The 272,293-nt window shown below is 40.8% G+C and overlaps 4 protein-coding genes and 2 long non-coding RNA genes across 11 annotated transcripts; 1 reads left to right on the forward strand and 5 right to left on the reverse strand.

Annotated features, from left to right (window-relative positions):
• Nucleotides 1-4,419: 4,419 nt before the first annotated feature.
• On the reverse strand, nucleotides 4,420-8,098 carry LOC134205180 (alpha-amylase 2-like). The gene is made up of 2 exons (XM_062680190.1): nucleotides 6,502-8,098; nucleotides 4,420-6,442 (listed from the first exon to the last, which is right to left on the reverse strand). The coding sequence occupies exons 1-2, from the start codon at nucleotides 7,975-7,977 to the stop codon at nucleotides 6,431-6,433; spliced, it is 1,488 nt and encodes a 495-aa protein (XP_062536174.1). The 5' UTR covers nucleotides 7,978-8,098; the 3' UTR covers nucleotides 4,420-6,430.
• A 50,352-nt stretch (nucleotides 8,099-58,450) lies between these two features.
• On the reverse strand, nucleotides 58,451-58,939 carry LOC134206798 (uncharacterized). The gene is made up of 3 exons (XR_009978316.1): nucleotides 58,818-58,939; nucleotides 58,652-58,723; nucleotides 58,451-58,597 (listed from the first exon to the last, which is right to left on the reverse strand). It is a non-coding gene; the product is annotated as an uncharacterized LOC134206798 (long non-coding RNA).
• Nucleotides 58,940-59,045: 106 nt separating this feature from the next.
• LOC134206591 (uncharacterized) lies at nucleotides 59,046-65,270 on the reverse strand. Its single transcript, XM_062682314.1, has one exon. The coding sequence runs from the start codon at nucleotides 65,268-65,270 to the stop codon at nucleotides 59,046-59,048; it is 6,225 nt and encodes a 2,074-aa protein (XP_062538298.1).
• Nucleotides 65,271-79,887: 14,617 nt separating this feature from the next.
• Nucleotides 79,888-85,041, reverse strand: LOC134206803 (uncharacterized). The gene is made up of 3 exons (XR_009978318.1): nucleotides 84,882-85,041; nucleotides 84,456-84,655; nucleotides 79,888-80,418 (listed from the first exon to the last, which is right to left on the reverse strand). It is a non-coding gene; the product is annotated as an uncharacterized LOC134206803 (long non-coding RNA).
• An 18,058-nt stretch (nucleotides 85,042-103,099) lies between these two features.
• On the reverse strand, nucleotides 103,100-104,372 carry LOC134206808 (isochorismatase domain-containing protein 1). Its single transcript, XM_062682542.1, has 2 exons — nucleotides 104,098-104,372; nucleotides 103,100-103,780 (listed from the first exon to the last, which is right to left on the reverse strand). Exons 1-2 carry the CDS (start codon nucleotides 104,227-104,229, stop codon nucleotides 103,310-103,312), a joined length of 603 nt encoding a protein of 200 aa, XP_062538526.1. The 5' UTR covers nucleotides 104,230-104,372; the 3' UTR covers nucleotides 103,100-103,309.
• A 7,553-nt stretch (nucleotides 104,373-111,925) lies between these two features.
• LOC134205181 (mucin-2) lies at nucleotides 111,926-243,535 on the forward strand. Of its 6 annotated transcripts, XM_062680197.1 has the most exons (10): nucleotides 111,929-112,518; nucleotides 135,932-136,521; nucleotides 224,534-224,703; nucleotides 224,779-225,015; nucleotides 225,077-225,490; nucleotides 225,571-228,738; nucleotides 228,808-232,070; nucleotides 232,168-232,405; nucleotides 240,946-242,344; nucleotides 242,747-243,535. In XM_062680197.1, the coding sequence occupies exons 2-10, from the start codon at nucleotides 136,482-136,484 to the stop codon at nucleotides 243,337-243,339; spliced, it is 9,522 nt and encodes a 3,173-aa protein (XP_062536181.1). In that variant the 5' UTR covers nucleotides 111,929-112,518; nucleotides 135,932-136,481; the 3' UTR covers nucleotides 243,340-243,535. The 6 variants fall into 6 exon arrangements, with proteins under 6 accessions (XP_062536175.1, XP_062536177.1, XP_062536176.1 ...); XM_062680194.1 differs by having other exon boundaries at nucleotides 225,571-232,070; XM_062680195.1 differs by having other exon boundaries at nucleotides 225,080-225,490; nucleotides 225,571-232,070.
• The last annotated feature ends 28,758 nt before the right edge of the window (nucleotides 243,536-272,293 follow it).

Consider the following 272,293-nt stretch of genomic DNA (forward strand, 5'->3'; position numbering starts at 1 on the left):
TTATCAACGTGCACTGCCCACACGAAGGGAGACCCGACGACGAGAAAGAAGCGTTCTACGCACAGCTGGAGCAGACATACGATGGATGCCCACTGCGGGACGTTAAAATCGTCATCGGTGACATGAACGCACAGGTAGGAAGGGAGGAAATGTATAGACCGGTCATCGGACCGGATAGTCTGCACACCGTATCGAATGACAACGGCCAACGATGCATAAACTTCGCAGCCTCCCGCGGAATGGTAGTCCGAAGCACCTTCTTTCCCCGCAAAAATATCCACAAGGCCACATGGAGATCACCTAACCAAGAAACGGAAAACCAAATCGACCACGTTCTAATCGACGGTAAATTCTTCTCCGACATCACGAACGTCCGCACTTACCGCAGTGCGAATATTGAATCCGACCACTACCTCGTTGCAGTATGCCTGCGCTCAAAACTCTCGACGGTGTACAACACGCGTCGAAGTCGGACGCCGCGGCCTAACATTGGGCGGCTACAAGATGGTAGACTAGCCCAAGAATACGCGCAGCAGCTGGAAGTGGCACTTCCAACGGAAGAGCAGCTAGGCGCAGCGTCTCTTGAAGATGGCTGGAGAGATATTCGATCCGCCATTGGTAGCACCGTAACCGCTGCACTTGGCACGGTGCCCCCGGATCAGAGAAACGACTGGTATGACGGCGAATGTGAGCAGTTAGTGGAAGAGAAGAATGCAGCATGGGCGAGATTGCTGCAACACCGCACGAGGGCGAACGAGGCACGATATAAACAGGCGCGGAACAGACAAAACTCGATTTTCCGGAGGAAAAAGCGCCAGCAGGAAGATCGAGACCGTGAAGAAACGGAGCAACTGTACCGCGCTAATAACACACGAAAGTTCTATGAGAAGTTAAACCTTTCACGTAAGGGCCACGTGCCACAGCCTGATATGTGTAAAGACATAAACGGGAATCTTCTTACAAACGAGCGTGAGGTGATCCAAAGGTGGCGGCAGCACTACGAAGAACACCTGAATGGCGATGTGGCAGACGAAGATGGCGGTATGGTGATGGACCTGGGAGAACGCACGCAGGACATAATTCTACCGGCTCCGGATCTCCAGGAAATCCAGGAGGAGATTGGCCGGCTGAAGAACAACAAAGCCCCTGGGGTTGACCAACTACCAGGTGAGCTATTTAAACATGGTGGTGAGGCACTGGCTAGAGCGCTGCACTGGGTCATTACCAAGATTTGGGAGGAGGAAGTTTTGCCGCAGGAGTGGATGGAAGGTGTCGTGTGTCACATCTACAAAAAGGGCGATAAGCTGGATTGTAGCAACTACCGCGCAATCACATTGCTGAACGCCGCCTACAAGGTACTCTCCCAAATTTTATGCCGTCGACTAGCACCAACTGCAAGGGAGTTCGTGGGGCAGTACCAGGCGGGTTTTATGGGCGAACGCTCCACCACGGACCAGGTGTTCGCCATTCGCCAAGTACTGCAGAAATGCCGCGAATACAACGTGCCCACACATCATCTATTCATCGACTTCAAAGCCGCATATGATACAATCGATCAGGACCAGCTATGGCAGCTAATGCACGAACACGGTTTTCCGGATAAACTGACACGGTTGATCAAAGCGACGATGGATCGGGTGATGTGCGTAGTTCGAGTTTCAGGGGCATTCTCGAGTCCCTTCGAAACCCGCAGAGGGTTACGGCAAGGTGATGGTCTTTCGTGTTTGCTATTCAACATCGCTTTGGAAGGGGTAATACGAAGAGCAGGGATTAACACGAGTGGTACAATTTTCAATAAGTTCGTCCAGCTATTTGGTTTCGCCGACGACATAGATATTATGGCACGTAACTTTGAGAAGATGGAGGAAGCCTACATCAGACTGAAGAGGGAAGCTAAGCGGATCGGACTAGTCACCAACACGTCGAAGACGAAGTACATGATAGGAAGAGGTTCAAGAGAAGACAATGTGAGCCACCCACCGCGAGTTTGCATCGGTGGTGACGAAATCGAGGTGGTAGAAGAATTTGTGTACTTGGGCTCACTGGTGACTGCCGAAAATGACACCAGCAGAGAAATTCGGAGACGCATAGTGGCTGGAAATCGTACGTACTTTGGACTCCGCAAGACGCTCCGATCGAATAGAGTTCGCCGCCGTACCAAACTGACAATCTACAAAACGCTAATTAGACCGGTAGTCCTCTACGGACACGAGACCTGGACGATTCTCGTGGAGGACCAACGCGCACTTGGAGTTTTCGAAAGGAAAGTGCTGCGTACCATCTATGGTGGGGTGCAGATGGCGGACGGTACGTGGAGGAGGCGAATGAACCACGAGTTGCATTAGCTGTTGGGAGAACCATCCATCGTTCACACCGCGAAAATCGGACGACTGCGATGGGCCGGGCACGTAGCCAGAATGTCGGACAGTAACCCGGTGAAAATGGTTCTCGACAACGATCCGACGGGCACAAGAAGGCGAGGTGCGCAGCGGGCAAGGTGGATCGATCAGGTGGAAGATGACTTGCGGACCCTCCGTAGACTGCGTGGTTGGCGACGTGTAGCCATGGACCGAGCCGAATGGAGAAGACTCTTATATACCGCACAGGCCACTTCGGCCTTAGTCTGATTAAATAAATAATAAATAAGCTTGCTTCATAAGGGCCACATGATCGATTGAAAACTAAGTGCGTACTTTTGCCCCAGTCTACTCTATAAGTTTTGCACCAATCGCCAATGAAGAATTGTGCAGAAACATCATGGGAGCAATTTACAAAACTAAGCGGACGGGAAATATTATTACTAACACGATATCGTGCAAAATATAATTGCCAATTCATTTTAAATCTATGTATTTGTTGGAATTGCAATTCACTTCAAATTAATTAATTTTTTTTAGTGGATTGATAACGGCGAGTACTATCACTAAAAAATCATTTAACTTCTACAAACGAAACTAGATGGAAACTATTCGCATATGTTTTCACGTAACTCTTAAGTGAAATTGTTAAATATCTTGGCTGTACATATGCACAGCACATGTTTCGAAATGGACAAAATTATATGAAATTTGATAAAAAGAATCCACGTGTCTTAGAGGGACTCGAACCCTCAACCTCCTACTCTCTAGATAGGCGTGAGAACCCCTATACAACAAGACCACTTGATCACGTTTGCGGAAAAGCCATCAGAATCCGAGTACCAACCTACACTGCAATTAGCTCTTTTTTGCAAATTGAATATCTTTCGGATGCTTGATTTGTCCAATCTCACATGTGCTTTACTGTTGTATATCCACAGTCAAGCGAGTGCACATTGTTTATTAAACGAGAGGATCGTACTCTATGCCCCAACAACAATCTGGGCGGATTTGTATAGAGTGCGAATCAATCACTGCCCTACGCATGCGGTCGCGTGTACAAGAGAGATTGCGGTGTAGGTTGGTACTCGGATTCTGATGGCTTTTCCGCAAACGTGGATTCATGGATTCTTTTTCGCAAATTTCATATCAATTTGTTTATTTCGAAACATGTGCTCTGCATATGAACAGCCAAGATATTCAACGAAAAAAAATGGTTTTCGTACGGCCGAGTGCCGAATAATATGCAATTAATCTTAAGTGAAAATTATTTTGAGTGTACATAATATAAAATCAATTCAATAAAAATTCCGCGGAAAAAAAATAAAATTTCGTTTCGTTTCGAAAAATTTCGAATTAAATGGACGTTGATTTCGTATCGTTTCGAAGTCTCGAAAGTTAATCTATATTTCGTTCCGCTTCGTTTCGAATCAACATATACATTTAAAATTTCGTTTCGTTTCGTTTCGTCAGGGAAAAGTGTCTTATCGCATACCCTTACTTTCCTCTAACAGGTAAGGGAATTAGTTTTGGAGAAAAGCACTTGCATTCTTCGGAATCTATGAAACAATGTTTATTTACAAAATAAGTTACGCCCAAATCGCAAATTGGTCCCGCTCTTCGCTCACTCGCCGAAAAATGATTTTGCTCTAAAAAGTGTCAAAACGCACTGGAGGCGTATGTTTTGTTTACATAAGGATTTGTTAGCCATTGTTTTAAGCAAAAAAATGTAATTCAATGCATTTAACAATGAAGAACACGTAAAAATCATGCAATGATGCAAATCGCGATTCGAATCATGAGTGATTTGAATCACCGATGAGATTTTACCAACACTGCTTGCAACTGTGCGAAGGTCAGGGTGATCAGTGAACCAAGAAAACCGGGAATTTTGATTACCACCAGGAAAATGTCAAACTTTGCATTTATCTCTTTGTAAAAATGAGTGCAGCAATCTCAAAAATTATAAAATCATAAGAGATCTGGTAGGCTCGTTCCATTCTATTTCAGAGCCTAAAATTTTCGAACATATTGAAAACGCGAACAAATCTTGGAAAAATAGGTCATGTATTGATGAATTCATAAACCCTAGAAATTAATTTATAATTTTAAATTTTACTGTGAGCGTGTTTAAGCATTTTTTAAAATTTAATCTGATTTGAAATTGACCTAATTTTAAATTAGTAAATTCGATTCGTCTTCGAAAACGCCTTCGTTTCAACAATAATCTTATTTTATAGGTTTTGGGTATTCAACAAAAAAATCAAATTTGTCTTTTACGATCTTCAAGATGCATAAGTGTTATGATAACGAATATTAAAAGTATGCATGTATGTATGGTAAGTATCCTAAATAAATCAAACGATAAGCTATGTTGCTACTTGAAAAAGTTTAAATTATTTTATTCGAAATGTTTAATACAAGTTTGTGAGAATATATCAATATCTATATTTCAATTATAAAATTTCCAACCACGATAATTTCAACCACGTTCTTCGTATGGAATATGTGAAAATTTTAAGTTTGTGAAAAATGGATTGCGGATTGATTGAATTAAAAGCCTTTATGCTAAGAATATTTTTTTCTGACGATTGAAATGCCTGAAAAATAATGTTTTGCTTGAAAAAAATATTCGCGATATTTTCCTGCAGAATCGCAATTTCTGAATAATTTGTCATGATTTTATACTTAAAAAATCACACTAAGAGAGCTAAGCAAATAATGTTATTTAGCAAGCCGAAACCACTCTTTTGCATTTAATTTTGCAGTTGCAGTATAATTGTTTACATAAAAAGTCTTTTCTATTTTTGGTTTTTATAAATTCGTGGCTTTTGGATTTTTTTTTTTCAAAGAGGTATATATTATTTGGAATCGGGAAATTTTGCAAAATATCGAGAGAAAACCGGGAAAACTGGAAATTTGAAATCCAATATCCATTGGCCACACTGAAACAGGTCCAGATTCACCTTAACTTATAACTTCTAACTAGAGCCCCAAAGCCAGCGGCCAGAGCAGACATTATATTTAAAAAAAAATCAGATTTGATTACGCAGCGGGCCCTCTGATATACACTCTAATTTTCATCTACTCAGTGACTGAGTAAAATTGTATTGCTGTCTCTTTCCTTCCCACGGAAATTTTACTCAATTGTTATCAAAAGCAGAACTACTCATAGTTTTGAGTTTAAGTGAAAGTTAGCGTGTATATTGATTAATAGAACATGAATATCACATCAGAATTGTTCTATTTTTCTTTAAAATATCGTTGCTCAAACTATGATCTCAGTAGAAAATTCCGTGCTGTATACCTACATGTACAAAATTGCAGCTTTTGATGTGAAATTCATTCCGACTTAATGCTGCTGCTTCAACTATATAGATTTTATTCTCTAAGCGACATGATTATACTCTATATGTACCTCAATAAAGATAATGGGAAATCAATTTTCTTGCAATTGAATAACTCAGAACAACTAATGATTACGATATTTGCATAGTCTTCAAGTATTATTCAATAGAAGTTGCATAATGCATTTAGCTTTAAAACTATAATTAATTAGGTTCACTTCTCAGCGAACCTCGGTGATCACGTCATGGTGAGCTCTCCTCAACATGCCTGGACATCAACCATTTTGCATTTTCTCCCCCTTCGGTGGGGCAGCTCCTTAGGTACGTTTCACGTGCATCAGTCTTTTTGGTGCTTGCCATTGACTTTTACGACCAGCAATTTGCGTGGAGTCCACACGAGGCGCGCAGATGCCACACCACTTACTGTAATAAAGAACCATAATATGCCCCTATTGAGCATTGTTTGCCTATCCTGAATGAACTGACCGAGGATTAACGGTAACGGTAACTCTGCAAGCATCCAGAGTTTTCATGGAGGTAGGATCGCTTTTTAACGACGCAATAAAACTGAGACCTGGTCCCTTTTAAGTGATTTATCAGGTCTGTAGAAAATTGTGGATAATCGAATGTGGGAAACCGTGGTTTTGACAAATGATGTCTGATTTGTCCAATTTGTTTATATGCAAGCATTATGTACACTGAACTGTGTACAGGTCCAGATCAGCATTAAAGACGAGCCTGGAAATAGAGCAAGGGATAAGTTTTATAACAATGGAATTAGATTGAACCGAACTTACGTTAACGTGTATCGCCAGCACACCATCTTCGGCGGTAACAGGAATGTTGATCTTCGCCAAACCAGTTGGGCCAACAGCTATGACTTTGCCTGTACAGGATCCGTTCACTATGTTACCAGAGATTACATCACAATAAGTTCCATTCGGGAGGCATGTTTGAGACTCTTGATCAAATGCATAGCTATCCAAGTTGAATGCAATAAATCCTTTCCCGCCACGGCAGAAAGATATCTGCTGGTTTCCGTTATCCCACCAATCATTCATTTGAGTACCCACGACGGCATTACGGAAACCAATCATGTTGTAAATCTGTCGCCAACGGTGCTCGCAAATCCATCCATTCCCACAACTATCGTCCGCGTTAATTGATGGTGATATGAGATTACCTTCTCCGTCCTGAGGCGGTCCCTGATCCGACGAATCAAATGCAAACGAACTCATAATGCGAGGTATACCAAATGGATGAGCTAGCATAAATGCGTTTGCCATCTTATAGCTCTTAGAATTTTTATAAGTCAAAATACCACTTCCACCTGGACCATGACCTCGTTGATTGTCATGATTATCAACAAATACGAGTGCCAATTGTGAAGAAATAAAGCCCCAGGGAATGCCCCAACTGCTCAACCATTTTAGCTTATTGCCACCGAGGAAAGCTCGTCCGATCTCTACTGAATAAAGGAACTCAGTGACAGTTCCAGAATCAGTGTACTCATAGCGCGAAATCGCTTCACCTCCCAAATCTATCACTTCTTGCGCTATAAACGGACGAGCACCAGCTTTAAATCCATGACTTGAATTCAGATTTTTGGCTCTTTCGAAGATAACTTTTAAATCGGCTGGCCACATATGTTTCGCTGCATCCACTCGAAATCCTGCTACTCCATAATCAATCAGTTTGTTCATCAGATCTACGATTCTGTCGCGCACCCATGGTGTTGTTTGATTCAGATCTGGCAACCCAACTAGCTGACAATTGCGAACCTGCTGCGCGTCGTTGTAATTATTGATAGAACAAGGCTCATGGAAATCATTTCGCTCGTACGGCACAGCAGGGAACTGCATTGCTCCTGCATTGCCTGTAGATCCACCCGTACCACCATTAGAAGTGATCGCGGCCATGTGATTAATAACCAAGTCGGCATAAACTCTCACTCCGACGTTATTGCATCGAAGGACCATGTTCGCAAATTGCTTTTCTGTGCCAGATCGAGTCTCGAGTTTGTAGGATATCGGTTGATATCGCTCCCACCATGGTCGCTTGGGATCCTTTACGATCGAGTTTTCCGTCGGAGGTGATATCTGAACCCCTGCGTATCCTTTGGGGGCCAAAAAGCGTTCACATTCATCAGCAATATCTGTCCACTTCCATTCGAAAAGATGCACTATCCCACTCCGGTTGATCCACTGATTTGGATCAAATTGTGCCCGCACTAGCGTCATAAATCCCAATAAAAAGCCAACTAATAATTTCATCTTAAATTTTTTATATTCGATGTTCTATTGCGATTAAAGTTATTAACCAATGTTACTCTTTAGACATCGATCTTATACGACAAACTGACCACGACTCCATCAGAACAATAAAAAGCAAGTTTCATGAGACGAATTGATGAACTCAAGGTAGTAGGATGAACGTTCATTTTATGGGACACTCCAATTACTGTGAATGAGATCCAATTGGTAAATTGGAGATGCTTCCACAACCAGAGGGTCTACCCTATACCGCATGATAACGTTCAGATTATTTATTATTACCCCGCGGCAAGAACGGCGCGTCAAATTTCTTCGTCAATTCATGGCTTGTTCTTCACGCAAATTATACTGACGAGCGATTAGTAATCTTTGAAGCGTAGCATCGTTCAATCAATTTGTTTGTTTTCGTAGGGCATTCTTTTTATGATGGGGCATTATCAGTTTCTCACCACAGTCACGTGTACACTTTATTCCTAGTACAACATTTTAATACTTCCTACACACATCAAGAAAAGTAAAACAATTATGACGATAGTAAATTTGATGGGAGTATGGGAGGAAAGTGTAACGCAATGTTTGCCTTTATCGAACAATAAGTGTACCACACACGAATTATTATAAGAAGCCCGTAGACTCACAGTGCATTTACTCTTAAACGATTTTCTATCAACTAGTTTTTGACGGAAAATCTTGCCTCATAGATTCCTATTGAAAATTGGCCGGATCGGACTATGAACTCAAATTGTATGGCCGACTTCTATTGTATTTTAATACACGAGAAAGGGTGATTTTTAATTTTAACTACCCTAGTTATTTATGCATCTCTGCTCTTATCAACCAAATTGTTGAAATGGAATGGTGGTAAATTTGCATTTATAGATTTTGCAACGGAAGTAAGATTAAAATTTCGGCACCCTTAGGAATTCCACAATAAATTTTGCCGGGAATTGATCCGAAAATTCCACCATTATTTACTCCAAGAAAATCTTCACGAACTTCTTTATAAGTTCTGCAGAATTCTCTGCAATAATTCAAATAATTTCGGGCTGTTTCCCATAAGAATAAGAATATTCCGTGGAAATTCCGCATAATTGCCAGTAAACATTCCTGAGAATTCCACAAAAAAATCTTCGAATTTCTTGTGTAAATTCCATAAAATTTTCAGTGAATTGTTTCAAATAATTTCTTGTGAAAATTTCAAAGAATTTCTCCAGGAATTCCACCGGAAATTTATATAGAAATTATACCGAAAATGAAATCACCAATGGAATTTTCGGAGGAATTCCTAGATTAATTCGCATTGAAATCCTGAAAGAATTCCGGTGGAAACTTCAAGATTTCCACTGGGAGATCCTCCAGGAGTTTCTTCGAAAATTCCTCCTGGAATTCTTCCAGGAGTTCCACCGGCATTTCCAAGAATTTCTCTAGGATTTCCTTCGAGAATTATTCCGGTAGTTCTATCGGCAGTTCCTCTGAAAAATCTTCCGGGAATTTCGGCAGAATTGGAATTTATTTTAGGCTTCTTCAGGAATTTATATAGATTTTCCACCAGAAGCTCCTCTGAAAATTTCTCTGCGAGCTCCTCAGGGAATTCTCCGGGAGGTCCTCTGATGATGATGATGGTCCAGCTACAAACCCCAACACAGGTTTCAGCTAGACGAGATTTGTCTATAAGATGAATTCTCTTGTTTCCGAGAATGCATCTGGTAGTTTCCCCGGGGTTCCTTTGAAAATTCTCCCGGGAGTTTCTTCAGAAATTCTTCCAGAAAATTCCTTCGAGAGTTCCTCCGGGAATTCCACCAGCAATTCATCCGAGAGTTTCTCCGGAAATTCCTCCAGGAGTTCCACCAGAAGCTATTCCAGGAAATTATTCAGGCTTTTTTTCAGGAAATCATTTAGGCTTTCTTCAAAAATTAAGCTGGAAATTACTCCAGAAGTTCTTCCGATAGAATTCCTCCGGGAGATCCACCAGCAGTTTCTACGAGAATCCCTCCGGGAGTTTCACCGGCAGTTTCTCCGGGTTTTTATCTGAAAAGGAACTCCCGGAGGAACTCCCAGAGTAATTTCCGGAGGAACTCTCGGGGGATTTTCTGCAGGAATTTCCGGAGAAATTATCAGAGGAATTCTCGGAGGAACTGCCGGTGAGAACTTCTGGAGGAATTTATTGAAGAACTACAGGAAGAATTTCCGGAGGAAATCCTGAAGGAACTCGTAAGAATTCTAGGATGAACTCCCAAAGGAACTTCCGTAATTCTTAAATGAACCTCCCGAATGAATTCCCGTAAGAACTCCCAGAGAAATTCTCCGAGGAACTTCTGGAGGAATTTGTAGATAAATGCCTAAAGAAATGCTAAATGAATTCCTGGAAGAAAGCCTGATTGAATTCCCAAAGGAACTACTGGTGGAACGTCAGAGGAATATCCGGTGGAATACCATAGATGAAGAGAAAAAATATTTCTGAAGGAACTTCCGAAATCCCATTTCCCGTTAAATTCCTGCCAATTATCGTCCAGGAATTCCCTGTAAAGTTCCTGGAGGTATTACCGGAGAATTTTTTGGAAGAACTCCTGGAAGAACTCCCGGAGGAGCTCCCACAAGCACTTCCGGAGGAATTCCCACATGGAAGTCCTGAAATAATTCTTAGAGAAGTTCCTAAAGGAATTTCCGAAAAAATGTCTGAAGGAATGCTCAGAAAAATACCAGGAGGAATTAAAGCAGAAATTCCCAGATGGAATCCTGAAATTATTCCCAGATGAATTGCTGAAGAAAATCCCTGCGGATTGTTCCGAAGAAATTTCTGGAAGAACTCTTGGCAGATATCCGAGTAAATTCCGAGTCCGGAAGGAATTGTAGTACACTTCCGCGGAAAATCTCCCGGAAAAATTCCTGAAGGAATATCTGGAGAAGTACCTGAAGAAACTCCCGAAAAAATACCTGTAAGAATTTCTGGGGAAATACTTGGACGAATTCTAGGAGAAATTCATGAAGATATTTCTAGAGGATTTCTTGAAGGATATTCTGAAGTAATTGCGAAAAGAATTCCAGATTGGAATGCTATTGAATGTTTGGAGGTATTCCCGGAAAATTTCCTGGAAGTAATCCCGGAGGAATTAAAGGAAGAGTTCCGAGAGGAATGCCCGGAGAAGTTCCTAGAAGAATTTCCGAAGGAATTTCTTATAGATTTACAAGTGAAATTATGGAGCTAAATCGGAGGATTTCCGTCATAAATTCTTGAAAAAAAAGAAGAAATTTCGTATGTATTCTTGACGGAACTCTCGAATGCACGCCTGAAGGAAATGCCGGATTTTTCCTGAAGATAGAATAACCGAAGAAATATCTAGAAGTAAATCTTGGAGAGAAGAAAAGAAATCTTCAAGGAATTTCCTCGTGAATTTCCTAAAAAAAATTAGTGGGGGGTTTCTAGATAAGGAGGAATTACAATTACATGAGAAGGATTATCGAACGATTTTCAGAGGAATTTGTGGATAACTTTCCGGAGGAATTCAGAAGTTCCCAGTGGAGCTTCTAGAAGGATTTCAAGGAGAATTTTTGAGTACGAAATGTTTCGAGTTGTTTTGAACTTTCATATATTATGGCTCCTGGATGCCCTAATAAGTTTTGAGAATCTTTTGAATTTCAACCACCTATTTCTGTATATGATTGGATCGTAAAGTGCACATGTTTAAGGGAATTCATTTCAGTACCCGTGCAATCTTTCCACAATTTAGGGGGGTCGACTCCCCTTCCCCCCCTTGGCTACGCCCATGCCGAGACCGCATCAAGAATCGAACTCGCTATCTCCGGTTCTCCAAAAAGCAGCCCTTTTCGTTTGTCGGGTAATACGGGAAGTCTTCTGGTTCTTATCTGCCGTAATCTGAAAAAGTGATTCTCCAATAATGGCGTTAACGAGTAGTATTCGTCGAGCTCTTTAACAGAAAAAATTAAAACATGTATGTTGTAATTTGGCGCATACGGCGCAAACGCGTATAAGAACCTAAGCAGCGGTTAGTGCAGTTCATTCGTGCACCTTTTTGGGTCCCCAAATTGGCCAGAGGTATTCTCCCATTTCGCCATCGTGTGCAGGAGGCCAGGCACCGCATACGCTTCCACCACATCCGTAGACCACAGAATTCCTCACCTTGTTCAAGAGGACCGGATTCTGCATATGATGCGATGGCCGGAATCAGTCTCCCCCAGTGACTATAGTCCATTGATACGGTGGAGCTGGAACTCCTCTGCAGCCAACATGAACAGCTCCAATGCAAGGCGCTTCAAAAAAGGGAGCAATACGGAAGCTCTACGAAGATTACTCGTGGGGCTGCTAAACACCAAATTTAGGAACCTCGAACACGACTACCCGGGTAAAAATATCATTGGAAAACAAAAAAAAAATACTGAAACAACACCGTTTAGTGGATAATAATTACCATTGGACGACTAGGAACTACGAAGTGTATGGTCAGTCAATCTGAGCTAACAAACGATCTCTTCACGGCTGGATTGAATCGCTGTTCGAGTATCTTCTTCGGCCACCGTATTTGAGCATTATGCGTAATCGGATCTCACGCATTAGAACACCCAAAAAAACAAATATTACAATTACTGTATGAAATAAGCACTTGGCACATACAATTGCGCCAGGGTTTATTGCAAGACATGTAAGCTTTTTATGCAGATACTGTATTAAAATAATACTAAATTGTGAGATTTTGATTCAGTAGTTGCTTTTAATTATTTCGAAATATATATGCCGAAAAAAGTTTCTGTAAGGTTCTTATGATATGAACAAGTGTATTAAAATCTGCCTTCCGCTTCTTAGGTGAAGGTGATGATCAGACACGATATCAACGCTGTGTTTATTCCGGACATCAAGAATAGCTAACATCGAAAGCAGATAAGATAACAAACAACGCACCTTTCAGGGGGGCACACAGCATCGTATTGACTGTTACGGTATTCGTGCCAATATACCGAAAACAACTAAGTATGGAGGCTTTAGAAAAAATCCGAAAAAAATGTATACCTAATCAATTTACCATTCCCATCACTTTCTACCGAATAGAGATCAAGTGTGTGCCTCCATCTTTTCCCACAAAGTGCGATTAAATCTTCAACCTTGAATATTCAATCGATCACATTCCGTGCGGTACAGAGATCGCACATCTTTCGATGACCGTAATCTACTGCAATCCCACAAACCCAGTTTCACTTCATATTTACCCGCGGCCGTCATTGCAAATTTCCCAACGTCGTCGCCCCACAGCGACATTGAGGCCTGATGATAGCTGAATCATTGGATAGCAGGCAATAAAAAATATGTCCAATAATAAAAAGCTGCATACAACCGTTCGGCACATTACTGGAATCCGCGCGCAACATGTCATCTTCAATTGGCTATAACCAAGTGCAATCGATTGCCTGCGGCAGTAGATCTGGATATGGTTAAACAAGAGGAAGAAGTACTTGTGCGCCGTACCCTTTCGACAGCACCACAGACCCGGCTGGGAGAAAATCACCCATAGTATATTGTGCACCACCAGCTGTTTCCGATTCGATCGACAAGAGGGAGAAAGACTGCCAAGTCAGCAGGCATTTGTCGATATAAACCAGTTGACAGGTGACTTTATGCTAATTTTCAGCCTCTCACCCCTAACGATTGGCGGGTGGGCGCAGGCTGTGGATATGACTTCGTTTTCCAGTTGCTTTGAAAAATGATTTTAAATTTTTCAGTAAGAAGGAGAAAGCCCTGTCGTTTAGTTTATGGCAATCAATTCAATATGCATTGTATGGAAGGCATAGTTAGCTATAGGACTTCTAGGCATTAATATACGTCAGTTGAGATAGTTTGGTTTTAAGTTAATCAGTCTTCCAGTTATTGTTCATGGTGAAAATCCTTTTTCACCCTTCAACAATTGCCTTGCTTTAATTATTGTCGTACGTATTCAGAGGTGAACTAGACTGGGACTGGAAACATCTACAATACAAATTTTTAATATATTTGTTTTAAAAACCCCGAATGTACATCCACCCAACTTCCAAATAGGTGTTTGTAACCTTTACTCTATGAATATCACTTATTGGTCTCGTTCTTGGAAATATTTTTTTTCTTCTTTTAGTGACATTGCATTCCGCAATTTGGACATTACCGTCTCGTAGCTCAGCAACCCTTAGTAATGAGCATTTCTGGGGCTCTCTTCACCATGTAAGTTTTCCTGCATACATTTTTTTTAACCTTTAGGTAATACGTGTACGACCTTTTATGGTGGGGTTGCCTTTCTACAGGGCTATACCAAAGTCAGTGCCTGACGGGAATATATGCTGAATCCTTGCATATACTATATCTAGTTAGTAAAATGTGTATAATTCATCTGCTTATTCAACTTAAAATCATGATGCTGTAGAGGGACATCTCCCAGCGCCGAACACCTCCCATTACTTCTCAGTACAACACTATCTCAGTACCACCATCTTATGTAGTACTTATTTATTACCAAACTAAGGCCGGAATGGCGTGTGCTATACATAAAAGTCTTCTTTATTCAGCTCGGTCTATGGCTGCACGTCGCCAACCACGCAGTCTGCGGAGGGTCCGCAAATCGTTCTTCACCTGATCGATCTACCTTGCCCGCTGTGCCCCTCGCCTTCTTGTTCCCGTCGTACATGTAGTACCAAAAAAGCTATTGAAAACTACTTTGCCTGCATAGAATATCAAATCCTCGTATTGTAAACTTTGTACACAATTTGAAGTGGAATAAAAATGCCAAAGATTTCCATGTTTCGCCTAACTTTATTAGATTCGAATCAACAATAATTGTTACAAAGTACCCATATAAGTGGAGTCAGTGTTTTTCATTTAATTTATTTAGTCTACATCTAAACAGATAACAATGAATCAACAATTTGACGCCACAATACACGGTTCGAGGCCGCATCTCTCCATCCTCGAATACGCCCCACGCTCGCCAAGTCGTTTTGCACCTGGTCTACCCATCTCGTTCGCTGCGCTCCACGCCGTCTCGTACCTGCCGGATCGGAATCGAACACCATTTTTGCAGGGTTGCTGTCCGGCATTCTTGCAACATGTCCTGCCCATCGTAACCGTCCGGCTTTAGCTACCTTCTGGATACTGGGTTCGCCATAGAGTTGGGCGAGCTCGTGGTTCATTCTTTGCCGGCACACACCGTCTTCTTGCACACCGCCAAAGATGGTCCTAAGCACCCGTCTCTCGAATACTCCGAATGGTTGCAAGTCCTCCTCGAGCATTGTCCATGTTTCGTGTTCATAGTGGACAACCGGTCTTATTAGCGTCTTGTACATGACACATTTGGTGCGATGATGAATCTTTTTGACCGCAGTTTCTTCTGGAGCCCGTAGTGGGCCCGACTTTCATAGATGATGCGCCTTCGTATTTCACGACTAACATTGTTGTCAGCCGTAAGCAAAGATCCGAGGTAGACGAATCCCTCGACCACCTCGAAGGTATCCCCGTCTATCATAACACTGCTTCCCAGGTGGGCCCTGTCGCGCTCGGTTCAGCCCACAAGCATGTACTTTGTCTTTGACGCATTCACCACCAGTCCAACTTTTGTTGCTTCACATTTTAGGTGGGTGTACAGTTCTGCCACCTTTGCAAATGTTCGGCCGACAATGTCCATGTCATCCGCGAAACAAATAAATTGACTGGATCTGTTGAAAATCGTACTCCGGCTGTTACACCCGACTCTCCGAATGACACCTTCTAGGGCAATGTTGAACAACAGGCGCGAAAGTCCATCACTTTTTCTTAGTCCCCGGCGCGATTCGAACGAACTGGAGTGTTCGCTCGAAATCTTCACAAAGTTTTGCACACCATCCACTGTTGCTTTGATCAGTCTGGTAAGCTTCCCAGGGAAGCTGTTCTCGTCCATAATTTTCCATAGCTCTACGTGGTCTATACTGTCGTATGCCGCCTTGAAATCAAAAGACAGATGGTACGTTGGGACCTGGTATTCACGGCATTTTTGAAGGATTTGCCGTATAGTAAAGATCTGGTCCGTTGTCAAGCGGCCGTCAACGAAGCCGGCTTGATAACTTCCCACGAACTCTTTCACTAATGGTGACAGACGACGGAATATGATCTGGGATATCACTTTGTAGGCGGCATTAAGGATGGTGATCACTCGAAAGTTCTCATACTCCAGCTTGGCGCCTTTCTTGTAGATGAGGCATATAACTCCTTCCATTCACTCCTCCGGTAGCCCTTCAGTTTCCCAGGTTCTGACTATCAATTTCTGCAGGCAAGTGGCTAGCTTTTCCGGGTCCATCTTGATAAGCTCAGCTCCGATACCATCCTTACCAGCTGCTTTATTGGTCTTTAGCTGTTGGATGGCATCCTTAACTTCCCTCAAGGTGGGGGCTCGATGGCTTCCATCGTCCGCTGACCTGACGTAGTTATCTCCTCCGCTGCCTTGACTTTCACTGCCTGTACTCTCAGCGCCATTCAAATGTTCCTCGTAGTGCTGATTCCACCTTTCGATCACCACACATTCGTCCGTCAAGATGCTCCCATCCTTATCCCGGCACATTTCGGCTCACGGCATGAAGCCTTTGCGGGATGCTTTGAGCTTCTGATAGAACTTGCGTGTTTCTTGAGAACGGCACAGCTGTTCCATCTCCTCGCAATCCGCTTCTTCGAGGCGACGTTTCTTCTCCTGAAAATGGCGGGTCTACTGTCTCCGCTTCCGTCTATAACGTTCCACGTCCTGACGGGTACCTTGCTGCAGCGCGACCGCCCGCGCTGCGTCCTTCTCCTCCAGAATCTGTCTGCACTCTTCGTTGAACCAATCGTTCCGTCGACTTCGTCCCATATACCCGACGTTGTTCTCCGCTGCGTCGTTAATGGCTGCTTTGACTGTATTCCAGCAGTCCTCAAGAGGGGGCCCATCGAGCTCACCCTCTTCCGGCAACGCTGCCTCGAGATACGGCGCGTATGCAGTGGCGACATCAGGTTGCTTCAGTCGCTCTAGGTCGTACCGCGGTGGTCGTCGGTACCGAACATTGTTGATGACGGATAGTTTTGGCGCAGTTTCACCATCACCAGATAGTGGTCAGAGTCGATGTTAGCGCCACGATATGTCCTGACGTCGATAATGTCGGAGAAGTGCCGTCCATCAATCAGAACGTGGTCGATTTGTGATTCTGTCTGCAGTGGTAATCTCCAGGTGTACCGATATGGAAGGCTGTGTTGGAAGCGGGTGCTGCGAATGACCATATTCTTGGAGGCGGCGAAATCAATTAGTCGTAGGCCGTTTTCGTTCGTCAGCCGGTGAGCGCTGAACTTTCCGATAGTCGGTCTAAACTCCTCCTCTTGGCCAACCTGAGCGTTCAAATCTCCTATGATGATTTTGACTAGAGATGGGCGTTCAGATCCGGAACCGTTAAAATGATCCGGATCTTTTAAGTGAGTGAATGATTCGTAGCTCACTTTTTAAAAGATCCGGCTCACCAGATCAGCAAATTATCTAACCATTTGTAAGAAAATGACAGAATAACAAGTTTATTTTAGTCTTCTACACATGTTAAATATGCTTGTGTGCGAGAGAAAGGTAAAATTATTGTCTACGGGTCAAAAGTGTGATCCTGAATGACAACCGTTTCACCATTCTGCATTCTCCTTTCGTTATGTTACAAAGATCCGATCCGTATGAAAGATCCGGATCATTAGACTGAATGACCCAGATCTGATCCGTCCAATGAAGTGATCCGTTTTGCCCATCTCTAATTTTGACGTCGTGACTTGGGCAGCTGTCGTACTCACGTTCCAGCTGAGCGTAGAATGTGTCCTTATCATCATCAGGAGTGCTTCCGGAGTGAGGGCTATGGACGTTGATTATGCTGAAAATGAAGAACCGGCCTTTGATCCTCAACCTGCACATTCTTTCATTGATCGGCCACCACCCTACCACCAGGGTTACTGATTCCTACATAGCATCATCTTTCGCTTGAGATGCCGCTCAGTTATGAATAGCACAGCTTTTGTTTGTATGGCTTCGTCACACGTGAGAACACGATACGCAATGAACCAAACCATACATTTTGGGCTTCCCTTTTCATCTGTGTTTCTGCCAATCACTGAGTTACCAGTATCTGCAAATTGGAAGCAAACGGCACTCACCAGTTATTCGTATCAGCACGGATTCTTGCTTTACGTATAAAGTGTTCATCGCATAAAAACACAGATTTCACGTTAGATTCAGAAATATTCGAAATTTAGTGCGTTGGCTAATTTGATTGGATCTTTATATGTTCCGTAAACTTGCAAAAACTATTTGTAATAAGTGATCAATATCATGTGCCATTAGCTTGTTCTTATGTGTAGCATATCTTGATATTTAAATGATATTTCGGTGTTTTTTTATAGTTGCCTGTTCTTTTATCTCTTATATCAATCAAGTACATATCATGATTTATTATTCTGTTCATGGCTTCTGCCCGGGTTGGGCTAGCTCAAAAGTGATGAAAAGTAAAATCTTACTGTTTTATGAGTGAGGGCAGTATAGAAGTTTCAACAAAAATTTATTTAGGAATTCTTTCTGAAATTTCTTTATAAATGCGTTTAGATTCTTTCAATTAATTTAGTGTTTGTTGACTTCTAGATGAATTTATTTGGAAATTTCTTGGAGATTACAGGCATTTCTTCAGAAAATCATTTGGAGATTTTTTTTACAACTTTTTTAAGACATTCCTTCGGAAATATTATCAATATTGGCGTATATAAATTTCAAATTTCAGAATAAACATTCAATTTGGTGGGTCACGTGCCACATCACACCCCAGTTCCATTGCAGACTAAACTTACTTCCATAATAATGGTTCTTATCTGTTCTTACGGCCCTCCTTAGCCGTGCGGTAAAACGCGCGGCTACAAAGCAAGACCATGCTGAGGGAGGCTGGGTTCGATTCCCGGTGCCGGTCTAGGCAATTTTCGGATTGGAAATTGTCTCGACTTCCCTGGGCATAAGGTATCATCGTGTTAGCTTCATGATATACGAATGCAAAATGGTAACTTGGCTAAGAAACCTCGCAGTTAATAACTGTGGAAGTGCTTAATGAACACTAAGCTGCGAGGCGGCTCTGTCCCAGTGTGAGGATGTAATGCCAATACGAAGAAGAATCTGTTCTTACAAACCAAATGGGTTTTTGGTTTTATGAAGGCTGCCTCAATAAATTGTCCTGTTCCGCCTTAAAAATGAGCGGAAATCATTTTGTTGAATGCAGGTTAAGTTATTTGAGGAATACATGTTGGTTCGCTACCGATATTTGCCTTGAGTAAAAAAGTCTTCGAGGTCATTGAATGAATCTTTCAAACAGCACCACCACTTTAGTACGTGTGAAGACAAATTGGAAAAAGCACTCCGCGCTCTATTTTAGAAATCTAAGACTTTGACTTTGGTGCCAACATATCGAAAACCTATTGGAATGTGAATTGAAACGTTGAAATCTTGGCTAATGTTTTACCCCAATTCATATTCCTTCAATGCATTAGACTAATTAAATTCTTTAAACAATGCAAATCACATAAACAAATGTGGTACAATGATGCTCAGCACACTCTTCTTAATAAGAAATGCAAAAATGCTAAGCCATGTTTACCAGTATTAAATATATCCTTATAACAATCTCAATAGAAACTTGCATAAACACGTAGGCATATAGCAATAATTAAATAACGTTCGATTTGTCATGCTATTAGTAATCTATGGTAAACTACAACGAGCAGCGATATCATTTGAACCTCGCTCCATACCTCCCATACCTAGGTAGGTATATTATTCTCCATCCGCATCGCTTGCTGACCGTTGCAATGTTTGCCGGCGCACCTCGATGATTCAATTTTTCTATCATCATCACCACTCATCGCCAATCTTCATCGCATCCGATCGCAAATCTCCAAATTCTGCTGGAGATAAATCGAGGCCGATGCAAAAGCAGTACGAACAGTACACAGGAGTCACTCACCACATGGTGATGAATCAAACCCGAAGCTAATGCAGTACGAATAAATACGAAACATTTTCATACAGGATTCACTCGTCAGCTTTGGGAAGATATATTTTGTGCGGTTCATTCGGGCGGGATGCATCGTTAAACGTTCTTTTCCGATTACGTTCGCAATATATGAGTGAATGCGAGATACTTGATGCGATTTCCAGTAACCCTGCTACCACATGCCTTTGCATATCGCCCATCACTATGAAAGCTGTTCCCAGTTCGTGTGTGTTGCCGCAGCTCTGGTAGATGGTATGATTACCTCTAAACGTTCGCACCATTGATCCCTTCCAACAAACCTCCTGCAGCGCTACGATGCCGAATCCACGGTCCTTGAGCACATCGGCGATTATGCGTGTGCTCCAAATGAAGTTGAGAGATTTACAGTTCCACGAACCGAGTTTCCAATCGCTAGTCCCTTTTCGTCGCGGTGGTCTTCGCCGATGGTTCAGGTCCGTACTCTTTTGTTGATTGTTCGTTGCTTAATCAAACCCCCTAAATTTCCGGAGGACCATTCCTCCTTATTCCCGGTGGACCATGGTGCACAGTTTCACTTAGAGTCCCTCGCTGGCACTCGGACGATGATCAGCCGCCCCTAACATGGAGAACAGACGTTGTTGTGAGCCGATCCTGACATGGAGAACAGACGCTCAGTAAGATTTGCACCTCCGAAAAGGATCAAACTCCCCTTCCCTGTCAGCATACGACCATAGTTCCCACCGGGGTTGGTTACCCGATTTTCCCTAAGGTTGCTCGTATCCCGGCCAGCACCACGGGGAGGTAGGGATAGCAGTTGCTTGGTAAAGGGCTAAGGACCGCGAGATGGGGTCTATTTTATTCCTTCAGGTACGTGAAGTACCAATGGTACGCTTTACCCAGCATTTGCCGTGCCGTGGAGTCAGTGTAACTTTGGTCCAAATTTTATTTCTGTATCCAGTAGCTGTCCCCTGGGTTCGGCTAGTTATATTTTTGATGTGATCAAAAAGTCATTCTTTACATCTGTTTTGTTTCACTTACTTCAATTCAATTGTTTTTTCTTGTTAAGGTATCAGCAAGCCACAGAAATAAACAGAAACAAAAATTGAAGATGTCATTGAAAAAGGTGGGAATTTTGAGTAGGATGTAAGGAATTTAGCTGGAGAGTCATATAAGCTCTATTAACACATTTTAATATATATAACTTATAGGACATTAGGCCGAATAGGACATTTAGCCAAACAGGACTGTTGGGAATTGTTGGATATCGCACGACGACACAATTATTGAGAGCAACCTTTATTTGGGCAGCTTCAATGCTGGAATTCATTTTATCACAAATTATACATAAAATAATGATGTTTACACAAATTAACTAATAGTAAACCTACATTTTGGTACTGGATTCGTGCACTGTGAAATTCCACAACCTCTCAACCGATATTGATATAGATATGATACTAATCACTGAGGGGTATCGCAGCAGTGTTACCAGTTTCATTAGAAAACTCTCACAACAAGGACATTTGGATTAGAAGGGGGTCCCGTAGCGTAGTTGGTTACACGTTCGCCTTACAAGCGAATGATCATGGGTTCGATTCCCAGCCCCTCCACCAAACCCTCGTCAGTCGCCGGATCCGCAGCCCATACGGTGGCGTTTGGGGTACGCGCCTTACCGTCACGGCTGCCTGATGACGACTGACAAATTGTTCTTCTCGGAGGCATTCCTCCAACGTTACCAGGATAAATGGCAACCGAACAATGCAACGATCAATGGATACACGACATGGACAAACGGACACAATGGACTCACGACGAGATGAACTGGCACCGACAACAATAATGACAATGGAAATCTAAAAATAGATTCTGTGTGGATTCTGTGCAGCAGAATACCACAGTAGATCTCGGTACAGTAGCGGTTAAGTAACACAGAGTGCCAAACCAATAAATAAAGGAATAAAAAAAGGACATTTGGCCGAATAAGACATTTGACCGAACATGTCATTTGAAAAGTGAGAAAGGAGGAATGAGAATTGAGACGTCTCACTACTCATTTCTCATTTCTCTCTGCTCACTGTAAAAAGTAAGAAGTGCCAAATGAGTATACTCACTTCGCACTTCTAAATTTTTACAGTGAACAATGAGAAATGAGCAGTGAGTAGTGAGGCTTCTCACTCTTCATTTCTAACTTCTCACGGTAAAATTGAGAAGCGCGTAGTGAGTAGTGAGACGTCTCACTTCTCACTTCGCACTACTCACTTTTCACAGTGAGAAGTGGGAAATAGGTAGTGAGAAGTGAGACGTTCCACTTTTCATACCCTATTTCTCACTTTCGACCAAATAGTATATTCGGCCAAACAACTTTCGGCCTAGTGGCCTTCGGCCAAATAGCGTTCAGCCGAACTGTATGCGGCCCTTACCCGTAAATATCCTCGAAACACTTTTTCGTTTTTGCACCAATAGTTGCGGTAGTGTTCCGATAGTTGCGAGTTCCGCAAGGAAACAATGGGATTCGCAGCTATAGGAACGCAGATTAAAAAATACCGGAACTATTGGCACACTGGGCCAATAATTGGAGTTATGATTTGAGGAAGATTTCTTTCACAACGGATGCATTTTCTCATTAAAAAATAAAAGAAGCATCTCGGAATTCAAAACAAAATTCACTCGCGTTTACAAGTGCACACTACTCAATATGAAAGCATCGTACACTTGTTATTTTTATTATTCCACGCATAATAATAAAAACAAAAGTTGTCCGCTGCCTCCGTATTGAGCCCTTGAAACCGTGAGTGAATTTAGTTTTGGATTCTGTGATGCTTGTCCTTAATGCGAAGAATGTCACAACTTTTTGTTTTATGTGTAGGGGAAAAGTGGGTAAAACCGACACCTTAAGTAACTTTACAGTTCCCCAATATATGAAGCAATTTTACGGCCTAGAAATCTCATACAAGCATACTTTGGGTCTAAGCATACATGAGGTCTAAGGACAATATTTCTTGATAGAATTTGATTTATGATCAAAACGCGAACAGCCCATCTTCCAGCCAAAACAGCTGGGGTGCGGGTAAGATCGAAACCACATGAGGGTAAAACCGACACATCAAGTCGTTATGGATTTGAACATCAGAACAATCCTAAATGATGTTACAACATGATTGAAAATATTTAACAACATTCATTTTGATATTTGTGTATGAAATCCATGTTTAGGGGTCACTCATTTTATATATTTAAAATCATCACCACATATCATATTTTATTTAGTTTCTTTAGTGAGTATAATAATGTTAGTAACAAATTAAATATTGACAGACATTTAAATTTCACTTATTTTAAAAAGTTGTTTATTTACCACAACTGATAGCATAATAATGATGAGATACATCTGGATGTTTATCATTAGAAAATCCAACTATTAGTCCACAACATACACAAAATGATGTTCAATTATGGATCAGAGATGGATTAAATACTGAAAATCGACAAATTATTGTCGGAAAAGCTTATACACCGATGCCAAAATTTTACATAACTTATCTCCTCAATGGTGATCAGTGCTAATTGTCTGTTTATTATGGCTCTTACACGTCTCCACCAGTTACAAAATGACTAGAAATACAAGAAATCAAACGTTTATTCAAAGTGTGTTGAAATTCTGTCCGATAATCACCTGAAATCAGAGATTTGTAGCGGTGTCGGTTTTACCCATAATTCCCCTAAAATATCTGAGGTGAGCAATTGGCCAGAATCCTGGGAGGGCAGGTTCCAAATTCGTGAAGGAGGATTTTTCTTAATTTCTGGGGAGGGGTTTCCTAAAATTAGAGCGATGAACAGGGTGTAGGGAATGAAAGGATTAGAACAACAAAGCAGTATATAATTGGAAAGTATTGAATATATCAGCTTGAAGATATAGGTTTATTTCATTTGATAATTTATAGAGTGCAAATAATAGTTTGTGAGGTCGAAATATGTGTTGGATTCCTAATCGCTTTAGCGAACCAAGAGCGTACTGATCCCCTATGCTCTAAATTGTATAGAGCATCATTGAGCGGAGAGCGAAGAGAGCAGCAGTTAGCACGCGAAAGGCATCAACACGGCGGAGGACAGTTTAGGTTTAGTTTTGTGATGATTGAAGTGGAACATTGACGTGGAAATAAATTTGAAAGCAAAATTTGAAAAAAAAAAAAAAAAAAAACATTAAAAAATAAGACAATTGAAACAACTGTGTTTTGTGTTGTGTATTGTGACGAAAAAAGGAAAGAAAACCCGACAATGACGCCGTCGGTAACAACTATGCGCTCCCATGGTAAATATTCAAATTAAAAAAAATGACGGTGTTTATGTAGAGCGGCCGGGAAGATTCAACGTAAGTAATTATTTGTTAAACATGTCGGTGATTTATATATGGTTTAAAATGACTTCAAAAAGTCAAGTATTCTTTCTTCTGGTTCGAAAGAAAGTATTATTGCTACAAGAAATGAAAAAATGAATCTGTTTTTGTTTGAATTCGGCATTCGGCACAAAATGGACGCCCTTAAAAGTTTTAATTGTTTTGCTATTTTTCGTTTGCAACACAGGGCTGTTGAAGATTTTTATATTTTACTATGGAGTTCATTTAATATAAATACATATGTTTATCATTGTATGGCATACGGCCGATTATTGAAAAGTAATTTTTAGAAATGGATTTTAAATCAAATTATTATTATGGGACTTGGGACTTGAATTGCTTCAGCTTTTGCTTTATGTATTCAAATATTATTTGTTGGAAGAAACTGGCTGTCTATATTCCTTGGCAATAAGTACCTACGAGTAAGTCATTACATGGTTCTTATATAAGTGCATAAGCTGGTAAAAAAAAATAATGTCTAAATTTTCTACACAAATGAAATACATTATCACCAAAAAGAAAAACTGTCTTTGTATATTTTTTTGAACGCCTCGCCGGACAAGTGTAATAGATAGAGGAAGAGGATTTTTTCTATCTATGAAATTTCAATTGCAGCACATGGCTGTTAAAGATTATTGTGATTTCTTATGGTTAACTATTATGCACAGGGATAGTGATTGAATGGTCCATTAGTTGAATCGGATTTTTACAAATAACTTCAAGGTTGTATTTAACCAAAAGTTTAACTATATAAGTGTTTAATATGGAGCGGCAATAATCCAAAGAAAAGTAATGTCAACTATTAAAAAAAATAAAAAATAAAGTAAATTTAAATGACGGAGCAAAAGTATACTATTATTTAATATTATTATTATTATTCATCATAAATTAATGTTCAAAATAATAAAAAGCTGGAAATTAGTTTGTTCATTCTGTCAGATCAGCTGTTGTCATATGTTTAGATTTGGAAAGTTTGAAGGAATGAACTTAGAATTTTGTTAGAGTTTTTTATTATTTTAGATGCAAGATTGATTGTCTAGAGCTTGGTAAGCTCTACTAGTGACTACATGAACAAGATCAGTTGTTGCCTTGAAAAAATTGCTAGAAAGTGTAAACTAAAGTGAGCAAAGAATATTGTTGACATTTTACCGATTGCGAACAATCGAAGTATTTGAACACGTTCAATATGAATGGATAATATGAGGAAATCCAATCTTCGAGTGGATTGGTGCGTCTCTGAATAGACGTTTGATCCGGGTGGATCACACGGAAAAAAGTCCAATCTCTGAGTGGGTTGGTGCGTCTCTGAGAAGGCGTTTGATCCGGGTGGATCCTACGGAAACCTCGAGTGATAATCCCTGTCTATAACTGCAGGAACAAGATCAGCGTAAGCCATGAACAAGATAAGACATAAGTATAATGTTAGAAAGTGTAAACTGAGATGAACTGAGAATTTTGTTGAAATTTTTCTGGTTTTGATGCAGGATTGATTTTCTAGAGCCTTGTACGTTCTACCCACGACTGCATGAACAAGATCAGCTGTTGGCTTGAGTAAAGTGTTAGAAAGTGTAAACTGAGATGAACTGAGAATATTGTTGACATTTTTCTGGTTTTGATGCAGGATTGATTTTCTAGAGCCTGGTACGTTCTACCTATGACTGCATGAACAAGATCAGCTGTCGCCATGTGTATAGTGTTAGAAAGTGTAAACTAAAGTGAGCAAAGAATATTGTTGACATTTTACCGATTGCGAACAATCGAAGTATTTGAACACGTTCAATATGAATGGATAATATGAGGAAATCCAATCTTCGAGTGGATTGGTGCGTCTCTGAATAGACGTTTGATCCGGGTGGATCACATGGAAGAAAGTCCAATCTCTGAGTGGGTTGGTGCGTCTCTGAGAAGGCGTTTGGGTGGATTCTACGGAAACCTCGAGTGATAATCCCTGTCTATAACTGCAGGAACAAGATCAGCGTAAGCCATGAACAAGATAAGACATAAGTATAATGTTAGAAAGTGTAAACTGAGATGAACTGAGAATATTGTTGACATTTTTCTGGTTTTGATGCAGGATTGGTTTTCTAGAGCCTGGTACGTTCTACCCATGACTGCATGAACAAGATCAGCTGTTGGCTTGAGTAAAGTGTTAGAAAGTGTAAACTGAGATGAACTGAGATTATTGTTGGAATGTTTCTGATTTTGATGCAAGATTGATTTTCTAGAGCCTGGTACGTTCTACCTACGACTGCATGAACAAGATCAGCTGTTGGCTTGAGTGAAGTGTTAGAAAGTGTAAACTGAGATGAACTGAGAATATTGACATTTTTCTGGTTTTGATGCAGGATTGATTTTCTAGAGCCTGGTACGTTCTACACCTGACTGCATGAACAAGATCAGCTGTTGGCTTGAGTAAAGTGTAAGAAAGTGTAAACTGAGATGAACTGAGAATATTGTTGACATTTTTCTGGTTTTGATGCAGGATTGATTTTCTAGAGCCTGGTACGTTCTACACATGACTGCATGAACAAGATCAGCTGTTGGCTTGAGTAAAGTGTTAGAAAGTGTAAACTGAGATAAACTGAGAATATTGTTGACATTTTTCTGGTTTTGATGCAGGATTGATTTTCTAGAGCCTGGTACGTTCTACACATGACTGCATGAACAAGATCAGTTGTTGGCTTGAGTAAAGTGTTAGAAAGTGTAAACTGAGATGAACTGAGAATATTGTTGACATTTTTCTGGTTTTGATGCAGGATTGATTTTCTAGAGCCTGGTACGTTCTACCTATGACTGCATGAACAAGATCAGCTGTTTGCTTTAGTAAAGTGTTAGAAAGTGTAAACTGAGATGAACTGAGAATCTTGTTGAATTTTTTCTGGTTTTGATGCAGGATTGATTTTCTAGAGCCTTGTACGTTCTACCCATGACTGCATGAACAAGATCAGCTGTCGCCATGTGTATAGTGTTAGAAAGTGTAAACTAAAGTGAGCAAAGAATATTGTTGACATTTTACCGATTGCGAACAATCGAAGTATTTGAACACGTTCAATATGAATGGATAATATGAGGAAATCCAATCTTCGAGTGGATTGGTGCGTCTCTGAATAGACGTTTGATCCGGGTGGATCACATGGAAGAAAGTCCAATCTCTGAGTGGGCTGGTGCGTCTCTGAGAAGGCGTTTGATCCGGGTGGATCCTACGGAAACCTCGAGTGATAATCCCTGTCTATAACTGCAGGAACAAGATCAGCGTAAGCCATGAACAAGATAAGACATAAGTATAATGTTAGAAAGTGTAAACTGAGATGAACTGAGAATATTGTTGACATTTTTCTGGTTTTGATGCAGGATTGGTTTTCTAGAGCCTGGTACGTTCTACCCATGACTGCATGAACAAGATCAGCTGTTGGCTTGAGTAAAGTGTTAGAAAGTGTAAACTGAGATGAACTGAGATTATTGTTGAAATGTTTCTGATTTTGATGCAAGATTGATTTTCTAGAGCCTGGTACGTTCTACCCATGACTGCATGAACAAGATCAGTTGCTGGCTTGAGTAAAGTGTTAGAAAGTGTAAACTGAGATGAACTGAGAATATTGTTGATTCTTTTCTGGTCTTGATGCAAGATTGATTTTCTAGAGCCTGGTACATTCTACCCATGACTGCATGAACAAGATCAGCTGTTGGCTTGAGTAAAGTGTTAGAAAGTGTAAACTGAGATGAACTGAGAATATTGTTGATTTTTTTCTGGTCTTGATGCAAGATTGATTTTCTAGAGCCTGGTACGTTCTACCCATGACTGCATGAACAAGATCAGTTGTTGGCTTGAGTAAAGTGTTAGAAAGTGTAAACTGAGATGAACTGAGAATATTGTTGATTATTTTCTGGTCTTGATGCAAGATTGATTTTCTAGAGCCTGGTACGTTCTACCCATGACTGCATGAACAAGATCAGCTGTTTGCTTTAGTAAAGTGTTAGAAAGTGTAAATTGAGATGAACTGAGAATATTGTTGAAATTTTTCTGGTTTTGATGCAGGATTGATTTTCTAGAGCCTGGTACGTTCTACCCACGACGGCATGTACAAGATCAGCTGTTTGCTTTAGTGAAGTGTTAGAAAGTGTAAACTGAGATGAACTGAGAATATTGTTGACATTTTTCTGGTTATGGACTGGGTTGGTGCGTCTCTTAGAAGGCGTTTGATCCGGGTGGATCCTACGGAAACCTCGAGTGATAATCCCTGTCTATAACTGCAGGCACAAGATCAACGTAAGCCATGAACAAGATAAGACATAAGTATAATGTTAGAAAGTGTAAACTGAGATGAACTGAGAATATTGTTGTAATTTTTCTGGTTTTGATGCAAGATTGATTTTCTAGAGCCTGGTACGTTCTACCCATGACTGCATGAACAAGATCAGCTGTTGGTTTGAGTAAAGTATTAGAAAGTGTAAACTGAGATGAACTGAGAATATTGTTGGAATGTTTCTGATTTTGATGCAAGATTGATTTTCTAGAGCCTGGTACGTTCTACCCATGACTGCATGAACAAGATCAGCTGTTTGCTTTAGGTAAGTGTTAGAAAATGTAAACTGAGATGAACTGAGAATATTGTTGAAATTTTTCTGGTTTTGATGCAGGATTGATTTTCTAGAGCCTGGTACGTTCTACCACAGATAACAGATATTGAAGCTAGAACAAATTTTATTGAAAATCCTGTGTAAACTTTTGAATTGATATACGTTGGCTCACTACTGCCATCTACTCAACTGATTGCGGCAGTACATAAGGATGCAACTGATTAACAACCGTCGAACGCAGCCAATGCATTTGACAGCCGCATTTGGGCTGCGTTATCAATAACAATGATCCTTGCGCCATCTCCAATCGATTGCCAAACGCGGTCCCAATTTAAAATACATTTGAATTAACGGTTGCGAATGTTTACACACGTATCGGATGCCAGCCTCAATATCTGTTATCTGTGGTTCTACCCACGGCTGCATGAACAAGATCAGCTGTTGGCTTGAGTAAAGTGTTAGAAACTGTAAACTGAGATGAACTGAGAATATTGTTGGAATGTTTCTGGTTTTGATGCAAGATTGATTTTCTAGAGCCTGGTACGTTCTACCCATGACTGCATGAACAAGATCAGCTGTCGCCATGTGTATAGTGTTAGAAAGTGTAAACTAAAGTGAGCAAAGAATATTGTTGACATTTTACCGATTGCGAACAATCGAAGTATTTGAACACGTTCAATATGAATGGATAATATGAGGAAATCCAATCTTCGAGTGGATTGGTGCGTCTCTGAATAGACGTTTGATCCGGGTGGATCACATGGAAGAAAGTCCAATCTCTGAGTGGGTTGGTGCGTCTCTGAGAAGGCGTTTGATCCGGGTGGATCCTACGGAAACCTCGAGTGATAATCCCTGTCTATAACTGCAGGCACAAGATCAACGTAAGCCATGAACAAGATAAGACATAAGTATAATGTTAGAAAGTGTAAACTGAGATGAACTGAGAATATTGTTGTAATTTTTCTGGTTTTGATGCAAGATTGATTTTCTAGAGCCTGGTACGTTCTACCCATGACTGCATGAACAAGATCAGCTGTTGGTTTGAGTAAAGTATTAGAAAGTGTAAACTGAGATGAACTGAGAATATTGTTGGAATGTTTCTGATTTTGATGCAAGATTGATTTTCTAGAGCCTGGTACGTTCTACCCATGACTGCATGAACAAGATCAGCTGTTTGCTTTAGTAAAGTGTTAGAAAGTGTAAACTGAGATGAACTGAGAATATTGTTGATTTTTTTCTGGTCTTGATGCAAGATTGATTTTCTAGAGCCTGGTACGTTCTACCCATGACTGCATGAACAAGATCAGCTGTTGGCTTGAGTAAAGTGTAAGAAAGTGTAAACTGAGATGAACTGAGAATATTGTTGGAATGTTTCTGGTTTTGATGCAAGATTGATTTTCTAGAGCCTGGTATGTTCTACCCATGACTGCATGAACAAGATCAGCTGTCGCCATGTGTATAGTGTTAGAAAGTGTAAACTAAAGTGAGCAAAGAATATTGTTGACATTTTACCGATTGCGAACAATCGAAGTATTTGAACACGTTCAATATGAATGGATAATATGAGGAAATCCAATATTCGAGTGGATTGGTGCGTCTCTGAATAGACGTTTGATCCGGGTGGATCACATGGAAGAAAGTCCAATCTCTGAGTGGGTTGGTGCGTCTCTGAGAAGGCGTTTGATCCGGATGGATCCTACGGAAACCTCGAGTGATAATCCTTGGTGCGTCTCTGAATAGACGTTTGATCCGGGTGGATCCTACAGAAACCTCGAGTGATAATCTCTGTCTATAACTGCATGAACAAGATCAGCGTAAGCCATGAACAAGATAAGTCATGAGTATAATGTTAGAAAGCGCAAACTGAGATGAACTGAGAATATTGTTGAAATGTTTCTGGTTTTGATGCAAGATTGTTTTTCTAGAGCCTGGTACGTTCTACCCATGACTGCATGAACAAGATCAGCTGTTGGCTTGAGTAAAGTGTAAGAAAGTGTAAACTGAGATGAACTAAGAATATTGTTGACATTTTTCTGGTTTTGATGCAAGATTGATTTTCTAGAGCCTTGTACGTTCTACCCACGACTGCATGAACAAGATCAGCTGTTGGCTTGAGTAAAGTGTTAGAAAGTGTAAACTGAGATGAACTGAGATTATTGTTGGAATGTTTTTGATTTTGATGCAAGATTGATTTTCTAGAGCCTGGTACGTTCTACCTACGACTGCATGAACAAGATCAGCTGTTGGCTTGAGTAAAGTGTTAGAAAGTGTAAACTGAGAATAATGTAGGAATGTTTCTGGTTTCGATGCAAGATTGATTTTCTAGAGCCTTGTACGTTCTACCCATGACTGCATGCACAAGATCAGCTGTTTGCTTTAGTAAAGTGTTAGAAAGTGTAAACTGAGATGAACTGAGAATATTGTTGAAATTTTTCTGGTTTTGATGCAAGATTGATTTTCTAGAGCCTTGTACGTTCTACCTATGACTGCATGAACAAGATCAGCTGTTGGCTTGAGTAAAGTGTTAGAAAGTGTAAACTGAGATGAACTGAGAATATTGTTCAATTTTTTCTGGTTTTGATGCAGGATTGATTTTCTTGAGCCTGGTACGTTCTACCCACGACTTCATGAACAAGATCAGCTGTTGGCTTGAGTAAAGTGTTAGAAAGTGTAAACTGAGATGAACTGAGAATATTGTTGATTTTTTCTGGTCTTGATGCAAGATTGATTTTCTAGAGCCTGGTACGTTCTACCCATGACTGCATGAACAAGATCAGCTGTTGGTTTGAGTAAAGTGTTAGGAAGTGTAAACTGAGATGAACTGAGAATATTGTTTGAATGTTTCTGGTTTTGATGCAAGATTGATTTTCTAGAGCCTGGTAAGCTCTACCCATGACTACATGAACAAGATCAGCTGTTAGATTGAGTAGAGTGTTAGAAAGTGTAAAAAAATGAAAACGTGTAAAAATGAAAAATGTGTCTTACAGAAATCATTGTTGAATATTTTTTATTGTTTGTTTAATTGTTTCGAACCATGACAGCGTAAACACTACTTTTAGATTTATATTCTTTTTGGTAAGTATGGTTTCATGTAGTTAATGTTATTAATTTAATTTTAATTAATATTTCATTTTCAGGAATTATCTACTGCTTCTATCTTGGTGTTATAATACGACATGAACGCATTTATGTTGATTTCGAATAGCTCGACAAAAAACTACTTTTGTTTTATTCGCTATTAGTAATGTTTATCGAAAATGAGTACGATTATTAAAATAATATTCATGATATTGATATTTTTGTAGATTTAGAGTAGAGGAGGAGAAGGATGTAGGGAATGAAAGGATTAGAACAACAAAGCAGTATATAATTGGAAAGTATTGAATATATCAGCTTGAAGATATAGGTTTATTTCATTTGATAATTTATAGAGTGCAAATAATAGTTTGTGAGGTCGAAATATGTGTTGGATTCCTAATCGCTTTAGCGAACCAAGAGCGTACTGATCCCCTATGCTCTAAATTGTATAGAGCATCATTGAGCGGAGAGCGAAGAGAGCAGCAGTCAGCACGCGAAAGGCATCAACACGGCGGAGGACAGTTTTAGGTTTAGTTTTGTGATGATTGAAGTGGAACATTGACGTGGAAATAAATTTGAAAGCAAAATTTGAAAAAAAAATAAAAAATAAGACAATTGAAACAACTGTGTTTTGTGTTGTGTATTGTGACGAAAAAAGGAAAGAAAACCCGACACAGGGTTTGCAGAAATCGCTCCCAATAGATAACGAACAACGATAAAAGAGAGGCAAAAACCTTTTCGGATCATAACAAGCTATGAAAACAAAACCATCGCAGTTTTTAAACAAGTTGGAAAAAAATTGATTCGGATAGGCGCCCACTGATGGGGTTTGATACACGCAAAAAAAAGCGTTCATGAATTCGTGAACTAACGGGTTCACTGTGCATTTTTTCGTGAACAACAGTCATGGATTCGGGAATACAGTCACGTTTTCTGGAACGTTCTGGAAAACGTGACTGTTTTTCCCAAATCCATGAAATAAATCACGGTGTATTTTTGCTGGTTCACGAATTCGGGAACGCTTTTTTTGCGTATAAAACGCTTTGTTCTCGTGTAAAATAAGGTGAAATGCATCAGCCCCCCGAATCAGTTCATTATCGTAACAGCTACCGAAAAACGCAGAGGGGCGACAACGGATTTTTTATCATATGGAGTTTGGCAAGTATGACAGTACCCTCTTATTTGGCGCATAAATTTATACTCCAATGTCAAAATGCTCATATACTATCATGAATTGTCGTGGTATTGTAGTGTTTACCGTTTTTACTAGAGAGAGTGGTGTCGAAAGCACATATCAAATTAAATATTGTAACGAACAAAAATACATAAAACCCGTAAAATGAGGTGTTTTTACGTTATTCTTTACGCGAAATATGCAGATAAATAATTATGTTGGTAGAAGAAACTCTGTGCTGAGCAGAAACAGTTGTTTCTTGCATTATCCAAATTTTGTGCGTTTCAGAACATTCTCACTCACTGCAGTGTTTATTTTTCATAGAGTACGGCGTAGTGCCGTCGATATTCGCTTGACTGGAGGCAACAAACATTTGACAGCTTAGCACCCGCCTGGAAAAACGTCTCTCACGGTATGCTACCTATCAAGAGTGCATGGTGCATACAGACATGATAAGTAAGAGATTCTCTCATTCTCCTTTGGATTCAAACCCTGGTCCTGAACTTTTGGACGAGAAATTCCCCAAAATTCCTGAGTGAGTACTCCGGAGAATTTCTTTAGAAGGAAGAGTTGTTCAAAGAGAAATTCTTAAAATTTCGAATTTCGCAGCATTCCTGCGGGAGAAATTCTCAGAAATAAAGAAAAAGGAAGTCCTTAAAATTCTCAAAGGAGCGATTTCCCAAAGACTTACAGTAGTAATTCTCCAGAATTCTTGGAAAAGTAGTTCCCTGCAATTCCGGCAGAAAAAGTCACTGGTGATCAGGGTTTGAATTCAAAAGAGAATGAAAAAGTCTCTCACCTATCATCTCTGTATACATATACTGTAGCATACTATGAGAGACTTTTTTTTCGCAAGCTGTCATGATAAAGCACTGATTCAGAGGCCTGTACCCCATGATCAATTTCGTTTGCTCCAAACGTGGGGAGCACTGGTTCCGATGATGCATTTCAACTTGTTCTACACAGCTGTGCGGTTCCCAACACAAAATTGGTGAAAACAAAGTGAAAATCATCACTTCTATATGGGGCTGCCTATCCGATTCTGTTTTTTTTTTCGCATTTGTATACAAGTTTGATAATTTTTTTATCATGGCTTGTTATGATTCGGAGCAGTTTTTGCCATTCTTTTATCACACAGTTGTGGTCGAAATACGTATCTGCAAAGATATCGAAATAATTGGTGGAAATAAATGGAGAATACTTAACTCGTCTTAGACGGTTGATTATTTTATCGTTGTTCGTTATCTATTAAGAGCGATTTTTGGAAACCCTGCTGGTGGTAAATTACCCAGGAATGAGTTTTTCAGAATTCCGGAGAAGAAATTTCCTGGTTTGGTACCAGTTAGGGGGAAAGACGGCTTTGGCAGGTTTTGTTCTATTATTGGCAGGGGGGTTTTGTCGACCAAATTTTATGGAATTTGGCCACAATATTCTTCGATATGCAAAGAATGTTTATGCCAAATTTCAGCATAGTCAGTCATAAAAAACCCCCCTGCCAATAATAGAACAAAACCTGCCAAAGCCGTCATTCCCCCTATGTGTTCTCTAATATTTCTAACTCTTTTGTTTGTAAAATGGCTCAATAGTGATTTTGACATTGCCAGAAATGAACCGTTTGTTTGAGAAACTGCATATGCGACATTTTTGGCCAAAATGAGATTTTCATATATTCTGAATTCTCGTCCAAAAATACGTATTCTGGCAAAAAATACGAAAAAATAAATTTTGTTCGGAAATGTATTTAGTTTGATTTATTTCATGGATTCGGGAACAACAGTCTCGTTTTCCAGAACGTTCCAGAAAACGTGACTGTATTCCCGAATCCATGACTGTTGTTCACGAAAAAATACACCGTGAACTCGTTAGTTCACGAATTCATGAACGCTTTTTTTGCGTGTATATGCAGTTTCTCAAACAAATGATTCAAATGCTATGCTGACACCGTATAAGCCATTTTATAGAAAGCTCAAATGACAGGAGACCAAATACTAATATTTACATTTTACAAGGAACATTTGCGAAAATGAAATGAAATGATGATGATGATGACGAAATGATGATGGTTTACATGCAAATTTACCAAAACAAAGACCGAGCCGTCCACTCAAAATTTCGATCAGCTGTTCGAATCTGTCTCATAAAATGGCTTATTGCACCATCTGATGACACATTACATAAAAATGTCTGTGTTCAGTTATAAAGTTTGATTTTTTTTAAATAAACATAGCAAGCATATCCGGTAAATTAGAGGCTTAGCCAGAAAACTTTGTTGTGTTGAATGGGGGTGAGACTTCTGAATTGAGTTAGATTTTGTAACTAAGAATTATGTTTCTGTCCGACTATGTGCCTCGTGTCACATCCAATGATCAAAATTTCTTTGTTTTCTTATCTTTTTTGAGAGCAAGTAACCCGAGCTGCACAAGTCGGACAAAAATAATGACAGCATCTCCATTGTGACTAAATCTGGTCACATTTGAGTTGCAGTAACCTATGTGGATATGTCTGCCTACATACATTTTTATTTCACCCCAGTTCATACGAGAACTCCCTGAAATGTAGGCCTTAATGTCTGCCTTGGTCCTAAAGGGCTGTAATCTCTTTTTCAAAATAGATAATGTGCAAAGAATTTAAATGGATATGACCTCGAGAATTACTTTATTCCAGATCTTCCGAGAATTTAATCAAAACTACGCCCTAATGGCTGTAAGATCTTTCCAAAAATAGTTCATGCTCTATGTGATCCATATAACCAAATTGGATATGCCTTTAACAAGAAGTCAAATCCTAATTGATTCAAATGATCACTAAGAGCATGTTCTAAAATGAGTTAAATCTTTCAATACGCATATAGATCTTAAGATATATACTCCAGGAATTTCTTGGGTTACCTGGAATGGAACACATGTTAAAGCCAAAATCAATTTGATTCATGAATTGCTATGAATATTTATTTATGGATCGCTGAGAGCATGTACCATTCAAAAAGAACGGTAATATAAGTTTACGCGTGAAGGCCTGAAAGATCAATGAATTGAAAAACAAGTAATCTTTTTATATTCTCCCAATAAGCAATGTAAAATGAAGCTTGAGTGAAATTTTTTAAATGCATAATGGTTTGTACAGAATTTTCTTCCAACAAATGGAGGGGGCACTGAAATTATTTCAACGGCGCGCCAAAAATTCATCGGCGGCCCGGTTAAAAATTGCGGCGACACGCCGACTGTTTTTTGTCATCCGGTTAGTCTGTTTTTAGGAATTTTTACATAACCTTTTTTGTGGCCTCATCTCGTCTACTTTCCTCATCTCACATTCTCTATGATCTTCGATTCGTTTGTGTATATTCAAGGCATTGTATTCTGCACCTGTTATTTTGATTTTTTCATTATAAATTGTCTTTTTTTGTCGAGGAATAGAAAAATGCACCACAGTTTTACTAAATATATTTTTTCAATTTAAATTATTCGAATAATGTTTGCCTGAAATACGTAAATATTAATCTTAAACGACTCATCTTACTTTTCCTGACAATCCATTGCACTGGAGCAAGTTTTTGCCCCACAAAAGTCGCAGCATGATGTTGATTTATCATTCAATGCATTTGCTCGTTCCAATAATCCAGCAGCGCAGCCACACAGCACGGAACAGCAACGTGGAAAGGGCAGTAAAATCATTGCAGATCATCTGCAGATCATCGTTAGTCGGCGACTTCTCGTTTATTGGCAGTCTGTCTGTCTGGCATGTACCAGTTGCGGAATCGAATGTAGGTTTGGCGGATGATAGGTGTTTGTATAGTGGGTATATGATTTTTCGAACGATGTGATCAATGGAATCGATGGACTCGACGGGAGTGCAGGTTGTTATCTATGGGGCCGGCAGCGTGCTATTGGAAGAAAACGTAAAATATCGGTCACCCGCGTTCCTTTCGTCAAATTAGAGCGAAAAAAGTGAACACGTTCATGCTGGAGGATGACGTTGTAAAAACCCGGAATTTATCGAGCGCAAATAGGTCACATTAACAAAGTGACATGTGTTGATTTTGCACTTGATTTGCCCACCAGTGAGTGATCTATTAGATACAGCAAAATTGCTTGAACTTTCGTCTTAAATGTACTCAAATGTACAAGACCTGTACTAAAATTTTTGTTGCGCAGCATTTTGCATTTTTTTGCTGAAGCGCCAAAACTTATGAATTCTATAGGAAGTTAATTTGAAATAAGTCAAATAATCGATCATTTTGACGCCTAACAAATGTTTGAATTATGTCGAGCAATGTACTTTTCGGTGGTTATTTTGGCGTTTCAGTCTATATTGTGAATGAAAAACAACTAGGGGTAATGACGGCTTTGGCAGGTTTTGTTCTATTATTGGCAGGGGGTTTTTTATGACTGATTATGCTCAAATTTGGCCCAAACATTCTTTGCATATCAAAGAATATTGTGGCCAAATTTCATAAAATTCGGTCGACAAAAACCCCCCTGCCAATAATAGAACAAAACCTGCCAAAGCCGTCTGTTCCCCTATATGTTTTCTTTCTCCAACGTTTCCCAACAAACATTGGAAGCTGAAGAAGAGCTTGTTTCGTGGCAAATAAGCTTCTTCAGATAAAAAACTAGCTTGTTCAGCTTAAATTGTTTGTTGGGTTTGATCCTTATTGGATCTTTTCCAAGGATTCGAAATTTTGGATTTTTAAATTCTTGAAAAAGATCCAATAAGGATCGAAGCGTTGGAGAAAGAAAACATATAGTTGTTTTTCATTCACAATATAGAATGAAACGCCAAATAACCACCGAAAAGCTTAACAAATGAAAATAAAAGTTGACACGAAAGATCATTTTAATATTTTATATTCCATTGTTTGGGGCTGCCAAATGGTGGTACGTCCAAAATAGCTCTAGTACCTACAATTTCTCATTTCATGTTTCCTCGGGTCGAACGATGACAAAAAAACGGAAGCATACTTGTTGGGTAGTGCAACCTAGACACTGTTGTTCATCTGACATCAGAAAGAGTTATATGTTTATGGGATGTCTGGTCCTTAAATGGCAGATGTGAAAGTCGCTATCTGAAAGTCCGGTGGCCTAGATCAGGAAAACACTGCAGGAGCAACACTGCATTTCAGACATAACGTCTATTACAGGGACGGTGAAAAAGAGAGTAGATGTCATAGCGATGGACAAGTAGATACAACGAGTAATGAGAGGAAACCCATTAGCGTATGAGTATATGTATTGAAGATACGCGGATTTTTTGGAATGGAAGGGTGGAAGATCACAGCAAACGATCCATTACAATATCCAGCGATTGTGGGCGAAAGGAGTTTCGGCTGAGTATCGCCAGAAGCTCGTTCCATTCATGAAGCGGTGGACGGGTTGAACGAGAAGAACGTTTCCAGACACCAGATGTTGGTATCGTGTACCCGGTTGAATAGAGATGGTACAAAGAAGCGAGAGCAGTCGAAAAACGAACCATTAAGGATTCTCCCAACAAAACTTCTCAACCAGCTTCATGAAGATAATGCAGTAATGTCGAAAATATGGGAAGGTGAGAAATTGTCTGGTTGGACAGCCTTATATGCCCCTCTCTAAGAAAGGGCACGGACTGGAGTGCGCTAGTTACCCAGCAATAACACTCATCAATTCAGCGTACGAAATTAGGTCCCGAATTCTGTTCAACAGATTGTGACCACTTTAAGAATCCTTCTTCGGCGAATACCAAACAGGTTTTCGCGACGCCCGATAAACGACGGATCAAATGTTTACCGTGGGACAAATCTTTGATGAATTCCGAGATTACAACTTGCATACAAATCTAAAGTGGGTTCATGTTGTAGAATAATTTGTGCAACTCGGAGCTCTAGTGACTTGTGATAATGATTTTACCTGAAAGCTGAAAAAGTTTATTACAGGACCCATAATGGACTTCGTAACCAGTTCAAGCCCTGTAGTCTGCGAACGAACGCGAAGCCCGCTGTGATTTTTCCGATGGTTTCAGACGGCCATGAAACATGAACGTTAAAGGAGGGTGATCGGAGAGCTTCCGGAGCGTGTTTGAGGCTGTGGACAATCTCTTATATGGCATTGCATTCCAACTGGAACTTGGCCTGCTTTTTAACTTAGCAACTTAGTGTTCTATTAACAATTCCTCATTTATTGACTGAAAGCTTTTCTATGCTCACCATTGAATGAGTACAGGGACGGGAGGTTTTGATATTTCTTTTTACCATTCAATCTTCCATGCAATCACAGAAAAACAAAACCACAACACCACTATTGGCATTCCAATGAAATAGGTCTCAAAATATTATTTGGAGTAGTTTTTCCATCAAATTTTCATGGCAGGTTATCATTCAATACTCAATAAGCATAATGATTAGTCTGTTAGCGCGTAGCGTAGTTGGCCTTCCATTCCACCAGTTAGCTGGACGCCGATTGCTTCTCGGTTCAAGTTTTCGTGGCATTGTAGCATCGCAAGCCGCTACCATCCTTCTTGTCAGCTCGGCCGCATCAATGATCTCGGTACTGCTGTCCGGTCGAAGTGCCTCAACGAATAGGTCTTTCGTTTTTTACCTCCGTTCACTGGTTATCCTTCTTCGTGTTGCACCAGGGTTTCGTTGGCCAATACGGTAGCAAATCGTGGGTGTACTCCTCGCTTACTCTCCAGTCCATACTTGCCGTCAACGAAGGACTGCAGGGCGTGATGTCGACGATAGACTCCCTCCCATCTCTCCGAAATGTGCTCACCGAGCCTTTATTGCACAATCGTACATCCAACTTCGCTAGAGCTTCCTGCAGGATATATCCTCTTGTGTTGGTCACTCGGCTGTCAAATTCCACGGCCCAGGCATTGAAATCACCTCCTATGACTACCGGCCTTCGTCCGATCAGCTTGTCCGTTAACTAATCCAATATCTGGCTGAACTGCTCCACGGTCCACCTTGGAGGTGCATAGCAACTGCATATGAAGACGCCGTTGATTTTGACAATCACGAAGCCTTCGCATGAATCATCCACCATTTCTTGGATAGGGAATTTGCCCATAACTTGTATCGCAGCCAACCCGTTCTATCTGTCACCCAGTTGCCGTTATCAGAAAGAACTCAATACGGCTCTGCAATTATCGCAACATCACACATCGTTTCATCGCCATAATAACAGTTGCTGTGCGGTGTCACAATGATTCAGATTAATCTGAATTATCTCCACTATCGCAGGTCAGCAGTAGTGGAGATAATTCAGATTAATCTGAATCAGCACAGCAACTTTATGATAACGATGTGATGTTGCGATAATCTGCAATTATCGCAACATCACACATCATTTCATCGCCATAATAACAGTTGCTGTGCGGTGTCACAATGATTCAGATTAATCTGAATTATCTCCACTACTGCTGACCTGCGATCGCCCTCTTGCTCCTGCCCGGTGTCCAAAGCCCAAACACTTGAAGCATCTCTCCGCAGATTTTCTCACTTCTGGGGCGGGCATTTCGACCATCCAACCGTCAGTTTGCTTACTTCCAGTGCCTTATAAGCAGCGGTTACTGGCAGACGAATCATCGCTGAATGTGTGCCTCCGTACGCCTTCCTAATCCGGATCGACATTTGCACCTCGCATGTAGTGCACCCCACAGCTCCTCTTCCGACGTGATTTCGTCTAAGTCTCTGCACAAAATCACCATCTCTGGAGTTAAGGCTTTGACTTCCGCCTCTGAGCCCAACGATTTCGCAATGCACTCCTGCATAATCGAGCTTGAACCGCAGGGTCCTTCTTCAACTCGGAGAGCATCGCTCCGGTTTGTTAGCGCCTTGTAGTCTTGCAAAATGTCGTGACCATCACCAGATGATCAGATATGAAAACAAAAACCACCACGATTTTAAACGATGTTCTTTACTGACAATCACTGCAAGCGCATCGTGACATGTAGAAGCTGACACGTGAGTACCTTCGGTAAGCGTGACACCCAGATTGACAACCACAAGCTGAGAGCCATAAAGAGCATCAGGTCGGTCAGCTGTCAAAAGTGCAGGTGAGCACCGTTATTGATTGGTTTTGTTGTCGTTTGATTGGACTGATGTCGTTTTTAATTGATAAATTGGATAAATCAATTATTATTATTATAGTTAAATTAAGTTAAATTAAGGGTTCATTCACAAATTACATAACGCTAAAATGGACCTGGGGGCTGAAAGCCCCCACCCACCCTCTCGTAACGTATTTTGTATGGGAGGGTTCTGAAATTTGTATGGGCCGTATTTGTGAATGGCTCTAAGTTTTTACCAATTTGATACGGACTATCTTTTGAAAAAGGCCAAATTTTTTTATTGATTTTTTCAAATGGATACAATCAAAAAACGGCGCATCCTACAAACAAATGTTATATGGGTGACTATCGCAAAATCAGTCAAAGTTTCTAATAAAGATAACGGAAACAATTCAAATTGAGCCCTACACTGAAAAAAAAATCAGTTTCAACAGTTTCAAAAATTAAAACTCGATTTGCGAAAAAACGCTTTTTTTTTTTTTTTTTTGTATGAAATTGTGTCTCAAGATAGGTGATTATGTTCCCTACCAACCGTCCATACATCGCAAGCTGGGCACTTTTAAGGAAAAAAAGTTTTTCTAACAAAAACTTTTTCTTGTCGAAATTATTTTCAGTGTATTTTTATCCGTTGCGATTAGTTACGACCTAAATATTGTACTCTGCTTGACTGTACAGGAATATTTAAATATATGTATGTATATGTTAAATCCACTGGCACTCCTTGACACTGTGAAAAAAAATCAATTCACATTCCGTGCCGATAGTTCGAACGAGCCAGACGTGTGTGCTGTGTCTCATCGCGGGTGTTGTTCGGTAGTGCGAGTCTATTGTGTGGTGCCTACCTACGGATCCAAGGCGATCACTGTCGGCGAGCGAAGTAGCTGCTTCTGGCGACGCCAGTAAAGCAGGCTATTGTTTCTGCTGCTACCTACAGCAGCAGCACAGATAAGTGGCAGATTTTGTTTTATTGTTCTCCCTTTTGGAGCGGGACTGATTGAAATCAATTGAATTAGTTTTTTTTCTTATTTTTTTTAATAGTTTTAAGTTAGTATAAGACAGAATTGTCCTTCCACCTCTCGGGGTGAGAATGGAAGCAGAGACTATGGGAGGCGGTGAGCCACCAAAAGAGGTTCGCACACGGTTTTACCAGGCATCTTCGCCTGGCCCTTGGGTTGTTTACTTTCGGCAGAAAGCGAAAAGCCTAGATTTTCTCGGCATCAAACGAGACTTGACGCGTCGTTTTACGAAGCTTGAATTCAATCAAATCAACAGAAACAAGCTACGCATCACCGCACCTACATACCAGGTGGCGAATGAAATTGCTGGCGACAGGGCGTACAACATTGAATATTTAGTTTATGTCCCCTCGCGGGAGGTCGAAATAGAAGGTGTGATCAACGCAGCGAGCTTAACTTGCAAGGATGTGCTTGCAGGTAAAGCTCGCTTAAAGAATGCCCTGCAATCTACCGTGGATATCCTGGACTGCAAGGAATTGCATTCAGCAACCACAGTAGATGGTAAAAAGGTATATGCTAAGTCAGGCTCGCTTCGGGTGACGTTCGCCGGTTCGATGCTCCCAAAATATGTAGATATCGAGAATATGTTGTTTCCGGTGCGTTTGTTTGTACCAAGGGTATTTAATTGTACCAACTGCAAACAATTAGGTCACACTGCCGAGTTTTGTGACAACAAACCACTTTGTGGTAAATGTTTCCAAAGACATCGGGAGGATACCTGCCAGCAACAAGCCACAAAATGTGCTTATTGTGGTTTGGATCCTGCCCATGGTTTGCAAGATTGCCCGGTGTACAAACGACGCACCCAAAAGTGAAGCGCTCGTTGGTACAGCGCTCCAAGCAGTCTTATGCGGAAATGGTTAAAGCGCAAGACACATCCGCCACTGCCACCGCAAAGACTGCTTTTTCAGCTGCCGTTCAAGTAAGTGACTATTATGATTCCATCTCCATTGATGAATCGGACTCTGACGCAGCCGACATGGATGATTCTTCGGAGGTACACGCGCCCGAAAAGAGAAAGCAACCGTCTTCCCCGGGATCGCGCCGTAAGAAAACAAAATTCATCCATAAAGGCTTGGCAAAGTCTGAAGGTAATGGGGGATTATTTAAAATCCCGAATCAACCAGTCTTTACTGCTTCTTTGAATTCTTGCTGCAGTAAGACATTTCCACCATTGCCTAAAGCCGATGTTCAGCAGAAACATCCGTCTAGGATTATCAATGAAAAGGAAAATGCTACTCGCACTTCCGAAAAAACAATCTCGTCCAAGCGAGGATTGATATCCTTTAAGGACCTCGTAGACCGCTCTTTGAATCTATTCAATGTTCCGGATTCATTGAGGCCAATCATTGATCTCTTTATTCTAATAGTCGAACATTATCTGAAGTTATCCCTTCTTGCAGAAATTGTATCTTTCGATGGATAATACGGCCATACAAGATACAATCACTGTGCTGCAGTGGAACTGTCATAGTCTAAAAAATAAATTGGACGTGTTCAAGTTTTTGATTCGCAATTCCGATTGTGATGTATTTGCTCTCTGTGAAACATGGCTTTCTTCTGAAGATGAAATCAACTTCCACGATTTTAACATTATTCGCCAAGATCGGGATGATCATTATGGTGGCGTTCTTTTGGGGATCAAAAATGCTACTCCTTCTACAGAATTCCCATTCCGACTGTTCCCGGCTTAGAAATCGTCGCTTGCCAAGTAAATGTGAAGAATAAAGATCTTTGCATAGCTTCAGTGTACATTCCTCCAAATGCCTCTATTAATCGTCGACATTTTTGGAGCGCAGTCTCCCTTCTATCATCTCCAGTATTGATATTGGGTGATATGAACGCACATGGTATTGGATGGGGCGAAACGTATGACGATTATAGAGCGCCTATTTTCTATGATTTGTGTGACGATTTCAATTTGAATATTTTGAACACTGGTGAAGTAACTCGAATAGGACCAAATGGTCAACAAAGCCGTATTGATCTGTCTTTATGTTCAAATTCACTATCGTTAGATTGCACGTGGAAGGTTATCCAAGATCCCCACGGTAGTGACCATATGCCGATAGCCACCACCATTAAAAGTGGCTATCAAGAATCTGAGCCAGTTAATGTTCCTTTCGATCTCACGAAGAACATTGACTGGCAAAAATTTGCATCGGCGGTAAAAATTGGTATTGAATCAACTGATATTCTTCCGCCACTGGATGAGTATCGATTCCTTACCGAATTGATTCATAAAAGCGCACTGGAAGCTCAGAAACGACGCGTTCCAAGTACATCTGTCATAAGAAGACCAGCCACTCCTGGATGGGATGATGAATGTACTAAGTTGTATTCTGAGAAATCTGATGCCTTCAAGGCCTTTCGTAAACACGGAAGGTCCGAGCTTTTTGAAGAGTATTTGAGGCTTGAAAGAAAGCTCAAAAATCTTCTCAAGGCAAAAAAACGTAGCTACTGGCGACGTTTTGTCGAGGGACTATCACGAGAAACCTTAATGACAACACTTTGGAAAACGGCCCGCAACATGCGGAACCGCATTTCCACCAATGAGAGTGAAGAATACTCCAATCGATGGATATTCAACTTCGCAAAAAAGGTCTGTCCAGATTCCGTACCAGCAGAACCGCTATTTCGAGAATCAGTCACTGATCCCGGTTCTTTGGGTGGACCATTCACAATGCTGGAACTTTCTATGTCTCTTCTTTCATCGAATAACTCTGCTCCGGGATGCGATAACATCAAATTCAATCTTCTTAAAAACCTCCCAGATATCGCAAAAAGACGATTACTTGACCTGTACAACTGTTTCATGGAGTACAACATTGTGCCACCTGAATGGCGACAGGACAAAGTAATAGCTATTCAAAAGCCTGGGAAACCAGCGTCTAATCACAATTCATACCGACCGATTGCCATGCTATCATGCATGAGAAAATTGTTGGAGAAAATGATCCTTTCAAGAGTCGACCATTGGGTCGAAGAAAATGCATTGCTTTCAAATACTCAGTTTGGATTTCGAAAAGGGAAAGGAACAAACGATTGTCTAGCGTTGCTTTCTTCAGATATACAACTGGCCTTTGCGCACAAGGAGCAATTGGCTTCAGTATTCTTGGATATTAAGGGCGCTTTTGATTCAGTTTCCATAGAAGTACTGTCAGACAATCTGCACAGTAGTGGATTACCCGTTATTTTGAACAACTTCTTGTACAATTTGTTGTCAGAAAAACAAATGAATTTCACACTCGGCACTCTGACAACTTCCAGAAATAGCTACATGGGCCTTCCCCAAGGATCATTTTTTAGTCCCTTGCTTTATAATTTCTATGTTAAAGATATTGACAATTGTTTGGAAGGACAATGCACGCTCAGCAGTGCTGTAGTTGCGGGGGGTCGGGGTTAGTCGGCGACTAACAAGCTTTATATTTTGCTTCGAGTTAATTTTTATTTTCAAAATTATAATTTAAATTTTCTTAAAATGCTAGAGCAGTGTAACATTTATATTGTAACATTAGCTTACTTAATTTATGCAAGACGATGTGAAGCCGTTGCCGGATATGATGTGATCCACAAAGAGAAATATTAAAATTATGCATGATTCCAAATGAACGAATTGTTTACATACAGAATTTGATGAAAAAATTATATTTGAATACCAATCTGCGCATCAAAAAAGCGTTCATAGGCGTTTACAAGTATTTATCAATCAGTACGAAGGCGCCTGCAGTGAAAATATGAGTCCAGGCGTTCATAGTGGAACAAGTATTTATCAAACGGCATGGAGGCGCCTGCAGTGAAAATTTGAGTCCAAACTTGACCTGTCGAGGCGTTCATATTGGATCAAGTACTTATCAAACAGCATTGATGCGTCTGAAGTGCAAATTGGAGTCCAAACGTGACCAGCATGGAGGCGCCTGCAGTAAAAAATTGAGTTCAAACATGACCTGACGCGATGAGAAAAATTCTTTGAATCTCCGACGCAGCGTCTGATAAGGCAAGTTGAAGTCGAAGATGGTTGATACCGTAATAAATAACCGCTGTAATCCTTCAATACTATCGTTCATACTGTAGTTAGTCCGACGAAATGGCCTTCTTAGCATAGCGTTATTTGGAAGTGCCCTCGGCTGTACGTTGATATATTTTGCTCCAAAATATCGCTACAACTATTCGGCCTTGCGAAACAACTGTAACCAGTACGGCCCAAGCAATGTTACGGCGATTCCTTAGCAGCTCCAGATCGATAAGCCGATAGCAGATATTATAACTTGACTGGCGTAATGGACCTCTCCACGGTAGTCTACGCAGAGCAAATCGTAGGAAACGTCGTTGCACGGACTCAATTTGTTCTGCACCGTTCATTGGGATTCCGAACGGGGCGCAGCAATACTCCAGTATAGACCAAAGCAGTGAGCAAAACAGATACTTCAGACAGTAAATGTCAGAAAATTCTTTGGCCAAAGAAAGATAAAGCCCAGAGTTTTGGAAGCCTTGTCCACAACGTACGAGATGTGCATCTTGTACGTTAGTTGGAAATCCAAAATTACGCCCAAGTCTTTGACATTAGTTAGTCGTTCTATTCTATAATTCGGGTGCGTGTAGACCAAAATGGTGGCTCCAGGGCCTTATGGAGTTCCGAACACCCTTCTCAAGGCAGGAATCATTGCGAACATCTATGCAGAGATGTCTCCATGATTGTAGTAGTTTTCCCGATAGATGGAAAAGGCAGAAGTTGGTTCTGTTACCGAAAGCCGGGAAACCGTCTAATTAACATGACGGGCAAGTTGCTGGAGAGGATCATCCTCAAAAGGCTGACCCCGTACTTAGAGGGTACGGGCGGCCTCGCAAGCAATCAGTTCGGGTTTCGTAAGGATAAATCCACGTTTGACGTTGACAGCGTGGTAAAGACCGCTGAGATAGCGATCCAATGTAACAGGCGAGGTATTCTATATATCCTAGGCTATTTTCAGAACCGTATACTATTATACGAGACCGATGCCAGTCAGAGGAGTGTTCCAATTAATGCAGTAGTACCGCAAGGCTCATTATTGGACCCGGTATTATGGAATATTATGTACGGCGGACTTCTGAAACTAAAGTTCCCTTCTGATGTCAAGATCGTCGGCTTCGCCTATGACCTTAGATGTCTACGGGGATTCAATTCTTGTGGCAGCATACGCGATCAACACACTGGCGGATTGGAAACTTTTCTAGTATTTTGTCCCCATCTCAGATTGGTCCTTGGCTACCGGAGATGTTCCGGGTTTTTCGAGGGTATGTTAATTCATTTTTTCTTCTGCTTGTCATTTTAAGTGACGTTTACTTCCATCGTGTTTTATCCTTTCCCCAGAAACTAGAACTAGTATGATGACCAATGCTGGCTGATCGAAAATCCGTAAGGTATACGCAGAAGTATGGCCATTTCCAAACGGTCTGGGATTGGCCCTGAACAGATGTAACTTTCGCAGATCACCCAGAAACTATTACAAATTGGTCAATGAGTCTTAGAGCCGATTTCTTCCCCTCCGCTTAGTGCTTAAACCAGGTTTAAGCGTATGGGTAAGCACCGTTGGTCTTAGCCATCACGACACCCTCAGCGGAAGAATGAACCACCTCTTGGAGCAGATACCGTCCCGTTGTGCAAATAGCCGCCATCCTAGATCCGTTCGTCACCTAATTGACGACAGGAACTTTGTACGGGTCGAACAAGAGGACGACTGTCACAGCAGCTGCTAAACAGATGTACAGTGGTTAAAATTCAATTGTGTTACTAGCACGGCTTCTTCTTGTTTGTCTCTCCGATAGGACATGAAGGTCCACCCAAAACGTGGTTACATGCTTGCTTTTTGTTGGCGCAGATGAGGCACTTTGGTGCCTTATCGCATTCCTGCGCCTAGTGCTCTTCCTCACCACAACGCACGATGACACAGCTTACTACGGTCTCGGTCCATACAGTCGTAGGACTTGTACCCCGACTCTAAGCACGAATAGCACTTATTCACTGATGGCGGCTGGAGTTTGCTTACTGGGCATACTGACCAGCTGATCTTCAACTTCCATTCTCTATGACTTTTTTTGGCTTCCGTGAGTGATCTAAGGTCGGCTACCTGCGTGCCAAAGGTACCGTCTCTTAGGCGTATAGAGGTCTTCTCAACCTCTGTGCCGCACTGCTCTCTGATGCTCTCTGATCGTAACCTCGTCCAGTTACTTGAACGTAAGACGTCGTCACCCAAGATCTTGCGCTCCGCGTTTCAGAATCAAGATCATTTCACCGGTCTTGGTGCGTCTGATGCTTCGCACGTCCTGACCTAGCACCGAAAGCTTTTCTGCCGCCCGCATCGATTTAAGGACTTCGCTTTGCCCTACTGACCAGCTGCCATGGATTTTCGGTCTCTTGTGCCGATGACACCGGCCGGCTGGTACCCACTTCTGGCCCGGTGACTTGCGTCTAGTAGGCGCCTTTCGCCTTTTGGGCCGAGAAGTCGCCTTCTTGGGTCGATGCCCTATGTATCCCAATCTGTTCCGTCCAGACAACGTTTTGCTCTTATGGTCGCACGTCGTTTGGCATTGCTCTGAGCGCATTCGCCGGATTGCTCCCCTTGCTGTTTCGGGCCGGCCAATAAGGCCGTCAGGGCGAAATCAATCGCCTTTTGGGCCATAGTCCTAGGAAGCAGAAAGCATCAGTTTGGTCACCTTGTCGGCCTTCTCTCTTCCCATCACCCTGATAAACGCGTCCTGTTCTTGTCTTGCAACTCGGGCGAAGCATCCGAAAGTTCTGTTGCAGTTCCTTACTGTATTGGAGTTATTTTTTAGTGTGCGCCCCTTCTATTGCCTATGTGTGGTAACGCCCCCAATTTTTGCCGACTAACTAGCTTTTAGTTCACAACTACAGCACTGACGCTCAGACAACTTGCAGATGATGCCGTGGTCTCTCTAAGAGGTCCAAGTGCAGCTGTCTTGCAAGGACCATTGCAAAGTACCCTAGATAATCTGACTGTTTGGGCCAGACATTTGGGGATCGAGTTTTCACCGCAAAAAACTCAGTTGGTTGTGTTTACTAAGAAGCGGTACCCTGCTCAACTGAAACTAAAGCTGTTGAATGATGACATCAACCAATCTTTATCTTCTAAATACCTTGGGGTCGTGTTTGATTCTAAATGCACCTGGAGACTTCATATTGAGTATTTGATAGAGAAATGCCGGAAAAGGATCCATTTTCTACGTTCTATCTCCGGGTGCTCACCCGGAAGACCTCATCAAACTCTATAGAACGACTATTCTCTCTGTTTTAGAATACGGCTCCTTCTGCTTCCTCTCAGCAGCTGATTGCCACCTTATCAAATTGGAACGAATTCAATATCGTTGTTTGCGTATTGCCCTTGGCTGTATGCATTCAACGCATAACATGAGCCTGGAGGTGCTTGCTGGAGTCACTCCTTTAAAGCACCGTTACTGGGAGCTCTCATTAAGAATACTAATCAAATGTGGAACAAGTAACACACTTGTCTTACACAACTTCGATAATATGTTTGAACTGGTTCATCGGTCAAGATTCTTAAGAGTTTATCTCAACTACATATCGTCAGATCTTTGTCTTCCATGTTATACTCCCCCTCGAGTTGACTTCACCAATGACAGTTTCTCAATTGAATACGATCTGTCCATGAAACATGCTATTCAAGGAATACCAGATCACCTTCGAAATTTTTCTATTCCCTCCATTTTTTCTGAAAAATATGAACATGTCAATTGCAACAACAGATATTTCACTGATGGTTCTCGCATTAACGGATCCACTGGCTTCGGTGTTTTCAATGTAACTTCAACCACCTTCCGAAAACTTCAGGAACCGTGTTCGGTTTATGTTGCTGAGCTGGCAGCAATTAACTTCGCTTTGGGGATAATTTCCAATCAGCCCGTAGACCATTATTTCATCTTCTCGGATAGTCTTAGTTCCATCGAGGCACTCCGGTCGATGAAACCTGTTAACACGCATCTTACTTTCTTACAAACATAAGAGAGCAGATGCGTGTTTTGGTCGAAAGATCATTCAAGATTACCTTTGTTTGGGTCCCTTCTCACTGCTCAATCTACGGCAATGAGAAGGCAGACTCGCTGGCAAAGGTGGGCGCACAGGAAGGTGAGGTTTATGATAGACAATTCTCGAGCAACGAGTTTTTCCCATTAGTCCGTCAGAGTACTCTTCAAAGTTGGCAAAGAAATTGGACACACAACGAACTTGGACGGTGGCTATTTTCTATAGTTCCAAAAGTTTCTGGGCGAGCGTGGTTCAGAGGTGAGGACTTAAGTCGAGGCTTCATTCGCGTGATGTCGAGACTTATGTCCAATCACTATTCACTAAACGCACATCTGTACAGAATAAACCTTGTCGATAGCAACTTATGTAGGTGCGGAGCCGGTTATGATGACATCGATCACGTAGTTTGGTTCTGCTCGGAAAACGACGTCTCCAGAGAGCAATTATTGGATACCCTAGTGGCTCGAGGTAAATAACCTTTCCAGGAGATAAGAGGTGTTTTGGGGGTTCGTGATGTAGTCTATTTGCAAGCCATCTATAGTTTTCTTTGTTCCTCTGACATAAAAGTCTAATACTTTTGTTTTTTTTCTTTTTCTTCAAAGTTTTTTTGTTTTGTCTCTGTCTGTCTGTCCCGTAGAGCGCCGTAGCTCTGGCCGTCCGGAAGATGCTCCCATTCGAACCATTCTTCGAGCACGACGACACACCACATCGTCCCCGACGCCAAATGACCGGATGAGCTGCTGAAATTCCTTGATTATGATGATTCCCTGATTCCCGAATCCTAATCCCCGTCCATCCTTAAACATTGTAAACCTAACCTCGAGTCACCACGAGTACGTTGGCTTATTTCCCTCTCTTACTAATTTAATAATAAGATTATGTCGATTGTACATATCTCAAAGAAACGTGGCTCCGTAAAGTGTTATACACGCCTGAGCCTACCAAATAAACGAAATTGGAAAAAAAAAAAAAAAAAAAAAATCAATTCCGACAAGAAAATTTTTTTTTTAGAAAAACTTTTTTCCCTTAAAAGTGTCAAGCTTGCGATGTATGGACGGTTGGTAGGGAACATAATCACCTATCTTGAGGCACAATTTCATACAAATCAAAAAATGCGTTTTTTCGCAAATCGAGTTTTAATTTTTGAAACTGTTGAAACTGATTTTTTTTCAGTGTAGGGCTCAATTTAAATTGTTTCCGATATCTTTATTAGAAACTTTGACTGATTTTGCGATAGTCACCCATACAACATTTTTTTGTAGGATGCGTCGTTTTTTTAATTGTACCCATTTGAAAAAATCAATAAAAAAAATTTGGCCTTTTTCAAAAGATAGTCTGGATCAAATTTGGAAAAACTATGTATGTACTTTTCTTTAAATAGCACCTCTTAAAATATTGCACAAAAAGTCAATATAAACAATAAGAACACTTAAATGTTCCCAAAAATTCTATTTTGGCTTCATGCATTTTTATCACAGCAAAAATCCATTAATTCCGCTAAGTGGATTATTCCATTGCTGTCGAGCGTTGATTTCGAACCAAACACCGCATAGGTCAAGTGATCATCACGATAGTCAAGATGACACGGATATGACAACCACCACATCAGGAAAGTTTTCCTATCATTCATGCTGGTGATCACAGGCAGAAGAAGTGAAGACATGGTGAGTGACCAAGCGGTAGTTGCTAAAATGTCACTTTCATGGTGATCGTTACACCAAGCATGTGAGATCCACATTGAGCATCACAATTGAGTACTTGACACATGACCTGGATTTTGTTATTGTCACGCTTTGCGTGACTTGTACGGTGACACTTTGCAGCACTGGGCCGCCTTGTACTTATCACGTTTTCGCTCAAGTCCCTCAACTCAGAATCTTCTCTAACTTTTTTGAGAAGCGCTGCATACGTCATAGCGTTCTTAGCCTTGACTAGTACAGCTTCCCCTTTCTTACGAGGTGGAGACTTTTCTTTCCCGTTCTGATTCATTTTCCTTGCCTCTTTTCGCTTCAGCTGTTTCTTTCTCTTCTCCTTCTGACGTACTACGGTACTCAATTTTTCTCCCTGTGGAGTAGCGTATGTCCCTTCGACGGCGACAGCGTCCGCTCGTATCTGCCTGGCCTTACGTCTCCTTGTGAGGCTCTTGCCCTTTTAGGAGTCATGAAGGCTGGTGTACTCTCCACGCCGGGCAGTTTAACTTTCCCCTGTTTCTTATAACGGAATGTCCCGATACCCCTGTTCCGGCGGAGCTGCGACAGCAGGAGCCTTAGTTTGTGCTGCTGTATCGAATTCATTCACTGCCGATACTAACGCCTAACGCCTGTTAACCATGTCCTTAATCCCCTTATGGACGTTGTTCCTCCCATCCACTAAATTGTGGAATTCTCCACCAATCTCTTCGCAGCCACTATTTTCGACTTTTGTGAGGGCTTGTCCAATTCGCTCTGCCCTGGCCGCTGCTCCTGCAGCTGCAGTTGTTCTTGCTTCTTCTGCTAATCTTGCTCCTGCTTCTGCAGCTTTTGTTGCTGTAGCACTACTGCTACTGACGGCAGTGATCTCACCAACCCACTAATGGCGAACGGTTTCGCCGCCCCTGCATCTGCTTCTGCGTGATTTGTTGAATTATTCATTCTATAGGCTCCCCTCTCCAAACCGTTATCTTTACCCGTCGTACGTAGTCGCTTATGATCCATGGATTATCTTTGCAAGCAGTGAGGTCCATGCGAGAGTTGACACGGGCGCACTTATATGGCCGTGTTCAGAGCCGATCGCGCAATCGGGAAAATCTCAACCGATCCTAATATTCACCAAGAAAATTGGTGGACGAGTATTGAACGTATTCGGAGGACTGCTAGTTTTTTTTTGCCGGAACGGAGGCGGCCGTACTGTTAGCCCACTCGCCAACAGCACGACCATCAGCTCAATGTCGTCGTTTCCAATCCACTATTCAGATTCTGTCTGATGTCGTAAGCCGTGACCAGTATTTCATAATTAGGAGCTTACTGGTATCGATCCTAATGTGCCGGTTGGCACTCCTGTTGATGGGGCTGAAGTGCTTTGGAAGCGGCACGGGTCGCTTGTACTGTTAAACCTCCGCCACGTTCCCATGGCAGACTCCGCTTGGGCTGGCTGGGAACTAGTGAACTGGTACCAGGGCCCGGTCATCTCCCGATGGAAACAAAAACCGAAAAACATTACCAATTTTTACATATAGCAATTCTTAACCGATTTTCTCACATTCTACGGGAGACAAACCCTAGGTGATCACTATTGAACATAATCACGACCAGTCATTGCGTTCAGAAATTATGAAGAAAATGGTGCTTGGTTGGTTGATTAGCTATACAACGTTTGCGTTTATCCTTGAAAGGAAACAGTGTGCGGTGCCATGGATGCATTGACCGTCGGATGAATCGCGATCCGGAATAGAGGCATAATCTCGCTAAGTTGCGATGGATGGCCCTTTGTGGCCTTAGTTAGTCAAATCACCAGCCTTGTATACTCAGAGTCGTGGGTTCAAATCCCATAAAAGAAAAGTAATTACCCCCAATACATTTCTCGAACCAAATATTTCACATACACCCGATTCTTTTTTTACACGGATTATTTTCACACGGATTTTTTTTACACGGCTTTTTTTACACGGATTCTTGAAATAACACGGATTTTTTTTGCACGGTTTCTCGAAATAGCACGGATTTTTTTTACACGGATTCTCGAAATAACACGGATTTTTTTTACACGGATTTATTTTTACACGGAACGCATCCCCCAGATTAACAAAGACCCGGTTACTTTTTTTACACGGATATTTTTGCACGGCTTTTTTACACGGTTTCTCGAAATAGCACGGATTTTTTTTGCACGGATTCTCGAAATAACACGGATTATTTTTACACGGATTTTTTTCACACGGCACGCATCCCCCGTGTAAAAAAAGAATCGGGTGTACAGTGCTCTTGCACATCAAGTTTTCAAAACATTGCTGTGGAGTTGAGTCTCAGCTTATTTGACAGGAGCGATCGCATGAAAAAGTCGTAGACAGTCAAATAGCGACAACGGCAAATATAAAACATACGGAAGTATCAAAACAATCTCACTCCGCTGTTATTTATCGGTGGACTTTTACGAAACAGTAATAAACCGTGAAATCGACGTGCTCACGGTTCTGCCTCATGAGCAGGCTACCGGCTACCGCTTCTACCTCATGAGCAGGAGGTCGTGGGTTCAACTCCAGGCTTTCCGTCCTCCTATTTTGTATTTCTATCTTAGTTCTTTCTGTATTCCACGGTCTACCAAAACGATTTCTACGGTTATAACCACCCAATCTTTCACAAGAAGGTGTCCAACTAACCATCCTTCCCCTTCCTCAGCATTCGCAAGGACATAGCCAGGGTAGATCTCAACTATTGGAGAGTGCATTGCTTCCATCTAAGAGATAGTGATTAGTTCCAAATCAATATCTGTGGTAACGGATGAAAGTGATGTTACTCTCATACAATATTCCAGGCTTGTACAACCTACGAATTTGTGCGATTTGCTCAATGCTAATGCTTACAGTAATAAGTCGTAAAATGGTTTTGAAAGCTATTGCAGAATTAGATTAAACAGCTGCATCAACAAATAGAAATGGCAAACAATGTTTCCTATCATGGTTGTATCCAGAACAATTCCTGGCAAATTGTCAACTATTGATGACAGCAGTAATTAGCTGGAAAACATCAGCGGCTTAAAATGTAAAGCACTGAATGCTATTGGCAGTGCAACATGGTTGTTCGATGCATTTCCGATCGCACCTCGAAGGTGATTAACTCACCTCTGAAATGCGCCGTCCAAGTTCATTAGTATATTTTTTCCCTTCGTCCAATGATATTTGCTCTGTTTTCTTCCATTTTAATTCCTAATTGGTAGCCTCATTCCGAGCTCGAACTAAATGAACTAAATGAAATGCAACGACATCACGAGAGGAGCAGCAACGACCGTTTTCCTATTGCAACCGCAGGCAAATATGTTTCGCTAACTGATGCCTAAATGGAAAATTTAAACATCGAAATTCCATTAGATTTTCCCCGGGTATGCTCTGCTGCCAGCGTCACAATTCAGGCGAGCAAAATTATTGCTAAACGATGCAACATTTGGACCAACATATCAGCATATAGAAAATAACAATGTTGCACCGATATGGAAGTCGGTGATATAAACTTTTGCCCGTGAAATGCACGTCTGTGGAAGGGTCAAACATGCCAATTGCCTGGATATTTATGTACGTACTCATGGATAGCATAGGGAGAAATTAACCTGCGTTTCGCATAAATATCGATCTGATGCGATGAATAAATTTGCATTGGCGAATAATTACCGTCTCCAGTAGCGGTTCATAATTTTATTCAAATGAATGTGAGGACTCTTTTCCCAATGGGAATGTATGTGAAAAGCCAGAGTAGATTACGGTGTAGCAATAACCGAACAGGAAATGTTTGAAAATTATGACAAGTTAGGTTTAATATCAATTTCGTTCTAGATATGGATTGAGCTTCAGCAGATTACAATCTTCGAACTTCTCTGAATCATCAATGATATTTGTTTTTAAATTAACAATTTTATATTTTTAGGTTTTGTGGAGTGCATAAATTTATTTAAACAGAATGTTCTTAATGAACATGAGCATAATAACTGTACAACTTGTAGTGTTCGAAATGCTGAAAAACCTGATCAGCTTTTTCGGTATAAAATTGTGTTTTGTATAAAATATAAATTGTGATGGTCCAAATCAATACCAAATTTTCAAACGTCGATTTGACGAATCTGCTCTCCCCCGCAAGCAGTACCATCAATGCGGAGGTGAATGCTTCTGCTACTTGTTGATGGAGTTGGTTTGCGTGAGAGTGATTTCAGGTGCGTCAAATCGACGTTTGAATCTTTGTTTACAAAAGCAGAAAAGACGTTTTGAAAATTTGGTGTTGAAATGTTGTTACGTTCCTTACGAATTCATCCACCAGGGTTATCCCGTCTCAAGAAATGCTGCGTTTGACAATCCTCCTTACTTATGGGTCCTGTAAACCTCCGGTGGTGCAAAGGGCCGACTTGAAAGATCTCCATCCTGAGCGATGTCCAGCTATCACTTTAACCCGTTGCCAGGCTAGATTTCGGTCGACTTCTTTTATTTCTTTATTGGAGCTTCGCCACCATGAGCCTCTGGGTCTGTTTCTGCTGCGATGTCCCGCTAGGTTCCAGTCTAATGCTTGTTTACAGATTTCATTTCCGCCCCTACGTAGAGTGTGGCTGACGCAGCCCCACTTCCGATCCCAAATTTCTGTTGCTCTCGACCTCTGGTTACAACGACGATGGAGCTCGTTGTTTGAGATCCAGTTGTGAGGCCAGACCCGAATAATATACCGCAGAGTGTTCTCCACTGATACACACCATGTTTCGCTAGCGTATGACAGCACAGATTTCACTTTAGAGTTTAAAAATTCGTATTTTGGTGCGTTCACTTATCTGCCTGTTTTTCTAAATATTTTTTAAACACGCAAAGGCAGCCCTTGCTTTTTTGATCCGTGCGCTTATGTCGATCATGGTACCGCCGTCTTACGCCACTTGGCTACCAAGATATTGGAAGCGTTCAACATTCTCCACTGATTGTCCGGCTACTGTGAAACTGGAAGGGGTCAACGTGTTTACATCCAACGATTTGGTTTTGTTTGCGTTGATGACTAAACCTGCCAAAGATGGGCACTCGGCATCGTCGTTGAGTTTACTCTGCATATCAGAGCGCCGTTGAGCGAGGAGTGCAACGTCATCAGCCAATTCAAAATCGTTTAGGTGCTCCATGGTTATAGGCTGCCATAGCAGCCCGCGGTTTGGTTCACGAACAATCGCACCGCACCAGAATCTCGTCGATTACGCTGAGGAACAGTAGCGGTGATAGAATACATTCTTGCCTCACACCATGTACGAACCGGATAGGGTCGGACAAGACCCCATTGTGCAGCACTCTACACGAGAAGGTCTCGTACTGTGCCTCGATGAGGCCGATGATTTTCTCAGGAACCCCCTTGCGTCTCAGGGCGCCCCACATACTCTCGTGATTGAGGCGGTCGAAAGCTTTTTCGTAGTCAATGTGAGGGTGTCAGTATGGTCTACATAGGATCTTCCGACTGCCGCCGGAGAGTCGCTTCGATCTTCTCCTAAATCCGGGCTAGGATAACTTTGCATAGAATTTTGAGAACGGTACACAGCAACATAATGCCTCGCCAGTTATCGCTTACAATCAGGTTACCTTTTCGGACACCTTCACTACGATAACTTGCATCCAGTCGACAGAGAAAATTGCGGTGTCCCAGATATTACGAAATGAACAATGCAGTAATTGAGTAATTGATGTCAGTTTTGAGCATCTCGGATGATATGCGATTGACCCCTCGGGCTTTATTCGATTTCATGCTTTAGATGACTGTTTGAATCTCTAGCAGTGATGGAGCTTCGGTATCGACGCGTGTTATACGTCGGATCCTAGGCAAATCATGCCGAGGCTGTGGTGCCCTGGCTGACACTTGAAAAAGTTGTTCGAAGTGCTCGAACCAGCATTTCAACTGGTCAGTTGGGTCGGTCAATAACTGACCATTTGCGTCTTTCACAGCCATCGTTGCATTCATCTTCGCCCGCTTAAGCGTCGAGAGATATCGTAAATGAGGCGAATGTCCCCGGTTGCTGCGGCTCTCTCTCCTTCGTCGGCCAGAGAGTCCGCCCACACTCGCTTGTCCCGTCGACAAGAGCGATTCACTTCCTTCGCCAGAGCCGAGTATCGTTGACGGGTTTTTGATCACTCTTTGGCTTTTCTTCACTCCTCCATCTTCCTCCAGGTCCCATCAGTGATCCATTGTTTTCTATGGGTGCGCAGTTCGCCCAGATTATTTTCGCTGGTTGTGATGAAGGCATTCTTGATTAGTCCATTAGTCTTCCACGCTGCCATCTTCCCGAATATCTGCAGCCCGCGTCTCTAGTTTTTCAACAAAGGACCGTTTCACCATGGTATCTTCCAGTCGGTGTATGTTGAACCATTGTCCAACTCTTTCCTGCCGACGAATCCGCGCAATGTATTTCGTCGATGAGGAGGTGTAGAGAAAAACTTTTCCGTAGTTCGGTGCGCTAGTCCGTAAACTCGACTAAAAATAGATTTATTATGGATCATGTAGCATAATAATCAAAATAAAGGCAAACTTACAAATTAGTTTTCTTCTATGGGTGTATACGGTTTAGTGTTTACTGATATCAGCTAATATTTTAGGTTATCTGATCTGAGAATTGACAACATTTAGTAGCATGTATTAACGAATTCATTGTTAACTCACCATTAGGTGGTTATTCTGTAGCTTATAGAACCAAATACAGCTATTATGCAGAACTTGTAACCTCATAAGGAACTAAAAGTAGAAATACATTTTACTTCAACTGTCTCGTATAAATTCTAAATTTAACATTCAAAAGAATTATCATTTTCGGTTAAATTAACTCTACCTTCAACGGCTTTTTTATAAATCCACTAATGCAACTTTTAACTATAATTTAGGTTTAATTGTACAAAATAATAAATTTGCTTGGAGCAATAATGTGTAGAAGCCACGTTGTTTACTTTCAACTCTCGATGTCTATCCAACGTACAATGCGCCGTCGTTCCCTTAGTCTCGAGGCGCATTCGCAAAGGGTCTAGCGCTATAATTTATCCACACCCCGACCCGTAATGCCTTACCGTAGATTGGCTTTACCATTTCCTTGGACATCTAGCAAAGCAACCTTGATCGATGGCCTCTGGAGCACTCCCGATGAAGTCTGCACATCTACCTTTCGTACTTGACCGTCAGACCCCGGATAGACTTTGACAACTCGACCTCGCAGCCATCCACTCCGAACTGCTTCATCCACGATGATAACTGGGTCATCTTCTTGTAGTGGACGAACGTCATTAAACCACTTGGTTCGCCTAGCGATTGTGGGTAGATAACCCTGAACCCATCGTTTCCAAAATTGGTCAAGCAGGTCCTGCATGAGCTTTTGATTAGTCTTGAGGAAAACTTCTCGGTTTACTGGGATTCTTGCTGACGTATTTGCGCCACTTGAGCTCATCACAATAAAATTGTTTGGAGTAAGTGCTTCTTCCGTTGGACTTCCCACTGGTACAAACGTAAGAGGATGAGAATTTACGATCATTTCTGCTTCTGTCATGAATGTTACAAGTTCCTCATCATTGAGGCGATCCTTGTGAGATAGTGATTTAAACGCTTCCTTTATAGATCGCACTTTCCTCTCCCATACGCCTCCCATATGTGGCGCAGATGGTGGGTTGAAGACCCACTCCGTCTCGTCATTAGTGAAAAAAGGTGAAATTCTGCGATTTATTACTTTAATTTCTTCTGCAAGTTCACGTGCTGCTCCTCTAAAATTGGTACCATTATCGCTATAGATTTGTTGTGGTGTACCACGTCGTGCTACAAAGCGCCTAATTGCCTTCTTGCATGAATCAGTTGACAACGAGTGTACTACCTCAATATGCACTGCGCGCACCGTGAGGCAAGTAAACAATGCTACCCAACGCTTTTCGTTACATCTGCCTCGCTTGACGATTAACGGCCCGAAATAATCCAAACCCGTGAACGTAAATGGTCTAACGTAAGGTACAATCCTTGGATGTGGAAGTGCTGCCATTCTTGGTGCATCTGGCTTTGCTCGATAAACTCTGCACCACATGCATCGCTTAACAACTGTCTTTACCAGGAAACGTATTTTTGGCACGTGGTACCGTTGTCGCAGTTCGTTTACGACTGTGTTGATATTTGCATGACCATAGCGTTGATGATATCTCTGGATCAGCAATTCAGTGACGTGATTGGTTCTGGGAATGATGATTGGGTTTATGAAGTCGAACGAGAAGTATGCTGTTGCTTTTTTCAGTCGACTGTCCATTCGCAGTACGCCTTCTTCATCAATGAACGGTGACAACTGTGCAAGTGGGCTTCTTTTCTTCAGTGGCTTCTTCTGTTCCCTCGGTAGCTTCGAATTCTTCTTTAGAATTTCTATATCTTCACTGTATTCTTCGCGTTGGACAATTCTCCATATACTTGATTCAGCGGCTGCATAGTCCTTCTGCTCTAAAACGACAGATCTCTCTATTGATGGGTTTCTGTCTTTCGACCTACAACGGTTTATGAAGTGGTACACGTAAGCCATATTTTTCCGCAAGTCTTCCCACTTCGAAAATTTCATGTAGTCGAATGAATAATCCTGAACGGTTTCATGATGGTGTATTGACCTCACTTCCTCGCATGGTTCTGGCAACTCTATTTTCTGGATCGGCCACGCGTTCTCAGCTTTATTGAGGAATTGAGGCCCGGTGAACCATGGATTTGTTGATTCCAAGCAGGGACCGTTTCCCCATTTGGTTCCTTTGTCCGCAACGTTTTTACTTGATGGGACGTAGTTCCACTCGTCAACGGTCGTCAATGATAGGATTTCTCCAACCCGAAAAGCTACATACGGTCGATACTTCCGTGGATCGGCCCTCAGCCAGGACAATACAGTAGTCGAGTCGGACCACATGTACCTTTTCTGAATCGGTATTGTATGGTTCTCTTCGATACTCTTCAAGAGTCTCACGCCAATGACTGCCGCGTTTAACTCGTTCCGTGGGATTGATTGAGGTTTAAGGGGAGTTACTTTTGTTTTCGCCGCCACTAGAGTGCAGCGAGGCAGCCCTCTGTCTATGATTCTGAAGTATGCTGCTGCACAGCAAGCCAACTCGCTGGCATCGACAAAAACATGCACTTCTAGTAATGCATAGCTTATCGGATTATAGTTTGGAAAATAACACCTCGATACTCGCACTTCCGACAGCTTTGGTAGAACTTTAACCCAGCGCTGCCAATTTTTAAAGTCTGCTGTACTTATTGGATCATCCCATTTGATTCCTGATCTCCAAATATCTTGGACTAATATTTTTCCGTGGACTGTGTATGTGGCAACGACTCCGAGCGGGTCGAAATGACTCATAACTATTCGAAGGACTTGTCTTTTAGTAGGTATTACATCCCCGGATATCAAATGCAGGAGGTCTTCTCGAAACTGTGCATTGAATACAAAAATGTCTTCCGTAGGCAGCCACGTCATCCCAAGAACACGTTCGGTAACTGTTGACTTATCCACCGAAAAGCACTTTGCAGCATCATTTGTATCTACCCCGACCCGTCGAAGAACTTCATCAGAATTGGACTGCCAGTTCCTAATTTCAAAGCCGGCCTTGCTGCAGATTAGACGCACTTCTTCAACAATCTGGATTGTTTCATCGATGGTATCTCTGCTGTCTAGGAAATCATCGACGTATGTATTGTTGATTACGGCCGTTGCTGCTTCAGGATAATGTTCCTTGTAATCATTAGCATTAAGATTCTTGACGTGTTGCGCGATACATGGCGAACATGATGCTCCGAAAATTACTACATCCATTACGTAGACAGTCGGAGTATGACTCGGATCTGATCGAAACAAGAAGCGCAAAGCCTGTTTATCGGGCGTTCTCACTAATATTTGATGGAACATATGTCGTACATCGCCAACTGCCACGTATTGTCGCTGCCGGAAACCGCACATCACTTTCAAAAGAGGAGTTAACAGATCAGGCCCCACAAGCAACATGGAGTTGAGCGATACATCTCCAACACGTGCCGCGGCGTCCCAGACGAGACGGACTTTTCCCGGTTTGCGAGGATTTTGTACAATACCGAGTGGTAGGTACCAAACACGAAGTGAGTCAGAGTTGCACAGCTCGTAGTCAGTAGCCTTGTGAGCATATCCGAGAGCGAGATACTCATCAATCTGTTTTTCTACATTCTTTTTCAAAGCCTGATCTTTCGAGAGTCGCTTTTCTAGGCAGATTAACCGTCGCTCAGCCATCGCGTAACTATTTGGTAATTCTACAAAGTCGTTTTTCCACAGAAGTCCACACTCGAATCTTCCTGACTCAGTACGTTTGGTGGTTTCCTGCAAAATTTGACGAGCACGTTTGTCTTCGGTGGATTCCATAGGTTGAGCTGCAGTCACTCCGAGGCCTTCCACTGCAAAGTAATCTTGCACGATATCATGTAATACGGTGTCTGTAGAACAACTACACGTATGAACCATTACTCGATGTGGTCTCTGCATCTTTTTGCCACCTCCGCCAAATATCGTCCACCCTAGCCGTGTCTTTGCAGCGATCGGTTCGCCACTCCGTCGTTCTCGTTTGTCCATTGTCACCGTTAACTTCGCATGAGCAAGCCCAATTAATATTCTAGGGGCGGCGTCAGAGAAGCTGCTGACGGGAATCCCTCGCAGGTATGGATATTTTATGGACAAGTCGTCATAGGGAAGATTTTGTCGAGGCAGATCTAAACTGGAAACGGTCCTAACATCCGTAATTGTGTAGTTCGATCCTCCATTTACACCACAAATATTCAAACGTACTTGTTGTGAGGTCACTTCCTTTCTGGTGACATTCCCCGTCCACTGTAAGCACAATGGCATCACTTCACCTTTTAAACCAAGTTCTTCAGCGATAGAATCTTCTAGCAACGTGAGGTCAGATCCATCATCCAGGAAGGCGAAAGTGGTGATGCTCTTTCCTTTATTGTAGAGTACGACAGGGAGTATTTTAAAAAGCGTTGTGGACCGATTGAGGCAATGCGTTGAGATTACGCCAGATGAAGCAGCAGTTTGAGACTCATTTGCTACTTTCGTAGAATGTAGTAGTTTACTATGCAAGTCACTGCAACCGTCGATTCCACATTGTTGTTTCGACCTACATGGCCATTTTCCGTGACTTCCCAAGCACTGCTTGCACAATTTGTACTGCTCTACTAGACGCTTCCGTTGATCCAGGCTGAAGCTCACGAATTTCGAACAATTTCGAAGTCTGTGATCTGTTTTGCTGCACGCATGACATGGTTTAGGAGAACTTGTTACCTCTAGTTTCTTCGGGACCTCGACACCTTTCTTCTCGTCTTCAATGGCATGGGCGTTTACGAAACCACCTTTTTCTTTCTTTTTACCTCTTAGAATACTTCCATCCATTTGGCTTGTTTCTCCCGGCAGCCAGACAGAGCAAGCTGCTGTTTTTATGGATGCCAAATACTCACTAAAGGCTTTCAGCGATGATACTGGTATTTTTTGTGTATGGAGTCCCCAGTCCAGGCGAAGACTAGGAGGTAGCTTCCCAACTAGCTCCGACAACAGCATTGGATTTGACAAGTGGTTTTGAAGCTGTGCTCCCTCAACGTAAGTCACAAGATTTTTTACCTCTCTGCCAAAGTTTATCAATGTATCAAGCTTATTCGCGTTGGGTAAAGGAGCATTCCTTATTTTCACCAGTAAACAATGTAACAATTGCTCTGGTCTACCGCACTCATCTCGCAAAGTATTGATGATTTCTGGAATCGCAGCTGGCAATGTCAAAATACTCTGCACTTTCTCCCGAGCGCTTCCTATCAAGCTCTTCTGCAATCTAGCAAGATTTTCATCCGGCTGAATTCCACACATGGCTGTAGTGGATTCAAAAGCATTGATAAACATAGGCCACTCTAAAGGATCTCCAGCAAATTTCGGTAGTTCTCTAGATACTACCTGTCGTGCTGCAAGCTGCTGCGTAGTTAGTACGCTACTCATGCCGGTACCGCAAACTTGGTTGTTGATCGGGAACTGAGGTGCAGATGTTGGGGGCAGATGATACATATTCTGTTCCAACTGTATTTGCGATGCTTGACTTCTTGGTAAAACCACCTGATTACTGGACACCGGTACGAAAGTAGACGAACTCGGAATAGGATATCCGGTGCAGTATGTCGGCTGAGGAGCATAGTTTGAAAGTATGGGAACGTCAATCGAAGTAGTACCAGGGTAACGGTTTCGTGGTACCTGCTGTTGACCACTCGTGAAATATGCGTTTTCGCTTTGAGCCCATCGTTCTTGAACTGGGCCGAATTGAACTGATTGTGTGGGTAAGCTACGACTGAAATTCAACGGGATCTGCTTATGCGTTAGCGTTTGCTGAACATTCTCGTTTGACACTGCAAATTCACCCTCGATTTGGCCATGTGTAGGCGCTGAACTACCCACCGTAGGTTGGTTGCTGAACACAGATGACTCCGCAATCCCTGACTGAACCGTCGGTTGGAGTTTCTGCGCAGAACGACCTGATGAATGTTGGTCCCACTGACCACGATGGCGGTTGGTTTGCTGTTGTGCTGAATATTGGGGCATATCGAAATGTGTTATTTCATGAATTTCAGAAACGGGCATTTGCCGGATGTCATTCGCCAAACCCGCTTCTTGCACCAGTTGGCTCGACGCTTGCTGCTGATAGTTATTATATCCTGTTACTGACGTCACCACTGTGTGTGGAATGACGTTGCATTGTGCAACGGGCACAGTTAAACCCACATTCCCGCTGGAACAAATAGGAGTAGATGTGGTGGCAGCCGCATGACCGTCCTCCGGCTTCTCTGGAGTATCCAATGTTTGGTTTACCCATAGCTGAACTTGGGTTCTATGACTGCGATGACTCTTGTTGCTTTTTGCGCTCCGCTTACTTCCTGCTACTGATTTCGCTGCTACTATTTCTGCTTCCAGCTGATGTTTCTGGGCCAGATAGGCACGCTCACACTCCGCTTGTTGGAGCCGCAATTTGTCATCCAAAGCTTTGGCCTCTTCGAGTTGCCTCAGTCGAAGCTGCGCACTAGAGCTGTTCGAATGCACTGATTGTCGTGATCCATCTACACTGAGAGCTCGACTGGAGCAATAGCCGCACTGCCATGGTTTTTCACAAATTGATTCACTCACGCCTGCACATGTGAAATGAAACCACATACCACAAACGTCACACGCGACCATATCCTCTGCATGGTTTGGACGGTTGCACGCTTTGCATCCTTGGTTTATACTCGCCATCTCAACTCAAGGGGATCCAGATCACTCGAACCGTATATTAATTTTCGAGATTGTAGAGAAAAACTTTTCCGTAGTTCGGTGCGCTAGTCCGTAAACTCGACTAAAAATAGATTTATTATGGATCATGTAGCATAATAATCAAAATAAAGGCAAACTTACAAATTAGTTTTCTTCTATGGGTGTATACGGTTTAGTGTTTACTGATATCAGCTAATATTTTAGGTTATCTGATCTGAGAATTGACAACATTTAGTAGCATGTATTAACGAATTCATTGTTAACTCACCATTAGGTGGTTATTCTGTAGCTTATAGAACCAAATACAGCTATTATGCAGAACTTGTAACCTCATAAGGAACTAAAAGTAGAAATACATTTTACTTCAACTGTCTCGTATAAATTCTAAATTTAACATTCAAAAGAATTATCATTTTCGGTTAAATTAACTCTACCTTCAACGGCTTTTTTATAAATCCACTAATGCAACTTTTAACTATAATTTAGGTTTAATTGTACAAAATAATAAATTTGCTTGGAGCAATAATGTGTAGAAGCCACGTTGTTTACTTTCAACTCTCGATGTCTATCCAACGTACAATGCGCCGTCGTTCCCTTAGTCTTGAGGCGCTTTCGTAAAGGGTCTAGCGCTATAATTTATCCACAGGAGGTGAGGATCAGACGTGATTTCAGGACTACGTTTATTCCGTACATCAAGAAGGCTCCGTTTCCATTTTCGGCTGATGCAGGTATGGTCGATTTAATTTTCTGTAATCGCCAATCGTCAATCATACTCCAAACATTTAATTCATTAATCATAATTGTCGAAAACTCTTCAATCGTTAATCATATTCAGTAATCATCGTGACAGACGAAAGGATGAAAGTTATGCTATAAAAATTTCATCAATTTTTATTTCATTAACGATCATGATAAAGTGCTATAATCTGCTGCTATGTTGTTTTTATTATAACTTACAGCTCGGTTTTTTGAAGAGATATGTTTAATTTATGGCATAGTCATTGTTTTTGCATGTATTTTAATTTCAAAACAAAGCACAAATTCCTTTCATGCGAGGAAAGATCAAAGAGCCCGTTAATTCTATTTATGTTTGTCCTAAGACGAGTTTATACCATCCCATTGAATTCCACCACTTAATTGTATCTTGACAGATACGTATTTCGACCTCAACAGTAAGGCCGTCTTCAGTGTCTCGTACTTGACTCGACTTCTCGACTCGACCAAGTCGAGTCAAGTACGAGACACTGAAGACGGCCTTACTGTTGAGGTCGAAATACGTATCTGTCAAGATACAATTAAGTGGTGGAATTCAATGGGATGGTATAAACTCGTCTTAGGACAAGTGAAGACATTCCACTAAAAAGCTCAAAATAATTTTCTTATCTATTTATGTATTGTATGTGGTCAATTAATTTTGTAGACCTAGTTATTACATTAGTAGCCTTAGCTGATAATAGTTAACAATAGTTATTTGTAAAATAATATTCTTAGTTAGAAATATTGGTATAGAGTGTTTTCATTTGGTGACCTAAGATAGCGCTTTCTCGCTGTTTTATGGCGATCCCGACCTTCTCCACTACTTGGATCGATTAGATTTGTGAAAGATTTACTAAAACTTATTTCTTGATGATTTATTTCTCCGCAATTTACAATTTATCTCGCATTATCTTCTTCCTTTTTTTCTTACGCTTCTTCAAACACCTTCTTCAAAAGTGCATTTGCTTTCTCCACTTGTACTGTAAAAAGCTTCATCTGCAGTGCTATATTCATTATGTTAGGTAATTGTCTTAAGTCGCTACCCCATTTTTTGCCACTAGCCAAAATTTATTATTTTGTTAGGAAAGACTATTTGCTCCGATATTGCTATAACACTAGTTTGCATAATATGTACAAAAAAACATAACCTGGCAATTCGAAACTCTTTTTGTTCATGAAAAACGATTTTCTCTACATATAGTATGCTTAGCTCATAGCTGAAAAGACTTAATTGATTTCCGTATATTTCCAATTTTTTAAGCGTGAAATATATTTAAAAAAATTCCCACTGCATGTTTGATCTACGTGTAACTGTTGATCATAATTTGTTCTTCAAACTAAATCTTATCAAATAACACTATTTCAACAAACGACCTGTACCAAGATCAGTAGCCCGCTGCCCGTAAAACATGCGTGAAGATATGCTATACTAAAAGTAAAATGAATCTTAATCTCCGTGGTAATGGAGTCAGCTGTGTAACAGATTGGAGCATCCACGATGAAGCTGCCAGAATGTAGGGTACTGTTCCAGCTGGAATCTTGATCGGCCTATATATCGTACGGTGCCGCATCCAAGACTCCGTGAATGGAATCTCCTCACGATTAGAGCGGCTGGATGCTGACTTCCTTCCCGACCACCCACCGCATGCTGGCTGGGGGTAGTGCTGAAAATGCAGTGAGGGGCCGTCCGTCAATTCGCCTCGGAGAGCAATTAAGAAGCGTGATGTAAATTTTCCACGAAAAACATGCGGGCAAATAGTAAAGTAACAATGTAAAGTACACATTATACACGGCAGACACACATATTATGGCACAACAGGTCGTTCGGCCGGCAGCCTCCTTCCCACATATAAGCATAATCGTGGCGAACCTGCAGAAACGATGCTGGCTTTGAACAATCTTGCACACACCACAAATATTTGCCACGGCAGAGGCGAGCAGTCATTCATTATAATGGCTCACTCCGGTGTGTTTCAAGGAGTTTGGTTCCAGGGAGGCATTTTCGTATACAGGGAAACTAGGCGAAGACACACATCTTCGAGAGGCGCAACCCACTAACTGTTTATTTAGCCGGACTGAGTTGAGGGACGGTAAGATCTTTGGTGAGCAACGTAAGCACAATATCTGCATTCGAATGTTGCATATGTAGCAAAATCGCACTCGTCGGACTATCGCCCGGAATTTCCGTGGGGTTTGGTCTGACCCCAAACAATTGACGTGCATCGCTGATCATAATCTCTATCCCGTACGGGAAGATTGAAGCGGGTGTTTGACTTACTGGTTGTCCACAAGCTATCATCGCATCACCTTTGTCTTGTTTAATCGAAACATCGTGTCTCATGCACAAAAGTAAACGATGAAAACATCGTTTGAATGTTTGGAGACATTCACACTCCTAATAGTTGATGCTCATTTCGCCCGTATACTCATAATCTTAACAATCGCCCCGTTCCGTACTTTCTACCCGCAAAATCTACTCATATACAGCTAACCGCATGGATGACAAGCCTATAAATAATATAACTCACCCACAACGAATCGGAAACCCACTTTAGTTTAGTGCATTTGAACCATTGCTGAAAGCACTCGAGTGTTTATGCCGCGGAAGGGGAACAGCTCCAGAAAACCTGCTAACCGATATTTCCCTATCCAATTGCGCACATCACTTCTCTTCTGGCGATACATTCTCAATTGAAAGACCAATACATACTGTTAAATAGCATAAATTCCAATCTACCTTTTGGAACGAAATGAGCTGCTTAGCCTGGCATATTTATAAGTGTAGCATTCCTGGACGCTGTATTTGTTCCCCTCGTTACCCCGGCGCAGTGCAGTTCCCTGGAGTATATTGGTTCATAATTGGTCTCATAAAGGAGTTATTCAAATTACTGGGCCGAGGCGAATTGCATTCTCGACCATCGCAGTGCCGGTTTTTGCTCCATCATCCAATTCGCGATTTCACACATCAGTGGGTTGGCTGATGATGGCAGAAGCGGGAAAGATGCTTTCCTAATCCACACGAGATTTCATTGTCGAATTATGGTAATTTTGGTAACAAAATAAAAAAAAAAATCAATGAAAATCAAGATTTCTGGTTCTCATTGACCGACTCAATAACAAGAATATGTGCAAGTTTTACAATAGGATTTAAAAAGCAGCCCATAATGCCTACCTACCTTGACAGAGTATAGAACAATCAGAGCGTTATAAACATAAAAAAAATATGTCGTAGTGCCTTTCGAGTGGCCTGGATCAAGGGTGTGGGAAACAAAAAATATATACAACTAATATCTTTTCGGATTTGTAAGGAACTTTTTTCCATTTTATTATTGCCTCTCAAATTGTAATCATCGCCAAATATAATGTAGCAAACACATTGGACCAACATTGACTTCACTTCATTTTTGCAAGTAAGTGGAGAAAATATCCAAACTTTTTTGCAATCTACTACAAATGACACGAAGGCTACGCCCTTTAGCTGAGAGACCCGTGTCATCTGCAAACAAAGATTTTTGACACCCTGGTGGTAAACCAGGTAAGTCAGAAGTAAAAATGTTATACAATATGGGCCCCAGTATGCTGCCTTGGGGGACACCAGCCCTTACAGGTAATCTATCAGATTTAGAATTCTGATAGTTTACCTGCAGTGAGCGATCTGATAAATAATTTTGGATCAGTTTAATGATGTACAGAGGAAAATTAAAATTCATCAATTTTACAATCAAACCTTCATGCCAAACACTGTCAAATGCTTTCTCTATATCAAGAAGAGCAACTCCAGTCGAATATCCTTCAGATTTGTTGAGCCGAATTAAATTCGTTACTCTTAATAACTGATGGGTGGTTGAATGCCCATGGCGAAAACCGAATTGCTCATCAGCAAAAATAGAATTGTCATTAATATGAACCATCATTCTATTTAAAATAATCTTTTCAAACAGTTTGCTTATTGAAGAAAGCAAACTGATTGGGCGATAACTAGTAGCCTCAGCTGGATTTTTGTCCGGCTTCAAAATTGGAACAACTTTGGCATTTTTCCATTTATCTGGGAAGTATGCCAATTGAAAACATTTGTTAAATAAATTAACCAAAAAGGATAAAGAGCTCTGCCATTTGTTAATAAAATTTTATTTCCCTCTTTAAGCGCTGGAATTGGCTTTTGAGGTTTTTTTAAGAATTTTCGTTATTTTCCAAAAGGGTTTCGAACTGGGATCCAACTTCGAGACATTATTCTCAAAGTTGGTATTTCTCAGAATAGCGAAACGTTTTTTAATTTCATTTTGCAAATCTCGCCAAATAACTTTCAACGCGGGATCGCGAGTTCTTTGGTATTGCCTTCGCCTCACATTTTTAAGACGGATCAGTAGCTGAAGATCGTCGTCAATAATAATGGAGTTGAATTTAATTTCACATTTAGGAATTGCAATGCCTCTGGCTTCGACAATTAAATTTGTCAAAGATACGAGAGCATTATCAATATCACTTTTGGTATCGAGAGGAATATCAACATCAAAATTCCTATCGATATACGTTTTATATAAATCCCAATCAGCCCTATGATAATTGAAAGTAGAGCTGATTGGATTATAAATGGCTTCTTGTGAGATTTAAAATGTCACAGGAAGGTGATCAGAGTCAAAGTCAGCATGAGTTACCAATTGGCCACACAGCTGACTTGAATCCGTTAAAACCAAATCAATTGTCGAAGGATTTCGAGTGGATGAAAAACAAGTTGGGCCATTGGGATATTGAATAGTATAATATCCCGCAGAACAATCTTCAAATAAAATTTTCCCGTTGGAATTGCTTTGAGCATTATTCCATGAACGGTGTTTGGCATTGAAGTCACCAATTACGAAGAAGTTCAATCAAAGTTAATTGCCTATTTCCGGGGATTAAACCACCCGACTTGGACGTTAATTTAAAATCTTATGGAAACTCATATGTGAATATGTACGTTATGTGGAAGATATTGATTTGAAAAATGTATTGGAGGTAACCACTTTCCCTTCGATGGGACTCGAACCCTTCGATGGGACTCGAACCCATACTGTAGGGTCATGGGTTCGAGTCCCATCGAAGGGAAAGTGGTTACCTCCAATACATTTTTCAAATCAATATCTTCCACATAACGTACATATTCACATATGAGTTTCCATAACATTGTAAATTACGAAGAATTTTGATTTGTTGCGAGTCAGAATTTGAAGATCAGCTTTCAACAAATTCTTTTGCTGCCCATTGCATTGAAAAGGCAAATAGGCTGCAATGAAGGAAAATTGACCAAAATTTGTTTCAACAGAAACTCCCAAGGTTTCAAAAACTTTGGTTTCAAACGAAGAAAATAATTTATGTTTGATACGTCTATTAATGACAATGGCGACCCCACCACAGGCGCTGTCAAGACGATCATTTCTGTAGATAAAATAATTTGGATCTCTTTTAATGGAGAGTCCGGGCTTTAAATAAGTTTCTGTTATAATGGCAATATGCACATTATGAACTGTTAGGAAGTTGAATAATTCATCTTCCTTACCCTTTAGAAAGCGGGCATTCCAATTTAGAACTTTCACACAATTATTTAGATCCATTAAAACGGAGTCCGATAACAATTTTTTGTGTGTACTTTATACCAACCTGGACAGCTTCTGGTATGGTATTTGCTTTGAACATTGCATCAATCATGTGATGCAATTGTTCAGTTAAAAAATCAAAATCGGAAGCAGTCATGCTACCTGAATCGGCAACATGTCCGTTATTTTCCGTTGGGACATGGATATAAACCTCATTTTGAGAAGAGAAATTTTGTCTACCAGCAGCGATGTTTGCATACGTAGGTACATTCGAAAAATTGGAATGTACTGAAGTGCTTGCTACCCGTTGACGAGCGGCAAAATTTGTTTGTGAATTGTGGTGGGTATGAATTGCTCGACCGGTAACTGGTTTCGAAATTTGAGCGTTTGAAAAATTTCTACTCGTCGAATCTGGGATCCGATTGGAATTTCCCGTCATCAATTTTGCACGGGAATTCAAAACTTTTTTGCGTGAAGGGCATTCCCAGAAATTGGATTTATGATTGCCCCCACAATTTGCGCACTTAAATTTATTGGAATCTTCTCTCACAGCACAGGACATGCGTCCTCGGTGTGAGAGGTTCCACCACAAATCATGCATTTAGCATCCATGTGACAATGTTTGGTTCCATGACCCCACTTTTGGCACTTACGGCACTGGGTGGGGTTTTGGAAATTTCCCCCAGGCCTGCGGAAATGTTCCCATGTAACACGGACATGGGACATAATACAGGCCTTTTCCAAACTTTTCATATTATTTAGTTCACTTTTGTTAAAATGAACTAAATAAAATTCTTGAGAAATGCCCCTCTGGGAAGTACCAGTGTGGGATTTCTTTTTCATCTTAATTACTTGGACTGGTGAAAATCCAAGTAGTTGAGAAATTTCAATTTTAATCTCATCCAGTGATTTATCATCACTGGGGAGACCTTTCAAGACGACTTTGAACAATCGCTCAGTTTTGTCGTCGTATGTGAAGAATTTATGACGCTTCTCAGTTAAATACTGAAGAAAACGTTTGCGATCGTCAAAGGATCCCGGCAAAACGCGGCAGTCACCCTTCCTAGCAATCTGAAATGAAACCTTGATCCCCTGAAGGTTACTCAAAATCTCATTCCGGAAGCCAGAAAACTCGGCAACAGATACCACAATTGGCGGAATCCTTTTCTTTTTCGCATGAATCGAATCACCTGGGCTAGAGGTATATTCGATTTGCTCAATTTCATCATTAATCAAATCGAACTGATTGCTCAGTTCGATTGGAGAAGAATTATTTCCGATATTAGAGTTAGAAGGAATATCTGAATTCTCCAGCTTCTTTCTATTTTTTCCGCGCTTGGGCAGGACGGTCTTGAAACCTTGTTTCTTTGAAGGAAGTGGAGAATTCAGAGACCCCCCCCTTCCTCTTGTTTTTATTAATGCTCATTGCTGAGCGTGGAGACGTGACCTTCTAAGAGGTTTTTTCCCAGAACGGTGTCCCTGCAGGATTACCACCGCTTGTCGGAATTTTACTTCCGCAAACGGGTCCAACGTAAAACGAAGGCACGGGTCCTTGCAAAGATCGTAACGGGATCAGTGGGTACAAATAGCGCTAAGAAGCACCGTTGAAATTAAAATAGCTTCGGGTAGTATTAAAAACTTCCTTTCGCAAAGAGAGAAAGAACCGCACAGCACGAAAGCACGATGCGGTCTCCTTCATCACTTTTTCTTCTTCCTTATTTCTTCTTCTTTCTTTCTTCTTCCACATTTTTTATTCCTTCTTTATTCCTCATTTCTTCTTCTTTCCTTTTTCTTCATTCATCCTTCTTCTATTTTTCACCTTTTTTATATTTTCTTCTATATTCCTTCATCCTTATTTCTTCTTCCTCTTTACTTCTTCCTTATTCCTTTTCCTTTTTCCTTCCTCCGTTTCCTTCTTCCTTCTTCCTTTTTCCTTCTTCCTTTATACTGCTTCCTTCTTTATTCAGTCTTCTTCTTTTTCTATCTTCTTCTTTCTTCCTTCTTCATTCTTCCTTCTTTGTTTTTACTTCTTTCTTCTTCACCCTTCTTCCCTCTTCCTGCTTCCTCATTCCTTCTTCCTTCTTAATTTTTCCTTCTTCCTCTTTCCTTCTTTCTTCTTCCTTCTTCTTTCTTCTTCACCCTTCTTTCATCCTTCTTCTTCCTCATTCCTTATTCATTATTCCTTCTTCCTCTTTCCTTCTTTCTTTCTTTCTTCTTCCTCCTTCTCTCTTCATTTTTCCTTCTTCCATCTTTATTCTTCCTTCTTCCTTCCTCCTTTTTCCTACCTCCTTCTTCCTTCTTCTTTCTTCCTTCTTCCTTCTTCCTTCTTCCTTCTTCCTTCTTGCTTCTTCCTTCTTCCATCTTCCTTCTTCCTTCTTCTTTCTTCCTTCTTTCCCTTTTCTTCATCCTCCTTCCTTGTTCCTTGTTCCATCTTCCTTCATCCGTCTTCCTTTTTCCTTGTTTATTCCTCGATCTTCCTTCTTTTCTCTTCTTTCTTTTTCCATTCTTCTTCCTTCTTCATATTTCTTTCTTCCTTATTCCATCTTTGCACTTCCTTCTTCCTCTTTTTTCTTACTTCTCCTTTCTTATTTAATTCTTATTCATTATTTCTACTTTTTTTTTCTTTCTTCCTTCTTCCTTCTTGCTCTTTCCTTCATTCTTTTTCCTTCATTCTTCTTTCTTTCTTCCTCCTTATTTTTTTCTTTTTTTTTTTCCTTTTTCTATCTTCCTTCTTCCTTCATCATTCTTCCTTCTTCCTTATTCCTTCGTCCATCTTCCATCTTCTTTCTTTCTTCTTTTTTATCCTATTTATTTCTTCCTTATTCCATGCTTTTGCTTCCTTCTTCCTACTTCTTTCTTTCTTGTTCATTTTTCCTTTATCCTTCTTCCTTCACCTTTCCCTTTCTTTTTCCTTACTTCTTCCTATTTCCTACGTCCTTTTTTCTGTCTTCCGCCTTCTTTTCTCTTTCTTTCCTTCTTCTTCCTTCTTCTGTTTTCCTTTTTTCTTCTGCCTTTTTTCTTTTTTCCTTCTTTCTTCGTCCTCCTTCCTTTTTTCTTTCTTTCTTATATCTTCTTCCCTTTTTTCCTTCTTTCTTTGTCTTTCTTCCATCATCCTTCTTTCTTATTTCTTCTTCCTTCTTACTTTTTCTTTTAATCTAATAAGATTGCTTCATGGCGCTAATAAAATTGTTTCGTGGCTTTAATTAATGAGGTTAAATGAGGTCAGTCAGGCTTCTCCTGCTCAAAAAAGCGAAATAATCGCTTAGTCTTTTATCGTTGGTCAAACATACTGACACTCCTTCAAGTGTGCGACTTTCAGACTAAATATTTCATCGCAGCTGAGATCATAGCTGACCAAAACAAAACAGCGCACATAGTCGAATCGTGGTCAAAACTATTTCTTGCTGTTTAATTACAAAAATGTTAATTACAAGAATATTTGCATGTTCTACATTAGCATTTTTAAAGCAGCCCGAAATGCCTACTGTTACATATTCTGCCTTGTCAGAATGGAGAACAATCAGGGCGTTATAAATTTAAAAAATATGTCGTAGTGCTTTTCGAGTGGCCTGGGTCAAGGGTGTGGGAAACAAAATAATAAATACAACAAATATCTTTTCGGATTTGTAATCATTGCCAAATATAATGTAGCGTACCAACGCTGAAACACGTTGGATCAACAACAACTCCACCCTCAAGAAAATACAATGGTTGCTGCTTTGTTTAACCGGTGTCAGGCCATTTGGCCGAATACCGTTTGGCCGAACGCCATTTTGCCGACCCACGTTTGGTCGAATGCCGTTTGGCCAGATAGCTACAAAATTTTACCTCAGGTTACGATCAGTGAAGAGTGAGAAATTAGAAGTGAGTAATGAGAAGTAAGAAGTGAGAAGTGAAAAATAAGAAGTTAATCTGGGAATAGAAAAGTGAACTGAGAACGGAGAAAAGAGAACTTCTTCCTTCTTTTTTCGTCCTTCTCCCTTCTTGTTTCTTCCTTCGGCTTAGTATTTTCCCTCCTTCCTGCTGCCTTCTATCTTTTTTTTTCTTTCTTATTTCTTTTTTAATTTCTTGTTCCTTCTTCCTCCTCCATTCTTCTTTCTCACTCCTTCTTTCTTCCCCTGCCTTATTCCTTCTTCTTCCTTCCTTCTTTTTTCAATCTTCGTATTTTTCATCGTCTTTCCTTCTTCCTTTTGCCTTTTTCCTTCTTCCTCTTGCCTTTTCTCTTCTTCCTTCTTTCTTCTTCCTCCTTCCTTCTTTCTTCTTCCTCTTCTTTCTTCTTTCTTCCTTCTTCCTTGTTCCTTGTTCCTTCTTCCTTCTTTTTTCTCCTTTCTTCCTTCTGTTTTTATTTCCATCTTCCTTCTTACTTTTTTCCTTCTTTCTTATTTCACCTTTCTTGTTTTCTTCCTTTTTTCATTCTTTCTTTGTTCTTATTTCACCATCCTTCTTCCTATTTTCTTCTTTCTTATTTCTTCTTCCTACTTCTTTGATTATCTCCTTGCATTAAAATGAAGCTTCAATCTAATTTTATTGCGACTTTCAAACCTCAACCAATCAAATTCATTGGGCTCGAGGGGCATAATATTTAATCGCAGTTGCGATCATAGCTGACCAAAACCAAACAGCGTAGTAAAAGACCTTGGTGTGAATTATAGGACTCATAAATTACAATATTATTCGAAAAAGTATTCTTTGTTCTACTTTGGTTGAGCCCTACTCAGACTCGATCATTTTCTCACCCAACAAATTCGTATCGTCAGGCGAAATTGAAACCAATTGTAAGCTCAACTGTAAGGGGTAACAACGATCTCTAATTATGGTACCTCAGTGGAGTGAACAAGAGTAAACATTCAGTTGATGATGTTCCAGCATGATTATGATGTTGATTCTCCTGGTGAAGTTGCTGATTACGTACCTACACACTGTCGAATGAGTCCACCAGCTCACACGTGTGAATTGGAACATTACTGGGAGCATGCGTTCCGCCCTCATATGTTCGTGGATAAATGGTACATTGGTAGGTGGGTCTGTTTAGTTTACATTTTTGTTTGATTAGCAAAATAGCACTGGAAACCAGAATGGAAGTAATGTTAAACACCAAAATCAATGTTTTATAACCACATGCTCTTAATATGTCATTGAACACTTTCGGAACCTGTGAGCATTATGATTGTTACTAAATTTTATTCTGGGAAATCACAACTAGTAAATATCTGAAAATTGCAGTTTCAAAATATTTCGAGACGCGGGACTCGAATACAACGGTCTTCGGTATTGTCCTGGCCACACATTTTCCCGTTGATAAAAGCTGGAAGTTAATCTAACACACATTTAGGTGTAAGCTGCAGAAACCTAAACAGAACAAATGAATATAAATTACAAGTAATTAAAGAAATGATAAAACTGTTCTTTCTTCTAGGAGGCTTAGGGCAAGCGGCGACTCGCAGCAGTTATATTTTAAACAAACGGGTGTGTGGGAGCGTCACCAAATAGAATTCCGTGATCTTTGGTAAAACGGTACTTCCTGCTTCGGATGGACAGTCGCGCCGTGCCGTCAGCGACCCAGTGGTCGTGTTCTGGGCAGCGCTACCTTATGCTTCGTGGACCGTCGCCGCCGGTGGTAATTAAGAGAACAATAGCCGATAGAATTTTAATTACGATGAAATGTGTGCGCATTTGCACTCTCTGTGTTTGCCAACTTCTGGGCCGATCGTGTGGCGTTGGTTCTTCCCAGATGCTGACCAGGAGGAAGGTCAACTTATACTTATTTACTATTTCCTACACATAAAGTACACATGGCGTAAAAAACGTAGACATACTCCATAAAAATGTTTAGAACCTGCAATAAAATAATCATGCAGTTCAAACTGCAGTTAAACAAACTAATGTAAAGCAAGTATTTCTTTAATATGTCGATTGCTTGATTTATTATTTTTATGAGGCTTAAATGTTTTTTTATTAGTACTAAAATAATCTAATTATACAAAACATTTGATGATAGGTTAATGTTTCGTCATTGATGTTTCAAACAATTTTCTTTCATTACTACTTTATTATGGCGAAGATCATTAGCCTATCATTGTGCGCGCTCGAGTGGATGCTAACTAGTTTCTGCTTTTCCGCGAATTCTAGCATTCAATGCAAAAATGCTTAAGCTCGAGAGACGGAAGATTGTATGAATGAATATATATCACCTGGAAATAAATCGCGCAAGGAATAAAACCGTGACAAACGGTGGGATTTTCGCCAAATCTCGAGTCGCTTAAATTATGCTAAGTTGAATCATTCAGCTGACCGTTGAAAAGTCTTGTTAAGTCAGCGGTAATGCGTTCATTGCGGTTTCGTAGATTTTTTCGAAGGATACTTGATATGTTGGCAAATAATTTTAGCTTTAATTCAGTGAACCTAATCCCAGTTTTTTGCATGGTACCAAACCGGGTTTCTTTTTCAAAGCAACTTGCTTGACGGATGCAACTGTGGTTACAGTTATAGTTATAGTAATTTTCTCTTTTGGGAAATATTTCTTACATAATGATGCAGACTTTCAATTGAAATTTTTGTAAAACTTCTACTTATTTTCTATATAAGTTTATTTTTTGCTTCTTTGCAACAGTTTTAGACTCAAGAGCTCATCATCTAATAGGCATCAATATTTCATGCTACAGCGACTTGGATGGTTTTTATACTACTTTGGTTTTTCTTTCTTACACGTACGCATCCGGTAGTGGTTCCACAGGTGTGATAACATAGCCAATTAAACTACGCTGACAGTAATATCGATGAATGAGCGTCACCTGGTCGATTTCTTGTGATAAAACCTGCATGACTCGAACACATTTGCTAATGGTGATCGAAGGAGGAGGTAAGAAATAGCATATTATTGACACAAATTACAGCATCCAAGAGGACGTGCTGCCATGATATCTGTGGAGCAAAAAGGCAGCAGCTATCCAATCGAGCGCACGCAATGCAATAGCCTTCAAGCGATTTTTCAATAACGGAGATGGATATACGTACCTAATGTGACATAATTGATGCACAACGGCGTCTAGAAAAACATCGCGATTTTGCAGCAATAAAATTCATCCATGTTCGTTTCTGCAAGGATGTTTTATAGTTTTTACAGGTATTTTTCCATTCATTTAATTAATGTACAAGTCGATAGTTTATAATACAATTCTTGTCTATAAATAAAATCAATTTCCCAACTATCTATACATATTTTTAATCAATATTAAACAATTTCTTTGAACTACGAAATAACTGTTGCAGTTGTAGAAGATTGTGAATGCAGAAAATGTGTTCGTCACGGCAACTTACAGTCACTCGCAAAATTGAGTAACACCTTTGATTATATAGATGTAAATACGAGGGATTTCGCAACAACTCGAACAACTGTTGGCAGCACCCTCTCAGAATTCAATGAAAGTTTCTGGACATGCAAATGATTAAAATTGATGACTAATGAATAAACTAAAAACAATTGTGAATATGGTTAGTGAATAATGATTAAATGTAAGATTCTAGGTTTAATGATTTATGATTGATGATTAAATCATATTTTTTGTATGACTATGATGATTGAATAATGATTGAATGATCCATTATTCATTAATCATTAATAAATCTATGATAAATCACTAATTCTCTGGTGTGCAGTGTCTTAACGTTAACCCTCAAACTGCCGAGACGAATCTTGACAACTTAAAGCAGCTCGTTCTCAAGGAGAACGTGATCAAGGAGAATAGTAGTTCCAGAAAGTAGACAGGTGAAATGCTCAGGATGACCCTTCCTTTTAACGCAATAACTTAGTTTTTATTTCTGCAGCTCGGCAAAAATCCGCACAGCCGTGCGCCAGCAAAATAAATAACTGATATTCCGGAAAGAATTACGTTTGTTAGCTGATTTTCGGCAAATTATTTGCTGACTTTCAGCAACTTTGACAGAAGTCTCGGCAAAAAACATGTTCATTGGGACACGGCTGTGCGAATCTCGGTAAAAGTTGAACATTTTGCTGAGATCCCGGTAATAAAAATTAAGTATGTAGTATAATTAATTAACGGTCAATGTGAATTGTTGACAACAATAGCCAAACAGACATAAATTGACCTTGGTATTGTTTTATATCCTTTCTTTCGGATGGGTTTAAAAGATAGTACTCTTGAGATAAGTTATACCAAACTGAGAACGAGTAGTATATTGTTCAGACCTTTTAAACGAATACAATATTACAATATCATGTGTGTGTGAATGCAATATGAATTATGCTTTAGTGTATTGGACTGTAGGCAGCTGTCATTTGACGTGCACTCTAAACAAAATAAAGTCCAAGTTGGATATATACTACAACTCCTTACCCCTTTGGGTTTTTTAGATTTCCAGCATTCACTGACGACTAATACTAAGTAGAGTTCAAAATTCAGAAGTTTAAATTCAACAATTCGAATGAACTTTATATTCAATTTAAGGAAAATCAATAAACTCAGACAAATCAAAGCCAATAGACCTGATTAATTATAAACATATACATCCTCTTTCTTAGATTTCTTAATTCGCTTCGATCGCCTCGGTGTAAAACCTGCCAATTCGTCACTCTTTCGTTTAACGCCAGCTCGAGGAACGATGTTCGCCGGCGTTTCATTGCCTGTTGCCCCTCCTTCATCATTTCGTGAGAAATTATTCTCTGATCTATCCTCATCGCATCGTCTCAAAACGACTACCACGTCCCGTCTACAGTTGTCTTCTGACTTACATCTTCGTACTTGGTTGCAGTACGCAATGGTTGGAACGTTTCCAATTTGCACCTGTAAAATATTTCGAGAATGCCATTTAATGAAATTGCATTTTATCCATCTAACTTTTATGTGAGAGTTGTGATTTTTGTACCACAACTCATCACCCGCTGTCAGATTGCTCAATGGATCATTTGATCCGTGATGGACCTCTCCATCCTTTTCAAGGATGTTAGTATCATCATGCGGTAGTGATTTGATCAAATTATGTTGAAATTGCTTTTTTGGATGTACAAGATCAATTAATATTTTTGGAGCAAACGAGTATATTCGTTCTGATGAACATTTCCCGTCTTTTGCCAAACAATTATTACGGTAAGTTATTAAAAATAAACTGATTTGGTTATCTAAGCTCAATTCCATAACTTTTCTATCAATCAGAAATTTATTCATGACTTCTTTAACGGTTCTTACAAATCTTTCGGCCTGACCATTACTCGATGGATGATAAGGAGGACTTTTGAGCACAATGATGCCTTGTTTTTCAAGGAAACTGATAAATGCATAAGAGTTGAAAGGTGGACCCCCATCAGATACTAACGTATCTGGTAGCCAAAATCTTGCAAAAAATTCAACTAATTTATTAATAACTTTACTAGCGTCAGTCCCATTTTTCATCGACTCGATCTCGATCCATTTGGAGTAGCTGTCGACTATTAATAGAAAAATATGGTGTTTGAAATAAAAAAAATCGATGTGAATTCTACTAAAAGGTCTAGTAGTAGGGATCCATTTAGATAACAACTTTTGCTTGGGTATTATTGCCATACTATTACATACATCACAATTTGAAACGAACTTTTCGATATCACTATTAATCCCGCACCAATAGACATTCCGTCTAGCTAGTTGCTTCATTTTCACCACTCCTGCATGATAGGCATGCAATAAGTTCAATATTTTATTCTGCATTACGCACGGGATAACCACCCTGTCCTGATACAACAAACAGTCATAAATAATTTCCAAATCTTGGTGGTTGGCAAAAATGTTTATAAATTGTTTTCCCAACTTTTTCGGCCAACCATTTTGTAGATATGACACAACTTGCTGAAGAAATTCGTCATTTTAAAATCAATAAGTAATTCTTCACCAAAATTCAAACTTTTCACGTTTTCCGCATCTAATTCATTAGGAACCATTTGATCTAAAGGAAATCTGGAGCAGAAGTCCGCATTTCCCATTTTCGTTGAAGGTCTGTATTGAATCACAAAGTCATAAATAGAAAGTTCAAGAACATATCGCTGTAGTCGTGTCACGTAAATAGAGTTTTTACCCTCTTGAAACTGTTGTCCGTATAGATATTTATGAAATTTTTTTATAGTGCTCACTAATGCTAGTGCCTCAAGGTGCAAAATAGGATATTTACGCTGTGCTGAATTAAGTGAAAATGATGTAAAACATATCGGTTTTTCAACTCCGTCAATAACATGAGAAATAACTCCTCCAAGACCATAACTGGATGCGTCCGATACAACAATAATAGGTTTATTAGGATTATAAAATTCCAAAAACCGTGCTTCCACTAATGATTGTTTAATTTCCTCGAAAGCTTTGTCGCAATTTTCATCCCACACAAATTTTACTCTATTCTTCATTAAATTATACAAATGGTACAATTTCACCGACAAACGGGGAATAAATTTATTGTAATAATTTATCAAACCAAGAAATGATTTCAGCTCAGTTTCATTTGTTGGGGCTTTAGCTTTCTGAATAGTTGAAGTTTTTTGCGGACATGGTAATAATCCTTTTTCACCAATAATATGTCCAAGGTAGTCCAGTTCAGTAACAAAAAAACGACATTTATCTAAATTTACTTTTATGGTGGCTTTTGAAAGTCGTGCTAAAACCATTATTAATCTCTCCTTACACTCTTCAATATTAGCACCCACAATTAATACATCATCCAAATAGCATTAAACATAATCAATTCCTTGTAGCACTTGATTCATAACTTGCTGAAAAATAGAAGCGCTGGCTGAAGCTCCTTGGGGCAAACGATTGTAAGTATAGAGTCCTTTAATGGTGTTGATAACCATAAATTTTTTTGATCCATCAGATAATAATAATTGAGTATAAGCACCCTCCAGATCTAATGCGCAGAACACTTTACTACCAGTACTAGATCAGCCTCATAGCCTTCAATGGACATGGATAATTTTTTCCTAAACACGTTAGAATACTTCTCTTTTATCTCACTTACAATAGAATCAGTTCCATCAATCAATAATTTATTAATATTTTCTGGATCATTAAAAAAAATTCTCCAATTTGGAAAAAAATACGTCTAGCCAAGTCCGGCCCATCAATGGAATAAAATTATAGCTGCTATTTAGCACCAAAATCTTAAATTTTTCACATTTACCTTTAAATTCGACCATAACATTTGCTTGTCCTTCAATTTTAAGCTTGTCTCCATTAACCACAACGAGCTTCTTATTGCATTGTGTGAAAGGTTTATTAAATTTCTTAAAGTATTGATCTTTACCAATTACCGACACCGAAGCCCCGCAATCAATCTCCATTTGCAACTTTTTGCCATCCATAATCAACTCTATAGTACATGGGTTATTTCTAATAGACGTCACATTCATGCACTTGAAATCACCTGCATCCCAATCCTCTTCACTCCCAGAATCGTCTGCTCTCAATCTGTTGAATAAGTCCTCAAAACTCTCGTCCTTACTTTCCTCTTTTTTTCCCTGGTCCACAAAATTAACTGCATCTCTCTTCATATTTTTCAGCTTAAAACATTTACGTTTCATGTGGCCTTTTATGCCACAGAAATCACAGATGAAATCCGCATATTGTCCTCTTTGGCTTCCTCGGTTGCTCCTCCAATCTCCTCGCATCCTAGAACTGTATGGTCCCATTCGTTCACTATTGAGGTCTCCAAGCAGATTTTACCAACACTATCACAGCGTGAATTTTTTTTTGCTGCACACTGAATCAAAATGAAAATTATCATTTTCACCTGATGTCTAGTTCAAATTTGCGATATTTTTTTTAGTGTTTCCACGCATTGTTTGTTGTTTTCTAACAGCAAACAAGAAAAATATGACAGTTCTAACAGCAAACAAAGGAAAATTTTGTAAACACAGCACCAACACTGATGGGGATGGAGAGGGCTATTGTGTGCTTGGCTTCTCTGGTGATTTGGTCTAAAACCCAACCTCGTTTTGACTGGTCCCCGGCTGTGTCCTTCACCTGGATCTTCGTTAGAAGCTCTAGCCAAATCTATAGTTGCAAGCAACTTTTCTAGCGTGGTGCGTGGCCTGCTGTTATTTGTACCAGCCACATCAATTGCAGCTATCCTCTCCACAATGCTATTATCTGCTAACCCTCTTGTATTTGCACCTGCTACCTCCCATGTGGCAATTATTTTTTCGGCATTACCTAATGTCAAGTATTCCTCATTGAGGAGCCGCTGCTGGAGGGCTTTATCCCTTATTCAAGCAATAATGCGATCTCTAATGGCGATAGATTTATAGTCACCGAATGTACAAAATTCGGCCTGTAATTTGACCGCTAAAACAAAATCCTCCACCGATTCGTTTTTTTGCTGGACCCGATTATTAAAATTGAGACGCTGAATAATATCAGGTGCAACTTTATCGAATCTGGCCTTCAATTTTGATATCATGGTATTATATGCAATAGTATTTAAATCGGTATTAGGGAATAATAATTTCAATTCGGAATAAATCACTGGGCCACCTAAGGTAGCTAAATATGCTTTTTTGTGTTCTTCTTGAACGGAATTAATTGAAAAAAGATATTCTAAACGCTCTGCCCATTCTGTAAAACCCGCTCCTTTTCCTATAGGGCTCGATGTTAGTGGCTAGAGCAGATTGCGCCATGTTCAAGCCGTTCAATACAAAAGCTATTGAACAATAAAGAATTTGAATAGGATGGACAATTTAATTTAAAAAAACGCGATGTAAATAGCACAAATAATCAAAAGGAGAATAGATTGTTTCAAAAAATAAAAAATAATGCAATGTAATTCTATGTATGAAAAAGAGAAATCACAAATTTTGACTCACCCGAGAAATCCTCGACAGTTGCCGACAATGTCTAAAGTTCTTTCCACTTCGGAAACGATCTTACTGGGAGGCGGGAGAGTGGTCCGGTATCGTCAAAACCGCCAGCTATGCGAAACCGCCCCAGTTGATTTCCTCGTGTTTGGCCTCACGAAAACAACTTCGCCCAATGCCTTTCCTCTTATGGTGACAAAGCAGTTTGCCTAGGTAATTATAAAAAACACTTTTATTAGCTTTCAATGATGAAATCTTATTGTTCCCTTATTCTCTTTGTACACTGTCTAGAACAATAGCTATGTTATTGTATTGTTACAAAAACCCCACGTGGAAAATGATTGATTAAATTTGGGTTAGAATATTCAATTTTTGATGTTGCCAAGTTGTATGGTAAATGCACAGTTACACAGTATTATTTTAAAATCACTTTACCGTAGCTTCTAATTTTACCCCAATGGCCGATCAAAATTGCTTTTTTTCTACCACTGTACCACACCGTACTCTTGTTAAAAATCCAATCCAAGATCCAATCGGTTCACTATGGCGTCCTCTTTGCAATAAAATCTAATACACCGGGTATCAACCTCGTCGCCACTTGTTTTATATCCTTTCTTTCGGATGGGTTTAAAAGATAGTACTCTTGAGATAAGTTATATTGTAGATCCAGTTGAAAACCGAACTGAGCTCTCGCGACAATCGCATTTTCTTCCATTTCGAAATATCGCAACTGCATCGCGAGTGGTGCGCATGATGGCGCACGTCTATGGCATAGATGCGCACTACTTGCGATGCAGTTGCGACACCCGGAAATGAGAGAAAATGCGATTGTCGCGAGAGCTCAGTTCGGTTTTCAACTGGATCTACAATACCAAACTGAGAACGAGTAGTATATTGTTCAGACCTTTTAAACGAATACAATATTACAATATCATGTGTGTGTGAATGCAATATGAATTATGCTTAAGTGTATTGGACTGTAGGCAGCTGTCATTTGACGTGCACTCTAAACAAAATAAAGTCCAAGTTGGATATATACTACATGTATAAAAGGCCAACATAGAACCACTTCTCAGAATCTCATTAGTAGGTAGTTGAGAAAACTCCGCACAATGGGTTCATCCTGAAAATAGACGATCGAAAATGTTTTGACCTCCTAAACGGCATTTTTTCGCCACGGTGTCTTCCTAGGATAGTCTTATATGTTTTCTCTGCATTAGCAGAAATATAAATTTCAAGGGTTAATTTACATAAATACCCGAGCAAAACAATTTTTTTTCGAGGATTTTTTTTTGGTTTTGATGTCATCAGCAAAGTTGTAGAGTATGTTATTTTGAACATGTTTGCTGTATAAACATTATACTTTGGACTTCATCATCATCACCAGCTAAATCGGAGTCGTCTACATGCTTCACAGCAATAAATTGCTAGATCAGCACACTCACCCCACCATGATCTTATCGCTTACGCTAAAAAGCAATGCATCTTCGCTTCATGGGTCAGACAAAGCTCCGCTATGTAGGGCCTCTCGCGTAATACTCGTATCGCACTTCATTGACCAGGGCGCTCTCTAGTGATTCAAACAACAACCCTTTCGTAGTCAATGAAATTGCAAACAAAGGTAACCCGGCAAGCAGTGTAGATGGTCATAAATTCTCAATATCCACGACGTCGACCATCATCGACGGAAGATCGACATTGAAGCACGGATCAAGAAGGCCAGGCTATTGTGAATACGAAGTTCCAATTGGTCCAGTCAATGCACCAAACCTCAATTACTCAACTCCAACGTGACATCTGGTCGACCACACATACAAATAAAAAAGAGATGGTGAAACCTGCAAGTAAGCGATGTGCTGGTCTACGGTAAATATGAATCTGGGCCCAAATCAAGGCTAAAGCAAGCAGCCGCCCAGACTTGGTTCACATTTAATGAGCGCAGCCAACTCCAGTGCAGTTCAATCGACTGTGTAACTTTGATTAGCTATTTTTACAGTTATGAAAATTAGTTTTAGAACTTGTTTGGGAGAATGTCTTACTTGTCATAAAACAAGTGGAATTGTAATTCCTCAAAAGCAATCATGTATTTAGTGTCTCGTGTATTTTTTAGAGAAAGGTAAACTAATACCTGCAACCAGACATCTGGGAAGGAGCGACCTACACAGCTCTGGTCCTCACAAGTTCCAATCTCACGCTTCCACGGGTCTTCCGATGACAATCGACCGCCAGCTAAGGGTTTTGTACTTAGGTGGTAGTGCAGCCTGGGCACTGTTGTCCTTCTGACATCAGCTAGAGTGAGTGGGTGCGACCAAGGGGACCATCGTCCCGAACCCCTAATCCCAAGGCGTTAAGCGACCCGTACCGAGGGGATGCATGGCCAGGGGGGTGAAACAATGAGCTAGGCCTTTAACGGAGCATGTGGGGTACCTGGGCACCCTCCACAGTAATTGTCCTTTACCGCGTCATGCTGGGCTCTGGCGTGGTGGATCTCTTTTCCCGAGCAACTCGTGGGACCAAAATGGAAAACCAAGTAAATTCTTCAATTATTGGTAGTAGTGTAGGCGACAACCCCTTCGCAAGAGGTGGGTTGTTCAGGTCTCCGCCTAGGAGGCCAGAGGCAATAGTCGGCAGCTCAGTGCACAGCGCCAGCGTGGGTCACTTAATCCTCTCTTCGGCTACGCCGGTAGAGGTTATAGACGGCCCATGGCTTGTGGAGGCGATGAACCGCAAACGCGATGGGCTTTCGGCCTTCGAGGTGGCGACGGAACAGCTGGACGCCATCATCGACTTTGCGTCATCGAAGCATAATATCAGTAAGGACCTCAAGAGGAGCTTGCTGAAACTTCGAAAGTCGATGCTGGACGCCAAGCTGGAGAGGGCGGTCGGGACGGCCAAGTGTAAACCCGTGAAATTCGTGGAGTCGAGGTCTACCCAGACCCAAGAATTCGCGGACTTGGGCAAGGTCGAATCGACCGAGGGCGTGCCAGCGAAGACGGTGGTGCCAAAGTCTACCCAGACTGAGGCTCAAGTATTTGCGGGCACGTCGGGGGTGACTGCTCCAACGGAGCAGACACAAAAACGGGGGAGACAGTCTCCAGGGGATGAGCTCCCTGGAAGCCGCTCAAAACGCGGAGGGTTACTACCCTAAACAAGGGTAGTGGGGCTGGGAAGCTGAACCCCGGCCAGGTACCTCCAAAACCGGGGGAGGAAGGACCTGGAAAGGTTCGTCCACCCAGGAAAGACGGTGGTAAGGGGTTACGGCAGGCTGAGAGCTCTCAGCCGCACCAGACCAGGGAAATAGAGGGGGATGACGCCTCCTGGACCCTGGTCAAAAACAAGAGGAAACCGAAGACGTTAAGGGCCGAAAAGAAGGCCCTGGCGAATGAGGATAGCAAGAAGTCTAGGGTAGGCGCCAATCGCTCCAGGGGCGATGCTCTAGTCATCAAAACGGACGAGGCTAAGTACTCGGACGTCTTGAAGGCAATGAGGAGTGACGTCAAGCTCGGTAAACTCGGCGCCGACGTACGTCGAATAAGACGTACCCGGATGGGCGAGATGATCCTCGAGCTGAAGCGGGGCGTCTCGCAAAAGGGCGCCGCCTACAAGAAGTTGACGGAGGAAGTCCTAGGCGAGACGGTCAAGGTGAGAGCACGACGGAGGTGAATCTAAGGGTTAAAGATCTGGACGAGATCACCGAAGTCGAAGAGCTCGTCACGGCACTGCGGCACAGTGTGAAGTGGAGACGCCCACCGCAGCCGTTCGGCTACGGAAAGGTCCGGCAAGGACGCAGGTAGCATTGGTTCGGCTATCTGCAGCGGACGCCTCCAAGGTAGTCAAGTTAGGGAGCGTCAAAGTGGGATGGTTGGTGTGCCCGGTGGGCATATACGAGCAACCCGAAGTTTGCTTCAAGTGCCTGGAACCGGGGCACAAGCAATGGGACTGCAAAGGCCCTGACAGCAGCAATCTCTGCCGACGCTGCGGATTGGAGGGACATAAGGCACAATGCTGCACGAACCCTCCCAATTGTTTGATTTGTTCCAGCAAAGCTGTGAACAGCAAGCACCCCATGGGGGTGCAGGTAACGCAGCTGGCTCGGCCTCGCCCGAGTGTTTGGTGTGCGCAGGTTTAGAGGAAACGGCGGAACTCGTGTTGTTCGTGTTCCCACGTTTTCGCGCAATGCGTGACCATATGCTTGCCACATGTGGTCTGGACACTACCCCGGACAACCTAGTTCAGAGGATGTGTAAAGATGAAGTTGGCTGCAACGCCGTTTTATCGCCTATCGCCCAAATCATCTCGGAGCTACACAGAAGGTGGCGCGTGGACTCAAGGATGGCTAGTTCAGGCGCAAATAAGAGGTGGTCCAAGGGATCGGAGTCGGCTTCATGGGTCATACCGGTGGTCATGCTCTGTGGTCGAACTCGATCCTTTTATCGAACAAGTGGCCGCGCGAAGAACAACATGGTATCGTCGCTTTCGCGGCGTCGGTCAACCGGGCGGGTTGGGGTCTTCGTCAAGGCTGGGGCAGGCGTAGGCACCGCGTCGGCAAGTCCCTCTGTGTGTTGGCGAATAGACCCTGTCGCAGAGAGGTCAATTTGGGGTGCACGCGGCATCATCATTCTTGATACCAGGACCTTCCGAGGACATAGGGCGTGGTAAAGCCACCTGGAAAGCCGGCAATGCGCTGGCACGATACCATGATGTTCTTCTAAAAAAGCGAGTCACGATGTTCGATGCTGCAAGGACACGCAGCTAACCTCGAGGGTGCGTTGTGCACTGGCCCTTTTTTTAAGCATTACTTTCTGGTTGTACCGAAGGGACTATGGGCTTGGCGGCAATGGAAACGGTTTTTTTTTTACAAGGGAGAATGCATTTACACACTAACCCAGTACACGTGCATTGTAGTTGCCAAACTACCACACGGAAGTGTACTGGAGTGATGGACTCGACCATACCGGTAATACCGACTAAACTCCCTTGGGCTCCACCATCGTTTCCCCCAGGAACTACCTCGCAGTACTACTTCTGGGGGGATGGCAGTACTAAGCGTACTCGCTCATTATCGCTCACACAGGCACTCGTCCCATGCGAGACTGACTTGGGTGCTCGCACACCATTCACTCCAATTGAGTCTTACTTGGATGCTCTCCCGGGCGCTCCGCTGCCATGCCTCGAGGTGTCAATAGCGGTAACTGCCTGGGCCCACAGATATTACGCTACGACACTCCTGCCTCAGCACGAGCAGATCAATCACACCACTGCCGAAGCAGACCACACGCTACCCTGCCGAAGCAGGGACACTCCCCATGCACCACATGTGCACAACTGTAGGTGTGTGGGTACAACCCACTGCTACCCTGCCGCCGAAGCAGCTTCTCCAAAGACCATTCGCTCCATGTGACCCTTTTTCGGGTGCTCACTCTAACACTCCACTGCAATGCCTCGAGGTGTCGATGGGTACCTCGACTCCTACCTCAGCATGTGCAGTCCATACTCAGACTTCTGCTGCGCTTCGAGGTGACAATAGCGGTGACGCGCTATGACACTCCTGCCTCAGCACAAACAGATCACTCACTCCCTGCCGAAGCAGCTCACGCGCTACCCTACCGGAGTAGGGACACTCCCCATGCCAATTGGCACTCCCTGGGCTTGTGCTTTTGAAGCGGCACATAGTCGCTTTGATAGAGTCTGATTACGGGCACTTGTGGTTTTTTGGGAGGGATTTTAGCAGAGCCCACTGCTAAATCCCACCACGCCCTAGGCAGTTCTCCCTGGAAACTGTTTAGCGGGTCGGAGATGTAGTCCTGCCTCCCTCGTTTGCTGTTGGAGGTGGTCCCTAACCCCGCACTTTATGGACAACTCAGGATGTCTGTTGAGCAGATTCCCCCTCCATTGCTTAGGAAGAAAAAAAAGGACACCTGAGAAGACAATTCAATTCGTGTCGGGGTTGGGAAGTCATAACAGTTTCCATCCGACCCTCTAACAGCAAAACTCTTTGCATTAGCTCTTTGCAAGAACTTCTTAGAACATTTTTTTTTCAGACGACACTTATGCGATTTCGAAGTACATCTGATCATTGCCCATATTGATCAAACTTGACAAGTCCGGAATCATTCTATGGCTTTCGGACTTTCGTACATGACTTATAAACAAGCTTATAATTCTGGCAGTACCTACTTTCAGATTTATGGGTTTAAAGGTATGGAATCAATCAGCTAAACCAGCACTTTCCCATAAAAATAAAACAAAAATTTCTAAAGAAATAAGTTTCGGTATTTTTTAAATTCTATATAGTTTGTACTAAATACAGTAAAAGATAAATACATCAGTTTCTACTAAAAATATATTAACATGCTGATCAACAAATCAATAGCAATCAAACATTTTTTCAAGTACTCTCATTTTTACTTAATTTTTTACTAATTAATTTATGAACAAGATTTTTTACAGATATGCTTAAAGAATTGATGATTTTGATTTGCAAAATGAGTGTTTTTTATGTAAACTTTGGATTATGTCGTGGAAAGCTGTATCGCCTGTCGCCTCGCAGTTTAGTGTGCATTCAGCACTTCCACAGTTATCAACTGCGAGGTTTCTAAACAAAGTAACCATTTCTGCATGGGGGTCGTTCACTAATTAAGTAAGCATTTTTTTTTTGTTTTTCGGACACACCTCCCCCCCTGTAGGATTTTTCCCATACCGTTTTTTTTTGTTTATATGAAGAGTAAGAAAATTACAGACCCCCCTTCACCCATATGTGCTTAAGTAATTAGCGAACGACCCCATGCCCAGGAAAGTCTAGAAACTTCCATACCGAAAATTTCCTGGACCGGACTGTGAATCGAACCCAGCCACCTTCATCATGCTTTATAGACGCGCATCCCACCGCACGGCAAACGAAGGCCCCAATGGATCGCTTAATATTCCGAAAACAAAAATATACCTGAAGCTTCGGGGTGAATATTCCATCAAATTATGGAAATCTTAGACCTCCCGGCGTCGATTTCCCATGGTTGTATCGCTGATTGAAATTAAACGCAATATATGAGCAATCATTAATACTAAACTTATCTTCGTTGCAAACCTCGCAGCGCACGAAACTTGTTTGGTATTTTTTACCCAAGGAAAACCACTCCGGCTCGCACTGGGACAACGGAACGGTAAAACGAGAGTGAATTGTCATTTAAAGAGTGACACTTTATCACTTTCAAACGCCGATTCTTCCATGGACCGTCAAATCGATAGGTTTGCATATTCTGCTCCAGGATGCTAGCGGGATACACATAAAAGCCAACCCGCTCGCAAACCATTATTAGCGTCGTAGTTAAAACATGGGATATGGAACAATACGCACCAATTGGGTAAATTATATTTCTAAGATTCCGTACATATTTCGCTTCCTGGATAGAGACATCACTGCCACTGCATGTCAAAAGCAATGATTTTGCAATCTGTTGTAAATTTTGAAGACCCAGACGGCGCAATGCATTCGTCTTCCCCAACGCTAGCGAATATGCGATTTCAAACGCCTCACAGATTCCCCGAGGAGGAGACGATCAAGATTTATAACCTTGCCACACTTTCCAGTTGGACACCGTCATCTGCGTTCGAAGGAAAACAGCGCGCCGCGTACTAGCCGGTGATGGTGCCTACCTGCATGCAAGAGAATTAGTACGCATGTACTCCTGCACAACTGTGAGCATGCATACATAAGTGCAGAACCGCAATTTGCTTAAACTGATAAGAATTTGTAGTTAGGGGCTGCCTATGATGTCTATTGCCGAGAAAGGTGTGTGCTGTTCGGAGACTTCGGAACCATTCAAAATGAGGACTGGTCCTTTTACTACTTTGTGCAGCAATCATGGCCCCACCCGTTAGGAAATCCTTATCACATCATTGGCACCAGCGCCCCCAATGGATTATTAGTGGGTGAACGTGAACGCAGTGTGTGGCTTCAAAACGGCGCACTGCATAGGTAGTTACGATGCATCGCGGTTTGCTTCTTCACTGAGACGAAACCTGGCTATCAACTTTTCGGAACGGTAAAATCCACTTTTCTAATTTATAAAAGTCATATAGCCGTTCAAGTGCAGATTGGACGTCGTTCGCTGCAATCACGGCGGGATCTCCATTATGGGTTGAGCTGCGCAGTGGGAAGCGATCCTAGATGATCCAGAATATCCGCAGATAGGTCACCGCGGAGCTAGAGGAAAAATTTCGCTTTCACTTATAATGCCCAGACAACATACACATGTGGTACCACTTCGACTCTTATTCCGAACAATTTAGTACATTTAAGTCTTCAAAAGTACCAAGCGCACAAACATAGAAAGATGCTAATATCAAAGTCGAATGACATTAGTCAAACAGGGCGTAATCTGTTGATTCGGTACTTATGAACGATGTCTGTATTACTATTATATAATTTGTGAATTCAAAGGGCGATTTATTTTTGTATTTCAGCCACCTAAATTGATCATATTCACTATTTTTGAACAAAAAATATATTTTGCATCATTGGTTGGTCTTTCAGACTCTAACCTAACATCTGTCATAACAAAAACACCCTAAAATTGTAACAAAAATATTTTTAATTACTGTGAATTTTGAAACTTTGATTCCACTACTTCAAAACGGTTTGCCTCATCGTTTTTGTATCTTTGACAATGTTTAAGGCAATGAATGAGACTATGTGTAAATATACACTCTATGAATAAACAAGTTTTTTGAATCAATAACAGCTGGAGTTCAGAACAAGCTCGCTGAACGTTCACAAAAGGGTCTGTTCTCAAATTACGTAACGCATTTGGGGGGGAGGTCCTACTTGCATTATACTGTTACACTAAAAGGTAAAAATGTTTGTTTTTTTTATTTGAATTTGAATTTTTTGAATGAAATATTGAAGCAGTTGTTGACATGTCTTGATCAAGACGATAAACCCGAAAACGTATTATTGTTTCATATTATTATCAGTAGACTTTCACTTTTTATCACAAAGTTGTGTATTGTTATCTGAACAGTTCAGTGTTTCCAAATTTCCTACCAGATGGACGCTAGCAATGGAAATTGAGGATTCAAAAACCATTTTCTCAATTTCCGGAATTCTGGTTTTTCTCCACAATGTATGATGGAGAAAAGCTTTTCGAATACATTCCGTGATTCTCCAGGAAGTGCTTGTTTTCGCAGGAATTTGCTTTACAGAATCATATACGCTCAAATCATAAAGTATGTAATAGTCTTATTTCCATTTTCTATTTCAGCTACTCGCAAGTGGCCTCACACCTCAGAAATCTTGTCGATGGATTTTGTTCTTATGTGTTTTCAAAAGGTTGGGGTTTACAGGACTTCAAAATGGGAAAACAAAAATTCCGTATTTTAGATACAGCTGAAAATTGGCTATACATTTTCTGGTTCAGCTTTCAGCAGCATTGGATTCTATAAGAAACCGACATGTATTCCCGACAGACTATCCTTCAGTTCAATCAAAGGTAATTGCCTATTTCCGGGGATTAAAGGCTCCCCCAGACCTAAGCGATTTCATCGCCGCGACGGCGACAACTAGTCGCCGCGATTCTATCGTTGGGTCGCTGCAGGCAATGTTCTATTTACGCTTCCAGACAGAATCGCTGTCGCCAAGCGATAGAATCGCGTCGCGTGTGTTTGGGGGAACCTTAAACCACCCGACTTGGACGTTAATTTACAATGTTATGAAAACTCATATGTGAATATGTACTTTATGTGGAAGATATTGATTTGGAAAATGTATTGGAGGTAACCACTTTCCCTTGACTATCCTTGACTATCTTGACTATCCTTGATTTTTGATCACCTGTTGTTATTCTAAACCTAGCAATGTTCAAACAAATACCAAAAATCCACATGCTTCATACAAAACAGAAAAAAGCACTCAAATTTTTCACAGTTACGCGTTTTATGGGGGTGGGAGGAGCTGTTAATTTTTGTTACGTTGGGGAGGGAGGGGCCATAATTCAGTTTAAGTAATGCAGATAATGAAGATATTTCTCAGAAAATTCGAAAAAGGGATTCTAAGAAATAATTTAGAATTTCACTGAGGAATTCCTTCAGAATTTTTCCTCCAAGAATTTAAGTATTTCTTCGGAAATTCGTTCCGAAAGTTCCTTCAGGAGTTTCTTTAGAAATTACTTTAGGGATTGCTTTGGAAATTTCTTTACGGAGTCTTTTGAGAATTGGAAATTTGAAAACTTTTCTAGGAATTCCATTCAGAATATATTTAATAATTTCTTAAAAAACACCCATGGAAATTTTTTCAAGAATTTCCATAGGAATACCACTAGGAAAGGACACTGTTTTATGAATACATTCGGAAATACCTTTAGGAGATATCCTTCGAAATTTGATTTTGGATTTTTTTTAGAATTTCCCTCAGGATTTCCTTTTAGGGATTTTTAATAAAAATGCTAACAGTAATTCCCCAAAGAATTTCTTCGGAAACTCTAGGAAGATTTTTTTTTTGTATTCTTCCGAAATTTTCCTGTGGAACTTATTTGGAACTTTCCCAGGAATTCTTTCCGAATTTCCTATAGGAATTTCTTCGGACATTCCTCCGGAAATTCCTTTAGCAACTTTTCCAGAAATTCCTGTAGAATCTACTTACAGTGTACATCTTCGAAAATTTCTTTTAAAATTCTTTTAAGAAATATTGCGGAAATCTCTTCTGAAATTATTTTGGGAAATCTTTGGAAATTTCGTTTGTAAATTCCTGTAAATTTTTCAAAACCGCTGTTGAAGTGTTTTTTTTATTTGAAAATAAGTAAGTTATTAAAAATAAGAAATTACCTTTAAAAATTTCTTCGAAAATTCCTTTACAAATTCCTTCAAGTTAGAATTTGTTAGGCGTATATTCGGAATTAATCCTGCAGGAATTTTATATGGTTCAATGAAGGAATTTCCGAAGAGCTTCCTGGAGAAAGTTCCAAAGCAATTTCTGAAAAAAATAAAAGGCCTTTCCGGAGGGTTTTCTAAGGGAATCACTAGATGAATATCCAAATTAATTCCTGGTGGCTTTTCCAAAGGGATTTTCGATTTTCGCCTCAATTCTTGAAGGAATAACCGAAAGAGAACCTGAAAAGAATTTCGAACAGAATTTTTAAATGAATTTCTGAAGGAATATCCGAAGGAATTCTGAAAGGAACTTACGAAGGAGTTTTTAAAGGATTTTCCAAACAAATATTTATTGGAATATAAAATAAAATTTCTATATTTCTCTAATAATTTCTTCAAAAATCCGGACAGTAGTAGAACAAACTCAGTTTTAACGTTAGAATCAAGACTACAGGCCAAGAAAAACGGAGATCGTGGATATTCGGATATTTTCAAGAATTCCTTGGCAATTTACTGCTGGTGTTCGTTCGAAAATTTCTACACATTTTTTTTTCGTGAATACCTTAAATAATGCCCTAGGAAATATATTACGGAATGAATTCGGTAAGTCATCGAGAATATTATTCTAGTATACCTTTAAAAATCCCATCAGGAGCTCGATCTAGGAATTCCTTAAAAAAAAATACAAAAGAAACCAGGTTTTCTTTGAAATTTTTCTTGGGAATTGCTTCGAAACTGCTCAGGACCTTAGAAAATTTCTTGAAAAACTCTTCTGGAAGTTCCTTTAAAAATTCTTATAAGATTAACTCTGACAATTCCATCAGGAATTTCTTCAGCATTTCTTTTTGGAATACTTTTAAAAATTTCTATCCATGTAGATGGGTACACTTCCCCACCGTTGGAGTGGATTTGATGCGCCCTTCCTCAAAGAAGCCATCCTTTGGAAAACTCAAAAAGGATTGAGAATCTATTTATTAATCTGTTGAAAGAAGATTCTTTCTATCCTGCGGGCTTCGCGTAAGTGTCTCTGGGTATGCAACCTCCGTTTTTGTCTTGAATACAGCAGTGCATTTAAAACAGAATGGTGATCAAATTCGACTGTACTATTGGCACTGGTGGAGCCAGCTATTGTTATTTGGTGGGGCACCGCTTGATGCAAGAATAATAACCGTTGAGAACAATGGTGTGATTGCATCGTGTGGTGCCCCACCTCTGTCTCCGCCAGGGTTTATTGGGTGGAGCCTTATGCAGCGCAAGAATCAAGCCAGGATGGTGGATAGCTACAAACATACATACATACTTTTAAAAATTTCTACAAAATTTATTCGGAAATTATTTCAACAATTCCACTAGAAATTTTCTAGGTATTTTATCAGACATCCCATTCCCTTGGAAATTTATCCAGTAATTCCTTCGAAATTTCCTCCGCTGTTTCCTTCCAAAATTCTAGGACGAATTTTCTGATATCAGATATAATTTCCAAAGGAAGTCCTGAAGGAATTACCGACATTCTTAAATTTCTGGAAGAATTTCTTTGAACATTCCTCCAAGAATTCTTTCGGAATTTTCTTCAGGGATTCCTTCAGAAAATCCTCCAGAAACTACTACGGAGATAGATTCAGAAATTTGTCAAGACTCATAGAATTTTCGGAAAACCAAGAAATTTCTTTGGGACATGTTTATCAATATAAATCGAAACCAGTTTTTTTTTCAGAACAATTCTGGCAATTTAAGTACAAGGAGGAGTGAAGGAAATGTTAAATTTGGTAGGTCACATGACCCATCGTGCTCCAGCTCCAGAGGCCAAGCTACCATTTTTGCATTCGCATATCACGAGGCTATCACAATGATACTCCATACCCAGGGAAGTTTAAAAACATCCTACCAGACTGGGAATTCAAATCAACATTCATAGTTTTGAATTGAAGTCGCGTATTAGCACTAGACCATTTAAGATACGTAACATTCAAATCTTAAAAAGATGATGAACCACCCAATGCGACCAGAATGAGTTTATTCCACATGAATTTACATTCATCGCTACGCTCGTTGGTTTGTAGGTCTGTAGCCAAGAAGTTCTTAGATGACCTAACATTTAACATGCCAATGCGGGTAAAAGTGCCAGAGATAAAAGCAAACAAATCTGCCAAAGGTATAATAGATATTTAATTAATGCCTAATAGGTTACCTTTATTCGGCTTATCGTCATAGTCTCAAACATCAATAAAATAGAAACTTTTTTTGCCAAATTCATCCGTACCCAAACGTAAACTTAGGCGACACGTTCTACTATAGTGGAGTTCTAGCAAAATGACGTTGCTTTCATTGATTTTAGCCCCTATGACGATGGACGGAAATACCTGCCGTGTCCCTACGTCCTTTTGAATAAGTACCCGAGATATATATTCATTTAACACAATTTCGAGAAAACAACAAAAAAAAATTTTGAATCAACATCTAGGGAAAATTCCAGTGCAAACATTGTAAGCAGTATTTCATAATTGCTCTTCAAAGTGCGTGCACATTGGAGACCCCTTATTGAGAATATATACAAATCTCATTTTGGCCAAAAATGTTACATATGCAGTTTCTCAAACAAATGGTTTAGTCATGAAAAGGCAATATATAATTGACTTGAAAGCATATCAAAGTAGATCAAAGTATGCTTTATATGAACAAAGCCACCAAAATATCAATCAAAGCAATCGTAGTACTTTGCTTGCCTAGCAGCATGATAATCTCCACAATTCGTATCTGCATCCGAGAAGGATTCTCATCAGAATCCGAGAAGGATTCTCATCAGAATCCGAGAAGAATTCTCAAAGATTTATTTCGGAATCGTTCAGAAATTTGCTTTGAAATCCTTTGACAATTTGTTCCAAAATACTATTTGCTTCATAATATATGTAATATTTACTTCAGAGTCTCTCGACGTTTTGCTTCGGAATCCCTTAATGTTTTGCTTCGGAATCGCTCGACGGTCGGAATGCCTCTGACGATTTGCTTCGAAATCCCTCGACGATTTGCTTCGGAATCCCTTCAATGATTTGCTTCAACATCCCTGGAGGATTTCCTTCGGAATCGCCGGAGGATTCTTTACGGAACCCCTGGAAGATTAAATCGGAGTCCCTCGACGATTTGCTTCGGGATCCCTTGACAGATTGCTTCGGAATCCTTCGACGATTTGCTTCTACATCCGTGGAACATTGCCTACGAAATCCCCGAATATTCACGTTGGAATTTCTGGAAGATTTCCGACGGAATCCCTCGTACATCCCCGTTCAAATTCTTGGAATATCCCCGTCGAAATTCCCGGAGGATGAAAGATATCTGGAAAATTCTAGGGAACATTCCCATCGGAATCCCTGAAACATTCCCGTCGGAATCTCTGAAACATTTCTGTCGGAATCCCTGAAGGATTTCCGTCGACATCCCGGGAGGATTTGGAATCTCAGGAGTATTCCCTTTGGACTCCCTGGAACATTCCTGCCGGAATCCCTGGAGGTTTCCTTCGGTATGTTTGGAGGATTCCCGTCGGAATTCCTGGAGGAATGTTGCATTTTTTTTTCATTTGGATTACATAGAATCTTAATAAAATATGCAAAAAAAATCACTGCCTATTGGTGGGAAGCTGACGGAAATCCTTCACATCTTGTGCAGAGCGCTGCTACGCTTAGACGCAATAGCCATACGCTACCAATTTGAGACGTTGTAGCAATAATCGGCTGGTAAACAAACACACTTCGATACTATGGGCTACAACAGAAAGCACGTGCTTGAGAAAAGAGAGGCTAAGTGTGATTGATCTGCATTTGCCTTAGGTGGTTGGACCGTACTTATAACATTACAACTAAGATAGCTTACTGAGGTGGTAAAATGATCGAGAATTTTTGATAAGAAGATCAAAATAATAGAGCAAACAGATGAAGGGGCTATAGCCTCCATAGGCTTTAAGGCCAGTTACACCAATGAAAATAATACCCAAATTTTAAGTCCTTACGAATTGCATTTATTGAGATACTAGCAGACCCGACGAACTACGTTTCGCCTTAAATTGATTTATTCTCTGATTAGATCTCGAGTTATGAAGAAATTGGTGTTTCATTTGTATGGTAGCCCCCCTTTCCAAAGCGGGGAGGGGTCTCGAACCATCTTAAGAACCATCCCCGGCCTCAAAAATCTCTCCATACAAATTTTCTCGCCGATCGGTTCAGTAGTTTCCGAGTCTATAAGGTTCAGACAGACAGAAATTCATTTTTATGTATATAGAAGATTAGACAACGAAACTTAGAAAATGTGAAAAAAGAATTTTCGTGCGTTATTAGCTCGTTAGTGATGTTACAGATTTGTTAGAAAGTTGCCGTCCGCTTTTCCATACTTTCGGTCCAGTCCAGCATATGTTTTGCAGCTCCACGACGTCGAAGTGACGAGGATACAATTCATCGTAGATTATCTCGTCGTAGCCTACGAAACCTAGCGACTTTCAGTTCCATGTTCCAGGCTTCCAATCGTAATCCTTTATTAGTCGCTTGGGTCTTTGTTGATTATGTCGAGTCGTATTACCTCTTATATTATTCATGATTGGTTTTATAGGCGGCTTAGTGGGCCTGCGCAAGCCTTCTGTCTCGTTGGATGACCGTCGTGTCTGGTTGGGCTTGGGCTAGTACACTTTGACCGGCTTTGGGACCTACTTGCAGAAAATCGACTAAGGATAAGTACATAAAAAGTGTGTCTCAAAAATTTTTGTGCACACACATACAGACATCACCTCAATTCCTCGAGCTGAGTCGATTGGTATATAACACTATCGGTCTTTCTATGAAAAGTTCGGTTTTGGAGTGATCCTTCAGCCTTTACGTAAACTTAGTACGCGAAAGGAAAACAACCGATTTCACAGTAGAGTTGAGTTTTCAAGGTTTGGTGCGGTTGAAACTCTGTGTTAGACTCGAAAGAGCTACCCTGGCCCTGGTCGATCTTGGTTCCGTTGTGCGACACTGGCTAGCGTCAAAGAATCCAGAGGTTTTCTACCTTCTTCATTGCTTTCCCAGTTTCCTTGGGGTTGGAGGGACTGTTCGTGCTGACATCCAAGGATTTGATGTTATTGACGTTGATGAGAGGGGGGGCCCTCCTTAGCCGTGCGGTGAGACGCGCAGCTACAAAGCAAGACCATGCTGAGGGTGGCTGGGTTCGATTCCCGGTGCCGGTCTAGGCAATTTTCGTATTGGAAATTGTATCGACTTCCCTGGGCATAAAAGTATCATCGTGTTAGCCTCATGATATACGAATGCAAAAATGGTAACCTGGCTAAGAAACCTCGCAGTTAATAACTGTGGAAGTGCTTAATAAACACTAAGCTGCGAGGCGGCTTTGTCCCAGTGTGGGGATGTAATGCCAATAAGAAGAAGAAGAAGAAGAAGACGTTGATGAGAGGAACCAGGTCGTTCCCCTTGTTCTGCATGGAATAGCACGCGCCGTTGCCTTAGTAGAACAGTATCGTCGACCGGGTCGATGTCGTTCAAGTTGCTTCGTGGTAGTTGGCTGAGTTCGTCCATTACAATGGAACACATTAGGGGAATTTAATAGATCCATCCTTGTCTCACTACAACTGCTACATGACTCTGTGTGTCTCAGCATGGCACTGTGCTTCGGTGAGATCGACAATTTTGTCCGGAACTCCCTTGCATTTAGGGGCGTCCCACAAATCGTGATGCAGACGATCGATTGCTTTTTCGTGGGCAATCTAGTACTCAGGAGGAACTCTTGGAAATCGTTGGCCTGATCCAGAGTGATGCGGAGCGTTACAATATGGCTCTCACATGATCTTCCGGGGTGGAATGCCCCGCATGTTGTCGCACATATGTAGTAAGATCTAACTTTTGGTCGTCAGCCGTAAAACTTCTGGTATACCAGACATCTCTGATAGCACACATGTTCCATAAAGGTTACTGCAACTCATGTGTGACCAGATACAGTCACAATCAAGTTGCTGTAACCATGTATGCCTGTTGTGCTGCTCGGGATTGCAGAATGATTGATACTGCAATAGTTCGGATAGCATCTCAACTGATATCCTGGGCGCTTTATTGGATATCGTGCTTCGGATGGCTGCTTCAATTTCCTGCAGGGTTAATGGTTGATCGGGCGTCAAAACTTGAACAAGTTGTTCGAAGTGCTTGAGCCTACGTTCCAGCTGATCAGTTGGATCGGTGAGGAACTAGCATGTCGCGTCTTTCACTGGCATTTATGAATTCGTCCTTGCTCCACTTAAAAGCAGCGTCTGACTATTATCTTCTAACGGGCGAGATACGGCTACGCATTGATAGGATTCAGCTTCCGGAAAAGAGGCTTGGGCGGTGTGAAGGTGTGAAGGTGTGAAGAGATCGTTCGTTGAAGGACTTGGGTAGTAAATGTTCCGGAAGGTGGTTTTATAAAATCCAGGGAAAACAACCTGGAGAGCTGCGCGATCAGCGAAAAGAGTGGAATACTGATGCAACCCGATGAAAGATTAAGCAGCGTAAAGGAGCAAAGAATAGAAAGAACCAGAGCAGTAAAATATGAGTCAATGGAATGTATCTCTGTAAGGAGCAGTCTGGAATTCCTGTAGAAAATTCCAACCCATACTGTTAGCCATTTAATTAAATTGCTTCCAGAACTTTTAGGAAGAGTTTTTAAATTTTCTCCGTATGCTTTCCGGCGCATTTTTTTTTTAATTTCATCTTCCGGCTTCTTTTTAGTGTAACCTTTATTCGCCAAAAAGGGTTCTTTCAGAAATTACATAACGTTAAATTTTATGATTTTGGGACCCCACCTCGTATCTTTTTTTGTATGGAAGGTTTATTTTTTTTGTATGGATTGGAACGCTTGGCCCGATATCATCCCTCCCCCTAGAGCGTTACGTAATGTGTGTAGGGCCCTTAATCCTTCTTGTAGTCATCTGAGACGAGACCTGCAAAGACGACTTCTTTTTCCTTGTTTTGACACTTGTTCTTCTTTTCATCACAGTTGATCATCGATTCTCAACTGTTTCCTTGAGTGTTTCACCTAAATCCCGGGTAGAATCTTCTGAGCACAATAAAAGTGTTTGTGATTTACGGATTTGTAAACTTATTTTTATAAAGATTTTCCTATCGGAAATAAAACACGTATTCATAACAGTTCAATATTAAGCTGTCCGGATTTTCTAGAATACTTTTCAAAGTGAAAAAGTACTCGTAAAACAAAATCATTCGGAATACTTTTTGAGGGATACCAATACTTTTACACAAAAAGGTGCTGGTTGCATCTGACAATTCGTGACAGCGCTTGCTGGTTGCAGATGAAGTTACATTTTTTCCTCTTTGCAAGTCCCGTCCCAGGTAGTCATATGACAGATGTGTTGTGATGTGGTTATAGAGGTCTCCATCCTAATTCGTATTAATTGATTGTATACTAAATATTCCTTTGTTTTCTGTTAGAACTGTCAGTTTTGCTTGTTTGCTGTAAGAAAATACCAAACAAATCTGGAGGAACACTACGAAAAATAAAGAAAATTTTAACTAGGCGCATGATTTTGTCTGACAGACATCAGGTGAAAATTAAATTTCTTAATTTGATTCAGTGTGCGGCGCGAATAAAAAACTCTTTGCTAATGTTGGTAAAATCTGCTTGGAGATCTCAATATAAGTCGTAAAAATGGTGAACAAATGATTGATGTTTCTGCAAAAAGTCTCGGACAGCTCTAATTATGATTGTATACACATTTTTTACCATTTCTCTTTGAATTCAAACACTGCTAGTATATCACACAATGGTTCTTCTTAGAAATTTTGAATCAAGTTTTTATATACATCTTTATTTCAAAACATGTTTTTACAACTATACATAAGACTTTCAAAACAGTAACATCTTTGGTTTTAAAATGGCTTTTATTTTCTCTGCGAGTCTGCTATAATACCAATCTAAAACCAAAGCGTTGTTGGGTATAAATGCACTTTGTGTAATTATCCATTCGCAAAACATAGTTAGAGCTTTGAAAGCTCAGTATCCACCGACGGCTCACGAATCAGTCCTTTGACGCTATCAAACCCTGGGTTCTGCTTATCCTTCACCAGTTTGAATATGACATTTTCGCTGGTGGCCACAAAGCACCCGTACTGCTTCAATCTTTCCAGCGCCAGCTTACGATCTTCTTGTGTGCGCGAAACGGCACAATCGGCGACAATGTGCACATCATATCCACTGCTAAGCAAATCCATTGCCGTTTGTTCTATGCAAACGTGGGTTTCCAGTCCGAATAGGACGACCGATTCAAGCTTGTCCGGGAACAGACCTTTAATCTTTTCCTGGACCTCCGGTATCAGCATGCTGAAACGAGTTTTCGGATAAACGCCTTTGGCATGCTTGATGTCCAGATCCTGGACAGTGTGGCCTAGCTTCTCCGGGAATTGCTCAGTGACGATTAGGGGGACGTCCAACGCTTTTCCGGCTAGTATCTAGAATAGAAGATATATTTTATCGTATTCGGAAATACAAATTCCAATTAGAAGTCGAGCCACAACTGTATAAAATAATTCCAATTGGATATTTTCCACATAGATGTGACAAAAGCATAAAAGAGGTTTGTGTCTCAACTCAACTTAGTGGGAACGACCACGAAAGTGGATTGACCTTCGATCTTGAAACGCAAAATTATCATTCAACTTTTTTTTATTTTTATCATAATCGTTTGCAATATTTAGCTACTGTATTATCCCGAACACTTCAGATTGGTATTATGTTATGATCTTATGTAATAATAATGTTTACGTACCAACTTACTGGCATTCTTAACAACTTCATCAAACAACTTAATGCCGGGTCTAAATTTATCTTGAACGTCACAGAGCAAAAATAAAGTTTTCTTCGCGTCCAAATACCCTAACTTTGTAAGCTGACGGGCCATTGCTTCGTTTTTTAATACAAATAAACTTCTAACTCGGAACTCGAAAGACCTCTTCTTATCAATTTGCCAAAAATTATGTAGCAAACGTTGCACTAAACCGGCTATGAGCTAACGAACAGGGTACTACTGATTGACTGAATTGTCAAACAAAACGTGCATCTTTCGCGCAGTGTTGGAAGTTATATCCAAAAACTGTATATGAACTGGGCACACGCGAAACTGGTAGATTCTCATACAAAATTGTATACTTCTTACACAAGAATTGTAAGAATTTGCCGAATTGTACAATATTTGTATAAAATTCTAACAATTTTGTATATTTCCAGTTCTTGTACAAATTTTATATCAACATTATTGCTAGAAAATATGAGGAACATTAGCTGGGTTTTATTCAATTTAGTTACAGCCTAAATTTCAATTTTGCTTTGATCTTAAAACTAATACAATAAAATAATAAAAATAATGAGCGAAACGATAGTGATTTTTGTAGACATTCATAACTATTGCCCCAACCATCATAGATCACTCTTAATCAGCCTTAACTTTTAACGTTTTTAATTTAAATTTTCATGCTGCAGTAAATAATGTGCTTACACTTCGAACTATTTATTCGAGAGAATGCAGATCTTCATTTATGTTTAAAAAAATAGCTAATCAAAGCATAAAGTAAGATTTTTTTGAAATAATAAGAAATATACAAATAATGAGAATTATTGTGGATTTACTTGACCAATGGATTCGAAGGTCGGTTTACTTGCCTATTTCAAACGTTCCTTTTTCCAGCAAGGTTTGCCAAACTCAATAAATGTTTGGTAGATTACCTTGTTTTTTGCTTCTTGTCTATCAAAACAGATGTCAAAACATCGGAAAAAGAAAGAGAAGTCCGAGGGAAACAGCAAAAAGCACGTGGCAGACTTGTCAGTTTTGACAAATTTTACTATGAAGACGGGTGTGAAGGTGAAAACGGCGATTTTAACGACCGTTCATGAAGCGACTATTTCGAACGGTCGGGTCCAATAGGGAAATCCACGTACAATATTTGAAGTATTAAAATAAGTACACATTATGTCCGGCACTGGCGATCGCAGGAAACTATGTGAACGGACGTTTGAGTTTAAACTTCGCTATAACGTTTTTATTCATTTCTGCGAAAATTTTACGTGGTAAGTTTCGGCCAATTACGAAATTAAGTGTTTTAAGGTCACTCCTCACGAAATCCAAGTTTCAAAATGCTCGCGTTTTCGAGGGCACACCACTCGATACGGAGGCGGCGCAAAACAGTCATTTATGTTGATTTGGCTTTGCTGCGACGCAGCATGCGTGAAAAAATAAAAATGACAGTTGTGAAACTTGGAACCCGTGAGGAGTGACCTTAAGTAATCTTGTGCGTGTTCGATTGTGTATCTAGTAGGCTAGATGTACCAGTTGTGGCTATAGCACCAGTTGTCGCACTAGTGCTTTATATGTGAAATGGCCAATCAAATCATAGCAAACCAAGTTCATATCGATAAAGCATAATCATATGATACGATAACACCTTTGATCTCCTCCAAAACAAGCAAAGAATAATTGTAAAAATTGATTTTGCCTAATTTTTGACGTCCTTTGCACCAGTTGTCGCACTAGTGGTCCCTATTTGGCCAGTCCCATAAGAAAACAATGGGATTTGCCAAATAAGGAACCAAAATTAAGAATAGTGCCACAACTGGTGCATGCGTTCCTATTATGAATTATTCATTTTTGAGGATTATAACAAATTTTATTGTGGTTTTCACAGCTGTTCTAAGGAGCAGGAAGTAAAACCTTTCGTTTGATATATAAAGACCACCCACATGCCTTTTACTTATTTTCTAAAAAATAGCTGTTCTTAAGTATGGCGACAATTGGTACACCCACCCTAGATGGAGATGTTTAAAATGCCGAGCTCGCGAACAGACGCGTTGCTGCTTCTTACCAAAAGCCGTACGAATCGGGAGTTGGTCCTCCCCTAAGTATGGAAGCTGATCGTTACATGGGAGGTGTAACTGGCTTTGATCGCATATTAATCCCATATGAATTTTCGTCGTTTTCAGTTGAAATCTGTAACAGTCATATTCATCATAGTATTGTTGCAATTATTGAAAAGTAGTGGTCGTAAAATATCAAGTCAGTTTGTGCCAGATAGAAAATTACCGCATATAAGTCCCTTTTTCTTTGTGGGCTTCGTGACCGTGCGGTTAGCGACGTCAATCGTCTAGACGCATGGGTTATGGAGCGTGGGTTCGATTCCCGCCCTGGTAAGGAGGAAACTTTTCGTGATCGAAAAATTCTCCACCGTCCACTGGGTATTATGTGTTCTGTCCGTTGTCTAGGTGTTTAGTGTTCAGTCTGTTCGACCTCTGGTCGAAGACGGTGTTCTGTCTTTGATATGTAATGGGACTCATATGCAGTCACTTTCAAGTAGCAGTTTAGGCTTGATCTTTGTTCCTTATTTTATTCAATTGGTGGTTTTTTTCATATGGGACTAATATGCGATACTAGGCAGTGTACTATCGTACCATCGTACGGTTAATGGATTGAAGTCTCCGGCTTATGTACCGTACACATGATCAAATTCGTTGGACTTATATACAGCAGCTAAAATAACAGTACCGTCAAGTGTCAAAAATGCACACTCAGTTTTTATTTCTGCAGCTCGGCAAAAATCCGCACAGCCGTGCGCCAGCAAAATAAATAACTGATATTCCGGCAAAAATAGCGTTTGTTAGCTGAATTCCGGCAAATTATTTGCTGATTATCAGCAATTTTGACAGAAATCTCGGCAAAAAAAACTTGTTTGCTGTGCGGCTGTGCGATTCTCGGTAAAAGTTCAACATTTTGCTGAGATCTCGGTAAAAAAATTAAGTTTGTGGATCAGAATCATCTGTCAGTTTCATACAAATGGGCGTTCCTAACGAGCAGGAGACCTGTCACACGTGACATATGGCAGTACTCTTTCTAGGTCTAGTTGGATCAACATTGACTCCGCCCCCAAGAAAATGCTTCGGTTGCTGATGTGATTGGCCGTGTTTAAAGTTGTTCGAACAACCATTTGACCGTTGGCGGCTCGGTTGGAATTGTCATTTAACATCAACAATTACCAAATATTGCTTGCACCACTATGGGTACACTGTTCCTTTAGTGGCGGTTAAAATTAATTTTGGTTCCTATAGTGGTGCTATCCATTGGTTTCTTATGAGACTCGCCACTATTGGTACAGTTGCATCACTATAGGTGCAAGGGAGTCAATTTTGTTAAGAAAAATCATTGTTTTCAATAGTTTTTCAAGCGAAATCTTAAGGTAAGTTGCATTTAACAGGATATTTAAAGCACGACGCATCAACTGAAACCATCGTAAAGTCTATAAATATGATAAATCTCATTAAAACCCCACTACCTCCACTAAGGGTACGGTTACCCTAGTTGACGCTTCGGTCGTTCGTGTGTGATGCGATTGGTCGAATAAAATGAGGGTTCGTGCCACTATTGGCGGAGCATGGTGGATGCTTGGTTAAACAATGGGTGGAGTCAATGTTGATAAAATTGCTTTACCGTGTGTACGCTGCATTACTATTTTAGTAAGATTAGTACTTTTTAAAGCTCGACAGAATTTCAATAATCACTTTCTGCGAGCGTGTACGTACACGCACATTTCACTCACACTTTTACTCATAGTTTGTTTTTAACCATGAGAAGCTGTCACGGCAAAATCAAATTACATTATTTCCAACCTTTTTCAGTCACGAACCGTTCGTTCGTGAGAAATATCGGCGAAAGCTTAAATGCAATGTGATGTGATGCCATGATAAAACTTTTCAAAGTGACAATGAACTCTGCTAAACCAGTTCAATGGCCGCTTTTATGTTTGATCTACATTTATGATGTGCTCCAAACGGTTTCAATTACTCTGATTAAGGTACGTTAGAAGCATTGGCGTAACTACCTCCGATGCCTAGGGGGGGCTATAGCCCCTTAATTTTTTTTTCGAAATTGACCCTCTTTTTGAAAATTCTCGGACATTTTAACATCTCATCAAGTTACCAGCGGTAATGTGACACATGTAGTCCAACCACCTAAGGCAATTGCGGATCCATCACACTCATTCATATTATTCTCTTTTCTCAAGCACGTGCACGTGTGCACGTGTGAGCAACAACTCACAGTCTATAGACACTTAGATTATTTTACAGTATACGGTAATTTTTTACCGAATTCTCAACAGCTGAACGTACGGTAATCAGTTCGGTAAACGAATTTAATACCGAACGTACGGTAATCGTTGAGGATTGCTGAACTGTCAAAAATTACCGAACTGTACGGTAATTTCACCAGAATATTTACCGTAGGATTTGTAAATCCATGCTATGGCATAATATTAATATTCATTTTAACGATTGAAATAAAATAATTGTAATGCCAAAAAGGGGTAAAACATGCTCATTTATTTGAAAGTAATCATAAACATTACATTATGATGTCAATAGGTCGAGGAAAAGCGGTTGTTATACAATACAGCGTAAGGAACGAGCAGATGATAGTGCTGTTCTGGTACCGGCTTTCCAGTTTCAATCAATCTGGATTGTGAACGGACTCCAGTAGCTGAAAGAATTAGAATGAATGAACTTCAACTTTTGAACAAGTACAAAAATAGCTTAACTGAAAAAGTAAAATAAGAACAACAAATGACGATTGATGTTTATTGTAATATAATATGGCTTACCTATTTTTGCCTTTCTCGTACAATCTCGTAATCTCTTTAGAGCGTTTTTCTTCGTTCTGTTTCGAACGGAATGTTTTGAACGACTGTCAGATTCATTTTACAGTATTTCAGTAATCTTATTAGCCGATTACAGTTCTCTTCGGTATTCGATTACCGACTTCGGTACGAGGATTAATTTACAGTATGTTCGGTAATTTTTTGACAGCTTCCGTCAAGAAATTTCACAAAATACTGTACGTTCGGTAAAAGATTTACGGAAAAACTGTAAAATCCTAACTTTTACCGAAATATTGTAAAAAATATGTGGTTACCGAATATTACCGAACGACGAAATAAAATCTGAGTGTGTATGTTTAATTGCTCTCGACTAGCGTCAGGCAGTGAATATATTTGCATACTTCATAAATATTCTATCTATCTCAAATGAAAAACAATAGTGCAACTTTCCATGGATTCCGCCGAGAATCTTCCAAGAATTCTGATGAGAATCCTTTAGTGATCCTGACTGGAATGTTCCAGGGACTCCGACGGAAATCTCTAGATATTTCGACGAGAATATCGATGGGAGCCTCCAGGGATCATGAAGGGAATCCACCAGAGATTTCGGAGGGAATGTTTCTGGAATTCCAACGGAAAAATTCAAGGATTTCGACGAGAATGCAGCAGGGATCCTTCACCCTCCAGGAATTTCGACGGGAATATTTCAGGAATTTGAAGGGGAATATTCCAGGGATTTCGTCGAAAACCCTCTAGGAATTCCACTATGATGGTTCCAGGCAGTACTGGAAAAGGTCGTGATCGTCATAAAACATAGAGCAAGTCGCCTTTTTCTATTTCAGGCGACCAAATGAAAGAATCGTGGATTCTTTGATCAATTTCGCATGAAAGGCAGTCATGAAAGGATTTTGTGTTTTGAAATAAAATTAAAATGTCTAAAGTATTTTAATAAATACATGCGAAGAATAGTGACTAGTCGATAAATTAATCGTATTCCTTTACTTCTCCGAGTTGAAAGTGGTAATAAACACAAAAACAAATCCGATATCGCACACTTTCATGCCCTGTCACGGAACAAATATTTTTTGAGATTTTTGTAGCATGCCATTCATCCTTCGCGTTTCTATAGATAGTGAAAGGGGCAGCACAACATCGCGTGACATCTCTCATTGAAAATGAGAAATTCCAGTACTGGTTCCAGGTATTTCATGAGCAATGTTCCAGGGATGAAGACGCATATCGTCGAAGGATTCCGAAGCAATCCGTCGAAGGACTTCGAAGCAAATCGTCGAGCGACTCCGAATTAATCCTTCAGTTATTTCGAAAAGAATCCTCCAGCGATCCCGATGGGAATCCTCCAAGGATGTTGAAGCAAATCGTTGAGGGATTCCGATGCAAATCATCAAAAGATTTCGAAGCAAATCATCGAATGGTTCCAAAAAAATTTCGTTTGGGGACTCTGAACAAAATCTGAGAAATTCTGAAGCAAACCGTCGATGTATTCCGAAACGAAACGTCGAATGATTCTGAAGCAATTCTTCGTGGGATTCCGAAGCTAATCGTCAGCCGGATTCCTTATCGTCTAGAGATCCCAACGCAGACCATTTACAAAACGTCGAGAGACTCCGAATTAAATCTTCAAAGGATTACGAAGCATATCGCCGAAGGATTCTGATTTGTCAAGGAATTCCTAAACCAATCTTAAAACGAATCTGGAGATATTCCGGAGCAAATCAACGAGAGATTCTAAAGCAAATCCTCCATGGATTTTAAAGGGTATTTTCACAGATTCCCAAGGGTATTGCATAACAGTACTGGAAAGAATCCAGTAGGAATTCTTCTGGATTACGATTGGAATACTTCGATGAATCCGAAAAGAATTATTTAGAGATTGAAGTGGGAATTCTTCTCGGATTCTGATGAGAATCCTTCTCGGATGCTGATGGGAATCTTTCTCAGAATTCAGAAACAAGCTAATTTTTTTCCACTCATTTCATTAAGTATGATAGAGTGAATATGAGAGATAACTCTTTGGTCTTCAAACTTTTTCGGTAATTCATTATGCTATATGTTGAAAACTGATATCACTACCCAGTCAACACAAGATCGTATATGATGCCACATAAGATGCTAAAGTGGAGGCCATATAGGTCCTTCCTCATACAATATGTACGTATATCGCCTCCACTTTAACATCTTATGTTACATCATATGCGATTTTGTGTTGACTGGGTACTAACTAACTTATCAAATCCTAGGGGGGGCTAATTTTTTTCTAGGGAGGGCTGGGCCCCCCTAGCCCCCCCTTATTTACGCCAATGGTTAGAAGACATCATCAGTACGTATAAAATTACTTCCACTCGGCTCAAATGCTTGTCTATCCGAGTGCATGAGAGGGTGGGAACAAAAACACCTACTCACACTAGAAGATGATCTAATTTTTTCCCGGATGCAATTCGGATTTTCTCTCAACAAGTTTCAAACGTTGCCCAATTGATCAACGTTTTGACAAACTGGTTTGTGCCTTGGATACTACCAAGAAAGGCGATGTGCGTCACTACTGAAAGGTTCAATCAAGGTAACCAAACTTGTTGACCATAAATAGTTTGCTCACATTTTTGTTTTGTTTTGATTAATATTATATTACAGTGACGGTTATATACAACGGTATTAAAATAAACGACGTAATGCCTCCACATTCATTAGCGATGTTTAAATCCATGTTAATAAATAATGATGGCATCTTTTATTTTTGTTTGAAGTACTAGAGCCCCCTGAATGTAGGCTTCAATCATACCATCGCACTACCAACCATTCCCACAAAAAAAATCTCCCTGCTTGCGTTGGATTCAAAATGGCGCCGCTTGTCTATGCTGTAGATGTAACATAGAGCGTATTGCCAACCTCCGCAAGCGATAGTACAGCCGCCGAAGAGAAAGCAAAAGAAGTAGGTACCTATGTGCCGTTTTGACAGCCTCTGTGCCACATACAACCATAACAGCCCCCGTGTGCGAGCACCCCGAATTGGACAGGCTCCGTGCAGCAGTCGTAGAATATTCTGTAATTTTACTCTGTAATCCAGTGTTCCGAGTTTCGATTTCCATCGCGGCGTGTAGTTAAGTGCTCAAAGTGTGGATTGCACGTGAAGTGGATCGTTTTCCGGTGTCAGAAGTGGCAGAAAAATCAACTGCAAATCCAAATCATAGCACATCTTTCTGGCCGTCATTGTGGTGGAATACCAGGTTCACTTTGTCTTGTGGTGTGCGAAAAGAAAAAGCAGCTCTGGTTGGCCAGTGGGAAAGTGTGTACATCAGCGCAATGCTCGGGAGTGAGTAGAAGTGTGTTCGCCTGCGAAGCAAAGTGAAGTGTGATAGGTGAGAATAATGAGCGATGAGCACTGAGACGGGCTAGGATTGCTTCCCACTACTACTACCAACCGATTTACAATGGTACCCAGTGAGAATGTACTAGTGACGAGGTGAATGGATGGTGAAGAAACGACAAAGTTTTAACAGCAAAGTGTCAAGCAGAGTTTGTTTACAGTTTTTAAGTGGGTAGGTACTTTGTTGCATTTGTTTTTATTATTGTTATACAAAAGAAGCCAAACACTAACGTTTTGTATCATTTTTTCAGACATGATATTGTAAATATTTCTGTTTTTTTATTCGACATCAGAAGTAAAAGTTTTTATGCGATGATTTTATTAGACAGCAATTTGGTAAACCTAAATGTGTTAATTAGATATGACAAGGTTTATAATTGTAATAAGATTTAGCATCCGTTAGTTGAAACAGTTATTAGTTTACCACAGCTTTGGAAAACCGAAGAGCATTCCTTTATTTTGATTTCTAATATTAGTATGAAAGGTAAAACGGTATAAAAATTATCTAATGCTCATATTCCGCTTTTGATGTTTCTGGGTATAGAAAACGAAGAAACTTTTAACAATTAATTAACAAATCAACCGTGACAGCACTTCACTTGCTTGTAAATCAAATTGAGAAATCTTTCTCAATTAAAGGAATAGCTCTCTGCTCTTTATGGATTAGAAGGGAATTTATACAACACTCCATATTCGTTAATGACTGGACTGCAGCTATGAAGGAAAGGAAGTTCGTCAAAACCATTATAAACTGAATTCATATTATCATTGCAGAAAGAGAAATCACTTTGGAGCTTGCGGGATCATTTATTAGGCAACGAAGCGCCATTCGCAATAGGTGCTACCACAGCTTGAGTGTAGCGCTAAATTCTCATAGATAAAGCTTTAAAAAATTCACCTTTAGTAGACTATAGACGACAGAAGTTCTCTGAAAATTGTAAACTATGCGGATGATATTGTCATTATAGTAAGAGAAAAGTTTGATAACATGGTTTCGGATAGCATGCATATAGTTAACACGTTTATAGTGCATGAAAAAGAATGGTCTAAGAACTAATCTTACAAAGGTCATTATAGCTTCATTTACTAGAAGAAGGAAATATAACTTTAAATCTCTTAAGGTTGAAGAAAAGGCATTCAATTCAATAACGTATACTATACTGTATGCTAAGTATTAGACTGGCCCAGCTTAGTATGGAGAGAAACAAATGTTGTCGGATTCCACGGGGCACTCCCCAGGATTGTGTCTTTTGGTGAGAAAATCAATATCTCAAATTTTCAGCTCAATCGCTAGCTGCATAAGCTGGCGCATTTGATTTGAGCCAAAATGTATAGTAAAATACACCTCCGTCACCCTTTCGATCTGGAAATATGTTATGATTGCTCGATTGAGTTCAGAATTGCAAAAAGGACAGTTGGTATGATACAGAACAATTTCACAGAACAATGCGCGATTTGTTTATTTGTTTGGAGCAGGGAAAAGCCCTCTTTTTCAAATGGGCGCAAAACCTCTTCTATTTTTCATATCAACAGAAAATACAATGCTTCCAAATGATATACACATTCAGCTTAATACTATTATTCTTGACTATTATTACTACTTCTATTTACAAACTACAATTATATATAATCTGTATCTTTCAATGTGTTGTGTGTCGAGGTGGGAATAATATAAGAAGAAAACTTCTTCGAAGTGCAGAACGAGAAAAATGGATCGTTTAATCATCGTACTGCGCCCCTGCTTTCCGCATCGCGTTCGAAATTTATATGGAGACTTTTATTTTTTGCATTCTTGCTTCTAGCAGCTTCAATTTATTGTAAATCACGTAACTCCATACGTTAGCACATGGTCTAAAAAATACCGAACGACTTTGCTGAAAAAAGTACGTTGCTGGAAATTCCTAAAAGAAATTTCTAATGATTTTTCAAACCATTTTTTAGGAAGTTCTAGCAACGTACCATCAACTAGCAAAGTTTTTCGGCATCAACGCTACTTGGTTTACAATAAACAGATACCTCTAGCAGCAAAATACAAAAATGAAAGATTTCCCATACTAGTTTCCTTACAAACTTTAAACGCGATGCGGAAAGCGAGGAAGCAACCAAGCAGTTGTTTGGTCATCGATCTTAATGGCCATTTCCCGACCACTCAAGTAGGACTGTAACCAGTGAAGAAAAGATCCAGAGAATCCCAATCGGCCAAATTTTGCGACAGTAATCAAATGCCGCTGAAAAATCAATGTAGATGGCCTTTCTGGAGAGCTTTGGCGATGAAAGATGAGTATAGAAGTAGATTACTATTCGTTGAACGTTTCGGCATAAATCCAAGTTGATGCTCCGAGATGAAGTGACGACAGTTGTGGAACAAAAAATTGTAAACATTTTTTTCGAACAGCATTGAAACTGCACACATAGCAGCAATACCGCGATAATTGCTGACTTCGTGTTTGTTTTCTTTTTTGAACACCGGAAAAACAAATGATTTTTTCCAGGGGTTTGGAAAATTCCAAGATTAAAGCGAAAGATTAAAAATTTGTGATAGCAGGGCTGGTAGCGATGAATGCCGTTCAAAATAGTGACTTTAATGACCAACGATGACAAAAAAGTGACCAAATAGTGACTTTCAATTGCAGAAAAAGTGACCGAATAGTGACTTTTGTATGGACTACTTAACCTTGTATAGAGCTACAAGTTACATTAGCATCGATACGATATAATTCGTTGATTGCAAACTAGTGTTCTATTTTTGAAATCCTTATCTAGAATTATCATAAATCAAGAAAAGGCTAAAATAACAAAAGCAAGAAAATTACTGCTACTGGCCACGCCCATCTTCACCGTAAGGAGGAAGAGGTTGGAAGCAAGAGGCCAGCGACTGTGACACTCTCATAAAGTACCATGGAGTTGGATATTGAGGATGGTATTCGTTGGATAAGCCAGAAGCTAGCAATGCACAATGGTCCCAGAGTCGAATCTAGCAAGACAAAAATGTTTGCGCCAAAACTATTAGTTTTAGATATATAGTATCTTTGGGAAAAAAAATCATATTTTTTGACGATTTTTTTCCCATGTAGTGAAATTAGGGTGGTTCATGATATCAACTTTTTAATTATTTGGTAAAGACTTGTGCAATGTTCCACAAAGTTGTAGAGCAATTAATGTTGAGCAACTTTGCCGAAGAAACCATTTTTCTATCACTTATGGTTCACAAGTTATGAGCTTTTTCAATAAATACGTTAGGGCGGTCCCTAAAAATCAGTATTCTTCACATAACTTTTTATACATTCATTTCTCGCATAAACTTTGTTCCGAGCACTTTTAGGACTTTTGAAGATGAACCATGGATCTATCTCGTATAACAAAAAAGTTATTCGAGTTTTTGTATGAAAAACATGTTTTTTTCATATGCGTATATTTCAAAATGGAGCAAACCGATTTTTACTCTATTGGTTCTATTCGAAAGCTCGCACTTTTCTGAGTTTATGGTGGGAAAACTGAGAGAGCGTTTTTGGTTTAAAGCGTTTTATTTCATTTTGAAAAAAATATGTTTTTAATCGAAAAACGGCTATAACTTGATAAATAAACGAGATACGTCCATGGGTCTTCAACAAAAAGATGTGTCTTTAGAAGTTCTAAATGTGGTCCATACAAAGTATCCCTCAAAAATCAATACATAAAAATATATTTAAAAAAACGGTTTTCGTAAGGAAATAAACGTTAGATCGATCAAAGTAGGCTGGTCGACAGAGCGTATGATTTTTTTGACGTTATTGTGCCTTGCAACAAAATTACAACTTTCATGATAATTTTCCAAAGCTCTCATAGATGTGAAAAATTTCTCCGCAGTACAAATAGCACGTGCTATCCAAGCATTCACCGCTAGGATGCACCCCGTGGCGGCCAAATTTTAAAAATATCGAAGTAGCTTTTTTATCTGGAAGTATGTTTTTTTAGGCGACTATCTGGCGCGTATTTTCCGTTGCGACCAAAAATGAGCTGAAGGGTTGTTTTTTTTTGTGAGCGGTACAGTACATGGATCATTTACAAATTACATAATGCCGAAAAAGACAATTTTCAACCCCTACCCACCCCTTTTTACAACTTTGATCTCGGGCTTGATGAAAATTTGCGCCGTTTCAAGGTTTTCCGTTCCGGAATTTCTCCTGGTGTACCTACTTAGCCAAGTTTGTTGCGTTCAAGAAATGCTCTTTTTTTTTTCTATTACTTGCCTTCCATAACATTTCGAACTTTAATGCAAACCACTGAAATTTTCCCACCTGATGAAGATTTGCTTTTAACGTAATAGTAATAAAAACATTTCAGTAGCTAACCACTAGTCATCTTCGCTTTCTCCCACTGGCGATACCGAAAAAAAATCTAGTCAAAACAAGGTAGGCTTGTAACAAAGGTTATACTTCAAAAGTGACGTACATTTAACGCTACATATCCAACAGAAAACCATTGATATGCATAGTAGCCTATATTTCTGTTTGATGTTTAGCATGGCACACAAACAACATGGCAGTCTCAACGCGTATGTAAACATTCAGTATGAATGAACCGGTGAACCGAGAAAATGCGCTCTCTAGTTCAGCCTACTTTGATCGATCTAACGTTTATTTCCTTACAAAAACCGTTTTTTTAAATATATTTTTATGTATTGAATTTGAGGGATACTTTGTATGGACCACATTTAGAACTTCTAAAGACACATCTTTTTGTTGAAGACCCATGGACCTATCTAGTTTATTTATCAAGTTATAGCCGTTTTTCGAAAAAAACATATTTTTTCAAAATGAAATAAAACGCTTTAAACAAAAACGCTCTCTCAGTTTTCCCACCATAAACGCAGAAAAGTGCGAGCTTTCGAATAGAACCAATAGATTGAAAATCGGTTTGCTCCATTTTGAAATATACGCATATGAAAAAAACATGTTTTCATACAAAAACTCGAATAACTTTTTTGTTATAAGAGACAGATACATGGTTCTTTAACAAAAATGTGCGTCTTCAAAAGTCCTAAAAGTGCTCGGAACAAAGTTTATGCGAGAAATGAATGTATAAAAAGTTATGTGAAGAATACCGATTTTTAGGGACCGCCCTAACGTATTTATTGAAAAAGCTCATAACTTGTGAACCATAAGTGATAGAAAAATGGTTTCTTCGGCAAAGTTGCTCAAAATTAATTGCTCTACATCTTTGTGGAACATTGCACAAGTCTTTACCGAAAAATTAAAAAGTTGATATAATGAACTTCTGAAATATAGGTACCACCTAATCTCACTGCATGGAAAAAATCGTCAAAAATATGAAATTTTTTCCCAAAGACACTATATATCTAAAACTAATAGTTTTGGCGCAAACATTTTTGTCTTGCTAGATTCGACTCTGGGACCATTGTGCAATGTGGCCATGGTACCTCATATTAGGTAACACACCACGAGAAGGTATCCATCCGGCGTCACGAGAAACAATATTTGTAGTTTAATATGAGCTCGAAGTGTTCTGTATACTAGTAAAAGGATGATATAAAATCATCTAATTGGTTCCCAGGCGGAGAACTATTCGGACTCACTAAGCTTATAAATCATTGGTAGGATCATTTGTTTAAAAAATATAAAATAATGAAAATAAGGAAGAAATTAAAACAAACGATTTTTCCCGTTATTTAACTACGGTTTAATAACATATTAAAATGAAGTTTTTGAGATTTTGAACTCGACGTGGCATTCTGAGGAACATTAAAACAATCCATTAAAAACAAGGTCTCTTAATAGAAACCCAGAAATTTTAATAAGCTGTAATTTCTAAATGGCGGATTTTAGTATTAAAGATTTTAAGTTAATAAAAAATAGGTGGCCGAATAATCTCGAATAATCTTTTAAGGGCCGATTTCTTCACCTCCGCTTAGTGCCTAAACCAGGTTTAAACGTATGGGTAAGCAACGCTTAAGAGTTAAGCGGAGGTGAAGAAATTGGCCCTAAGTCTAATAATATTTTAAATATTTTAAGTCTAATAATATTTTTGTTTTATTTAAGATTTTAAAAAATCCGACCAATTCATTTACTGCCACAGTAGTTTTTTTGGGTATCTATTCATAATTGTTAATAAACAGAATCTTTGTATAATTTTTTTTACAAATCTCACCGGAGTAAGGAGTGTTTTTTTTTTTTTTTTTTTTTTTTTTTTTAACGAATTTAATGGAAATCTGCAAACAGACACCTGGGGAGGCGAACCCAGGTAGTGTGGGGATGGGATCACCACTCCCGACCCACTAAAACCAACTCCTTCCTCTCCAGTCATTCCCCCGGCCCGCAATTAAGCAATACTTCGGGGGATGACTATTGGGCATTGCGCCCCCTCCATGACGTACACAAGTGCACGTATGCGCCTCAACTCTTCGACACTCCCCATGCAACACATTTGCACAAGACACACTGGCACCACATATGCCCCAACACTCACCTGCCTATGCCGCTTGAATGACTGCAAGGGACAAACAGGTACCCTGCAGGGGGTACCCCATGCCGCCATCTCACAACATAAGCAGTCCTCACTCAGTGTGGTGTTCACCCCGTCCTGCAACAGGGTGGCACCACTTGTCTACCAAGCCGGAGGCGACCCTAGGTTGGTGGCTCCTATGCCGCTCCTACCTCGGCTACGAGGCAGACCCTTTCATGTCTCCTATTTCTGAGGTGCCGCAGAGGCATCAACCCCCCGACACTCCTGCCAGTCATAGCGAGACTTTCGTGTCCCCTACTTCTGAGGTGCCGCAGAGGTATTTGCCCCCCGACACTCCTGCCAGGCCTAGCGAGACTTCACTCATTCCGTCCCTGACAGCCGAATCACACTACTGCCTAAGCAGCCACTCTGACCATACGTACCATGCGAGTCTAACTTGTGTGCTCGCTCATACATTCAGTCCCAATCGCTTGCACCACTTGTGCACCACTCCCTTTGACATTCAGTCACTCACTCAGTGGGGGTTGTAATACCCCCATCTCCCATTTTTATCCACTCTGTGCACCTCCTGTGCATCGTTTGGGCGTGGAACACCCGGCACGTCAGACGTGCCTAACACTCACCTACCCAGGCTTTGATACTGCCAATAGGTCACCGTTAGGTACTATGCCGGTAGCACCCACCCATTGACATTTCGAAGCCCAGGTAGTCCTCAGCCAATGTGGTGGTCTCCCCATTCTGGAACAGGGTCGCACCACTACCTTACATGTCTCCGATTTCTGAGGTGACGCAGAAGCATCAACCCCCCGACACTCCTGCCAGACGCAGCGAGACTTTCGTGTCCCCTACTTCTGAGGTGCCGCAGAGGTATCTGCCCCTGACACTCCTGCCAGGCCTCACCAGACTTCAGTCATTCTAACACTACCGACCATGCGTACCCTGCAGAGACTTACTTGTGTGCTCACCCATAAACTCGGTCCCACATTCTGTCGGGGTATTACGAGCAATAACCCCAACTCCCCTTCGCTCGCACCACATGCGCACCACTTCGGAAAGTGTGGGTCCCACCCACTGCCACCCGCTTGCCGCCGAAGCAGCCCTCACTCTGTGGAACCTCCACAGGCTCCGTTAACGACCTGGCTAATTGTTTCACCCCCCAGGCCATTCATCCCTTCGGCACGGGTCGCCTGACACCTTGGGATTCGGGATTAGGGGCTAGTATGCTTTAAGCGGCACACGGTCGCTTGATAAGGTTTGCTTGCGGATATGTGGTTTTTGGGAGGGAATTAACAGCGCCCCCTGTTAACCCCACCACCTCCTAGGCAGAACCCCCTGACTCACAGACGGCTGGGGAGGGGTCGTCAAGCCCTTGGACATGGTCCCTGCTGCCCGCGAGTAAGGAGTGTTTAGTACAGTAAAAATGAACACCCTCGTGAAAAATGAGCGCAGCGTCGTGTAATTTAGTTTTTCTTTGTGAAGAAGCCATTAATCAAGCATTTTTTCCTTTAAGACTTCCTGCATATGATCCGCAACTCATTTTTGCAAATCCTGTTTTCACACACGGTCAAAACCGAGGTCGAAATGCCATCTAGCCTGGCTTGTGCCAGAATTATTTCTGACATAAACTTGCTCTACAATTTCTTTCAATTCCCTCCGCCTATCTTATCCCGAAGGGCCGCATGGCGGATTTAACAATCATATTGTCTATCCGGAATAAAGTTAGAACGACTTTTATACTGAAATTGTATTTTTCTCCAGATACATGCAACTTTCCCAACTTCGGAAGTAGTGCGCTGGATTCCCCTAAAGATGCGCTAAACAACGCATCAATTAGTTTGACAGATAAAACTTCGGAAGAAAGTTCGGCTCGGAAGCCCCGACTTCCGAATTCTAAGTTGGTGCTACGCCGACAATAGGGTAACTTACTTACTTACTTATGGATCCTGTACACCTCCTGGTGCAAAGGGCCGACTTGAAAGATCTCCATCCTGAGCGTTGCCTGGCTATCGCTTTAACCTGTTGCCAGGTTAGATTTCGGTCGACTTCTTTTATTTCTTTATTGAGGCTTCGCCGCCATGAGCCTCTGGGTCTGCCTCTGTTGCGATGTCCCGCTGGGTTCCAGTCTAATGCTTGTTTACAGATTTCGTTTCCGCCCCTACGTAGAGTGTGGCCGACCCAGCCCCACTTCCGATCCCGAATTTCTGTTGCTATCGGCCTCTGGTGACAACGACGATGGAGCTCGTTGTTTGAGATCCAGTTGTGAGGCCACCAGTCCCGAATTATATACCGCAGGCATCTGTTAATGAACACCTGCAGCCGTTGAGTGTTCTCCACTGATACACACCATGTTTCGCTAGCGTATAACAGCACAGATTTCACGTTAGAGTTGAAAATTCGTATTTTGGTACGTTAACTTATCTGCCTGTTTTTCCAGATATTTCTTAAACTCGCAAAGGCAGCCCTTGCTTTCTTGTTCCGTGCGCCTATGTCGATCTTGGTACCGCCATCTGACGCCATTTGGCTACCAAGATATTGGAAGCTTTCAACATTCTCCACTGGTTGCCCGGCTACTGTGAAACTGGAAGGAGTCACCGTGTTTACATCCAACGATTTGGTTTTGTTGACGTTGATGACTAAACCTGCCGAAGAGGAGCGCTCGGCAAGGTCGTTGAGCTTACTCTGCATATCAGAGCGCCGTTGCGCGAGGAGTGCAACATCATCCACCAATTCGAAGTCATTTAGGTGCTCCATGGTTATAGGCTGCCATAACAGCCCGCGGTTTGGTTCACGGTCAATCGCATCTACCAGAATCTCATCGATTACGATGAGGAACAGTAACGGTGATAGAATACATCCTTGCCTTACACCAGCTACGACCCGGATGGGTCGATGATTTTCTCAGGAACCCCCTTGCGTCTCAGGGCGCCCCACATATTCTCGTGATTGAGACGGTCGAAAGCTTTTTCGTAGTCAATGAATACCAAGTAAAGGGACTCTTGGAATTCGTTGACCTGCTCCAGAATGATGCGGAGCGTGACAATATGGCCCACACAGGATCTTCCGGCACGGAATCCGGCTTGCTGCCGCCGGAGAGTCGCATCGATCTTCTCCTGAATCCGGGCTAGGATAATTTTGCACAGAACTTTGAGAACGATACACAGCAACATAATGCCTCGCCAGTTATCGCATACAGTCAGGTCACCCTTTTTGGGCACCTTCACTAAGATACCTTGCATCCAGTCGACCGGAAAATCATGCCGAATGCCGAGGTGGTGATGGCCTGGCTGGGACTTGAAAAAGTTGTTCGAAGTGCTCGAACCAGCATTTCAGCCAGGCCTGGGAATTGTCGCGTTTGTCAGTGACACCTGACAAGATACATAAAAACATGGTCAGTCAAAAAAAACTTGTCAACTTACAGTTTTCCGTCGCACGACTGGACCACCACGACCAGATGACAACTTTTTCCAACCGCGACAATTTGCTTTTGTTGTATGTCTTGTTAGAGCACACATCTGCGACAAAATTGTGACAACGCATACAGTTTCGACTCTGTGCACGACACAACATTGGTCCCGAAAGTAAGTTATGTCGCATCTTCTGGTTGTCCATCTTCGTGGAGGAGCAATAGCAGCGGACAAATTTGAAACTTATCATACCGAAAAGGGCACTTTATAATGAATTATTTCTTTTTTCTTTGACAGATTTTCTGTTTAGAAGTAAGAAAATTTATTCAATTTTTGCGTTGTTACGTAGGGGGAAAGACGGCTTTGGCAGGTTTTGTTCTATTATTGGCAGGGGGGTTTTTGTCGACCAAATTTTATGAAATTTGGCCACAATATTCTTTGATATGTAAAGAATGTTTAGGCCAAATTTGAGCCTAGTCAGTCATAAAAAACCCCCTGCCAATAATAGAACAAAACCTGCCAAAGCCGTCATTTCCCCTACAAAATAAGACCGATACAAATATTTAAAATCTATTTTGTCTCCCCCCCCCCCTCGGATTTTTTTTCCAAAAAAATAATATTTTGAGGGGGCAACAAAATAAAATTCGGATAATTTTGAGGATTTTCAAAACATTCTTTAACAATTCCGAGAAGTTTTTTGATTTTTTTATTATTTTAATATTTATTTTTTATTATCCCTCCCCTTGACCTTTCGGATACCAGTAGGACAAAAAGTAAATTAAATATTTGTAACGGCCTGATATAAAAAAAAAAAAAAAAAACAAGTTTCTCTTGCATAGAGAAGATCCCCCAGTGGGGTCGTTCAACAATGATGTCACAGGTTTTTGGGGGGGGAGGGGGTCTAAGATTTTGTGACACTGCATATACTAGGTATACAAAAAAGCGTGACAGAGGGGGGAGGGGTGGGGTCTAGAAATCTCAAAAAGTAGTGGACGTCATATTTGAATCGTCCCCAGTGTCGAATAACTGAGCCTTAATGCAACGCAAGTTTGCTCGCTTTTCACGCGGTTTATTGAGTTTTCGTGCTTTTCAAGCGGGTTTTGGATTAACACGATTTTTTTTAACCGCTTTTGTTCACGTGGATTTGAAAAAAAATCGGAGCATACGAAACAGCGATTTTTGAGTCGTTTTTACGCGGTTTTTGTGATTTACGCGGTTATATTTACTTCAGTGGATTCTGACCGGTACACCGTTTGTAGCAATTGCCTGATAGACGTTTATTTGACTGCAATATTTTATGTATAAGAGAAATACGGAATTTTATTTGAGCGAATTAGGGGCAATTAAGGAACTACATTAGGGGCAATTAAGGAACATTCGATACACTTATTACGCTGCATTTTTCTGTGTTTTTTTTTCGAAACCCCCTCCCCATGTAAATTTTTTTTCTTACACATTATTTTTTATTTATATGGAGAGTAAGAAAATGATAGTACTCCCCCCATAAGTGCTTACGTAATAAGTGTACTGTCATGAAACGCTCATGCGGGCTTGTTCATGCTACGTACAGCGTGGTATGTTTTTTGGTTTATGTTGTTCAAAATACAACAGCTTGTGTGCTCGAGTGTTAAAAGATTTCCGGATATAGATCATTACAAACCATTCGTGATTTTTAAACATACATTTAAGATATGTAATTAAATAACGCATTTTGGTTAAACAGGAGGAGCTGAACTAAAATCACCAAAATTCGACACATTATTATTATGCCGTACATATTAGCCAGCTTCAACTGCTGTAAAACCCAGAAACCACACCATTTCAGTGGTTTCCCCACATTTTGTCATCAATTCATAATGACAACATTTTGCTGACAACGACAACAATTTTTGTCGCGACAAAATTCGAAGGTGACATGACGAACTTTTTTGTCAATAACCATGACAACTATTCTAATCCGTCTGGTTGTGCAAAACCTTAGTCGTGATGGAGAGCGTCACACGACAAATATATCGTAACAAAATAAGTATGTGACAAGATTCAAAATGTCTTGTCGGAGCAAGAGACCAGTAGTACGCTGTATCGAGCTACGTTGGTTTGGTTTTGTTGTCAAGTTTGAGGTGACTGTTTTCTCTTTGGTTTTGTCGCATGGTTTTTCTGTATGACGGTGACAAATCCCAGGCCTAGTTTCAGCTGGTCAGTTGGGTCGGTCAATAACTGATCATTCGCGTCTTTCACAGGCATCGTTGCATTCATCTTCGCCCCGCTTAAGCGTCGTGAGATATCGTAGAGGAGGCGAATGTCCCCGGTTGCGGCGGCTCTCTCTCCTTCGTCGGCCAGAGAGTCTGCCCACGCTCGCTTGTCCCGTCGACATGAGCGTTTTACTTCCTTCTCAAGAGCCGCGTATCGTTGACGGGCTAAGACTTTGGCTTCTCTGGTTTTCGATCGCTCTACCGCGGCTTTGGCTTCTCTTCGCTCCTCTATCTTCCTCCATGTCTCATCGGTGATCCATAGTTTTCTCTGGGTGCGTAGTTCACCCAGATTGTTCTCGCTGGTGGCGATTAAGGCATTCTTGATGGCGGTCCATTGGTCTTCCACGCTGCCACCTTCCGGAATACCTGCAGCACGCGTCTCCAGTTCTTCAACGAAGGACCGTTTCACCGTGGCATCTTCCAGTCGGCGTGTGTTGAATCGTCGTCCAACTCTTTCCTCCTGCCGACGAATCCGCGCAATGCGCAGGCGTATTTTGCCGATGAGGAGGTGATGATCAGACGCGATATCGGCACTACGTTTATTCCGTACATCAAGAAGGCTCCGCTTCCATTTTCGGCTGATGCAGATGTGGTCGATTTGATTTTCTGTAAAGCCGTCACGGGAGACCCACGTGACCTTGTGAACCGGTCGATGAGGGAAGAGCGATCCCCCGATCACCATGTCGTTATTACCACAAAATTCTGCGAACAGCTCTCCGTTTTCGCCCATTTCCCCGAGACTATGGCGTCCCATAATGCGCTCATGGTTCGAGTTGTCGGATCCGATCTACGCATTGAAGTCGCCCAAACAGATCTTGATATCACTCTTCGGAATTCTATCTAGTTGAATGTAGAAGTTCTCTTTGTCATAGCTCCCGGGGAATAGCATTTCATACTCAGCCGCTGGATGCCAGAACAGACGCTGTTGAAGCCGCACCTCCTTGGTGGACAGACGCTCGATCAGTCCAGGACTAGGCTAGTGCGCTTTGAGCGGCACACGGTCGCTTTGATAGGGCCTGCTTGGGGACACATGCAGCTTTTTATAGAAGTTCAACAGAGCTCACTGTCGAACCCCATCACATCCTAGGCAGACCCCACAGGACGCACCCTCTCTCTCTAGCTGATGTCAGAAGGCAAACAGTGCCCAGGCTGCACTACCAGCTAAGTACGCAACCCTTAGCTGGCGGTCAATTGTCATCGGAAGACCCGTGGAAGCGTGAGTATTGGAACTTGTGAGGACCAGAGCTATGTTAGGCGCCCCTTCCCGGATGTCAACTCACCATTTCGCAGCCCAAATCTGATGATTGATTTTATCAAATGCCGCTGAAAAATCAGTGTAGATGGAATCAACTTGTTGGCCTTTCTGGAGAGCTCTGGCGATGAAAGATGAGTACAGATGTAGATTACTATTTGTTGAACGTTTCGGCATAAATCCAAGTTGATGCTCCGAGATGAAGTGACGACAGTTGTGGAACAAAAAATTGTGAACATTTTTTTCGAACAGCATTGAAACCGCACACATAGCAATACCGCGATAATTGCTGACTTCGCATTTGTTTTCTTTTTTGAACACCGGAAAAACAAATTATTTTTTCCAGGGTTTTGGAAAATTCCAAGATTGAAGCGAAAGATTAAAAAATTGTGATAGGGGCAGAGACAAACTGATGGCGCATTTTTTCAATACCGTGGCAGGTGTACCATCAGGACCAGAATTATTTGAAGCCTTCAAGGTGGAGCAAGCGTTAACAATTGCTTCTTCGTCGATGATTGGGTGTTCTCCAACAGGAGGATGAACCGGAACATTACAGACTGCTTCCTGGAGTTGCTGATCGTTCAATGATTCCTGCGTGAACACGCTAGAGAATTTACTACGAAATAGGCTGCAGATAGCTTCAGTAGATGAAGATTCGATATTTCCTTTAGGAATTTCGAAAGGAAATAATAGAAAAGAGTTCCAGAACTCATAAGGATTAAGTTTTCCTAAAGGAACTTCCAATTTATTGGAGGTATGTCCAGAGGAAAGCATTCACAAATTACGTAATGCTTAGAGGAAAAGGGGACGGGGGCGGTTGAGCGAAGTGTAACGATCCATACATTTTTTTCAGCTGTTTCTGTGCGGCGTAATTCCGCCGAACGAGCTATTCGTTGGTTGGATCGCTTGTGTGCTGTCTTATCGTGCGTGCAACTCCATTGGTTACCTGGCGAGGGAAGAGGCAAAGTCATGGCCTACTTTCCGCTAGTAAATGGTAAATGGTTAACAATTGCAAATCTGCCATCAATGCACGTTGGAAGTGGATTGCCCGATTTCTAATATATCTCACCCTAATATTCCCCTTCTTACCCTTCTTGACAAATTCAATATGGCTGCTTCTATTTTTACTATTGCAAATTGAGGATACTCTCTTTCTCTTTCCGACGATATGCTGATCTCTACGATCGGTTGAGAAATGTTAGAGCTATGATAATTTTGGTGAGCCAAGAATTGACAAAAATCGAGGGGTCCATTAAAATGATTTCGTGTATATCTAACGAGGAGTTCATCTTTCTGAAGAATTTAACTCGGATCCTCAATATACTCGCCGAAAGCTTTCGAAAGAATATAAATTTAGGATTTTTTAAGAACCTCGTGTAAATAGTGACCCGGTTTCAGCGAGAATTACTCCATAATGGAATACCAAATATCATCATTCATATAAAATATTCAAGTTTTTTCTTCAATCTCTTCATCTTCAATGGCTCTGCATTGCAACTGGTTCTTGGTCTACTATTTACGTGTTCTATAACATTTCCACAGTAATTAATTGAAAGTTTTATTTATGCCTGCCATTGTATGATTATGTATCTTGATTTAGTATTTTTTTTTTATATTCACATCCAATTTTCACTACTAATATTCTAATCCAAGACCATCTTTCATATAAAATCTCTAGCTTATAATCAAAATATTCTAATCTAATAATAGTTTCAATATTTGTAGCCAAGCCAGATCCAATTTTCAAATCTAATACTCATGATACCCAACCCATTATCAAAACCAAATGTTTCATTTAAAACCAATATCAAATTAGAGTTTTCAATTCAAAATCCACATACAAATACGCAAAGCCTTCTGAATTGTCAGCTATATCAACAACAACAAAACCGATGGACAAATCATTCAATCCGACGCTCTTCCAGAGCGTCTTTGACATTACAAGTCGAAACCGATGAGAAAATCATTCAATCCGACGCCCTTCAGAGCGTCTTCGACATCACAAGACGAAACCGATGGACAAATCATTCAATGCGACGCTCTTCCAGAGCGTCTTTGACATTACAAGTCGAAACTGATGAGCAAATCATTCAATCCGACGTTTCTCCAGAGTGTCTTTGACATCACAAGTCGAAACCAATTAGCAAATCATTCAATCCGTTATTTTTCCAGAGAGTCTTCGACATCGCAAGTCGAAACCGATGATAAAATAATTCAATCCGACGCCAAATTCTTCGCCAATTCAATCCGTTGGTAATTTCTACAGGAAATTCTTTGTAAATTCCTTCAAGAGATTCCAAAAAAAATTAAATAAATTTCCAGAAAAAGTTGTCATAAAGAAATTTCCGAAATAGTTCGTGGACAAATTTCTGAATAAATTTCTGTCGGAGATTCCGCTATAATTCCTAGAATTCCTAGAAAGATGTCTTAAAGAAATTTCACAGGAATATCTGGTGTTATTGCCGAAAGATTATTTTTAAGGAAACTGGAAGAATGGAAGAATTTCTGAAGAAATGTCCAAATGCTTCCAGATTCGGTACAAACCCTTCATCGTTGTCTGTCATAACGCCATTTATATGCTCTACTTCATAGTGTTGCTATCATGTCTGTATCACCTCACACTCGTTCGTAGGAAGGCTCCCATTTATGTCCCTGTATATGGTAGGCTGTTTCACGTGAATGGTTTAACTCAGTGATCCCCAAAGTGCGGCCCGCGGGCCGCATGCGGCCCCCGAAGCCTTTTCCTGCGGCCCGCGAAGGATTTCAGAATATGCAATACATGTGGCCCGTTGATATGCATAAGATGATACGAAACGCTTTTCATCATACTAAATTCAGTTTTTTTATACTCAGGGAATCTGACAAGTTCACATCATTACGATGTTTAAGCACCATCATGAATAATTAAATTCATCACTTCATAAATGGTATGTAGGCCAACAGCAAACAACTTCGATGGTATTGCCCCGGGCTATGAAAATAGCAAATTCGTCCATTTTTTTGCAGATTCAAACGGTCAAAAAAGATCAAACTAATGTTGTCATTCACTGCTCTGAAATGAGGAAACTTTTAATACAAGTTAAGATTTGGCAAAATTTAAATTTGCTTTATTTTTAACTCCAGAAAGTAAGCTAAAGATTAACGTACTTTACGCTACCGTCGTGCAAGGCTTCTTTTGACTGCGGGAGCTACTTTGGATTTTTGATTTTCTGAAAAAAAAACTAAACGAAAAAAATACCAAATTTGAAACAAAAAGTTGCCATGCAAACAACCATCCAACCAATCAACACGGTGATAATGGCAATTTGAGAGTAATTTACTTTATAATTTTTGTTTCAAAGTGTCCAAAATAGCCTCCGATTTATCAAAAGAACCCTCGAACGATGGTACCTAAAATATTTAACAAAGTCAAGATTTTTCCGAAGCTCCGATTAGTTTATGAATAAAAGGTTTCTGAAAAATTCAATTGATCGGATATCTGGAAACAAGGTACATAGTGCGGAAATCAGATTTATTCGATTTCTTTTCAAAACTACTGCCTAAGCAGAACAAGTCAAGTGAAACTGGTTGCAGCAACCAAATTGTGACTGAATCCGGTCACATATAAGTTTCTGCGATCTTTGTGCAACATGTGTGCTACTCGGGTGGCAAGTTTACCTGGCTTTGAAACATGTTTGTCGTTATTCGACACGACAAGCTATGATCAATGGTGGCTCGAAATCTCAATTTTTATCTGTTCGTTCAATGACACAGAATTGGGAGATTTAAAGTCAAAAGACTGCTATTAGTTTATTTATTCCATGCATTTACGCGCATACATTTAGCATATTTAAAGCCCTCTAAAGCATATTTAAAACGGATGGAATGGGGTTAAGGAATCGTTATTGTTATGTGTAGTGAACAATAATCCTTCAACAAAAATTCAAAATCTTAGAATCGGACGGCATATGATCATTTGGAAAAATAGATTATTATATGTTCTGCAAACTATGTTATTTAAAGGACATTCATCGCAACAAATTTTATTGAAATGTGAAATAAATATTCAAAATAATTTATTAAGGTGTAAAAATCTACATGAAATGAAAAACAAATCATGCAAATGTACTGTGGCCCGCTCCAACAATTCAAAATTGCTATGCGTCCCTTGATAGTAAGCATGCTGGGGACCACTGGTTTAACTTATCAGACCGCATCGTGCTTTCGTGCTGTGCGGTTCTTTCTCTCTTTGCGGAAGGAAGTTTTTAATACTACCCGAAGCTATTTTAATTTCAACGGTGCTTCTTAGCGCTATTTGTACCCACTGATCCCGTTACGATCTTTGCAAGGACCCGTGCCTTCGTTTTACGTTGGACCCGTTTGCGGAAGTAAAATTCCGACAAGCGGTGGTAATCCTGCAGGGACACCGTTCTGGGAAAAAACCTCTTAGAAGGTCACGTCTCCACGCTCAGCAATGAGCATTAATAAAAACAAGAGGAAGGGGAAGTCTCTGAATTCTCCACTTCCTTCAAAGAAACAAGGTTTCAAGACCGTCCTGCCCAAGCGCGGAAAAAATAGAAGGAAGCTGGAGAATTCAGATATTCCTTCTAACTCTAATATCGGAAATAATTCTTCTCCCATCGAACTGAGCAATCAGTTCGATGTGATTAATGATGAAATTGAGCAAATCGAATCTACCTCTAGCCCAGGTGATTCGATTCATGCGAAAAAGCAAAGGATTCCGCCAATTGTGGTATCTGTTGCCGAGTTCTCTGGCTTCCGGAATGAGATTTTGAGTAACCTTCAGGGGATCAAGGTTTCATTTCAGATTGCTAGGAAGGGTGACTGCCGCGTTTTGCCGGGATCCTTTGACGATCGCAAACGTCTTCTTCACTATTTAACTGAGAAGCGCCATAAATTCTTCACATACGACGACAAAACTGAGCGATTGTTCAAAGTCGTCTTGAAAGGTCTCCCAGTGATGACAAATCACTGGATGAAATTAAATTGAAATTTCTCAATTACTTGGATGTTCACTAGCCCAAGTAATTAAGATGAAAATGAAATCCCACTCTGGTACTTCCCAGAGGGGCATTTGTCAAGAATTTTATTTGGTTCATTTTAACAAAAGTGAACTAAATAATATGAAAGTTTGGAAAAGGCCTGTATTATGTCCCATGTCCGTGTTACATGGGAACATTTCCGCAGGCCTGGGGAAATTTCCAAACCCCACCCAGTGCCGTAAGTGCCAAAAGTGGGGTCATGGAACCAAACATTGTCACATGGATGCTAAATGCATGATTTGTGGTGGAACCTCTCACGCCAAGGACGCATGTCCTGTGAGAGAAGATTCCAATAAATTTAAATGTGCAAATTGTGGGGCAATCATAAATCCAATTTCTGGGAATGCCCTTCACGCAAAAAGTTTTGAATTCCCGTGCAAAATTGATGACGGGAAATTCCAATCGGATCCCAGATTCGACGGGTAGAAATTTTTCAAACGCTCAAATTTCGAAACCGGTTACCGGTCGAGCAATTCATACCCACCACAATTCACAAACTAATTTTGCCGCTCGTCAACGGGTAGCAAGCACTTCAGTAAATCCCAATTTTTCCAATGTACCTACGTATGCAAACATCGCTGCTGGTAGACCAAATTTCTCTTCTCAAAATGAGGTTTATACCCATGTCCCAACGGAAAATAACGGTCATGTTGCCGATTCAGGTAGCATGACTGCTTCCGATTTTGATTTTTTAACTGAACAATTGCATCACATGATTGATGCAATGTTCAAAGCAAATACCATTCCTGAAGCTGTTCAGGTTGGTATAAAGTACACACCAAAAATTGTTATCGGACTCCGTTTCAATGGATCTAAATAATTGTGTGAAAGTTCTAAATTGGAATGCCCGCTCTCTAAAGGGTAAGGAAGATGAATTATTCAACTTCCTTTCAGTTCATAATGTGCATATTGCCATTATAACTGAAACGTATTTAAAACCAGGACTCTCCATTAAAAGAGATCCAAACTATTTTATCTACAGAAATGATCGTCTTGACAGCGCCTGTGGTGGGGTCGCCATTGTCATCAATAGACGTATCAAACATAAATTATTTTCTTCGTTTGAAACCAAAGTTTTTGAAACCTTGGGAGTTTCTGTTGAAACAAATTTTGGACAATTTTCCTTCATTGCAGCCTACTTGCCTTTTCAATGCAATGGGCAGCAAAAGAATTTGTTGAAAGCTGATCTTCAAATTCTGACTCGCAACAAATCAAAATTCTTCGTAATTGGTGACTTCAATGCCAAACACCGTTCATGGAATAATGCTCAAAGCAATTCCAATGGTAAAATTTTATTTGAAGATTGTTCTGCGGGATATTATACTATTCAATATCCCAATGGACCAACTTGTTTTTCTTCCAGTCGAAATCCTTCTACAATTGATTTAGTTTTAACGGATTCAAGTCAGCTGTGTGGCCAATTGGTAACTCATGCTGACTTTGACTCTGATCACCTTCCTGTGACATTTGAAATCTCACAAGAAGCCATTTATAATCCAATCAGCTCTACTTTTAATTATCATAGAGCTGATTGGGATTTATATAAAACATATATCGATAGGAATTTTGATGTTAATATTCCTTTGGATACCAAAAGTGATATTGATAATGCTCTCGTATCTTTGACAAATTTAATTGTCGAAGCCAGAGGCATTGCAATTCCGAAATGTGAAGTTAAATTCAACTCCATTATTATTGACGACGATCTTCAGCTACTGATCCGTCTTAAAAATGTGAGAAGAAGGCAATACCAAAGAACTCGCGATCCCGCGTTGAAAGTTATTTGGCGAGATTTGCAAAATGAAATTAAAAACGTTTCGCTATTCTGAGAAATACCAACTTTGAGAATAATGTCTCGAAGTTGGATCCCAGTTCGAAACCCTTTTGGAAATTAACAAAAATTCTTAAAAACCTCAAAAGCCAATTCCAGCGCTTAAAGAGGGAAATAAAATTTTATTAACAAATGGCGAAAAGGCTCAAAAACTTGCTCAGCAGTTCGAGAGTGCCCATAATTTTAGTCTAGGTCTCACTAGTCCAATTGAGGATCAGGTTACACGGAGCTTCGAAGACATTCTCAATCAAGAGAATGTTTTTGACCCTTCGTTGGGAACAAATTTGGATGAAGTGAGATCTATTACTAGAAAATTTAAAAATATGAAAGCCCCGGGTGATGATGGTATTTTCTACATACTTATCAAAAAACTTCCTGAGAGCTCTTTATCCTTTTTGGTTAATTTATTTAACAAATGTTGTCAATTGGCATACTTTCCAGATAAATGGAAAAACGCCAAAGTTGTTCCAATTTTGAAGCCGGACAAAAATCCAGCTGAGGCTTCTAGTTATCGCCCAATCAGTTTGCTTTCTTCAATAAGCAAACTGTTTGAAAAGATTATTTTAAATAGAATGATGGTTCATATTAATGACAATTCTATTTTGCTGATGAGCAATTTGGTTTTCGCCATGGGCATTCAACCACTCATCAGTTATTAAGAGTTACGAACTTAATTCGGCTCAACAAATCTGAAGGATATTCGACTGGAGTTGCTCTTCTTGATATAGAGAAAGCATTTGACAGTGTTTGGCATGAAGGTTTGATTGTAAAATTGATGAATTTTAATTTTCCTCTGTACATCATTAAACTGATCCAAAATTATTTATCAGATCGCTCACTGCAGGTAAACTATCAGAATACTAAATCTGATAGATTCCCTGTAAGAGCTGGTGTTCCCCAAGGCAGCATACTGGGGCCCATTTTGTATAACATTTTACTTCTGACTTACCTGATTTACCACCAGGGTGTCAAAATCTTTATTTGCAGATGACACAGGTCTCTCAGCCAAAGGGCGTAGCCTTCGTGTCATTTGTAGTAGATTGCAAAAAGTTTGGATATTTTCTCCACTTACTTGCAAAAATGGAAAATTTCCCCGAATGCTTCCAAAACTCAGCTTATAATTTTCCCACATAAGCCGAGAGCTTCTTATTTGAAACCTTCTAGCAGACATATTGTCACTATGAATGGGGTTCCAATTAATTGGTCTAGCGAAGCTAAATATTTAGGACTTCTGCTAGATCAAAATTAACTTTAAAAATCACATTGAAGGCCTTCAAGCCAAATGTAACAAATATATTAAGTGTCTATATCCACTTATAAACAGAAAATCAAAACTTTGTCTTAAGAACAAACTTTTGATTTACAAAAAAATTTTTAGACCTGCCATGTTGTATGCTGTGCCAATATGGACTAGTTGCTGCAATACCAGAAAGAAGGCACTCCAGAGGATTCAAAATAAAATTTTGAAAATGATTCTGAAGTTGCCTCCGTGGTATAGTACCAATGAACTTCATAGAATTTCTAATATTGAGACATTGCAACAAATGTCCAACAAAATAATTTCCAATTTTAGATAAAATCGTTGCAATCTTCTATTGCAACGATTAACTCCTTGTACCCTTAGTATAAAATAGGTTAAGTTTAGTTTAAGTTGAAAACATTGTAATTCCTACATGGTTCAATTCAACCAGAGGAAAAAATTCTAACTGCCAGAGGCAATTGAAATGTATTATAACTAAAAGCGTAACATAGCAAATAAGGATGATAGTGTTAAGAAAACACGGAACACCTAGTCTAAGAGATGAATGCATGTATTAGATAATTAGCAAATAAAATTAGTTAAAAAAAAAAAAAAAAAAAAAAGGTTTAACTTATCATAAAACTTTCATACGTTATTAGCGCAGTATTATTTCCTCGCCTCTTCAGGGTCTTCTGCTGGCGCTATTCTGGAAAATCGAGTATTGTCTCCGCACCCGTTTCTAACGTGCTTCGTTCGCCCTTATACCAATCTTCTCTCTGATCTGGAGATACCGTGCCTAATGCAGTGATTGCGGATCTACCAAAAGCGGATCAGATATCCCTCCAGTCATCTTCGATTCGGTGTGCAGACTATCCGTCCAAATCACCGGTCTGTAAATTTTCTCCCTTCCTAATTGAGCCTTTATATCATCAATAACGATTTCGTCATCTCATCTCGCAGTGGGCATCCATCGTATGTCCACTGACCAGTGCTCGTTGATAATCCTATAGTTAAAGAAACGGTCTCTGATCGGTTATTTTGCACATCCTTGCGTTAATTTGCTGCCACCCAATAACATATTGGTCCATCATAGCCAGCACTATGCAGCTGTTTTCAATTTGAAGGTTTGATAGCTAGAAGGTGACCGTTCGATACCCGCGTTTCCATACTCTGCAATGACACGACATCAAAGTTGCATTCATCGTAGATTTTCCTGTCGCAACCTACGAAATATAGCGACTTGCCATTTAATGTTCTAAGTTTCCACAACTCGCTACGGTCAGGGTAGGTTCCAGCAGCCCTCGATTTAGTCGATAATGAGACACTGAAGAAGTTTCCTAGTATAGAACGAAAAACGGGACAAGGTAAATGGAATATTTGTGATCTTGCCCAGTTTCCTCCAGGAAAGTCCTCAAACCCTGGTTCCCGATTAGGACTTTAAAGGAGCGCACTATGTATAAGGAAATTGGCTACTTCGGTGGGATCGGTAAAGGTATTATCAGGTGTATCGAGGTGGATGTTGGAAGATCTCCGCGTAGACTAATTGCGATCTAAGCGCGTTGACTTTCCCCCAGAAATCGGCAGCGGATTAAGCCTGGGTCTTCTTCTTCTTATTGGCATTACACTGGGACAGAGCCGCCTCGCAGCTTAGTGTTCATCAAGCACTTCCACAGTTATTAACTGCGAGGTTTCTAAGCCAGGTTACCATTTTTGCATTCGTATATCATGAGGCTAACCAATGATACTTTTATGCTCAGGGAAGTCAAGACAATTTCCAATCCGAAAATTGCCTAGACCGGCACCGGGAATCGAGCCCAGCCACCCTCAGTATGGTCTTGCTTTGTAGCCGCGCGTCTTACCGCACGACTAAGGAGGGCTCCGAAGCCTGGGTCATTTTCGCTGAAAATTTGACACATCTGTTTCCCAAATAAATGGTTTATCTGTTCAATGAATAGCACATATGTTATGCATCATATGCATATAGTGCATTTGCATATTATACATCCAATGATATGCAAAACGAAAAATTTCAAATCAAATAATAAATACCAATTAATAACGATTATTTCTAATTGATTTTTAATCTTTCCATCTTATTCCAGAACAAAATGTGTGAATCAACTATCATCACATTCACCCTCGGCAGCACTTCTCATGTAATTTACTGTGCAAGAAACAAGTGAAAATAAATATCGCCAAAATCATTCCTCTCAACTGCAGCAGCATCAGCGAAACGGTGCCCAAGAGAATCGTAAAATAAAAAAAATAAATGGTGTCTGGATCCAAGTGATTAGTGGCTAGTGGTAAATTCTGTTTCGGCCACCTTTGTGTATTTGTGTGCATGCCAATGTGTATATGAAACGTGTATTTTCACGAATGTAAATTTTGTACCAGAATATTAAAATATTATGTGTGGCAAGCAAAAAGTGAAAGATAGGATCAAATGCATTGACCCCTTGATCGCTAAGCAATAGAGTATACTATCAATAGCGGTAGATCGCGTTGACGAGAAACTATCATCGGTCTCGTGAAAAGGCATTGTCTGCCGACGGAAGTTCCATCCTGAGAGAATCCTGAATTTTCCCCGGAGTCTGCCGGAGGCCGTCGCACTATTGCGTCCGCCTTGGCTGACATCCGTGTCTTCGCACGCCAATGAATCGTCGGCAATCATTGGACAAGCCAGGTGAGCAAGGTGAATTTTTATTTTGTTTTCTTTATTTTTGAGGTGTACTGACAATAATCAAGGGGATATATTAACTATTGCCTCGATATTTCGCATATTGATCTTTAATTACTCAGGTATGACTCTCAAGCTCATTATTTTTTTACGCGGAATAATCATTATCAGATACTAACTAACTTCGTCATGAATGTGAAAATAGTGATTGATGAGAAAAAATCATCTCACTCCTGAAAATCGCTTTCACACGCCAATTACACCGATGTGAGAGTTCATATTTTTATATTTAAAAAAAATCAGAAATCTTTATTTCAAATCTTAATATGTTAATTGACGTTTGTGTCACCAACTAGAAAAATCGATATTTAGTAACAACATAAAGGTACAATCTTCCAATTTGAATTGATTTGTAATTATCTTCTCACTCAGTTATGAAACTGAGAAGACGTGTGGTGAGCTGCGAAGTGAGGGTCGAAAATTTCGGATGAGAAGCTCATGATATTAGAGCACATCTACAGAGAAACGAGTGCGCTGGTTGGTGGCTGAATGAATGAATGGAAACCGAAGCAAGGGAGCAAAACGAAGCTGCAAAAACATTCCCTATCTCTCGTACGAGCTGCGGAATGGAATTTGTGGAAGTGATTCAGACGAATTTTGCCCGGTGTGTTTGGGTATGATGTTTGCAATTTCGCTTCCATGAATCTTATTGTACAATAAAAATCGTATTAAAGTCGGCATACTTCCCAGTATTGATTGCAAACAAATAAAATGTAACAAAATATTACCATACCGGTAAATTCCACATTGGGTAAATTAATTCTATGGAGGGGTTAGACTCAAAACGACAAATAATTGATTTCTAGGTAATAATACATGTAGATCATACATACCGCCTTTGACTGTCCGCCGTTAGTCAATATCACGGTCGTTGCACTTCTACCCAATGGAACTTCTGGCTTCTTCAAGTTCAACAAAGGAGAAGCGTCAACGAGACTGATTCAGAAACAATTGCAATACAGCGTGCCTTCAATATTAGTTTAAATGCTTTTGATTTTAGGATGATACTTCGAAATTCACCAACTAACGATAACCGAAACGGACGTCGCAATTAATCAATCTCATCAAAGAAGCAAGGAATAATACATGATTGTCAACTCCATGGAAAGGACGAATCCAATCATTTGGTCAGAGTTTAATTCATTTGCCAATAATTCGTTACAGAAACAGAATCTGAATGTGTCTGTTTTAGGCATAATTGCACCCAAAGATGGACCCGTCTCTTGAACACTTCGAATGCTTGCAAATCCTCCTCGAGCATTGTCCAAGTTTCATGTCCGTAGAGGACTACCGATCTTATCGATCAGGACCCTCCGTAGACTGCGTGGTTGGCGACGTGTAGCCATGGACCGAGCCGAATGTAGAAGACTCTTATATACCGCACAAGCTACTTCGGCCTTAGTCTGAATAAATAAATAATAATTATTATCATCGACCACCTCAAAGGTATCCCCTTCTATCGTAACACTGCTTCCCAGGCGGACCCTGACGCGCTTGGTTCCGCCCAAAAGCATGCACTTTGTCTCGGATGCATTCACCACCAGTCCATCTTTTGTTGCTTCACGTTTCAGGCGGGTGTACAGTTCTGCCACCTTTGCAAATGTTCGGCCGACAATGTCCATGTCATCCGCGAAACAAATAAATTGACTGGAGCTGTTGAAAATCGTACTCCGGTGGTTACATCCGGCTCTCCGCATGATACCTTCTAGCGCAATGTTGAACATCCAGCACGAAAGTCCATCACCTTGTCCTAGTCCCCGGCGCGATTCAAACGAATTGGAGTTATTTACTGTTATTTACGGTTGGGACCTGGTTTTCACGGCATTTTTGAAGAATTTTCCGTAAATAAAGATCTGGTCCGCTGTCGAGCGGCCGTCAACAAAGTCGGCTTGATAACTTCCCACGCATCCACTGTTGGTGCCAGACGATGGAAGATGATCTGGAATATCACTTTGTAGGCGGAATTGAAGTTGGTGATCGCTCGAAAGTTCTCACACTCCAGCTCGTCGTGTTTCTTTATCTGATGGATGACATCCTTAACTTCCCTCAAGGTGGGGGCTGGATGACTTTCATTGTCCGCTGGACTGACGTAGTAATCTCCTCCGCTGCCGTGACCTTCACTGCCTGTACTCTCAGTGTCATTTAAATGTTCCTCGCAGTGCTGCTTCCACCTTTCGATCACCACATGTTCGTCCGTCAAGCTGCTCCCATCCTTATCCCGGCACATTTCGGCTCGCGGCACGAAGCCTTTGTGGGATGCGTTGAGCTTCTGAACTTGCATGTTTCTTGAGAACGGCACAGCTGTTCCATGTCCTCGCATTCCGCTTCTTCCTGCGGCGTTTCTTCTCCTGAAAAAGGCGGGTCTGCTGTCTCCCTTTCCGTCTATAACGTTCCACGTTCTGCCGGGTACCTTGCTGCAACGTGACCGTCCGCGCTGCGTCCTTCTCCTCTAGAATCTGTCTGCACTCTTTGTCGAACCAATCGTTCCGTCGACTTCGCTCCACCTACCCGACGTTGTTCTCCGCTACGTCGTTAATGGCTGCTTTAACTGTATTCCAGAAGTCCTCAAGAGGGGCCCCATTGAGCTCACTCTCTTCCGGCAACGCTGCCCTGAGATGCTGCGCGTATGCAGTGGCGACATCAGGTTGCTTCAGACGTTCTAGGTCGTACCGCGGTGGTCGTCGGTACCGAACATTGTTGATGACGGATAGTTTTGGGGGCAGTTAAATCATCACCAGATAGTGGTCAGAGTCGATATTAGCGCCACGATCTGTCTTTACGTCGATAATGTCGGAGACGGACAGCACATCAATCAGAACGTGGTCGATTTGTGATTCTGTCTGCAGTGGTGATCTCCAGGTGTACCGTTACGGAAGGCTGTGCTGGAAGTAGGTGCTGCGAATAGCCATTTTTGGAGGCGGCAAAACCAATCAGTCGTATGCCGTTTTCGTTCGTCTCGTATGATGATTTTGACGTCGTGGCTTGGGCAGCCGTACTCACGTTCCAACTGCGCGTAGAATGCGTCTTCTTCATCATCAGTGCTTCCGGAGTGTGGGCTATGGACGTTGATTATGCTGAAGTTGAAGAACCGGTCTTTGATTCTCAACCTACACATTGTTTCATAGATCAGCCACCACTCGATCGCGCGCTACTATTTTTTTCGAGCAAGAGTAAACAGAAATCTACAACCTGAGGAGGTTAACTCAGGTAATGTGGAGATGGGAACACTCGACGCACTAAAACCAAAACCCTTTCGCCAGTCCGTATCCCCCGGCCCGCAATCAAGCAATACATCAGGGGAGGACTATTGAGAACGTTCACGCCTATGCTAACGCACTCGATATTATAACACAACATCGACTTCAAGGGTGGTAACCTCACCACCCGTCGATCGCAAGCTGTGATAGTAACCTATCGATCTGTCTGTCTGTCTTAGCCGTTTCCGTTACCGACCGAATCGCTTCGATGGTAGAACGGCTTTGCGAAACCCATACTGGTTGCTGGGTAAGCCACCAGCACACTCCGTATAGTCCGTCAAGCTATTCAGGATCACCCTCTCTAACAATTTACCAGTTGTGTCGAGTAGGCAAATTGGTCTGTATTCCGAAGGCTTTCCCGGGGATTCTCCTGGCTTAGGCACCAACTTTTGCCGTTTCCAACGATCTGGGAAGTTTCAAGCAAGAATCGCAAGAATCGCGTGCTTGAGGACCAGGTTAGGAATACAATCCGGCCCTGGTGCCTTATTTAGCTTAAGTTTCCTCGGAACGGCGATAAGCTCATCGTTAGTCACTAGCGGTACCACGTTCTCTGACTCGTACTGTGTGGCGGGCCAGACCGAGAAGTCATACTTCGGGAACAAACCTTCAACGAACCTGGCTAACATGTCCGGGGATTTCTCAGGAGGTGTGCTGTTGGTCCGAGCAATCACTATCCTGTATGTATCCCCCTTGGAGTATTATTGGCCATCCTACACAGCTCTTCAAAGCACAGAGCTCTGCTAGCTGTTTGGAACAACTGGCGTCTTTCTAGCCTGTCTGCTTCGGTTCTAGCACGTTGCAACCTTCTTTTAGCCCTTAGACAGGTTCTGCGAAGATAAGCTATCATGATCGTCACCACTACTCAACACTAAGGCCTAGAGTCCGAATTTACCACCTTAGTGATTCTTCCCGCAGTTCTGGGTCGAACTGCGAGGTACGCCATCCTAGATCAGCTTTACTGACCCGCCTTGTGGTTCTGTTGGAGGTATAGCTGATCATCAAACGTATTTCCTGATGGTAACTAGCAGTATACCCGTCGTGAACCCTCCATTCAGGCTCCACCGTCCATCCCACGCTGCAGAAGGCCACATCGATTCATGACTTGCCATTCGGTCCTCTGACCGTTGATGCTTGGTCCTTGTTCAGCAGGACTTCGTTCAGTACCGCTAAAGACTCTAGCAAGATATGACCTCTAGCGTTAGTGAACCGAGGGGCCCAATCCACTGCCCACGCGTTGAAGTCACCTGCTACAACTAATGGTTTAAGATCAGTTAGTCTCGCTACAAGATTATCTAACACTCCAGTGTATTGGTCTATGCTCCATCTAGGAGAACAGTAACAGCTACAAAACTAAACTCCGCTTACCTTTGCTATAAAAAAAACCTTCGTCATCAGGAGATCCTCACTATCTCCTGGATGGGGTACCTGCCGCAAGTCCAGATGGTCACTATTCCAGACTTATCCGCAACCGAACTGTTATGTTTAGCAGGGATGCGGTACGGGTCGGACAGCAAGGCAACATCAGTCTTACTCTCGTATACCGATTGTTGTAACAGCGCTTGCGCTGCCTCGCAGTGGTTGAGATTTAGCTGAGGTACTTGCATGACCGAGCTCGTCTAGAGGCCGGGCAGGCCTGCCCACCGAATGGGTGTTTGTTGTCTGTCCCAGGACCACAGATCAAACACCTCGGTGCGGCCTGGCAGGTGTGAGCCTTGTGACCTTCAGCTCCACCCCTCCGGCAAAGCCAACTCGGATCAGAACCTTTGCAGTCATATGACTTATGTCCGTAATCGAAGCACTTGAAACAGGCCTGAGGTTGGTTTGCGCCCACCAAGCAAACCGTCCAATCCACCTACAGCTTGACCTTATCCAGTACCATCTTGGCGTCAGCCAGAGGTACCTGAAAAGAGGCAACCTGCGTTCCAGCATACCCTTTCTGCAACCGAATCGCCGTATGATTTCTCAGTGCAGCTACCAGCTCACCGGCTTTGGTAATTTCGTCCAGGCCTCGGCATTGGATTACCTCTACTTGGTATAGGGCTCTCACCCGAACCGAATCTCCCAGCACCTCTTCTGCCAACTTTTTATACGCGGAACACTTCCGCTTATCTGCTTCAGGATAAGGACCATCTTGCCCTTCTGTGTTTTCTTTTCTGCGGATTCAGTTGACATCATCCCCTAGGTCAGTGAGCTTTTTATCGCCCCGCAAAGCCTTCAGAACATCAGCATAGCTCTTACCACCAGCCTTGACGATAATTTCTTCGCCTCTGCCCTTCCTGCCATGACCATTGGAAGGTGTGCCCTTTCCTCTACGGGCACTCCCCTTTATGGCCAATGGCGCCTTCGCCTGCTCTACCGCTTTTCGATCCTTTTCGCCTTTTTGGGATTCACAACTTCCCTCCTGGGCAGGCCTTCCTCCAGGCGTACTTCGGTAGTCTTCGTAAAAGGAGGAACTGGTTTGCGTCGTTCCTTAGATTCGGCAACCTGTTCAACCTTTTCCCGACGGATCTTAGTAGCCTTCTTCTCGTGCAATATCGTCTTGGCGCTAGCTCCCTTCAGGTTGGTTGCCATACTGACCTTACTTAGCTTTGGAGTTGCTCCAGTGACAGCCATGCGTCTGCGGAGTTCTGCAGTCTGGATTTCTGCCAGCTACTTTTCTTCAGTAAGTACTCGAAGCTTCGAATCGGCTTCCTTCCTGGCCTCCACCGCTTGGCCCACTACCAACTCTTTCTCCTCGGTAAGTTGGCGGCTCTTTTGTTCCGCCTTCTTACTTACCTGCAGTTAGGACTTGCACTCCTGCTTTGCCTCTACAATTGCCTTTTGAAATGTTGGTGCCGAAACATGTTTTTTTTTTGGTTTGGTCGACATTTTGGTCCCACTAGTCGCGCGAGAAAATAGGTCCGCCACGCCAGAGTTCCGCAATAACGTGGTAAGGGAACGTTATACTGTGAGGGGTGCCCTGTAACACTAAAATGATCAAAATCTAAAAAAGGAACTCCAAAAACTGGCCGTTTGCTGTTCGCTATACATATATTGATAAACTTTGTATATTTTATTTACAAGGTGTACGATCATTTTCTAATGTTGATAAAAAGTCTTTCAAACAAATGATATGCACTGTATGCAATGCACTGTATAAAATATTATTGATTTCATTATATTATTGATTTCAAGGCGGCGTACGATTCAGTGAAACGGAATGAATTATGGCAAATTATGCTTGAACATGGTTTTCCGGCGAAACTGATACGGCTGATTCGTATAACGTTGGACGGATCGAAATCAAGTGTAAGGGTTGCGGATGAAATATCGACGTCATTTGTTACCTTAGATGGATTAAAGCAGGGTGATGCACTCTCGAATCTACTGTTCAATATAGCGCTCGAGGGAGCGATTAGGAGAGCTGGTGTGCAAAGAAGCGGTACCATTATCACAAAATCGCATATGCTCCTGGGATTTGCGGACGATATCGATATTATCGAAATTGATCGCCGTGCCGTGGAAGAGGCTTTTGCGCCTTTTAAGAGGGAGACGGCGAGGATTGCACTCACGATCAATACCAGCAAAACGAAGTACATGGTCGCTGGCAATCAACGTGGGTTCATTAGTGGTGGTGGTGGCGAAATAGTGCTGGATGGTGAAAAATTTGAAGTGGTAGAAGAATTTGTGTATCTTGGAACATTAGTGACGTGCGATAATGATGTTACCCGCGAGGTGAAAAGGCGTATTGCAGCTAGGGGTTCCATTCCCGGAAACGATTTCCCGGGAAATCAATTTTCCCGGGATTCCCGATTCCCGGGATGCGCGCTTTAGTTTCCCGATATTTCCCGGGAAATTATTACGTTAAAGTATTTACCAATTTTTGGAGACGACTGTGATCGGTTAAAGTATTTGTAAATCCTTTTCTTATTTTGCAAATTTGATGAGGGAGTATCAATGATATTTTTGACTAACATCTACTCACTGTTCAAATAATGAAATTTTTATTTAATTGTATATTTCGCTTTCAAAGTAGATTACTCCCCACATTATAAAAATAATTAAGTTTTAACTGTAGATGTACGGTTGTACGGTTCAACTCTTTAAGGGAGGCGCGTTGAAGGGAGGCGAATAAAAGAATAAGTTTCCATCGGTCGTTTATTTATTTACTAAGCCCAATCATTACGGGCATTACGAAGTCGAAATGAAAATCGAGTATTTTATGAAATTTCTCAATAGCAAGAATAAAGTTATTTAATTGTGCAGAGTGACAAATTTTCTCCAGATCGCAGATATTTAAGCAAGGGCAGTGACGGCTTTGGTATGTTTATTGTCAGAGGCTTATTTTTAAGCTTTCAATACTTTTTGATTCAAACCCCTTCCAAACAGATTCATGTTCCGAACAATCGTTTTTGTTTGGAGATATTGCTTTCTTTTTCTAAATTATAATGAACTATTGAGAATTTACTGTCTGGATATGTCAGAGTACAAATAAATGTTAACATATTTTAGGTCTTTACTATGAGGTCATTACAACAGTCTAACAACAAAACTCGCCAAACTTATGCAATTTTATGCGTTTCTGGTGCTGCTCGAAATTTCAAACAAAGTTTCACAGAAAGATTTATCTAATATTGATAGTTATGATTTATAAGGTACGACCATAAAACGCTCGTCTGAACGTATTTTTTCGCTTTAAAAAAAAACATTTATTTCTTACATACTACAAATGCAAAGGCGTAATGTGCTCAAGTGCTCGTATCATGGTTCTTCTTATTATACATCAAATTTGACCAGAATATTGTTTGCATTAATAAACTAGATGGACTAGTACCAGAATAATTGATGTTAGAAATCTTCCGGAAATAACAGAACAAATCCTGTCAAAGCAGTCTTCTCCTCCATATCAAGGAAGAATCAAGGAATCATTTGGACACAGCAGATCTTACTCTCTAACGAGAGTAGATGCTGAAATTTCGCCATCTGATGCTTATGATATAGCGAGCGTTTTGCAGACATAGACCTAGGTAACGCTCTCGAACTAAACAGAGACAATTTTTCAGACTTTTCAACAACTCTTTAATCATTTTTGCACAATGTATCAAGTATCAATCCCTTGAGGTCGACAGTATATTTTTATCCTTATTATCCTAGTTATTTATTCACGTTACGATTTTGAATTTCGCAAAATTGTTTTATTTCCCGGGATCCCGGGAAATCCCGGGAAGTTAACATTTTATTTCCCGTTTCCCGGGAAGTTGATTCCCGGGAAAAATGGAACCCCTAATTGCAGCTGCAAATAGGGCTTATTACGGACTTCGTAACCAGCTTAAGTCCCGTAGTCTGCAAACGAAAACAAAACTCGCGCTGTATACTACTCTGATTCTTCCGGTGGCTTTATACGGCCATGAGACATGGACGTTAAAGGAGGCTGATCGGAGAGCTCTCGGAGTGTTTGAGCGTAAGGTGCTGCGGACAATACTCGGCGGTAAACAGGAGAACGGTATCTGGCGGCGTCGCATGAATCACGAATTGTACCAGGTGTATAAAGGGCTGGATATTATTAAGCTTATACAACACAGCAGACTACGGTGGGCTGGTCACGTTGTTCGTATGCCGGAAGAACGACAAGCGAAGATAATATTTAGTAGAGAACCCGGAAGAGGCCGCAGGCTTCGTGGAAGGCCGCGTACACGATGGCTTTTTGCAGTTGAAGAGGACCTGAGGGCGCTCAATGTTCAGGGCGACTGGAAGCGATTGGCCCAGGATCGAGTCCAGTGGAGAAGGATACTCCATTCGGCGTAGGTTCAGCGAAGAGCTGTAGCCCATCAAGTATCAAGTAAGTAGATATTTATTCTACAAATACAGAATCCACATGTCTTGGTGGGACTAGAATCCACAACCTACCGGTAAGATGCGCGGCTACATAGCAAGGCAATTCTGTACGATCCAGGGTCTGATTTGATTGTTATGATATTTTGATATTGATATTTCTTAGGCTTAGGCTCATGAATGATGTATGAATGCAAAAGTGATAGCTTCGATAAGAAACCGTTATCATAACCGCAATGCAAGAAGACAATATCCCAATGACAAATATAATGCCAACATAGATAAAATTCAAACGCATTACAGCTTGTCCTGAAGGCCACGGCGTCGAGCTTGATCAAGAGGATGGTTTTAGAACTGCAGTGTGGAGTGTATGAATTTTGGTATATAAGACTGTATACACGTTTTCAACTGTACCAATCTGATTTGAACCAGATCGTACCGTTTAATATTATTTTTAAACAAATGCCTTCTTCGCTACAGCACAAAAATTCAAACTTTTGCTCTTATTGGATATTACCTCCCAATGATTTGCGCCACCCGAAACTCGATGTGCTAATTCGCGATTGTTTAATTCCTATCCCATTCGCTGTAGGTGAGATCATGACACACGTAACGATAATTAGTACGCCTATTTGTCAAGAAGTGATAGTGACACATTTCGAGTCCGACAGCGAACAAAACCCCACTATCGCTCAGGCGTTTCGGAAACCTCGAAATTATTTTCGCGCATCCACAACTGTGAGAGATGGCGTCGGAATGTTCTTGGTGCTTAAAATAACCCACAGTGAGGAACGACCGTGAAATGGACCGCCAACAAAATAATCAACTGATAATACGAATGTACTTTGATTTTGTTTTCGCTGCATGTAGTTTTTATTTTCTGTTTGAATTTTGCGTTTTCGTGTGAGGTAAATTTGAAAAGCGATTCCACGCGAAACCTCCCCCTTGACCGGTGAGATTAAGCAGTGATAAGATTGGAAATGACTGGCAATAAATATACCTCTGCAGAACTACGCAAACAGTCCATTACACACAGAATGAAACAACTTACGATATATTTTGGTGGTTCCATATGTAGGTATGCAGAAGAGTAAAATGGAGTACAGTTATTGGGGAGGATGGTCCAATTTGTACCTCTTATGATTTTCCAACATTTCAATTTGAACTATACTGCCGCTAACCGCAAGTCAGACTTATCTGTATATGGATGCCCGATAGCAAGATAAACTGAAATACTGAAACTTTTCAACATGCCGATTAAAAAAAATATAAGATTAGTTTTTGTTAGTGTCTATAGCATTTAAAAAGTGTGTGAAAGATGAGCGAGGCAAATACGGTGAGCCAAATGACTCATTTGCATGAGGAATAGCGATAAACGCATGGTTGTTTGTTCACCTTAGCGGTTTGAACACAAATTTCACGAGTGAGGCTGAGGTCAAATCCGCAACTCGTTAAATTTCAATATTTAGTTTATAACTAATGTTGAATTGTGATGAAAATATTTGCACAGATATTCAGTGTAGACGATGTTAAGAGTGAATCTATGCGTTAAGCCCTTTTGTCCCATGGGTGTATTGTACACCTTTTCCCCCAACATGCACAGTCTTGGTTTCGTTTAGTTAATGTCTACATATGTGAATTTGGGAAGAGTGGAGGAAGAATGCGACGCCTTGTCTGTCTGGTTCACTGTCTGAAGAATTCTCATTCAGATAAACTTTGGAATTGCGACTGATTTTCAAAATCATTGTTTTGTACCCATGATCAGTAACTGCTCCGGATTTAGGCCCATATACAAGCATTTGGGGATTTTGAAGTGTTTATTTTTGAGAAGCGGGAACATTTTTGAAGTACTGCTAAAAGTTTGTTTATATGACGGCTCTGTGCAGCGCTTTTCGATAATTGTCATGTTGTGAGCATTTAAAGCGTAGGGGAGGTGGTTCGGTTGTGGGCACCCTCACCTGTCTTTTTGACAGGAAGCAGATGCTGTCATTCTGACAGCTGATTTATTTGCTAAAAAAAACGATGTTTTGTGCTGAATACCAAACCAAATGGACACTTCTCCGTTGATGAAGAAATCATTTTTTTCTACAAGAAATTCAACACGAAAGTTTTGTTTAACCTTTTTCAAATCATAAAGTGTCATAATGTGAAATGATTTATTTGAAAAAGTGAGTTCTAATGCGTATTCAGATAGTAAATTTAATCTATTTGGATCAATGACGGTTGCCATCAACATTCCACCATTTTTTTCAATCACATTCCAAAAAAGCTGCTTTATTCGGTTGTGGACACCTCTATAGGCTCGCTTATCAGCACCCTTATTTTATTGGCAAATCGTTCAATATCACTGTAGTTATCAACAAACTTATCACTAAATTTATTTTTATGACGTTTTTGTGCATTATTTTATTATTATTTAGAATTATTTAGGCATAATTTATTGAAATAATAAGTTTTGTCCATTTTATTTTTAGACATGTCTAACCATTGAATATGCAATTTTCATAGTCAAGCATTGACCGATTTACACACAACAAGTTGCATTCGACGGAGAATTCGGTCTTATTGTTTGCCATTGACAAATGGACCAATTAGACATTGCCTTATAAAGTTGTTGAAAAATCATTGTTTATTTCATATGGACCCTTTCTTTAGTGATTATTTTCGTTACCTTCTTCAATGCATGAGAAAAACATCAACACTACAAGGTGGATTAATCTCGTTTTTCATTGTCTCATGACAATTTGAGTTAATAAATTACACTTTTCTTCAAAACTGGGTGGTTTTCATTCATTATTCTTTATTTTTAGCCAAATTTTCAAGGGTGCCCACAACCGAACCACAAAATTGAAAAGTCCAAAAATGTCAAATTTGCGAATTGTCATTAATTTTTATTTCAAATCCACAAAATCAAACAAATTTCGTCGCTAAGAGTAAGGTTATTAGTTCAGCTTTCCATTGATATACAAATGTAGCTATAACACCAACTAGAACCAAAGATATGGACAAAATACAAAAGGGTGCCCACTACCGAACCTCAAAAACAAACACTAGATGCGCTAGTTGCAACTGCTTTGTATGTCTAGAATGCTCTACGGAGGAACAATTCCATGTTTGTGAATCATGTCAATGAACACACATTATTAATTTGTTCTGATGGAATAGAAAATAAAGCAATAAAGTTCTGAATACTTTATGTGTGTTTTGTAAAAATCTTGAAAATCCTCCTTGTAAGCCTGATCTTCGGCATATTACGCTGCCTTACGTGTATTTTGGACTTATTTGACTAATAAAGCTTTCACAAAGGCTCTAGAGACTTACATAGACATGCTGGATTCCTATAAGTTTGACACCAGGCCTAGTTGACCTGATGGATCAAATTATCTGAACTTCAGGACAACTTGAAGAACTTAGAACATCTACTTGGCCCTGATTTGAATTGCCAATCATTCCTAAGAGCTTCAGAGACTGGTTGACGTGGTAGACCAATTGACCTTAATTCCAGAACAATTTGGAGGATCTAAAACATCTATTTTGGACTTATTAGAATATCGAAACATTCGCTATTGTTCAATAGGCATACATGGGCAAGTTGGGTTGCTTTTTGTTTTTACCAGGTGGTGCTGACCTGGTAGACCAATTGACCTCAACTCCAGAACAATTTGGAGAGCCTAGAAAATCTGAATTGGACTTATTTGAATGATGAAGCATTCGCATGGGCTCTTAGGACTTATATGGACACGATGGGTTGGTGTCGGTTTGATATCAGGCGTAGTTGAGATGTTAGACCAATTGAACTCAACTCTCGGGCAATTTGGAGTACCTACAACATCTGCATTGTACTTATTTGAATAATGAAGCGTTCGCATCGGCTCTTAGGACTTATATGGCCACGCTGGGTCGCTGTCGATTTGATATCAGGCGTAGTTGACATGGTAGACCAATTAATCTCAACTCGCGGATAATTTGGAGAACCTACAACATCTGAGTTGGATATATTTCAATGGTGAAACATTCGCACGGACTCTTGGGACTTATATGGACTTGTTGGATCACAATAAGTTCATGCTTCAGGCACATAAAAATTTAATTTATTCAGAGCAACTTTACAATAATCTGCCAGATGTATAGGAGGCCTTAAACAAGTTTTTGTAACATTATTTGCACAAATCTCATAGCTCTGTGCATGCGGACTGCTAAACAGACAATTAAATCTCCAAATATGACCAGTTTCATATATTACTGCCTAAAATTACGCTTTTGAGCCACCTGATTTTCTCAACCATAAAAAGGGGGAGGGTCGGGAGGGAAGGGTTTGCATGTGCCTAAAAGTACCACTATTCCCCTCGATTTCAGCGAAAATTCCGAGTAAAAACCTCTCAAAACCTCAGATATATATGGTTTTCAAAATTAAAAGTTCGTCCTGGGTTAAAGCAAGATAAGGATGCAAGAGTTGATTGCTTCTTTAAAACAATGCATTTCCCCAGCAGAAGACAAGAGAGGATATGATTCCATTTTTCCATTTCGACATTTTCTCGGTTTGAGGCAAAGGAAAACAGGATCCCCTTCTTTGAAAGGATGCATTTCCGCAACAGAAGGCAAAGGAGGATAAGATTATTTTTTTTTCTTTTCTTTTTTTTTTTGATTTTGGGCATTTGCTCGGTTTACGGCAAGGGGAGAAAGATCCCTCCAAGAGAGATATGATCTCTTATTTGAAAGGATGCATTTGCCCGAGAGAAGGCAAGAGAGAATTAAGGTAAGGGAAAATGTGACCCTCGGCTCGAGGCAAGGGAAGATATGATCCCTGCTTCGAAAGCATACGTTTTCTCGGTAGAAGACATCAGAGAATGAGATGCCTTTTTGCAGTTTGGATTTTTTTCTGGTTTCATGCAATGGGAGATATAACCCTGTCTTTGAAAGGATGCATTTACTCGGTAGAAGGGTCAAGAGGGGAGTAACATTCTTTTGCTCGGTAGTAGGCAAGATAGAATATGCTCGGTTTAAGGAAAGGGAATATATATTTTTTTCAAGTCAGATTTGCTCGGCTGAGAGCAGGGGGATATGATCCCTTATTTCGCACAATCTATTTGTACTGCAAAAGACAAGATAAAGGATATAATTCCTTCTTTCAATTTGGACACTTGCTCGATTTAAAGACACTCCTCACGGAATCTAAATGTCTGAGTACTCGCGTTTTCAAAGGCACACCAATCGATACGGTAGTAACGCACTGTCATTTTTATTATTTTACGCATGCTGCGATGCATGCCTTCTTTAAAAGAATGCGTTTGTGAGGCAGAAGGCAAGAGGGAATATGATTCTTCCTTTCATTTTGAGCATTTGGTCGGGTTAAGGCTCTATAAACCGTAATCAATCCGATGATGACGATAATTTTTTTCGAATCCGCACTAATACTAATAAAGTTTTGAACTTAATTCAATATTTTGGGGCTATTTGCCGACTTACCTCAATCATAGCATATTCATTACATTTTCATATTCATTTTTCACTTATCCAAACTAACAATTACTGAGGAATTGCTGGAAAAACAATGAAAACTGCTTTTTTCCTAGACCGACATTCGCAATTTTATCGAACGCATACTAACTCCGAACGTTCGGAGCAAACACATACACACGCACTTGATTTTTCACTTGATCTTTTCCCACTGTTTCTTTGATTTAATCACTCCTAAAACATATTCACTAACTGAGTTTCACTTTTTTATTAAATCTTGACTACCGATTAATTCATTTCACGTCCAAAAACTGTCGAAAACTGCTTTCCAAAAATCGAAGTGAGAGACAAATTTGACGACCGTATTGCAAATGCAATAAAATGCGGAAGGCTCAAATTTACTAGCGCAATAAGTGAAATGGTGAGAACAAAATCTACGCGATGCAACTTCATTCAATTCGAACAATACAACGTATACGCCAGCCACATCACATCCACGCCAACACGCAAACAAAGGTGTGCATACACAAGAAAATAATCATCTCTTCACCGTTGCCAGATTTATTTATTGGAAAAAATCATTGCTGTTTGTCGAATTGAACAAATAAACCAAAAATAAATATTTAAACATGTTATGTAAGCTTCTGTTACATTTCAAGTGTTGTATACAAAAATTTTAACCGGTAAAAACCTATATATTTGATACACCGTAAACATGTGTTATGATATAAAATGAAAATTTCGTCAAGTTTGGCAACATTATGCATCAGCTGGCATATTTTAACACCCCATTTCCACCCACCCCAGTTGTAAACAAAATTTATTTATCGCTGCTGCACTTTTCCGTACCAATTGCCTCACTATTACAAACAAGCGATAGAGTCATTAATTTTCAAAACATTGTGATGGAGTCTTGAGCCTAAGGCAAGCGATGTATGATTCCTTCTTTCAGGTCAGACATTTTTTCGGCTTAGGGCAAGGGAAGATATAATCCCTTCTTTGAGAGGATGCATTTGTCCGGCAGAAAGCAAGAGAGAATCTGATGTCTTCTTTCAATTTGAGCATTTGCTTGGTTTAAGGCAAGGGGGTTTCAGTCTTTCATTTTGGGCATTTGCCCGATTTAAGGCAAGCGAAGATATTTTCCTTTTTCAAAATGGTTCATTTTCATGGCAGCAAGAAAGGTGAGGATATGAATCCCCTTTTAGTATGACATTTGTTCGGGAAGATATGTCCCTTCATTGGAAGGACGCATATGCCCGGCAAGAAGCAAGAGAGGATATAATTTCTTTATTCAATACAGGCAACATCCTTTTTTCAAGTCAGATATTTGCTTGGATTAAGGCAGAGGAGGATATGATCCTTTATTTCAAAGAATCTATTTCCTCAGCAGAAGACGAGAGAGAGGATTTGATTCCTTGTTCCAACTCGGGTATTTACTTGATTAAGAAAAGTGCAGACATGATCTCTTCTTTCAAATAATGCATTTACCCGGCAGAAGCATTTCTGTATGACTGTTTTACAAGAGCGTGACAATGTGATTCTTCTTTAAAAATACATTTCATGACGCATGTGAGAATTGCAATCTTTTTCCAAATAAAAGGGAGAAACGCACAATGGGCAAGTGTTCTTGCACATTCTTACATGGTAAACAAAAACATCAGTGCAGATTTATCTTGCTAATAGGTGTGTCATCATTTGAAATGTTCCCGTTTTGACAGAAACCTTCTCTGATTTTATTTTTCTGCGTCGTACAATTACCACGTATTGCCCATATGATGGGAACAACGTAGCTGAATGGCTAGACAAATCTTATTAATCAATCACACAACACTAAAAAGAATTATGTTAAATGACCATTATGTTAAACGACCATTATACTAAACGACCATTATGCCAAACGGCCTTTATGTCAAACGACATTATGCCAAACGGAGCATAATCCAGGCGTACAGATCAAAGACTTTATTATATGATAACGTTGAAATTCTATGGCTCCTTAAAGGTTATACACGCCTGAGTCTACCAAATAAACGAACTTAAAAACAAAATGTTGAAAATTTGCGTTTTAAAGTATTTAAGGTCTGAGGGAAGCTCTCTCGCGGTAGAGCGCTATTTTCGTACTAAAATGTCTATAACTCGGAATTGGGAACGAATTTCGCTTATCCCAACTGACAATCTCTTTGAAATTTATCATGGAATGTTCCTACAAAATTTCATGGACCTACTATTTCCCAAATTTGAATTAAGCTCTAAATACTGAAGTATTGTAGAACTGAAATTTTCGCTTCTCAGTACCTCTCTCCGATGATTTGAGGCACAAAGGAACCAAATTTTGCAAAACCCAACTGACAAAAGTTTTGAATTTTACCAACGATCATTTTGATGCAATAAAAAGTATATGTCACCGCAATAAATTTTGCAGGAAGCTCTTTTTACTTCAACCAAGTTTTTTAAATTCCATACAAAAGTTACCATTTCGGGAGAGCAGCCAACATCATATTTTCTCGTGGCGCATGGCAGGAAAGGAGCGATGAGAGCGGTAGAAAGTCCGTCAACTTTGTATCTAGCGTGACACTAGAAAAAAGCGTATTTCTATTTGTGAACACGAGGATACCAAATATATAAATTGGAATCAAATATAGGAATTTGATGAGATAAACAATCGAAAATAAATAAAACAAATAAGACAAATAGAACAAATAAGCAAAATAAAAGAAATAAGACAAATAAAGCAAATAAGACAAATAGGACAAATAAGATAAACAAGACAAATTCCTACGGAAGTCCCTCCAGGTATTCCTTCAGAAGTTCCTCCGGAAGTTTCTCCGGGAATTCCTCCCGGAAATCCTCCAGAAGTTCCTCCAGGAATTCGTCCTGAAGTTCCTTCAGGAAATACTCCGGAAGTTCTTCCTGAAATTCCTCCGGAAGTTCCTCCAGTAATTCCTCTGGAAGTTACTCTTGGAATTCCTTCGGAAGTTCCTCCAGATATTCGAAAGTTCCGCCAGGAATTCCTTCGGAAGTTCCTTAGGAAGTTCCTCCAGCAATTTCTTCAGAAGTTCCTCCAGGAATTTCTTCTGAAGTTACTCCAGAAGTTCCTTTGGAAGTTCTTCCAGGAGTTCCTTCGGAAGTTCCTCCAGGAGTTCCTACGGAAATTCCTCCAGAAGTTCCTTCCGGAATTCCTCCGGAAGTTCCTTCGGGATTTCCTCCGGAAGTTCTTTCAGGAATTCCTCCGGAAGTTCCTTCGGGAATTCCTCCGGAAGTTCCTTCGGAAATTCCTCCGGAAGTTCCTTCGGGAATTCCTCCGGAAGTTCCTTCGGGAATTCCTCCGGAAGTTCCTTCGGGAATTCCTCCGGAAGTTCCTTCGGGAATTCCTCCGGAAGTTCCTTCGGGAATTCCTCCGGAAGTTCCTTCGGGAATTCCTCCGGAAGGTGGTGTTCGGAATCTGAATCAAACGGTTCGGCATTGGAGACAAGCTTGGCAGAATAAAAAAATCCAATATTGATAGTTTCAATCAATAAAATGTGATTATGAAGCGCTTATGACAATTCTATTCTTTCGCTTCCCGATGGAAACAATTGATCTATTGAACTATTTTAATGCATGTGTTATTAAGACCTTCGAAGTGAAAAAGGTGCTTAAGTGTTCGAAATATGAATCAAAACTTATGTCGGTGATAAACTGATAAACAGCAAACAGCAAATGGCAGTCAGTTTGATTTACATGCCGATTTCGCATTAGTTTGTTTTGTTTGTTTTGTCTAGATGTTTTGATGAACTTTGCAAATATTTGGAGTAAAGGCCTACTACGGGGTTTTAGGATGCGTGCTGGTGAAGAAACGTGATAAGCATATCTTGGTTTGTTTTGCCTTTCTCGAACACTCAAGGTCTTACAAGTAATATATCAACCGAATAACTTTGTACACACAAATGTCCAACACAACGTTCGGTTCTTATCTAATCAGATTTTATCACAATAAGTTGCTTGAGTGAAATATTGGAGGTAGTAATCCCATGGAGAATTAATTTGACGGTTCATGCAGAACTGTGCAAACCAATGCAGTTTTCACCGTACTACCACTAACATGATCTGGATCGTAGCAAGCCATTCGCGAGGATGGTTGCTTTTGTATTTGCGGTCACGTTTTTGTTCGTTTCCGAAATTTTAAGAATTAGATTTGGTTGATGTCTCCATTTAGTCTCATGGAAATTCGAAAATTGATTATTTTGACGAATTGGTTGCGATTAATTAGTAGTATGTAGTACAAATTAAAGCTAAAAAAATAAACACATGGTGCAGCACTTAATGTTTGAAGCACCTAAATGTGCACACTTCTGTGAAAGCTTCCGAACATTCCGAGCCAATCATCATACATAGTTTACGGTCCATTAGGTACGTCTTCATCCAGCAAATGTAATTTAGCGAGCATGCGTTGAGTCATTTCAATAGGGACCTGTTTACATATTTTATAGCGCAAGTTTGAGCGATTCAGAACCCCTTCCTTCCGCTTGTAACACATTGGAATGATTGATTTCCGCCTTTCTCGTATACTTAATACGTAAAGTCTATATGTTCGCTAAAAAAAAACTTGGTAGAAGGCCCGGAGACCCATAGTATTATATGCCAATCGACTCAGCAGTAGCATTCGTCGGGGAGTCCTGTCCGTGTTTCCTATTCAATATCATCCCGATCGCACCATCATGGGCTCAAAAGTTATAACAAAAAAAAAATAATATGAAAAACCCGTGCAATTCATTTTTCTTAACATCACCCGATTTACTTGCAATTAGTTGCGTTTGGCAGCAGTTTTTACAATGCGTATAAACAAATGTGAAAAATAAGTCCTATCCAGCTATGAGTGTTATTTTAGACTGTTCTTATATTTTTCTCAACCCTTTTGAACGAGCGAGATAGGCATCATCACCGACAGGTAGATTAACCAGTGTTTTTTTATAAATTTCAATGAGTGTATATCACATCCGTTCAAAATTCGTTATCCACGGGTCACCTTTAGTACCTCTACAAAATTGCTATTTTCATAGTTATTGGCGTCTTTATGAAATTTCATCAGGCGGCTCACTCCTAACAATTGTGTTTGCTGCACGCTGCTACAGCTACAGCTGTCGGAAGAATGTGGACAGTGAGTATACTCGCTGCGTCCATAAAGTTATTCCATTATTGGTAGCTAAAACTACAAAAGAACTTTAAAATAAATGAAAAAAACAATAAATAAATATATAAAGACTATGTTTCAGACTAACAACGCTTTGAAAAAAATAATGAAAAGTTAAGATGACATACATATTTTAAATGGAAGAACCCATTTGATTTTGACAACAGAACTATTTGATTTTAGCAAAACATTTTTTTTTAATTCCTTATAAACCGCGTAAATATTATAATCCTCGTGAAAACTGGTTAGACTCCTGGACCTGGACCGACAAAAATCGTGTAAACAAATTTCAGGAAAAACGATAATATTTCAAAACCCGAGTAAAAAAAGTGTTTAGACCCCGAAACCGACGTAACAAAATCGTATGAAAATAACGTATATTTTCTTAGATCCGCGTAAAAAAGTCTCACAGAGTGTCCAGTATTACAATAAGTGAAATGTCGTGCTAACACAAAAAGCATTCGATTTTCGCAACATAAATGCTCCGAACGTGTTGCCAAAATCGAATGGGGTCTGTATAACAAAACATTTTTTTTCATTTTGGGATAACCTTTTACTTTTGACCCTTTCAATTATCTTGTTTTGCCTTTTGAATTGCTTTTCTCACATCTACTAATTGTTTTAATCTAATTCCCGTTCCATTGACTCAGCACCTTTCATGTCACTTTAGACAAATTTCAACATATATTCTTACAGCTGTATAGAGTTATACCTTCTGGAATGAAATGAAATGAAATGATAATTCTGTTCATTCACTGAAAAATTAATTCAATAGAATCTCCTGAATCTTCCGTTGCGACGAAATCCATCCATTCACATATCGCCTAACGCAATCCAAATACTTCAACAAACGATCACCATCACCCGACTACTGACTCCGCTAAAATTGATTCTCCGGTTGATTCCCATGACTCTCGATAAGCACACGGCGGCGTTAGCGAGCAGCGCACATGAACGACCAAACAGACAGGTTTTCTCAGGTGGAACCCCTAACAATATAGTTGGCACGATTTTTGCTTCCTTCGCTTTTGAATTTTTCTGCTACGTACCTCTACGTATGCTAGCGCTCGTTTCTGCTTTACAGCTACACAAAATGATTAGTCCGTTCCGTCCCACACCTCAAGCCACCGAGACGGTGATGGACTGGTTGAACCGAACGGAGAATCGGTATCTGCTGCTTATGGTGAGGCTCGTCGCTGCTGGTCGACGCAGCGCAACCTGGCTCTGCTGGCGAGATTTAGGGTAACACCCATACCAGCGTCCGTTTAATCATCCATGCAGTTTAGGGTAGATTGGTATTTGCGTATTTTTACCCTCAGTCAGTGCCCAGATGCACACCACTACGAAAGTGAGAAATTATAGGTTTTACTTTTCACGTGAGGTTTGTTATTATACTCTTTTGCGTTTTCTGCTACTGGGGTGAAAACACAGTCAAAGCGCTTGTTTCTCACGCTTGCAGCGTGACTCACTGTGGATGAGACGCGAGATTTAAGTCTTTGCTTTACGGTGTTGGTAATGTTTTGATATTTTAATCAGGAAAAATAATAGTAGGCCAAGCTGTGTCGATTCGTTGATTTACCATATGAAGTGTTAATTTAAGATTATAATCCACAATTTCAAAGGCAAAAAGTGTGTTTCTTAACAGAACGATTTGATGAGCGTGGGACGCAATCGAGGATGGAGAAATGCAGCCTCAAACCGTGTTGGGGAAGGAGGGCAATATGCTCTAGCTAAGTAAAGACTGTTTTAATGTCTTTACTGTAACAATTTTCCTTTGTATTTTTACCTCATGCAACAGTTAAACAATATAGCTAGCTGATGCCATCTTAAAATTGTAGAAAATCTCAATCATATTGATAAAATTTACATTTAAAAGTGGTGGTTATATTTCGATGCCGGAACACTCATGAGGCAGAACGCCTTTTAGCTGGCAGTTCTTAAGAACTAAAACACCACGCGTCGGCGAATCAGTATTCTTGTACGGACAGTGTGTGGAGACGCGTAGTACATTGTAGGCTAGTCCCACTACTAGGGCGTTTTGCCACGCCGAAATGATAGATGTTTCATCAAAATGTGGAAATTTTATTTTTTTCCCCTGCCTATCTTCATTTCGATACTATTTCGCCTCCCCTACATAGTCTAGTTTTGTTTCGGCTATCTCAAATACGGTAAATATGAGGGAATGCCCCAAAGAATATTTTTATATGTTATTCATACATTTAGGGGGCAGCAACTATGGATGGATAAACGTTAGACGGCGGATTGCCGATCATTTTCGTCTTCACCATTCGCTTCATCGCCAGGTATTCGAGATTTCCGTCTCGGCATCGTTACACTTGCCTCGAATTTTCTTGGAGAATAAAATTTGTCGTTTTCCCCAGATACAAACGCTTCACTTGGTCCTCGCTGTCGCCAAGTTGCACATTGTAAACGCTCAACAGATTTCGCTACCAACTAGTTTCCTAATAACGTGTAGAATCTGATGTTTTTTTTACCGTTGTTCTAGGTTTCTTCCACTCGCGTTGCGTATGTGGTGCGGGAAGATTGTGGCTGAATACCACTTCTGATTTTTGATTATTTCAAAAAAGTTAGCCATATATTTTTGATTGAATTTCGGTGCCATCATTGGGAGTTATGTTACTAATGTTTACACTACTTTCCTCCCAATCAAACTTCAAAATGTTTCTTGTTCCTTGGTCTACATATTATCGTAAACAATTCATTTGATTTTATATCAGTTCATAGCTTTTATCAAGAAATAATATTAAGTTAACTGTTTCAAGTGGGTCTTCATAAAAGAAACATCAATTTATATTTAAATTTAAAAGGAGTTATTCAATGTTTTTTCCACAATTAAAATTAATAATCCCATCTTCTCTATTCCTTTCCACGGTAGTAGAAAAGACTCAACATTCAAAATATATTTTTGGTATTCTGAAAGATAAATAAGATATGAGATCTTCGCATTCATTAGAAAGGTAATTGGATTGACTCAACGTAGGATATCGGCACACAAATCGACACACCTCTTTTAGGGCGCTTCCCTGCAAATTCTCGATTCACACACACGATTACGGAGGAGTTAATGCTTAATTAAAAAATCACTCTAAGTTAAATAATGTATTTTCCTTGGTGAAAGCTCTGAGCTTCCCCTCATATAATTCTCCCCGGCAGGGCGACCTAGAGCAGAGTACCTCCACTTACCTTCGGATTTCGGATGAACAAAATTAGAAAAAAGAAGAAATATTTCCAAATTAAAAATGATGATGAAATTGACCATAGGTATCTTCAACGAAGTTTCAATATACATCAATGCCGACATTTTGGTCAATATTCATCATTTTTAGTTTTAATCGCTTAAAAGTCCTAAACGCCAAATTGGCCAAACAGCGTTTTTAAAGAGTGATTTCTTCAAAAGAGTGGCTTATCTGTTAATTTCGATGAACCTTGCTAAAAATTTCAAATTTCCAGAGCCTACTGTGATGATTTATTTGCTTATTTTGAAAAGAAAGACTAAAAAATGAAATTTGATCAGTATTAATTGTACTTTTTCAACACTTTTACTAATGGATATTATTCAAAATCATAGATAGGGAGCGGGACCATTTGGGCAGCACCCCCTATTCCCGTCCGCAACGTTAATAATTCGACCGCGTTCCAACCAAATGGCTTGATTTTTTGTACTAGATGTCGACAGAAACTAACCATGTACTAAAAAACAAGTAACTCGGTTGTAATGCGATCGAGTAATGATCGATGTTGACGGGAATAGGGGCCCAAATGGTTCTCTACCTTATTGGTAAAATACACGATTCGTGGCATTGATCCAGTAAAAAAAAGATTTTTTGGCGATTAATCGTGGAAAACGGCAAATTTATGGTATTTTTCACATATGCCGATTATGCGATGGGGCAGAGACGAGAATCTGTTTCAATCGGCAATGGACGGAAAAAATCATGTCCTTTCAAACAAACACTTTCCCAAAGACAAGATATTCGATGATTTTTTTCAAAATTAATTTTACTGAATGCCAGTACTGATGCTATAAAAAAATACCTCCTAATGATTTTCGATTAGTAAGGAGGGTAAATAATTGAACAACATGGTACAACGAATTAAATGAAAATTCGCATCGCATTTGTTAAAAAAATATAAAAGAATTAATGAAATATTGTTATTGCCCCTTTGGAAGATATTATTTTATTTTTATACACCCAGAAAAAATGGATAATGATTAGATTTGTAAATATTGTATGATTTGTTTTTTGTTCGTGAGTTTTTTATGTTAAACAATACCAGTATTTTCATATTCGCTTTTAGTAAATAATGTGATATTTGCACAAGTGTCCTATGTATCTGCGTGTTTTCATATACTTTATAAAGAAGTGTTACAGTAAAATATGAAAAATCCAAACAAAAGGAAAAACGCAGATTTATTACACTTTTTGCAAATATCACAATGCATAGTAAAAATAGTACATATGTACTGGTATTCAATTGTTTAGTATAAAAAAACTAAATAAAATGTCCTTATCATATTTAAACAACTAACTCTTTTCTATTTTCTTCTAAGTCGATACGAATATGTCTTACAAACTTTATCTTCTGAAGGGACAATAATAATATTTTATCAGTTCTTTAATGTATGTTAAACAAATGTGATGCGAATTTTAATTTAATTCATCGTACCATGCACAGCAAAAAATAATTAAATTTACATGGCCTGTAAATGAGAAACTATGTAATAATAAATTGATTGAATTGATAATTTGATTGACAATTCAGTAGATTTTTATAATTGCTGTAATAATAAATTGATTGAAATTGAATCCGATTGAAAATTGAGTGTAATTTAATGCACAAAATAAAAGCATCGAAAAACGCATAAATTTAAATTTAATTCTACATGATTTTACAGTAGAATGTACTTTTCAACAGCTTGTTTAAAAATAAATGGATATCCGTTGAATTTCCAATAAGTATTGATTTAATTTTCAATCATCGTGTAAAATGACAGCAACATAAGAAAAAATTAATGGCGGATACCGTGAATGCACTTCAGTTTTCCTCACTCAGTGACGTGGTGCAACATTTTTTTGTTACAGCAAGATTAATTTTTGCTTAGTTATAGTGATTTGAATGTGCAATTCCGGAGTGTTGATTACGGTGCAATCCTTTGGATTTGTTCGAAAGGCATCTGTGTCAGTCCCGCCGTGTTTTTCGCAGTTCGGCTTTGTCTTGTGATACGTTGGAGCGAAGTGTCAAGTCAATGGCCGAACAAATGACCAAATACTTGAGTACCGGACAACCAGTATTGTGCCTGTTCTGATTTGTCAAAATTTAAATAAGAGGCTGACTGGCATTATTAAGACATGCATCGTGGAATTGTATAAATAAAAAAAGTTATAGAACTCGATTCCACACTATTTTATTTAAATAATACTGTCGCAATTATCTTTAGTTACCATTCAATTGAACTGACATTTATGTGCTTTGACGTATATTTATGTTTCTATATTTTCACCCAGGAATATTAAAAAGGCAGGATCACCGTCTTCGACCATAAGTCACACAGACTAAATACTTAACGCCTAAGCCTTAGACAACGGACAGGACTACATAACACCAAACGGGTCAGCAGAGAAGTTTCCGCTTTGCAAAAAAGTTTTCTCCTTACTGGGTTGTTAATCGAGCCAACACTCAACGGCACGCAAATGCGATTAGACAACTGACGCCGTTAACTACACAGCCACGAAGCCCACGTAAAACTCTTAGGAAGGGCGATATAATATACAGTTTTCCGTTTAAAAATTGTGATTTTGCGTTCCATTCCATTCCGTCTATAAAATGACTATCTCGAAGAAAAAAATGTATTCTTCATATTGCCTTTTATTATTCCAGACCAATATTTCAAAACCACATATTAGCCAAAATTTGCATTTATCAGTTCTTCGTCTATATGGAATGATTACTGTTACGTCCTTTCCAAATGTTGACCTAAATCGTCCATTGAATCCATAGATTTTTCTACCAAATCTACAAAAAAAAGCACAGCAAAATGAGAAATTACATCATCGTTTAAAATTACACGATCGTGTAAAATTAAACGATTGGAAAGATTCAATTAAAACTACATGTCATGTAATTTTACACGACTACTTTTTCAATCAGTGTAAATTTAATATCTGACTCATTTTTGCGTTTATTTTCATGCTCCAAATATGTGCATGAAAATAAACGTAAATTTACAGGAAACTTAATACTGTGTGTTGTTCAATTATTTACCCTCCTAACTAATCGAAAATCATTAGGAGGTATTTTTTTATAGCATGAGTCAAAAATCGAGGGAATATGCTTCCTCTACATCACGACGCCTAAACGATACGAATAATGCGATAATGCCTGTGGAAAACGCGATTGATCAGTTTCTAATCGAATAAATTGGCCAGATAAACCGCTTGTTTGAGTAATTTTAACAACTTTTCCAATTATTGCTTACTAGATTATCATCACTTCGGCATAATATGCTTAGGGCTCAACGCATTACCATAGCGTAAATATAGGAGCTCCCTCGTTGCAAGAGATCCAAACGGTTATCCAGAAGCCTCAAATCTAACAAAGTCCAAAAGTCGATTGCATTCTAGCCGAGATGCTTAAAGCTTCTGTATTTCACGATTTCTGGGATACTAAAATGGTCCTCAGGTCCGCTTCACCTGCAAAAAGCCATCTTGCATGCAGCCTTCCGCGATCCCTGTGGCCTCTTCCTGGTTCTCTACTAAATGTTATATTTGCTTGAGCTTCTTCCGGCATACGAACAACGTGTCCAGCCTACCGTAGTCTGCTGTGTTGTATGTTGACGCCGCCAGATACCGTTCTCCTATCTACCGCCGAGTATTGTACGCAGCACCTTACGCTCAAACACTCCGAAAGCTCTCCGATCAGCCTCCTTTATCGTCCATGTTTCATGGCCGTATAAAGCCACCGGAAGAATCAGAATAGTATGCAGTAGTGTGTTTTTAAAAAGAGTAGTTCATAAAATCCCGACAAGTAAACTTTTAATAGATGAAATTGATTTAGCTCTAACACTACCACTTTAGGTGATGAATCACCACAGCGATTGGTCTAGTTAAAACTAAATATTCATTCTTCCAACGTATGTGTAATGTACCAATTTTAATTCGAAGACGACTAATTGTAGTTTGATTTTTTTGGTTTTTTGACAGGCCCACACATCTTCAGTGAACAAGAAATATTATTAAAATGCCTCTACACCTGTATCTACCCCTGTTACGAAGCTCCTTTATTAACAGCCAGTGATGGGAAATGTCAAAAAAATGTCATGGGGTTGCTATTACTAATAACTTTTTTTCAAAAGTCTTTTACAACTCGGATTTTTTTATTAACATGTAATGCTTAAAGAATGTAATGCTTAAAGTATCCTTTGAGTGCTTTATGTTTATATAAAACATACGATTGTAAATTACTTGTGAAAAAAGTTATTAACAAATTCGTCCCATGACATCGATATGACATTTCCCGTCACTGTTAACAGCATTGGTAAAATAGGTGGTTTCGCCTAATCTATGTCATTTTTTATCTGCTTTACTGGTCTTTTGCAGATTATAACAAATTTGAGAAACATATTAGTGCATATTATGAATTCAAGGAGCAGTAACTCATTTGATTTTGATCCAGCATTTTTGGATTTGGTTCAGATGTTACGCTTACTAAATATTTTTTAATGATTATGTAAACAAAACGCTATAATGAAGCACTAAATTAATAACGCTCTTCAATAAAACTGCTTATTTTTGACCAGGACGATTTAGTTTTATTCAAGTCAAACTAAGCTTCATCAAGATTATGATAAATCTAGTTTAATTTATCATGCTCCTGCTTAAATCTAACAAAATTTGTATGGAAGACAGTAGTTTTAACAGAATTTTATGGTGGTTTACGATAAAACTATGGAAATCATGACGAATAATCGATTGCACAAAATTGCTTGAGCCTTCTCGAAGATTTGGGAATTAAAACAGAAATTTGTTTGAAAAAACTAAAGCAAAAATTGATTTTCTGAGCATTTATTTTTTCTAAGTAAAATAGTTTTTCAAAATAATACTATTTTCTTACAGTATAGATGAAGCGCATCAATTATTTCCTACGTTTTCGCTGAAAATTATCGATAAACTGTTCGTGGCATGTGAAACTACACAACCAAAAGGCAATGTCAGTTTTACAACGGCAATGTCAGTTTGAAAACAACGTATCCATTATTATCACTGTTATCAGAAACTATTCATTTTGGTAAATACAAAGGTAAATATCAACAAACATCATCAATATATTGAATCTAGACGAAAAAAAAACACATACTGTCAAAATCCTTAGTAATCATCACAGAGTTTTATGCTAATCTTGCATGCCATCATAGGCTCACTTGCATAAAACTAACAAATTTTGAGCGAACACTTTCTCTAGAGTGGGCCTCTAGCGTCTTATAATGGTTTTATGGTTGTTTGGAGCAGGATTTTAGAATAATTGGTTTTATATGTGGTTTTAAGGCACTAGTCTAGAAGTGTGGTTCAAGTGCACCATGAAATTAATTTTGTTACTTTGGAGATGATGTGTCTGCAAGTTGTACTCCTGCAATTTATCAAGGATTTGTCCAAGGGTAAACATTTGATCCGTAGTTTATTGGCCCTCACAAAAACCTGCTTGTTATTCGCCGACGAAGGACTCTTCAAGCGGTCTCAATCTGTTGAACAGAATACAGGACATAATTTTGTACGCCGGATTAAGGAGGGTTATTCTATGGTAATTGGCGCACTCCAGGTTGTGCCCATTCTTAAAGAAAAGTTAAATGAGGTCGTCCAACCAACTAGCAGGCTAGTAAATATTCATTAATTTCTCGCGAAAACTCTCCATTTTTAATTTTTAATACGAAATTGAAAATGTAATACTCAAAATAGAAACTATATTAAACAATTTAGGTGTTTTGTTGGACTAAAAATTGCCATTTCATAAAAACATTGTCTTTATTAGCTCTAAAGACTCAAAAACTTTCGGTTATATATTCCACATTGCCAGAAGTTTCTGAATTATCCAAAGTTTAAAAGCATTATACTGTTCATGTTCATTAGTGTGCTCGATATTGGAATGTGTAACTATTGTTTGGAAACCTTTCTATTAAAATGGTATTATCCGAATTAGTGATGAACCTCTAACATTAAAAAATCACTCTTATAAAGAATAAAAAAAAATCTCTGAATTGAATCAGTGCAACGCAAATTTGTTAAATTTCCAGTATGTGCAGAGTATGTATAATATGCAATACTTGTCACGAAGTCGACTTCCATATTTCTCGATCTATTCTGCACAAGAGATTTTCTCGTATCTTATCAGGCTATGAATTACAATTTCAATCATTAGGATGGAATTTTAATCTGTTGATACTGAAAAGGGGCCATCCACAAAGTACGTCACGCTTCTAGGGGGGAGGGGGTGTTCGGAGTAGCGTGACGAGTCATACAAACATTTTAGAGGCTTAATACAAAAAGTGTGACGAAGGGGTGAGGGGGGTTTGAAAATCGCCAATTTTTGCGTGACGTACTTTATGGATCTTCCCAAAGATGAAAAGGTTTCTATGCTCGTCTTATGAAGAGCCCACGGAGCAAAAATAAGCCCTGCCTGACGGTACCAAAACCGTTATCAGATATTTCGCTAACTAAACAGATCTGTAATAATGTCCCAATTCCAAACATTTAGATAGACCAACCTGTTGGAGAAGCCACCAAGCGTCTGGAAGATGTGATGTGATGCAGAACTTTGTCGTGCTGTCACGTCTGTCCCCAATTTATGAATGAACCAGTACTACCATTGGGATCTCATTCATAACGGAATACATTTGGGTTTATCAAACTTCCTTCGCTGCTTTCCAGGACCTGCACCCTATCCACTGTCTGCCTGCATTGTCACGTTTTACACCCCGCTATTAAATAATAACTTCATTCCACATTCGTGACTATAAACTCTATCCCATTACAAACCGTTGTTGCTGTGGCAGGATAGCTGCTGGGACTTGAAAATTAAAAGCATGCGTGTCCTTCCCAAACTAAAGCCAGTCAGCTGTTGCGGTTGACCTTCCCCCAAGGGGGTCTGCTCAATAGGTTCACAAACTTTCCCAATGGGCAACCCCTGTTTTTTTTTCTTTCTTCGGGCAACGTTTATTTACAAACAACATGCCAGCCAAGAGCAGACAAGTACACATCCACAGTTGGCTATATATGTACGTATTCATTGCATGCAAATTGTAAACCGTACGTTCCACAGAAAACCACATCCATAACCATAACCGTTGCCGATTACACACTCTACTAACTACTCTGAACTGATGGATCTTCAGCGCTGCTGGCTGGCTGTTGGAATCACGGCTGTGTGAGGTTGGCAGTCGTTTAGACGCCTGGTGGTCTGTTTCGGTTATCTCTATGTAGGTTTGTTTTTTTTTTATTTCTTGTTGTTTGCTATACGCACTGTTAAACTTCATTGTTGCGGGACTATAGGCTCTTCAGTAATTACCTGTGTATATTCGTAGTAATACTTATGTATGCATGCGGTGAATATACATGGAATTCATTGGCCCAAAGGAGTTATCTTGAATGTGCATTATCAACTAAAACTATTTTTTTTGGGAATTGAAAATATGTCGGCTAGGACAGATCGGGCAAGTACTGCATTGGCGGAACATGGGCTTCCCGTAGCTCTGACATAAGACGAATGGCTACAAAGCAGACCGTACTGAAGACATGGTATGGAAATTCGGTCCATTAGAAGACATTTTCAGATGGGAAAACATTTAGGACTTTCCTAGGACACATATATCCCGAACATACAAATGAAACAGAAATTTCTGCATAACTCAAGAGCTAATGAAGCAAATGGTACTAACTATGGCATGTAGAGAATTTCAAAGAAAGTTTCTTTCGTAGGCACTCTTGTCTTTGGAAGGGGTGAGAGCTCTCATACAAATGGAACTCAAATTTCTGTATAACTCTGTATAACTAAATAATCAATCAAATGGAACCAATTTTAGTATGTTTAGCATGGATACTAATGAAACAAATAGAACACAATTTGGCCTGTGGAGAATTTCCTAGACAAGAAACGTTTCTCTGTTTGTTCGAGAACTCTCCCTTATCTGAAAGAAGTGGCTGCTAAAAGCAGCTCCTACAAGAAAACAGGTACTTACTATTAATTAAATAGTTGTTTTCACCAAACCTTTCTATCGATGCCTTTGAGTTGCCAAGGTATGTGTAGCTTCAAGCGGAATAGCCTCATTCTATTCTATGGTGACACGCTGGGTGGTTTATAAACTTGTTGAAGATTTGTACGTTATCAAAGAACTCCTCAGAGCTTCAATCTATGAATCAACCAGCGTAACGACAAACCAAGACGATCCTCTGCCATACACCCGAGCAGCACAATTGAGACAAAAATGGTTGCAGTAAATAACTTAATTGGAACTAAATCTGGTGACAGATGAGTTGCAGTAACCTTTATGGAAGATGTGTACTGCTAGGGGAACCTAACCTCAAGATTCCAATAACGTTCCGCATGAACTCGTGGCCAGCGCCGTTATCTATCATTGAAAAAAATACTAGAGTTCTCGGACTGTTGACATTTCGAGGTTGGAGACCAAATCCCATACTTCTATCCATTGGTTCCCTGTGAAATTGCAATTGTTCTGGTCAATGCTCATGCTCATTTTCAAGGTTTATTTTATATAGACCTCGCTTAGTCCAGCGATAAGATGGGCGGTGAGACCATGTTGGCAACAGTGCGACATCATGTTAAAGGTGGCTGGTTTTGACCCCCAGTTAGGAAATATTCTCGATTTCCCTGGGCATGAAGTAACATCGTGTTGGCCTCATGATATATAGAAGAAAATTATTTTCTGTCTGTCTGACTCTTATAGACTCAAACACTACTGAACTACTGAGGTTTTTTAAGACAACAAATGCTTCTGTGGTGGTTTGAGACTCCTTCCCTAACCGCCTTCCAAATAAATTGCGAATGTAAAACAAATTTCAGAGAATTTACCATTTTTAGGCGAGACGAAGTTCTCTGGGTCTGTTAGGATAAATATTTTTTGATCCAATAATTTCTTCGGTCCATTCTATGAAATACTTCATAATAGATTCGATAACAAATATCCGAAAACCAAGTACCCGAACAGCGTTTAGCCGAATGACATTCACTCGAATAACATATACCGGAATCTAAAATTAACCCGAAAGTAACATCTATCCGAATTGAGGAAAAAAAAAAAATTGATATGCTTCATATGGAAAAATGATTACCGAGAGCTGAAGTGCCGTGAATCGCAAGTCAGTCCCATGTGTATATGGAATCCATTTACAGATGGGACTGACTTGCGATTCACGGCAGTGAAGTTACTAAAGACATTGTAAATAAAGACAGGAAATGTTCCAATTGGAATTCCAAATGGACTGTCAATGTCATACCAAACTGGCAATAGACCTGTCATTCCAAAAACTAAAACCCAGATCAATCTACCTAGCGTTGGTGGTGCCTCGCGCATTAAAAAAATAAGAGAGATACATAAGAGAGGTCAAAATAGCACTTTAGGGGGATATATTTTACTTTTTCCATCAATTCATATGCATTTGAGGTCCATTGAATGCATTTGAGGTCAATTGAATGCATTGCTGCAATTTTAGAAAAAGAAAAAAAATCGTTTTTAAATTTTTTTCCCAAGGGGGGACCTTGGCAAAAAACAATGTTTTTTCAATAACTTTGGAACGCAATGACCGATCGGGTCAATTTTCAATAGGAAACAACTAGACTGCAATCCGCGTCGTGTTGCGAGCAAATCGAATAATGATAAGTACCAAAAAGTGTGTCTCACATTTTTGTACACACACACACATACAGACATCACCTCAATTCGTCGAACTGAGTCGATTGGTATATAACACTATGGGTCTCCGAGCCTTCTATGAAAAGTTCGGTTTTGGAGTGATCCTATAGCCTTTAAGTATACTTTGTATACGAGAAAGGCAAAAAGCTTTATCTGAGACACGACTGCCAATGGGAAAAATGTAGTGCATTCAATTTTGAAAAATTCAGTATGTTTACCAAAGCTAGGTAATGCTGGGACCATTACCATTGCTATCGTTGCGATGAGCTACAGTAATCAAGTAGGTAATTGTGGTTTGAATTTTGAAGAAAATTCTCTTCGGATCAACTTTCTATTGTATAGAATGTTGACTTAGAAAAGAACCGATTTATTTTCAATAATGTGTTTTCCCAATCTCTAACAGCAACAAAACCAAAATCTTAATCTAGAGAGAAAATTTCATCTGACTGTTACTATCGCCAACATCAGCCACTCGATGATTTGTCGCTGAAACCCAATAGACGCCATTTTGCAGCGTCTCTCAAAGACGAGTGTTTGTATTGCCATCTATTTCTGCTGTTGTAAAGCGATTAAGATGTGCACTTTAAAAAATATTTGTCTCGGCTCAACCTTCTCTTGTGCAAAATAATGATTCTGCGAAGAACTGATTTGTTTTCAATAATGCCTTTCTAATCACAAGCAGCAACAAAACCAAAATCAAAATCTTGAAATCAGAAATTTGACTCTATTGCAAGCCAACGCGATTATGGTTTGCAGAAAATGCCTTGATTCTGGTTTTGCACTGATGCTTTGGCATCGATCGAACGAAAGGCGGGGCCTACAACCCGAACGTTACCGGCCACCGAAGAGGCGAGGCCTCGGTCTCAATCGATATCAGATACGGGAGTGCCAAGTTCCGGCTTTCGCGGCCGATTTATATTACAACCAGAATGAAGCAACGAACAACGTCGAAAGCGGTGTGCATCATGAATAGCTTCATAAACGACATCTTCGAGCGTATCGCGGATGAGGGCTTACGCACTACAACAACCGCCTAACGATCACAAGCCGCGAAATTCAGATCGTCATCCGCCTCCTATTGCCGGCCAACCTGGCCAAGAACGCCACCGTCTCGACAGGAACCGTCGGCGATTACGCCAGCTCCAAGTGAACGGCCCAGCCGCTCATAGAAGAGAGGGGCCTTTGTATCGCGCACGCAGAATTATCCAGCCACTCGGCGCAGAATTATCCAGCCAAGCGTTTGCGCTGTTACCGAGGAAGAATTTATAGCGTCGTCAAGCGATGAGGATTCGCACTTTGGAGACTCTGAACGCTAACGCTATTTTGACCAGAAAAAAAAACGATTTTTTTACAATGCGCCACCAACAGCAATCAAACGAAGGTCCAAACATTTCTCTTGAGTGGTGTTGCTGTTGGAAACGGTCGTTGCTGTGCGGCCCTCGTGTCCACTCTCCTTGATGTCTTGATTGAATTGAGGATTAGTCATAGATCATTAATTAACGGCTACGCAGTCTCATATGATTAAAACGAGTTTTTAATCGTCCGACGTTTCGACACGGGATTAGTGTCTTCTTCAGGGGAAGACAACAACAAATCATTCTTCCCCTGAAGACAACAACTAAACATTCTTCCCATGAAGAAGACACTAATCCCGTGTCGAAACGTCGGACGAATAAAAACTCGTTTTAATCATATGAAACTGTGTAGCCGTTAATTAATGATCTATGGTTAACCCGGAGTCGTTTACCAAACAATTAATTGAAGATTAGGATTGCACGATGTTGATGTTTGTGATTGCGATGCACTTACGGGATTGGTTGGGTCATCGATTTTTAACAGTACTGGCCGCATTACAAATTCAATATTGTTTCGTGAAAATTTTATAGACCAATTTGAAAGTGTATTCAGCATCAGCAATGTTGCCGGTTGATTTGTTCGTTCAGGGATCAGATTTTGCGTCTTTGTTTATGGTGTCCTTTGAAATTACCATACTCGCAAGCCGCTATTTCCCACCATAAAATACATGGATACCGCATTCCAATATAATTTAGACCGGATTACAATACATTAGGAGGTTTGCGCAGGCCCAATAAGCCGCCTTTAAAAACAACTATTACGAACGACATAGAAGATAATACGACTCGATACAATCGGCAACGACCTAGGCAACGAATAAAGGATCACGATTGGAAGCTTGGAACATGGAACTGCAAGTCGCTAGGCTTCGCAGGTTGCGATAGGATAATCTACGATGAATTACATCCCCGCAACTTCGATGTCGTAGCGCTGCAGGAAATCTGCTGGACAGAACAGAAAGTGTGGAAAAGCGGGCATCGAGCGGCTACCTTCTACCAAAGCTGTGGCACCACCAACGAGCTGGGAACCGGCTTCATAGTGCTGGGAAAGATGCGCCAACGCGTGATTGGGTGGCAGCCAATCAACGGAAGGATGTGCAAGCTGAGGATAAAAGGCCGTTTCTTCAACTATAGCATCATCAACGTGCACTGCCCACACGAAGGGAGATCCGACGACGAGAAAGAAGCGTTCTATGCGCAGCTGGAGCAGACATACGATGGATGCCCACTGCGGGACGTCAAAATCGTCATCGGTGACATGAACGCTCAGGTAGGAAGGGAGGAAATGTATAGACCGGTCATCGGACCGGATAGTCTGCATACCGTATCGAACGACAACGGCCAACGATGCATAAACTTTGCAGCCTCCCGCGGAATGGTAGTCCGAAGCACTTTCTTCCCCCGTAAGAATATCCACAAGGCCACATGGAAATCACCTAATCAAGTAACGGAAAACCAAATCGACCACGTTCTAATCGACGGTAAAAACTCTCGACGGTGATCAACACGCGTCGGAGTCTTCCGCCGCGTCTTAACATTGGGCGGCTACAAGACGGTAGACTAGCCCAAGACTACGCGCAGCAGCTGGAAGTGGCACTCCCAACGGAAGAGCAGCTAGGCGCAGCATCTCTTGAAGATGGCTGGAGAGATATTCGATCCGCCATTGGAAGCACCGCAACCGCTGCACTAGGCACGGTGGCTCCGGGTCAGAGAAACGACTGGTATGACGGCGAATGTGAGCAGTTAGTTGAGGAGAAGAATGCAGCATGGGCGAGATTGCTGCAACACCGCACGAGGGCGAACGAGGCACGATACAAACAGGCGCGGAACAGACAAAACTCGATTTTCCGGAGGAAAAAGCGCCAGCAGGAAGATCGAGACCGTGAAGAGACGGAGGAACTGTACCGCGCTAATAACGCACGAAAGTTCTATGAGAAGTTGAACCGTTCACGTAAGGGCCACGTGCCACAGCCCGATATGTAAGGACATAAACGGAACCTTCTTACGAACGAGCGTGAGGTGATCCAAAGGTGGCGGCAGCACTACGAAGAGCACCTGAATGGCGATATGGCAGACAACGGTGGCGGTATGGTAATGAACCTAGGAGCACGCGCGCAGGACATGCGACTTCCGGCTCCGAATCTCCAGGAAATCCAGGAGGAGATCGGCCGGCTGAAAAGCAACAAAGCCCCTGGAGTTGACCAACTACCAGGAGAGCTGTTTAAACACGGTGGTGAGGCACTGGCTAGAGCGCTGCATTGGGTGATTACCAAGGTTTGGGAGGATGAGGTTCTGCCGCAGGAGTGGATGGAAGGTGTCGTGTGTCCCATCTACAAAAAGGGCGATAAGCTGGATTGTAGCAACTACCGCGCAATCACATTGCTGAACGCCGCCTACAAGGTACTCTCCCAAATTTTATGCCGTCGACTAACACCAATTACAAGAGAGTTCGTGGGGGCAGTACCAGGCGGGTTTTATGGGTGAACGCTCTACCACAGACCAGGTGTTCGCCATACGTCAGGTATTGCAGAAATGCCGCGAATACAACGTGCCCACACATCATCTATTTATCGACTTCAAAGCCGCATATGATACAATCGATCGGGACCAGCTATGGCAGCTAATGCACGAAAACGGATTTCCGGATAAACTGATACGGTTGATCAAGGCGACGATGGATCGGGTGATGTGCGTAGTTCGAGTTTCAGGGGCATTCTCGAGTCCCTTCGAAACCCGTAGAGGGTTACGGCAAGGTGATGGTCTTTCGTGTCTGCAATTCAACATCGCTTTGGAAGGAGTAATACGAAGGGCAGGGATTGACACGAGTGGTACGATTTTCACGAAGTCCGTCCAGTTATTTGGTTTCGCCGACGACATTGATATCATGGCACGTAACTTTTAGAGGATGGAGGAAGCCTACATCAGACTGAAAAGCGAAGCTAAACGGATTGGACTAGTCATCAACACGTCTAAGACGAAGTACATGGTAGGAAGAGGCTCAAGAGAGGTCAATGTGAGCCACCCACCACGAGTTTCTATCGGTGGTGACGAAATCGAGGTGGTTGAAGAATTCGTGTACTTGGGCTCACTGGTGACCGCCGATAACGATACCAGCAGAGAAATTCGGAGACGCATAGTGGCTGGAAATCGTACGTACTTTGGACTCCGCAAAACGCTTCGATCGAATAGAGTTCGCCGCCGTACCAAACTGACTATCTACAGCTTATGAGACCGGTAGTTCTCTACGGACACGAGACCTGGACGATGCTCGTGGAGGACCAACGCGCACTGGGAGTTTTCGAAAGGAAAGTGTTGCGTACCATCTATGGTGGGTTGCAGATGGCGGACGGTACGTGGAGGAGGCGAATGAACCACGAGTTGCATCAGCTGTTGGGAGAACCATCCATCGTTCACACCGCGAAAATCGGAAGACTGCGGTGGGCCGGGCACGTAGCCAAAATGTCGGACAGTAATCCGGTGAAAATGGTTCTCGACAACGATCCGACGGGAACAAGAAGGCGAGGTGCACAGCGGGCAAGGTGGATCGATCAGGTGGAGGGCGACTTGCGGACCCTCCACAGACTGCGTGGTTGGCGAAGTGCAGCCATGAACCGAGCTGAATGGAGAAGTCTTTTATGTGCAGCACAGGCCACTCCGGCTTTAGTCTGATGATAAATAAACAATACATTAGTAGCGTGGAAATTAGTAGATTTCAATAATTGTTTCAATGATATTTAATAATAACTGTATTCCGCCACATAGCATTCCGTTTTAAAAATCTTTAGCAGTTTTATTTGGAAGGAAGAAACGACAGTACTGAGGCTATATTTAGATTGAAATACTATTTAGGCATATTTTTACTATGTACAAGTCTTCCTCAAAATAAAATAAGGTACCTGAGCTTTGGTTTTGAGACCGAAGCTATTACTATCCAACATATCAAAGGAGGCCATGAAAATCGGGCCTGATGTTTTTCCAAACATTTTTCCGTAAGATTTAATACTTAATAAATTCATCTTAACATTGGTTCAAACTACAGCGGCGAATAGGACAACAATCGCAAAGATGTTTCAGGGGAAAATAGTAAAATTTTTGGTTTGCGTCGTTATATGAAGAGTTATTTATCGCATGGCAGATAGACAATGAACACTTGTATCAAACTTACACAAATTTATGATAAAAATTGTGGAGCGGAAGTTCAAGGAACAAATCATATCAAATAACCAAGATAAAACTTTGAATATCTAAATTTAATTGTATGACATTCAAAAACTTTTGTTTTTTCTTTTTATTATTCTAATAATTAACAGCTTTTCAAAAGATATACCCGATTTTTCAAAAGGCTATCGTTATCTTAATTGGTTATATTTACAGTGCTGACATACAGAACACATAAAACAATGTTCATAAGCGAAACAATTTTCAGTGCAAAATGAATATGAGTTAAATTTTTGGACTAAGTGATAAAACTAGCAAATTATCCTCGTTTTATGATTGAATTAGGGTTACGCCATGGTGATGGTCTTTTGTGTCCGCTATTCAGCATCGCTTTGGAGGAAGTAATACGAAGGGCAGAGTGGTACGATTTTCGGTACAATGAGTGGTACGATGGTACGTAATACGAGTGGTACGATTTTCACAAAGTCCGTTCAACTATTTGGTTTCCGACGAGATAAATATTATTGCACGTAGCTTTGAGAAGATGGAGGAAGCCTACATCAGACTGAAAAGCGAAGCTGTACATAATAGGAAGAGGCTCAAAAGAGGACACGAGTTTGTGTTGGTGGTGACGAAATCGAGGTGGTTAAAGAATTCGTATACATGGGCTCACTGATGAGACGATACCAGCAGAGAAATTCGGAGACGCATCGTTCCGATCCAATAGAGTTCGCCGCCGTACCAAACTGGCTATCTATAAAACGCTTATTAGCCCGGTAGTTCCCTACGGACACGAGACCATCTATGGTAGAGTGCAGATGGCGGACGTTACGTGGAGGAGACGAATGAACCACGAGTTGCATGAGCTGTTAGGAGAACCCCGGGCAGAAGCCATGAACAGAATAACAAAACATGATATGGACTTGATTGATATAAGAGATAAAAGAACAGGCAACAATATCAAAAATTTGCACCGGAATATCATTTAAATATCAAGATATGCTATGGATAAGAACAAACTAATGGCACTTGATATCGATCACTTATTACAAATAACATATCTTGATATCCTCTTGATATTTTAGTGCAAAATATTGATATTGTCGTCTGATCTTTTATCTCTTATATCAATCATGTCCATATCTCATTTTGCTATCTTATCAACATTTGATATTATTGAGCTATTTTCGTCTACTCGGGACCATCCATCGTCCCACCACGAAAATCGGAAGACTGCGGTAGGTCGGGCACGTAGCGAGAATGTCGGACAGAAATCCAGGGAAAATGGTTCTCGACAACGATCCGACGTGAACAAGAAGGCGAGGGGCACAGCGAGCAAGGTGAATCGATCAAGTGAAGGACGATCTGCGGAACCTCCACAGACTGCGTGGTTGGCGACGTGCAGCCATGGACCAAGCTGAATGGAGAAGACTTTTATGCATTGCATTATGCATTGCTCCGGCCTTAGTCTGATAATAATTTCTGTATGTCTGACCCTTATAGACTCGTAAACTACTGAATCGTTTGGCGTGAAAATTTGTTTGCAGAGGCTTTTTGGGCCGGGAATGGTTCGTGAGATGGTTCTAGACCTCTCCCCTTTTTGGAGAGGGGCAACCATACAATTTAAACACCAATTTCATAATAACCTCATATTTAATCAAGCAAATGAAACCAAATCTGGCATGTGGCAGTTTTAGAAGGGAAGATATGTTCATGTGGTGGCTTGAAACCCCACCCTCTTCTGGAAAGGGGGCTCCCATACAAATGACCTAGAAATTCTGCATAACTCGAGAACAAATCAGAGAATAAATCAATTTTAGGCGAAACAAAGTTCGTCGGGTTTACTAGTAAATCATAAATGATTGAGTTCAACGCAAGTCCTTAAGGTGACTCGGGGAGGCATTAAACACCGTGTTATTTCTCCTATCTTTCGTCTCTTTCTAACATTATCACCTCGCAACTTTGGAGCGGCGTAATTCGGTTTTCAGTTGTTTGATGTAACTGTAAATGTATCAGCATGTAGATTACGAGTAAGCACGCGCCGGTGATACTTTTTCAAAATCATATTTGTTGTAGAAAAGTGTTCCCCTAAATGTTACCTTCGGGTGAATGTCATTCGGGTAAATTTTGCATTGGGGTAAATTCGAATCCAATTGAAATGCAGGAAAACATTCAAGTCCAGTCAAAAGTCCATTCCTACGCAATCCAAATACATTCTAATCATTTTTCATATTACATTGAATTACACTCCATTCAAACTTAAATTCAGGGGAACTTCCTCGCGAAAATTCACGAGAATTTCCTCGTGGGAATGTAGGAGAATTTCCCTTGGTAGCAAGATTTTCTCGTAACCTCACCGATGAATCTTCTTCCAACTACCAATAGATCATCGACGAATTTGTTCTATAATCCCTCATAATATAATAATAAACGATATATAAAATCGCACTTCACCATCAAATCACAAAATCAGCTGGAAGTAATTCGGTGAGAGCAGTCAGTGCGTACGTGCGTACCTACTGATTGATGACCGAGTGTGCTCCGTTCATCGTCAACGAGAAAAGAACGAGCAGAAGCAAATGCAATATCAGAGACCTCAGGTGAAACCATCGATTATTATGCCAGTGCAGACAGATGTCCAGCGAGCTCCGATTTGCTTTGCCGACCGAGAGGAGTTCAGTGAGCATGAGATATGCAACGACCCCACAACGCACACCTATCGGACGAACGATCGACGCTCGCTAACGACCACGACTTTGCTGCGATGATTTCCATGGCGAGTTGGTGTTGCTGTTCATTTTATAACCGGGTCCGTGCCGTTTTGTATTCAATTAGCTGAGTGAGAGTAGACAACCAGTTTCTTTCGTAACACAGTGCGCGTCCAGCGGGGCAGATTTCGTTGTTGTTTCCCTTTCGAGATCAGCGATGACATTTGGGTTTCCTTGTTTGGCTTTCTGATTCATGTCGTTCGGTCGGTCGTTGAGCTGAACGTGTATTACACGGTCACACCCGTGCGCCAACAGCTGATATAGGGTGTACTTTATGACACAAACGGACGCGAAAGCATAAATCGCTTGGACTGTTGTTCAACAAATAAATATACACTTGATTCAATATCATGCAAATAGTTATTCATGGCATAGAGAAAGATGTAATGAAGAGTGAGCTTCGGTGGTTCGTAAACCGAATGGGCCCACAATCACAGACATTCAAGTGGGAAGTCTCTTAGGATCGTTTTCTTCACCTCCGCTTAAGCGTTAAACCCAGTTTAATTGTATGGGTGGGTAAGCATCACTTAAGAGTTAAGCGGAGGTGAAGAAATTGGCCCTTTTTTAGTCGCCTTTTCTGGACAAATGCGAAACCTAAACATAGAACCAAACATGCTGATGACAACCAATTATACAAAAGAAGTAGTTTTCTGATTATGCCAAACAGTATTATTTTAATGTAATCCATTCAAATCAGCATTTGCTTGGGTTTAGGAGCAAGAACACAAGGTTCAGTATCATCTTTGCATTTTCTAGAAAAATGCGTAGTAAGGTAACTGTGATATGTGACTTGTCCTAGTCAAGTAATCATACGTGTTTTGATTATATCAAACCACTTTATGCCAAACACTCTATCATCTCAATGTTATGGCTTCTTATACCTAGTTCTCAGATTTTAGTAAAGATCTTGAAAAAGATTTGCGTATTACAAAAGACAATTCCGGGTCACTCTCCTCTATGTGGCACCTTCATATCAGCTTCATATGCGAATGGACATGAACAACCAGCAAGTGCCGCGCCTCATGCAACAAGCAACATGCTAGTCGTCACGCTAATGGTGTCCACTACTGGGCTCAGCAGCAGTGATATTCGTTTTCATAGTCGAACGGTGGCAATTTGTAATCTATACCTTTGCCTACCGTTCTCGTTGTGTTTATATTTCTTTCTGTTAATGAGAGGATTTCGCGATGAATAAACACTCGTTCACTGATCCGTGGCAAACGATGATACACGCGTTTATATTCCGGTTGGTCTCTGAGGGATACAAACCGGTTCGTGTCGAATGAATTGGTTGTAGAAACTGAACTAATCGTTAGTAAGGATAGTAGACGATATCGGTCCACATTCAACTCTTATGCTGTGCTTTCTTATTTGTTATGTTGTGTTGTTTTGATGGTTTCGTTACTACTGATTTTAACCAACATCGCATTTCACCCACTAGACATTAGCACATCGCAGCCTAATATTCTTTGACCAGTTCCACTTTTAATTATAACAGTTATCCTGAATTAAGGGAACTGGTCCGTTAATTCCATCTAACTGAAAATATATTTATCTCATCGCAAAACAAAGAAATACAGCAGCAATCTCGTCGCTTCTTTTTGCTGACATGCGTGCTCACAACTGAAAAAAAAATCACAGAAATAAGAAGCAAATCAGATTTCTTTTCATTGTTTTGTTTTTCGTGAGATGAACATAGGAGTTATGAGATGAAATGCCAAATAGTTCCCCTACCTAGTTTAGTAAAAAGAAATATCACAAAGCACAAAGTTCCAAAATATCCCACAAGTTAATGCAAAAGTATAAGATTGCTAATGTCGCTCTAATCCGCGTGATCAACATTTAGTTTGCCGCGGTCTATCAGCTGAAGTACCAATACTTTGTGTCAAACTACCTAATGTAGTTGACAAAACAAAACATTCGCTACAACATGACACTTAACGATGATATTCAGCACATTGAAGCATGTATCAAGAAAACATGTTTATTCCTAATAGCGCCATTAGCATTCTAGTACTTATGCTTGTACAACTCTCCTTCGTGTTAGATTTGAGAACGGATGGAAATTAAATCCCTCCAGCCTGGCCTGCTTTGCGACCGCACATTTTTCCGTTTAGATGGGTTGGATCAGTAAACAAAACTCACCAGGAAAGTTGTATTTTAAGGAAACATTTTCCCTGATTATAAATCAATTAGGGTAACCGTACCCTTAATGGAGGTAGCACCAGTAGTGGAGGTAGTGGGGTTTTAAGGAGATTTATCATATTTATATAGTTTACGATGGTTTCAGTTGATGCGTCGTGCTTTAAATATCCTGTTAAATGCAACTTATCTTAAAATTTCGCTTGAAAAACTATTGAAAACAATGATTTTCCTTAACAAAATTCACTCCCTTGCACCTATAGTGGTGCAACTGTACCAATAGTGGCGAGTCTCATAAGAAACCAATGGATAGCACCACTATAGGAACCAAAATTAATTTTTATCGCCACTAAAGGAACAGTGTACCCATAGTGGTGCAAGCAATATTTGATAATTGTTGATGTTAAATGACATCTATCTCATTTTTGTTAGCAAATTTATTAGTTTATCTATTGACTAAGATATTAAAGCAGTGCATTTCCCAAAATTATCAATTTTAAAAAAATATTTTCTTTTGTGGATCTACTAATACCTCCACTATTGGTACCGTTACCCTATACAATTAAATTATTTCCCACGTAAAATAGAAATTTGATGCTCAAACAAAAGTTGCTAAAATGTGTTTTTCTTTTTTTTTCAGGTACGGATTCAAACCCCTGCTGTGTATGTTGTAGATTACCCCGATATTCATTCAATGGACAAGTATAAAAGAAGTAATAAAACACAGATATAACACAGTCAACTACTGGAAGTTTAGTTTTTTGTTTGTTGTCATTAAACGAGAAAAGTTTTAAAAAACAATGTGATATGTGATTTGATTAATTACTACGTAAATTCATATTATTTGCATACCTCCAACACTATAAGTTTTCCTCTGAAACTGGTGCGACCCCTTTTTTCCCCGCTGATGAAGGATGCGAAAGAGCGAAGTTCATATCAAACAGCAAGGCTTATCTGTATGTATAAGGGTGCGGAAAGCCCGAAAACTGCATACATGCGCAATTAATGACTCCGTCCGCCGGAGATGACGGGCATTTTCCCGTCTTTTTCACGGGATAGTAGCCGCCGTCACCGTCGTCATCAACATCATCTACACAATTCAAAATCTGGCGCGTAGCGTACACTCGCTGGCATGGTTGGTGGTGTAATGAAAAGTAATCGATATTTTTGAGATAAGTTCCGAAGAGAGAATATGCGTCACCTGTTGGATGTCACAAAGCTGACGAAGTTTCAAGTGCTCTCGATATCAATGAGTTGCTGAGACATGCGAGGTGTATTGTGTGATTTTTTCAACAAATATATGGAACACTGCAACAAGATTTTGAATTTTACTTTGAATGTTAAGGTTAGGAAATATGTGGCTCATTTTTTGTTAACCAACATTCATGAATACTTCCCAACCAGTGGTGCATCTGCTATCCGCAATGCGGGATGACGGTGGATTAATCAAAAACAAGTGTTGACATATGCTCTAAGCGTCATCTTTAGACTACAATTGTTATTTCTTCATTAATGTACTTTTTGGAAGCTGTTCCTGGAATGCTAATGTTTTTATAGTTATTGAAGCAAAATTATAAATTAAAATGTGTAAAATGAACCGAAAATATTATATCACAGGCTTGGTGGTCGTATGGCTACCACTTCTACGTCATACGCAGGAGGTCGTGGGTTTAATCCCAGGTCTGTTTCATGCCTCCTTCGCACTTCCTAGACAACCCAGGATGTCTGTTGAGCAGATTCCCCTTCCATTGCTTAGGAAGAAAAAAAAACATTAGCAAACCTGTTAACCAAGACGAACCTCTGCCATAGAACCTAATTCCCAGATTCCAATAAAATTCCGCATAAACTCGTGGTAAGTGCAGAGGCGTTCTCGGCTTGCAGTGGGAAAGTGACTGCAACATCTCTTCCTTTACTTGTCATAAGACGAGTTTGTACAAACGAGATTGCGAGTTTGTACAAACTCGTCTTATGAGAAGTGAGGACATTCCACTAAAAAGCTCAAAATAATTTTCTTAACATCAATTCCTTCCCACCCTCGATGACCGTGGGGACGTGGCCGTTATCGACGATATAAAACACGTTCAATCACACACTGATTTATTTACTCACTGTTCGCACACGACACAAAACCGAATTTCGCGACTTTTACGCGCCCTAATACGAACACGTCTAACCGCCTACTCTATTTACTAACCGCACAAACCACAAGCAGCGACCGCACGAACTACCTGCTTAGTAAGCAAAACATAAATAGAACAGGCACCGATTAATTTTTCATTTCGACCGCGCAAAAAAATGCACAGCGCGAATTGTTTACTTACCGAGCATAAACACGATCAAATGTGTAAAATAAACCGAAAATCCAAAATTAATTTCATAAACATTAATTTTATTTCATATCATTCACAATAATCACTTTTTAGCATCTATTTTTTGCCTTTCTCGTACACTAAGTGTACGTAAAGGCCATAATATTGCTTCAAAAACAAAGTTTTGATAGGAGGCCCGGAGGGTCGATTTTTATATGGCGATCGACTCAACTCGACGAATTGAGGTGATGTCTGTATGTGTGTATGTATGTATGTGTGTGTGTATGTGTGTATGTGTACAAATTTTGTAGGCAATAACACCAGTTTCTGTCTCTTCCACGGATCAGTAGGGCTAGGGATGGAAGACTCTTCCTTAAAGAACACGAGAATGAATGTTTTGCTCAACGCACAATCAAAGTTAGCAAGCGTGTCGCTTTACTTCAAACGTTATGTCTTCATGTCAACCCTTCTTGCTCCCTTGCTTGTTGAAATAGTGTATTATAATGATTAATAATTTAATTTCAATTGTTTCTTATTTTATGATTTCTTATGAATCGTGTTGAAGTGATTGCAAGTTACCCTCTGCTTTCCGATCAGGTAAAATTGTCCGTAGAATCGATTGGTTGGTCTACGAACAATTTTACCTGATCGGAAAGCAGAGGGTACCACTGGCCGAATGTAACGAGGATTAAAGCATTGTAGTTCAGCGTGATGGAGCGAGCTACGATGTAGTCCAGTTCCTGAAAAGTTTGGGTGCCGCTGGTCAAAATATCAGGTGCATCAAGGCGATGGTGAAGCGTGAGTCGTTGCACAGTGGCTAAAATCGTGTTGTGAGCGCGTTTAGATGAAACATTATTTTTTCCACTTTACAACATGGAAGGTATATGTATTCGCAAGAGTTGTAGCCAAAGTTTTTATGAAAAACTTTGTCGAAGACACCAAGTTCGTAATTTCATTTCTTTTGGAGATTTATTGCGTTGTATGCCATCTAGTTTTGAACATGTTCGATTATATGCATATTAGAGTGGAGCGCAGTTTTATGGAAAAACGCAAACTTCGTCCGATCAAGTGAGATCAAGGTTTTTTTTGAATCGTTTTGAGTCCCCAATCAACTGTGCAAAATATGGGCTTGATTGGTTGCGACCTCGCATGCCGCATTACGTTTTAAATTTACATGGAGATTAGTATGGGAAAACGTGCTTTTATACATTTTTGCTCTTAGCGGCTTCAATTTATCATCAATCACGTGACTCAATACGTTAGCGTACAGTCTGGAAGATGCCGTAAGACTTTGCCGAAGAAGGTACGTAGCTGGAAGGTCTACAAAAAATGTTATTACGTTGCGAAAATTGATTGCTCAAACCATATGCAAGAAATCAATGTTTCTGCCAGCACTACCGGACAACCTTTGGTTATCGAAGAACAAAACCCCTTTTAGCAACCGAATAGACTGGCCCGATATTCTACAGCAGGGAAATATCTTTGTTCCCGCTGGCCAATTCTCGCCAGCTTTTGCTGTTTTGGACTGCACGCCATCATACAACCTTCGGACAAAACAACCCACTTGAGAAATGTTTCGCGCCTCAAAACGGCGTAGAAGGTTTTGATTTTACTGTGAGTAAAGTTTCTTTTAAATGTTTGATTCAAGGATGTTAATGATCATTCAGTAATTTACGTTCGATCATTTAGTAGTTTGTCAATAACACATTCCAGAAGCTGAATTTCAAAATATGTTGAATGGTGGACTTCTAGTGCGAAGGTTTTTTCTACAACTCTGCCTAATGGTTCGTTGTTTGAATTCCACTAGTAACGGAGTTATAGCTATAGCTTCAGTAACTTAGACTAAATGATAACAAAATTCCAATCATTTAGTTTGAGTTACCGCAGCTAGCGCTCTAACTCCGTTATTAGTTGAATTCTAATAACGAACCATTAGGCAAAGTTGTAGAAAAACCTTCGCACTAGAAGTCTACCATACAACATATTTTGAAAATCAGCTTCTGGAATGTGTTATTGACAAACTACTAAATGATCGAACGCAAAATACTAAATGATCGTTAACATCCTTGGTTTGATTTAAGGACAATTAGATATGTAAGTTTTAATCAGTCTGTACAGTCATAGCTGAAGACAAAGTGGAATAAATAAAAATCAGAAGGGTTGTGTACAAGACACATCCGCAAGGCAGGCGTTGGACAACGTAAGGACATCGTTGCGATTCATTTTTCTACCGTAACTAAGCGACTACATATGTCTATTGTACATTGAAGAAATTTCTTCTTGAATCAATTTTCTTTTGTATAGATAGTTGGTCTTGAAAAGAACTAATTCATTTTAAATAATTCGCTTTCCTTATCACAAACAGCCAAAAAGCAAATGAAAATCTTGAGAAATGCTACTGCCACAATTTTCTGGCAAATCCAAATTTTTTAGTGGTTGCTGTTAGTGATTCGAAAGGCGCATTTTTGGAAATTAATCAGTTCTTATCAGAACCACCAACCTATACATGGGAAGGTTGAGCTGAAACAAGTTTTGTTCAATGTGCTTGCCGTTGAACCGCTACAGATGCAGAAACCATCGTCATCGATGTTGGGACCGCTTCCAACGCCGGCTTTCCGTGCCCACTCTCCGTGACCAGTGACCAGTCATAGTGGATCCTGGAACAGAAATGACGCGCAGCGCGAAACATGGGTAATTTTAAACCCAGAAAAAATGAAACGGTGAGTCAAAAGGCCCATAACTTACATCATTCTGAATGGGATGGGAATGCATAAACGGATTTGGTTGGTTGTTTATATTTTTACTTAATTGAAATTTTCAATAGTTTATCGTAAATAATAAAAAATTTCAATGAAATTGATAAATTGCTGGAGAGTTTCCAAGTCGATGGATATATAAATCTCCAAAATCCATTGAACGATAAAAGCCCTATTAACGATCAAAATCTTACATGATATCGTGACGGTCCCCAATTTTAGATTCTGATTTGACACTCAGTACCTTCGAGTAAGACGTTGTCCAACGTAAAAAAAGACGGCAAATTGTCAACGTCATCGGTCGAGTACTGCACGATGATTAAGATTCAGTAGTATTGTCTGCACGCCGTCTTCTTATTGCCACCACACATGATGTGATTACGGTGCCTTATCGCAGGCTTGTGCTCTTTCTGTCCTTCCTCACCGCAAAGACGACAAAGTTCTCAACCTCTGGGCTCTTTAATGTACTAGGACTTGTGTCCAAACGCGAAGGACATAGACATAGTACCTTAAGTTACGCTACTTGCTTTGTCTGTGTTAACCAACAAAACTTCGCCTCTGGTTAGACAGAGCAGGCTTCTTCTCAGGTCGTCGGTTTGCGGACTCAGCTGCACCGTGATCCGTACCGACTAAACGCCCCTCGTTATCGTGCAAAGTGAAATCAATCACATCCAATGCCATCGTGGGAACGGATTGGAAGAATATGGCCTCAGTCTGGGATCCCTTCTCGACTTTTTCACTCCAGCCAAAAGCGTAATTACAAGTATTATTTATTTATTTATTTCATCTTTGGTTTAAAACCACACAGACTACAGTATCTTAATCCTATTTTTGAAGACAAGCTTACTAACATTATAATCAAACAAATCACATACATCGTTAAACAATCTACAACATCTGTCAAGTGGTTTATTGTAACCGTAAGCAGTGCGGTGCGCCGGGGTCCAAAGCAATTGGGGATTGCGTAATCGGCGGCTAGGTGCGTGGAAGTTGATTTCCCGGAGCACGCTACTGCAGTCAATGTTATCACGGATCATGTCAAAAATAAAAAGTCGTTGTAAATACGTTCGGCGTTTGGAGAGTGTTTGCAAGCCAATGAGCGTACATCTGTGCTCATACGGTGGCAGATTATCGGGATTGGTCCATGGCAGCTGTCGTAATGCGAATCTGACGAAACGTTTCTGGATGCTTTCTATGCGTGATGCATGAATCGCATGGTAAGGAGCCCATATTTGAACTCCGTACTCAAGAATGCTTCGGACCAATGAGCAGTATAATGTTTTCAGAGCATAAACATCATCGAATTGTGCAGAGTTGCGGCGCAGGAAGCCAAGCATAGTGTTGGCTTTGGAGATTGTCTTTGAGATGTGCTCGTTGAACCGAAGCTTACTGTCCAAGGTAAGGCCAAGATCCTTTATGGAGTTAACTCTCATAAGCGGTAACTGGTCCATCGAATAGTCAAATATGATTGGTGAGTGAACACGGGAAAAAGTAATGTTTCTGCATTTGGTGGCGTTGGCTTGCATTCCGTTTATCTGACACCACGATGATAAGCGCACAATGTCGGCTTGAAGTGCACAGCAATCTAAAGCTGACTTCACGACTCGGTAAATTTTCAGGTCATCCGCAAAAAGCAGCTTGCACGAGTGTAGCTGATCGCAAACGTCGTTGATAAATAGCGCAAAAATTAAAGGTCCTAGGTGACTCCCTTGTGGAACGCCAGACGGAATCTCGAATTCATCGGAAGTGGCGTCACGAACCTTGACGAAGGCTTTTCTTGAAGTCAAGTACGAATGAATCCAGTTGACGATCCACGACGGTAGACCAAGACGGTTCAGTTTCAAAATAGCAAGATCATGCGGAACTTTATCAAATGCTTTCGAAAAGTCAATATACACAGCATCTACTTGTTGCCGCTTCTCGATGCATCCAATAACACTATTGGTGAAGCTCATCAAATTAGAGATAGTCGAACGTTTTTGCATGAATCCATGCTGGAATTCTGATATAACGGATTTAACGGCTGGATAAAGCTTGTCATGCAACAGTCTTTCGAGTACTTTGGCCAAACAGTTCAGGATCGAAATGGGTCGATAATTTTCCACGCTATGTATGTTGCCGGATTTGAAGATCGGTGTAATTGATGCGTGCTTCCAGGCATCAGGGAACACGCCATCCGCGAGTGATCGGTTGAAAATTGTCAGGGCTGGGACAGCCAGCGTGGCTGCACAGTTTTTTATGAACGACGGTGGAATTTGATCTGGACCAGGTCCCTTCGAAACGTCAACTGCATTAAGAGCGTTAAAAACCGTGTCAAAACTGAGGTTTAGCTGCGGTAGGTGGATGTTGAAGTTTCGTAACTCATCTAAATATTGTTGTGGCGGTGAATGGTAGTCTGACTCAAACACACTGTGAAAGAACTCAGCAAAGAGATTTGCAGAAGTGTTGTCGGCGGAAGAATTATGATTACCATAGAAGACGTTATTCGGAATACCAGCTGACCTATTCACAAAAGACCAGAACGATGAAGGGTTCTTTTGAGGTTCCGTTGCATTTGTTCAATATACTCACGGAAACGAACTTCATGCACGCTGTTATACTCAGCTTCCGCAAGTTGAACAGCATACTTATTCTCAGTTGTCCTGGAACGAAAATAACGTTTACGGGCCTTGCGTAGACGGTTCCTTAGTCTGCGCAGCTGCGGGTTCCACCATGGTTGTTGGCATTTTGTAGACATTCTTCGGGTTTTCAGCGGGACATTGTCACGAATTACTTGGTAAACATTGTCATAAAAAACAGTCACAGCATCATCCACCGTTTCGAGGTTTGATAAACACGTCCAGTCCAATGCAGTTAATCTAGCGTTGATTACATCAAAGTCACATCGTGCGAAGTTATATTCATTCCGTGCAGCTGAATTCGACTGCGGGAGTTGCAAGTCTTCAGAGGAACATTCGAGCGTCAAAACAAATGGCTTGTGGTAAGGATCGACTTTCAAAATGGCAGCAGGTGATTCAAACAGTTCAATTCGATCAGAATCACTGACGAAAACTAAATCGAGAAGCCTACCATTCGCATTAACCAAATCATTGATTTGCTGCAACCCTGTGGCTAGTAAAGACTCAACTACTGCAAGTTCTTGTTCCGATGAGGCGTTGAGAGGCAGAAACCCATGTACTTCTTCATCGAATTCCCAGGCCAAATTAGGAAGGTTGTAATCATGGTATCACGAGGATCAGCTAACTCGAGGAGACGCATAAGGGATTCGCCGTGCTTGGCGTACATATCAGCGGGACTGCGCGGTCTAATATAGATGCAACACAGACAGAAGGACTCATGTGGTAGCATAACTTTCACAATAACTTGCTCAAGATCATCGCTGCCTTCAAGAAATACGGCTTTCGAATTCAGCTGGGCTCTCACTGCGATTATGACACCTCCCCCACGCTGAAATACACTGGTGCGAGTGTTTCTATCGCATCGGTAGATGGTGTAGTTGCTTGACAGTTCGGAGTTCGAGATGTCGGAATAGAGCCATGTTTCTGTAAATACGATGACATCAAAATCACAGGACAGCAGTGAATTGAGTAGAGTGCTTGTTTTTGTCCTCAATCCACGGACGTTTTGGTAGTAGACGATGAGCGGAGAACAAGTGGTAGTGAGGAAGAATAGATACGACAGTAGGAGAGACTTCACGAACGGAGGTAGCTTCTAAATGCTGTCTTTTGCTGGCCTTGCGGCTTCAATAGTCGAAGTATCTGAAAGTTTTGGTTCAGTTGCTTGCTGATGTTATTTCTACCGCACTTAAACTCAATGATCAAATCGGGCTACTCGACGGCAACTCGCCTGCCACTCGTTCTACTAGTATCAGTAGAAGATGTCATTGCAATTGGACCCCTCTTGCGGCTACCATCAACTCTACTGAAGTAGTCGCCTTTATGATCCCATGATTGATAATTCAATCTGAGCCTACTTCCACCCGGACAAAACTGGGTGGCAGGATTAGGACAACATGCTACATAGTCCGCAACGGTTACATGGTACCGCAGAAGATTACATAGTCCACCCACCGTCCGCTTTATGTCGGTCTCACCCGGCTTTACTAAGAGAGTAGAATGGCTCGGCCTCCAGCCCGCACTTAAAAAATGTGACAATTGCAAAAACAGTGCCAATGACGCGCCTGCCTCAAAACAACACTAATGAGCGCTTTCAAATTGCAGTTCATTTGGTCAGTCAACTCAACCGTTGATGTTGACCGATCCGATGATGGTAAGACCCGCCGTAAAGCAATGTTCGGCAAGGTCGTTGAGCTTTCGGGAAGTATTTGGCAAGTCTCTTTACCCCATTGCTGAAATGAAACAGTCGCTTTATATTCAGATATTTCTCAAACTTTATATACTGCCACTTTAGTTTAAGGTACCTCTATTATGCCGCTAACCGTTAATAAATCCCATCTGTATGATATTGCATCCATATACAGATGGGCTAAGTATTTTTGAAGGCGCGCGTCTCAATCAGCTTCGTCGTTTAACAGAATGGTGACATATTGCTAATTTTAACCATGCACTGGTATTAAAGTTTAAACATAATTTTGCCTCAGTTTTATATGAGGAACACCGTATGCATTATATATTTTGAAAGCGTATCAAATCGCCAATGAGATTTTCCTCCTATCAACCTACAATATCCAATATGATGCTAATCGTTCAATTTCATAGAAACAAAAAAAAATTCCCCAAAAATTTTGTTTTTTTTTTATTCACACAAATTTGAAGTAAGAAATGATTTACAATCTAGACCCCGTGGCTGTACGGCGCCTGTCGTCGGAGCATATTTTGTAGTTATATGATGTCATGAGCAAAACAAATCGATCTAAAGGGGTTGCATCAACTTGATTGTTAGTCGTGGAAAGTCTTCAATAAACGAAATATTTTTCATTGGTCTACTTAATGTTATCCATTGTCCATTATCTTATGTAAGTGTGCAATTGAACCATAGTTGGTTTACGCTGAAATTGTCTATTTCAATCTTCGCATGTTTCAATCATTTTCTTGATTGTGAAGATTTTTATATCTTTGCATATTGAAGGATACTCCAGATTTTACACATTTTCTGGTGCCCCATTTTTTCTAGATTTTTGGGCCTTTTACAGACTTCTCAAAATGACTCTAGACATTTTTAATTTTGTAGACCATAAAAAATCCTTAATGTTCCTACATTCCTCCTTTTTAGCTCATTAAAATGACTAAGATTCCCAAGATTTTTGCGTTATCCAAAGGCTGACTAATCAACTCAACTTTTGTTAATTCTTTAAAATGCCTGGAATCTTCAATAGTTAAGATAGCCTTGTCATCTGGTTCGCTGATTTTGTCCCCGTCTATTTTTTAGTGGCGGGTGTGAAGAGATTTCGACACGAAACATTAATTATCCTGCAGGACCCATTTGAAATTACAAAAATTACTTAGATTCTCAAAACACTAAAAATTTTATTCTCCAAGTTCAGTGAACCCTTTAGATTGCTTAAGTTTATTCTTTTTCTTCTGAATAGTTCGGTCTTTTGGAAATTTTCCAAACATCCCATTTTCTAATGATTCCGTAGATTTCCCAAGCTTTACGGATTCAGCATGGAATACGGGACGTTTTCCGGGACACCTGGTAATGTGGGACAGGTAGGCCGAATCAAGGACTGACGTCTGGTCACTTTATTTTTAATTGATGAGTGCTCTGACTTGGAAATTCATGTCGTTAGCTTCAAAACCAGCCTAAGATATTTTTTCTTCTTTATTTGAGAGGTTTTCAGCCCTAGGCAGGCTAACCTTAGGTTAATTGCGTTTTAATAATTAACTCCTTTGACTCCATCTACTAGGGGGCTCTTCATATACCACGTGGACTGGTTTTGATCAGTTTGATATACCCCCTCCCCTAGCGTGGACAATTTTTCACATAAATTCTTAAAAATTTGTATGAACCGTGGACATTGGCCATACACCTCCTCCCCCTAAACTATGGACAGCCCTTAGTGGAATAGACCATCAGTAATAACAAGAATAATTGAAACTAGAGTACAGTTTGGTAGGTCTTACTCCACAACACACCCCATGCGTAAGGTGTTTACCCTGCGTTACGAAGGCTTACTCTGTAAATATCTACAAAACAGGCTGTCATTGGAATCACTTTAAAAAACACTACTGCTGTTTGCCTTTCACAAACTATGTTCTCGCAGGGAAATCTCGAACGGTTGCTGGCTTCAAATTACGCACGCATAAATTTCTAAATTCTTTTTTCTAAAATCTTTTCGTTATTATAGGGAGACTTGATCCCCTTTTCTGATTTCCGATGTATCACAGCCAAAAATAAATAAACATACGCGATTTCCATACAGGCTCTCTAAGAAATATAGTATTTAACTTTAGTGATGTATGACAGTCCTTAAATTATTGTTGTTATTGATACACAATCGATTTTTTGGAGTGTTGTCAAAGGACCGCCGAATAGTCGCCAGAAATTCTAAATACTCACGCTCCTCTAATGTGAAAGTGTGCTATAAACATGTGGAAGTGTTGGCTTGAGAAATGGATTGCGAGTGATTTGTCTATGCGTCCAAATTAGGAATCTTGAGCTCATTCAGTAGCCACTAGGTTGCGAAGACCGACGGAGGTCCTTCGTAGCTTAGTTGGTTAAAGCACCAGTCTAGCGTACTGTAGGGTCATGGGTTCGAGTCCCATCGAAGTGGTTACCTCCAATACATTTTCCAAATAGATATCTTCCACATAATGTACATATTCACATATGAGTATGAGTTTTCACAAAATTCCCTCAAGGGGCCGTACACATATTACGTAAGCACTTATGGGGGGAGGGGGGGTCGGTCAATATCTTATGCTCCATATAAATAAAAATTCATTTGTATGAAAAAAATCTTACATGGGGGGAGGGGGGTTCGATAAACCCAGAAAAAATGCTTACGTAATAAGTGTACGACCCCCAAGTCAACGAAATGACTTCGCTTACCTTTTCACTATGACTGGAAGGAAACTACCAATTCGGAGCTGTTAAGGCGTACATGATTTTGTAAACAAACATTGGAGAGTAAATTCCTGTAAAAAAGCATTTCCTAAGAAACCCACGGTATGTATCCGACAAAAAAAGCTTCATTCATCAGATAAGGGAATCAGTTTCGAAGAAAAACGTTAACATTTTACGGAATCGATTGCTTACAAAACAACGTACGCCCTAATCGTAAATCCTGAATTAACTGTTCACTTTCGAGTTTGAGTACGATTATTTACGACGTACGGAGCCACGCTTGCGGGAATTATCCACGAGGATTTTATTTACGGATCTCGGTGCGGGGATGGATTGGTGAACGCCGGGATTCATCATTGCGATGAGCAACTTTACTATTTTTCTCCGTTTGACCGCCTGGTATGGGAATGGAAGACATTTTTTGTGCCATTCATTTCGCGAAGCAGTCAAACAAAAACAAAAACCCGGCAGCTGCGGGGGCAGGCACAGCATTATCAGCGACACTGAGAAAATACTCTCGACCATCGTTTTCATCGCTTTTGAATGTTTTCGCCTACATTAACTTTATAACGTATAAACGATTTTCGGTGAAAAATATTCATTTGATTATTTCTCGCGTAATTCAGAGATTAGGACTAAAGAATCAGCATCAGCAGCTAGCACACGTTCAATGCTTTAAGCCACCGAAATGATTCAAATTTGATTCTGTGCTGTTTGCGCTACTGACGAGCGAATACAAAAAAATCATGCAAATGCAATTGAAGAGGTTTCTTACCGTACCATACTCGAGCATAACACTACGCCACAAAACGTCAAAGGCCCGGATAAGTTGGATCTTAGATCCAAATCTTCACCATGTCCACCCTAGAATTAAGTGAAACTTCTAACCTCGAGTTATCACGAGCACTGGCAGTATTAAGATGATATCTACTAATTGCAAATATCATTATCCTAAACTGTGGCTCCGTCGAGAGCTATACACGCATTGGGATTTAACTCTGGTCAAATCTAACATTTTAGCCAACATTAATTGTCGCTGCAGCTTTTTGAAATGTCAACAATGAATGCGCGGCTTCAGTCGGCTGATTAGAAAAGAGCACATAAAAACATTTCTACGGAATGTGGCCAATTTAAGATTGGAATATAATTCAGTCAAAACACGAACCTTGTAATTGACACATTATTACGAATTCGAATTACTTTCCAACTGAATTGTATAGTATCTACATTTTTGTTTATCAATTTGGGCCCTCCTTAGCCGTGCGGTAAAACGCGCGGCTATAAAGCAAGACCATGCTGAGGGTGGCTGGGTGCGATTCCCGGTGCCGGTCTAGGCAATTTTCGGATTGGAAATTGTCTCGACTTCCCTGGGCATAAAAGTATCATCGTGCTAGCCTCATGATATACGAATGCAGAAATGGTAAGCTGGCTTAGAAACCTCGCAGTTAATAACTGTGGAAGTGTTTAATGAACACTAAGCTGCGAGGCGGCTCTGTCCCAGTGTGGGGATGTAATGCCAATAAGAAGAAGAAGAAGAGTTTGTTTCATAATTTCATTACTTCAAACTAATTTATTACTTTAATTTTCTAAAAAAAAATGAATCATGTTTTACATTTCTATTTGAACTTAATTAAAAACCGATAAAAAATCTAGAACATTGCAAGGGATTTTTTCCTTATCACAAACTTATGTAAAAATCAATAAATGTTTCGAGGCGAGGCGTTCATTGCTGTTGAAACGCCTATGGATATGATTCAATTTGCGTTTTTTGGAACGATGGAGAGTACGACATTCCAAAAACCGAGGAAGGATTTTTTCATCGCTTTAACATTTCGAATATTGGGAAAATGCATTATGTTTAGTGCATATTGTCATTTTCCCTAACTAATTTATTATGTACGTTTCTTACAATCCTAAGTGTTAATATCGCTACATCGACAGCCCGCCGAGCTCCACATTCCCCATATGTTTAATGCCGATTACTACATCTATATCTGCTGCAACACACCTGGAAGACTATTTTTTGGCAAGTGTATGAGTGACAAAAGCGATTGGGAACAATAACAGTGCAAAGGAGATGAAATATAGACAAGTTGATCTCATGGTGATTGGTGGCTAGGTTCTATATCTGAACAGATTGCATTAAATAGGGAACAGCTTAACGAATAGAATTACAACCTAATTGAAATTTATGAACTAAAAGTGAATTGATTTATAGTTATTACATGCAAGTATCCTATTAATGTATTATTCTTCAAATTTATTGAAGATTCCTAATCACAGATTGCTATTGCAGTACGAATGAGGGGAGAGTACATAGTACGGATAGTTCGAGAATCAAACGATTTTTTTATATCTATTAGTAAAGTGAGTCGAACAAATTGATTATTCTACTTATATTATTATTGGCTTGAGACTATATTATGATTTCTAATTTGAAAAGGTAAAAACACAAACATCAGAATCATACGTATGCTAGATTATTATAACTCTTAAGTGTAAAATTCAACTATAAGGTGAGCAAATGCACTACAAACTTATAACAATCATGTAATTGAACTAAGTACCTAATTCGACAGGATAATTACTAAGACCAGTTAAGAAACCAGTGAAGACTGGTTAATCAACGGAAATCGTTGAGTGGTAGTGAATTACTACACGTAAGCACATTAACGAAGTCAATTGATTACCTTCTACTAAAATATGCTCTGCACCAGGAATTTGTAATTTTCGCCGGATTCCGTCAGCAATAAATTCACAAACTCATCAATTCGTTTATTACCGCCCAACACTAAGCTATAAGCAAATTGCCATGTGACGTCATATCAAATCAGTTTATTTTATGATAAAAGCAATCCAGGACACTGAAATCGCATTTTCCAAGAAACAGAAGCAATTTAGCTACTCTCTTCAACATGTGAACACCAGATGCCAACGTCAAAAAAGAACTTTTCAAACACATTCACGTTGCACAGTTCATGTCCTTCGACAATTTTTCCATTCACCACAAGTAAGCAAGCAGACAAACAAGTGGCAGTGGGTGGCCTCTCCAGCTTCCGCTGTGAGAGGCCTTTCTGTCTGCTTATCGGTCGGGTCACTTCAAACAGATGCTGTTATAGCTTGTTATGTTGTGTGGCTGTGATGCATCCGTGCCGTAACCAGTAAGAAGTTCAGTTTTTCAACATTACTTTGAAAGGTGTTTTGCTTTCAACGTTTTTTTTTTTTTTTTTTTTTTTTTGTTACAGGGAGAATGCATTTACACACTAACCCAGTACACGTGCATTGTAGTTGCCAAACTACCACACGGAAGTGTACTGGAGTGTCGGACTCGACCATACCGGTAATACCGACTAAACTCCCTTGGGCTCCACTATCGTTTCCCCCAGGAACTACCTCGCAGTACTACTTCTGGGGGGACGGCAGTACTAAGCGTACTCACTCATTATCGCTCACACAGGCACTCGTCCCACGCGAGACTGACTTGGGTGCTCGCACCCCATTCACTCCATTTGAGTCTTACTTGGATGCTCTCCCGGACGCTCCGCTGCCATGCCTCGAGGTGTCAATAGCGGTAACTGCCTGGGCCTACAGATATTGCGCTACGACACTCTGCCTCAGCACGAGCAGATCAATCACACCACTGCCGAAGCAGACCATACGCTACCCTGCCGAAGCAGGGACACTCCCCATGCACCACGTGTGCACAACTGTAGGTGTGTGGGTACAACCCACTGCTACCCTGCCGCCGAAGCAGCTTCTCCAAAGACCATTCGCTCCATGTGACCCTTTTTCGGGTGCTCACTCTAACACTCCACTGCAATGCCTCGAGGTGTCGATGGGATACCTCGACTCCTGCCTCAGCATGTGCAGTCCATACTCAGACTTCTGCTGCGCTTTGAGGTGACAATAGCGGCGGAGACACGCTATGACACTCCTGCCTCAGCACAACCAGATCACTCACTCCCTGCCGAAGCAGCTCACGCGCTACCCTACCGAAGTAGGTACACTCCACAACTTATTCTAACACTCCACTGCCATGCCTCGAGGTGTCGATAGCGGTATGTGGGGACTAATCAACGATACTACGCTACGACACTCTTACCTTAGCATGTGCAGTCCATACTCAGACTTCTGCTGCGCTTCGAGGTGGCCCCATAGCGGCGGCGACTCGCTATGACACTCCTGCCTCAGCACAGATAGATCACTCACTCCCTGCCGAAGCAGCTCACGCACTACCCTACCGAAGTAGGGACACTCCACATGCCAGTTGGCACTCCCTCCCTGGGCTTGTGCTTTTGAAGCGGCACACAGTCGCTTTGATAGAGTCCGCTTACGGGCACTTGTGGTTTTTTGGGAGGGATTTTAGCAGAGCCCACTGCTAAATCCCACCACGCCCTAGGCAGTTCTCCCTGACTCGCAGACAGCTGGGGAGGGGTCGTCAAGCCCTTGGACATCATGCTGTTCCTGCTGTCCCTGCTGCCCCATGCTTTCAACGTTTGGGTGAAATGATCTGAACACGTTTTATAATGCCATTTCAATTTGGTTTCAAATTGATTTTCTCTATACTTCAAAAATTTCAACAGTTTTTAGACATTTCATGTAAATATCCATACATTTAACTTTCTTTATCATTTTTAACACGATAGTTATTATAATAAATGGCGTAATCTGAATAGGCTATAAGGTCAACTTTGCCAAAAAAAACTTAATTTTCGACTCCCTTTTTCAAATTTAGACTTTTTAAAATTTAGAACAAAAAATCGAGAAAGTACGGATATTTGATTTTGGACATCGCAGCACTTTTACAATTTTTATTTTTATTCTGTCACGTCAATTGTTGCCAATTTGATTATCGTTATGACTTAATTATAACTCAATTCATCCGCGTCATTTTCATTGGTCAATGCAATCGACGTCATCATCACTGATGTGTTCATAGATGCAATGTAAATCCACTAGATTCCACGTTCTACAGCGTAAGAACAATGACCTACATCATCGGTGCTCTTTGGAGAAAACCCAAAAATTCACAATACTCTCTGTTTTCTCAAATCTCAATCTCCTAACTAATTCTCATCATTGGGAATGGTACATGACGACGACGACGACAGAAACCCTAAAAGAAGCCAACTCCGGCGCGATGTTGGTTGGGTTAAATTTCGTAAAGTTCGACCAAATGAATAGAGGTGTATCGCGCCTTGAGCGGGTAGAACCGGGGAAAAAAAGGCAACGAAAGCGCAATGCTGGGCGGAAACGACGACGCACTACATCGGCGAGAGCGAGCCGTATATCGATCAATATAACTGCTGCGCGCTCGTTTTCACGGAAAACTAGAGTCTGGGCACGGAAAAGGATATTAAGAATTACTGTACACATGGCTGTAAGGACTCGCCGATGTGAAGTTCGTTGGTCACTGCGACGCGCGCGAGGTGTGCATGACTGTAAGGTCGTTTGGGTGGGTGTTGCTGTTTTTGTGGTGTTTTGGGGGTGATCCACTCATTTTATACTTGATGGCATGGTTGAGGGTGAGGAAGTGATTGCTGTGTTGTGTGCAGGTGACTGGGAAACCCGTGACTAGTGGCTGGTCTCCGGTCGCTCTTTGTTTTTTGCTTTCGGCGACAGAACAAAAAGGATACTTCCGGTTGTTTTCATATTCCGTGTACAATCGTTTATAATGGAGGAATCGAACAAATGTTCATTGAAAACAAATCAACAACTCTCGCTTAATAATACCCTTGTAGCACTAAACCACGTATCTTTAATATTCGAACGAAATTAAATGTTGCTCACCATTTTTAAGCAGGTGTGAAATGCGAATTCCAGTAGCGTAATACGGGAAATCATTATTTTAGCAACATTCTCTTTGGCGATACAAATCTTTCCTCTTGTCTTAGCACATGCACAGCCAGTATTGAAAGGCATCCTGGAAATGTCGGTTGTATTTCCGAGCATTTTCTTGTCTGCATTAATATTTGAAGCATATCATAAATATGACACAAGTATTAAAACGGCCAGGCCCACCGTTGGCGATACAAATCTTTCCTCTGTTCTAAAACCACAAAACAGAAGATACGGAAAATAGTACGGTTTGATATGTCGCGCAGGCATAACATCACATATGTAGAGTGTTAGAGACGAGCCAGGTAATAACTCTAATAAAAGAATTGGAGTTTTATACAAAACGAATTTCGTTACCGTTGAAGGACCTGAGCCGCGAAAGTTTCTACTAGCAGCATCATTGAGTCGTTTCACATCTCGAGAGAAAAACCATTGTCACATGTCTCAATAGGTCCAAGGGTAACAGATCCTTCAAAAACTTCTAACACATCAAGCACTACCGAAGCATCAACGTCACTGTAATCGCCTGTGTCTCTAACCACAGTCATGTTCTTCATTTTGGTAGAGTTTGAAAAAACCTTTCCACGTCATCTTTCTCTTTAGTGAGACGAAAGGATCTACCCCTGCCCTCCAATCGATTCCTATAAGGTCGATTTCGTTTATTTATTTATTTATTGTGTATATCAACATGAATCCTACAGCAAAATGATTTTAAATAACGCTACTCTAACTAATTCAAAAGCGTACGGGCTTTCATTGGATGGAACATGTAAATGGAAACAAATTGGAAAACCGTAGTCATGGATTAGGGCGACTAACACCAAAGTTGAAGACCCTTTGCAATCCAGTAATCGCACCGTGCATGCTGTAGTTGATGCGTTGAAACGGTAAACGGAGCATAGAGTTATATCTCAAAGACCGAGGGGCAACGTTGATGTTCACTTGCCCAAGAATCGTTGGGCAATCTAAGCGACCTTGTAGAGCGTCGGCAACAAACCAAGCCCGCGCCATATTTCTACGTACCGCCGTCGGGGGTGACAATGGGTCAAATGGGGGTGAAAATGGGTCACTGTTTCAACCACATTGAATGCTTGTAGAATAGATTTAATGCTTCTGAGAACAAGAAAACTAAATTATAAGAGACCTTTTTGAGTGTCGGTGAGGGCTCTGACCCATTCTCACCCCCTAGACCCATTGTCAACCCCGATGATGGTACATACAAAGGCTCCAGATGAATTAGTTGGCAACGATTGTGGTAACTCGGCAGCTGAACAGGGTTTCTACAAGTTAACTTGCGTAATGCGAAGCGCAAAACCATGCGTTATACCGACTCGATTCTTTCAACGCCATTGTTGTAGTTTGGACTTCATAACAATAGCAGTATAACACTTTTAGGCAGTGGATATCGGTGAAATTTTTGGCGGTTCTGAAGATGCTTCCAAGAGATCGAGAAGCTTTAGCCACAGCCACAGTATCGTACGATGATGTTTAAATATAAGTTGGCAATCCAAGATCACCCCCAAATTCTTGATATGGTCCACGTGTGCAATATCTGCATCCAGTAAACGATAACTGAAGTGAATCGGATTGTTTCCGCGGAAAAGAAACTACTGAACATTTCTTCGGGTGTCATAGAGGTTGAGCCTGCACCAATCTGCGAACACTTCTAGCTGCTGCTGGAGAAAGTAACGAACTTCAGTTTAGCAAATAAGATAAAACATTTTAAGGTCGACTGCGAATGACAATCGTGGTGCCTTCAGAATTAGATGAACGTCATTAAAGTACAACAGGAACGGACCCAAGTGACTAACTTGAGGTATGCCTGATGTTGAAATAAAGCTGGATGCCTGGCTATCTCCAATGTCAACCGCAGTCTTCCGGTCTGTGAGATATAAAAAAAAACATAATAGAAAGCTACCGTTAATGCCAAACTTGTTCATTTTTGCAATCACAATGTCGTTATTCACTTTATCGAATGCAGCGGCCAGGTCCGTGTAAATCACATCAGTCAACGCACGTTGTACCGTACTATTGGTTATGTAGGAAGCAAGGATGTTAACGATCATTTAGTAATTTGCGTTCGATCATTTAGTAGTTTGTCAATAACACATTCCAGAAGCTGAATTTCAAAATATGTTGTATGGTGGACTTCTAGTGCGAAGGTTTTTATACAACTCTGCCTAATGGTTCGTTGTTTGAATTCCACTAGTAACGGAGTTATAGCTAAAGTTTCAGTAACTTAGACTAAATGATAACAAAATTCCAATCATTTAGTTTAAGTTACTGCAACTAGCGCTCTAACTCCGTTATTAGTTGAATTCTCATAACGAACCATTAGGCAAAGTTGTAGAAAAACCTTCGCACTAGAAGTCCACCATACAACATATTTTGAAATTCAGCTTCTGGAATATGTTATTGACAAACTACTAAATGATCGAACGCAAATTACTGAATGATCGTTAACAACCTTGGTCGATCGCCCAGATGTTAAGCCATGTTGGTTATTACTGAGAAACGTTTTGCAATGGGCCTCAAGTGGTTCCAGGGGTTATTTAGGGGCATATATGTTTTTACATATTCTGAATCTGCATAAAAAACTGAGCCTAACCCCAATTTTTCAGAATTTTTGCAACCCCGGAAGTATTTTAAATTTTCAATTTAAATTTATATGGGACTAAAAATTTGTTCTTATACTGCATGGGCCAACTGTCATTCTATGAATGTTAGTGTCATTCTATCGATTGAAATGGCTTATTGTTTGCTGTATAAAAATGTAAATAAAAGGTTTACAAACAAAATAAAAATATGTTGGAGATCAGCAAAGCATGCTCTTTATGTTAAACTATAAAAAAAACCTCATATTTTTCTTTGCTAAACAACCTAATTTGGACACAGCATTTAGCGAAGTGACCTCACGGGCCAAGGTAGTTATTAATATCACGTTTGTTGCCCTTCTTATGAACCGGAAACATGTTCGCAGTTTAACAGCAAGCAGGAAAAATACCACTGTTGATAGATGATTGAAAGATAAGAAGTATCGGGGTCATCAGAACGTCCAAATGTCTTTTCAGAAAAATCAAGGAAAACCCGTGAGCGGCGAACGAAACAATACGACAATAATGCGAAACATTGGAATACTTGCCTGCGCGAGAATTTTGAAAAAACTCATCACCGACAACATACGCAGGACCAGGACGGCTGCAGGTCGTTGACGGGAAGGGCTCGACTGCGATAGGTAGCTTAGAAGCTTCCATAGACCTTAAGGCGAGCGTGCGTCCTGGCGACTCGATGCAAACAGTACGGTTTGATTCGTCCGGAGAAAATTGACTGCAAATCGTAGATTTTTCAAAACACGAAATGTTCAAGAAAAAACTGGTTGATGGTCATCGTATGGAACGGCTCGACTGTGATGGGTGATCCAAGGCGTCCATTAGGCTTCAGGCAGTCGTGTGTCCTAGTTTCCAACGATGGTTTATTGAAATGGAATGAAACGGCGGCTCGTTAACTACTTGGTTACGGATGGTTTGCCTGGAAGTCGTATATACTTCAGGAGACGAAAAATTTCGAATGATAAACGTGCTTGCCCGAGTTAGGATTTCGAACGCCCTCTTCACCGACCTCAAACACAGGACCGGGACGGCTTCCGGTCGTTGACTGGAATTGCTCGACTGTGATGGAGGGGTCTGAGGCTTCCATTAGACTTTGGGCAGTCGTGCAGGATGAAACGGTGCGATAGATGGCAGACGAGCTTCTTCTTATTATTATCTAACTGCCGAGGTGCGTGTCCATTAAATCCGTACGAATGAGCAGCTTACGCAGGGCTTTTATAATAATTTTTCCTCGATAGTACACAGCAGGATCGAAATTGATCCGACAAGTGTCGCAAAACCAATACATGTCGATTTTTGCACACCAAAAGGAATGATGCGTTTTGGTGATCCCCACTTAAGCATTATGGTAAATTTTTCCACATGACACCTATTGCACTTCTAAGAGTCTAACGCATTTGCGCAAGATTGGCAGAAATCCATTTTTGTTGAGTGGTAACGTACGAGGCGCAACTTGAAGTCGAGTCAAGTACGAAACACTGAAGACGGCCTTACTGTTGAGGTCGAAATACAATAAAGGTACAATAAAGTAGTGGAATTAATTGGAATAGAACAAACTCGTCTTATGACAATAACAATCACTACCAAACTAGCAGTCCGTAATAATACGTTTGGTTTACAATACAACGATTAAATAACACTAGTAGCACGGTATAAATCGGGTCGTGATAAAGGAAAATCGCGAATTCACGTCAATGGTGAGTGGAATAAAAATGTTACCACGAATGACAAGAGACCGTAAATATACTAATCGATCGGCAGTGTTGACAAAATTGTCGTCCGCAAATCCCAGATGCTTTATGTGAACGCGTCATGAGCTGTTCTGCACGCTGGATCTCCAAATCTCAACCTCGAGTCAAAACCGCGGAGCTCTAGCTTCGTAATCACCGACCAAGAATTGAATCACGCTATTGCAATCAGTTTGAAGAAATCCCGATAGCATTTCAACGAATTAGAGCTCAGTTATTAAGAGTAAAATCATTAAAAAAAATCAATAATCGAGTCCTCATGCGCGACCCAACTTGTTCACCATTTTTATTTGCATGTCAAGGTGATTACGAGAAGATGTATCTACGAGTCAAGTACGAGACACTTAAGATGGCCTTACTGTTGAGGTCGAAATACGTATCTGTATGACAAATGAAGCATTCCACTAAAAGCCTAAAATAATTTTGTTGTCAAAATGACTACAGCGCGTACACCAGGCCTACTTCGATGGTTTTGAAGAAATTGAATATTCGCTTAATATAGTCGCGGCTACAAAGCAATAAGGTGGCTTCGTTCGATTCCCGGTCCGGTCTAGGAAATTTTGTCGACTTCCCCCGGCGTAAAAGTATCATCGTCTTGGCATTATAATATAAGAATGCCAAAATTGTAACATGGCTTAGAAACCTCTTATTTAATAACTGTAGAAGTGCTTAGAGAACGAGGCGGCAATGTTCTAGTGGGAGTTGTGATCCCAATAAGAAGGAAAATAAGTAAACAGCAAGATCTTTACTATCGAAGACGTATCATCTGTGGAAGTCGAGCCTACACACCACCACACCAAAATTTCCAATTTTATAAGTAACGCAATCCCTTACGATGACGTTGACGTTGAGGGTTGACGTAGATCGCTGACTATGATATCCGACTTCGGCAAGGTGATCGGCCTTGATGTTGTCAGGTGAATGATAACTACTGCTCGCATCTGCTCTGTTCGAAATTTCGGATGGCACCAATTAACGAATCTATAACAAAAGGTCGAAAGTACAAAAGGCTGAAAGTGAGAAAATATTGGAATTGGCAAAAGCTCGAATGAAACAAAGGGTTGGTAAAGGAAAAGAGAAAAAGATGAAAGAATTAAGAAGGAAGAAGAAAAAATAAGAAGGGAGAAGTAAGAAAGAAGGAATAAGGAAGATGGAAGAAGAAAGAAGGGAGAAAGACGAAAAAATAAGGCGAATAAAGAAGGAAGAAGGGAGAAGGAAGAAAGAAGAAGGAGGAAAAAAGAGTGAAAAAGGAAGAGGAAGTTGGAAGAAGAAAGTAGGGAGAAGCAAGTAGGAATAAAGAAGAAGGTAAAAGGAAGAAGGATGAAGAAAGAAGAAAAAGGAAAGTAGAGAAAGAAGAAGGGAAAGGTCAGAAGAAATAAAAACAAGGAAGATGAAAGATGCAAGAAGAAATAAGAAAGATAGGGAAGGAAGAAGTAAGAAATAACGGAGAAGAAGGGATGAGGAAGTAGGAAGAGATATTCTTCCATCTTCCTTAGTAAGAATGAGGAAGAAAGAAATAAGTCCTTTTCGACCTTTTTCCCTTCCGAATTTTTGTCCCTTTCGAACTTTTGTCCCTTCCGATAATTTGTTCCTTCGATCTTTTGTCTTTCGACCTTTTGTTGTTCGACTTTTTATCTTTTTGATCTTGTACCTTTCAACATTTTGTTCCTAACCCCAAATTAACGGGCCGTGTCTTCCTCGGTTTTCCAACCCTGGTTAGTCCGATATAGACGGGATTCTGCCAAATCGTACCAAGCGCCAATGAAAAAATCTCCATTTTATTGCACAAGTTTTCGTATAGCATCACTTTAATAAAGAAATAAAAATAAATCGTGTAGCAGATCCAAATAATCACAAATCGTATCGGATATCCTTCCGGCCTATAACTAAGGATCAGCGCCGTAGCGTGTGGTTGGCCAGGTTGGCCCCCGCCAAGGGCGCCAGGCCTAAGGGGGCGCCGAAATCCAGATTTGTGGGAAATGATGAAAAATTTCATCAAACTTTTTTACGTGCTCGGATACCACTTGAATTGAACAGGAATTTTAATTGAAAAAAAGAATGGAACAAGTTTCTGGAGAAGAAGCCCTAGATGAGGAATTCAATACGCAAAATACGAAACACAGAGTAGACTGCAAAAAAACGCGTATGATTTTTGTTCGATGTTCACATAGGTGCCATTCTTGACAATGTTTCACTTCTGTAATGGAACGAACGAACATTTTCTTGGGAGACAATACCGAGAGGAAGACATATGAAAGGGAAGCGACAGACATTTAACTGGAAAACAAAAGGAAGATATTCGTGATGGGGTATGGTAGACAAGAGGATGGGCGAACTATAATTGCATTCTTACATCAGAATCTCTCAAAAATTGGTTACCAAGGGACATGTAATAGAGATCAAGCCCCGCCAACACTTCGCTAATCCCAACAAACAATTTAAGTTGAATAAGCTAATTTTTCCATGACTATTTTTAGCTGAATAAGCGCTTCACCCGCTTTCAAGTTTGTTAGGAGACTTTGGTTGTTTTCCTCTGACCCAGAGATATTCCTTTAACGCAGATGGGGCCACGATTTTCCTTGCACGCCCACACGACGTAAACAATATCCTGATTCCTGATATTCCTCGCTGCAAACAGATTGTCTTCCGAGAGCCTTACTCTGAAAAGATGTGCATTTAGAGTGTAGTGATTGGACAGTAGACGACTCAAGTTTCGAATGAAGTCTCGTTCCTTGTTAAATTTTTTGAACCGTGGACGCTTCAACATCTTCGGGTGAATCAAATACAGCCAACTACACAACTCCCATTTTTTTTTCATTTCTGTTGGTTTTGTTTCAAGATTCCTGAGGCTAGTCCTGACGAACTAATAGAAAAAAAAATCATCGAAGGTTATTTTCTGGTCGTAAACATCATCGTACAAGCGCTCACCTTATCCAAAAGGTCCGGTCCGCTCTCTCATTTTCCGGGATCGAGCAATGAGAAGAGACCCAGACCAATTGATTTTAAAAGTATACCAGCTCTTATCATGCTTTTTATTTTGAACATGCCAAGACAGTAAGGGGCGCCTAATAACGGTTTCGCCAAGGGCGCTGGGAGTCCACGCTACGGCTCTGCTAAGGATATTCAAAATTGAATTGCATCGTGTTGACTTATATTACAAACATTTAAGCAGATTTTTCACTTCGGAGGACTTTATGGTCTATATAGATCAACTGTTTAAATTGGGTAGTGAAAGAAAATTACTTTCTTATAAGTGTTTATTAAAATCATATCATATTGTTGCAAAACTTTGCCTAGCACCGCACATCCAGCCGTAGAAATTGTGTTCGCCCAATGGATGAGTAATACTACTATGTCAGGTACTTAGAACAATAGGGAAAAATCAATCTCGGTATCTATTGCGGCAGAAAGTAAACAAGCGTGAGAGCCTACATTAGCTGAAATTTAATTTCTCTTAGTTATCTACTTAAAATTACCAACAAATTGTCTATCCTACCTAAAAATAGTGTGAATTTGATACCTTATACTATATTATTGCTAAAACCGTCGAAATAATCGTCGAACAAGAAAAATAGTGCGGCAATTCTGAATCGTAGGTTAGTTCCATGCAGTCCTTAATTATTGCTATAAGCTAAAGTAAACTTACTGTATTAATCCTTATTGTCTAGTTCTATTCTAAATACTGCGGTCCCGTACAAGTTATACTATATAAAGCAAACATAATTCACATCACGACAGGTAAAAGGTATACATTTAGTAAGAACGAAAACTGAACTTAACCGCCTTATTGTATTTGTAGCATTTCGATCCCAGATTCTAAAACTAAATACGAAGGAACATACAAAAGGGACACTAAACGTAAGTCTGCTTATATTGCTAAAAACTAGAAATGAAACTATAGTAGATTACACATATATACAACTAGAAACATATTATGTACAATGAATGCTAATCTACCGTATTGGACCCCTTTTCTGGTAGGAAATTTTTAACGTCGTCATCAGTATATGCAATAAATACACGTCGTTCAAATATTTGGAAATTCATCTCTATTTCGTTGCCTTCGCAACAATTTTAAAAATTTCGTTTACGATCGGGGGTTCGGTATGTCAAAAAGAGGTGACGGTCAAAGCAAGCGGGGAACTTCTCCAGCGAATAAAGATCATCTGCCGGTAGTTAGCTGCGAAATATGCAGGAAGCCGGATGACAGCCGTATGGTGGCGTGTGATTCCTGTGGACAGTGGTATCACTTCTCGTGTGTTAGTGTAAGTCAAAGTGTACAGGACGAAGATTGGAGCTGCATGAAATGTCTTGAGGCAGAAAAACAACTTCCAGCCGGCACGTCTACACCTATCACCGATTGCGGAACTATACCAAAGTCTGGAACCAGCAAGCCAACGGGTCTGAACGTGGAGAAATATCTGCAGGAGCAATTAGCAATGATGCAAAAGAAGTTCGAAAAGATGATCAAGGAGAAGGATGACCAGCGTGTGAAGGATCTCAAAGATCAACGGGAGCAGTATATTCAGAAACTGAATGCAACAGAGCAACGCTTACAGCAATTGGAGCAGCAGCATCAAACCGATAGCTTGAACGTGGGTGGTCCGACGGCGAGTTCGTCAAGCAAGCAGCCCACACAAGCTATTGCTGGAGTGGCAGTAAATTCGGCTGACCATAGTCTCCGAATGACGTTCGGCGAAGGATTACGCGGGAGTTTAGGTAATAAACAACTACTAGATGTGGCCAGTGGTGGGGTAGCGATGGATAGTACTGCGAACCATCCACTACATTGGCCCCTTGGAGCAGGACCAACTGCTAGTTCTACCAGCATTCCGTTACCTCAAGTGCAGGTTCACGATGCAAGCCAGGGCGATAATTATTTAGCGCAGGAGTTGAAGTTGATGGAAGAGAAACATGCATTAGAGAGACGACAATTGGAAGAACGAAAACAGCTTCTACAGCGGCACACAGCGATTGACAGAGGTGTAACCATAGGGATGAATCCTCAAGCGACCGTGTTCCAGCCAGATGTGAGCAGTGTCTTTGGTGTTCCTTTGCTGAGTCAAAGCCAAGTATCAGCGCGTCAAGCGGTCAACAAAGAACTCCCAACATTTTCCGGAAACCCAGAGGAGTCACTTTTGGCCACTCTTCCTAGCAAGTTACGAGCACTCAACTAGAATTTGTGGATACAGTGAGGAAGAGAACGAAGCCTTAAAGGAAAGGTCTTGGAAGCGGTACGTTGTCGGCTGCTACTGCCTGCTAGTCTGCCTGGAGTACTAGCGACACTCAAGACCCTTTTTGGAAGACCAGAGATCATCGTTCATTCGCTAGTGAACAAAATTCGTGAAATGCCGCCACCGAAAGCAGAGAATCTGCAAACGCTGATCGACTTCGGAGTTGCGGTACAAAACGTTTGTGCCACTATCACCGCTTCAGGCCTAAATGAGTACATGTGCAACGTGGCTCTACTGCAGGAATTGACGGAAAGATTGCCGCCGGCTATCAGGTTGAATTGGGCGTACCACCGGCAGGGGCTAAACAGGGTAACGTTAACAGAATTTGGAGATTGGTTGGGGAAGTTGGTTGAAGCTGCGAGCATCGTCACTATTCCATCCATTAGCGCCCCAAAACCAGAGAGACATGGACAGAAGGGGAACAATTACATCAACATCCATACAGAAGGCGATCTTAGTATCGACGTCCCTTCGTATGATCGACCGGCTGCTGATCCTAGGAGGTGTCTTATTTGCCGGAATGAATGCAGCGGTCCTGAAAAGTGCCCAAGGTTTCTCGATATGGATGTTGGATCACGCTGGACAATTGTTAAGGAGCAGAAACTGTGCAAATTTTTTTGCGGAAGCACTTTGGTGCTTGACAAGTTAAATCGCCTTGCGGAAGAAACGATTGCACATTCATGCACAACAAGCTGTTGCACGACGACAAGCGGTATAGCAAGCCTTCCACAATGGAATCAGCGAAACCATTGGTCGAGAATTCGTCGACGCAAAGCTGTAACACGCATTCGAAAATGGCGAGGAGAATTTTATTCCGCTACGTGCCCGTGACGATATACGGTAAAGGGAGACAAGTAACAACCTATGCGTTTCTCGACGACGGTTCTTCAGCAACCCTGATGGAGGACAGTCTGTTGAGAGAATTGGGACTTAAGGGGAAGCCTTACCCATTGTGCCTCGACTGGACCGGCGGCCACCAGCGAGAGGAAAACGAATCCGTAGTGCTGGCTCTGAAGATATCTGGCACGGGTGGGACTAGTGAAATATTTGAGCTCCCAGAAGTCCACACAGTCCGAGATCTTTCTCTGCCTAAGCAATCAGTATCGGTGTCAAAATTAGCTAGCAAATACAGCTTCCTCAATGGATTGCCACTGGAACCGTACGACAATGTCTCTCCCCGAATCCTTATTGGAATGGACAACTGTCGACTGGGCCATGCTTTGAAAAGCATAGAAGGAGGCGAACATGAACCAGTGGTGTCAAGAACTCGTCTTGGATGGATGATTTACGGTCCGTGTGCTATGGAATCTGGAGCGATCAACTCTAACTACAGTGGTCATCATAGTTTTCATATATGCCCGTGCATGAAAGAAGAAGGAATGGACGTAGCCCTAAAGGAGTACTTTTCAATAGAATCCTTGGGAATCAGCGGCACGTATAACACAATGCCATCAAAGGACGAAGAGAGGGCATTGAAGATTCTGGCAACTGAAACACGTCTAATTGGAAACCGCTTCGAGACCGGCCTACTGTGGCGTTTTGATCAGGTCCAGCTGCCTAACAACAAACGAATGGCTTTGAAGCGTTTTGCCTGCCTCCAGAAGCGGATGATGCGGGAACCGGAACTAGCGGCAGCGATGCGTGTGAAGATGATCGAGTATGAAGAAAAGGGGTATATCCGGAGGCTTTCAGAAACGGAGAAGGCGGAGAAGCGTCCCAATGACTGGTTTCTGCCTATCTTCCCTGTCATAAATCCGAACAAACCCGGTAAACTACGGATAGTCTTCGATGCAGCGGCAGAAGTCAACGGTGTCTCGCTTAATTCATTCCTCCTGACCGGGCCTGATCAACTGGTATCGCTTTTAACAGTGCTCTACAAATTCCGTGAATTTCGCATCGCGGTTGTAGGTGACATCAGAGAAATGTTCTTCCAAGTTCGAATGAAAGCGCAGGATCAGCGGAGCCAAATGATTCTATGGAACGATGGAAATCTGGAAAACGAGCCTGAAGTATATGTAGTGACAGTAATGACCTTTGGCGCTGCATGCTCCCCAAGTTGTGCACACTACGTGAAGAATCTAAACGCTGATAGGTTCAAAGATAAGTATCCGAGAGCGGTTGAGTCCATCAAGTACGAACACTATGTCGACGACATGTTGGCAAGTGTAGAGACCGAGGAAGAAGCAGTGAAGCTAGCCAACGAAGTGCGCACCATTCACTCTGAAGGAGGCTTCGAGATTCGGAATTGGTTATCGAACTCCAGGTTGGTCCTCGCAAATCTGCATGATAACAGCACCGCAGAGAAAAATTTAGGGTTTCATGCTGAAATGCTTACGGAAAAGGTGCTGGGGATGTGGTAGAACACGACCACAGATACGTTCACCTTTAAGTCATCACCGAAGCACGATGTCGAACTACTGTCAGGTGTTAGAATGCCCACGAAACGTGAAGTGCTGAGGACGTTGATGGCAATATATGATCCAGTAGGACTCATCGCTAATTTCCTGATCTACTTGAAGATCCTGCTACAAGAAATCTGGCGTGCCGGATGCGGCTGGGATGACGAGATCAGCGGAAAGCTAGCTGAAAGATGGTTGACATGGGTTGAAGTGCTACCTCGCGTCCGTCAAGTAAACATTCCTCGCTGCTACAGAATCGAAACGTCCGCCAATCCGACAAGTAATTTGGAATTGCATATTTTCTGCGACGCCAGTGAGAACGGGATTGCTGCTGTTGCCTATTTCAGGTTCGAAGAAAAAGGAAAGGTTGAATGCTCGCTGGTTGGATCGAAGACACGTGTTTCCCCTCTGAAGTTCCTTTCCATACCTCGCCTTGAGCTTCAGGCTGCTGTGATTGGTTCTCGACTCGCCGATTCCATCGTCAAGTCACATCGATTGAGGATCATGCGTCGCGTTTTCTGGACCGACTCCCGTGATGTTGTCTGCTGGTTGCGATCGGACCACCGACGATATAGCCAATTCGTGGCATTCAGGGTGAGTGAACTACTTGAGACATCGAAGGTGAGCGAGTGGAAGTGGCTGTCAACAAAGAAAAATGTAGCAGACGAAGGCACGAAGTGGCAAAGGTTGCCGGACTTCCAACCAAGCAGTCGTTGGTTCCGCGGACCCGATTTTCTGTGGGAGCCCGAAGAGCAGTGGCCCGTAGATAGTGGAAATCAAGGCGTAACCATGGAGGAAATTCGACCCAGCATTCTCCACCACACAGCTGTCGCTCCACTACTAGTAAACTTTGACCGCTTCTCTAAATGGAATCGGTTACTAAGAACGATTGGATATGTTCACCGGTTTATCGACAATCTTTGTAATCGCAAGAAGAAAGTATCAATGCAGCTGGGACCCTTAACACAGGAAGAGCTGAGTCTTGCTGAGAACACAATTTATCGTTTGGTTCAGCACCAGGCTTATCCAGATGAAGTCCAGTTGCTCCGCAACAGTAAACCCGAGTCTCACCCATGGGAGCGCATTCTGCCGAAAACCAGTCCGTTGTACAAGCTGAGCCCAACCATTGATAAGCAGGGTGTCCTCAGAATGCAAGGGCGAATCAATGCGTGCGAATGGGTAGATGAAGGAACCAAAAATCCTATCATACTTACAAGGCAGAATAAGGTAACAAACTTATTTATAGCTAGCTATCATGCAACGTATCGTCATCAAAATAATCAAACAGCATTGAACCAGATCCGGATGAAGTATAACATTCCCCGCCTTCGATCAGAGTTCGACCGTGTTCGCAAGAATTGTCAGCGGTGCAAAATACGACAGACACACCCGCAGCCCCCAGAAATGGGAAATCTACCTCGTGCCCGACTGGCAGCATTTCAGCGACCATTCTCATATACGGGAATTGATTATTTTGGGCCAATGTCCGTACTTGTAGGAAGACGAACGGAAAAAAGGTGGGGTGTCTTGCTGACCTGTATGACAACCAGGGGTGTACACATCGAAGTCGCTCACTCATTGACGACAGATTCGTGCATCCTAGCGCTACGAAGCTTCATTGCCAGAAGGGGGATGCCGCTGGAAATATTAAGTGACCGCGGGACAAACTTCATCGGAGCTTCCCGAGAGTTACGCGAAGCCCTGAAAAAGGTCAACGAAGAAAAGCTCATGGTCGAGTTCGTGAGTCCTAATACGAAGTGGACATTCAATCCACCAGCTTCTCCGCACTTTGGAGGTTGCTGGGGACGCAATTCAGTCCGTCAAGAAAACCATGAACGACTTCGATCCTCCCCGCTTGCCATCTGATGAAATCCTACGAACCATGCTTATAGAGATTGAGATGATCCTGAACTCAAGACCGCTCACTGACATACCCCTTGAAAACGACATGGAACCGCCTTTAACACCGAACCATTTTCTGTTGGGTTCTGCTAATGGAAGCAAGCCCCCGATCGCCTTCGACGACAGAGCAATTGTGCTGAAAAGATCGTGGAAGATGGCCCAGCTGTACGCCGACAACTTCTGGAAAAAGTGGGTAGCCGAGTACCTGCCTACCATAACCCGCAGGACAAAATGGTTTCAGCCTGCAAAGCCAATCCAGAAGGGGGATCTAGTACTAGTCGTCGACTGTAACCTCCCGAGAAACTGCTGGCCACGAGGACGTGTGGTTGAAGCGGTTCACGCTAAGGACGGTCAGGTACGTCGAGTGACTGTACAGACAACAAGTGGACTTCTCGAGAGGCCGGCAACAAAAATAGCAGTGTTAGACGTCGGTGCTATTGAGTGAGTACATCGATTCAATGGTCTCGAAGTACTGGGGGGAGAATGTTGCAAAACTTTGCCTAGCACCGCACATCCAGCCGTAGAAATTGTGTTCGCCCAATGGATGAGTAATACTACTATGTCAGGTACTTAGAACAATAGGGAAAAATCAATCTCGGTATCTATTGCGGCAGAAAGTAAACAAGCGTGAGAGCCTACATTAGCTGAAATTTAATTTCTCTTAGTTATCTACTTAAAATTACCAACAAATTGTCTATCCTACCTAAAAATAGTGTGAATTTGATACCTTATACTATATTATTGCTAAAACCTATAAATAATCGTCGAACAAGAAAAATAGTGCGGCAATTCTGAATCGTAGGTTAGTTCCATGCAGTCCTTAATTATTGCTATAAGCTAAAGTAAACTTACTGTATTAATCCTTATTGTCTAGTTCTATTCTAAATACTGCGGTCCCGTACAAGTTATACTATATAAAGCAAACATAATTCACATCACGACAGGTAAAAGGTATACATTTAGTAAGAACGAAAAACTGAACTTAACCGCCTTATTGTATTTGTAGCATTTCGATCCCAGATTCTAAAACTAAATACGAAGGAACATACAAAAGGGACACTAAACGTAAGTCTGCTTATATTGCTAAAAACTAGAAATGAAACTATAGTAGATTACACATATATACAACTAGAAACATATTATGTACAATGAATGCTAATCTACCGTATTGGACCCCTTTTCTGGTAGGAAATTTTTAACGTCGTCATCAGTATATGCAATAAATACACGTCGTTCAAATATTTGGAAATTCATCTCTATTTCGTTGCCTTCGCAACACATATACCATCAATACTTTATGACTTTATTCTTCCAAACGTTGTCTCAAATGCTGAGCGTTTCTTATAAAATGTTTGAAAATCAAACGAACAAAAACAATAAAAATTCCTGATAAAATGTTTGAAAATCAAACGAACAAAAACAACAAAATAATATTTCTCTCCAGTCTCCAAAACCATGAAATTTAGTAACAAATCACCTGAAACGTTTTTTTATTTATTCGTTTTTTTAAATTAATTTTTATTCGAAATTCCGCTGTATTTCGAATGCTTGTTTGAGAATTTTTAATTTAATTATTATTATACCTTTAGTGATAGCATACATATTTGCTATTGCACGAGATTTTGTTTTATTAACTGAACAATATTTTGGCTACTTTGGAAAGTTAATCTGGTTCAACTTGATTATCGTAAAAATATATATGATAATCATTAATGGAATATTAGATCAATGCGTAGTGCAAAAAGCGTGTCTTACTTTATTATTGTTATAATATATTTAGATAGGTATGTACCATCTTAATTCGTCGAGTTGAGTCACTCAATGTTTACCGTTCTGGACATTTTATCAATTAGTATGTAAATTATTCACATGTAAAGTCTAATTCTTCATTCTAGCGAAAGTGGTTTCGTTCCAAAGCTCGACACGAGAGAATGGGAGAGCTCACAAAGTCGACAGAACATAAAACCCCCAACGAGTTACAAAGGCATCTCAATCAAAATCGTTACCTCGCTTTACTGAAAACCAGGCATGTCTTGATTTCCCACAGTCACCCAAAACTTTCACCTTATCTGTCCGACTGCGACAGGAAAATCAATCTCCCGATTGTGCCTTTTCTCCAGCGATCCTTCCATGTGTGAGTGTGTAATTTCCCATTTTCAACCAAGCCACCCTTCCCAACGGCGATACCGTCGATGCATCTATGGACTGCGACTTTCCTGCAGTACCACCTACCCAGGCACTATGGGTTACCACTTTTCGAATTGGGCGTTCGGCAGCAGGCTTTGTTGTCTTTAAGTTACGGAGATTGATCGCAGATTCACGCGGCCGTTGGGGAGCGCAGGATGTGGGACTTTTCCGGTGAACGAGAGAACGAGAATTTCCAGCGCGGTTGGGATGAGGCAATGCAAACAGATATAGAGAGAACGGGTTACAGTTGCCTACGTGAGAGTATATACGTGATAGGGTAATCAACAGGAACAGCATTGCCAAATTTGAATGGCAGACTAAATACTAATAGGAACGAAGCATTACGATACGACGACTGTAAACTATTCAGTTGTTAAAACTGTGTAAATCACCTTTATGGTGAGCATAATTTATTGAACTTTCGCATGATTTATGATTTACATTAAGGCCCATTTATATTCTCTGCAACAATGTCGATCCAAACCAGCCAAACTAGCAACCCATCCGTTCTCTCGGCTGCTCAGCATGCACTCACAGCCGCGTGTCTATAATGCGCCTTCTGGAGATCCAGAGTCCTGTGACAGGAGCCGATAACGCGAGACGATACACACTCCCGTGCATGCCGCCTGTCACCTCTCCCACACCCAGCGTAGGATACACCCGCGCTGTGGCTTCCACCAACACACCGTTACCGGTCGTCGGTCGCGCACGCCGTTCTCTTATTTCTCACGCTCCTATTTTCCGAACATTGTTGATGGGTCATTTTTTCCGGAGTGCCTGCCATGATACAACACTATACTGACAGTACGTGCGTGCAAATTTCCGCATCTCTGCGGCGCCCTTGTTTGGTCCTGCCTGTGTCTTCGCCCGATGATGATGGGTGGTGAAACACTTGACGGTGTGCAGCGACGACGGTAGTAAAAAGTTAAAGCTCAAAGAAGCGTGCGAAGAAATGTTGCCGCGACAATCGTGAATTTAGGTTTCGGTTTTAAAAATAATCCTGACAGAATTAAGCAGTTCGATGGCGGAAAATTAGATCTCCGCTCCCACACAGCCAAACAATGACGGTGTAAAGTCGAAGTGCGAGAAAATGGCTCGAAGTGAAACGGAAAACTTTTCATGATGAATTAGCTCGGCGCGAGTGACAAACAAAGAAAATGTGTCGTGCGGCCAAGTTTTTTTTTATCAATTCCTATGATTGACTGACCAAAGAATAAGCTGTAAATGGATTTTACAGGTCTGCTCGACCTGTTGGAGATGTTGTGGACTATAGTTTTACTATTTTAAACGCATTTCCTTATACAACAATGAAATTTTACATCGACTATAATTGATTTTTTAATCCAATAATTCAACGAAAATAGTCAAAAGGCAGAAACAGTTTTTAAAACAAATATTTAAAAAAATAGTTTCGTTTTCAAAGCCAATTCTTTTTAATACCTTATAGTTTGTAATTAAAAGTTTGTAAATCAATTCGCATGTATCATTTCTTCCTGGATATACCAACAACAAATTCAACAACCAGCACACACAAGCTTACTACGTATCAAATATACGAATACCTTCACCATCGCCATCTAATCTAATCGATAAACAAAGAAAGTCAGACAGAATGTCGTGGAATGTATCTCGTGGATTTTTGTGCGCGGTGATGAGTGGCTGGCGAGGTGAAAATCGTCGCAGCATCAAAAGCAAACACACGGCATGGCAGTATTTTGCTTTGTGGTTTTTCCGCTCAGAGAGCCGTAGGTAGCAAGAAATTGGTTGAGTTTTTTTTTGCGAGTAGGTTTTATGAATGACGCCCATCACATTGCTGTTGAGATGGATTCTCTTGTGTACATGCATCTGCGACTTTTGGGAAGAATTAGAACTTGGGGTGATGTTGCTTGGGTCTTCAGTTAGCCTAACGAGTATCGGTGTAGGATTGCTAATCTGGGGATGGAGAGTTAGATTCTAGGTCTGGTCAAGGATGTTTCCGGTTGTGAGACATTAATACCGGCTTCTCTGAGCATTGTATTAATATATCCACACAATTTGTTTTTCTTACATTTGATTGCTTTACAACGATGTTAAGTAATAAACTGAACGCAAGACTTGTAATCATCGAGGTGTACATTTGCTGTAGAGCTAGGCTTAAGTAGACATCATATTTTTGTTAGCCTAGCGGTAATATGCGTGGCTACAAAGCAAGATCATGCTTAAGGTGTCTCTGTTCGATTCCAGCCCGATCTAGAACTTTTTTTTTATTGCACACCGATTCCCTATACATTTTAATGACAATCTGTGAACAAAATATATTTGATAGGATAGGAATAGAAAGTATGGCAGAATTTGCTTCACGAGCAAAAATTTATGGTTTCTACGAAAAACAGTGCTATTAAATTTCAAATAAAAACAATTGCAACCCACAAATGTATTCTTGTCAGACATATGTGAAGGATTTGCTTCGTTGCCATTTTGTAAACCATACCTAATTTATCATATTTCCTATGAGTTGAGTTGAGTCGCTTAATGTCAGTCACTAACGATAAATAAATTTATAAGTTTGATAAACTTACTACTCTCATTTCTCAGGGACAATGTAACCAAAAAATAAGCTTGCTCTCATAGGTCAAACCAAGATACCCACGAACTCATTGGCCCATTGTACCATTGATCTTATAATCTTCAGATAGATCTTTATTTTTGAGGGTTTCATTTCTTTTATTCACTTTTTTGAGTGATTTTAATAAAATGTTTGAGTTCTTCACTTACGATTCGGGGGATATTAAGTAGAAGAAAATTATGGCCCCGGTCTTCGCCGCGTTGATCGCTGCTACAAAGCAAGAGCATGCTGAGGGTGGCTGGGTTCGATTCCCGGTGCCGGCCTAGGCAATTTTCGGTTTGGAAATTGTCTGGACTTCCCTGGGCATAACAGTATCATCGTGTTAGCCTCATGATATGTATACAAATGCAGGAATGGTAACTTGGCTTAGAAACCTTGCAGTTAATAACTGTGGAAGTACTTAATGAACACTAAGCTGCGATGCGGCAATGCCCCAGTGGCGGATGTAATGTCAATGATGAATAAGCTGGTGAGGTACTCGGTCAGAACATTCTTGTGTGAGTAAATACTATGATTTATTCATTGCTGAGTTATCAATTGATTTTTTATACGGTATATTGGAGAAAAAACAGATGTTAAAAAAATAACGTTTTAATTGCCCGACGTTTTGGCTGAGTTTGGCAGCCGAAACGTCGGGCAGTTGAAACATTATTGTTTGAATATCTGAGACTGTAACGCCGAATCCCATTACATTTTATCAGTCGAGACACCATTGGGATAAAAATTACTTTTTTTTTCAAAAAAATTCTTCGATGAAATATTTTGAAATAACCCGTGCCTCATTTCTAATAACCATGCCTAACTTTCTGTAAAAGAAAGTCAGAGGTACATGTAACTGAAAATAATCCATAAAATCCATTTTTACACCGTGATGTCTGCGAAGAGAGCATGTCGGAGGTGAACACGTCAAACATCAGGGGCCCAAAGATTCTGCCTTGGGAATCTGACAGCAAATATTTTTTTAATTTTTATTTTAGTGACTTTTTCGCAAAAAGAAGTTCATCACTTTGACAGCAAAGATTCGTGTGCGCTGAAACTTGCTCCGCCGATTGATACTTTGAATGTTCTGGCCGCAAGGTAGTTGTGGGTGTTTTTCTTGCATGGAATATTGAAGCAATGTAGTTGAATGCCTTTTTGATATCGAGTAAGGCCATGGCAGAGGTTTTATGCGCCAATTTGTTCCGGCCATCTGCGAGTTGTGGGGCTTGCCTAGGATGTGGTGGGGTTTGACAGTGGGCCCTGTTAAATTCCTATAAAAAGCTGCATGTATCCGCAAGTAGGCCCCACCAAAGCGACCGTGTGCCGCTCGAAGCGTTCAAGCCCAAGTCCTGGTGTTAGGTGGGACGCTAAACAGCCCTGACACGACGGCTCTCCGACGAGACAGGAGGTTTGCGCAGGCCCAATAAGCCGCCTGGAAAACCAATAATTACGAACAATATAAGAGATAATGCGACTCGATATAGTCGGCAAAGACCTAGGCGACGAATAAAGGATCACGATTGGAAGCTTGAAACATGGAACTGCAAGGTTTCAGGTGAATTACGTTCCCGAAACTTCGACGTCGTGGCGCTGCAGAAGATTTGCTGGACAGGACAGAAAGTGTGGAAAAGCGGGCATCGAGCGGCTGCCTTCTACCAAAGCTATGGCACCACCAACGTGCTAGGAACCGGATTCATAGTGCTGGGTAAGATGCGCCTTCTTGTGATTGGGTGGCAGCCAATCAACGCAAGGATGTGCAAGCTGAGGATTAAAGGCCGTTTCTTCAACTATAGCATCATCAACGTGCACTGCCCACACGAAGGGAGACCCGACGACGAGAAAGAAGCATTCTACGCACAGCTGGAGCAGACATACGATGGATGCTCACTGCGGGACGTCAAAATCGTCATCGGTGACATGAACGCACAGGTAGGAAGGGAGGAAATGTATGGACCGGTCACCGGACCGGACAGTTTGCACACCGTATCGAATAACAACGGCCAACGATGCATAAACTTCGCAGCCTCCCGCGGAATGGTAGTCACAAGCACCTTCTTTACCCGCAAAAATATCCACAAGACCACATGGAGATCATCTAACCAAGAAACGGAAAACCAAATCAACCACATTCTAATCGACGGTAAATTCTTCTCCGACATCACGAACGTCCGCACTTACCGCAGTGCGAATATTGAATCCGACCACTACCTCGTTGCAGTATGCCTGCGCTCAAAACTCTGAACGGTGTACAACACGCGTCGAAGTCGGACGCCGCGGCTTAACATTGGGCGGCTACAAGACTAGCTAGACCAGGTAGACTAGGTAGACTAGCCCAAGAATACGCACAGCAGCTGGAAGTGGCACTCCCAACGGAAGAGCAGCTAGGCGCAGCATCTCTTGAAGATGGCTGGGGAGATATTCGATCCGCCATTTGTAGCACTGCAACCGCTGCACTTGGCACGTTGGCCTCAGATCAGAGAAACGACTGGTATGACGACGAATGTGAGCAGTTAGTAGAAGAGAAAAATGCAGCATGGGCGAGAATGCTGCAACACCGCACGAGGGCGAACGAGGCACGATATAAACAAGCGCGGAACAGACAAAACTCGATTTGCCGAAGGAAAAGCGCCAGCAGGAAGGTCGAGACCGTGAAGAGACGGAGCAACTGTACCGCGCTAATATCACACGAAAGTTCTATGAGAAGTTGAACCGTTCACGTAAGGGCCACGTGCCAAAGCCTGATGTGTGTAAGGACATAAACGGGAACCTTCTTACGAACGAGCGTGAGGTGATCCAAAGGTGGCGGCAGCACTACGAAGAGCACCTGAATGGCGATGTGGCAGACGAAGATGACGGTTTAGTGTTGGACCTGGGGGAACCTCCGAATCTCCAGGAAATCCAGGAGGAGATTGACCGGCTGAAGAACAACAAAGCCCCTGGGGTTGACCAACTACCAGGAGAGCTATTTAAACACGGTGGTGAGGCACTGGCTAGAGCGCTGCACTGGGTCATTACCAAGATTTGGGAGGAGGAAGTTTTGCCGCAGGAGTGGATGGAAGGTGTCGTGTGTCCCATCTACAAAAAGGGCGATAAGCTGGATTGTAGCAACTACCGCGCAATCACATTGCTGAACGCCGCCTACAAGGTACTCTTCCAAATTGTATGTCGTCGACTAGCACCAATTGCAAGGGAGTTCGTGGGGCAGTACCAGGCGGGTTTTATGGGCGAACGCTCTACCACAGACCAGGTGTTCGCTATACGTCAGGTATTGCAGAAATGCCGCGAATACAACGTGCCCACACACCATCTATTTATCGACTTCAAAGCCGCATATGATACAATCGATCGGGACCAGCTATGGCAGCTAATGCACGAACACGGATTTCCGGATAAACTGATACGGTTGATCAAGGCGACGATGGATCGGGTGATGTGCGTGGTTTGAGTTTCAGGGGCATTCTCCCTTCGAAACCCGCAGAGGGTTACGGCAAGTTGATGGTCTTTTGTGTCTGCTATTCAACATCGCTTTGGAAGGGGTAATACGAAGAGCATAGATTAACACGAGTGGTACAATTTTCAATAAGTCCGTCCAGCTATTTGGCTTCGCCGACGACATAGATCTTATGGCACGTAACTTTGAGAAGATGGAGGAAGCCTACATCAGACTGAAGAGGGAAGCCAAGCGGATCGGACTAGTCATCAACACGTCGAAGACGAAGTACATGATGGGAAGAGGTTCAAGAGAAGACATTGTGAGCCACCCACCGCGAGTTTGCATCGGTGGTGACGAAATCGAGGTGGTAGAAGAATTTGTGTACTTGGGCTCACTGGTGACTGCCGAAAATGACACCAGCAGAGAAATTCGGAGACGCATAGTGGCTGGAAATCGTACGTACTTTGGACTCCACAAGACATTCCGATCGAATAGAGTTCGCCGCCGCCCTAAACTGACAATCTGCAAAACACTCATTAGACCGGTAGTCCTCTACGGACACGAGACCTGGACGATGCTCGTGAAGAACCAACGCGCACTTGAAGTTTTCGAAAGGCAAGTGCTGCGTACCATCTATGATGGGGTGCAGATGGCGGATGGTACGTGAAGGAGGCGAATGAACCACGAGTTGCATGAGCTGCTGGGAGAACCATCCATCGCTCACACCGCGAAAATCGGACGACTGCGGTGGGCAGGGCACGTAGCCAGAATGTCGGATAGTAATCCGGTGAAAATGGTTCTCGACAACGATCCGACGGGCATAGGAAGGCGAGGTGCGCAGCGGGCAAGGTGGATCGATCAGGTGGAAGATGACTTGCGGACCCTCCGTAGACTGCGTGGTTGGCGACGTGTAGCCATAGACCGAGCCGAATGGAGTAGAATCTTATATACCGCACAGACCACCTCGGCCTTAGTCTGAATAAATAAATAAATCGGAAGACTCAAGTAGCCAGCGGTGAATCGCCTTTTTAAACAGCTTCGATAACCCTGAGAGAGGCTAATGAGACGATAGCTTTTAAAAGATGAAAGATCCTTGCCGAGCATCCAGATGGAAATAATTTTCACCGAATTCCAGGACGATGGAAAGAAGTGAAAGGCGCTTGCAAGGTGGGCCACTCATGTGTTCGAGATCGAAGTTCAGGATGTTGTTGAGCCTCAATTCGTCAGCTGAGATTCTCAATTCCTCCGAAAAGTCCTACTAACGAAATGGACGTTTTTCGTATATTCTGTCCAAGATTGTTTGAGCTAGCGAAGTGGGGACCTATTTCAGAGGCCTTCCTGCAGGAGTTATCAACCGATCAGTAGTGCCATTGTTGTCTAATGAGATCAAAAATTGAATTGGTTGAGGCTTGGGTTTTATAATTTTGAATAATTTTCAGATCGGCTTAGTACAATCTGGGAGAGCAAGGATCTAATTAAAGAAATAACTATTTATGTGGTCTAACCATTCTGACCTTGAAAGTCGGACATGCGATTGTAATGTATTTTATCCCCAACCAACCCAGCACGCTGGTATTACCTGCAATAGACATCTCGCAAATGAATCTAAACTTTGGTTACTGCAGCAAAGGTTAGAGTGTGGCTTACCTGACGAGCTGTTGGTACATGCTGTTCCCAGGTCATTGAAATCGCATTTTCAATGGAGCGCGGCTGCAAATCGATGTCTTCCGAAGTTTCAAGGTACGCATCGTAACCAATGTTGGAATCGACTTTCGCCGGAATAGCTGTTAATGGTTAATCGAAGATCCGATTTCAGTCTCCACCGGTGGTGGTCAGAATTAAATTTAATGTGGCATATACCGTAGATCGACTCAATCAGGAGAGAGTTTGGGCTCAGTATGGTGTAATGACTCACTTCTAGGTTCCTATTGCTGCGTGTATTTTCCCTTGCTTGATACTTGGCGTTCAGTTCGCCGCCGAGTCTCCATGACGATGTCCCTTCGAAGGGCTGCAGATCTTTGGTTTTACCTTGCGAGGGACAGTATTCCGCGATTAGAGAAATAACGCCGTCAGCTCCACGTCATCCATGCATTTCAGCTGCAAACTGGGTACCAGGCGACAGTTGATGCTTCTTCGGAGAACGATAGCCACACCTCCTCCCCTGGAATTTGATCGATCGAGACTTATCACCTTGAAGTTCGGAATGTCCACACTCACCCTTGACTTGAGATAGGATTTCGTGAAGAAACCTAGTCAATGTCCATTTCGTTGAGAGAATCTGCCGGCTCGAAGACTTTGTTACAGAAGGTGTAAGCGTTCTAAAAACTTCGAAAAACTTTAAAAATCATTTCGAAAATAAAATAATCCTCATGAGTACGGATATGGCTTTGGAATCAGACGATTTTCAGATACGGTGTATCTTGGGGATTGATCTCGATGACACAGACCACATTGCTCCAAAAAGTAAAAAACCTGGTTGCATTAGCGAAAACGAGAGCTCGAAATAATTTTTAATGTTTTTTGAGGCTAGTCGCTGTTAATTTGAAATTGTTCTAATTTTCGTCCGATTGCAATTATTTAATTTTCAAAATCCATAATGCTTGTTAAATGAGTGTCAAAAACAGATTGTATGGAGTAAGTAGAAATATTTATGAAAAACTTTGAGTAATAGTTGAAAAACATGTTGTGCAAAATCATCAAAACAATGGGAAGTAAAAATTCATAGAACATGATATATATTCTGAACATTCTCGAATACTCGATGCAATATGAAAGTAAATAAAATTCGGGCCATATGTAACCATAAATTAGTGGATTTCTTGGAAGTGGAATAAAAAAAAAGTTTGACAGCAACTGCCCTTCACCACTTCCTTAATCCGGGCAAATGTCTACTTTTAAAGAAAGAATCACATTCATCTTTTCCTTATTCCGGGCAAGCGCCTACTTCAAAAGAAGGGACCACATCCACCATTTTCTTAATCAGGACAAACGCCTTCTTTTAAAGAAGGGATTACATCCGCCATTGCCTTAATTCGGGCAAACGCCTTATCTTAAAGAAGGTATTATATCATCCATTGCCTTAATCCGGGCAAATGTCTATTTTAAAAGAAGGAATCACATCCACAATTGCCTTAATCAAGCCAAACGCCTACTTTTAAAGAAGGGATCACATTCCCCTTTTACTTATTCCGGGAAAATGCCTAATTTTAGGAAGGGATCACATCCACCATTGCCTTAATCCGGGCAAATGCATACTTTTGAAGAAGGGCTTGCATCCACTATTGCTTGAATGCTGGCAAGCGCCTTTTCTAATAGAAGAGATCAAATCCCCATTGCCCTAATCCAGAAAAGGCTACTTTTAAAGAGGGGATCCCATTGCCCTAATCCGGACAAACGCCAACTTCAAAAGAAGAGATCACTATTGCCTTATATCGGCAAACGCCCACTCTTAAAAATAAGATCACACCCATCATTGCCATAATCTGAACAAACGCCTACCTTCAACGAACGAATCATATCCACCACTGTCATATTTCTGGCAAACTCCTACTTCTAAAAAAGGAAATACATTTACCGTTACTTAATTCCGGACAAACGTAAACACATTTATTATTGCTGTTTACAGGACGATCCATTAATCCAAATGAAGGATAACATTTATCATCGCCTTAAACCCGGATAATGCATGGTTTCTACGAAAGAATTATTTCTTTTCAATATTATTATTGAACGATGTTATATTCACTATTCTGGGATTTCCAGCACCACTTAATCAAACAACAACAAATAGTGAACAAAAAAAAATGCCAAATGACCCTAGCTTTTGACCTTGTTTAAAATTATGCCAAATGACCATTTTGCCAAATGGTCTTTATTTGGCATAAAGAGCACCGCTACCCATTATCACCCATGCTCGAACAAGAATGATCAATTCTTGATAATTCTTGATGAATTCCGAGTACTTGATTGTACCTTGACATATACGAATTTCGACCTCAACAGTAAGGTCGTCTTCAGTGTCTAGTACTTGACTCGACTTAATGGGACAGTCGGGATGGGATAGTACAAACAGGTACAAACTCGTCTTATGACAATTGAAGACATTCCACTAAAGAGCTCAAAATATTTTTTTTATTGAATCTGAGGCAAGCAAACGAAATTTACCCAAAATGTCACGTGTCTTTTGCCATGAATTATTTAAACGACATTTTGGCTTTCACGTCTCGCATTTAAGATTTTCAGCAATGCACTGGTGGATGAAATCGTAGTCACATTTAAGCGCTACAAGCTCGCCATTGCTTCTTGTAGAATTTCTCGGTAAATTTAGTAAGTGGATACCAATGACGTTTAACAACATTGCTTACAAGTAGTTAATGTCAATGTAGCGAGGAATGTGTCTTGAACATGTGATCTTGATCCTTTCAACTTTAAAAATAGCCCAAAACGTAAGCAAATTTATATTTGAAAACTAATTCAAAGAATCGATTGAGCCAAAACAAAAGTTTAATGTCTTTTCTCTAAAACCGAAAATATTATATTGCTTTCAAACAAACTAATAATTTAAACTTACTAGTTACTATAGGCTCCAGAATTGGCTTTGTACTGAATTTCAAGCGTTGGATATAATATAGAAGTATCATTAAGTGCGTCGTGTGAAATTGTATCAATGTATCATTTGGATTCAGAATGATATTCGGTAATTATTTTTCTTATATCTTTTCATCTGAGTAGTTGCCAACTTATGCAGTCGACATTTACCGATAAATAATGTTTTTTTTTAAAGTTGGAAATCTACTCACATATCGATTTTGAAATAAATGAATCGCTACAAAACTTACTTACCAGCATACTAAATATCCTTTCATTTCTGCTTCATTTTCTTAGGTATTTTGTCTCCTCCGGGTCCATTCTTAACGCCGAGTCCTTCGCCATCGGTACCAGCAAGTCCACGGCTGCAGCCTTCGCCGTCTCAGTCACCATTTCAGCAACACCAACCACAGGACGTCTTGCTGGTAACGAACAGCAGCGTTGTTGGCAGCTTGACTCAGGAGCCGGTAAGCAGATGATCATTCAAATATAAAACCGGTGTACAAATTTAGAATATCTTTGTTTCCTTTTGCCTCCAATAGGACCGGAAGTTAGCTATCACTAACCGACGCCAATCCTTCAACCAGTTTCCTCAACAGCAGCAGCAACAACAGCCGCATCAACAGTTTAGTAACAGTAGTCCAAATGCTGGGACGGTGGTTTATCGGCCGAGCCCCACCCAGTCACCGGCCGGTGCAGCAACCTACAGCATCACGACCATACCTGGCAATGAGTTCAACACGACACTAGTGGGCTCCAATAATATCTCCTTAAACAAGGTAAAATAAGATATTCTCCGATGTTTTTCTCTACTGCCTGCTAATCCCAATTTTTTCTCAGAAGGGCCGTAAATCCTCGTCAGCGAGTGTTATCCATCAACCAGCGCTTGTTCAGCCGCAGCAACATACCTTCATCCAGTCGCATGCCGGTCATGGACATGGAACAACTATCGGTGCTCCTGCATGTAGCCCGAAAGCGGCGAAAAAAGTCCTTCAACAGCATCAGCACCAGCAGCAACCGCAGCAGCAGCAAACGCAAGCAGTTTCCTTCGTTGGAAGCCCAATTGCCAGTCCCAGCCCGATTGCGAGTCCCAACGGGTCGATCCTGGTTACAACCAGTAGCCACGGTGGCTTGGGTGGTAGTATTATTGTTGGCAGTGCTGGACATCATGCCGGCAGGGCAACATCAGCGACAAGCAGCGCGGGGGCGTCAGCACAATTAAGGCCTCCTACGCCACAGCCTGTGATACAACAGGTATGTATTGCTGGCTACCCTTGGAATGGATTAGTCTTTCTGTATCAACCTTCATTGACATTTTCTTTTGGTTATTTCAGTATCCTGTTTTGGGTGCCGGCAATCAAATAGTGCAAATATTTCAAGGTTCTCAATACATTACTCAGCAACCTGCTGTGTCACAGCATCAGGGTCCACAACAGCAGTCTGCGCCAGGGCAGCATCAGCAGCAGCAAAATCGTCAAACGATCATATCGCATTCGCCACAACCGCAGCAATACGTTCCCCAATCGATACACACGACTCATCAGCATCAGTCACAGCAGCAGCAGTTTATTCAGCAAATCATTACATCTTCTCCGTCCTCAAATACATCGCCGCCGACCTCTGCATCGGTGACCGTTGCGGGAGGAGCAGTCATCATAGGAGGTCATAAGCACCAAAAAGGGCCACAGCAGATTTTGCCAAAACCAGTGACTCCGTCAGTATCTCCTTCGCCCGGCTCCGCACATCAGAGCCCACAGCAACAAATGCAACCAACATACAGTCCGGTATCGCTCAGTACCTCCATCAATAAACCAATTATGACACAACCCAAAACTACGTTGGTAAACCACATGCCAGCGCAGATACAAGTTACGCAAACCGCTACCGGAGGCCATTTCATGACTCCGACAGGCCCACAGCCAGCTCAACAGTCTCAACCTCCGACACAGCAGCCGCAGTTGGTAGCTACACCACAAACAACTCCAACAGCAACTTCGAATCCTACGGCGAACGCCACACCGCAAAATGGTGGTTCGATAATTCTGCCAACTGGAAATTTGAATGCACAACCCCTTCTGCTCAACCAAATGCCGGTTATCGTTCAACAAAACACTCCCCAGGGCGTTCAACTGATCCTTCGACCTCCTACGCCACAATTAGCTGCTCCAAGTTTGGTGATTCACAACACCAGACCCCAACTTCAACAAACTCAACCACAGCAAGTTCTAAGGATTTTAAACACCAATGGAGCAATGCAACTAGCAGCTGCGCCCACCTTTATTGTGTCTTCTCAGGGAAATCTAGTGCAACAAAATATTCCAGGTTTGAAAACTAACCAAGGTGTTCCGTTAACACAAATACAAGGGCTACCTGGACAAAGGCAGCCACAACAAATTACGGCAGCGATAAATCAACATTTGCTCAGTCAAGGTGTGGCGCAAATTCAAAACTTGCAGCTTAATGGGAATTTGGCCCAAATTCAGGTACCGAATGGATTAAATGGGCAGTTATTGACGACACTACCAGCACAATTTCAACAAGGTGTGGGGAGTTTTAGTCTGCAAAATCAAAACATCAACCTCAATCAGATTGGCAATACAAGCTTTTCTCAACTCACTGCTGCGGCCAGTGGAGCAACGTTCACCTCACCTCCTCCGCCAACGGTGCAAACATCAACGCAAGGTGATATTGTAAATACTCAGAATATACAATTTACAACAGCGCAACCAAGCGGTGCGATAACGGTTAGTGCTCCGACCCAGCAACCTTCGCATGGCCAAATAATTGGGAACTCGTCTGTGGATGGACAGCTGTCGGCCCATTTGCAGAACCACTCTTCGGTAACAACAGAGCATGCTCGCCAACCAACACCCATAATGACAACTTCAAGTGGACAGCAAGTTTTCGTTACCGATGCGAAGGGACAACCACACCAAATTCCGAATCAGACACCACAACCACAGCAACACTTTTACGGCAGCAGCACAATCCAACAGCACCCTGTACATATACAACAACAACTCCAGCCAAAGTTCGAGCCTGAAAAACCCAAAAAAGAGCGCAAGAGTAAAAAGAAAAAAGTTACACCACCTCCGATCGCCACTGCTGCACCAATCATTGTGACCCCAAGTCCTGTAGTGACGAGTCAAGTTCAGATGATGAATACTTCAACGATATCTGGTGCTCCGACATCAACGTCCTATGTCGAACCGATGACGTCACCTCCAACATCCCCTATGCTAACAAACACCCATACTTCCACCGGGAAATTGGATCTAGCAAATCTGATGAAAATATCGGGAATTGGTATTGAAGACGACGATTTTATGGACACAGATGAACCGCCCCCTGCACCAGCCCCTCCGCCTTTGGTACAAGCAACAGCAAGTCAACAGCCCCAAGATTTTCCTAATGTTGTGATGCAAAATGAAGTAGCGGCCAAAGAACAGCTAATGTCACCGCCACCACCAGCTTTACCGCCAACTACCACCGATATTATGATCACGATTCCAGCCAGTGCTGCCGGGTCCAACATAGACTTTCCATACACGATCTCGATTCCAGCTGCGGGACTTGAGGGACAGGATGTTCAATCAAAAACATCAACCGAACAACACAAACCGCCAGTTTCTCAACAGCCACATCACCTAGCACCGTCGCATTCATTACAGCATTCTGGGCATGAGCCTCCGCCTTTCATGATTACGATTGATCCTTCCAATGATCCAAATTCTGCACAACCGTACACGATCTCAATACCTCGGGTATCCGGAGGTGGTCCAGACGAACCAAGATCAGTCAGTGTTGCAACCGTTGCCCCGACACCAACTGTAGGAACACTCACTTCAAGCACCTCTGTGATTACCAGCGCATCACAAAATACGTTCTGCGTCAACAGTTTAATGAACAACGTACTGAACACGCAAGTAACTCCGACGATTCAGAGTCAAATCAACGAAATTCAAAACCAACTGATTCAAGCTGCTGCATCCACGACATCAACAGGACCGTCTTCTACTGCTGTGATAAGTCAAAATTTTATGGTAACCCATCCGCAAACTCTGATCTCGACATCCACCATCTGTGCACCCATTGTGACTACTACCATTACCTCACCTGTTACGACTTCTATGATCATATCGCCTAGCAAACCTATCATCACTCCTACCAAAAAGAAATCAGGTGGTAGTAAGAAAAATGGTAAGAAGTTGGTTGACAAGACTTTGGAATCAATCAACACTTCAGTTCCAACTCAAATTGGCAATATTCAAATCTCACAAATAGATGGAACTACGGTGAATAACAACAAAACGACCAAAGGTGCAATCAACAATCAAATCCAAATTACCCCAATATTGGATAATAAAGCAATAGGCGTTCAATACCAAGCAGCCGTTCAACCGCTTTCTCAGGTGCAGATAAATCAGACGCATGCTGTTCAGCCACAGCCACAACCGCCCATTCAACCGTCAATGAATCCAACGCCCAGTATGCCTCAGCCAGTAATACAAAATCCAACGTTGCAATCTCCACAAATTCAGTTACCACCACCTCCTCCTCCTCCTCCTCAGATTCAACAAATGTCTGCACAAGGTATTTTGTCCCAACTCACGGGTGCATTGAGTCTATCCCTTGCGGAGAACGGACACCTGATTCTCAAGCATGACATCAATAGTCCGCAGGACAGTCAATCTCAAATGATTCTTCAGGCTATTCTATCCGGTGCACTTGGGAACGTGAGTCTGGTAAATGAACCTTCTTCAAAGCCGGCACCACCGACCAACCCATCTCCGGTGGTTTCTCAACAAACACCAGTTCCAACGATTCAGCAACCTCCTAAGAATATTGCCGCCGTCAGTGGACAAATCCAGCAGAAAAATGTTATCGTTACTAATACGGCAAGTCACTCAACAACTGGTGGTCATTTCTCGACATTCAATCCCCAGTCATCAAATATTGTTACGTCGTCAAGTTCAACGCCTGTTATTCAAACAACACAACATCATCAGCACCAGCCGCCGCTACTAACCCATCAGCATCAGCTAATCCATTCTCAGCCGTCAAATGTGACCCAAAGTCTTAAGGAAGTGCGGAAGCATGAGTCAACTCCCGTTGAGCCACCTGTACCACTACATCCACCCCCGCCGCCTCAACAAACGATAGTTATCAATCCAAACGCGCCGAAGCTGGTGACGTTACCCAAAATAGAACCGAATCAACAATTGTTTTCGTTGAACACTCTTACAAATCAGATAACACAGCTAAGCCCAGACCAAACAACCGCTTCTCTGGAACCTTTGGAGCGGCTTCTGATAGTTCCCACAGGGATCAATTCGCAGCAGTTGGCACAATGCCTACTACAAGGCCAGATTCATTTCAATAATATTGGACCAGTAACACAAACCAGTGACCCAAAGCCGCATCAGCAACCTTTACCACCGCAACCTCAACCGCCGGTACAGCAGCAATCGATATTTCAGAGCCAGCAGCAGCAGCAGCAGCAGCAGCAGCAGCAGCAACAACAACAGCAGCTAGTAATTCAAAACAACCCAAACTTCAAACCCAACACGATACCTACAACAATCCCAGCAATCGTCAACAAACAAGTCATCAATCACCAGATCAAACCGGAGAAGCCTAAACGCAGTCGATCCAAAAAGGCTGACAAACAACCAGTCAAGACCAGTCTGGTAAAGGTAAATCCGGTGAGCAGCGGCCTACCACCCAACGTAATTCTACAACCCGGGCAGCACGCTCAGCCAATTCTGGCCGAAGATGGTACCAAAATAGGAACAAAAATAGTCGGCACGGTGAACCCCAACAATTTTGTGACCAATCCAGTTCCCACGGCATCAGCGCCACCGATTGCCCAAGTGCAGCCCCAACAGCAGCAAATGCATATTGGCAACAAAATGATGAATAAGACAATGACTTCAACGGGAGCCGCTGCTTCAGGAGCTACCCAGTGCAATAATCTTATTGTGACCCATAATAGTAATTTGGCTAGCGGCACATCCGCTATCAGTAGCAGTAATCTTAGTATTAATAGCAACAATAGCAGCAGTAGTAACAGTAGTGTAAATGTGTGTGTTCAACCGAATAATGTTTTAGGTGGTAGCACATTAAGTACCAATAATAGTAGAAAAGGTAAAGTCCCTCCACAACCAGCCGTGCAACCGATGATGAGTCAAATGCCACCATTGGTAAGCGTTAACTCTGGATCAGTACCGACCACCAACTCGACTGTTGGAGCACCCAGTTTAGTTCATAGAGTTCAGACAATCCAATTGACGCCACAAAAGCAACAGCTTTTGAAAAGCGTACAACAGCAGATACAAGTCCTGTCGACCAAACTACAAAATAAGAATCTGCTGGCGACCCTCACTATTCCGGCTGATTTTGATCCCAATAACCCAATCTACAATAAACCACTGCCCGTACTGACGAACATTCAAGGCATGGCAGATCCAGAAATAACGCATGCACTTCAACGATTGTTTATCGAGCAGCAGAAAATCCTTGCAACGGGAAAGATCATTCCAACTATAACTGCAGGACATGCTTTAGCAGTTGCCGCTACAAATGTGCCACCTCTTCCGACTCCAATTGTTGGGGCGCCGAATTCGGGTGGATCCATCATCAGTAGTGAACCAAAACCCCAGCAGGCCATTGTTTCTCCGATAACCGTCACTCCAACATCGGCTAATGCTGCCATTTACCAAGGAGGAGCCAACATGCAAACTATCCCTTCGCCAATACAGATCAGTTCTCCACAGGTTGTGAAACAAGATACGATGATTCCTACCTCATCGGCATCGAATTACGCAAGTACAATTGTAACCAGTAGCAATTCATCAATGTCGATTACCATCACCAATAGTCTACCAGTTCAGCAAGCGCGTGGAACTCAACCTAAACTACCGGGCTCATCAGACACCTCCATAATTCCAATAAGCTCTGCTTTACCACCGCAAACGAGTGTAACTATTACACAAGCTCCTCAGGTTATTGGTCCATCAGTTGTGAAGTCCAATGTGAAGTTGACGCCTCCTCAGCCCCAGCACCAGATAATCCTCAACAACAAAAATATCACCCTTACCAGCACATCTAGCAGCATTCCGATGCCTTCCTTGGTTCCAACGCAACCCCATAATCAGCAATCAATGAGCGTTACAAAAATCGAGCTTCCCCCAACACCACCTCCGTCGTTGTTATCCACTCAGAATCGATCAAATACTCCTGTACCACCCCCTTTGGTACCAACTTCCATGCCGATAAGCCACCAACCAGGCAAAAATTTTGCCGGTCAATCTATTGTGATTGGAAGCGGATCTCAACCGATAATGACAAACGCAATGCCTCATAGTGTCACGGTTGGCAGCGTGAACCCAAAAGCACCCCTAATGCCGTCACCGTCTGGCAATGTGACCATCCAGGCAAACCCATCACTTCAAGTTCAACTACAACAACCTCAGCAGCCTATGAATATTGTACCACCACCTTTGGTGACAATGGCTCCTTCCATGCCTGTAGCCCCAACGATGCTAACATCGCCTGCTGTTGGTATTCAACAACCAGCAACTAATAGCTGCATGGCTTCAACTGCCCCGACAATTCCTTCAACACCTACTATAATCCATCATGGAATATGTGGACCAGAATCCGTTCCCGTCAGCAGCAGCAGCAGTGTTTCAGTCCCAATTTCGTCCAGTGCTACAAGCACTGCCATAACCAGCAGCGTTACAAGTTCCAATCCAGTAACATCACCAGTACCGACAATAGTCACCACGACTCTTCTAGGCAACAAACCTGTGGTAGTGGCGCGAACAAGTTTGTGAGTGTGATATTGAACTTTCTTTACAAATAACATCTTTATTTGCTCACTGAAATCCAAGTACTAACATTTTATATTTACACTCCTAATACAACAGATTCGAACGTCAAATTTCGGTAGACCAAGATGCTTGCACCAGACCTGATACCACAACCCCTTTCATGGACAAGCAAGAGGCGGTTAAGCGGTTGATTCGGTATCACTGCATGTATGAGGAACGGAGCGAAGATAACTTGGAGGAAGAACACTCTTTCAGAGCGATGGCGCATGAGTTTCCGATCATCTACAGGAATATGCTGAACAAGTACCAATACCTCCTGATGCAGGAATCCATGGTAAGTTTTGTGTGTTTTTGACCTCTTATCCAGCTCTATGTTGATTATTTTTCCACAATTATTTCTTCTGAATTATTTATCAAATGAAGTCATTTACAAATTGTGGAACCTAAGCTGGTTCAGTTATCTGTGGAAGGGAGGTGTAAGTGGCCATATAAGAAACAGAACACAACAGAAACGTTAATCTTCCTGCATAACGTTCTTGTTGTGGACGACTGAGTTAGTGTTATGGAAAGCACCATACCAAGACAGGTAAAAACATCCCGGCAACGATCTTAATATGTGCTAGCTGTTCTGTTTAATACAAAGATCTATCGATTAACAAGTTTATGCGGAATTCACACTACACTCATGAAGGTGAACCCATATCGTGACGTGTTCTTCCAATCACCCGATTTCGATCTAATTAGATAGATCCTTCTAGTGGTGATTGTACTATAGTCGAAGACAGGTTTTTTTATCCTCAACTTATGATTATTATTATTTCTCAAACTAAGGCCGTTAGACAATAATAAAAGTCTTCTCCATTCAACTCGGTCCATGGCTGCAACTCACAAATCGTCTTCCACCTGATCGATCCACCGTACTCGCTGCGCACCTCGCCTTTGTGTGCCCGTCGGATCGTTGTCGAGAGCCATTTTCACCGGGTTATTGACCGACATGCAGGCCCACCGCAGTCTTCCGATTTTCACGGTGCATACGATGGATGACTCTCCCAACAGCTGTTGCAACTCATGGTTCATTCGCCACCTTCAAGTACCGTCTTCCATCTGCAGCTCGCCAAAGATAGAACGTAACATTTTCCTCTCGAGTGAACGTTATGTAGATGATCAGTTTGGTACCGCAGCGAACTCTATTCGATCGAAGCGTTTTGCGGAGTCTAAAGTACGTAGAAAAGCAGGCCGGAAAGACTATCACCGTAACCTTCTGTACTTTTCGAAGGGACTCGAGAACGCACCTGAAACACGAACTACGCACATCACCCGACCCATCGTCGCCTTGATCAACCGTATCAGTTTATCCGGAAATTCGTGTTTGAGCATTAGCTGGTCCCGATCGATTGTATCATATTCGGATTCGAATTCGATGAATAGACGATGTGTGAGCACGCTGTATTCGCGGCATTTCTGCAATATCTGGCGTACGGCAAACACCTGGTCTGTAGTAGAGCGTTCGGCCATGAATCCCGCCTGGTACCCCGCGAACTCTCTTGCAATTGGAGTTAGTCGACAGTATGTAATTTGGAAGAATACCTAGTAGACGGCGTTCAGCAAAGTGTTTGCGCGGTAGTTGCTAAAATCTAGATAATCGCCCTTTTGTAGATGTGACACATGACACCTTCCAGTCACTCCTGTGTAAAAACCGCCTTCTTCCTAAATTTTAGTAATCATCCAGTGCAGCGCCCTAGCCAGTGCCTCACCACCGTATTTAAAAACTCTCATAGTAGTTGATCAATTTCATGGGCTTTGTTGTTTTTCAGCTGGCTTATCTCTTCCTTGTCTTACGCGGGTGCTACCAGGTTCGTCACCATGCCGTCCTAATTTTTTGTCACATCGCAAGTAAGGTGCTGTTGCCACCTTTGAATCACCTCATGCTCGTCCGTAAGAAGATTTTTGTGTATGTCCATACACATGCCCGGCTTTATCGTGCCTCGTTCGCCTTCGTGCGTTGCTGCAGCAATCTCGCCCATCCTGCATTCTTCTCTTCCACTAACTGCTCACATTCGCCGTCATACCAGTCGTTTCCTTGATCTGGGAGCACCGTGTCAAGTACAGCGATTACACTGCTACGATGGCGATAGAATAACTCTCCAGCCATCTTCCAGTTGCTGCGCGTAGTCCTGGGCTAGTAGCCCAATGCGTTCGACTTCGACGCGTGTTGTACACCGTCGAGAGTTTCGAGCGCAGGAATTCTGCAACGAGGTATTAGTCGGATTCATTATTCGCACTACGGTAGGTGCGGACGTTCGTGATATCGGAGAAATATTTGCCGTCGATTAGAACGTGGTCGATTTGGTTTTCCGTTTCTTGGTTAGGTGATCTCCATATGTCCCTGAGGATATTTTTGCGAGGGAAGGAAAAGCTTGTGACTACCATTTCGCGGGAGGCTGCAAAGTTTATGCATCATTGGACGTTGTCATTAGATACGGTATGCAGACTGTCTGGTCCGATCACCGGTCTGTACATTTCCTCCCTTCCTACCTGAGCGCTCATGTCACCGATGACGATTTTGACGTCCCACAGTGAGCATTCATTGGAGGGTCCCGTAGCGTAGTTGGCTACACGTTCGCCTTACAAGCGAATGGTCATGGGTCCGATTAGCAGCCCCTCCACCAAACCCTCGTCAGTCGTCGGATGCGCAGTTCATACGGTGGCGTTTTGGGGTACGCGCCTCACCGCCACGGCTGCCTGACTTGTTCTTCTCGGAGGCATTCCTTCTACGTTACCCGGATAAATGGCAACCGAACAATGCAACAATCATTGAATCACGACATGGACAACGGACAGAATGGACTCACGATGAGATGGATTGGCAACGACAGCAATGATTGACAGCATAAAAGTTCAACTCAATGGACGCAGTGGTTCTACGCCCCTACAAAAAAACACAGAGTGCCCAATAAATAAAGAAAGGAATAAAAAGTGAGCTTTCATCATATGTCTGCTCCAGCTGTGCATTGAACGCTTCTACCCAAGCTACACAAGTCAAGTGGAACTGGTTGCAGCAATCTAATTGTGACTGAATTCGGTCACATATAAATTACTGTGATCATGGGGCAACATGTGTGCTGCTCGGGTTTCTCGTCGAAAGGTAGTCCTTTGTATGAGCAGTTCACGTTGATGATGCTACAGTTGAACAAACGGCCTTTTATCTTCAGCTTTCACATCCTTGCGCTAATTGGCTGCCACCCAATCACGCGGTGGCGCTTCTTGCCCAGAACTATGAAGCACTAGCTTCCCAGTTCGTGGGTAGTGCCACAGCTTTGGAAGAAGGTAGCCACTCGATGCCAGCTTTGCCACACTTTCTGTCCTGTCCAGCCAATTTCCTGCAACGCCACGATCGACGTCGAAGTCACGGGGATGTAATCCATCGTAGATTATTCTTTCGCAACCTGCGATACCTAGCGAATGACAGTTTCATGTTCCAAGCTTCCAACCTTGATCCTTATAACGAGTCTTATTTTCTCTTATTTCTGTCGTAATTTGTGGTTTTACAGGCGGCTTATTGGGCCTGCGCGAACCTCCTGTCTCGTCCGAGGGCCGTCGTGTCAGGTCTATTTAGTGTCTCACCTAACACCAGAACTTGGGCTTGTGCACCTTGAGCGGCACACGATCGCTTTGGCGGAGCCTGATTGCGGATACATGCAGCTTTTTATAGTAGTTTAACAGAGCCCACTGTCAAACCCCACCACATCCTAGGCAGGCACCACAATTTGCAGATGGCCTGGGGAGGGATCATCAAGCCCTTGGACATAGTCCATGCTGCCCTATCCTTAACTTATACATACTTAAGTTAACTGGCTTCTAACCAATCACACGTTGACGCATCTTGCCCAATCTGAATCTGGACTATCAGGATTGAATCCTCGAATTATGATATTTTTGCAGAACGACTTATAATTAAAACGTTTTATTTCAATGGTGTGGGTAGAAAAACAAGATATGAATAAACACTGGCTGAACTCAATTGGCTAATATCTCAAAAGGAAAGATTATGAACATTGTAAGGAAGAAGGGAAAAGGAGGGGGAATGAAATAAAAAAAACAGGGAAGATGGTGGATGGAAGACAAAATTCGAAGAAGGAATAAGAAATAAAGAGGAAGGTAGAAGACACATGGAAGAAGAAACAAACAATTAGGAAGTTGTATGGAAGACGCAAGAAAATGATGGAAAAATTAAGAAGGAACTCGAAGAAAAACGAAAATGAAGAAGGTAGAAGGAAAAAAAAGAAGAAAGAATAAGAAAGAAAAAAAAGGAAGAAGAGAAAGAAGGAAAAAGTAAAAGGAAGAAATAAGGGAGAAAAAAAAAGGATAAAGGAGCAAGTAAAGAGGAAGAAACAAGAAGAAAGGAGGAAGAAGGAATAATGAAAGAAGAACGAAAAAGGAAAAAAGGTTTTTTAAAGCTTTATTGGGGTGTTTTTCAATCTTAAAATTAGGTTCAACACAACAAGGAACAAGGAAAAATATAGAATTAAGAAATGTAGAATGGAGAAGGAAGAAAGAAGAAAAAAGGAAGAAGATAGAAGGAAGACAGAAAGTTGAAAGAAGAAATAAGGAAGATGAAAATATAAAAATTTGAAAAGAGAGAAGGAAGAAGAAGAAGGAACGAGGAAGGAAGAAAGAAAAAGAAAGAAGGAGAAATGAATAATGAAAAGAAAGGCGGAAAAAGATAGAAGAAAGAGAAACGAAGTAGGAAGCAGAAAGTAGAAAGAGAGAAGAGGGAAGACCAAGACGAATGAGGAAAGAATAAAAAGGAAGAAGGAAGAAAGAAAAATGACGTAGAAAGAAGGAAGAGTGAAGAATGGTTTATTTATGAGGCTCAGTTGTTTAAAAAAAACTCTACGGAGCCGAAAACATTACAAATAATATGAATAAATTATTCCGAAGTAGTTTCAGAAACATTCCTGTGAGAGGTCCTCTTTGATAGGGATCGGCCTATTGATCCTTCAGTAACGTCGCTGATTCGTAGACTGCGCTTGTTGCTTTTTATCCTCTTCCCCTCTCATTTTTCTGTAGAGTCCATGTACCCTATAATTCTCTTCTTCACGAACCAGATCCTATCTGTATTACTCTTAATACTCATAGTAATTTCAAATGGTTCAATCCGTTCAGTTGAATCGGTATCCAATTTGATGATTGAATGATTTACCAGCGGTGTGTCCGTTCTTCGGAAAATTTAAGAGAAATAACACAAACACCCATTCAAAAAATACGGACTTATGTTGTGGTTTGTTGCCAATTTGTGTTCCCTCTTACGCCCCCATTTACTGTAAATGCTAATTGTTCCATTGAAATCTGTTTCTCGAAATTGTTCAACCTGTCGAGTTTCAGTTTTTTGTTATTTTAAGGTGAAACTGCCTAAATGAATAAATCCAAATGAATTTTGCCTCGCATTTCAGACGCACCAATCTCAACAAAGAAGTAACAAATAACTGTCATCTTTTTATTTTGGCTTTGCAATAGGAATAGAAATATTACCACTTTCCGTCGTTTCAGTATTGATAGTGGTGCCCTTGAAAACGCGGTGAAAAAATATTGGATTTCGAAAAGTTCGTCCTTAAGCGTAATGTTATTTTTTTTACTTTTTGAGCCTTATGAATTTTTAGCCGAATGTAATTCGGCCTTATGTGGCCGTCCCATAAATACAAAGGTGCGTATAAGGGCCGGTATCAGAAGACTCGTTTACGCGACGCCGCATAGTGGGATGTTCTACGAAGTTGTGAGTGCTTCGAAAAAACATATTGTCGTAGAAGTGTATTAGTGTTGAGAAACTATAAAAACTGATACAGCTCCTTTAAATGAAGAGATAGCGATTTGCACTTTTTTTTACGAAAATATGTTAATTCGAAGCACTTACAACTTCGAAGAACATTGGCAAAATGTAAAAATGAAAATGAAAAGTCAGAGCTGAATCCAATCCAATACCACTGATGGAAGCATCAAATCCTCTTCTTTCATCTAATACAGCAACAGTTCGCTAACTGGGCGCGTTTTAACTGGACTGTTTTTTAACTGGGCGTTCGCTAACTGGGGCAAAGCCCAGTTAAAAAGCAGTTATCCGTCAAAAAACAACAACAAAGACTCGTTGACGAGGGGACTCTGAATGGCGTATTCTTTAAGCTTCATGTAAAACACGATCACAACAATGCAATCGTGAATTCCCTCGTCAGCCCAGTTAAAAAGCAGCGCTCGTTAACTGGGCTGGTGTTTTAGCCCAGTTAGCGAACGGATGCTGTAGTGCTGGATTACGTGGGTGAGCACAAATTAGCCCACCAGAGACATAAGAAGCACTTGTTTACAAAAGCAGTTTCGCCCTTTTGAAATGTTGATGCCGAACTGTTTAGCTTTCTGTGATAATCCTTCTCACTCCGTTTTTGAACTTCGCATTGTCAAATGCTATGAGACGATGAAGAAAACAAACTGTTTTTATTGTTGACTATCGAATTTGCTGACTATCAGATGCAAGCCAATCAAAATACAGCAACCGTTCGCTAACTGGGCTAAAACATCAGCCCAGTTAACGAACGCCGCTTTTTAACTGGGCTGACGAGGGAAATCGCGATGCATTGTTGTGATCGTGTTTTACATGAAGCTTAAAAAATATACCATTCAGAGTCCCCTCGTCACCGAGTCTTTGTTGTTGTTTTTTGACGGATAACTGCTTTTGACCCAGTTAGCGAAAGTCCAGTTAAAACGCGCCCAGTTAGCGAACTGTTGCTGTAAAGTATTTTTAAATAAATATTGTATGGTTAAATTAGATAACCTTTATGAGCAGTAACCTTAACGCACTGTGAAATCGTGTGCGTGATTCGACTGTGATAATCATTTATTCAGGGCGAGTCTAAATAGTCTCTGGCCGGGACTTAATAATAGTGCTGTCCAATGAGCAGCTCGAAGTAGCTCGAAGTTGTTCCGATCCCTCTCATGTCCATTTGTTGACAAAAAAAGAACGAGCAGGACGGGAACAACTTCGAGCTGCTCATAGACCTGTGCAGGAGTTCATCAAATTCACTCACCCGATGGATTTTGACATTTGAGCGGGTCGTCTTCTCGAACAAAAGTTCATTTTGCGTTCATTATGCGACCCGCTCAAACGTCATAATTTCTTGGGGGAGTTCATTTTGCGTTAGTCTATTGGACAGCATTAAGCTGATTATACAATCAAGCCATGTGGTGTATTTTAAATTCACCACACGGTTTTCTACTTTTATTATCAAAAGTTCAAAGGTAGCGTAATAATTTTCGTACAATGCTGAATTCAAAGTCGATTGTTTAGCATAAGTAAGCAAACGATCTATGGTTGTTTCACCCCTTTGGGCGTTGTGGTTCTTTCAATTCGTGTTCTTGAAAAATCACTGGAAAAAGCACGTGGTTTCCAAGAGGGCCGATTTGTAGCTTTGTTGTATAATCACCTTAATACGAATAGTAGTAGTGCTAGGGTTGCCAGGATTGCTATTCTAAGAGCTCTCTTCAATCCCAGCCACTTATCAATCCTATATTGGATAGATGACGACGAAGTGCAGTTGAATCTCGAACCACGCCATCGCACATAGAGCATTAAGAGCTCAGCTTCTGGTGAAGAGAGCGACACCACTTGCTGTTTTCTTGTCTTCCAGCCAGATATCAGAATATGATCATTAGAGCAACAAGGCCCTTCGAAATTTGGTCAACTGGTGTCAATAATAGTTTCCAAAAATGGAAATAATCCAATCCACAATTTTAAAATTTGTATTTGAATGAGATAGACTTTTTCATGACCCCCTGTAACCGGTACCGGGAATCTGAAAGAAATTGAAATAGCGGTTGGATCAAAGATTAAACTTTTTGACCTGTTGATTTGAGATAAAAAAAAATTATTTGTATGCCCTGGATTACTCAAAATATCCTCTTTATAGACCTTTTATAGATATTTTTCCAGACGATTTAGCAACGCTGTTGCTTTTGTTAGCAAACGCTGCCAGGACTTGCAGCACTTGCAATCGCAATACCTCTGAATCTGCAAACAATAACGCTTTTTATAGCTTATCTGTATATAAGCTCCGACGAAATAGCATGTTTTGTTGCGGGCTCCTTTTGTGTTTCTTTTGAGATAAAACTTATTTATAACAAGCCCCCGAAGATTTGTTTCCAAGACACATCCGGCTGGTGTCCGTAGGGCAACTCGTACGGCATTTTTTAGATGTCACGGGATGCTGCTTTGCGCAACGGAACGTAAGCGGTTAATGCTAATGTCAAAGTGGGCTTTGATCGTTATGCCTTTGTTCGGGAGACTAACTGAAGACCCTTACTCCTCTGATCATATTTCTGTCGAATATGTTGAGAAATAGTATCGACTATAGAATACGTGCTTTCCTCGCCCCAGTAGGTAGCTACTCGGAGGGGGCTATACGAAGTACCGTTTCGCAGGAATCTGCACAAGAAGAATCTTAAGTCTGTGTTACGATGAGGCCGTTTCGATTATCCGCACCTACAGATTTGCACGCCTTATATTATCGGAAGCATTTTCGCCGTCAGTAAATACGAAATAGAGGGACTCATGAAATGCATTGGTATTACAAACGCTTTGAACATTTGCGCAACTTTCCTTTGTCGACCAGAGTTCAACAACGCTTGTTTCTCCTGTCTGTATCAGTGTTTTACTTTTTTTCTAAATCCGAATATCATTGAAGATCCTCATTTGATTGCTCAGATTCTTGCCCGCTGTATCGCGGCCATTGCTCCTCAATCTCCCCGAATATCACATACCGGGGATTACCTCTGAACGTTTTCTGAACGTCTAAAAACACCTTTCACTAACATCATTTTTGTTTCTACTTTCAGCGCCACGTTCGAACTGCAGAGCTTATGATGGTCGATCGCATGCTAAACTCGGATGTGAAGGATGAGATACTCGAAATGCAGCTGAAGATCAACGAATATAGGAACCCGAACTTCAATGAGCTTCACATGAGCATGGAGTCTCAACAGGCACACCCGATGCAGCTGCACGCACACGTACTACCTCAACCAGCAATACCCGTCACGGTTGAAGAATACAAAGTGAAAAAGGAAGACATGCAAGCCATGGATTCTCCATATGCGCCACATTACCATACGGAAGCATCAAGCTCTTTCAGTTTGCAGACGAGTTCCTCGAACGCTAGTTTATCAGTCATCAAAACGGAAATTAAGTCAGAGGGGAACCCAACCGACGAATTGGTCGCCTATAGGCACCACAGCAATACTCACTTTTCTGCACAACAACATACTGCGCATTTAGCAACGATGTCCAAAGGCAATGCAGTGCGACAGTCAACCGAGTTGCTCAAGAAAGAGGTTGACAGCTTTGATGATATTGAGAGTGAAATCACTCCCAGCTTCATCATGAAAAAATGTGATAATGTGCATCCTGCTGCAGTAGCTCAGCAAGTTGCACCGGCTCCACCTGCCCCGCCTTCTCTGAGCTACTTCAATCATGTGGGAGAGGGTCATAGCATAAACCACAATCAATCTACTGTGGTCGATGTTACGCGTTCCACCGAATCCTACGATGAGTGGCTGTGTATTCAGAAAGAACTTAATTTGCCCAGTGAAAGGCAGGATCATACTATTAAGAACATAAAGAGTCCAGAGGAGGAAATCATAGAAAAGCAATTGGATGATCTGTTTAACCCTTCTAGCGAGGGGAAAGACAGTGATGTTACTCGAAGTCAAGTGGATTCGCCTCTAGCCGATTTCTTCAACGCTCATCAGCATGATTCCGGGGTTGGTGGAAGCGCTGGTGGATCAAGTGTGCCTTCGGATAAGTCTGTTGAGAATCGGTTAGAAGCTTTGTTCGGTAGTACACCCTTACACAACAGGAGTTCGGAAGACAATTCACCAGAAGCGGTTGACGAGAAGCAAAATGATTTGATCGGTTCGAGATTGGAATCGTTATTTCAGGGTGGAGAGGGGGCTTTAGATAATTCAAGCTTTCTGCATAAAACCAATAATTTTGAAATGATTCAAACACAGTTAACTCAAAAAAGACATTGGAACACAACTGAGTGTGAATGGGATGAGAGTGGTAGTGCTAGTAAAAGACGATGTCTGCCCGGGAACTCAAATAGAACACATGACGATGATCACCGATGGCTACTCGAATGCACTCATGAACAGAATCAATCTCATTCCAATCATTCTATCGGAGCAATCCGGGGTCACTCACAGGTTCAACAGGATGTCAATGCGCTCAGCACAGGTAACAATCATATCCTTAACGATAATGGTAACGGACATATTCCTAGCACTAATACTAGTACTAGCGGTAGCACTACTAACTCGAAACGTACTTCCTGGAATGGCGACATTCTACTTGCTTCGGCAACCGGTGATCTTGATATGCTCGATACTAATCTCAGCCTTAGTCTGAATAATCTCAACAGCATGTGTAGCTCGGTGGGAATTATGACAAGCGATGCTCCTTCTTCGCATCATGGGTCTATTAAGGCATCTAAAAATTGCTTCCATTCGCCGGTCCTCGGCACGGAAAACTGTGATGATACTAATCTAATTGGTCTTGGCACAGGTGGTGGTCTTAACAATTCTAGTCATCCTCATAGTCACAGCGTTAAGCTAAACTATCTCGATCGTGATCTTTTAGGGCTGGACGGATCCAACGACATCTCTAAGCAACCTCACCAGCAGTCGGTGACGCACTCTGTGGCGAACGACCTCCAGCATCAACTGAACCACATAACCTTCGACGCCAGTGGCGGTCAGCTCAATTTCGACGAAGACATTAACCGGCAGGTTCAAAATGCAATTGATTCGATTCTGAATCTGCAAAGCAACGACTCTGAGGCAGCTCTGCATTTTTCGCTTGACCAATCATTCTTAGCTGACAGCCCGCAAACCATGCAGCGACCTCCATCATCGAACAAACGGAAATACCATCATATCAACAGAATGGACGATATTAGCGATTGCCTTGGTTCAGTTATGGACGAAAGTAGCGACAACGCCGTTACTCACAACCTTCATCAACAGCAGCCGCATCTTCAAAATCATTTCAACCACGTACTATACCAAACACACAATCATCAACAACCACAACACCACAACGCCCACAGTCAGCATCATCAAGCACAAACGCAAGGTCCGTCCGCAGTCGAAGGAGGAGCAGGCTCATCTACTACTGGCGATGGACGAGTGAGTGCCGCAGACCTACCGGTAAAGACGATCATCAAATCTTGACAACTTTCGGCGATGGGCGGAAATGCTGGGGGGAAGAACATGCTTGCCGTCACGAATCCCTCGGTTGCGCCGGCATCGGCAGCAACAGCGGCGGTTTAGGGGGGGCACTCCCCTGTAGTAGGTCTCTTTACTGTGTTCGTTCATATGGTGGCAAGGTTAAGTTTGAGCAATAATAATCAGCATGATTTTGATTTTATCCAATCGTTTAATTTATCTTTCTACGGTTGTGAGATATTTACAACGTTTGAAATCAGTTAGTTTTGTCAAAGTTTTGCTACTTGACACGTACTGAGTGGGAACTCAACATATAGCTGAATACGCATAAAGCTAAACTCGAAAGGCTGAAAAAAGTCAGAATCTAACATGAAACTGGAATAGAGAAGGCTGAAAAATCATAAAAAATTTACACCTTCAATTGTTCCGTATTAAAACCATACTCCAGAGGTACCGTGACAATCTCATATTTCGGACCTTTCGGACGCGTTCAAACTTCGGAAACCCAAATTTGTATGGACATTTTTTCGAAATATTTCACGGGAAATTTTTCAACATTGTCATCCAAAGGACTACATGTTCGAATGATATTTCAACAAGTTTTCACTATAGTTGGCCATGTTATTTTTAAATGATTGTTTATTTAAATGGTACAAAACAAAAAAAGCAGTAAAATTCTAGATTCGCCTCCGGTTTCATTTTAAATAGCTGTCCGCAGTTTAAATTTTAACTGCCCGAAATATGAATCAGGGAGTGAAAAGTGTTCGAAGTTAGATCATACAGGTACTGTGTCCTTAACGTTTTGGATTTAATTGTGTTCACAGAAAAGCAAATCAATAGTTTGTGTGTAAGACGAAATAGCAGATGATTCATTTTTTCTCGTCACGCTTTTGATATTTCATTCTGTTTTATATGCATGTAAAATATTATAAATTATTCACCCAGCGATAGAGGCGCATAACTCCGTTCATGTCATTTTGTGTCAATGGCATTAACGGAACAAACTCCAGTTCATCACTAAATGCTTGTCTTCAAACATACGGAAAATATAATTCAGCTTTTCGATACTTTTCAGCCTTCTGATATTTTCAGTCTTCGATAGTTTTCAGTATTCAGACATTTCAGCCTTACAATAAAAGTATTTGTGTGAAAAGCAAAAGCTGCCAAGATGAAATTTTCAGGGCAGAAGTATTAACCTTCATTTTTTTAAATTGTGAAACTAGATCTCAAGCAAGGAATATATTCTTGTATTTATGACTCACAACTGTTACGGCAGTCGGTCGTAAATCGCAGTAGACTGTAGTGGCAAAGGATTGTGTTTTCCTAATTCAAATGTAAGGTAAGGTGGGACAAGATGGGGCACGGGGTAAGATGGGTTAGTGCTGTTTTTGAGCAGTTTATACATTTAAACGCAGAGATTATGCCTTTTTAACAAGAAAAAATTGGTTCTACCACAGACAAACAGACATAACACTCGTCAAATTTCCACCGTTCACTGATTTACTGACCAATTCAAATAATCATTAGTTGGCCAATCGATCACTCGTGGCGCGCGCATCGTTTTTGCTTGAGTTTGACGTTTGCTCACTACCGCCATCTGGTTCGCGATTTGCCCAACTAACTGAAATCAACAGATGTCGTTAGTGTTCGAACGACGATGTATTTGATGAGTAAATGTTCAATGTGTTATGTCTGTTTGTCTGTGGTTCTACTTTATTGTCACTCGATTGGAGGATAAAATTTCATTTTGGTAGAGTACGGCAAGGTTAAATATTATTCAGCTATGTTTTTATGCGGAACATACTTCTGCATACACGGCCGTGTAATAAAAATCCCATACAAAATTTTTGCAAAGTTGCTCCATTTTCCATGATTCGTCGAGAAATCATAAAACTTTTTTAAAGCGAATTTTCAAATTTCGAACTGTGCTTATTTGTACCCACCCACGCAATCCAAAAGCAGTTTCGCCCTTTGTGTTGGTGCCGAATTCAAAGGTGATCAATTTCGCCTGCTGTTTTCCCCATCTTACCCTGATATTTTTCGATTGACAGGAAAACAGACTTTCACCTTAATGACTCAAAATGAACAGTTCAGTTACTGATAAGTGGGATTTTCGTTATTTCATATCCTTGGCTTACAGATTATGAGCTATTTTTATGGATCCATGTTGGAAAGTTAAATTAAAATGTTTTTGTTTTGAGACATTGAGGGTTCGCCTTAGGCGACCCATCTTGCCCATTCTACCATATTTCTCGTGCTTAATATCATAAGGGCGTGATCACATTGATCGGTTTATCTTCGTCGATAGGTATTCAGTTATTATCAATCTAACGAATTCCTACCGTTTCCCACAGACAATGTTGGCGTCTATTGTTTGGCATGAAAAACAATGTTAGCATCTTGCATCAGAAGCAACAATCACGGCTGTGAATTTTTGTTAGGCCGGAGCAAATACTTATAATATTTTTTTATCCCATCAAATAATACACCGCAGTGCTATTCACTCATAAGAATCAAGTAAACAGGGTGCAGAAAGCGTGAAGGGCACGCCGCGTGCAATTTTGAAATCAAAATCAAGCACTAATTGGTTCGCCTATTGTCGGCGAAGCACCAAATTCGAATTCGAATGTCGGGCCTTCCGAACCGAACCTTCTTCCGAAGTTTTATCTGTCCAAATAATTGCTGCGTTTTTAGAGCATCTTTGGGCGAATCAAGCGCACTACTTCCGAAGATGGGTAAGTTGCCTGTATCTGGAAAAAATCCAACTTCGGTATAAAAAGCGTACTAACTTTGTTCCGGATAGACAATACATAGCTCGCTGCGCTCCACGGACTCTTGCACCTTCCGGGTCGGAAGCGTACACCAGCTTTACAGGGTTGGCACTGGAGATTCCAGGGGGAGGGGGAGAGCGAAGAAGATAATAAAATTCGATCCCGCCTTATTTACGGAACATGAAATCGATACTAAGTGGAAGTGTTTGGTATTGATTCGCTAAAGCTACTCGACTACTAATTTATGCCGCAGGTACTTAAAAACTAAATTTGAAGGTGAGATTTTCAAAGAGCGCACCGAATCCACAAAAAGTAAGGAATCGTCCTTACTTTTTGTGTTTAATTTTTTATTCAAGAAATGTTGAAAGTTTAAGAACCACAAAATCAGAATCATGGATAAATGTCTATAATTTCGCCCTCTGATTAACAAACTAACCAATTTGATTTGCTATGAGCCATAAGTTGTGTTTTTTAAATTCTATTCAGCCTACATATTTGTTGCGCTCAATGTTTAATCGGTATAATCGAACCATGGGTTAACACCACCATATGCGCCAAATTGATCAACATGTTGACAACACTAATATGAAACAATCTGCCACAACCAAATCGAAAAGCAGGGAATGAAATAAGCTCAACCAGACACAGACAACAAAGTTACTGATTATTTACCAAGGTAAAATTGATTTTCAAATAAAAAAAAACATTCACAGTTTTAAATAAAATACAATTGCTGCAAACCAAGTGACAAATCGATAGAAACAAAAAACTACACTAGAACGGATATCGTAAGTTGTTAACCAGAGAAAAAAACGATAGCAGGAAGGGATGCTCGGTGCATCCTACCTTTTCGTTAAGATTAAAAAGACTCGTTAGTTGCATTGTACATAGAAGCTTATACTTCTAACCAGTATCAGAACAAAAGAACTCATTAGCATGTATATTTTGAACACTTCGGTCTTCACTGGAGGAACTTAACTACACGATAAATCGTAGACGATAACTGATAACTGAATTGATGGAAGCAAGTTTCAAAGTAGATTACAGGATAATTTATTGAAGATACAATTCGTAAGCCAAAATTGGATTGCAAGTAACTTGTAAAAATGGAGGGTAGTGTTTAAGAATACGTAATTGTAACACGGTGTATGAATAAACGAAATCTTTTAAATCTGAAAAGGAGAAAAGATTTTAAAACTACAAAGACACAATTGACGAAAATGTACGCAATTTGAAAACGAATGTCTGTTAATAATTCAATAAAGTGGAGTGAAAATAGTAGTAAGAAAAAATACAAATTGTAAAAATATTTCCTCCAGTCGCACGAGAAACTGAAAGAAACAAACCAAGAACTTTAAGTTTATGAAGACTTTTGCTTTACTATTTTTAGGTGAAATTAACATTTATCACGTGGACAAAGTAATACGGTTGTAAATACTGTATCTGAATTAATTTTCTATTACATATAAGTAGGTAATCTGCCTTTACATTATTTTAAAACAAGTTCTTAATTTAATATTTATGTTGAAATAAAACCGATGAAACCGTAGCAGCTGAACCACACACTGTATTAGTTGAGTAGCGTTGACACGACTTATTTTCCGTCACAAAATAAGGTCCCGGTCAAGCTAGCCGGAGTACTCCAAGAGTAATGTGCTGTACCGAACAGAGTAGACGAGATTAGAATAGAATAATATGGCGGCAACTAGTAAAATTGATTGGTCCGTAAGCGTTCTGTTTGCTTGGCATAACAAGTTGGTTGTATTAAAAATAGCTCCCTGTTTGGTTTCTTATTATTTTGTGTGATGTAAGACGAACTGAACGATCGATGCGCTTTGACTGCGATGCAGTGAAATCACTACAAAGCATCTGATCTTGTACATAGCAATAATGTTAAAAGAAAATTGAAAATAATTATATAATAATAAAACAGATTTTTATTCAAATTCGTCTGGTGGTGCCTGTTATCCGAAAATCCTCTACTATTTATGAATCTTATGTAAGCTCTATAATATGTTTTCGACTAGTGGAATTCGAAATGAGGACGAAATCGTGGTTCCGAATTTCCTCGAGAAATTCTTCTAAATTTCGTCGAAAAAATATTTTTCATTTCCTTCGGAAATTTTTCAGATATTGCCCATTTAATTTTATCAAACTTTCTAGTTTATTCTTCAGAATTTTTTTTGTTGTTTCCAAAGTTGCTGGTGAAATTCTTTTGAATTTCCTCAAAAAATTCTCCAGAATTTCCTCGGAAATATCTGTCGAATTTTTGCGGGAAATTCTTCCAATTTTCTTCAGAAAAATTTCTCAAATTTCTTCGGAAAATCGCACCATTTTTGTTTAGAAAGCACACAGATGGATCAAATTCAGGCTCGTGATTCTAACAGGTCACGACCTGACTACGACGGTGACGAAAATGAACGGTACAACAGCTAAGCTACTTGCGGAGTAGTTGGCATGTGGACACAAATTTGAAGTAGGGGAAGTGTGTATAAAATGCGCCAGTTGGGTAAAATGCGCCACCATCTTTTCTTGGTTTATAACCCAAATTTTGTCTCAAAATTGTTTGCAGCTGAAGCCAAAAAACATTTGTGTTGTTCGGACATTGGCATTGATAAGGTCCGTACCGTTTTAGATTCAAGACAAGAGTGTCGGTTTATTTCATATTCAGTTTACAGCTAGTCTCGTTACAAATGTATCCAAATACTAATACATAATAGTTCCTGAGTGGAGGAGGTGCTAAGCATCGATTTAACCAATCAGCGGCGATCGGTAAATAAGTTGTAATTGCTGTAAAAAAGATGCAACATCTGCATAAGGCGCAGTTCGATGACAACAGTGGAGGTCTGTAATTTGATCCTCTGTTTGCTCGGTTCTGCTGGGTACAATGTACTCGGCAGGGTGCAATGATTTAATGATTTAATGACCTGCACTTGAGGAGTGCATGGCAAGCATATGATGCGAATGTAATTTGAGGATTGAGTTGAAGAGTGAGAATGGATTTATTGTGCAATGGTTCTACAGTGAGCAATTCACTGTTTGTTTATAGGGCTTCGCTTACACCTTCCCCCTCAGAAAAGAATGATATTACAAGGTAAGATTATTCGTTCATAAATGTAATTCTGACACTTAACGTTTTTGAGCTACAATTAATCTATTTTTATGAACTTTGAGAATTTCTTCTGTTAAAAGATGTTTTATTATAATGTTTGGGTGTTCTTCCGATAATATTTCGTATGGACCGCAATAAACGGGATCGAGTTTTCTTCTGTTTTCTTTTCTGAGCCAAACTTTGTTGTTATTTCCTATCCTAAGCGGGTTCGCTTTTTGTTGTTGAATTTGAATCCTTTTTAATTTTGATTTGTCCAAAAGTTGATTTGCTTTCTGACAGACTGTTTGTAATTTAAATTTTAACTCAGCTAGATATGATTCATAATTGTATACGGGTTCAATTGTTACGTTATTTATAAATTGACTTGGTAAATTGGTTTGTTTTCCATTAGCTCAAATGGCGTAAATAAATGCTCGGAGTGTGGAGTTGTGTTATAACTAAAGGAATAGAACATTAACCAAGAATCCCAATCGTCATGTTGTTCATTAATGAAGTGTCTAAGATACTCATTAAGACAACGATGATTGCGTTCCAGGCTTCCTATGGTTTGAGGGTGGTAAGAGGTTGAAAATTTTTGTTGAATTTTTAGCAAATGGCATATGTTATCAAAAATTTCGTTTTTATATTCGGTACCCAAATCTGATCTTATTTCAGATGGGCACCCAAATATGAGTAAACAGTTTTCTACTAAGGCTTTTGCTAGAGTTTTTGCTTGTTTGTCCGGTATAGGGGTTACTATGATAAATTTCGACAGATCGCATTGGATAGTTAAAGCGTATCTGTTCCCTTTTGATGACCTGGTGAAAGGTCCTATTGTATCAATTGAGATGACATCAAAACACTTAGCTGGTGTTGTAGTTTTCACGAAAATTTCATTGGTTTTAAGAGTATGCTTATTTTGAATGCACTTAAAACAGTTTTTTATATAACTAATAATTGTATTTTTCATATTAGGCCAATAGTATTTTGACCTTAGTCTTTTAAGTAATCTATTTGTACCAACGTGACCTCCCGTAGGCGAGTCGTGGTTTTCAGATATCAATTTTGTATCATATCATAATCCTTAACTACTTGTACCGGTACATATATTATGATTTTTAAATCTTTTAATTTTTCATTACACGCTTGCTTAAATACCGCTGGAGGTATTAACGTGAATATTTTATCGTTTCGTTTCATAGCTAGAATTTTAATATTTGATTTTTGGGCCATTTCATTTATTACCTGCAGGCAGTTTACCAAATCAATTTTACCGTTAGTATAGAATAATGCTGCGTGAGCAATTACTCTTTTCAGGTTTTTCGTAAATATTTGCAAATCGATTTTATCATGTACAATCTTAAAATAATTTTCGGGATGTTGAATGCATCCAAATTGCTTACTGATTCATAAATACTTAGGTGATCAGTCTTTGTATTATATGAATCATAGATAATTGTTGCGTTGCGTTGATTATTTAGTTTCTGTGTAGCGGATCTCGTCTGAACTGGTAATATTGACAAACATTGAAGTTGTTCTGAGTTGATACTAATACGAGAAAGAGCGTCTGGGCCCACGTTGTTTTTACCTTAACGTATTCTATTTCAAAACAGAATTCTTCTAAGTCTAATCGCATATGTGTAAGTTTGGACGATGGATTCTTCATCGAAAATAAATACACCAACGGACGGTGATCAGTTTTCACTGTGAACCGTCTGCCGTATAAATAAGGTCGAAAGTGAGTTATAGCCCAATGTATGGCAATTAACTCTTGTTCGATAGTTGATTTGTTTGTTTCGCATTTCGAGAACGCTTTACTGGCGTATGCTATTGGCATTTCTATGTTATCTTCATCTTGAGATAATACTGCTCCACAAGCTAATCTAGAAGCATCGGTGCTTAAGATGAATGGTTTAGAAAAATCGGGAAATTTAAGAATTTGAGGCGATAGGAGTTTTATTTTCATGTTTTCAAAGGCGTGTTGACAAGCGTCAGTCCACACGAACTTAACATTTTTCTTCAATAATGCATTAAGTGGACTGGCTAATTCTGCAAAATACGGTATAAACCGTCGGTAGTAATTGCAAAATGCAACGAATCTTCTAACTTCGTCTGCATTTTTAGGAATAGGAAAATTTGAAATTGCACTATACTTTCCCCTGTCATAAGACGAGTTTGAACAATCCCATTGAATTCCACCACCTAATTAAGTGGTGGAATTCAATGGGATTGTTCAAACTCGTCTTATGACAGGTGAAAACATTCCACTAAAAAGCTCAAAATAATTTTCTTATCACTATACTTTGATTTATCCGGTTGTATGCCTAGTCTGCTAATATGATGCCCTAAATAAGTGACATCAGCGCAGAAAAATTGACACTTCGAAGGATTCAATTTCAAGTTGTACTTAGCTAAATGTTCGAAAACATTTTCTAGATTCGTTAGATGATGATTTATTGAACATCCAACTACTATTATATCATCAATGTACAAAAATGCACATTGTGGAGGAAGACCGCTTAGAGCAATGGTCATCATTCTCTGAAAACTGTTCGGTGATATATTCAAACCAAACGGTAACCTTTTAAATTCAAAATGACCTGAAGATGTGGAGAAGGCAGTGAATTTCCTTGAGTCTTCTTCGAGTTCTATTTGATGGAAACCTGAAGCTAGATCCAGGGTTGAAAAATACTTTGCTCTTCCCAGATTATCCAAAATTTCGTCGATTCTTGGGAGAGGAAATTTATCGGCGATAATTTTCTTGTTTAATTGCCTGAAATCGACAACTAAACGCCATTTTTTATCTCCTGATTCCGACTTCTTCGGAACTAGAAGTATTGGGAAATTGTACGGTGATATTGAAGGTTGTATTATACCATCATTTAACATTTTGTTAATTTGAGAATTAATTTCACTTACGTGTGCCTCTGGAGTCCTGTAATTTTTTATGTAAACAGGAGCTGGGTCATTTAAATGTATTCGTTGCTTGTAAAAATTATTACATGTTAAAGTATCTGTTTTTAAGGCGAACAAGTTACTGTATTTATCGCAAAGGTTCATCAATCTGTTTTTAGCTTTTGTTTCGATATGAGATAGGTTTAATTCTTCCGCAAGTTGTTGTGTTCTATTATTGGTCGGGTTTTCCGAAAAACTGAAAATATTATAATTATCCAGAGGTACACAATGGTTTGAAAAATCTTTGTTTAATTTGACTACTTTATCAGTCGTGTTTATGAATTTTACTACTGAATTCGAAGGATTAACAATGGTGTTTGCCCCGAATATTCCTGGTTGAATTTCAATGGAAGGGAAAAGATAGTCACCTTCGTCTAAGATCAGACCTACTTGCCTAAAAGTTTCGCATCTTGGAGGTAATATAATGTCACCTCCAAGATTATCTTCAATATTTAATTCTACTAATTGACCTTTGTTTAAACACGATAAAGTCCAAGTATCATAATTGATGATACATTGGTACTGTGAGAGAAAATCTCTACCTAAAATTCCGTCGGTAGGGATTGGAAAAGTTCCCTCGACTATTTGAAACATATGATTTATTGACGAATTGTCTGGAAGTTGAAAATTGGCAATAGTTGATCCAAGAGTTTGGATTGGGTTATTGTCAATTCCCGTAATCGAACATTTTTCGGTTGTAATTATAATTTCGTTTGGTTTTAATTTTGGAAGTTTTAACAAGGAAATCTCTGCACCTGTATCGATTAATAGGGTACAAGGTGAGCCGCAAGTGTTCAAGTTTAAAGTTACAAAATTTGAAAAATTGGTTTGGATTTTGAAAATTCTTTTTATTGCCTCATTTGGTCTTGTGCCAGGTTTTGGTAAGTAACTGTGGGTTGTTGCTGCATTTGTAGTACATGTTGCAGATGAGATTGGTTGGGCATCTGAGTTGGAAGTTGGCCCCCAACTTGATAATGTTGTTGAGGGCCCAATTGGTTTTCCAATTGAGTGTGATAAACACGTCTCTGATGAATTCTACCTCTAAATTGGTTTCCTCTGCTGTTATTTCCAAAGTTGTGTCCCCCACGACCACGATTTTGACCAAATGTTCTGTTCTGAAAAGAGCTTTGGTATTGTCTTCCACGGTTGTTTCGTTGATAATTTGAAAAATGTTGGCCCCTGGAACGGTTGTTCTTGAAATTTTGATTTGAACTTTCACCACGTTTGACATGGAAAATGTGCGCATTAGGCGTCACGTTCTCCTGTACTTTTTGAATCGCATCTTTGATGTCTGCGAAATTACCAACCTTCAGTATTATCTTAGTTTCTTGACTGATGGTGTTGGTGATAAGTGTATCAACTCAATTTTAGTGGCCATTTTACCTGCCACGTCATCTGGAATTAGCTGTTCCACGTAAATGTTCTTCAATTTGCTGGTTAAGCTTTCAATCTCTGTGCAAAATGTTTCGATATTATCTTTCATTTTAGCTGACTTAAGCTTAGCTATAACGCTTTCGGCACTAACTTTTTCCTCACATCTAGTCTTAATGTTTGCTAATAAATCAGGTATCGAAACGATATTAACAGGTAAGCCAACCCTAGCTTTACCTGTCAGACGTGTTTTAATAAAACTTAGAAGCATAGGATGATGGTTCGCTTCCATTAATTCCAACAAAAAATTTACTCCATCAGTGAAAGCATTTAGATCTTCTGGCGATCCATCGTATGTCTTTAGTACGCTGGATGCCATTTTACGTCAAATTGAGCCATGATTGGGACTATAGGATTTTCCTCTGTCATTAAACTAAGTTTATTATTTATTATTGTAATTATTGACAATTTGGCTTCTCTGGAAGATTTGATAAGGAAATTTAATTTTGGTAATGGTATTTTATCTTCGAATTCTAATAAACTTCGTTCGATGTCAGAGAAAAGTTCTGTAGCATAATTTGATTTTGCAATTAACGTTTCTTTTCTATAGTTTGTATTAATTGACTTTTTAAGGTTATTCGAAAGTTTTATTAGTTGTCCTATATCCTCTTCTAATTGCAACATGAGCAAAGTAAAATTTAACTTATGGTCACTTTGTTATTAGATCAATGAGAGCTGATTGTGTAATTCTTCATAATTTATAATAATTTGCATTGTAATGTAATAGTTCACAATTTGTCGTAACCAAATAACTTAGCTTCTGCGGTTAAGTTCGTTTTAACCGGATCCTTCCTCGGTGTTGCAGTGTTTCGTTTAGTCGTCATTCCTGTGGCTTCGATGTGTACTGTGGCCTCGGGGTGCATTTAGATGTTAAAAAAAAATCTTCCGACAGGGCAGGATTTTACTCCCTGTTACGCGCACTGTTCCCCATTCTATTTTCTTGGTCATGATTGATTTTGAGCACTACTAATATCTCACGCACATTTAGCTCAACACAATAGTTCAGTGTAATCATTGAAATACGTTTGGAGTAATATTTTTAGACGATGTTGGCTAAACTTTCTGCACGACGCGGGCGGGTTTCAATTTCGTGCATTATCACACGCCACACTAAACGCAAGAAAATTGCTATTAGCAGCACAACCATACAAGCTGCTATTATGTGAGTCGGGCCGAATCCGGTCCCAGACGGTGAAGGCTGCTGCTGGCCCTGCTGCTGTTGTTGTTGTTGTATTATTATTTCTTCACTTTTAGATTTTTCGGCACCCATGGTGGTTTTACGGCACTTAGCCGGGGTCACACGTTTGTTCACCAGATGCAAAGTTTTGATGCAATCTAATTGTGTCACTTCACTACTTTAATGGATGCTATTCATCGCTAGTTCATTTTCTTCTATGATCTCTTCGATGTACTTATGAATGACATTGAATAAGAACTTGAGTGCACACACAACACTGATTAGCACTAGGAAACTTAGTCCATACTTTGCGATTTTTCTCATCGTGAACACTTAACAATTTCAACTTTATACTATTTTGACTCTTTGACTATGTCACGGTCGCCATGTGTTGTTCGGACATTGGCATTGATAAGGTCCGTACCGTTTTAGATTCAAGACAAGAGTGTCGGTTTATTTCATATTCAGTTTACAGCTAGTCTCGTTACAAATGTATCCAAATACTAATACATAATAGTTCCTGAGTGGAGGAGGTGCTAAGCATCGATTTAACCAATCAGCGGCGATCGGTAAATAAGTTGTAATTGCTGTAAAAAAAGATGCAACATCTGCATAAGGCGCAGTTCGATGACAACAGTGGAGGTCTGTAATTTGATCCTCTGTTTGCTCGGTTCTGCTGGGTACAATGTACTCGGCAGGGTGCAATGATTTAATGATTTAATGACCTGCACTTGAGGAGTGCATGGCAAGCATATGATGCGAATGTAATTTGAGGATTGAGTTGAAGAGTGAGAATGGATTTATTGTGCAATGGTTCTACAGTGAGCAATTCACTGTTTGTTTATAGGGCTTCGCTTACACATTGAATAAAAAAACTCAGTCAAAAACTCAAAAACAAAAAATAAAAAATTAAATATTATTTTGGCTCATTCCAACGCAATTTCGACGATAACGTCCAAAAACATTTTACATACCCAAACATTTTTCTCCTTACTACCATCAGTCTGAGACATTGACTACCTTAAAGGATATAGTTGACACTAATCTTGTGAAGAAGAGTTTGAATATTTTGGTGAAAAATATTGGAATATTTTGATTTTTATTTTTCGGTGGCGCATATTGCCCTGCATCGTTCATTTTGAATTGAAATTCTCAATTTTGGAATAAAATTGTTTTGTTGCAATATTGCTGGCTTTACATGGAAATTTTTAGACCATCTAATGACTGATATGTTAGATTATTGATAAACACTTTGAAAATGGATGTTTTCGGACGAAATCATTATTAAATTTAGTGATTAGCTTAGGGAGTGCATATTGACCGCATCTCCCCTATGACTTTTTTAACACGCTGTTCGGACCGCTCAAACCCGTACAGAGTGGTCCGTTTTCGTCGTAACAGCACCTCAAATCGATTTGGACTCGAATGGCTTGGAGCAGAAATTAATTTTCTTAATGGACATTGGACTTCGTTCGTATGTGTCTCGGCTAAATATTATGACGATTGAGTACTTTGATTATATAGCCATGCTGAATATGGAAACGACACATTGTAACATTCTAAATAGTAAAGTAACGATAGCTCGATGTCTGTACATGAACTGTATGTATCCATTCGAAATTCAAATTGGAGCATTTTCTGAATAAAATTCTAAGTTTGAAGAAAGTTTCTTTTTCTAGAGCAATATTGAACTATAGTTAAACTATAGCCTATAGGTTTGCACGGCTGACTTTAAGAAGTTTGGCGAGCGTTCTGATAATTTCTATTAAAGACTAAATACAAAAAGATAAAAAAGTGAATTGTCATGTACATATTGCGACTGCAAGTAAGACTTTCTACGGTTTGCGTAGCCAGCTAAAATCTCGCAGACACGAACAAAATCTGCTCGGAACACATTGTTGATTCGTCCCGTGCGTCGCCCTGTGCGGTTATGAACCATGGGCGTAAAAAGATGCAGACTATCGAATTCACGGAGTGTTTGAGTGGAAAATTCTGCGCTCAATACTTGGCGGCGTGGTGGAAAATGGCACCGACGCATGAATCACGAGATGTACCAAGTGAGTGTGTGTGCGTCATCCTTTATTCCTCCCCCAGTTGAGGGCGTTAGTCAAGTGGTATTACGAATAATTTGATCAGCTCTCATGCTCCGTTATAGTTCCCCATTTTGTTATAAATACTAGTACTACAAAAAGGATTTACTCACTAGGGTAAGAGAAGCAAGAAAGGTTTTTTTTTCAGAAAGTGTAGGGAATAGGATGTACTAGTTGATCATAACAGGTACAGCAAAACATGACAAGGACGCCCTTATTCGTAATAACTAACTCAAGGAAAATAAGGTCGAGAAGAGCCATCGAGCCACCGTTGCTAAATAAATCGTGAACCGGATACCTGGGACTCCCACAATATCCGGGGCAATAGCAACAAACGATGCCCTGTATTTAGTATTAAATTTGATGAATTTATATATTTTAAAAAGCAATGGAAGGAAGCAAAGTAAAGAACTGGAACGTGCTTACCCGATTGATTCGTCCACTACCAAAATAGCTCCAGTTTTGAACACAACGCATCATGGATATCCAGGAAGACAACATAATAGTTTTATCCAATGAGCAGCTCAAAGTAGCTCGAAGTTGTTCGCGTCCTGCTCGTTCTATTTTGTTAACAAATGGACATGAGAGGGATGGGAATAATTAGGAGCTACTTCGAGCTGCTAATTGGACAGCAGACAGAAAGGACAACAAATCGATTCAATATATACTGACTTCTCATTAGCTTTTGACAAAATCAATCACCAAATCGCTGTCGCCAAATTTGAACGACTTGGATTCTCTGGTTCCATTCTCTGTTGGCTCAGTTCATATTTAGGAAACCGTGAAATGGCGATAAAAATTGGCGACTATGTTTCTTCGTTTTTCCCTGTGACTTCAGGAGTTCCCCAAGGTAGCCATCTCGGTCCTTTAATTTTTATAGTTTACCTGAACGACATTAACTTTCTTTAAACTATCATTTGCCGACGACTTCAAATTATTTTGGATCGTAAACGGTATTTTTGCAATCGCAGATGGATCTCTTCACTGACTGGTGTCAGCTGAATTGTATGGTTCTCAATCCAGATAAATGCTCCTTCATTTCGTTTTCTCGTAAACATTCAGCAATTGCCTTTGACTATACTATTGGATCAACCACACTACGTAGAGAGACTGTTGTCAAGGATCTAGGTGTATTATTAGACACTTAGCTGACGTTTAATGAACATGTTGCTCTCATAGTCTCTAAGACCTCCCGTACTCTGGGTTTAATTTTTCGAATAGCAGTGAATTTTAATGATTTCCACTGTTTAAAGGCTCTATATTGTTCTTTAGTAAGATCCAGTTTAGAATATTCATCTGTAGTTTGGGCACCTTACTATCAGAATAATATTTCCCGTATTGAATCAGTTCAGCGTAAATTCGTACGGTTCGCTCTACGTCACCTCCCGTGGAGAAACCCTGACATTTTGCCTAGTTATGAGGACCGCTGCACAGTGTTTTATTTCGTCATTTTCACGATCGAAATTCAAAAACTCGAAAAGTGTTGATTTTGGATATAGGGTTTGTTCACAGAAGTTTCAAGATATTTAGGAGCGCATCTTTCGATAAAAACAGTTTAATGATTAATCCCCCTAAAAGTGAGTTGAGAAAATTATTTTTCCACCAGAATGAGATAGACACGTAGCGTCTTCCGCAAAGTTGTAGCAAATGTTAATACGAGCAACTTTGCTGAACATCCCGAGCTTCTATCTCTTATATATAACAAACTTAAGTCGTTTTATGTAAAACCTCATTAAAATATTATTTTTCATTCTAACTCTTTCCAATGATTTTTCCCATTTTCCGTCTCTTCTACAAAGTTGTTAAACAAGCAAAATTACATGTTTTTGCTGAACATTGTAACATTCCATCTCACATACAACAAAAGTTATCTTTAAATTATACATATTTTTAGAGGTATTTCCACTTGTGACTACTCCCTTAATTGCAAAAAGTCGCAAATTTCTTCATGATATGCTGAAAATCGCTTATTTAATTTTTATACTGACATTGAAAACTTTTGTCGACAAGAGTCTTCTCGAATGCTGTGTTAAAAACTTGTAAACCTATGAAAAATCATAATATTTGAATAACTTTTGTTTTATAAGAGATAGAAAGTTACAATGTTCAGCAAAAACATGTAATTTTACTGGTTTGACAACTTTGTAGAAGAGACGGAAAATGTGAAAAATCATTAGAGTTAGTTTAAGTTAAAAGAATGACTTTATGAGGATTTCCACATAAACCATGTTAAGTTTGTTACATCAATAATTTACAAACTCAGCTTCATCGCCGCATTTGTTATAACGTTAAATGCAAAGTTTTTCTAAATATACCAAAGGAAAAGTTGTTTCCAAATTCAACAGGATTTGTATTCGTTGTTCTCTTTGTCATCACTTTCATACTTTCACTAAAACAGTTTAGTATCTTCTGGAAGCAACTTCCTTCGACTTCTTGGCTTTTGATACAACGGGATCCAACGATATCAGTGATCAATGCGTCAGTTCCTCGTTTGTCCTAAAAATTACCTGCAGCAGATGTTTCTGCTGTTTTAATCAAATTGAAACGCTTATTATTACGGTTTATGTGGAAATAACTTAAACTAACTCTAATAATTTTCACATTTTCCATCTCTTCTACAAAGTTGTCAAACCAGTAAAATTACATGTTTTTGCTGAACATTGTAACTTTCTATCTCTTATAAAACAAAAGTTATTCAAATATTATGATTTTTCATAGTTTTACAAGTTTTTAACACAGCATTCGAGAAGACTCTTGTCGACAAAAGTTTTCGATGTCAGTATAAAAACTAAATAAGCGATTTTCAGCATATCGTGAGGAAATTTGCGACTTTTTGCAATTAAGGGAGTAATCCTATGTGGAGATACCTCTAAAAATATGTATAATTTAATTATAACTTTTGTTGTATGTGAGATGGAATGTTACAATGTTCAGCAAAAACATGTAATTTTGCTTGTTTAATAACTTTGTAGAAGAGACGGAAAATGGGAAAAATCATTGGAAAGAGTTAGAATGAAAAATAAGATTTTAATGGGGTTTTTACATAAAACGACTTAAGTTTATTATATATAAGAGATAGAGACTTGGGATGTTCAGCAAAGTTGCTCGTATTAACATTTGCTACAACTTTTCGAAAGACACTACGTGTCCATCTCATTCTGGTGGAAAAATAATTTTCTCAACTCACTTTTAGGGGGATTAATCATCAAACTGTTTTTATCAAAAGATGCGCTCCTAAATATCTTGAAACTTCTGTGAACAAACCCTATATCCAAAATAAACACTTTTCGAGTATTTGAATTTCGATCGTGAAAATGACGAAATAAAACACTGTGCGCTGTAGGTTAATTGAGCTAGATTTACTAAGCGTCCGCCGTGATACTGCCCGTGCGTTATTTGTAGCAGACCTTTTGCTTCTGAACATTGACTCGCCTCCTCTTTTGTCCCAGCTGAATTTCAACGTCAGCCAACAAAACCTTCGTTCTAGACAATTCTTTAAAGTTGTTCTTGCGTTGGACTTACAGTTTCATTGGTACGGGCAGGAATTTGGCGTCGGTGCATTCGTCAAGGCAGCCCCCCGGTTTAGCGAATCAAAGTGTGGTGAAGCTCGTGAAATCATTAAAGCGAAAAGAGCACCGTCAATCGCCCAAAAACGATGGTGGCCAAACTTCAGAGAACTAGACGCGTTAAGTACGTGGCAATGAGGGTTCATTCTTATGAAAATACTCGGAAAGCATGGCATCCGCATACACAGCGCTCCCGAGCAAATCGGAGACCTGACATTCAGTCGCCACCCACTTTTTTACAAGAGAGAATGCTTTAACGCACAACCTAGTACACGTGCTTAGTAGTTGTCAAACTACCAAACAGGAGTGTGTAGAGTGTGGAACTTGGAACAGATCACTCAGTCTTCTGCCTAAACAACACGCTCGAAGAGGCAGTAGGGACTATGGGTCCGCGACGTTAGGCATTATTTATTATTATTTATTCAGACTAAGGCCGAAGTGGCCTGTGCGGCATATAAGAGTATTCTCCATTCGGCTCGGTCCATGGCTACACGTCGCCAACCACGCAGTCTACGGAGGGTCCGCAAGTCATCTTCCACCTGATCGATCCACCTTACCCGCTGCGCACCTCGCCTTCTTGTGCCTGTCTGATCGTTGTCGAGAACCATTTTCACCGGGTTACTGTCCGACATTCTGGCTACGTGCTCGGCCCACCGCAGTCTTCCGATTTTCGCGGTGTGAACGATGGATGGTTCTTCCAACAGCTGATGCAACTCGTGGTTCATTCGCCTCCTCCACGTACCGTCCGCCATCTGCACCCCACCATAGATGGTACGCAGCACTTTCCTTTTCCAAGTGCGCGTTTGTCCTCCACGAGCATCGTCCAGGTCTCGTGTCCGTAGAGGACTACCGGTCCAATGAGCGTTTTGTAGATTGTCAGTTTGGTACGGCGGCGAACTCTATTCGATCGGAGCGTCTTGCGGAGTCCAAAGTATGTACGATTTCCAGCCACTATGCGTCTCCGAATTTCTCTGCTGGTATCATTTTCGGCAGTCACCAGTGAGCCTAAGTACACAAATTCTTCTACCACCTCGATTTCGTCACCACCGATGCCAACTCGCGGTGGGTGGCTCACATTGTCTTCTCTTGAACCTCTTCCTATCATGTACTTCGTCTTCGACGTGTTGATGACTAGTCCGATCCGCTTGGCTTCCCTCTTCAGTCTGATGTAGGCTTCCTCCATCTTCTCAAAGTTGCGTGCCATAATATCTATGTCGTCGGCGAAGCCAAATAGCTGGACGGACTTATTGAAAATTGTACCACTCGTGTTAATCCCTGCTCTTCGTATTACCCCTTCCAAAGCGATGTTGAATAGCAGACACGAAAGACCATCACCTTGCCGTAACCCTCTGCGGGTTTCGAAGGGACTCGAGAATGCCCCTGAAACTCGAACTACGCACATCACCCGATCCATCGTCGCTTTGATCAACCGTGTCAGTTTATCCGGAAATCCGTTTTCGTGCATTAGCTGCCATAGCTGGTCCCGATCGATTGTATCATATGCGGCTTTGAAGTCGATGATGTGTGGGCACGTTGTATTCGCGGCATTTCTGCAGTACTTGGCGAATGGCGAACACCTGGTCCGTGGTGGAGCGTTCGCCTTAAAACCCGCCTGGTACTGCCCCACGAACTCCCTTGCAATTGGTGCTAGTCGACGGCATAAAATTTGGGAGAGTACCTTGTAGGCGGCGTTCAGCAATGTGATTGCGCGGTAGTTGCTACAATCCAGCTTATCGCCCTTTTTGTAGATGGGACATACGACACCTTCCATCCACTCCTGCGGCAAAAATTCCTCCTCCCAAACCTTGGTAATGACCCAGTGCAGCGCTCAACCCCAGGGGCTTTGTTGTTCTTCAGCCGGCCAATCTCCTCCTGGATTTCCTGGAGATCCGTTGGGCATAAGGTTGTTGTATTTTGTACAACACAAACGAAAATACCACGCTCGCGGAACACAACATCAGCGAGCTTCTATGAGCATTCCAGTTCAGTAGCGCGCGGGCTCAACGTTATCATTTGTACCTCATGCAACATAAATTTAGGGGACAGCACCATCTAGTCAAGCAACAGTGAGCATTTCTGCTACAGAAAGATATACCCATTGGCGTAACTACAGGGGGGCTAGGGGGGGCTATAGCCCCCCCTAGGATCTGACTAGCCCCCCCTAGAAAATTTGTTACTTTGTATAAGTATTGCACATATCTAGTCCACTGATTATACACGGAGGCAGTGCCGGATTTAGGGGGAAGCGGGGGGACCGTGGCCCGGGCCCCCACATTTCTTATGAACCAATACCACCCTTTTTTTTGTACATTTTGGGTCCCCCACAACCTGTTGGCCCCGGGGCCCCCTTCCGGCTAAATTCGGCCCTGCACGGAGGTAAATGCAGAGAAAGGATTGTCTTCATTATCCAATCTCTATCTTCGAAACACTACAGCAAGTTGAATTATGAACTTCGAGCAATTGTTATAAGGCTTGCTCACGACAAAATCTGGACCCATCAAAACACGTTATAACTTATGAAATACCAAAGGAAATACGTCATCATCAAGTGAATTAAAACATATGTTAATTATTAGTATTACAAGTACTTAATGGATAATGGACAATTCCTTGAGATTTTCTAGTTTTTCCAGGTTTTGTGAGTAATTGTTATCTAAATCGAGCGTATGATCTTAACCTTCCTAACTAATACAAATCCTAAAATTGGAAATAAACGACCAATAAGTTGTATTGAGATGAAAAACTGATTTTTTTTAATCATCCTCGAAGTTATTCTAACAGAAAAGAGAGGTTGGTTTGTTGTGGTCAGATCGCCGTTTGAAAACTCGTAGGAATTGTCAGGCCAGTGAATTGTAAACTGGCGCAAAGAGTTTAACCAACTAGTTTGTCCAATATTTAATTTATAATGTATTCTAGGTTCGAAGCATATAAAAAAATCCTTTAAAAATCAGGATCGTGCTTCACATTATATTTACGCAACACCTATGGTTTTCTGAACCTATTAAGGATTATGGTAATCCTTCAAGATTTCCTGATTTTTGTAACAGGGATTTAAGTCGTCCATTGATATATAGTAGACCAACAATAAGTATATGTACATCAGTTGAATCGAGCGAAAATGGTATACTTTCTGTATTATGAGTGATAAAAAGGAAAAATTTAAAAAAAGTTAGCCCCCCCTAGAATTTTTCATTAGTTACGCCAATGGATATACCCTCTCATATACGTAAATAGCGCTACGAATGGACCCACAAAAAGATTTTTAGTAGTGCGGTAGCGAAAGAACACATACCCAGCAAAAGATCCGAAGATCCGAAAACTCTCAGCTTAGTTCATGTCATTGTCCAGCTCGAAATTTGACATGGAGGCGAGAGCTTCGCTACCAGCTCAAAACCGTGCGACATGAATATCGATTCGGATCAGCCGTGACCGATTCAGAGCTATTCTAGCGAACCGTATAGTTCAAACGAACCGAACTGGGAGCTGTGTCTTGCACGGAGCGGATCTTTTGCTTGCGACGAGTTATCCCGCTAACATACTTGCTCCATGTGCACTCTGTTTGTTACACCGTACTCTGCATTTTTTACTCTCTTGCAAGTTATTCAAATTAACAATTTCGAAAAAAAAATTTCTTCTAAACAATTTGTCCCTGGGGGGGAGGGGGGTGGTTTCATGTCCGAAACCACTCCCGTGGCTACGCCACTGTTCTAATATATGAAGCGTCATAGGCGAGGTAGTATGTTTCAACAGAACAATTTACTCTAGTGATACATAACCGAGCGGCACCAAAGGTTTGGATTAGTTATCGTTAAATCAATCAAGCTCAGATTTATGGTAATGACGAACGCCTACTATTTGAAAGTCGATTGCTTTGATTGGCAGTTCAATTTGTATTCATTATCGAGGTCAGGACATATCGTGGGGCAACATCGACTCTGACCATTATCTGACAACTATGGTTAAAATGCACTCAAAACTATCCGTCAATAGTCGTCAACAATGTACGGTACTGGGCGGCCGCCGCGGTACGACCTAGAGTTAAAGCAGTCATTAACGACGCAGCAGATGTGGGACGAAGTCGACGGAACTATTAGTTCGATGAAGAGTGCAAACAGATTCTGGAGAAGAAAGACGTAGCGTGGGCGGACGCGCTGCTGCAAGGTACCCGGCAGAACGTGGAACGTTATAGACGGAAGCGGAGACAATCGAACCGCCTTTTTCAAGAGAATAAACGCCGCGGAGGGCGATGAGATCGAACAGCTGGTCCGTTCTCAAGAAACATGCAAGCTTTTTTAGAAGCTCAACGCATCCCGCAAAGGCTTCGTTCCGCGAGCCGAGATGTGCAGGGAGAATGAAGGTAAAATTTTGACGGACGAACGTGTGGTGATCGAAAGGTGGAAGCAGCACTACGAACAACACTTAAATGACGCTGAGAGTATTGGCAGTGAATGTCAAGGGAGCAGAGACTACGTTAGTTCAGCGGACGATGTAAGCCAACCAGCCCTCACCTTGAGGGAAGTTAAGGATGCCATCCAACAGCTAAAGATCAATGAAGCAGCTAGTAAGGAATAAGGATGGTATCGGAGCTGAGCTCAATAAGATGGATGCGGAAAAGTTGGTCAATTGCCTGCACAAACTGATTTTCAGAATCTGGGAAAATGAACAGCTACCGGAGGAATGGAAGGAAAGGTCCATGTGCCCCATCTACAAGAAAGGCGACAAGCTGGAGTGTAAAAACTTTCGAGCGATCATCACCCTTAATGCTGCCCAAAGTGATTTCCCAGATCAACTTTCGTCATCTGTCACTAATAGTGAATAAGATCGTGGGAAGTTATCAAGCCGGCTTCGTTGATGGCCACTCAACAACGGACCAGATCCTTACTGTACGGCAAATCCACCAAAAATGCCGCAAATACCAGGTTCCAAACTGTGCAAAGATTTCGGGCGAATCGAACACTCCAGTTCGGACTACATGCTAGATGGCGGAACCGAGCACTACAGGACCCGCCTGGAGAGCAGTGTGACGATTGACGGAGATACTTTCGAGGTGGTCTAGGTATTCGTCTACCTAAATAAATGAACCAACCAGACGCAAGTCGCAAGACGCCAGTGAGCAGCTAGTCTCCTTGCCAGCAAAAGATCATTTTCCAACTGCAAAGCAAATACACAGAAAACGGCTGCATTTAGCGGTTGCCAATCAGTTGTGTGCGTATGTACCCCGTAACGCTGGGTAGACACCTTTGCGTGGTGTGTTACGGTGTAAGATCTACCACGGTCACATCGTCAGCTACAGACAAATCCTTATCCAACGAATACCTTCCCCAATATCCAACTCCGTGGCACTTATGAGGGTGTCGCTGATGTCGGCCTCTCATTAAGTAAGTACTACATCAACACTTCCTTCCCCTCCCAAGTTACGGTGAAGATGGGCGTGGCCATGAGTAGTAATCGTTACGCTTTTGTGATTTTGATCCTTGATTGAAATCAAGGACCACACCCACATTTTTTTCTGATAGCAATCTGAATAAGGATTTCAAAAGAAAAACATGAGTATCACTAGTGTCCAATCTACGAAGTACACAGTAGCTATGCTATGCTAATTAGTTGTGTGCGTATGTACTTCTGCAATCAGTTGAATAGATGGCAGTAGCAAACCAACGCGCATCGGTTCAAAAATTTACACGAGTTTTCAATAAAATTTGTTCTTGCTTGAATATTTGTTATGGATGTGGTCAATATATGGCTTGTAACAACATTTTTTCTAAAGAAAGAATTTACAAGAACTTTCTGGGAAAATGTTTGGAAATTTCTTGTAGATATCCGAAATAATTAAGTCCGGCGATTTTTTTTTCGTATAATTGAATAATTGTTCGCAAATATGGTGTAATTGAATATAACAAACACTCGAGTGTTTGTGCACTCTTTTAGATAGGCTTTATGAGCAAATTCCTGATCCAATTCTGATAGTCATATGTAAACAAATTAAATCAGATCTAAATCTATCTTCTATCTCTGGTATGTTGTATGTGTTTGTATCCGCATAACTCGAAAATGGCTGGATGGATTCTCTTCAACAGATATGTTCGTTATCGTTTCCGGTTTTTGTGATATTTCCTCATGCAAAAATCACGAGTAATGTTGAGTAAATGGGGGCCCTCCTTAGCCGTGCGGTAAGACGCGCGGCTACAAAGCAAGACCATGCTGAGGGTGGCTGGGTTCGATTCCCGGTGCCAGTCTAGACAATTTTCGGATTGGAAATTGTCTCGACTTCCCTGGGCATAAAAGTATCATCGTGTTAGCCTCATGATATACTAATGTAAAAATGGTAACTTGGCTTAGAAACCTCTCAGTTAATAACTGTGGAAGTGCTTAATCAACACTAAGCTGCGAGGCGGCTCTGTCCCAGTGTGGGGATGTAATGCCAATAAGAAGAAGAAGAATGTTGAGTAAATCGTGAAACACTAAAATTAGGATTAGTATGGAAATTTCGGATGGGGAGTTCACAACGTGCATTTTTGCCTGCTATGCAGGACAACGTCTGCCGGATCGACTAGTACCTAATAAATATTGGAACCAAATCAAAGTTGTGGTGTATAGAACATGACCAAGTAAATTCTGAATATACATATTTTCGAGATACTAACACAATCTGATGTGATAGTGTGATATAATTATTATTCATCGTTAGATACTACCCGCAATAAATACCACGTTATGTGGTCAATCGGATCAGTTGTTGAACTGAGTCCACATCGTATGGTTGGTCTATTATTTTGTACCTAAAGAAAGAATTGTCAAGGGACATAATAAGTGGCGACGAGAAAAACGTAAAAAGTATCGCGTGTGCTTGAGTAAAAATTTTATAGTGTATAAAGGTGTTCAACAAAAGTTGTGATACAAAGGTGCTAGTGGAAGAATAGAAACTGAATTTTAAAAGGAAAATTGAGTTGCGAAGGCAACAGGTGACGGAACCCGGGTAGAGGTGAATAACAAACAAATAATATAAAAATAACAAATTTTGTTATGATATCAGATTTAGTTATTCCTATGTTATTTATAAATAACATAAAATAGCATCTTCTTATGGATAAAATAGCATCCCAGCAACAAATTTTGTTATAATAGTAAAATTAGTTATTTATATGTTATTGTAAAAAGGAGCAGAACAACGCATAAAGAACAAATTTTGCAATCATAGCAAAGTTTGTTATTCATTTATTATTTGCATTTTCAACATATCAATATTAACTGATTTTGATATTTTCTTTTCTTCAAAAATTTTGCTATTGGTTTGTTATTATACACCCAGGTGTTTTTTTACACGGTTTGGTTTGGTCAACGTCGATGAAACAACGAGTTAACCCCACGAAAAAATTCACAAAAAATCAAAGAAAATTCAGGTGGTATTTTAAAAGTTGTGAAAGTTCGGGTTAATCGAGAAATTAAAGAAATCCAACCGTGTAAAAAAAAACCTGGGTGTAATAGCAAAATGATTTATGAGTTATTTGCTAGAGCAATATCTGTTATTATTTTTGCTATTTTAGCAACTATATCAAACAAACTAATATCATATTTTGCTATTCAGTTATTCATATATTAATAGTAATATTTTATATTATTTTGCTGTTTTCTTCTACCCGGGAATCCATTCCCGAGCAAAGCCTGAAAACATAATGAGAGCATATAGAAAATATATTTTGATATTGATATCAAGTTGAAATCATAATTTGTTTTCAAATATGATCTCATTTTGCTGTTGATTTCTAAATATTAGTAGGATCTGACATCAAACTGTGTACTGTGTACTTATTATCGGAACCAATATCAAAATTAGTTTTCGATTTGCTCTCATCGATAGCAGGGGGTTAGGGACAAAAGGTCGAAAGACATAAGGTCGAAAGGACAAAAAGTCGAAAGACAAAACGCCGAAAGACAAAAGGTCGAAAGGACAAATGGTCGAAAAGGACAAAAAGTCGAAAGGGACAAAAGGTCGAAAGACAAAATGTCGAAAGGGCAAAAGGTCGAAAAAAAAAGAAAAAGGTCGATAAGAAACTCAAAATTGCACAATTTTTAACAATTAATTAAAATTCATTCAGTGAGTACAGCTAATAGATGGATGTTTGGGTTTTCTAAATATCACATCGATCTGTCAAAATGGCGCACGCCGCACATCAAATACATCAATGCGCGCGCCTGTGGCGTGCCCTATTTTGACAGATCGAGGTGACATTTAGAAAACCTTGATATTCATCTAGTATTTGCACTCATTTTTATCTTTAACAAAACTATCTAGACAATAAAAATATTGTTTCATAGTTATTTCTCCTTCTTTGAAAATGGCTCTTCAACTTTGATTAATGTGATGAGTGTGTTATTATTTCTGCTTGAAGTTAAATGCATAGCACAAATACCCAACTTGTTATCAACTTGTTCTTGATCGAAATTTTGTCCCTTTCGACGTTTTGTCCTTTTCGAACTTTTGTCCCTTTCGACGTTTTGTCTTTTTCGACCTTTTGTTCTTTTCGACCTTTTGAACCTTTCGACCTTTTGTCCTTTCGACCTTCTGTCCCTTTCGACGTTTTGTCTTTTCGACCTTTTGTCCTTTCGTCCTTTTGTCTTTTCGACCTTTTGACTTTCGACCTTTTGTCCTTTCGACCTTCAGGTATCAGGTATCAGAACGTATCAGGCTCAGGGGGCACGTTCCCCACAATTTGGGAGATTTGTGCCATCGCCTTCACTGGCCTTTCTCATCATTTACCTGACGGAAAAGGAAGTGAAAAGGGAAAGGAAGAGGAAGTGAAGTTGGAAAGGAGAATAGAACCAGGGTTGTTAATCGATAAATTATCGTCCTTAAGTTAACGCCAACTTCGATAACGATAACGCTTTTACGATAATGCTTCGTTGACGATAAAGTGAGCGTTGAACTAACGTTATCGTTATCGAGTATTCGTTGATTTATCGATAATTATCGAGTTAACTGTAACATGTACTATAGTTCAAAGTACAAATATTCACAAGTTGGATTTGCAATATCTATTTAACAAATATTGTATCGCCTTACAATATTCAGAAACGCCTTTAAATCCTGGAATTAAATTGGGATTCAAGGAGGTCACCGAATTGATCAAATCATTTTTATTCAATCATTAAAGTTTTTACAAAGTCGCAGTTGTTAATAGTAGAGAATCTGAGAGCATTTTTAATGTCTACCCATACTTGTTTAATCCAGCATGATTAACAAAACTTCTGTTTTGAAGATCCGGAGCACCCAGTTATATGAATATTTTATGACTCAAAGACTAAACTGCTTAGTCCAACCAAATCATATTGAAAAGGTGACGAGGTTAGTCCACCAAACTGTTGAGAGAATGTTTACTCGTTACTGGTGCTGCCTTGAATGCACCACAACAGATCGCTGCATCAAATAAATTTCTAGTACTTGAATCCCAATATATTGCCGAGGGGTTCCGATTCCAGGTGAATATTTTTGCTTACACGATAAACATTAGCAAAGAAAAGTCATCATGCTCTCTCATTAAAAGCGTATTTATATTTAAGTGTCACTGTCTCAGACAATTAAGTCCGCCTGGGTATTGCAAATTGTTGCGATCTTCTTATTGCAACATATATGCTGCATAGTGAAAAAAAAACTCTAAACCACCAACAGAGCACCTCACTTCTCATCGTTTCGTAGAGTAGCAGGCACTAAGCAATATTTTTGCCCCGCTTCAATCAAAATTAACTCTCATCAACCAGCTGCAAACAATTTATTTCATTCTCGGCTTCTGTCAAAATTTTACACCAACTTCATTCGCGTAATCTAGTAACCCCATTATCGCAAAATTATCGAGTTAACTTACGTTAAATTATCGAACTCCGATAATAATTCAGTTGATTCATCGTTATCGTAGCAACCGATAACGTTGATCACAATCAACTTTATCGGCGATAACGATAAATTAACGATTAACAACCCTGAATAGAACCATTTATAGGAAAGCCAATTATGTAGACTCACACGCATTCAGCTAGGGACTTAAGAGAGGAGTCACAAAAACACAGAGGACGTAACAATGGACGAACGTCAAGGACGAGACACAGAGTGCACTGTGAAAAAACGCATAATGCGAATCCATATAGGTGACAATCACAAAGTACATTGTAAAAACCGCATAATGCGAATCCATATAGGTGGCAATTTGTTGAAAACTAAGTAAAACACATATTCATAACCCCATTCTTATTTAATCTCACGTTGAGATGGAACAAGAGTAGCCGAACCCGAACGTCAAGAACGAAACACAGAGTACACTGTGAAAAACGCATAATGCGAATCCATATAGGTAACATACACAAAGTACATTGTAAAAAACGCATAATGCGAATCCATATAGGTGACAATTTGTTGAAAACTAAATAAAACACATATCCATAACCCCACTCTTATTTAACCTCACGTTGAGATTGAACAAGAGTAGCCGAAGCCGAACGTCAAGGACGAGACACAGAGTACACTGTGAAAAACGCATAATACGAATCCATATAGGTGACAAACACAAAGTACATTGTAAAAAAAAACGCATAATGCGAATCCATATAGGTGGAAATTTGTTGAAAAACCAAGTAAAAAAAACATATTCATAATCCCACCCTTATTCAACCTCAAGTTGAGATTAGACAAGAGTATCTGAAGCCGAACGTCAAAGACGAAACACAGAGTACACTGTGAAAAGCGCATAATGCGAATCCATATAGGTGACAAACACAAAGTACATTGTAAAAAAATGCATAATGCGAATCCATATAGGTGAAGGTTTATTGAAAAACTAAGTAAAACACATATTCATAACCCCACACTCACGTTGAGATTGAACAAGAGTAGCCAAAGCCGAACGTCAAAGACGAGACACATAGTACACTGTGAGAAACGCATAATGCGAATCCATATAGGTGACAATTTGTTGAAAACTAAGTAAAACACTTATTCATAACCCCACTTTTATTTAACCTCACGTTGAGATTGAACAAGAGTAGTCGAAGCCAAACGTCAAGGACGAGACACAGAGTGCACTGTGAAAAAACGCATAATGCGAATCCATATATCAAACATACACAAAGCACATTGTAAAAAACGCATAATGCGAATCCATATAGGTGACAATTTGTTGAAAACTAATTAAAACACATATTCATAACCCTACTCTTATTTAACCTCACGATGAGGTTGAATAAGAGTAGCCGATTATCTCGGAGAATTAAAAAGTCAACTACGCCATAGCTCCGGTTAGCGCAGCGAGGGCTAAAATACTGTGAAGGGGGCCCTGGTGCTTCACAGGCTCCGTTTGCGGTTAGGTTCTTATTAGACCCCCCTAACCATTCATTCGTAGGCACGGTAAGCATAAAGCCGCATCACACCGAAAATTAGGGGTCACCTGTATGGTGGACTTTTACCACTGGAACAGGCAATCCGTAATGTTATTCTTAGCCAGATAACCAGCTGCCGACACCACACGGCTATCTAGGCTGTTCGTGGAGAGAAGTTGACATTGACTTTACGTCAACTCTCAATGTGGCCGAACAGCCGCACATCAAATACATCAATGCGCGCGCCTGTGGCGTGCCCTATTTTGACAGATCGAGGTGACATTTAGAAAACCTTGATATTCATCTAGTATTTGCACTCATTTTTATCTTTAACAAAACTATCTAGACAATAAAAATATTGTTTCATAGTTATTTCTCCTTCTTTGAAAATGGCTCTTCAACTTTGATTAATGTGATGAGTGTGTTATTATTTCTGCTTGAAGTTTAATGCATAGCACAAATACCCAACTTGTTATCAACTTGTTCTTGATCGAAATTTTGTCCCTTTCGACGTT

This window comes from Armigeres subalbatus, chromosome 1, assembly GCF_024139115.2.
Source record: "Armigeres subalbatus isolate Guangzhou_Male chromosome 1, GZ_Asu_2, whole genome shotgun sequence".
In the NCBI taxonomy this organism is placed as follows: Eukaryota; Metazoa; Arthropoda; class Insecta; order Diptera; family Culicidae; genus Armigeres; species Armigeres subalbatus.

Excerpts from the sequence above, each read along its gene's own strand:
- LOC134205180 (XM_062680190.1), bottom strand. The coding sequence starts at position 7,977 with ATGAAATTATTAGTTGGCTTTTTATTGGGATTTATGACGCTAGTGCGG.
- LOC134206591 (XM_062682314.1), bottom strand. The coding sequence starts at position 65,270 with ATGGCGAGTATAAACCAAGGATGCAAAGCGTGCAACCGTCCAAACCAT.
- LOC134206808 (XM_062682542.1), bottom strand. The coding sequence starts at position 104,229 with ATGGCCCGTCAGCTTACAAAGTTAGGGTATTTGGACGCGAAGAAAACT. Across the intron at positions 103,781-104,097 it reads TTAAGAATGCCAGTAAGTTG|ATACTAGCCGGAAAAGCGTT; the intron begins GTACGTAAACAT and ends CTTCTATTCTAG.
- LOC134205181 (XM_062680191.1), top strand. The coding sequence starts at position 136,482 with ATGAATCGTCGGCAATCATTGGACAAGCCAGGTGAGCAAG. Across the intron at positions 225,491-225,570 it reads CACAGCCTGTGATACAACAG|TATCCTGTTTTGGGTGCCGG; the intron begins GTATGTATTGCT and ends TGGTTATTTCAG. Across the intron at positions 232,071-232,167 it reads GTAGTGGCGCGAACAAGTTT|ATTCGAACGTCAAATTTCGG; the intron begins GTGAGTGTGATA and ends CTAATACAACAG.